The sequence below is a fragment of the Heptranchias perlo genome, chromosome X (genome assembly GCF_035084215.1).
Source record: "Heptranchias perlo isolate sHepPer1 chromosome X, sHepPer1.hap1, whole genome shotgun sequence".
In the NCBI taxonomy this organism is placed as follows: Eukaryota; Metazoa; Chordata; class Chondrichthyes; order Hexanchiformes; family Hexanchidae; genus Heptranchias; species Heptranchias perlo.
This window is the reverse complement of record NC_090370.1, coordinates 14,609,407-14,897,764: the sequence shown is the minus strand read 5'-3', so window position 1 is coordinate 14,897,764 and position 288,358 is coordinate 14,609,407. Positions and strand designations below refer to the sequence as shown.

Sequence of the window (288,358 nt, the reverse complement as noted above, 5' to 3'; positions counted from 1 at the left end):
CTGCCCAGGATCATCCTCCAGAGATTCAGTCCGTGATGGTTCCCTGCCCAGGATCATCCTCCAGAGATTCAGTCAGTGATGGTTCCCTGCCCAGATTCACACTCCAGAGATTCAGTCAGTGATGGTTCCCTGCCCAGGATCATCCTCCAGAGATTCAGTCAGTGATGGTTCCCTGCCCAGGATCATCCTCCAGAGATTCAGTCAGTGATGGTTCCCTGCCCAGGATCATCCTCCAGAGATTCAGTCAGTGATGGTTCCCTGCCCAGGATCATCCTCCAGAGATTCAGTCAGTGATGGTTCCCTGCCCAGGATCATCCTCCAGAGATTCAGTCAGTGATGGTTCCCTGCCCAGGATCACCCTCCAGAGATTCAGTCAGTGATGGTTCCCTGCCCAGGATCATCCTCCAGAGATTCAGTCAGTGATGGTTCCCTGCCCAGGATCATCCTCCAGAGATTCAGTCAGTGATGGTTCCCTGCCCAGGATCATCCTCCAGAGATTCAGTCAGTGATGGTTCCCTGCCCAGGATCACCCTTCAGAGATTCAGTCAGTGATGGTTCCCTGCCCAGGATCACCCTCCAGAGATTCAGTCAGTGGTGGTTCCCTGCCCAGGATCACCCTCCAGAGACTCAGTCAGTGATGGTTCCCTGCCCAGGATCACCCTCCAGAGATTCAGTCAGTGGTGGTTCCCTGCCCAGGATCACCCTCCAGAGATTCAGTCAGTGATGGTTCCCTGCCCAGGATCATCCTCCAGAGATTCAGTCCGTGATGGTTCCCTGCCCAGGATCATCCTCCAGAGATTCAGTCAGTGATGGTTCCCTGCCCAGATTCACACTCCAGAGATTCAGTCAGTGATGGTTCCCTGCCCAGGATCATCCTCCAGAGATTCAGTCAGTGATGGTTCCCTGCCCAGGATCATCCTCCAGAGATTCAGTCAGTGATGGTTCCCTGCCCAGGATCATCCTCCAGAGATTCAGTCAGTGATGGTTCCCTGCCCAGGATCATCCTCCAGAGATTCAGTCAGTGATGGTTCCCTGCCCAGGATCATCCTCCAGAGATTCAGTCAGTGATGGTTCCCTGCCCAGGATCATCCTCCAGAGATTCAGTCAGTGATGGTTCCCTGCCCGGGATCATCCTCCAGAGATTCAGTCAGTGATGGTTCCCTGCCCGGGATCATCCTCCAGAGATTCAGTCAGTGATGGTTCCCTGCCCAGGATCACCCTCCAGAGATTCAGTCAGTGATGGTTCCCTGCCCAGGATCATCCTCCAGAGATTCAGTCAGTGATGGTTCCCTGCCCAGGATCACCCTCCAGAGATTCAGTCAGTGATGGTTCCCTGCCCAGGATCACCCTCCAGAGATTCAGTCAGTGATGGTTCCCTGCCCAGGATCACCCTCCAGAGATTCAGTCAGTGATGGTTCCCTGCCCAGGATCATCCTCCAGAGATTCAGTCAGTGATGGTTCCCTGCCCAGGATCATCCTCCAGAGATTCAGTCAGTGATGGTTCCCTGCCCAGGATCACCCTCCAGAGATTCAGTCAGTGATGGTTCCCTGCCCAGGATCATCCTCCAGAGATTCAGTCAGTGATGGTTCCCTGCCCAGGATCACCCTCGAGATTCAGTCAGTGATTGTTCCCTGCCCAGGATCATCCGCCAGAGATTCAGTCAGTGATGGTTCCCTGTTCAGGATCACCCTCCAGAGATTCAGTCAGTGATGGTTCCCTGCCCAGGATCATTCTCCAGAGATTCAGTCAGTGATGGTTCCCTGCCCAGGATCATCCTCCAGAGATTCAGTCAGTGATGGTTCCCTGCCCAGGATCATCCTCCAGAGATTCAGTCAGTGATGGTTCCCTGCCCAGGATCATCCTACAGAGATTCAGTCAGTGATGGTTCCCTGCCCAGGATCACCCTCCAGAGATTCAGTCAGTGATGGTTCCCTGCCCAGGATCATCCTCCAGAGATTCAGTCAGTGATGGTTCCCTGCCCAGGATCATCCTCCAGAGATTCAGTCAGTGTCCCTGCCAGGATCACCCTCCAGAGATTCAGTCAGTGATGGTTCCCTGCCCAGGATCATCCTCCAGAGATTCAGTCAGTGATGGTTCCCTGCCCAGGATCATCCTCCAGAGATTCAGTCAGTGATGGTTCCCTGCCCAGGATCATCCTCCAGAGATTCAGTCAGTGATGGTTCCCTGCCCAGGATCACCCTCCAGAGATTCAGTCAGTGATGGTTCCCTGCCCAGGATCACCCTCGAGATTCAGTCAGTGATGGTTCCCTGCCCAGGATCATCCACCAGAGATTCAGTCAGTGATGGTTCCATGTTCAGGATCACCCTCCAGAGATTCAGTCAGTGATGGTTCCCTGCCCAGGATCATCCTCCAGAGATTCAGTCAGTGATGGTTCCCTGCCCAGGATCATCCTCCAGAGATTCAGTCAGTGATGGTTCCCTGCCCAGGATCATCCTCCAGAGATTCAGTCAGTGATGGTTCCCTGCCCAGGATCACCCTTCAGAGATTCAGTCAGTGATGGTTCCCTGCCCAGGATCATCCTCCAGAGATTCAGTCAGTGATGGTTCCCTGCCCAGGATCATCCTCCAGAGATTCAGTCAGTGATGGTTCCCTGCCCAGGATCATCCTCCAGAGATTCAGTCAGTGATGGTTCCCTGCCCAGGATCACCCTCCAGAGATTCAGTCAGTGATGGTTCCCTGCCCAGGTTCACCCTCCAGAGATTCAGTCAGTGATGGTTCCCTGCCCGGGATCATCCTCCAGAGATTCAGTCAGTGATGGTTCCCTGCCCAGGATCATCCTCCAGAGATTCAGTCAGTGATGGTTCCTTGCCCAGGATCATCCTCCAGAGATTCAGTCAGTGATGGTTCCCTGCCCAGGATCACCCTCCAGAGATTCAGTCAGTGATGGTTCCCTGCCCAGGATCATCCTCCAGAGATTCAATCAGTGATGGTTCCCTGCCCAGGATCACCCTCGAGATTCAGTCAGTGATGGTTCCCTGCCCAGGATCATCCACCAGAGATTCAGTCAGTGATGGTTCCCTGTTCAGGATCACCCTCCAGAGGTTCAGTCAGTGATGGTTCCCTGCCCAGGATCATCCTCCAGAGATTCAGTCAGTGATGGTTCCCTGCCCAGGATCATCCTCCAGAGATTCAGTCAGTGATGGTTCCCTGCCCAGGATCATCCTCCAGAGATTCAGTCAGTGATGGTTCCCTGCCCAGGATCATCCTCCAGAGATTCAGTCAGTGATGGTTCCCTGCCCAGGATCATCCTCCAGAGATTCAGTCAGTGATGGTTCCCTGCCCAGGATCATCCTCCAGAGATTCAGTCAGTGATGGTTCCCTGCCCAGGATCACCCTCCAGAGATTCAGTCAGTGATGGTTCCCTGCCCAGGATCACCCTCGAGATTCAGTCAGTGATGGTTCCCTGCCCAGGATCATCCACCAGAGATTCAGTCAGTGATGGTTCCATGTTCAGGATCACCCTCCAGAGATTCAGTCAGTGATGGTTCCCTGCCCAGGATCATCCTCCAGAGATTCAGTCAGTGATGGTTCCCTGCCCAGGATCATCCTCCAGAGATTCAGTCAGTGATGGTTCCCTGCCCAGGATCATCCTCCAGAGATTCAGTCAGTGATGGTTCCCTGCCCAGGATCACCCTTCAGAGATTCAGTCAGTGATGGTTCCCTGCCCAGGATCATCCTCCAGAGATTCAGTCAGTGATGGTTCCCTGCCCAGGATCATCCTCCAGAGATTCAGTCAGTGATGGTTCCCTGCCCAGGATCATCCTCCAGAGATTCAGTCAGTGATGGTTCCCTGCCCAGGATCACCCTCCAGAGATTCAGTCAGTGATGGTTCCCTGCCCAGGTTCACCCTCCAGAGATTCAGTCAGTGATGGTTCCCTGCCCGGGATCATCCTCCAGAGATTCAGTCAGTGATGGTTCCCTGCCCAGGATCATCCTCCAGAGATTCAGTCAGTGATGGTTCCTTGCCCAGGATCATCCTCCAGAGATTCAGTCAGTGATGGTTCCCTGCCCAGGATCACCCTCCAGAGATTCAGTCAGTGATGGTTCCCTGCCCAGGATCATCCTCCAGAGATTCAGTCAGTGATGGTTCCCTGCCCAGGATCACCCTCGAGATTCAGTCAGTGATGGTTCCCTGCCCAGGATCATCCACCAGAGATTCAGTCAGTGATGGTTCCCTGTTCAGGATCACCCTCCAGAGGTTCAGTCAGTGATGGTTCCCTGCCCAGGATCATCCTCCAGAGATTCAGTCAGTGATGGTTCCCTGCCCAGGATCATCCTCCAGAGATTCAGTCAGTGATGGTTCCCTGCCCAGGATCATCCTCCAGAGATTCAGTCAGTGATGGTTCCCTGCCCAGGATCATCCTCCAGAGATTCAGTCAGTGATGGTTCCCTGCCCAGGATCACCCTTCAGAGATTCAGTCAGTGATGGTTCCCTGCCCAGGATCATCCTCCAGAGATTCAGTCAGTGATGGTTCCCTGCCCAGGATCATCCTCCAGAGATTCAGTCAGTGATGGTTCCCTGCCGAAGATCATCCTCCAGAGATTCAGTCAGTGATGGTTCCCTGCCCAGGATCACCCTCCATAGATTCAGTCAGTGATGGTTCCCTGCCCAGGATCACCGTCCAGAGATTCAGTCAGTGATGGTTCCCTGCCCAGGATCACCCTCGAGATTCAGTCAGTGATGGTTCCCTGCCCAGGATCATCCACCAGAGATTCAGTCAGTGATGGTTCCATGTTCAGGATCACCCTCCAGAGATTCAGTCAGTGATGGTTCCCTGCCCAGGATCATCCTCCAGAGATTCAGTCAGTGATGGTTCCCTGCCCAGGATCATCCTCCAGAGATTCAGTCAGTGATGGTTCCCTGCCCAGGATCATCCTCCAGAGATTCAGTCAGTGATGGTTCCCTGCCCAGGATCATCCTCCAGAGATTCAGTCAGTGATGGTTCCCTGCCCAGGATCACCCTTCAGAGATTCAGTCAGTGATGGTTCCCTGCCCAGGATCATCCTCCAGAGATTCAGTCAGTGATGGTTCCCTGCCCAGGATCATCCTCCAGAGATTCAGTCAGTGATGGTTCCCTGCCCAGGATCATCCTCCAGAGATTCAGTCAGTGATGGTTCCCTGCCCAGGATCACCCTCCAGAGATTCAGTCAGTGATGGTTCCCTGCCCAGGTTCTCCCTCCAGAGATTCAGTCAGTGATGGTTCCCTGCCCGGGATCATCCTCCAGAGATTCAGTCAGTGATGGTTCCCTGCCCAGGATCATCCTCCAGAGATTCAGTCAGTGATGGTTCCCTGCCCAGGATCATCCTCCAGAGATTCAGTCAGTGATGGTTCCCTGCCCAGGATCACCCTCCAGAGATTCAGTCAGTGATGGTTCCCTGCCCAGGATCATCCTCCAGAGATTCAGTCAGTGATGGTTCCCTGCCCAGGATCACCCTCGAGATTCAGTCAGTGATGGTTCCCTGCCCAGGATCATCCACCAGAGATTCAGTCAGTGATGGTTCCCTGTTCAGGATCACCCTCCAGAGGTTCAGTCAGTGATGGTTCCCTGCCCAGGATCATCCTCCAGAGATTCAGTCAGTGATGGTTCCCTGCCCAGGATCATCCTCCAGAGATTCAGTCAGTGATGGTTCCCTGCCCAGGATCATCCTCCAGAGATTCAGTCAGTGATGGTTCCCTGCCCAGGATCATCCTCCAGAGATTCAGTCAGTGATGGTTCCCTGCCCAGGATCACCCTTCAGAGATTCAGTCAGTGATGGTTCCCTGCCCAGGATCATCCTCCAGAGATTCAGTCAGTGATGGTTCCCTGCCCAGGATCATCCTCCAGAGATTCAGTCAGTGATGGTTCCCTGCCCAGGATCATCCTCCAGAGATTCAGTCAGTGATGGTTCCCTGCCCAGGATCACCCTCCAGAGATTCAGTCAGTGATGGTTCCCTGCCCAGGATCACCCTTCAGAGATTCAGTCAGTGATGGTTCCCTGCCCAGGATCATCCTCCAGAGATTCAGTCAGTGATGGTTCCCTGCCCAGGATCATCCTCCAGAGATTCAGTCAGTGATGGTTCCCTGCCCAGGATCATCCTCCAGAGATTCAGTCAGTGATGGTTCCCTGCCCAGGATCACCCTCCAGAGATTCAGTCAGTGATGGTTCCCTGCCCAGGTTCACCCTCCAGAGATTCAGTCAGTGATGGTTCCCTGCCCGGGATCATCCTCCAGAGATTCAGTCAGTGATGGTTCCCTGCCCAGGATCATCCTCCAGAGATTCAGTCAGTGATGGTTCCTTGCCCAGGATCATCCTCCAGAGATTCAGTCAGTGATGGTTCCCTGCCCAGGATCACCCTCCAGAGATTCAGTCAGTGATGGTTCCCTGCCCAGGATCATCCTCCAGAGATTCAGTCAGTGATGGTTCCCTGCCCAGGATCACCCTCGAGATTCAGTCAGTGATGGTTCCCTGCCCAGGATCATCCACCAGAGATTCAGTCAGTGATGGTTCCCTGTTCAGGATCACCCTCCAGAGGTTCAGTCAGTGATGGTTCCCTGCCCAGGATCATCCTCCAGAGATTCAGTCAGTGATGGTTCCCTGCCCAGGATCATCCTCCAGAGATTCAGTCAGTGATGGTTCCCTGCCCAGGATCATCCTCCAGAGATTCAGTCAGTGATGGTTCCCTGCCCAGGATCATCCTCCAGAGATTCAGTCAGTGATGGTTCCCTGCCCAGGATCACCCTTCAGAGATTCAGTCAGTGATGGTTCCCTGCCCAGGATCATCCTCCAGAGATTCAGTCAGTGATGGTTCCCTGCCCAGGATCATCCTCCAGAGATTCAGTCAGTGATGGTTCCCTGCCGAAGATCATCCTCCAGAGATTCAGTCAGTGATGGTTCCCTGCCCAGGATCACCCTCCAGAGATTCAGTCAGTGATGGTTCCCTGCCCAGGATCACCGTCCAGAGATTCAGTCAGTGATGGTTCCCTGCCCAGGATCACCCTCGAGATTCAGTCAGTGATGGTTCCCTGCCCAGGATCATCCACCAGAGATTCAGTCAGTGATGGTTCCATGTTCAGGATCACCCTCCAGAGATTCAGTCAGTGATGGTTCCCTGCCCAGGATCATCCTCCAGAGATTCAGTCAGTGATGGTTCCCTGCCCAGGATCATCCTCCAGAGATTCAGTCAGTGATGGTTCCCTGCCCAGGATCATCCTCCAGAGATTCAGTCAGTGATGGTTCCCTGCCCAGGATCATCCTCCAGAGATTCAGTCAGTGATGGTTCCCTGCCCAGGATCACCCTTCAGAGATTCAGTCAGTGATGGTTCCCTGCCCAGGATCATCCTCCAGAGATTCAGTCAGTGATGGTTCCCTGCCCAGGATCATCCTCCAGAGATTCAGTCAGTGATGGTTCCCTGCCCAGGATCATCCTCCAGAGATTCAGTCAGTGATGGTTCCCTGCCCAGGATCACCCTCCAGAGATTCAGTCAGTGATGGTTCCCTGCCCAGGTTCACCCTCCAGAGATTCAGTCAGTGATGGTTCCCTGCCCGGGATCATCCTCCAGAGATTCAGTCAGTGATGGTTCCCTGCCCAGGATCATCCTCCAGAGATTCAGTCAGTGATGGTTCCCTGCCCAGGATCATCCTCCAGAGATTCAGTCAGTGATGGTTCCCTGCCCAGGATCACCCTCCAGAGATTCAGTCAGTGATGGTTCCCTGCCCAGGATCATCCTCCAGAGATTCAGTCAGTGATGGTTCCCTGCCCAGGATCACCCTCGAGATTCAGTCAGTGATGGTTCCCTGCCAAGGATCATCCACCAGAGATTCAGTCAGTGATGGTTCCCTGTTCAGGATCACCCTCCAGAGGTTCAGTCAGTGATGGTTCCCTGCCCAGGATCATCCTCCAGAGATTCAGTCAGTGATGGTTCCCTGCCCAGGATCATCCTCCAGAGATTCAGTCAGTGATGGTTCCCTGCCCAGGATCATCCTCCAGAGATTCAGTCAGTGATGGTTCCCTGCCCAGGATCATCCTCCAGAGATTCAGTCAGTGATGGTTCCCTGCCCAGGATCACCCTTCAGAGATTCAGTCAGTGATGGTTCCCTGCCCAGGATCATCCTCCAGAGATTCAGTCAGTGATGGTTCCCTGCCCAGGATCATCCTCCAGAGATTCAGTCAGTGATGGTTCCCTGCCCAGGATCATCCTCCAGAGATTCAGTCAGTGATGGTTCCCTGCCCAGGATCATCCTCCAGAGATTCAGTCAGTGATGGTTCCCTGCCGAAGATCTTCCTCCAGAGATTCAGTCAGTGATGGTTCCCTGCCCAGGATCACCCTCCAGAGATTCAGTCAGTGATGGTTCCCTGCCCAGGATCACCGTCCAGAGATTCAGTCAGTGATGGTTCCCTGCCCAGGATCACCCTCGAGATTCAGTCAGTGATGGTTCCCTGCCCAGGATCATCCACCAGAGATTCAGTCAGTGATGGTTCCATGTTCAGGATCACCCTCCAGAGATTCAGTCAGTGATGGTTCCCTGCCCAGGATCATCCTCCAGAGATTCAGTCAGTGATGGTTCCCTGCCCAGGATCATCCTCCAGAGATTCAGTCAGTGATGGTTCCCTGTCCAGGATCATCCTCCAGAGATTCAGTCAGTGATGGTTCCCTGCCCAGGATCATCCTCCAGAGATTCAGTCAGTGATGGTTCCCTGCCCAGGATCACCCTTCAGAGATTCAGTCAGTGATGGTTCCCTGCCCAGGATCATCCTCCAGAGATTCAGTCAGTGATGGTTCCCTGCCCAGGATCATCCTCCAGAGATTCAGTCAGTGATGGTTCCCTGCCCAGGATCATCCTCCAGAGATTCAGTCAGTGATGGTTCCCTGCCCAGGATCACCCTCCAGAGATTCAGTCAGTGATGGTTCCCTGCCCAGGTTCACCCTCCAGAGATTCAGTCAGTGATGGTTCCCTGCCCGGGATCATCCTCCAGAGATTCAGTCAGTGATGGTTCCCTGCCCAGGATCATCCTCCAGAGATTCAGTCAGTGATGGTTCCCTGCCCAGGATCATCCTCCAGAGATTCAGTCAGTGATGGTTCCCTGCCCAGGATCACCCTCCAGAGATTCAGTCAGTGATGGTTCCCTGCCCAGGATCATCCTCCAGAGATTCAGTCAGTGATGGTTCCCTGCCCAGGATCACCCTCGAGATTCAGTCAGTGATGGTTCCCTGCCAAGGATCATCCACCAGAGATTCAGTCAGTGATGGTTCCCTGTTCAGGATCACCCTCCAGAGGTTCAGTCAGTGATGGTTCCCTGCCCAGGATCATCCTCCAGAGATTCAGTCAGTGATGGTTCCCTGCCCAGGATCATCCTCCAGAGATTCAGTCAGTGATGGTTCCCTGCCCAGGATCATCCTCCAGAGATTCAGTCAGTGATGTTTCCCTGCCCAGGATCATCCTCCAGAGATTCAGTCAGTGATGGTTCCCTGCCCAGGATCACCCTTCAGAGATTCAGTCAGTGATGGTTCCCTGCCCAGGATCATCCTCCAGAGATTCAGTCAGTGATGGTTCCCTGCCCAGGATCATCCTCCAGAGATTCAGTCAGTGATGGTTCCCTGCCCAGGATCATCCTCCAGAGATTCAGTCAGTGATGGTTCCCTGCCCAGGATCACCCTCCAGAGATTCAGTCAGTGATGGTTCCCTGCCCAGGATCACCCTCCAGAGATTCAGTCAGTGATGGTTCCCTGCCCGGGATCATCCTCCAGAGATTCAGTCAGTGATGGTTCCCTGCCCAGGATCATCCTCCAGAGATTCAGTCAGTGATGGTTCCCTGCCCAGGATCATCCTCCAGAGATTCAGTCAGTGATGGTTCCCTGCCCAGGATCATCCTCCAGAGATTCAGTCAGTGATGGTTCCCTGCCCAGGATCATCCTCCAGAGATTCAGTCAGTGATGGTTCCCTGCCCAGGATCATCATCCAGAGATTCAGTCAGTGATGGTTCCCTGCCCAGGATCACCCTCCAGAGATTCAGTCAGTGATGGTTCCCTGCCCAGGATCATCCTCCAGAGATTCAGTCAGTGATGGTTCCCTGCCCAGGATCATCCTCCAGAGATTCAGTCAGTGATGGTTCCCTGCCCAGGATCACCCTCCAGAGATTCAGTCAGTGATGGTTCCCTGCCCAGGATCATCCTCCAGAGATTCAGTCAGTGATGGTTCCCTGTCCAGGATCACCCTCGAGATTCAGTCAGTGATGGTTCCCTGCCCAGGATAATCCACCAGAGATTCAGTCAGTGATGGTTCCCTGTTCAGGATCATCCTCCAGAGATTCAGTCAGTGATGGTTCCCTGCCCAGGATCATCCTCCAGAGATTCAGTCAGTGATGGTTCCCTGCCCAGGATCATCCTCCAGAGATTCAGTCAGTGATGGTTCCCTGCCCAGGATTATCCTCCAGAGATTCAGTCAGTGATGGTTCCCTGCCCAGGATCATCCTCCAGAGATTCAGTCAGTGATGGTTCCCTGCCCAGGATCATCCTCCAGAGATTCAGTCAGTGATGGTTCCCTGCCCAGGATCATCCTCCAGAGATTCAGTCAGTGATGGTTCCCTGCCCAGGATCACCCTTCAGAGATTCAGTCAGTGATGGTTCCCTGCCCAGGATCATCCTCCAGAGATTCAGTCAGTGATGGTTCCCTGCCCAGGATCATCCTCCAGAGATTCAGTCAGTGATGGTTCCCTGCCCAGGATCATCCTCCAGAGATTCAGTCAGTGATGGTTCCCTGCCCAGGATCACCCTCCAGAGATTCAGTCAGTGATGGTTCCCTGCCCAGGATCACCCTCGAGATTCAGTCAGTGATGGTTCCCTGCCCAGGATCATCCACCAGAGATTCAGTCAGTGATGGTTCCATGTTCAGGATCACCCTCCAGAGATTCAGTCAGTGATGGTTCCCTGCCCAGGATCATCCTCCAGAGATTGAGTCAGTGATGGTTCCCTGCCCAGGATCATCCTCCAGAGATTCAGTCAGTGATGGTTCCCTGCCCAGGATCATCCTCCAGAGATTCAGTGAGTGATGGTTCCCTGCCCAGTATCACCCTCCAGAGATTCAGTCAGTGATGGTTCCCTGCCCAGGTTCACCCTCCAGAGATTCAGTCAGTGATGGTTCCCTGCCCGGGATCATCCTCCAGAGATTCAGTCAGTGATGGTTCCCTGCCCAGGATCATCCTCCAGAGATTCAGTCAGTGATGGTTCCCTGCCCAGGATCATCCTCCAGAGATTCAGTCAGTGATGGTTCCCTGCCCAGGATCACCCTCCAGAGATTCAGTCAGTGATGGTTCCCTGCCCAGGATCATCCTCCAGAGATTCAGTCAGTGATGGTTCCCTGCCCAGGATCACCCTCGAGATTCAGTCAGTGATGGTTCCCTGCCCAGGATCATCCACCAGAGATTCAGTCAGTGATGGTTCCCTGTTCAGGATCACCCTCCAGAGGTTCAGTCAGTGATGGTTCCCTGCCCAGGATCATCCTCCAGAGATTCAGTCAGTGATGGTTCCCTGCCCAGGATCATCCTCCAGAGATTCAGTCAGTGATGGTTCCCTGCCCAGGATCATCCTCCAGAGATTCAGTCAGTGATGGTTCCCTGCCCAGGATCATCCTCCAGAGATTCAGTCAGTGATGGTTCCCTGCCCAGGATCACCCTTCAGAGATTCAGTCAGTGATGGTTCCCTGCCCAGGATCATCCTCCAGAGATTCAGTCAGTGATGGTTCCCTGCCCAGGATCATCCTCCAGAGATTCAGTCAGTGATGGTTCCCTGCCCAGGATCATCCTCCAGAGATTCAGTCAGTGATGGTTCCCTGCCCAGGATCACCCTCCAGAGATTCAGTCAGTGATGGTTCCCTGCCCAGGATCACCCTCCAGAGATTCAGTCAGTGATTGTTCCCTGCCCGGGATCATCCTCCAGAGATTCAGTCAGTGATGGTTCCCTGCCCAGGATCATCCTCCAGAGATTCAGTCAGTGATGGTTCCTTGCCCAGGATCATCCTCCAGAGATTCAGTCAGTGATGGTTCCCTGCCCAGGATCATCCTCCAGAGATTCAGTCAGTGATGGTTCCCTGCCCAGGATCATCCTCCAGAGATTCAGTCAGTGATGGTTCCCTGCCCAGGATCATCATCCAGAGATTCAGTCAGTGATGGTTCCCTGCCCAGGATCACCCTCCAGAGATTCAGTCAGTGATGGTTCCCTGCCCAGGATCATCCTCCAGAGATTCAGTCAGTGATGGTTCCCTGCCCAGGATCATCCTCCAGAGATTCAGTCAGTGATGGTTCCCTGCCCAGGATCATCCTCCAGAGATTCAGTCAGTGATGGTTCCCTGCCCAGGATCACCCTCCAGAGATTCAGTCAGTGATGGTTCCCTGCCCAGGATCATCCTCCAGAGATTCAGTCAGTGATGGTTCCCTGTCCAGGATCACCCTCGAGATTCAGTCAGTGATGGTTCCCTGCCCAGGATAATCCACCAGAGATTCAGTCAGTGATGGTTCCCTGTTCAGGATCATCCTCCAGAGATTCAGTCAGTGATGGTTCCCTGCCCAGGATCATCCTCCAGAGATTCAGTCAGTGATGGTTCCCTGCCCAGGATCATCCTCCAGAGATTCAGTCAGTGATGGTTCCCTGCCCAGGATTATCCTCCAGAGATTCAGTCAGTGATGGTTCCCTGCCCAGGATCATCGTCCAGAGATTCAGTCAGTGATGGTTCCCTGCCCAGGATCACCCTTCAGAGATTCAGTCAGTGATGGTTCCCTGCCCAGGATCATCCTCCAGAGATTCAGTCAGTGATGGTTCCCTGCCCAGGATCATCCTCCAGAGATTCAGTCAGTGATGGTTCCCTTCCCAGGATCACCCTCCAGAGATTCAGTCAGTGATGGTTCCCTGCCCAGGTTCACCCTCCAGAGATTCAGTCAGTGATGGTTCCCTGCCCGGGATCATCCTCCAGAGATTCAGTCAGTGATGGTTCCCTGCCCAGGATCATCCTCCAGAGATTCAGTCAGTGATGGTTCCCTGCCCAGGATCATCCTCCAGAGATTCAGTCAGTGATGGTTCCCTGCCCAGGATCATCCTCCAGAGATTCAGTCAGTGATGGTTCCCTGCCCAGGATCATCCTCCAGAGATTCAGTCAGTGATGGTTCCCTGCCCAGGATCATCCTCCAGAGATTCAGTCAGTGATGGTTCCCTGCCCAGGATCATCTTCCAGAGATTCAGTCAGTGATGGTTCCCTGCCCAGGATCACCCTCCCGAGATTCAGTCAGTGATGGTTCCCTGCCCAGGATCATCCTCCAGAGATTCAGTCAGTGGTGGTTCCCTGCCCAGGATCACCCTCCAGAGATTCAGTCAGTGATGGTTCCCTGCCCAGGATCATCCTCCAGAGATTCAGTCAGTGATGGTTCCCTGCCCAGATTCACACTCCAGAGATTCAGTCAGTGATGGTTCCCTGCCCAGGATCATCCTCCAGAGATTCAGTCAGTGATGGTTCCCTGCCCAGGATCATCCTCCAGAGATTCAGTCAGTGATGGTTCCCTGCCCAGGATCATCCTCCAGAGATTCAGTCAGTGATGGTTCCCTGCCCAGATTCACACTCCAGAGATTCAGTCAGTGATGGTTCCCTGCCCAGGATCATCCTCCAGAGATTCAGTCAGTGATGGTTCCCTGCCCAGGATCATCCTCCAGAGATTCAGTCAGTGATGGTTCCCTGCCCAGGATCATCCTCCAGAGATTCAGTCAGTGATGGTTCCCTGCCCAGGATCATCCTCCAGAGATTCAGTCAGTGATGGTTCCCTGCCCAGGATCATCCTCCAGAGATTCAGTCAGTGATGGTTCCCTGCCCAGGATCATCCTCCAGAGATTCAGTCAGTGATGGTTCCCTGCCCGGGATCATCCTCCAGAGATTCAGTCAGTGATGGTTCCCTGCCCGGGATCATCCTCCAGAGATTCAGTCAGTGATGGTTCCCTGCCCAGGATCAACCTCCAGAGATTCAGTCAGTGATGGTTCCCTGCCCAGGATCATCCTCCAGAGATTCAGTCAGTGATGGTTCCCTGCCCAGGATCATCCTCCAGAGATTCAGTCAGTGATGGTTCCCTGCCCAGGATCATCCTCCAGAGATTCAGTCAGTGATGGTTCCCTGCCCAGGATCATCCTCCGGAGATTCAGTCAGTGATGGTTCCCTGCCCAGGATCATCCTCCAGAGATTCAGTCAGTGATGGTTCCCTGCCCAGGATCATCCTCCAGAGATTCAGTCAGTGATGGTTCCCTGCCCAGGATCACCCTTCAGAGATTCAGTCAGTGATGGTTCCCTGCCCAGGATCATCCTCCAGAGATTCAGTCAGTGATGGTTCCCTGCCCAAGATCATCCTCCAGAGATTCAGTCAGTGATGGTTCCCTGCCCAGGATCATCCTCCAGAGATTCACTCAGTGATGGTTCCCTGCCCAGTATCACCCTCCAGAGATTCAGTCAGTGATGGTTCCCTGCCCAGGTTCACCCTCCAGAGATTCAGTCAGTGATGGTTCCCTGCCCGGGATCATCCTCCAGAGATTCAGTCAGTGATGGTTCCCTGCCCAGGATCATCCTCCAGAGATTCAGTCAGTGATGGTTCCCTGCCCAGTATCATCCTCCGGAGATTCTGTCAGTGATGGTTCCCTGCCCAGGATCATCCTCCAGAGATTCAGTCAGTGATGGTTCCCTGCCCAGGATCATCCTCCAGAGATTCAGTCAGTGATGGTTCCCTGCCCAGGATCATCCTCCAGAGATTCAGTCAGTGATGGTTCCCTGCCCAGGATCATCCTCCAGAGATTCAGTCAGTGATGGTTCCCTGCCCAGGATCATCCTCCAGCGATTCAGTCAGTGATGGTTCCCTGCCCAGGATCACCCTCCAGAGATTCAGTCAGTGATGGTTCCCTGCCCAGGATCATCCACCAGAGATTCAGTCAGTTGTGGTTCCCTGCCCAGGATCACCCTCCAGAGATTCAGTCAGTGATGGTTCCCTGCCCAGGATCATCCTCCAGAGATTCAGTCAGTGATGGTTCCCTGCCCAGATTCACACTCCAGAGATTCAGTCAGTGATGGTTCCCTGCCCAGGATCATCCTCCAGAGATTCAGTCAGTGATGGTTCCCTGCCCAGGATCATCCTCCAGAGATTCAGTCAGTGATGGTTCCCTGCCCAGGATCATCCTCCAGAGATTCAGTCAGTGATGGTTCCCTGCCCAGATTCACACTCCAGAGATTCAGTCAGTGATGGTTCCCTGCCCAGGATCATCCTCCAGAGATTCAGTCAGTGATGGTTCCCTGCCCAGGATCATCCTCCAGAGATTCAGTCAGTGATGGTTCCCTGCCCAGGATCATCCTCCAGAGATTCAGCCAGTGGTGGTTCCCAGCCCAGGATCACCCTCCAGAGATTCAGTCAGTGATGGTTCCCTGCCCAGGATCATCCTCCAGAGATTCAGTCAGTGATGGTTCCCTGCCCAGGATCCTCCTCCAGAGATTCAGTCAGTGATGGTTCCCTGCCCAGATTCACACTCCAGAGATTCAGTCAGTGATGGTTCCCTGCCCAGGATCATCCTCCAGAGATTCAGTCAGTGATGGTTCCCTGCCCAGGATCATCCTCCAGAGATTCAGTCAGTGATGGTTCCCTGCCCAGGATCATCCTCCAGAGATTCAGTCAGTGATGGTTCCCTGCCCAGGATCATCCTCCAGAGATTCAGTCAGTGATGGTTCCCTGCCCAGGATCATCCTCCAGAGATTCAGTCAGTGATGGTTCCCTGCCCAGGATCATCCTCCAGAGATTCAGTCAGTGATGGTTCCCTGCCCGGGATCATCCTCCAGAGATTCAGTCAGTGATGGTTCCCTGCCCGGGATCATCCTCCAGAGATTCAGTCAGTGATGGTTCCCTGCCCAGGATCACCCTCCAGAGATTCAGTCAGTGATGGTTCACTGCCCAGGATCATCCTCCAGAGATTCAGTCAGTGATGGTTCCCTGCCCAGGATCATCCTCCAGAGATTCAGTCAGTGATGGTTCCCTGCCCAGGATCATCCTCCAGAGATTCAGTCAGTGATGGTTCCCTGCCCAGGATCATCCTCCGGAGATTCAGTCAGTGATGGTTCCCTGCCCAGGATCATCCTCCAGAGATTCAGTCAGTGATGGTTCCCTGCCCAGGATCATCCTCCAGAGATTCAGTCAGTGATGGTTCCCTGCCCAGGATCACCCTTCAGAGATTCAGTCAGTGATGGTTCCCTGCCCAGGATCATCCTCCAGAGATTCAGTCAGTGATGGTTCCCTGCCCAAGATCATCCTCCAGAGATTCAGTCAGTGATGGTTCCCTGCCCAGGATCATCCTCCAGAGATTCAGTCAGTGATGGTTCCCTGCCCAGTATCACCCTCCAGAGATTCAGTCAGTGATGGTTCCCTGCCCAGGTTCACCCTCCAGAGATTCAGTCAGTGATGGTTCCCTGCCCGGGATCATCCTCCAGAGATTCAGTCAGTGATGGTTCCCTGCCCAGGATCATCCTCCAGAGATTCAGTCAGTGATGGTTCCCTGCCCAGTATCATCCTCCGGAGATTCAGTCAGTGATGGTTCCCTGCCCAGGATCATCCTCCAGAGATTCAGTCAGTGATGGTTCCCTGCCCAGGATCATCCTCCAGAGATTCAGTCAGTGATGGTTCCCTGCCCAGGATCATCCTCCAGAGATTCAGTCAGTGATGGTTCCCTGCCCAGGATCATCCTCCAGAGATTCAGTCAGTGATGGTTCCCTGCCCAGGATCATCCTCCAGAGATTCAGTCAGTGATGGTTCCCTGCCCAGGATCACCCTCCAGAGATTCAGTCAGTGATGGTTCCCTGCCCAGGATCATCCTCCAGAGATTCAGTCAGTTGTGGTTCCCTGCCCAGGATCACCCTCCAGAGATTCAGTCAGTGATGGTTCCCTGCCCAGGATCATCCTCCAGAGATTCAGTCAGTGATGGTTCCCTGCCCAGATTCACACTCCAGAGATTCAGTCAGTGATGGTTCCCTGCCCAGGATCATCCTCCAGAGATTCAGTCAGTGATGGTTCCCTGCCCAGGATCATCCTCCAGAGATTCAGTCAGTGATGGTTCCCTGCCCAGGATCATCCTCCAGAGATTCAGTCAGTGATGGTTCCCTGCCCAGATTCACACTCCAGAGATTCAGTCAGTGATGGTTCCCTGCCCAGGATCATCCTCCAGAGATTCAGTCAGTGATGGTTCCCTGCCCAGGATCATCCTCCAGAGATTCAGTCAGTGATGGTTCCCTGCCCAGGATCATCCTCCAGAGATTCAGTCAGTGGTGGTTCCCTGCCCAGGATCACCCTCCAGAGATTCAGTCAGTGATGGTTCCCTGCCCAGGATCATCCTCCAGAGATTCAGTCAGTGATGGTTCCCTGCCCAGATTCACACTCCAGAGATTCAGTCAGTGATGGTTCCCTGCCCAGGATCATCCTCCAGAGATTCAGTCAGTGATGGTTCCCTGCCCAGGATCATCCTCCAGAGATTCAGTCAGTGATGGTTCCCTGCCCAGGATCATCCTCCAGAGATTCAGTCAGTGATGGTTCCCTGCCCAGATTCACACTCCAGAGATTCAGTCAGTGATGGTTCCCTGCCCAGGATCATCCTCCAGAGATTCAGTCAGTGATGGTTCCCTGCCCAGGATCATCCTCCAGAGATTCAGTCAGTGATGGTTCCCTGCCCAGGATCATCCTCCAGAGATTCAGTCAGTGATGGTTCCCTGCCCAGGATCATCCTCCAGAGATTCAGTCAGTGATGGTTCCCTGTCCAGGATCACCCTCCAGAGATTCAATCAGTGATGGTTCCCTGCCCGGGATCATCCACCAGAGATTCAGTCACTGATGGTTCCCTGCCCAGGATCATCCTCCAGAGATTCAGTCAGTGATGGCTCCCTGCCCAGGATCATCCTCCAGAGATTCAGTCAGTGATGGTTCCCTGCCCAGGATCACCCTCCAGAGATTCAGTCAGTGATGGTTCCCTGCCCGGGATCATCCTCCAGAGATTCAGTCAGTGATGGTTCCCTGCCCAGGATCACCATCCAGAGATTCAGTAAGTGATGGTTCCCTGCCCAGGATCATCCTCCAGAGATTCAGTCAGTGATGGTTCCCTGCCCTGGATCACCCTCCAGAGATTCAGTCAGTGATGGTTCCCTGCCCAGGATCATCCTCCAGAGATTCAGTCAGTGATGGTTCCCTGCCCAGGATCATCCTCCAGAGATTCAGACCGTGATGGTACCCTGCCCAGGATCATCCTCCAGAGATTCAGTCAGTGATGGTTCCCTGCCCAGGATCATCCTCCAGTGATTCAGTCAGTGATGGTTCCCTGCCCAGGATCATCCTCCAGAGATTCAGTCAGTGATGGTTCCCTTTCCAGGATCACCCTCCAGAGATTCAGTCAGTGATGGTTCCCTGCCCGGGATCATCCTCCAGAGATTCAGTCAGTGATGGTTCCCTGCCCAGGATCACCCTCCAGAGATTCAGTCAGTGATGGTTCCCTGCCCGGGATCATCCTCCAGAGATTCAGTCAGTGATGGTTCCCTGCCCAGGATCACCATCCAGAGATTCAGTAAGTGATGGTTCCCTGCCCAGGATCATCCTCCAGAGATTCAGTCAGTGATGGTTCCCTGCCCTGGATCACCCTCCAGAGATTCAGTCAGTGATGGTTCCCTGCCCTGGATCACCCTCCAGAGATTCAGTCAGTGATGGTTCCCTGCCCAGGATCATCCTCCAGAGATTCAGTCAGTGATGGTTCCCTGCCCAGATTCACACTCCAGAGATTCAGTCAGTGATGGTTCCCTGCCCAGGATCATCCTCCAGAGATTCAGTCAGTGATGGTTCCCTGCCCAGGATCATCCTCCAGAGATTCAGTCAGTGATGGTTCCCTGCCCAGGATCATCCTCCAGAGATTCAGTCAGTGATGGTTCCCTGCCCAGATTCACACTCCAGAGATTCAGTCAGTGATGGTTCCCTGCCCAGGATCATCCTCCAGAGATTCAGTCAGTGATGGTTCCCTGCCCAGGATCATCCTCCAGAGATTCAGTCAGTGATGGTTCCCTGCCCAGGATCATCCTCCAGAGATTCAGTCAGTGATGGTTCCCTGTCCAGGATCACCCTCCAGAGATTCAATCAGTGATGGTTCCCTGCCCGGGATCATCCACCAGAGATTCAGTCAGTGATGGTTCCCTGCCCAGGATCATCCTCCAGAGATTCAGTCAGTGATGGTTCCCTGCCCAGGATCATCCTCCAGAGATTCAGTCAGTGATGGTTCCCTGCCCAGGATCACCCTCCAGAGATTCAGTCAGTGATGGTTCCCTGCCCAGGATCACCCTCCAGAGATTCAGTCAGTGATGGTTCCCTGCCCAGGATCATCCTCCAGAGATTCAGTCAGTGATGGTTCCCTGCCCGGGATCATTCTCCAGAGATTCAGTCAGTGATAGTTCCCTGCCCAGGATCACCCTCCAGAGATTCAGTCAGTGATGGTTCCCTGCCCGGGATCATCCACCAGAGATTCAGCCAGTGATGGTTCCCTGCCCAGGATCACCCTCCAGAGATTCAGTAAGTGATGGTTCCCTGCCCAGGATCATCCTCCAGAGATTCAGTCAGTGATGGTTCCCTGCCCAGGATCATCCTCCAGAGATTCAGACCGTGATGGTACCCTGCCCAGGATCATCCTCCACAGATTCAGTCAGTGATGGTTCCCTGCCCAGGATCATCCTCCAGAGATTCAGTCCGTGATGGTTCCCTGCCCAGGATCATCCTCCAGAGATTGAGTCAGTGATGGTTCCCTGTCCAGGATCACCCTCCAGAGATTCAGTCAGTGATGGTTCCCTGCCCGGGATCATCCTCCAGAGATTCAGTCAGTGATGGTTCCCTGCCCAGGATCACCCTCCAGAGATTCAGTCAGTGATGGTTCCCTGCCCGGGATCATCCTCCAGAGATTCAGTCAGTGATGGTTCCCTGCCCAGGATCACCCTCCAGAGATTCAGTAAGTGATGGTTCCCTGCCCAGGATCATCCTCCAGAGATTCAGTCAGTGATGGTTCCCTGCCCAGGATCATCCTCCAGAGATTCAGTCAGTGATGGTTCCCTGCCCAGGATCACCCTCCAGAGATTCAGTCAGTGATGGTTCCCTGCCCAGGATCATCCTCCAGAGATTCAGTTAGTGATGGTTCCCTGCCCAGGATCATCCTCCAGAGATTCAGTCAGTGATGGTTCCCTGCCCAGTATCATCCTCCAGAGATTCAGTCAGTGATGGTTCCCTGCCCAGGATCATCCTCCAGAGATTCAGTCAGTGATGGTTCCCTGCCCAGGATCACCCTCCAGAGATTCAGTCAGTGATGGTTCCCTGCCCAGGATCATCCTCCAGAGATTCAGTCAGTGATGGTTCCCTGCCCGGGATCATTCTCCAGAGATTCAGTCAGTGATAGTTCCCTGTCCAGGATCACCCTCCAGAGATTCAATCAGTGATGGTTCCCTGCCCGGGATCATCCACCAGAGATTCAGTCAGTGATGGTTCCCTGCCCAGGATCACCCTCCAGAGATTCAGTAAGTGATGGTTCCCTGCCCAGGATCATCCTCCAGAGATTCAGTCAGTGATGGTTCCCTGCCCAGGATCATCCTCCAGAGATTCAGACCGTGATGGTACCCTGCCCAGGATCATCCTCCAGAGATTCAGTCAGTGATGGTTCCCTGCCCAGGATCATCCTCCAGTGATTCAGTCAGTGATGGTTCCCTGCCCAGGATCATCCTCCAGAGATTCAGTCAGTGATGGTTCCCTGCCCAGGATCATCCTCCAGAGATTCAGTCAGTGATGGTTCCCTGCCCAGGATCATCCTCCAGAGATTCAGTCAGTGATGGTTCCCTGCCCAGGATCATCCTCCAGAGATTCAGTCAGTGATGGTTCCCTGCCCAGGATCATCCTCCAGAGATTCAGTCAGTGATGGTTCCCTGCCCAGGATCATCCTCCGGAGATTCAGTCAGTGATGGTTCCCTGCCCAGGATCATCCTCCAGAGATTCAGTCAGTGATGGTTCCCTGCCCAGGATCATCCTCCAGAGATTCAGTCAGTGATGGTTCCCTGCCCAGGATCACCCTTCAGAGATTCAGTCAGTGATGGTTCCCTGCCCAGGATCATCCTCCAGAGATTCAGTCAGTGATGGTTCCCTGCCCAAGATCATCCTCCAGAGATTCAGTCAGTGATGGTTCCCTGCCCAGGATCATCCTCCAGAGATTCAGTCAGTGATGGTTCCCTGCCCAGTATCACCCTCCAGAGATTCAGTCAGTGATGGTTCCCTGCCCAGGTTCACCCTCCAGAGATTCAGTCAGTGATGGTTCCCTGCCCGGGATCATCCTCCAGAGATTCAGTCAGTGATGGTTCCCTGCCCAGGATCATCCTCCAGAGATTCAGTCAGTGATGGTTCCCTGCCCAGTATCATCCTCCGGAGATTCAGTCAGTGATGGTTCCCTGCCCAGGATCATCCTCCAGAGATTCAGTCAGTGATGGTTCCCTGCCCAGGATCATCCTCCAGAGATTCAGTCAGTGATGGTTCCCTGCCCAGGATCATCCTCCAGAGATTCAGTCAGTGATGGTTCCCTGCCCAGGATCATCCTCCAGAGATTCAGTCAGTGATGGTTCCCTGCCCAGGATCATCCTCCAGAGATTCAGTCAGTGATGGTTCCCTGCCCAGGATCACCCTCCAGAGATTCAGTCAGTGATGGTTCCCTGCCCAGGATCATCCTCCAGAGATTCAGTCAGTTGTGGTTCCCTGCCCAGGATCACCCTCCAGAGATTCAGTCAGTGATGGTTCCCTGCCCAGGATCATCCTCCAGAGATTCAGTCAGTGATGGTTCCCTGCCCAGATTCACACTCCAGAGATTCAGTCAGTGATGGTTCCCTGCCCAGGATCATCCTCCAGAGATTCAGTCAGTGATGGTTCCCTGCCCAGGATCATCCTCCAGAGATTCAGTCAGTGATGGTTCCCTGCCCAGGATCATCCTCCAGAGATTCAGTCAGTGATGGTTCCCTGCCCAGATTCACACTCCAGAGATTCAGTCAGTGATGGTTCCCTGCCCAGGATCATCCTCCAGAGATTCAGTCAGTGATGGTTCCCTGCCCAGGATCATCCTCCAGAGATTCAGTCAGTGATGGTTCCCTGCCCAGGATCATCCTCCAGAGATTCAGTCAGTGGTGGTTCCCTGCCCAGGATCACCCTCCAGAGATTCAGTCAGTGATGGTTCCCTGCCCAGGATCATCCTCCAGAGATTCAGTCAGTGATGGTTCCCTGCCCAGATTCACACTCCAGAGATTCAGTCAGTGATGGTTCCCTGCCCAGGATCATCCTCCAGAGATTCAGTCAGTGATGGTTCCCTGCCCAGGATCATCCTCCAGAGATTCAGTCAGTGATGGTTCCCTGCCCAGGATCATCCTCCAGAGATTCAGTCAGTGATGGTTCCCTGCCCAGATTCACACTCCAGAGATTCAGTCAGTGATGGTTCCCTGCCCAGGATCATCCTCCAGAGATTCAGTCAGTGATGGTTCCCTGCCCAGGATCATCCTCCAGAGATTCAGTCAGTGATGGTTCCCTGCCCAGGATCATCCTCCAGAGATTCAGTCAGTGATGGTTCCCTGCCCAGGATCATCCTCCAGAGATTCAGTCAGTGATGGTTCCCTGTCCAGGATCACCCTCCAGAGATTCAATCAGTGATGGTTCCCTGCCCGGGATCATCCACCAGAGATTCAGTCAGTGATGGTTCCCTGCCCAGGATCATCCTCCAGAGATTCAGTCAGTGATGGTTCCCTGCCCAGGATCATCCTCCAGAGATTCAGTCAGTGATGGTTCCCTGCCCAGGATCACCCTCCAGAGATTCAGTCAGTGATGGTTCCCTGCCCGGGATCATCCTCCAGAGATTCAGTCAGTGATGGTTCCCTGCCCAGGATCACCATCCAGAGATTCAGTAAGTGATGGTTCCCTGCCCAGGATCATCCTCCAGAGATTCAGTCAGTGATGGTTCCCTGCCCTGGATCACCCTCCAGAGATTCAGTCAGTGATGGTTCCCTGCCCAGGATCATCCTCCAGAGATTCAGTCAGTGATGGTTCCCTGCCCAGGATCATCCTCCAGAGATTCAGACCGTGATGGTACCCTGCCCAGGATCATCCTCCAGAGATTCAGTCAGTGATGGTTCCCTGCCCAGGATCATCCTCCAGTGATTCAGTCAGTGATGGTTCCCTGCCCAGGATCATCCTCCAGAGATTCAGTCAGTGATGGTTCCCTTTCCAGGATCACCCTCCAGAGATTCAGTCAGTGATGGTTCCCTGCCCGGGATCATCCTCCAGAGATTCAGTCAGTGATGGTTCCCTGCCCAGGATCACCCTCCAGAGATTCAGTCAGTGATGGTTCCCTGCCCGGGATCATCCTCCAGAGATTCAGTCAGTGATGGTTCCCTGCCCTGGATCACCCTCCAGAGATTCAGTCAGTGATGGTTCCCTGCCCTGGATCACCCTCCAGAGATTCAGTCAGTGATGGTTCCCTGCCCAGGATCATCCTCCAGAGATTCAGTCAGTGATGGTTCCCTGCCCAGATTCACACTCCAGAGATTCAGTCAGTGATGGTTCCCTGCCCAGGATCATCCTCCAGAGATTCAGTCAGTGATGGTTCCCTGCCCAGGATCATCCTCCAGAGATTCAGTCAGTGATGGTTCCCTGCCCAGGATCATCCTCCAGAGATTCAGTCAGTGATGGTTCCCTGCCCAGATTCACACTCCAGAGATTCAGTCAGTGATGGTTCCCTGCCCAGGATCATCCTCCAGAGATTCAGTCAGTGATGGTTCCCTGCCCAGGATCATCCTCCAGAGATTCAGTCAGTGATGGTTCCCTGCCCAGGATCATCCTCCAGAGATTCAGTCAGTGATGGTTCCCTGTCCAGGATCACCCTCCAGAGATTCAATCAGTGATGGTTCCCTGCCCGGGATCATCCACCAGAGATTCAGTCAGTGATGGTTCCCTGCCCAGGATCATCCTCCAGAGATTCAGTCAGTGATGGTTCCCTGCCCAGGATCATCCTCCAGAGATTCAGTCAGTGATGGTTCCCTGCCCAGGATCACCCTCCAGAGATTCAGTCAGTGATGGTTCCCTGCCCAGGATCACCCTCCAGAGATTCAGTCAGTGATGGTTCCCTGCCCAGGATCATCCTCCAGAGATTCAGTCAGTGATGGTTCCCTGCCCGGGATCATTCTCCAGAGATTCAGTCAGTGATAGTTCCCTGCCCAGGATCACCCTCCAGAGATTCAGTCAGTGATGGTTCCCTGCCCGGGATCATCCACCAGAGATTCAGCCAGTGATGGTTCCCTGCCCAGGATCACCCTCCAGAGATTCAGTAAGTGATGGTTCCCTGCCCAGGATCATCCTCCAGAGATTCAGTCAGTGATGGTTCCCTGCCCAGGATCATCCTCCAGAGATTCAGACCGTGATGGTACCCTGCCCAGGATCATCCTCCACAGATTCAGTCAGTGATGGTTCCCTGCCCAGGATCATCCTCCAGAGATTCAGTCCGTGATGGTTCCCTGCCCAGGATCATCCTCCAGAGATTGAGTCAGTGATGGTTCCCTGTCCAGGATCACCCTCCAGAGATTCAGTCAGTGATGGTTCCCTGCCCGGGATCATCCTCCAGAGATTCAGTCAGTGATGGTTCCCTGCCCAGGATCACCCTCCAGAGATTCAGTCAGTGATGGTTCCCTGCCCGGGATCATCCTCCAGAGATTCAGTCAGTGATGGTTCCCTGCCCAGGATCACCCTCCAGAGATTCAGTAAGTGATGGTTCCCTGCCCAGGATCATCCTCCAGAGATTCAGTCAGTGATGGTTCCCTGCCCAGGATCATCCTCCAGAGATTCAGTCAGTGATGGTTCCCTGCCCAGGATCACCCTCCAGAGATTCAGTCAGTGATGGTTCCCTGCCCAGGATCATCCTCCAGAGATTCAGTTAGTGATGGTTCCCTGCCCAGGATCATCCTCCAGAGATTCAGTCAGTGATGGTTCCCTGCCCAGTATCATCCTCCAGAGATTCAGTCAGTGATGGTTCCCTGCCCAGGATCATCCTCCAGAGATTCAGTCAGTGATGGTTCCCTGCCCAGGATCACCCTCCAGAGATTCAGTCAGTGATGGTTCCCTGCCCAGGATCATCCTCCAGAGATTCAGTCAGTGATGGTTCCCTGCCCGGGATCATTCTCCAGAGATTCAGTCAGTGATAGTTCCCTGTCCAGGATCACCCTCCAGAGATTCAATCAGTGATGGTTCCCTGCCCGGGATCATCCACCAGAGATTCAGTCAGTGATGGTTCCCTGCCCAGGATCACCCTCCAGAGATTCAGTCAGTGATGGTTCCCTGCCCGGGATCATCCTCCAGAGATTCAGTCAGTGATGGTTCCCTGCCCAGGATCACCATCCAGAGATTCAGTAAGTGATGGTTCCCTGCCCAGGATCATCCTCCAGAGATTCAGTCAGTGATGGTTCCCTGCCCTGGATCACCCTCCAGAGATTCAGTCAGTGATGGTTCCCTGCCCAGGATCATCCTCCAGAGATTCAGTCAGTGATGGTTCCCTGCCCAGGATCATCCTCCAGAGATTCAGACCGTGATGGTACCCTGCCCAGGATCATCCTCCAGAGATTCAGTCAGTGATGGTTCCCTGCCCAGGATCATCCTCCAGTGATTCAGTCAGTGATGGTTCCCTGCCCAGGATCATCCTCCAGAGATTCAGTCAGTGATGGTTCCCTTTCCAGGATCACCCTCCAGAGATTCAGTCAGTGATGGTTCCCTGCCCGGGATCATCCTCCAGAGATTCAGTCAGTGATGGTTCCCTGCCCAGGATCACCCTCCAGAGATTCAGTCAGTGATGGTTCCCTGCCCGGGATCATCCTCCAGAGATTCAGTCAGTGATGGTTCCCTGCCCAGGATCACCATCCAGAGATTCAGTAAGTGATGGTTCCCTGCCCAGGATCATCCTCCAGAGATTCAGTCAGTGATGGTTCCCTGCCCTGGATCACCCTCCAGAGATTCAGTCAGTGATGGTTCCCTGCCCTGGATCACCCTCCAGAGATTCAGTCAGTGATGGTTCCCTGCCCAGGATCATCCTCCAGAGATTCAGTCAGTGATGGTTCCCTGCCCAGTATCATCCTCCAGAGATTCAGTCAGTGATGGTTCCCTGCCCAGGATCATCCTCCAGAGATTCAGTCAGTGATGGTTCCCTGCCCAGGATCACCCTCCAGAGATTCAGTCAGTGATGGTTCCCTGCCCAGGATCATCCTCCAGAGATTCAGTCAGTGATGGTTCCCTGCCCGGGATCATTCTCCAGAGATTCAGTCAGTGATAGTTCCCTGTCCAGGATCACCCTCCAGAGATTCAATCAGTGATGGTTCCCTGCCCGGGATCATCCACCAGAGATTCAGTCAGTGATGGTTCCCTGCCCAGGATCACCCTCCAGAGATTCAGTCAGTGATGGTTCCCTGCCCGGGATCATCCTCCAGAGATTCAGTCAGTGATGGTTCCCTGCCCAGGATCACCATCCAGAGATTCAGTAAGTGATGGTTCCCTGCCCAGGATCATCCTCCAGAGATTCAGTCAGTGATGGTTCCCTGCCCTGGATCACCCTCCAGAGATTCAGTCAGTGATGGTTCCCTGCCCAGGATCATCCTCCAGAGATTCAGTCAGTGATGGTTCCCTGCCCAGGATCATCCTCCAGAGATTCAGACCGTGATGGTACCCTGCCCAGGATCATCCTCCAGAGATTCAGTCAGTGATGGTTCCCTGCCCAGGATCATCCTCCAGTGATTCAGTCAGTGATGGTTCCCTGCCCAGGATCATCCTCCAGAGATTCAGTCAGTGATGGTTCCCTTTCCAGGATCACCCTCCAGAGATTCAGTCAGTGATGGTTCCCTGCCCGGGATCATCCTCCAGAGATTCAGTCAGTGATGGTTCCCTGCCCAGGATCACCCTCCAGAGATTCATTCAGTGATGGTTCCCTGCCCGGGATCATCCTCCAGAGATTCAGTCAGTGATGGTTCCCTGCCCAGGATCACCATCCAGAGATTCAGTAAGTGATGGTTCCCTGCCCAGGATCATCCTCCAGAGATTCAGTCAGTGATGGTTCCCTGCCCTGGATCACCCTCCAGAGATTCAGTCAGTGATGGTTCCCTGCCCTGGATCACCCTCCAGAGATTCAGTCAGTGATGGTTCCCTGCCCAGGATCATCCTCCAGAGATTCAGTCAGTGATGGTTCCCTGCCCAGATTCACACTCCAGAGATTCAGTCAGTGATGGTTCCCTGCCCAGGATCATCCTCCAGAGATTCAGTCAGTGATGGTTCCCTGCCCAGGATCATCCTCCAGAGATTCAGTCAGTGATGGTTCCCTGCCCAGGATCATCCTCCAGAGATTCAGTCAGTGATGGTTCCCTGCCCAGATTCACACTCCAGAGATTCAGTCAGTGATGGTTCCCTGCCCAGGATCATCCTCCAGAGATTCAGTCAGTGATGGTTCCCTGCCCAGGATCATCCTCCAGAGATTCAGTCAGTGATGGTTCCCTGCCCAGGATCATCCTCCAGAGATTCAGTCAGTGATGGTTCCCTGTCCAGGATCACCCTCCAGAGATTCAATCAGTGATGGTTCCCTGCCCGGGATCATCCACCAGAGATTCAGTCAGTGATGGTTCCCTGCCCAGGATCATCCTCCAGAGATTCAGTCAGTGATGGTTCCCTGCCCAGGATCATCCTCCAGAGATTCAGTCAGTGATGGTTCCCTGCCCAGGATCACCCTCCAGAGATTCAGTCAGTGATGGTTCCCTGCCCAGGATCACCCTCCAGAGATTCAGTCAGTGATGGTTCCCTGCCCAGGATCATCCTCCAGAGATTCAGTCAGTGATGGTTCCCTGCCCGGGATCATTCTCCAGAGATTCAGTCAGTGATAGTTCCCTGCCCAGGATCACCCTCCAGAGATTCAGTCAGTGATGGTTCCCTGCCCGGGATCATCCACCAGAGATTCAGCCAGTGATGGTTCCCTGCCCAGGATCACCCTCCAGAGATTCAGTAAGTGATGGTTCCCTGCCCAGGATCATCCTCCAGAGATTCAGTCAGTGATGGTTCCCTGCCCAGGATCATCCTCCAGAGATTCAGACCGTGATGGTACCCTGCCCAGGATCATCCTCCACAGATTCAGTCAGTGATGGTTCCCTGCCCAGGATCATCCTCCAGAGATTCAGTCCGTGATGGTTCCCTGCCCAGGATCATCCTCCAGAGATTGAGTCAGTGATGGTTCCCTGTCCAGGATCACCCTCCAGAGATTCAGTCAGTGATGGTTCCCTGCCCGGGATCATCCTCCAGAGATTCAGTCAGTGATGGTTCCCTGCCCAGGATCACCCTCCAGAGATTCAGTCAGTGATGGTTCCCTGCCCGGGATCATCCTCCAGAGATTCAGTCAGTGATGGTTCCCTGCCCAGGATCACCCTCCAGAGATTCAGTAAGTGATGGTTCCCTGCCCAGGATCATCCTCCAGAGATTCAGTCAGTGATGGTTCCCTGCCCAGGATCATCCTCCAGAGATTCAGTCAGTGATGGTTCCCTGCCCAGGATCACCCTCCAGAGATTCAGTCAGTGATGGTTCCCTGCCCAGGATCATCCTCCAGAGATTCAGTTAGTGATGGTTCCCTGCCCAGGATCATCCTCCAGAGATTCAGTCAGTGATGGTTCCCTGCCCAGTATCATCCTCCAGAGATTCAGTCAGTGATGGTTCCCTGCCCAGGATCATCCTCCAGAGATTCAGTCAGTGATGGTTCCCTGCCCAGGATCACCCTCCAGAGATTCAGTCAGTGATGGTTCCCTGCCCAGGATCATCCTCCAGAGATTCAGTCAGTGATGGTTCCCTGCCCGGGATCATTCTCCAGAGATTCAGTCAGTGATAGTTCCCTGTCCAGGATCACCCTCCAGAGATTCAATCAGTGATGGTTCCCTGCCCGGGATCATCCACCAGAGATTCAGTCAGTGATGGTTCCCTGCCCAGGATCACCCTCCAGAGATTCAGTAAGTGATGGTTCCCTGCCCAGGATCATCCTCCAGAGATTCAGTCAGTGATGGTTCCCTGCCCAGGATCATCCTCCAGAGATTCAGACCGTGATGGTACCCTGCCCAGGATCATCCTCCAGAGATTCAGTCAGTGATGGTTCCCTGCCCAGGATCATCCTCCAGTGATTCAGTCAGTGATGGTTCCCTGCCCAGGATCATCCTCCAGAGATTCAGTCAGTGATGGTTCCCTTTCCAGGATCACCCTCCAGAGATTCAGTCAGTGATGGTTCCCTGCCCGGGATCATCCTCCAGAGATTCAGTCAGTGATGGTTCCCTGCCCAGGATCACCCTCCAGAGATTCAGCCAGTGATGGTTCCCTGCCCAGGATCACCCTCCAGAGATTCAGTAAGTGATGGTTCCCTGCCCAGGATCATCCTCCAGAGATTCAGTCAGTGATGGTTCCCTGCCCAGGATCATCCTCCAGAGATTCAGACCGTGATGGTACCCTGCCCAGGATCATCCTCCAGAGATTCAGTCAGTGATGGTTCCCTGCCCAGGATCATCCTCCAGAGATTCAGTCAGTGATGGTTCCCTGCCCAGGATCATCCTCCAGAGATTGAGTCAGTGATGGTTCCCTGTCCAGGATCACCCTCCAGAGATTCAGTCAGTGATGGTTCCCTGCCCGGGATCATCCTCCAGAGATTCAGTCAGTGATGGTTCCCTGCCCAGGATCACCCTCCAGAGATTCAGTCAGTGATGGTTCCCTGCCCGGGATCATCCTCCAGAGATTCAGTCAGTGATGGTTCCCTGCCCAGGATCACCCTCCAGAGATTCAGTAAGTGATGGTTCCCTGCCCAGGATCATCCTCCAGAGATTCAGTCAGTGATGGTTCCCTGCCCAGGATCATCCTCCAGAGATTCAGTCAGTGATGGTTCCCTGCCCAGGATCACCCTCCAGAGATTCAGTCAGTGATGGTTCCCTGCCCAGGATCATCCTCCAGAGATTCAGTTAGTGATGGTTCCCTGCCCAGGATCATCCTCCAGAGATTCAGTCAGTGATGGTTCCCTGCCCAGTATCATCCTCCAGAGATTCAGTCAGTGATGGTTCCCTGCCCAGGATCATCCTCCAGAGATTCAGTCAGTGATGGTTCCCTGCCCAGGATCACCCTCCAGAGATTCAGTCAGTGATGGTTCCCTGCCCAGGATCATCCTCCAGAGATTCAGTCAGTGATGGTTCCCTGCCCGGGATCATTCTCCAGAGATTCAGTCAGTGATAGTTCCCTGTCCAGGATCACCCTCCAGAGATTCAATCAGTGATGGTTCCCTGCCCGGGATCATCCACCAGAGATTCAGTCAGTGATGGTTCCCTGCCCAGGATCACCCTCCAGAGATTCAGTAAGTGATGGTTCCCTGCCCAGGATCATCCTCCAGAGATTCAGTCAGTGATGGTTCCCTGCCCAGGATCATCCTCCAGAGATTCAGACCGTGATGGTACCCTGCCCAGGATCATCCTCCAGAGATTCAGTCAGTGATGGTTCCCTGCCCAGGATCATCCTCCAGTGATTCAGTCAGTGATGGTTCCCTGCCCAGGATCATCCTCCAGAGATTCAGTCAGTGATGGTTCCCTTTCCAGGATCACCCTCCAGAGATTCAGTCAGTGATGGTTCCCTGCCCGGGATCATCCTCCAGAGATTCAGTCAGTGATGGTTCCCTGCCCAGGATCACCCTCCAGAGATTCAGTCAGTGATGGTTCCCTGCCCGGGATCATCCTCCAGAGATTCAGTCAGTGATGGTTCCCTGCCCAGGATCACCATCCAGAGATTCAGTAAGTGATGGTTCCCTGCCCAGGATCATCCTCCAGAGATTCAGTCAGTGATGGTTCCCTGCCCTGGATCACCCTCCAGAGATTCAGTCAGTGATGGTTTCCTGCCCAGGATCATCCTCCAGAGATTCAGTCAGTGATGGTTCCCTGCCCAGGATCATCCTCCAGAGATTCAGTCAGTGATGGTTCCCTGCCCAGGATCATCCTCCAGAGATTCAGTCAGTGATGGTTCCCTGCCCAGGATCACCCTCCAGAGATTCAGTCAGTGATGGTTCCCTGCCCAGGATCATCCTCCAGAGATTCAGTCAGTGATGGTTCCCTGCCCAGGATCATCCTCCAGAGATTCAGTCAGTGATGGTTCCCTGCCCAGGATCATCCTCCAGAGATTCAGTCAGTGATGGTTCCCTGCCCGGGATTGAGCTGCCATGAGACGAGGGCCACCTCAGTCCCATGCCCCTTTTGTACGACATGTGTGGAGCTGATCACCTCTCGCGATCCAGGGCCTCAAGTGGCAGCTAGATGCAGCACGAGAGTAGTTGTCCATGGGGAATGCCATATCTTGTCCTGTTTACCCCTGATATTGTGTTGTGGGGCATCCAAATATGTGCCAGTGCTCTGACCCTCTGAGAAGCAATTCGAGATATCTGCAGGCAGAACGCAAAAAAAAAACACTTATCAAATGTGTCCTACCTTCAGAGATCTTCGGCGAAAGACCTGCAGACACTTGTCTATTGGAAGCTCCTAATTTCCGCCTTTAATAGCGGTCCCTGGCAGCTGTTGCACCTAATACCCCAAGTGCAATCCTGGACTAAATCCAGGAAACTCTCCTCCACAGTGCCACTGTCTGACATACGGCCGCATGTGAATGAAGCAGTTGAGACCAGTGGGTGCATCACGGAATGGCTCCTGTGCTGCTCCGACGCCACTAATGTGCTGGAAATAGCAAGGAAATTCACCCCCTATCTATTATTTCCCTGAAATGTCAGTAAAGGTGCACGAGAGCCTTTCCCTGCCGATATTCCTTGGCTCAAAGCCTAACGTGTCGGGAGGATGTGAAAGATTTACACGTGTATTTTCTGTTTTATGCACCTATTATCACCCCATTAAGGAAAGCTTACTGACACTTGGGTTTCATTTATTACGATGGCAAGCAAAGGGCCTTCACACTCTCCAGTTTCTTCTTAATGGAAAAAAACAGCAGACAACCAGCAGAAAGAAATGCCATTGGGGAGAGGCTTCTGAAGCCTCTTGCCTCTCACGTTGCCCGAGGAGGAATCCCTGGAACTGTTGGGCCGGCAGAGACGGAACCTGGTGATCAGTTTGACAGGCAAAACTCATTGTAAATGTGGACATGGGAATTTATCATGGTGACACAAAAAGATTGACACCAACATAACAACAAGAAGTCAAGTTATACAAACAGGAAGTGCACACAGATGTGATTTTTCTGCTGTCTCTGCACCTTCTGTGCTCCACTTCCAGTTTCTGGTTCCTTCGATATGGAGCTCCCTGAACCAGGATCTTTCCTTTTTATTTGACTTCTGGTGGGAGATGGGATCTTGTGCACCCCATGTGTGTGTCTCACTCATTGTGGTTCTGCACCAGCTGTGGCTCATTCTCCTGACAGCGAATGGCTAAGATCACAGCTGCCAGCATTCTCTTCCTGGAATGCTTTGAATGACATCTGTTAGATAGAAGAGGCACAAACATGCAGGGAAGATCAATACTTGCTGCCCAGCCCATAACGAAATTACAATAAGGAGGGGAAATTGCCTCTCGAATACCTCTTTGTATTGCTCCTTCATGGTTCCAATCCTACCTGTTGCTACAAAGTCACTACATTTCGGCCAGTGGTTTCTCCTGGCCTCTCCTGTATGGTCCACCCTTTGTCTGCTCCTCTTGAATCATTTACATGCGATCCCTTGGCCACATCATCTATAAACACAGAAGCAGCTTCCACATGTATGCTGATGACACTATGTTTAACCACCCTGATTGCTCTGTTGTTCCCACCCTCTCTAATTACCTGCCAGACATTAAACTCAGGATGAGTAATAACTTCTTCCAACTCAACATAAAACTAAAGATTTCATTTTTGGCTCCCAGCACCTCCTCTCTCCCACAGCTTTTTAAAAATTTGTTCATGGGATGTGGGCGTCGCTGGCAAGGACAGCATTTATTGCCCATCCCTAATTGCCCTTGAGAAGCTTTGAACCCCATAAACCACCTTGGCTGACACCTCAAGCCTCGGCCACAGGTGAGCAGTCTTGGCATTCGTCTTCATCGAAACTGAGTTTCCTTCCTCACATCCAATCCATTGCCAAAATTCCTTTCTTCTACCTCCAAAATATTGCCTGCCTCAAGTCTATCTCTCCCCATGACTGCCGAGATCCTGGCCTGTCAAGAGTGATCTCCTTACCAGTCGCTCTACCTCCAGCCTGCACAAACTTGCCCAGCGTGTTGCAGCCTGTGTTCTTTCCTTCTCAAAGCCTTGCCCCACGTCATGTCCTCCCTCGCCAACCTCAATTGTACCCCAATAGATAGGAACATAGGAACAGGAGTAGGCCATTCAGCCCCTTGTGCCTGCTCCGCCATTTGATAAGATCATGGCTGATCTGTGATCTAACTCCATATACCTGCCTTTAGCCCATATCCCTTAATACCTTTGGTTGCCAAAATTAAATTTAAATTTAGCAATTGAGCTAGTATCAATTGCCGTTTATTGAGTGTAAGATCCTCGTCTTTGTGTTCAAATCCCTGCATGGCCAGCCTAACCCTGCAGCTTCCTCCAGCTATACATCCCTGAATGCACCCTCCTCTCTTCAAACTTTTACTTCCTGTTGTTTGCTCCATCATTGGTGGCCATGTCTTCAGACCCTAAGCCCCCATCCTCTGCCTCTAAAAATCCCTCAGCCCCATTACCTCCCTCCCTGCTTCCAAGGACTCCTTAAAGCCCTCTTCTTTGATCGTGACTTCATCTCCCCTCCCTAACCTTCTGTTTTTCTCTTTGCCCTTTTTCCCTCCAGCTAAGTGCCCATCCTTCTGTAAATTGCTCGGAGATGCTGTTCTCTATGAGAGGCATGTTATACAAATGTAAGGTGTTCTTCCAATTGTAGTTGCCGTTCATGAGGGCTCTGCTACATCAAGCCCAAGCCGAATCTATCTTACATGTTCATGTGCTAAAAAGACACTGCATGAACCAGCTGCAGATAATCGCAGCACACAGAGAGAGGCCAGCCAAACCGTACAGACGCGAAGGAAGGCTGCCCCATCTAGTGGTTACTCAGAACATTGCCACTTCAAAATGAAGCTTTCTTTTGCACTGATAAAGTAAGATGTGACTTTGCAACAAAATCTTATTGCTGAGATTGAAATGCAGTATCGATGTTTAGTGTTATCACGGCAGGAATTGTAGATTTGAGTGCAGGGCAGAAACTCTGTTTCTTCTGCTACGTCTTCACTTCAGTTACTGATGTGAGTCTGAGATCGCATTTTTTACAGTCGACTTTCCTCTGCCCTGCTCCTGAATTGCATCAGAATAACGGGCGCAACGTAGAGGGAAAATGGGGACAGACCCTTTATGCCGATTCTCTGCCTCATTTGCACTGCGCCTGAACATCCTCTATGGGCTGAAGAGGGCGCAGACATTTAAACACTACAATGAGCTCCATTCCACCACATTTAAATGACATGTTAATGATGTGCACTTGGGCCTGCAACTAAATCTCGTCCACTTCCAACAGCCCCAGGTCATGTGCAGGCTGCCCCCCCCGTACAACCTGGTGTTACTGCTTCCTCTGCTGACATTTAGGGGCTAGTATTATAGGGATAGGCTGCTATTATATAGTAGAGCTGTATCTTTGGCTTTCCACTTTGAAAATTGCTTTGCTGCTTCAGTACTCGTTCCTAAAGACAGCAATAGTTTTATAATTAGTGAGGGAGGTCATGTTCTGCACTGTTCCACTCCCCCAATACTAAAATGGTTGTGCTTTTTAGGAAAAGTGGCATTTGATGCACAATGATAAAAGTTGCTTTCGTCTGTTTGGGATACTGTTGGGCTCATTGGAGGAAGAGGCCGAGGCTTTGATGGGTAACCAGGAGTGATGTCGCCATGAGAGGATGAGGGCTCCAGCTTGGCTGTACCTCTCCAGACGAGCGTAAAGGCAGTGAAGGAGCTCTGAAGTCCTTGCCCAAGAGCTGGGCATCCATCGTCTGAGGTTACCCAACGAGATGGTGCAGGAACTCTCTGATCTGCTGCCTGAAAACCTGCAACCACTTTCACAGATAGGCGTTGCTCTGTCAGTGGGAGTGAAGGTCACAGTGGCTTTTATTATTATGCAACAGGCTGATTCCAGGGTGCAGCAGGAGATCTCAATAACATCAGCTAGTTTGCTGCATCAGAGAGGTCACCAATGGCATTTTTAATAGAGCAGAACAATGTATCAGCTTCCAAACAGCAAAAACACTGCAGATGCTGGAAATCTGAAATAGCAACAGGAAATACTGGAAAACACTCTGGAACTTCTGACAAAATGTCATCGACCTGAAACGTTAACTCTGTTTCTCTCTCCACAGATGTTGCCTGACCTGCTGAGAGTTTCCAGCATTTTCTGTTTTTATTTATAATATATCAGCTTCCCCTTGGCCCCCCATGAACAACAGGCTCGAGTCCTTGGCTTTATCTGTTCAGCAGGATTCCCAAGAGTGCAGCGGGTATTGGATGGCGTACATGTGACCCTCAGGAAAGATATACCCCTAACATGAACCGAAAGGCATTCTGTTCCCTCAATGTATAGATTGTGTGTGATCACTGGCACTGGATCATACAGGTGAATAATCCATAGAACAGGCTTAATTCCTTTATCCTGAAGTAGCCAACACTTCCAGGTGCCTTTGAAGATACCAAGGCTGTTAAGGACTGGCCTACATCCTCATCCTCACAGGAAGCAAGTACCTCGTACCTGTTGGATAGGGACCAGTGACAGCGGAACCCCTTTCTCTATCTCCCCTTGGTTCCCCCTACCCTGTTGACCGACAGTCACATTCTTCCCTTCCTGCACCGGTACTTTCCTCTGAGGTATGACTGTACTCTGGAGTAAACTATCCAGAAATTCCTCCCCCTCCCTTATGTGCCGGAGTGTCTCGAACTCAAACTCCAGCTCAAGAACTCGGAGCCGGAGTATCTCAAGGCAGAGACATTTCCTGCAGATGTGGCAATCCTGGGCAGTCTCGCTGTCCACAAACTCCCACATCCTGCAGTCCTGACACACTGCCCGTGCTGACATTTCTAACCTTTATTTATTTATTGTTAGCAGTAGTTTATTGTTGTCCGCTTCACTCCCCCTCTTTAAATGCTCCGCTCTGCCGCTTCACTCCCCCTCTTTAAATGCTCCGCTCTGCCGCTTCACTCCCCCTCTTTAAGTGCTGCACTCTGCCGCTTCACTCCCCCTCTTTAAATGCTCCGCTCTGCCGCTTCACTCCCCCTCTTTAAATGCTCTGCTCTGCCGCTTCACTCCCCCTCTTTAAGTGCTCTGCTCTGCCGCTTCACTCCCCCTCTTTAAATGCTCCGCTCTGCCGCTTCACTCCCCCTCTTTAAATGCTCCGCTCTGCCGCTTCGCTCCCCTGCTTTAAGTGCTCCGCTCTGCCGCTTCACTCCCCCTCTTTAAGTGCTGCGCTCTGCCGCTTCACTCCCCCTCTTTAAGTGCTGCACTCTGCCGCTTCACTCCCCCGCTTAAATGCTCTTCTCCCATTTATAAAGTGCCTTTCATGACCTCGGGATGTCCCAAAGCACTTTACAGCTAATTAAGTATTTTTGAAGTGTCGTCACAGTTGTAATGTAGGAAACGCAGCAGCCAATTTGTGCAGAGCAAGGTTCCACAAACAGCAATGAAATAAATAGTCAGATAATCTGTTTTTAGGTGTTGGTTGAGGGATAAATATTGGCCAGGACATTAGGGAGAACTCTCCTGCTCTTCTTTGAAATAGTGCCATGGGATCTTTTACGTCCACCTGAGGATAGACTGGGCCTCGGTTTAACGTCTCATCCAAAAGACGGCACCTCCGACAGTGCAACACTCCCTCAGTACTGCACTGGAGTGTCAGCCTATGTTTTGTGCTCAAGTCTCTGGAGTGGGACTTGAACCCACGACCTTCATGACTCAGGGGTGAGAGTGATACCCATTGAGCCATGGTTGCCATTATGGCAACCCTGATCTCTAGTCAAAGAAGACTTTCGGTGGTAAGCAACCACCTCAAAGGAGTGGTCCCAATCAAGGGGACTATAAAAAGGACCTTGTGGAGGAAACTCTCGCTCTGCCTCACTGCTTCTTCCAGATCACCTCCCCCACGGCTGTCCTGATCCTGAGTACAGAATGTGTGCTACACTACTACCCGGGGCATTGAGACATCTACAAGGCCTCAACAAACATCAAAACCTGAGCCAACCCTAAGTATACGTAAAAATTTCTTTTAAGGTGTTCGTGTAATATAAGCCCTTTTCTCTAATATTCTCTAGTATTTTGGAGTCAGAAGGATATTATGGTCTATTTATAGCACCAAATGTATCTTACAACAACAGCTTGCATTTACATAGTGCCTTTTACATAGAAAAATGTCACAAGGCATTTCACAAATTGGCAGAAGGAAATAGATGCTGAGCCAGAAAGAGAGAGATTAGAAGGGTGACCAAAAGCTCGGTCGAATACCTGGATTTTGAAATGGTTTTCAAAGGTGGAGAGTGTGGTGGAAGGTTTAGAGAGAGACATCCAGAGATTAGGACTGAAATGGCTGAACGTTTTCCCACCAATGGTAGGTATATGGAGGGCGGGACACATAGAAGGCCAGAATCAGAGGCATGGAGCGAATATAGGGCAGGAGGAGATTATTTTTTAATTCATTCTCAGGAGAAGTCTACCTCGGGAACAGGCTATGTTAGATCCAGTATTATGTAATGAGACAGGGTTAATTAGTAATCTTATAGTTAAGGATCCTCTGGGGCAGAGTGATCATAATATGATAGAATTTCATTTTGAGTTTGAGAGTGATGTAGTTAAGTCCGAAACTAGGGTCTTCAATTTAAACAAAGCCAATTACATAGGTATGAGGGGCGAGTTGGCTAGGGTAGATTGGGAAATTAGATTAAAAGATATGACGGTAGATAAGCAATGGTGAACCTTTAAAGAAATAATTCATAATTCTCAATGAATATACATTCCATTGAGAAATAAAAAACTCCAAGGTAAAAGTGATCCATCCGTGGCTAAATAAAGAAGTTAGGATAGTATTAGATTAAAAGAAGAGACTTATAATGTTGTCAAGAAGAGTAGTAAGCCTAAGGATTGGGAGAGTTTTAGAAACCAGCAAAAGATGACCAAAAAATTGATAAAGAGGGAGAAAATAGAATATGCGTTTAAACTAGCAAGTAATATAAAAACAAATTGTAAGAGCTTCCACAAGTATAAAAAAAGGAAGAGATTAGCAAAAGTAAACGTTGGTCCCTTAGAGGCAGAGACAGGAGAAATTATAATGGGGAATAAGAAAGTGGCAGAGACTTTAAACAAATATTTTGTATCTATATTCACAGTAGAAGACACAAAAAGCATACCAGAAATAGTGGGGAACCAAGGGTCTAATGAGAGTGAGGAACTTAAAGTAATTAATATCAGTAGAGAAAAAGTATTGGAGAAATTAATGGGACTAAAAGCCAACAAATCCCCTGGGCCTGATGGCCTACATCCTAGGGTTCTAAAAGAGGTGGCTGCAGAGATAGTGGATGCATTGGTTTTGATCTTCCAAAATTCCCTAGATTCCAGAGCGGTCCCCGTGGACTGGAAGGGAGCAAATGTGACCACGTTATTCAAGAAAGGAGGGAGGGAGAAAACAGGGAATCACAGGCCAGTTAACCTGACATCAATAGTAGGGAAAATGCTAGAATCCATTATTAAGGATGTGGTAACAAGGCACTTAGAAAATCATAATATGATTAGGCAGAGTCGACATGGTTTTATGAAAGGGAAATCATGTTTGACAAATTTATTAGAGTTTTTTGAGGATGTAACTAGCAGGGTAGATAAAGGGGAACCAATGGATGTAGTATATTTGGATTTTCAAAAGGCATTCGATAAGGTGCCACACAAAAGGTTGTTACACAAGATAAGGGCTTATGGGATTGGGGTAATATATTAGCATGGATTGAGGATTGGTTAACGGACAGAAAACAGAGAGTAGGGATAAACGGGTCATTCTCAGGTTGGCAGGTTGTAACTAGTGGGGTGCCGCAAGGATCAGTGCTTGGGCCTCAGCTATTTACGATATATATTAATGACTTAGATGAAGGGACCGAGTGTAATGTATCCAAGTTTGCTGACAATACAAAGCTAAGTGGGAAAGTAAGCTGTGAGGAGGACGCAAAGAGTCTGCAAAGGGATATAGACAGGTTAAGTGAGTGGGCAAGAAGGTGGCAGATGGAGTATAATATGGGGAAATGTGAGGTTATTCACTTTGGTAGGAAGAATAGAAAAACAGAATATTTTTTATCAGGTGAGAGACTAAGAAATGTTGGTATTCAGAGGGATTTGGGTGTCCTTGTACACAAATCACAGAAAGTTAACATGCAGGTACAGCAAGCAATTAGGAAGGCAATGGTATATTAGCCTTTATTGCAAGGGGGTTGGAGTATAAGAGTAAGGAAGTCTTGCTGCAATTATATAGGGCTCTGGTGAGACCACACCTGGAGTACTATGTACAGTTTTGGTCTCCTTACTGAAGGAAGGATATACTTGCCTTAGAGGGAGGGCAATGAAGGTTCACTAGATTGATTCCTGGGATGAGAAGGTTGTCCTATGAGGAGAGATTGAGTCGAATGGGCCTATATTCTCTGGAGTTTAGAAAAATGAGAGGTGATCTCATTGAAACATATAAGATTCTGAGAGGGCCTTACAGGGTGGATGCTGAGAGGCTGTTTCCCTGGGTGGAGAGTCTAGAACTTAGGGGGCATAGTCTCAGGATGGGGAGTCATAGTCGTAAGATAAGGACTGAGATGAGGAAAGATTTCTTCACTCAGAGAGTTGTGAATCTTTGAAATTCTCTACTCCAGAGGGCTGTGAATGCTCAGTCATTGAGTATATTCAAGCCTGAGATCGATCGATTTTTGGACTCTAGGGGAATCAAGGGATATGGGGATAGGGCGGGAAAATGGAGTTGAGGTAGAAGATCAGCCATGATCTGATTGAATGGTGGAGCTGGCTCGAGGGGCCAACTCCTGCTCCTATTTCTTATGTTAATAGGTTAAGGATGCACTGCCTGAAAGGGTGGTGGAAGTAGATTCAATAGTAACTTTCAAAAGGGAATTGGAGCTTATAGCTTAGGGTTGCTTACCACAAATATAAAAATCAAAAGTAAAATGGTTTCCCCCAAAGCCATTTATTTGCTAGTTTGGGGAACATGTGGTTTGTGCACTCATACCACTAAATTCTGCTCTGCAGTGTCTCACTTCACCTTTCATTTATATAGCAAAGCACCTGATGGTTTCTCTCCATGTCCCAAGGCACTTCGCATCCAATGAATGGATTACTTGCTGAAGTATACTGCATAAAATCAACTTGCACACCATGTCCCACAAACAGCATGGTTGCAAAGAGTCTGGTTCAGCCTCAGACAGACAGTGGCCAGGGAGAGGGATGGAGTTTGTGTGGCAACAGAAGACAATGGCTTTGGTTTTAATTGTAGGACAATTTCAAAGATGCCTCCCTCAGTCTCTGGACTGAACAATAGTGAGTTCAATCAATCTCTCCCTCTCCCTCTCCCTCTTTCTCTCTCTCTCTCGATTTCACTGTCCTCACTTAACCTCTCCCATCCATATTCACGTCCACTCCTTCAACCTCCACACCATCTCATGGTGGCCTCTGACACAGAATCATAGAATCATAGAAAGGTTACAGCACAGAAGGAGGCCATTCAGCCCATTGAGTCCGTGCCGGCTCTATGCAAGAGCAATCCAGCTAGTCCCACTCCCCCGCCCTATCCCCGTAGCCCTGCAAATTTTTTCCTTTCAAGTACTTATCCAGTTCCCTTTTGAAGGCCATGATTGAATCTGCCTCCACCACCCCCTCGGGCAGTGCATTCCAGATCCTAACCACTCGCTGTGTAAAAAAGTTTTTCCTCATATCACCTTTGGTTCTTTTGCCAATCACCTTAAATCTATGTCCTCTGTTTCTTGACCCTTTTTTTTTAATTATTCATTCATGGGATGTGGGCATCGCTGGCGAGGCAGGCATTTATTGCCCATCCCAAATTGCCCTTGAGAAGGTGGTGGTGAGCCGCCTTCTTGAACCGCTGCAGTCCATGTGGTAAAGGTTCTCCCACAGTGCTGTTAGGAAGGGAGTTCCAGGATTTTGACCCAGCGACGATGAAGGAACGGCGATATATTTCCAAGTCGGGATGGTTTGTGACTTGGAGGGGAACGTGCAGGTGGTGTTGTTCCCATGTGCCTGCTGCCCTCGTCCTTCTAGGTGGTAGAGGTCGCGGGTTTGGGAGGTGCTGTCGAAGAAGCCTTGGCGAGTTGCTGCAGTGCATCCTGTGGATGGTACACACTGCAGCCACAGTGCGCTGGTGGTGAAGGGAGTGAATGTTTAGGGTGGTGGATGGGGTGCCAATCAAGCGGGCTGCTTGGTCCTGGACGGTGTCGAGCTTCTCGAGTGTTGTTGGAGCTGCACTCATCCAGGCAAGTGGAAAGTATTCCATCACACTCCTGACTTGTGCCTTGTAGATGGTGGAAAGGCTTTGGGGAGTCAGGTTGGTGAGTCACTCGTCGCAGAATACCCATCCTCTGGCCTGCTCTTGTAGCCACATTATTTATATGGCTGGTCCAGTTAAGTTTCTGGTCAATGGTGACCCCCAGGATGTTGATGGTGAGGGATTCAGCGATGGTAATGCCGTTGAATGTCAAGGGGAGGTGGTTAGACTCCCTCTTGTTGGAGAGGGTCATTGCCTGGCACTTGTCCTCTCTTTGTTGTACCGCCTCCAAGGCAAGTATATCCTTTCTTTGATAAGGAGACCAAAACTGTACACAGTACTTCAGGTGAGATCTCACCAAAGCCCTGTACAACTTTAGTAAGACTTCCTTACTCTTGTACTCCAACCCCCTTGCAATAAAGGCCAACATGCCATTTGCTTTCCGAATTGCTTGCTGTACCTGCATGCTAACTTTCTGTGTTTCTTGTACGAGGACATCCAAATCTCTCTGAACACCAACATTTAATAGTTTCTCACCATTTAAAAAATATTCTGCTTTTCTATTCTTCCTACCAAAGTGAATAACCTCACATTTCCCCACATTATACTCCATCTGCCACCTTCTTGCCCACTCACTTAACCTGTCTATATCCCTTTGCAGACTCTTTGGGCCCGATGTTACCAGGGCTGCGGGTTCTCGGCGGGGGGGCTATCGGGCTCGTGGGTAACGCGCCCGGCGAAATGAGTCAGCCACCCGCGCGATCGTAGCATAATTGGATCCACTTACCTGCTCCTCTGGGTTCCCCACTGCTGATCTGCGTGTCGGGCGGGCTGCACATGCGCAGTAAGATCTGTCAGCTGGAGGAGCTCTATTTAAAGGGGCAGTCCTCCACTGACAGATGCTGCAACAAACAGAAAAAATTACAGCATGGAGCAGCCCAGGGAGAAGGCTGCTCCCAGTTTAATGATGCCTCACTCCAGGTATCAATGGGGTGAGGAGGAGGGGGAGGACAGTGATCTTCCCCCCCGGCGGGCGGGAGGAAGCGGCCTGCCTCTGCCACCAGGAAGGCCTGGCTCGAGGTGGCAGAGGAGGCCACCAGCACCACCAACATATCGCCCACCTGCACACAGTGCAGGAGGCGCTCCAATGACCTCAGTAGGTCAGCCAAAGTGAGTACACTTACTCTTTCCCCTACACTCCGTCTGCCACATCACTGCCCCCACCCCACATCTCCTTCTGCACTGCCAACACTACTCTGTCACATCACCCCTCATACCCACTCAAACCTCATCCTCATCTTACCTGCACTTACTCACCTCGCCAGTACTCATCCCGCCACTACCACTCAACCCAATCCTCATACAATCTCATGGCTCTATCTCATACTCACCCTCTCATGCATCTCTTTCACAGTCAGCCTCACTCAACCTGCCACTACCTGTGCTGCAGCCACAGGGCATGCATCACATATGTGCAGTAGGCAGCATAAGGCAAACGTGTCGTGAGCATGAAGGGGATGCACAAGGGTGTTTGAGGGTTTGTCATGGTTGTTACTTATATTGAATTTCTGACCAACTCACATTACATATTATACTGGCACCACTACTGCCATGTCTTTGCGAATCTTGTCTGGTTTGTGCAATAATGCCCTTTCCTGAGGATCACTATGAAGACCCACAACTGATGCCACCCACTGTGTCACTGCAGAGTGGGTGTAGGTGTATTTGCAGGGCTCTTTTGTGCAGACGGCTGAGAGACGTCGGCGATGTCCCCGGTGGCACCCTGGAAGGATGCGGAGGAGAAGTTGTTGAGGGCAGTGGTGACTTTAACAGCGACAGGTAAGGAGATGGTGCTCGGGCCAGCCAGGAGCAGCTTGGCATGAAGGAGGCTGCAGATGTCCACGACTACATGTCGAGTGACTCTGAGCCTCCGTGTGCACTGCTGCTCAGAGAGGTCCAGGAACCTGAGCCTCGGTCTGTGGACCCTGTGGCGAGGGTAGTGCCCTCTGCGACGCATCTCTCTCTGCGGTAGCCCTCCCTCCTGCTGTACAGGTGGATGTGTCACAGCACTCTGTTGTGGAGCTCCACGTGTCAGAGGTGGACGGTGTGGATGGCGAGGCTGGTGAGGCTGGTGATGCTGTTCGTCCTCCGAGGAGGTCATGACTGCAGCTACGGCGGCCCCCATCCGGAAGATGTACATCTGAGGGGGTCCGCAATGTAGGTACATGTCTCTGGACCCCGGGGTAAGTGTGCAAGTTGGTGAATTTTATTGTTAGGAGGAGGGTGGTGGAGGCCAAACTTTGTCCCCAGTGACAGAGTGGCCTCCTGCAATGAGTGAGGGTCTCCCCCTCCACCTGTCAAATGGACCTTTGCAGCTGCCACAGGCTGACAGCTGCAACACGTCCATTTGAACTGGGAGTGTTTCCCCCAGTGTGGGAAACAGTCCCAGTTTGCTCTAAAATCCCACCCCTCCTCACATAATCCCTTAATCAGGTCAGTTAATGACCTGAACAAGCAAAATAAATACGTTCAAGTGGCATCCCGCTGGCTTTAATTGCCTGCGGGATTCCCACCAGCGGGGGCTGCGCGCGCACGCCGGCGTGTCAGTGGGGAACCTGGAAGTGCGCGGGTTCGAGGCGGGCTCCTGTCCCGCTCCGGGATTTCCCGATTTTCGGGGCCCCCCCACCAGGAATGCACCCGATAGCGGGTGCTAAAATGCTGCCCTTTGTGTCCTCCTCACAGCTGACATTCCCACCTAGCTTTGTTTCTTCAGCAAACTTGGATACATTATACTCGGTCCCTTCATCTAAGTCATTAATACATATTGTAAATAGCTGAGGCCCAAGCACTGATCCTTGCGGCACCCCACTAGTTACAGCCTGCCAACCTGAAAATGACCCGTTTATCCCTATTCTCTGTTTTCTGTCCGTTAACCAATCCTCTGTCTGTGCTAATATATTACCCCCAATCCCATGAGCCCTTATCTTGTGCAACAACCTTTTATGTGGCACCTTATTGAATGCCTTTTGAAAATCCAAATATATTACATCCACTGGTTCCCCTTTATCTACCCTGCTAGTTACATCCACAAAGAACTCTAATAAATTTGTCAAACATGATTTCCCTTTCATAAAACTGTGTTGACTCTGCCTAATCATATTATGATTTTCTAAGTGCCCTGTTACCATGTCCTTAATAATGGATCCCAGCATTTTCTCGATGACTGATGTCAGGCTAACTGGCCTGTAGTTCCCTGTTTTCTCTCTCCCTCCTTTCCTGAATAGCGGGTTTACATTTGCTCCCTTCCAATCCACTGGGACAGTTCTAGAATTGGGAGAATTCTGGACGATCACAACCAATGCATCCACTATCTCTGCAGCCACCTCTTTTAGAACCCAAGGTTGGGTCCAGGGAACTTGTCGGCTTTTAGTCCCATTAGTTTGTCCAGTACTTTTTCTCTAGTGATATTAATTGTTTTAAGTTCCTCACTCTCATTTACCCCTTGGTTCCCCACTATTTCTGGTATGCTTTTTTGTCTTCTACTGTGAAGACAGAACAAAATATTTGTTTAAAGTCTCTGCCATTTCCTTGTGCCCCATTATAATTTCTCCTGTCTCAGCCTCTAAGGGACCAATGTTTACTTTTGCTACTCTCTTCCTTTTTACATACTTGTAGAAGCTCTTACAATCCATTTTTATATTTCTTGCTAGTTTACTCTCATACCCTATTTTCTCCCTTTTTATCAATGTTTTGGTCATCTTTTGCTGGTTTCTAAAACTCTCCCAATCCTCAGGCTTACTACTCATCTTCGCAACATTATAGGCCTCTTCTTTTAATCTAATACTATCCTAACTTCTTTAGTTAGCCACGGATGGATCACTTTTCCCCTCATACCTATGTAATTGGCTTTATTTAAGTTTAAGACTCTAGTTTCGGACTTAAGTATGTCACTCTCAAACTCAATGTGAAATTCTATCATACTATGATCACTCTTCCCCAGAGGATCCTTTATGATGAGATTACTAATTAACCCTGTCTCATTTCACAAGACAAGATCTAAAATAGCCTGTTCGCTGATTGGTTCCACACATATTGTTCTAGGAAACTGTCTCGAATGCATTCCTCAACTCGTCCTCCAGACTACCTTTGCCAATTTGATTTGCCCAGTCTATATGAAGATTAAAGTCCCCCACGATTATTGCATTACCCTTGTTACAAGCTCCTATTATTTCATGATTAATATTCTGTCCAATGGTATAGCTACTCTTAGGGGACCTGTAGACTACTCCCACCAGTGTTTTCTGGCCCTTGTTATTTCTTATTTCCACCCAGACTGATTCTATTTCCTGATCCTCTGAGCCAAGATCCTTTCTCACCACTGTCCTTATGTCATCCTTTATTATCGGGGCTACACCCCCTCCTTTTCCATTCTGTCTGTCTTTTCGAAATGTCAAGTACGCTGGAATATTTAGTTCCCAACCTTGGTCACCTGGCAACCACGTCTCTGTGATGGTTATTAGATCAAACCCATTTATCTCTATTTGTGCCACTAATTTGTCTATCAGACAAAGCGCCTTTAATTTTAACTTTTTACCATTTGTCACTGATTTGACCTCATTCACTGATGCACCAATACCGCTAAACTCTCTGTCTCTTCCTGTCACACCCAGCTTATCTTTACCCAAATCGCTACACTGCTGAACGGCCTTGACTTTTCTCTTTAGATTTACAAATTTACCCTAACCTGAACCCTCCCCCCTCCCCGACCCCGTTTTAGTTTAAAGCCCTAGTTATTCGATTCGCCAGGACGCTGGTCCCAGCCCGGTTTAAGTGGAGTCCGACCCATCGGAACAGCTCGCTCTTTCCCCAGTACTGGTGTCAGTGCCCCATGAATGGAAACCTCTGTCTCCCACACCACTCTTTGAGCCATGCATTTAACTCTCTGATCTGTTTGATCCTATGCCAATTTGCGTGTGGCTCAGGTAGTAATCCAGAGATTATTACCTTTGAGGTTCTGCTTATTAATTTAGACCCTATCTCCTTGAACTCCCTCAGCAGAACCTCATTCTTAGTTCTACCTATGTAGTTGGTTCCTACATGGACCACGACAACTGGATCCTCCCCCTCATGCTCCAAGTTCTTTTCCAGCCGTGAGGAGATGTCCTTAACCCTGACACTGGGCAGGCAACACAGCCTTCGGGACTCCTGGTCGCGGCTGCAGAGTACAGCGTCTATCACCCTGATTATACTATCTCCTACCACTACCATATTCCTTTTTACTCCCCCCACTTGAATGGTCTCCTGTACCATGGTGCCATGGTCAGTTTGCCCATCCTCCCTGCCACCTTTGTTCTCATCCACACAGGTAGCCAGTACCTTGTACCTCTTGGACAAAGGCAAAGGCTGAGGCTCCTCCATCACTGCATCCTGGGTCCCCATACCTGCCTGACTCGCAGTCACAGTCGACTATCCCTGACCGCTGACCAAATCTAAAGTACTACTTAACCTGAGGGGTGTGAATGCCTCCTGGATCAAAGTGTCCAGGTAACTCCCCCCCTCCCGGGTGCATTGCAATTTCCTACTTGAGTCCCTTCATATTCTTTGAAACCGCTTTTACCTTCATGCTTAGTCTTCTCTTTTCATGAGAGAAAAGTCCCAGAGTAGGTTTAGAGTACATGTGCGTAAATGCATGGAGCGTGGTAAATAAGGTTGGTGAGCTGCAGGCACAAATTGCCACGTGGGATTATGCTATAGTGGTAATAACGGAGACCTGGCTTAAACAAGGGGAGGAATGGGCACTTAATATTCCTGGCTACAGTGTACTCAGGAAAGATAGGGAAGGAAAGAAAGGAGATGGGGAGGCAGTATTGATCAAAGATACTGTTACAGCACTGGAAAGGGATGATGTATTTGAGGGTTCAAGGAAGAATCTATTTAGTTGGAATTAAGGAACAATAGAGGAGCTATTACGCTGCTGGGTGTATACTATAGGCCACCAAATAGTGGGAAGGAGATAGAGGAGCAAATTTGCAGGCAAATTACAGAAAGATGCAAGAACTATAGAGTAGTGATTATGGGGGACTTCAATTATTCCAATATAGACTGGGAAAATAACAGTGTAAAGGGCAAAGAGGGGGAGGAATTCCTGAAATGTGTACAAGAGAACTAGTGTTCTACTTTCATGATCAGTGTGTTTCCAGCCCAAAGAGGAAGGAAGCAGTGCTGTATCTGGTTCTGGGGAATGAAGTGGGGCAAATAGAGTATGGTTCAGTGGGGGAGCATTTGGGAAACAGTGATCATAATATCATTAGGTTTAGAATACTTATGGAAAAGGACAAGGGACAATCAAATGTGAAAATACTCAACTGGAGGAGGGTTAATTTCAGTGAGTTAAAAGAGGATCTGGCCCTGGTGAATTGGAATCAAAGATTGGCAGGTAAAATAGTAAATGAGCAATGGGAGGCCTTCAAAGATGAGATAGTTTGGGTACAGACTAGACACATTCCCAAGAGGAGGAAAGGAAGGGCATCCAAAGTTAGAGCTCCCTGGATGACTAATGTAGAGAGATTAAAATGAAACAGAAAAAAGAGGCTTATGATGAATGTTGGATTTATAATTCAGTACAGAACCAAGCTGAATACATAAAGTACAGGGGAGAACTGGAAAAGGAAATAAGAGGGGCAAAGAGAGAGTATGAGAATAGAGTAGCAGGTAACATAAAAGGGAATCCATAAGTCTTTTATAAACATAAATAGTGCAAGGGTAGTCAGAGGAAGGGTGGGGCTGATTAGGGACCAAAAAGGAAATCTTGTGAAGGCAGAGGGCATGGCTGAGGTACTAAATGAATATTTCACATCTGTCTTCACTAAAGAAGAGGATGCTGCCATTGTAGCAGTAAAGGAGGAGGTAGTAGTGATATTGAATAGAATAAAAATAGATAAAGAGAAGGTACTAAAAAGGTCAGCAGTTTTTAAAAAATTCGTTCATGGGATGTGGGCGTCGCTGGTGAGGCCGGCATTTATTGCCCGTCCCTAATTGCCCTTGAGAAGGTGGTGGTGAGCCGCCTTCTTGAACCACTGCAGTCCGTGTGGTGAAGGTTCTCCCACAGTGCTGTTAGGAAGGGAGTTCCAGGATTTTGACCCAGCGACGATGAAGGAACGGCGATATATTTCCAAGTCGGGATGGTGTGTGACTTGGAGGGGAACGTGCAGGTGATGTTGTTCCCATGTGCCTGCTGCTCTTGTCCTTCTAGGTGGTAGAGGTCACGGGTTTGGGAGGTGCTGTCGAAGAAGCCTTGGCGAGTTGCTGCAGTGCATCCTATGGATGGTACACACTGCAGCCACTGTGCGGCGGTGGTGAAGAGAGTGAATGTTTAGGGTGGTGGATGGGGAGGTGGTGGGTGGAGAGTATTCCATCACACTGCTGACTTGTGCCTTGTAGATATACTCAAAGTAGAAAAGTCACCTGGTCTGGGTGGGATGCATCCTAGGTTGCTAAGGGAAGTTAGGGTGGAAATTGCGGAGACTTGACCACAATCTTCCAATCCTCCTTCGATATGGGGAGTGGTGCCAGAGGACTGGAGGATTGCAAATATTAAACCCCTGTTCAAAAAAGGAGAGAGGGATAAACTCGACAATTACAGGCCAGTCAGCCTAACGTTGGTCATGGGGAAACTTTTAGAGACATTAATCCGGGACAAAATTAATTGGCACTTGGAAAAATATGGGTTAATAAATGAAAGCCAGCATGGATTTGTTGAAGGCAAATCATGTTTGATTAACTTGAATTCTTTGATGAAGTAACGGAGAGGGTTGATGAGGGTAGTGCGGTTGATGTATTTATGGACTTTCAAAGGGCGTTTGATAAAGTACCACATAATAGACTTGTTAGCAAAATTAAAGCTCATGGGATCAAAGAGGCAGTGATGGCATGGATACAAAATTGGCTGAGGGACAGAAAGCAGGGAGTAGTGGTGAACGGTTGTTTTTCAGACTGGAGGGAAGTATACAGTGGTGTTCCCCAGGGGTCGGTATTAAGACCACTGCTCTTTTTGATATATATTAATGACCTGGACTTGGGTATAGAGGGTATAATTTCAAAGTTTGCAGATGACACAAAACTTGGAAATGTAGTAAACAATGAGGAGGATGGTAACAGACTTCAGGAGGACAGAGACAGACTAGTGAAATGGGCAGACAGATGGCAGATGGAATTTAATGCAGAGAAGTGTGAAGTGATACATTTTGGTAGGAAGAATGAGGAGAGGCAATATAAACTTAACGGTAAAATTTTAAAGGGGGTGCAGGAACAGAGAGATCTGGGGGTGCACATACACAAATCTTTGAAGGTGGCAGGACAAGTTGAGAAGGCTGTTAAAAAAGCATATGAGATCCTGGGCTTTATTAATAGAAGCATAGTGTACAAAAGCAAGAAAGTCATGTTGAACCTTTATAAAACACTGGTTCGGCCTCAGCTGGAGTATTGTGTTCAATTCTGGACACCACACTTTAGGAAGGATGTCAAGGCCTTAGAGAAGGTGCAGAGGAGATTTACTAGAATGGTACCAGGGATGTTCTCCTTAGAGTCATAGAATCATAGACTGATTACATCAAAGAAGGCCATTCAGCCCATTGAGCCCATGCCGGCTCTTTGTAAGAGCAATCCAGTTAGTCCCATTCCACCACTCTTCCCCCGTAGCCCAGCAAATTTTTTCCCTTCAAGTATTTATCCAATTATTTTTTGAAAGCCACGATTGAATCTGCTTCCACCGCCCTTTCAGGCAGCGCATTCCCGATCATAACAACTCACTGCATAAAAAGGTTTTTCCCCATGTCACCTTTGGTTCTTTTGCCAATCACCTTAAATCTGCGTCCTCAGGTTCTCAAACCTTCCACCAACGGGAACAGTTTCTCTTTATTTACTTTATCTAAACCATTCATGATTTTGAACACTTCTATCAAATCTCCTCTTAACCTTCTCTGCTCGATAGAGAACAACCCCAGTTTCTCCAGTTTATCCACATAACTGAAGTCCCTCATCCCTGGAACCATTCTAGTAAATCTCTTCTGCACCCTCTCTAAGGCCTTCACATCCTTCCTAAAGTGTGGTGTCCAGAATTAGACACAATACTCCAGTTGTGGCCGAACCAGTGTTTTATAAAGGTTCAACATGACTCCCTTGCTTTTGTACTCCATGCCTCTATTTATAAACCCAGGATCCCATATGCTTTTTTAACCGCTTTCTCAACCTGTCCTGCCACTTTCAACGATTTGTGCATATATACCCCCCGATCTCTCTGTTCCTGCACCCCTTTTAGAATTGTACCATTTAATTTATATTGCCTCTCCTCGTTCTTCCTGCCAAGTGTTATCTGCCATGTGTCCGCCCATTCCACCTGCCTGTCTATGTCCTTTTGAAGTCGATCACTATCCTCCTCACTGATTACAACACTTCCAGGGCAGAGAAGGCTAAGAGGAGATTTGATAGAGGTGTTCAAAATCATGAACGGTTTAGATAAATAAGGAGAAACTGTTTCCAGTGGCAGAAGGGTCAGTAACCAGAGGACACAGATTTAAGGTGATCGGCAAAAGAACCAGAGGCGACAATGAGAAAACTTTTTTTTATGCAGCGAGTTGTGATGATCCGGAATGCGCTGCCTGAAAGGGCGGTGGAAACAGATTCAAATAATAACTTTCAAAAGGGAATTGGATAAATACTTCAAGGGAAAACAATTACAGGGCTACGGGGAAAGAGGAGGGGAGTGGGACTCGGCACGGTGGGCCGAATGGCCTCCTTCTGTGTATCATTATACGATTCTATGAACAACACTCAGCTCGTAACAGGCGAAGGTGGAAAGGCGACGGGGATACGGACGTACACGTCGCCGACCTATACGTCATTACGGCTGGAGCCGGACTCGCGCACGCAGGGCTTTTTTCCCTCTGCTGCTCTGTGAGGCGGCAAGCGCGCGCCTCACAAAAAGCTGGGGTTGAGGCGCGCGCCCCCTGTGTATAAAGGGCGTGCCTGGGAAGCCCGACCAGCGCAGACGGCAAAATGGGTTTACAGTTATCGGCACGAGCCGGGCGAGGCCGTCGCCGGAAAGAGCGGGTTTTCGACGGTGATGCCAGTGAGGATTTACTGGGAGATGGCGATGATCGGCAGGAGGACATCGCGCGCTTCCCTTATGTGGAATTCACCGGCAAGGACAGTGTTACCTGCCCGACGTGCCAGGGTACCGGCCGCATCCCCAAAGGTAATTAAGGGACAGGGGAGAACGTTAACCGGCGAGCGAGGAACCGTTAGCTCCTCCCGCCTTCAGCGTCGGGTGTAACAGCTCTCTGCTCCCCCCCCAACATCTGTTGACGACCAGCTCTTAAACAACAGAACAAGGCGCTGCAGCCGGGCTCTTAATGCTGGAGCATCCGTTGTAACTGCGGGAGGGCAAGTTAACCCTGTGGGATAACACTGGATGGGGCTAGCGCTGATCCTGCTGTTTTTTTTATGTTGACCTAAAAGACACTCAGTCCCGTTGCGTCTGACTTTGATGGTTTGAAACTGCATGTCCTTGGTTTGTCTTTTTACTAACCTTGTTTAACGATGGAAAATGTCTGTCTGTCTTTGTCTTGAGCTAAAGAATTTATAAAGTAGACTTGGATGTCAATGTGTAGCTTTCCTGTCTCTGCTAGGGGTTTCAGTTTAAATGTTAAGCAGGCCTCTTAACTTGGTTTTGCACATTAACAGCAAATAAGTTGAAACCTGCAGTGATCCACTAAGCAGTCCAGTAACATATTAGACAGTGTGAGGATGTGGCCTAATGGGTAAGAATTTGTGTGTGTGTGCGATATGGTGCTCGGGTGTGTTGGAAAGTTGAGTGTCCTTATCTGATGGGTGGAACCTATCTAAATGTATGTTGATGTGGAGATGCCGGTGATGGACTGGGGTTAACAATTGTAAACAATTTTACAACACCAAGTTATAGTCCAACGATTTTATTTTTAATCCCACAAGCTTTTGGGGGCTTTCCCCTTCCTCAGGCAGTGTGGACTAAATGTATGTTGGTATTGGTCTGGGGTTGGAGGGAGAATCATGGTTGGGAGGATTACAGTAGCTCCTCCCTATCTCTAACCTCCTAGAGCCCTTTTTGATCTTTGCCAGCCTCTTGTATATCCCTGATTTTAATCACTCCACCATTTCAGCTGCCCTGGCCTAAGCTCTGGAATTCCCTCTCTAAACCCCTCTACCTCTCTAAAACCTACCTTTTGGTCACCTTATCCTAATATCCCCTTATGTGGCTTGGTGTCAAATTTTGTTTGCTCCTGTGAAGTGCCTTTTGGATATTTTACTATGTTGAAGGTGCTATATAAATGCAAGTTCCTTACACAAGAAAAGAGTGTAGGATCCTGTCTGGGTCATTGTCCTCATAAATATATTTAAAACATGAATGGCTTGCAGGAGAAGTTAAATACCTCCAGGTGCTTCACTGGTGTAGTGAGATTGAGGGGTGACCACTGGTTTGGGCAAAGAGGAGAGCCTTTTTATAGGGGTTGTTTGGGAAGTGAATTTTGGAGTGGAATCTGTGACTGATGGCACTATTGATGGTGGGTGAGGAAATATGAGTCTAGGATGTGGTGGATACATTGAAGGGATTCAACTGGAGTTGTAGGAGTGCTGGGAAATGATAGTGTTGAAGACCTTTGGCATGGGAGGGGTGTGTGTGTGTGTGGTATTCAGGGTGTTTGAGGTTTTTTTTAAAGGGGGTTTAGAAAGAGGAAAGAATTACAGCTGGAATTGTCATGACAAGGCAATTATCTAAACAAGCAGAAGGTGTTCAAGTCCCTGATGTGCATCTTTGTTTTATTTAATTTCAGTTCTATGATTTATACTTTTCTTTTAAATATCTATCTCCAGAAAGAAGTGGTTTCCAGAGTAAATGCTGGTAGTTCATTGTAATTGTAGCCTTTCCTGACATGACCATGTTGCTATGCATATAACCAGGACTACTGCCTCTAGCAGACCTCTTTGCTTTTATGCAGTCTCCATGCTGCTGCTAGCAGTGGTGAGTTTCCTGTCTCCCCCTCCCTGTGTGCTAGGCCTGCCTTTACAGGCTAGCAATGTGGCTTTCCACTTGCTGCCCTTTATTGACCTTCCCCAGCCATGTGGGATGGCCTGTAGCCAGAAATTTAAAGCAACTGCAAGTGCAGTTTCACTACTCTATTTGTTCTGTGGCCTATGCCCTGTGGTGCAAATAGGATAGAGATTAATAGCATAACACAGGACTGCACTCTTTGGAAGTGGTTATCTATTTATTTAATCAGAACAGCAAGGTTTAGGTGGAGGAAGCTAAACTGGGTGCATGTCTCATGAATTTGACCTTGGAGGCATGGAAAGATTTGTAGGGAGGAACCCAGAAGTTAGGTTTCTTGTAATGTGTACTTCAACACTATTAAGCAGGCAAACATTTACCTGACGAAGGAGGAAGCCTCCGAAAGCTTGTGAATTTAAAATAAAATTGCTGGACTATAACTTGGTGTTGTAAAATTGTTTACAATTGTCAACCCCAGTCCATCACCGGCATCTCCACATCCTGATTAAGCAGGAGAGTTGATATCTGATTTGAACTTTGGAAGTTTCTATTGGTGGTGCTGTGCATAGCTACAGTGCTGGTGTTCTTTATGGAATTTTGAATTGAAATGGGATTTTTGCTGGGGCAGCTCTTGTGTATCTGGTTTAAATGTTAGAAGTATGCTACTCTAATCCTGGTCTGGTGAATCATTGCTCCAAAAGTTGTACAATTCTGAGTATGCATGGGGTTTTGTTGTAGTTCGCCCCTGAGATTATGGCAGTGGATTATTGTTGAACTCCAGTTGCTTGTTTGAATGTTGCTGAACTACAGTGACTGTTAAAATGTGTTTTTCCCCTAAACAACATTAATTGTAGAAGCTGCTTAGCTGTTGCAACTTGCATTATTTTTAAATGACAAGGAAAGAATTTTCTGTTAATGCATGTTGGCACATTTACTAACTAATTAAAATTAATTTGTGGTGGGAATCACTGGTCAGTATCTCTAAAATTCTTGCTAAGTTAGGCAGCTGTCCAGTGTATTAGGTGTCTGAATAAACTTTGAACATTTAAAGCAGCCTGAAAAAAACACTGATCTTGTAATGGAGTCATGGGTGTTTGTTTAGCAATTTGAATTACTACCTCGGAATAATGATTAAGGCTTAATAGTCTGTTTCTATACACCATTCTGCTGACTGGTGGAAGTTTTTAAAAAAAATGTGACTTTCAAAAATATACTAGTGAATGTGACCTTACCATTGCTAAAAGGGTGTGTTTTTCTGCAGAACGATTCCATTAAATGAAATTGTCCTTTCTAGATTTTAAAAAGCTTCAGTATTGCACTATTTCCCCCTCTGATTCAGGTTTTTTTATCTTGGGTGCTCCTTCATTTTCATGTTTTTTTTGTTACAGAAATGGTAAATTGTGATGTGATCTCTCTAAGGATGTCTTTTTGAAGTAAATAAAGCATGAACTGGTTGTGCATGTGATGGCCTGAATAATCTATGCTGTTGTGGAATCTTCTCTTCCTTCCCTCAACCTAAAAAAAAAGTTTGGCATAATTTTTTTTTCTGTGCTGGGTTGTTTAGAAATGATTGGAATTTTACTGTAACATCTATACCATGTTTTGTGATGCTGATGAGCACATTTATATGTGAGTGGTTCAATTCTTCAGATCTTCCCCTCTCGCCCAACACAAGAAACAAACATTGTGTCAGCGTGATCATTTTAGTCTATAAACAAATATCTTGTTCCTGGTTGAACTGTTCAGTTGTTAAGCAACACATCTGCTTTTACGGGGAGTTTCTTCTGAACCACAGCACAACGGATGTGCAGAAGATGTGATGTGTGTGTTAAATTTCAGAGTCCTGTTCAGTCCCAGTCAAATCATGCTTGCCATTGCTTCCCTTTATACCCTCCCTCAAGTTCAAGGGCTGTAGAAACTTGTGTATATGTTGCACACCCTGGCTGGCCTGGCTTTGGTTGAGTAATACTATGTCTTGCTCTCTCCAGCCAAAACTGCTTGTTCTAGGATCATCCTGCAGGGCAAAGCCCATCCTAGGCTTTTTTTTTCTCCACAGCTAACCACCACCTTTTTTTCCTCTGCCCCCTCATTCAATACTAAGTGCAGAGTTTATGAATTTTTTTTGTCTCCAAGATTGACACATCTGTACAGCTGCCTCTGCTGTTACATCTTGTCTTCTCCTCCTTCCCCCCCCCCCCCCCCCCAAAAGTTCTCCACCCATTCCTAACCCTAATCCTCTGTTGCACTGCAGCTATTTTTTTGTCTCTTGGTGCTGAGTTTCAAATTCCACATCTGCTCCATCACCAAGACTTTCTATTTTCACCTGTGCACTATTGCCCACCTCAGTCTATGTCAGCCCTTATTCATGCTCTGTTGTCTCTGGATTTATCGCATTTTGGGATTTTTGATTATTCAACTTGCATTTTGGGTAACTTGATATAAGATTACAAAGGTTTAAATCCACAAAATAGTTTTCAGGAATGCAAGTCAAAATTCGACTACAACTTGTGTTTATATAGCGCATTTTTGATGTAGAAAATGTCCCAAGGCTCTTGAGGTGTCATCAAACAAAAATGGGTGCCAAGCCAAAGAACGGTATTAAGGAGGGTGACTAAAAGCTTGGTCAGAGGTGTGCACAGCGGCCAGAATTGGAGGAATGCATTAATCTTGGGGCTGGAGGAGGTTCAAGATAGGGAGGGGTGAGGTCATGAAGGGATTTGAACACTGAGAATTTTAAATTGGGGGTACCAGGAGCCAATGTAGGTAAGTGAGCACAGGGGTGATAGTTGGAAAAATAAATGAAAGCCAGCATGCCTTTTTTAAAAAGGCACGTTGTGTTTGACTAACTTGAGTTCTTTTGATTAAGTAATGGAGAGGGTTGATGAGGGTAGTGCGGTTGACGTGTATAGAAGGCTCTGTAACTGGGGGACACAGATTTAAGGTAACTGGCAAAAGAACCAGAGGTAGCATGAGGGGAAAAAAATGTTTGCACAGCGAGTTATGATCTGGAACGCACTGCTTGACAGGGTGGTGGAAGCAGATTCAGTAGTAACTTTTTCAAAAGGGAATTGGATAAATACTTGGAAAAGGAAACACTTGGAGGAGCAGGGGAGTGGGACCAATTGGATAACTTTCAAGGAGCCAGTACAAGCACAATGGGCCAAATGGCTGCCTTCTGTGTTGTATCATTCAATGACTCGGGTAGTAGGGGTCAAATAGGAGTGAGATCCATTGTGGTGGGGCTGGAGACAATGACTTGAGCCTTCCCAATGTTTAACTGGAGGAAATTGTAGCTCATCGAGGACTGGGTGTCTTGACAAGTACGCTGACTACACTGAGGCAGTAGTAGGGTCGAGAGGTGGTGAAGTAGAGCTGGGTGTCATCAGCAATTATGTTGAATCTGACCTCATCTTTGGATGATTCTGCCAAACGGTAGACTGTACATGAGTCAAAGGAGAGGATCGATCCTTGGGGGGACTCCAGAGGTAATGATAAGGGAAGCTATTGCTGGAGATACTCTAGCTGCAATTTGGATAGATAAGAGTGGAGCCAAGTGAGGGCAGTGCCATGGAGGTAGACAATGGAAGAAGGGCATTGGAGGAAGATGATGTGGTCGACCATGTCAAAGGCTGCAGACAGGTGGGGAGGGATAGTGCACCATGATCACAGTCACATATGATAGTCTGTCAATGCTGTGGCAGGGGTGAAAACCTGATTGGCGGGGTTCAAACATGCAGTTGTGGGAAAGATGGGTATGGATTTAGGAGATATGTTCAAGGACTTAATGGGAAAGGAGATTGGCGATGGGGTGGTAGTTTGCAAGGACATAAATAAGAGTAGGCCATACGGCCCCTTGAGCCTGCGCTGCCATTCAATAAGATCATGGCTGATCTTCTACCTCAAATCCACTTTCTTGCCTTATCCCCATATCCCTTGATTACCTTAGAGTCCAAAAATCTATATCTCAGCCTTGACTATACTCAACCACTGAGCATCCACAGCCCTCTGGGGAGAGAATTCCAAAGATTCTGAGTGAAGAAATTCCTCCATCTGTCTTAAATGGCCGACCCCTTATCTTGAGACTATGACCCCTAGTTCTAGACTCTCCAGCCAGGGGAAACAACATTTCAGCATCTACCCTGTCGAGCCCTCTAAGAATTTTATGTTTCAATGAGATCATCTTTCCTTCTCCTAAACTCTAGTATTTTACTCAGTCTCTCCTCCATAGGACAACCCTGTCATCCCAGGAATTAATCTAGTGAACCTTCATTGCACCCTCTAAGGCAAGTATATCCTTCCTTAGGTAAGCAGACCAAAACTGTACACCATACTCCGTGTGGTCTCACCAGAGCCCTATATAACTGCAGCACAACATCTTACTCTTGTACTCTAACCCCCTTGCAATAAAAGCTAATGTGTATTTGCTTTCCTAATTGCTTGCTGTACCTGCATGTTAACTCTGTGATTCATGTAAAAGGACACCCAAATCCCTCTGAATACTAACACTACTTAGAATTTTTTTTAAGAGACTGCTTTTTTATTCTTTCTACCAAAGTGAGTAATTTCACATTTCCCCACATTATACTCCATCTGTCACCTTCCCCACTTACTTAACCTGTCTATATCCCTTTGCAGACTCTGTCCTTCTTGCAGCTTACTTTCCCACCTAGCTTTGTTTCATCAGCAAACTTTGATATGTTACACTTGGTCCCTTCATCTAAGTCATTGATATATATTGTAGACAGCTGAGACCCAAGCACTGATCTTTGTGGCACCCCACTAGTTACAACCTGAAAATGACCTGTTTATTCCTACTCTTGTTTTCTGTCTGTTAACCAATTCTCAATCCATGCTAATATTGCCCCCAATCCCATGAGCCCTAATCTTGTGTGGCACCTTATCAAATGCCTTTTGAAAATCCAAATATACTACATCCACTGGTTTTCCCCTTTATCCATCCTGCTAGTTACATCCTCAAAAAAAAACTCCAATAGATTTGTCAAACACTATTTCCCTTTCATTAAACTGTGTTGACTCTGCCTAATACATATGATTTTCTAAGTGCCCTGTTAGCATGTTCTTTAATAGCTTCTAGCATTTTCCCTACTATTGATGTCTGTCTGGCTAACTGGCCTCTAGTTCCCTGTTTTCTCTATTCCTCCTTTCTTGAATAGCAGGGTTACATTTGCTACCTTCCAATCTATGGGGACTGTTCTAGAATCTAGGCAATTCTGGAAGATCAAATTCAATGCATCCACTATCTCTGCAGCCACTTTTTTTTTTAAAAACCCTAGGATGTAGGCCATCAGGTCCATGGAATTTGTTGGCTTTTAGTCCTATTTAATTTCATCAGTACTTTTTTCTTTATTAATTACTTAAAATTCCTCACTGATTAGATCCTTGGTTCCTCCCTCGTTCAGGTATGTTTTGTCTTCCACTGAAGACATATACAAGATATTAGTTTAATGTCTCTGCCATTTCTTTATTCCCCATTATAACCTCTGCCTCAAAGGGGCCCACATTTACTTTCACTGCTCTTCCTTTTCTTTTCTACATACTTGTAGAAGCTCTTACAATCTGTTATTGCTAGTTTACTCTCATTCAATGACCAAAAAAATTTTTTTTTAAAGAGGGGTTATGGGTGGCTTTTTGAGGGAAAGAGTTATGGGAACAGAAGTTAGATATCAAGGGCAGGATAAGCTTTGAGACAATGAGTGGAGATTGTAGAGAAATGAGCAAGTTTAGGGCAGGGACCTGGGGGAAGCTTGGCTTGGTAGGGAGGGATGAGGCAACTGAATGGATTGTCTCAATCTTGTGGGGGAGGAGACATAAGTCCCTGAGCTCCTTGCTTGGTTGGAGGGGAGAGGTGTTTAAGGAGATGGCTGCTACTGAGTAATAGAAGCTGGGGAATTGATCAAAGATGGCCTTTTCTGTGATCGAGGCCACCTGAGATAGCAAGGTCAAAGGAGTGGATGTGAATATGGTTGGGAGAGGTTAACTGAGGACAGTGAAATCAGAAGAGGGGGAGATCACTATTGCTCAGACTGAGGGAGGCATCTTTGAAATTGACCTACAATTAAAACCAAAGCCATTGTCTTCTGTTGCCACACAAACTCCATCCCTCTCCCTGGCCACTCTGTCTGAGGCTGAACCAGACTCTTTGCAACCATGCTGTTTGTGGGACATGGTGTGCAAGTTGATTTTATGCAGTATACTTCAGCAAGTAATCCATTCATTGGATGCGAAGTGCCTTGGGACATGGAGAGAAACCATCAGGTGCTTTGCTATATAAATGAAAGGTGAAGTGAGACACTGCAGAGCAGAATTTAGTGGTATGAGTGCACAAACCACATGTTCCCCAAACTAGCAAATAAATGGCTTTGGGGGAAACCATTTTACTTTTGATTTTTATATTTGTGGTAAGCAACCCTAAGCTATACGTATATACACTGGTGCATAACTGGTTGAGTCATTAAACACCAGATCTGGCTTGACTGTGCTGAGCTCTGCTGTGGTTTGCATTCCTTGGTCAAAACCATGTAGTGTTCCAGGTTCATCCTGTAGGGCAACTATTTTCCCTAGCTCCTCATCTGTTCCCATGACTGACTGCAGCTGACTCCTGAAATCCTTCTTCCCTCTGCCTCCTCACCTCCAAATACCAAATTTTGAAGAGCTAGTTCATGGATTTCGTCATCGCCAAGAAAAAAGACCATCCATGCAGTTCCCTGTGCTGTTTTTCCCTGCCCTCTCCCATCCACTCTAACCCAGGATCTCTAAGTTTGCAGTTCCTTGCTCTACTTTCTTTCCCCTCCACTGCCCCCACCTAATCTCATTGCATGCATGAGATGTGCCTCTTGCTCTCGTTTTTGTTCCACCCCTATGCAAACTGATTATTATTAATGGTTGCCTTTCCTTGGTACGAGTCACATCTTCCCATCAAAACTGCTATAATCACCCTCTTCAACAAAAAAAAGCCACCCTTGACCCAACCATCCTCCACTGCCTCCCTTTCCACTCTATATATAGTCCTCAAACGTTACAGCTTTCAAACGCCATACCCATCTCTCCCCAAAACTCCCTCTGCCTTTTAGGTAGAATTGAGGAATAGAAAAGGATGCAAGACTTTGGGAGTTGTTTACAGACCTCCTGATAGCAGTGGGCTGTGTAAACACGGATCAAAGAAGCTTGTTACAAAAACAGAGCGGTTATAATGGAAGGCTTTAATTTTCAGACTGGGAGAAGCAGAACAGCTCGTCCCAAAGGCAGTAAATTTCTTCTGTATTCAGACTTTTTCTGGAACAATATGTTCTTGAACAAAAGACAGGCCATACTAGATTTAGTGTTGTGATGAGCCAGAGTTGGTCCACAATCTAACGGTAAGTGGACACCTAGCTAACAGTGACCATAACATGATGGAATTCGATATTAGGTTTGAGAGGGAGACAGGTGAGTCTCAAACCAAAGTTTTAAATTTAGGTAAAGCGGACTTTGAAGGGATGAGACAGAAATTGACCACAGTAAACTGGGCAGAATAGTTAACTGGTAAAACTACAGATGAACACAGGGAGGTGTTCAGAGGTATTTAGTACAAGACCTGTACATGCCCCTAAAGGGCAAGAGCTCTACTTGTCGACCAAGGTTGTTTAATTTCACGAAGTGAGATAATAGAAAACTAAAAGAAAGGACTTGCACAAATGCAAAGAACAGTAGAGATTCTGCAAACCAGGAGAGATATAAAGAACAGCAAAAGGATACAAAGAGTAGTTAAAAAAGAGAATGAGAAGAAACTTGAGGGATATCAAGTATAACACTATAAGTTTTTACAAGTATATTAGGATAGTGAAGAGTAATGTGGGCCCCTTAAAGACAAAGGCAGGTGATATTGTAATTGAAAATAAGGAATAGTAGATTTGCTAAATACTTGCTTTGTATCGGTCTTCACAGTAGTAGAAGAGGAGGATAAAGTACCAGATATGAGGAAAAGGATAAAAATAAATCAAGGGGAGGAGCTTAGATTTTAAAAAAATGGTAATGGAGAAAATAATGAGACTAAAGATGGACAAATCTCCAGGGCCTGATTGTTTCCACCCCAGGATATTAAAAGAAGTAGGTGAGGTAATTGTGATGCTTTAATCATGACCTTCCAAAACACTCTATTCAGGCATTGTCCCCTTGAAGTGGAAAATTGATGTGCTTAATTTAAGCATAGGAGGATATTATAGGCCTATTAGTCAAATGTCTGTTGTGGGAAAGTCATTTAGAATCTGTTGTTAAGGACAGAGTTTTGAGCACTTGGACAAACATGAACTGATCAGAGAGCCAGTGTAGATTTGTAAAGGGTAAGTCATGTGTAACAAACCTAGTTCAATTTTTTTTTTGAGTAACTAATGTGGTAGAGAAGAGTGGCCAAGGATGCTATTTAGATGGCCTCACCACCCCCAACCCCTTGCCATTGCCTGTAGGGTGTCTCCATGATCTATCCTAGTGCCTCTTCCTATTTGAATACTTCTATCTCAATAACCTCATCCACAGGCATGGGGTTCAGATTTTTGGCTGTAGGCAAATAGTACCCAGCTGTACCTTTTTTTGAACTTCCCAACACAGTCAACTGCTTGTCCAACATCAGCTCCTAGATGAGGCACCACTTCTTCCAGCTCAACATCAAGAAAGTGTAAAGCCATTGTCCAGCCTGACACAAAACTCCACTCCTTTGCCAACATCCTTGGCCTGAACCAGACTGTTTTGCAACCTTTGTATCCTGTTCAGCCCTGAGCTGAGCTTTAAACTCCACATCCAACCCCTCACCACCTCTGCCCCTACAAAATCCTTGTGACTTTTGTCATCTGCTGACTTGAATACTCCTAACCCTCTCCTTGCTGACCTTTTTCCACCTGTCATAAACTCCCAATGTGTCCAAAACGCAGCTGTATGTATCCTCTCTTGCACTAAGTCCTGCTGGCCTATTGCCCCAGTCCTCATTAACCTGCACTAGCTCCCCTTCCCAGTGCATTAAATTGAAGATCCTTGTCAATAAATTGTTTGCCTCACCCTATCTCTGCAATATCTTCCTGAATGCTCAGTTCCTTTGTCATCTGGTGCCTTGACTGAGTGGTAGCCCCCTTGCCTCTGAACAACACCATCAAAAATAGTTTTGTTGGTTATTTTATTCCATTGCTTTTCATGGCACCTTGCTGTGTGCAAATTGGCTGCTCTGTTTCACTATATTACAAGTGACTACACTTCAAAAATATTAATGGGACATCACAGCATCCTATTTGTGATGTGCCTTGGCACTTCAACAAAAAACAGCTATATAAATAGAATTGCATTTCTGTAACTCTTCACTGAAAACTCAGAGCATTCAGTATTGAACAACACTAATTAATATTATTTGGAGTGAATATTGACTCAGTCCATGAGTTGGGAGCAGGACTTGTGGGTTTAAAAACAGGCTCTGAACTATAGCAAACAATCTCCTGAGTACAAGATTATTTCTCTAGCAAAATGCAGTGAGTGGAGGATAGTTGTTAACATTATGTGCATAAAATCAATTCCAGTCACTTGCAGCAGTGCAGTCTCCAGGCATGATTGACTGGATAATTCCCCCATCATCTCCATTCTGACTGGGCCTTGTAGCTATATGCAGGCCCCACTAATTATGCATACTAAAAGTGCTATTCAGGGGAAAAGTTTGTAGTAATTTAGGACTGCCAGTTCTGGTCTGTGAACACTTAAGCCATTGTGTATGGGGTCTTGTAAAATACCTTCAGACAAGACAATGATAAAACCTGCACTTGGTCACTCACTTGGCAGATGCTATGTATTGCCTGAAACCTAATTGGTTCCCAGTGAGTCTTGGATGCAGGGAGTAAAAACTATAGTTGTGAAGAGACTGACTCAGGAGGCTGATATGATCTTAAATTGTGAAGAATTTGGTATGGAGACTAGGGAGGTAGTAAAAGGGGTCAAATTGAAAATCCTTACTGTGAGGTTAGGGGGAAATTTCTTGAGTTGTGAAAACATGGAATGCTTTGCCACAGGGAGTGGTTGAGGCAGAGACTTTAAGGGAAAAGTAGCTAAACACTTGCAGATATTAAAAGGCTATGGGAAAAGCAGGGTAGTGGGATTAGTTTGGATTGTTCTAGCAAAGAGCTGGCACAAATGATGGGCTGAATAGCCTCTTTGTGTTTTGAACTTCTATTGTTCAGATGTGTGGCCAGAATTGTACATCCGCTTTTCATTAATGTCCTATTTGATCTCTTGCATTATGTTGCATGACTGCTACTGTTGAAGTTTTGTGTTTTTAATTTTTAAAAAAATGCAGGCTTTCCAATGTTAAGTCAGTTATAGTTTGTACTTAATTCATTCAAGCTAATACTGGGTTTGATGCCCAAATATAAATAATGGCAAATGGCTGGCTTTTTTGTTTTCACATGACGAGTGGCATTGTAAAAGAACTTTAAATTAACAACTTTAATATGACTTGGGTTCAAACTAGTAAAACACAAATTATAAGACTGATATTAGGCAGTTCTTCACATGGTGATCAATAAATGCAATAGACCTTCAGATAGAGAAGTGGAGGCAATAAACCCTGGAAGTATTTAAGAATCCACTTGATTCTTCAGCAGAGGGGACTTTCAGAATATGTCTGGGTGTATGGGCCAAATGGCCAACACCCTCATAATCTGGATCTGTTTGTTCTTAGTCCCAGCCAATTTGGTGCTAAACTGGTCTTAAAGATATTGTAGTATCAGCAGTACAGCATATTTGTGTTGTGCTGCTTTAATTGTTTTGGCATCTAATGGAAGTATGCAGCATTTAAATCTCATCAGGCAGTAGCTCCAACACTTGAGTATGTTGAGGGAATCCCAATCCAATACTTGAATTCCTTTGCCAACTTTCCATAACACAGCTGGTTTTGAGTAGCTACATTTCAGCTAGTTATACATATTATTGTCCAAACTCTGACATGAATTTGGATCTCATCCCTTTCCAGTGAGTGCATAACATCCAGAAACCCCTGAAGTGAAGTTGCAGCCTTGGTGCATTCAATATTAAGCAGAACTAAGTAATGGAAAAAAAAATAGTGTTTTTAAGTTGGGCCATGATAACCCAGTTGAGTCTTGTGAACTGTTGCTTATGATTTCATCAGGAATATTTGCTGCGATGACCCCACCCCCCCCCCCCCCAAACAAAACACATGAAGCAGTTATATAAGCTGGAATTGGATAAACTATCCAAGATAATCTGCTACTTCAGTTCAAGGCAAAACATAGATGTAAAATCTCTTTGTGGTGGGGAGGAGAAAAGGGATGAAAAATAACACTGCAGAAAGTAAAGTTAAAAGAATTTTAGTTACAAATAGCTGACCAACATAAGGCCATGATTGTTGAGGCAATTAGTGTTTAGGAACTGCTAGACAAAAAAGACCAAGGTCCATCTAATTCTCCTACCATCCTGGTAATGTCATTCTACAATAATGAGTTGTGACTAATCATGGTTATTGCAATCTATCAATTAATCTACAACAGACCCAGACATGAAGCAAAGAAGGTCCAAAGTCAGCTGTCCCTCCCAAGCATGCTACACTTGCTCATGTCTCAAATTACCCCCAATACTGAAGTGCCAAAACAGACCCCCACAGATAAAACACTTCCAGGCTGATGGAACCCAAATGATGGTAGTACAGGGATTATCAGTCAACCAATTCTGTATCCATTATCAAATATTTCCACTGATTCCCACTTTTTAAAAAATTCGTTCATGGGATGTGGGTGTTGCTGGCACGGTCGGCATTTATTGCCCATCCCTAATTGCCTTTGAGAAGGTGGTGGTGAGCCACCACCTTGAACCACTGCAGTCCGTATGGTGAAGGTTCTCCCACAGTGCTGTTAGGAAGGGAGTTCCAGGATTTAGGAACAGTGATACATTTCCAAGTCTGGATGGTGTGTGACTTGGAGGGGAACGTGCAGGTGGTGGTGTTCCCATGTGCCTGCTGCCCTTGTCCTTCTAGGTGGTAGAGGTCGTGGGTTTGGGAGGTGCTGTCGAAGAAGCCTTGGCGAGTTGCTGCAGTGCATCCTGTGGATGGTACACACTGCAGCCACTGTGTGCCGGTGGAGTGAATGTTTAGGGTGGTGGATGGGGTGCCAATCAAGCGGGCTGCTTTATCTTTGATGGTGTTGAGCTTCTTGAGCGTTGTTGGAGCTGCACTCATCCAGGCAAGTGGAGAGTATTCCATCACACTCCTGACTTGTGCCTTGTAGGTGGTGGAAAGGCTTTGGGGAGTCAGGAGGTGAGTCACTTGCTGCAGAATACCCAGCCTCTGACCTGCTCTTGTAGCCACAGTATTCATATGGCTGGTCCAGTTAAGTTTCTGATCAATGGTGACCCCCAGGATGTTGATGGTGGGGGATTTGGAGATGGTAATGCCATTGAATGTCAAGGGGAGGTGGCCATTGCCTGGCACTTGTCTGGTGTGAATGTTCCTTGCCACTTATCAGCCCAAGCCTGGATGTTGTCCAGGTCTTGCTGCATGCAGGCTCAGACTGCTTCATTATTTGAGGGGTTGCGAATGGAACCGAACACTGCAATCGTCGGTGAACATCCCCATTTCCGACCTTTTATGATGGAGGGAAGGTCGCTGAAGATGGTTGGGTCTAGGACACTGCCCTGAGGAACTCCTGCAGCAATGTCCTGGGGCTGAGATGATTGGCCTCCAACAACCACTAACATCATCAGCCACTGGAGAGTTTTCCCATTGACTTCAATTTTACTAGGGCTCCTTGGTGCCGTACTCAGTCAAATGCTGCCTTGATGTCAAGGGCAGTCACTCTCTCTCTCTCTCTTCCCCCTCTGGAATTCAGCTCTCTTGTCCATGTTTGGACCAAGGCTGTAATGAGGTCTGGAGCAGAGTGGTCCTGGCGGAACCCAAACTGAGCATTGGTGAGTAAGTGCTGCTTGATAGCACTGTTGACGACACCTTCCATCACTTTGCTGATGATTGAGTAGACACTGATGGGGCGGTAATTGGCCGGATTGGATTTGTCCTGGTTTTTGTGGACAGGACATACCTGGGCAATTTTCCAAATTGTCGGGTAGATGCCAGTGTTGCCGCTGTACTGGAACAGCTTGGCTAGAGGCGTGGCTAGTTCTGGAGCACAAGTCTTTAGCACTACAGCCGGGATGTTGTCGGGGCCCATAGCCTTTGCTGTATCCAGTGCACTCAGCCGTTTCTTGATATCACGTGGAGTGAATCGAATTGGCTGAAGACTCTCTTCTGTGATGGTGGGGATATTAGGAGGAGGTAGAGATGGATCATCCACTCGGCACTTCTGGCTGAAGATGGTTGCAAACGCTTCAGCCTTTTCTTTTGCACTCACGTGCTGGACTCCACCATCATTGAGAATGGGGATGTTCACAGAGCCTCCTCCTCCCGTTAGTTGTTTAATTGTCTACCACCATTCACGCCTGGATGTGGCAGGACTGCAGAGCTTTGATCTGATCCATTGGTTGTGGAATCGCTTAGCTCTGTCTATAGCATGTTGCTTCTGCTGTTTAGCATGCATGTAGTTGAGTTGTAGCTTCACCAGGTTGGCACCTCATTTTTCGGTACACCTGGTGCTGCTCCTGGCATGCTCTTCTGCACTCCTCATTGAACCAGGGTTGATTCCCTGGCTTGTTGGTAATGGTAGAGTGAGGAATATACCAGGCCATGAGGATACAGATTGTGCTGGAATACAATTCTGCTGCTGATGGCCCACAGTGCCTCATGGATGCCCAATTTTGAGCTGCTAGATCTGTTCTGAATCTATCCCATTTAGCACGGTGATAGTGCCACACAACACGTTGGATGGTGTCCTCAGTGCAAAGACGGGACTTCATCTCCACGAGGACTGTGCGGTGGTCACTCTTACCAATACTGTCATGGACAGATGCATTTGCAACAGGTAGATTGGTGAGGACGAGGTCAAGTAAGTTTTCCCCTCGTGTTGGTTCGCTCACCACCTGCCGCAGGCCCAGTCTGGCAGCTATGTCCTTCAGGACTCTGCCAGCTCAGTCAGTAGTGGTGCTACCGAGCCACTCTTGGTGATGGACATTGAAGTCCCCCACCCAGAGTACATTCTGTGCTCTTGCTACCCTCAGTGCTTCCTCCATTTAGTCTGTGAAATCTTCTTATTTCTCCTTCTTTCCCTCTTCTCTTTCCTCCCCCCCCCCCCCCCCCCCCCTCACTGATAACCTAAACTTTTTTAAAAAGGTGTGGTTCTTGTTGCTTGACAACACGATAATCTTGTGGTGTTCTGCTGTTTACCCACGAAGTGAATGCTGCAATCAGCAAATTTTAAAGTTCTCTGCAATGATCTCACCGAAAGGAATTTATAGATTTGGCAACCCAGAATGAAGTCTAAGATTGAAGAACAAGCTTAAAAAAAACATTGTTTTTTGTCAAAGCTACTCCACTATTTCATTATCCCCATTGGTGGTAAGTACCTATTTGAAGTCCTTGCTTGTCAGGGAGGTGAATGCAATAAAGACCAACAAATCACACCACATGAATTAAGCTATTTTTAGAACTGGAAGCCTTGCTTTTGGTGTGCAAGGCCAGAGCAAAACTTTGCTTATGACTCATCTGTCTCGTGAGATTTTTGTGCCCCACTTCTGACGATGGAGCATTGACCTTTTTTTGTTTACATGCATTTGTTTTAAATGCTTTTTTAAAAAGAAAATGGTCTTTCTTTCCCCACACCAACCCCATTGATGGCTGAGATACTCACCAAGTAAATTGTAGCTTCTTGCTACCCCTTCCATCTGTTTTCAATGGCTAGAAACAATTTAGTTATGATGGCAATTGTGTTTTGATATGAAGGATGTTTGGGAAAGCAAATGAACTGATTCTAGGAAAATGTATGGGTCCAAATAGCCAGATATTCTGATTGGCTGTATTTGCCCCATGCTAGAGCTAATTAAAGGGGTGGGGGGAGAATTATTGTAAAGTGCTCTTTAATCACTCAATCCTGATGGAAATGATTTTTTTCTGAATAGTCTCTACAGATAATGAAAGCATGGGGGCATCTATTCTTGTACTAAATCTTGTACACAATTTCCAGTAAATATATAATGAACAATAGACAACACATTCAAATATTTGCTTGCATTGGTTCACTGCATTGCAGGGAGTAGTGATATGAATAAATATTGCTCTGGAAAGCACACTTTATTGGTAATTAGAACACTCCTTCTCTTCCCCCACCCCCCCCCCCTCCCCTAAAGAATTCAGATATATGCTTTCAGCTTGTTAAATAAAGGATTCTATTTTTAAAAAAAAAACACTGAAATTTTGGCTGGGGGCAGGAAGGGACTTCCCTTTAATGGGATCTTACCATTGGATTGGAACGTTGCTCTCTTGAAGCAGCTGACTTTCTAAATCTTCTGTAGAAATTCATAATTAAAATCTTTCAAGTCCTCCCTAAATGTTAGTTTATTGGTTGGATTGCTGCTATAGGCACTGATTGAATAAAGCTGGAGTCCTTTATTACATTTCCTAACCCTGGTTCTGAAATGTATATTTTTAAATTGCCTAGTCCTTGCTGTCATGCAACAAAATGTGTGCTGTGGCTTGCTGCTTGTTTGATCAGAATGGTTCTTATCCTAGACCATAAATGTACTATACCCAGCAAAAAATTTGTGGTATGTGAATAGATCCATCCCCTAATTTTAAAGGGGAAATTAAACTGAGGTAATGAGCCTTCTGTGGAATCTAGATTCAGATGGGATGAAAGCATTGCCTCTGGTAATGAGGGCAAAATTATAATTTTTATATACTAGTCCTGTAAGCTGTATTAGATTTTACAGTCCAACTGTTTCTCACTGACCTCCCTACCAGTGAAGCACAGGACTAAATATGCATCTGATTAAAATCCAAATGCAGGTGAGGAAGAAAGTTGCAAACTATGACAGCCTGCACTGTATTTTACATAATCTGGGACTTCACAGCAAGTATGTATGAAGCTGTGAATTGTTGTACTGGCTCAATGGCCACTCCAGGCACTTGAGCACATAATCTAGGCTGAAGGGTGCTAGATAAATGCAAGTTCTTTCAGTACCAGCCTTTCCAGGGGAACTGTATCAAAGGTCTTATTGAACTCTAAGTACACCACACCCACTGCCTTACCCTGTCACACCCTCAAAGAAAACCAGCAAGTTAGATTGACAAGACCTCCCCTAAGATTTGTACCAGAGTTCCTGCAGTTTCCTCCCTTGGCCTCCTCAGCATACTAAACTTACAGAACTAAATTTGAGTAATATTGATTATAGCCCAATTATACTTGGAATATTGCACATCCAGAAAAATTACTGTTGACGGATGTGGGGTAATTCAGCTGACAATTTCTTGCTTCACCCTCGTCTAATATTGCTAATGTTATAAATTGGACTTAATAAGCTTTTATCTTTTTTGCTTGTGTTTTGCAGGGCAGATAAATGAATTGGTGGCCCTGATCCCATACAGTGACCAAAGGCTGCAGCCACAAAGAACGTAAGTCTTGGGAGGGCTTTAATTATGTAAGTTTATTATTGAAAGTACTTTGATTTGGACATTGAGGCTTGAATTGGTCACATCTCTAATGCAAAATATCGCTAGGTGCCTCTTAATATTGGTTGAAGCAGTAATGTTCCCCTTGTACCATATAGCGGTACCAATCAACTTTAATGTTGTGATGCTCCTTCATCACTGGGTCAAAATCCTGGAACTCCCTTCCTAACAGCACTGTGGGAGAACCTTCACCACACGGACTGCAGCGGTTCAAGAAGGTGGCAGCTCACCACCACCTTCTCGAGGGCAATTAGGGATGGGCAATAAATGCCAGCCTTGCCAGTGATGCCCATGAATGAATTAATAAAAAAAAATCACCACCTGTTCCAGTAGTGACTAAGCTGTAATGGTTAGTACTTTACTCTTGTATAATGCAGATATCATTCTGAGCTGTAATCATGAACCACTATTTCTGGAGTTATTTTCACTTGCCAAGTAGATGTGCTCGGTGGGCATTTTTACAAACTACAAGAGGGAAGTTATGGCTGAATAGGTTTTGAGAAGGCATTTAAAGATGGGGAGGAGGAAGTGGGTAGGGGGGGGTTCACAAGTAACGCAGAGACAGTTAATAGCTTGGTTTCCAATAGTGGAATGATGGTTGCATTGCAAAGGAGGCTGGACTTGGAGGAATGAAGAGCTTATGATTAATCAGGTGGAGGAGGTAGGAGTTGAGGTTATAGAGGGGAATTTTGGGAAAGTTGGTATTTTATGGAAGGTGGAACTTAGGGTGTTGGAAGCAAGTAGTCTGAAGTTTAAGTGTAGATTAGGGTTTAGCTGCAGTGGGCATGAGGCAGGCAATATTGCAAAACTAATAGCTTAAAATGTGGGATTTGAAACTTTGCTGTGGGAGGGAGATGAGGTTAGTGGCATGGATGAAGTTTTTGGCAAGGGGTGAATACAATGGCTTAGGTCTCCTGTCACCAGTGTTAATTTCTTCCATTCATGTTAAATTGTAAACAGGCAGTCTAGCAGCATTGAGGTAGTTGTGCAGTCGAGGGGGGGGGGGGGGGGGGCAAAAAAGATTTGGGTGTTGTCAGCATACACATGTAAACTGATCAGCCTGTGAATGTTGCTCATTGTGATGTTGCCAAGAATGCAACATGTAAGCAAGGGACAGGGTTCCATAGTTGGAACCATGAGGTATGTAGGAAGTGAGCAGAGGTCATTGCAAAAGATGTTAGTTGCATTGGGGCAGGTAGGAGTAGAATCATACAAGGCTAGTCTGGTGGTGATGCTGGAGGAGGATGGTGTGATTCTCTGTTGAATGTCACAGATGGAGAAGGACCAAGAGGAATAATGCATTGCAGTCCAAGGATAACGCTGGTGCTGTGGGTAGGGTGGAAAGCAGATCGAAAGGATTCCAATGAGGAATTGTGGGAGAAGTTAGCATGGGGTTGGGAAGAAATGTTAGGACCATTTTGATGACATGGGTTGAGGAGAGGGAGGTTGGTGAAACCAAGTTTGAAGGTAGGTTTTTTTGAGGGGATGACAATCCTTTTTTAAAGGGAGAGGGATGTGTCTGATCAGAAGGAGCCATTTATGATCAGGGCAAGGAAAGGTCACTGAGTGGGAGGGGGCTTGAGGAGCAAGAGATGGGTCTTGTGAAATTCATGAGCTTGGAGAAGGCAGTAAACCAGCTGGGAGTGGGGAGAAACTAGTGATTGGGTGGTGCCAGGGAAGGGATTGTATGGGGTAGGAGGAGGATGTGGTGGTAACTGAAGCAGCTGTTTGGTCTCCAAGATGGAGACCATCCATTGTCCAAGTTCCTAACTTTTGGTGTTTGAGAAGAAAGGAGGAGGTGGTTTTTCATGGTGAAGGATGATCTTGACGGTGAGAAATTTTGGTTATTAGAAGAGTTTGATGAATGAGTAGCTAATCAAGTGAGTTAGTGCTCTTAATGGCTGATCAGAGGCTGGGACATATTTGAATGTTAAGTGAACAATGAGGCTGTTCTGGTGGTTGTCCAAAACTGCGTTGACTGGAATTCATGAATAAGAGCATGTGGTGGTGCCTGGTGGGCAATGGTCCTGGTCTTCAAGTTAGTTCTCCTGAGATGTGTGTCCATGAATGCACTAAACAGATTAACTTTGGATAATGGTTTGCCTCACATTAAAGGAATAAAATAACTTCGATGCTGTAGTGAGAAGGTTAGTTTAAATTGCATCTTCCAGGTTCAGTAAATAGAATTTGCTGTAAGCATGTCATGCCTATTATACCACCCCACCCATGTAGCTGACTGGTGCTAAACTTGAGCTTATAGCTAATGGATTGAAGAAAGTGGATTTAAATCTCCATTCTGGGACTTGAACTAGTTTTTGAAGGGAGTGCTATGTAAAGGAAACCTTTAAACATTCTCTTGCATAAACCAGTGTTATCTCTTATATTTCAGGAAATTATATGTCTTCATATCCATATTCCTGTGCCTGTTCATATCTGGACTGGTTGTCTTCTTCTTGTTCCCTCGGTCAGTGGTTGTGAACGATGATGGGATCAGAGTGGTTATAGTGAAGTTTGACACCAATAACTCCAGAGTCTTCATTGACATGACGGTAATGAGTTATTAAAAAAAATTTTGAATAATTGATATTGGGGATTGCTTTGTTCCATTTTTGAGCCATATCCCTGCCCTTCCCACATCTTTTTTCTCTCTGATCTAATTCCCTTTAAAATGATAGTCTGTGCCTTTTATAGTTTTTATTTCAAATGCTGACCAGGATCTAGCAATTGATGTAATCTTGTCAGTTTGTGGCCTCTCTTGATTTTAGTTTGGGCCCTGAGTCAGGCTGCCATATGAAGAGCTAATGTGGTTAGGGTGGGCCTCATAGTTGGTTAAATTTGCATTGTTGGTAAGCTTTCTGCAGTGGGTGTGCTGCCAATTGAACTATGACCTCTTGATCATGTGGGGAGATGGAAGTTTAAAAAAATAAATCAGGACTCTTGTCTTTAGTCAGTATTTAGACTTCATTTTCATACATCTTCTGGTGTTCAGACTAGTCTGGGATTCACTTTACTCAAGTGGTCCCCAAAATGGATCAATAACTCAATTCAGTAAGGGAAGGGGCAACTATACAAAGCCAACAGGGAAAATGGGGGTGGGATATGAATATGGGGAATAAGATGTTGAGCACAATACAAAAACATTCAGTATCACAAAGAACTTGTATTTATACAGCACCTTTTTTACATCTTTGGGATGTCCTAAAGCATTTCAGTGAAGGAATTGCTTTTGAAGTGTAGTCACTAATATAGGGAAACACAGTAGCCAATTTGTGCATAGCCAGGTTCCACAAACAGCAATAAGATAAATCACCAGATCTGTATGTAACTAGCAGTTATGTTTGTGGTGAAGGGACCTAATGACTGAAGACCAATTTTGACAAGGGGGCCCAAAAAAATCAGCAAAACAAGTGCAAAATCATTTCTGGATCAGCAAGCTATCTGTGGTGGCTCGACAGGTGCCAAGTTTGCATAGGTTATTGAAGTGAGTCCCAATGGGCTGACCTGCGCACCTCCCAACTGGGAGGCCTGTTGATGTGCCATTGGTTGGGCTGAAATTTCCACCCCAAAGATTCAGTTCTTGACCATAATGTGTAAAATTGTGGATGGAGTGGCTGGCTGTCCTCTAGTGAGGAGATCTGATATGGGTCTCTGGCAAGCTCCTGAGCTAGTTAACATCAGGTCAACTTGTGATTTTGGATTGTGTGGGAGCACTTTCAAATGTGAGGTACTCCAGTCACTTTTTAAAAAAAAAGTGGTCTATTTAACCCTTTGATCCTGCCCTGGGGACTTTTTTGATTCTTTAAGTCTAGTTAGTGGGGTAATTAGCGGTTATATTTGTGGTGCTTTACAGCAGTGTGGTAATCTGCAGCATTTGGAGCTCTGACATTGCCAAGTGTTGAAGAAATGGATATACCTAAATCAAATATCAATACTCTGCAAAGTAGTTCTAAAATCCAGAAGATACAATATTAAATCTCACTGCTTTTGTCTTGTACAAAGCATTCATTTTTGCTGTAAAAATACTCTAGTCCATTTATGTAACCTGTTTTAACTTGTTGGCAGTAGTCTGACTAACGACTGCAAATAATTTTTCAGTGTTCAAATGGATTTGTTCTATGCCGATACCATCTGGCTTGTAACTAATCCACGTACCCAAACTGCATGTTGAATTATCTTCCAGATGATATAATGGCACTGGTCTAGAGCTGCCTTTTTACTGATATACACAGCATATAATTGCTAGTGCAAAACTTGAGATGCATTACTACTTTTCTACCCCACCAAAAAATATTCAAAAGCTGCATTAGCTATCTGCAAAGCTACTTTTCCATAGAGCAGCCAAACATTGAAGAGGTTGTGATTAATAGTCTCATTGCTTATGCCTATCTGAGGTTCAGTCTGAGTTTGCCAAGTTTGGGTGTGCTTGAACTGAGAATTCATAAACTTCCAGAGGGGTGAGAAGCAAATCTTGGCAGTTTGGGCCACATTTATTTCAGTAGTTACTGTCAAAGCACCATGCTTTCTTTTTAGAGTCCTTTGCACAGGCCTCCACCTGACTTATTGTTTAAAATTATGTCACAAACTCTGATCCCAGATAGTGCTGGACCTGTGACTTTCTTTTTGAGCAGTACAATTGATTTCCAAGTAGACTTCAGCAAACAGAGACCCTGTTGAAGACAAAGGTATCAACAACTCTCCCTTTTTTTTAAGGGAGGCAGGTACATTGGAGTCTTTCCCTCCCCCCCCCCCCCCCCCCCCCAATGCTGCTGTAATCCTGATCACTCATGACTCAAGTCTTGTTACAAAACACCATGCTAATTGCTAGTAAAAGTGCAGAAACCCAAGTTCTAGATTGTACCTGCTTTACAATTGTTTTCAAGAGAAGGATAAGGTCTCAGCCAGCCCAGATAACAGGGTTGAATGGCCTGTTTGTTTCTGCTAATTTATTGCATAATGTACAGCACAATGTTTACATTTTTGCTACCATTGGATTGAAACATTTAACCATTGGCAGGAGTGTTCTTTGTGGGTTTCCTATCAATGTTTCTTTTGTATTTCAGAGCACCCTCAACATTAGCAATTCCAATTTTTATACTGTTTCTGTGGATACCCTCACATGCCAGGTCCAGTACATGAAAACTGTGATTGGAACAAAGCAGCTGAATAATGTTTCTGTTATACCACCTCTAAGTGAGAAACAGGTAACTGCTTGTACTGCACACCTTTTTTGCCTTTCTTCTTATCTCCCCTGCTTCTTTCTCCCCCTTTTTCCCCCTCCCTTTTGTAGGACTATAGCTTAATGTGCTAGATCATGTTGCAGATAGTGCTGCATGTGGTTTCTGACTTCCATGTCAGAAACCACATGTCACCATAAAGCACTGGGACCTGTTGTGGTATGTAAATGCACTTTTTTTTTTGCTCCGCTATGTTTCTTGACTCTTGTGCCCCACCACTCATTGACAAAGTCTGGAACACAGGTATAGAAATTTGATAGTGCTGTGCCAGTTTTTCAGGCTAAACTAGTGCTTAAGCTTCTGATGTGCTTTGATTTGCCATTCTGCTGGTGATCATTGGGACCCTGACTGGAGTTTGACCTGAAGTTGCTTCCTGCTTTTCATTTGGGTCAAGAGATTCATATTTAATGCCACAAGCCAGGACTGGAATGTCTCTTCACCAATGTAGATGCTCAGAGCCCATGTTGACTCTTGCACAGTGCAATTTAAGCAGTCTTGACAATTGTTTCCTTTTTTGTGGATAGACCCAAGGCAAACTGGTGACCATGGACAGGTAGATAACTAAATGGATAATTTAGCAACAACATGCAAATACACTGCTTATCTTAAATCCCAGGGACAGGTTAAAGGTGGTTTCAGGGAATCTTGTTGGATTCCAATTGATACTATGGGCTCTATTTTCGCACCCACAATCTGGTGCATTCGTGGTGGGGGTGGGCTGTGAAAATCGGAGCCTGGCTCCAGCCCGCCCACTTCCAGGTTCCCCAGTGACGTGCTGACATGCATGCACAGCCCCTGCATGTGGGACTCCTGCTGGCAATTAAAGCCAGCGGGGTGCCACTTAAACAGGTACTTCACAGGCCTGGTTGACCTGATATTTTAGGAGGGATGGGATTTTGAAATGAACTGAATGTTTCCCGTACTGGGGGAAACACTCCCAGTTGAAATGGACGTGTTGCAGCCATCAGCCTGTGGCAGCTGCAAAGGTCCCTTTGACAGGTTGTGAGGGGGTGGGGGGGGGTGGTAAGGAAGAGACCCTCACTCATTGCAGGAGGCCACTCTGTCACTTTGGACAAAGTTTGGCCTCCACCGCCCTCCTCCTAACAAAATGCACAAACTTGCACACTTACCCCAGTGTACAGACACATTTACCTACCTTGCGGACCCCCTCAAATGTACATCTTTCAGATGGGGGCTGCAGTCATGACCTCCTCGGAAGGCAGAGAGCTTCACCAGCCTCGCCGGCCACCCTGTCCACCTGACACGTGGAGCTCCACAACAGTGCTGTGACATATCCACCAGCACAACAGGAGGGAGGGCAACCGCAGAGGGCACTACCCCCCCCCCCCACCCCCTCCACAAGTTCTACAGACCAAGGCTCAGCTTCTGTGGACATGTAGTCATGGACATCTGCAGCCTCCTTCATGCCGAGCTGCTCCCGGCTGGCCTGAGCACTATCTTCTTGCCTGTCTCTGTCAGTCACCACTGCCCTCAACAACTTCTCCGCATCCTTCCAGGGTGCTACCAGGGACATCGCCGACGTCTCAGTTGTCTGCACAAGAGCCCTGCAAATACACCTACACCCACTCTGCAGTGACCCAATGGGTGGCATGAGTTGTGGGTCTTCATAGTGATCCTCAGGAGAGGGCATTATTGCACAAACTAGACAAGATTCACAAAGACATAGCATTAGTGGTGACAATATAATGTGAGTTGATCAGAAATTAAATATAGGTAAACACCATGACAAACCCTCAAATACCCTTCATGCTCATGACACGTTTGCCTTGTGCTTCCTACTGCACATATGTGATGCATGCCCTGTGGCTGCAGCACAGGTAGTGGCAGGTTGAGTGAGGCTGACCATGAAAGAGATGAGAGAGAGCCATGAGATTGTATGAGGATTGGGATGAGTACTGGTGAGGTAAGATGAGGTTTGAGTGGGTATGAGGAGTGATGTGATAGTGGTGTTAGCAGTGCAGGAGATGTGGGGTGGGGGCAGTGATGTGGCAGACTGAGTGTAGGGGAATGAGTAAGTGTACTCACTTTGGCTGACCGACTGAGGTCATTGGAGCGCCTCTTGCACTGTATGCAGGTGGGCGATATGTTGGTGGTGCAGGTGACTTCCTCTGCCACCTCGAGCCAGGCCTTCCTGGTGGCAGAGGCAGGCCGCTTCCTCCCGGCCGCCGGGGGGAAATCTCCTTGTCGCCGACATCGCATCATTAACCTGGGTGCAGCCTTCCCCTTGGGCTGCTCCATGCCGTAACGGTTCCCAGCGTCTGCAGCATCAGTCACTGGAGGACTGCCCCTTTAAATAGAGCTCCTCCAGCTGACAGACCTTGCGCATGCGCAGTCCGCCCGCCGTGCAGCTTAGTGGGGAACCCAGAACAGGTAAGCAGAGCACACTGATTTCACCCAGGCGTGTTACCCACACGCCCAGTCGACACCGCCCCCCAACCCCACCACCCTCCTAATATCGTGCCCTATAGGTTTATGTCTCTTTGGAACTGGATTAGATTGCCCAAACATGTAGCTAGCAGAGAAGACTTCATCTGGTCACACTCTCTAGGTTAAATTTGAAGCTTAGCATCAAGTGAAAATGGTAACATAATTCAACTTGATACATCAGGGTTGTATTGTTAATGCCTCTTGTATCTGTAAACCTAATTTTGCAGGTGAACTATACTGTTCGAATGGAATTTAGCGGACCTCTAGCCTATGTATAGTAAGTACCTTTTTTTTCTCTCTTGATGCTGCCCTGAATTTCACAGCATTCCTTCTAAACAAATGCTGCTAATCGTGACTCATTCAATAAATCTGTACTAGCACTGCATTTTGGGAACCAACCAAATGTCTGCTTTACAATCACAAGAGTAGTCCAATAGCTCTAGTTTGAAAGGAATTTTATTTGCACTAAAAGTGCAATTGAAACCAGGCAGCAGAGCACTACAGTTAAGTCAGATGTTTTTAAAAGCTGTTTATAGCTCTGTCTTTGCAGTACAGACTTGAGGGGCTGAATGGCCTACTGTTCCTATATTCCAGTATCTGTAAAATAGTCAAAACTCTGAGCAACCCCATTTTGCTGTACTGCTGTCACTGCACATCACACAGGGTGGGGAGGGCAGCAAGGGGGTGACCTGCAGAGTAGTTGAGACACTGGGGAAAGTGAGAATCAGGAAGGAGTTTAAAATATAACTATTCTGCATAGTAGTAAATTCAATGTTTCTACTGAAGAAAATGGGATTAAATTGTTTAATGTTGAGCTAGTAGCAATTGAACCCTGTGTCCAATGCTACAGATGTGTTGCTAAAATTACATAAATGTGCAAATACATAGACCTGGCTGCCTTCCCCCACCAAGCTCCTTTCATTCCTTAAGATTAACTTTTTGGAGATGTTCAGGGTAAAATGGAGAACTGACTATTTTAGATGTACACCTTGAGGGGGGGGGGAAACACAATTTAAACTTTTTTCCCTTTTGCACCAGTATCTCCTTCTAAAGTCCCAAGCCCACCCAACATAGGCTTGCAGTAGTACAACATTACCCCCAACATCAAACTGCATGTGAGCCCACTGCTAGAGTGGTGGAGGTTAGTGTAAATCATGGCATGGTACATGTTGGTTCTGGGTTTCTGTATAAAGTGCCACTCTCCTAGTACCCAATGGAATGCTGGCCTTGTATCTAGAGGACTAGAATATAAGGGGGTAGAAGTTATGCTACAGCTATACAAAGCCCTGGTTAGACCACACCTGGAGTACTGTTCAGTTCTGGGCACCGCACCTTAGGAAGGATATATTGGCCTCTTGGAGGGAGTGCAGCGTAGGTTTACCAGAATGATACCTGGACTCCAAGGGTTAAATTACAAGATGATTAAGGGGTGATTTGATTGAAGTTTTTAAGGGGAACTGTTCAGGTAGATAGAGAAACTAATTCTGCTGGTTGGGGAGTTTAGGACTAGGGGACACAGCCTAGAAATTAGAGCCAGGAGTGAAGTTAGGAAACTCTTCTACACGCAAAGGGTGGTAGAAGTTTGGAACTCTCCTGCAAATGGCAGTTGATGCTCGCTCAATTGTTAATTTTAAATCTGAGATTGGTTAACAAAAATCTATCCAAGGTATTAAGGGATATGGGGCTAAGGCAGGCTATCTACTCTGATCCCCACTTCTGTCCTTTTTATATTCTCCTTTTTCAAATACTTATTCAATTCCCTTTCTTAAATATCATCTCTATCTCAATGGCCACTGTAGTATTTCATATTTTAAACCTTTTGGGGGGGGGAAAGAGGATTCTAACCTCTTTCTAGTAATTATCCTTATTCTATGCTCTGTTATTAACTTTTTTGCTAGCTGGTGGAAACAATTTTTCAGTTACTCCAATCCTTTTCAGAATTTTGACAACTAAGTTGTTTTTCATTATCTACACATTTCTCCTCTTTGACCTACATCTGCCATTCATCTTCTGACTGTTAACCTGTTTGTCCTCCTGAATTCTTCCTGTTTCCTATGACTTCTGATTTTGGTTTCCAATTTCAATACATTACTCTTGTGCCAGAAGTCAGTTTGACTAGAGATCTATTGTGTATTGCATCACTGATATTGAAATGACTAGCAAAGCTGCTCTCAGTAGTAAGTGGAAATGTGTTTTTAGGTTACATGAGGTGTGCTGATGCTGTTGTAAAGCTCCACACTAGTAACATTTTATTCTCTTGTACCTAAAATGAGCTTTCAATTTAACAATCCCATACAAGTGGTTTACTCAGTCTGTGAGCAAGCAATAATCAAGTGCAGTTTTTGTTTAAAAGTTGTTTTCTCAGTTCCCTGAAGCAAATGTTTATTACAGATTTACTGCTGCTTTTATTAAAGCATGATGTGGAGATGCCGGTGATGGACTGGGGTTGACAATTGTAAACAATTTTACAACACCAAGTTATAGTCCAGCAATTTTATTTTAAATTCACAAGCTTTCGGAGGCTTCCCCCTTCGTCAGGTGAACGATGTGAACGATTTCACATCGTTCACCTGACTAAGGGGGAAGCCTCCGAAAGCTTGTGAATTTAAAATAAAATTGCTGGACTATAACTTGGTGTTGTAAAATTGTTTACAATTTATTAAAGCAGTGAAACGTGCCTGGCTGATTTTTGTATTTCTGTCTATACAAGGTTTTGAAGTAGGCTGCACTTTTCCTCCTAATGAACACTTGGTTTGTCTGTCCATCTGTATAATGTAAGCTGAACATGAAGAATCCTCCCCAGGTCCACTGATGCTTCAGTCTTTAGTGAGTGTTGCCACTGCAACCTCTGATTGCAAATCTACTTCCAAATACTCAGCATATCAACAATAAAATCAGTTGGAGAAACTAGATTTAAGCTTCTAAAAGTGCCTTTAATTTGGCAAGTAATTGAAATTTTAAAATTTGCTGTTCAGATGGTAGCTGGGATTGGAAGGGTCCCAATGGTATGGAGCTGCTTGCTGCTGTCAACCAAGTGACTTTTTTTCTTCAGACCTAAAACCTGATTTTCCTGAGGTTGGGAAGCAATCTGAGTCAGATTTTAAACTACTTTTTGATATGTTAAATAGTACTTTTGCCTTGACAGTAAAACCCTTTTTTTAATCTCTCCTTGCCTCCCCAACTTTTTTTTCTTATAACCAATTGCAATGCACCCATCTTTTGCTTCCCATCTCCCCTCCCCAAACACAATAGTAGAAAGCATTCCACTTTTTTTGAAAGAAACCTTGAGCAAGTTCAGCTGTGAACATGTAGCCTTTGTGTGCTGAAGGGGCTCTCTGCTCCAGTGGTAACAAGTGTGACTTGTAACATTACTTCCATTTACCATGCTGAAGGGGAAGGTGCAGTGAAGACTTCTCTATCATTCTGACTTAGTGACCAAAGCAGTTTGTTTTCTTCCACAGCACCTTTTGCACAATGCCATCAATCAAGGTCCACAATATTGTTGTCTTCATGCAGTAAGTTATCTTTAAAACTTTTCATTGAATAGAATGTAGACTTTTGTACTAATTTTTAAAAGTATAAATGATTTTGGTAATATGTCCTGAAGGGGTATTTAAAACATTCTACATGAAAGTAGAAATTTAAAAAAAAATCTAGCAGTGCTTCAAAAGGGGCAATACATTCTACTATATTGCCCCATAAAAGGAGCTCTCTGTATACTTCAATCACTTTTTTTGTTCCTGTTTTAGGCTCTAGAATGGCTGGCCAAAGGCAGCCTAGGAGCAGATATTTATTCAGAACAGTTGTAGTTCCAATGACATGAATCTGCTCAGCACAGGCTTCCTGTCTGCAAAGTGAATTCTGTTCAATTTCCAGATTACTTCAGACTAGCAATTCTAAAACACAACTGTCCTAGCAAGGTATGAGACACCAGTTCAAATGCTTTGTTTGCAAGATTTAGGATTAACTGATTCAGTGTGATGCATTCCAACTTTGTAGGATCCCTAAGCAACCCTGTAGGGGGGGGGGGAAGAGGGATGAGGATAATTTCTAACTTAATGTTGGGATGTAATTGACTTCAGCTGAAGTACAACGTTGTCTGAACACAGTGTGGCTTAGTTCAATTTTGGATTGGACAGTCCTTGCAAATAGCTACCCATCTGCTCAGCACTCACTTCAGAGATTCACTCCACACCAAATAATTTCAATACAAGAACTAATAGAACTAACATGATAGCTGAGCTGATTCATCATGTCACCAGACACAACTGTTATCTGAATAAATATCTGCTTATAGGCTGCCTTTTGATTGGCTGTTCGAGAGTAATAAAACTGTAATGAAGGTGACTGAGTATGCAGAGTTCCTTTTTATTGTGCATCCACTTTTTAGTGTTGATTGAAGTTTGGATTTGTTTACATTTTTAAAGACTTTCACGTTAACCAGGCTCTGACACTTAAGTATTCTTGTATCAAGCCAAATTGTAACTTGTATTGCTTTTTTTGGCCTAAACTAGGACGTTCAGGAGATATCTAGTGTTCAAAATTCCGTAAGATAACTTGCTTTTAATGTCCAACATTTTTTAAAAAAGGAAGGATAGTGGAGTACTTTCATTCAAATTGCTATTTCTTCCCCTCCATTTCCAGTGTGGTTGCTTGGGATTGGACTGCTCCAGAGCTGTGCTTGGGCTATTTCAAGTCCATCCTTCCTGATACATATAGTTACATATACAGCACTGAATCAGGCCATTCAGCCCAACTAGCCCATGCTGTTGGCATTGAAACTACTCTGGGATCTGGAATGGCTTCAGTGACATTATCTGAAAACAGTGTCGGGGTCCACATGTATGCTGACTACACCTAGCTCTACCTCCTCACCACCTCTCCCGACCCCACCACTGCTTCTGATTTGTCACACTGCTTGTCTGATATCCCGTATTGGATAAGACCGAAGCCACTGTCTTTGGTCCCTGCACAAACTCTGGTCCCTAACCACTGACTTCATCCCTCTCCCTGGTGACTATCTGAGGCTGAACCAGACTGTTTGCAACTTTGTTTTCAAATCCCTCCAAGGCCTCACCCCTCCCTATCTCTGTAACCTCTGCCAGCCCTACAACCCTCAGATCTCTACTCTCTTGTGCATCCCTGATTTTAATCAATCCATCAACTGCTGTGCCTTCAGCTGTCTAGGCCCCAAGCTCTAGAATTCCCTCTCTACCTCTCCTCCTTTAAAACCTACCTCTTTGACCAAGCTTTTGCTCACCTGTCCTAATATCTCCCTTATGTGGCTGTCAAATTTTGTTTGGTATGTGCTCCTGTGAAGTGCCTTGGGGCATTAAAGGCACTGTATAAGTAGGGGTAGGGATCCTGGCATGGTTTAGCCAGGAGGGAGCCCTGACCGGAGGTTTTGCACACTGGTAGGAAAACTGTTTCCCAAAAATAAATTCAGATTGTAAATATTTTCTACAAGAGATAGGGGTGTTCCTTTTTTATTGCATCTATGATCTCCAAGGGCAATGCCCTATGTATGTCATGCAGCTTTTCAATTCAATCTTCTGTTTACAAAATGGTTGGACACAAGTACAAATAAATGACTGAGCAAATTCAAGCTATTATCTAATCTCCAGTTAGACATCAGTATTGACTTGAGTGCCAGAACTCCTTTGGCAGGAGTACTGAATAATGGCTTTTGCCCCATAGCTGTAAACCAAGTACTTGATCTATGCTGTGTATGCACGTCTGGTCTGTTCTCAACATTAAGTTTTTTTTTATGTTGGTCAGATGGAAGTAGTTAATTTGGGACTGCAGTAAATCAAGGCAATTCATTTTTGGATATTGAATCTGAAGGGAATGCAGTGTCTTAAGGCAGACAGCAGTTATCTGTCAACTTTTCCCCACCCCACCCCCGGCCAGAATCTTATCCTATCCAGGAGTGAGAGCTATTGGCCTCCCCAGGTATGGGAGTACGAGTCTTGGATGAACTGGAGATTTAGTGTTCAGTTACTGAAGGAGGGGGAAATATTTGGCCCAAGAGTTGCTTGGAGGCAGCTTCAGCAAAATGTTGGATTTCAATTTGAAGTCCAAGAAGGTGGTGAGGCCAGAAACAATGAAGAGCTATGGGTGGTGCCATCAAAAGTACAAGCTGGTAATTAATTTCTTATCTCTTGCTAGTCTAACTTTGAAGAATTGGAGAAAGTTTTCATTTTGCCATCAGAGGGCATGGCAATCAAGTAGTGGTTTAGCTATTGCACTGCAAGAGGACTGGAGGAATGTGATGGATGTGGTTTACTGTCCCTCTTTTGCTGGAGATCTCTTGATGTGGGAAAGTGGACAGCCCTGTGTTAATGGAATGTGTCTGAGGATGAAGCATTAAAAGCACTGAGCAATTGGGAGGAAAGTAGATGGCCTTAAACATAGCTTTAGTGGGATAGCACATGGTGGTAACTTGTTTAGTTGTGCACAGTACCAGATCCTGTCAATGGCCTTTTGGGATGTCCAAGGCAATGACTAATAATATGCAAGTGCTCAAGAGCAAAGTTTGAGGTATGCAACATAGCCCGTAACACCACCAGGTAAAGCCTTACAAATTGAGGATTCTGTGGCTTAAAACTGCTTTTGGAAGGGTGTATAATATAATTAACCTTCAATGCTGCCCCTTATTGGAAAAAATACTGCAAAGCTCTTGACTTGGCTGTTCAGTATCTTTCTTTTCAGTTTGAGATTGTTTGGTTGATTTCGAACAGTATAACTTTGCCATAAACTATAATTTAAGGGTTTGGAATTAAAGTTGTCTTGTAGCTGCAATAGTGACACTAGAAGCATAGAAAATCTCTCAGCTGGAAGAGGTGATTAGTCCATCTAGTCCACCCTGTTGGCCTAGCATTTTTATCCAATTAATGATTCTTGTCCAATTTTACCTTGATCCAAGCTACTTGCCCCTCCAGTCTACTCATAAACCACTTTACCCTCTCACTAACACTTCTTGCATCCTGACTGAATGTAGCTTATACTTGTGACCCCTTATTCTGCTGTCTTAAATTCAAATAGCCCTGACTGATCCTCTACGTCCCTGAGCCTAACTTCAAAATCTGCTGTCTTCCTCGCCAAGAAAAAGTACCAGTTCTTTTGAGCCTGTTTTTATTCTGTAGTTTCTATTTTACTAGTGCTCTGCACCTTTTCCAGTTTGGCTATTTGTTCCAGAATGACGCACATGCTCCAGCTGTGCTCTGACCAACATTGGATAATTGCTTGCTATACTGTTTTTTTAAAATACAACATAACATCCCTTTTTTGACAGCAGCCAGACATTGGTTTGATGCCTTGAGGGATTTATCTATGATGACTCCTGATCCATTTTGTTTTTCCATTTAACCATGTAGTCCCCATGACTGTTCTGTACCCCTCCCCAAGTGTTTGACTGTACACTCATTGACATTAAACTACATCTGCTAATTGTCCTTTTTCAGTCAAAGTTCCCCTGTAGGTTGTCCCCCATCTTCCATTATTAACAGCCCCAGCTATTTTGACAATCTTTGACATGAAGCTACTGACTGTCTTCTAGATCATTTATGAAAATGTTGCATATCTGTTCCAACACTGATCCCTGTGGGAACATACCCCTCCACCCAGTGTACTGCCTATTCACATGCCTTCTATTTCCGACCACAGTTCAGTACACTGCTGCCCACCTCATGTCTGCTAACTTTCTCACTAATGTTCTGAAACACCCTCAAAAGCTTTACTAAAATCCCAGTAAACCACATCTGTATTCTGCCCCTTTTAACATCTTTATTAGTTTATCAAAAAAATTCTGTTATTTGTAAATCCATGCTGAATCTTGCAATTACTTTATATCTTCAGTCTTCCACTGCTTGCCCTGGACATTTTGATTCTAGAATTTCACTAGTGCTGATCGACTAACTGGTCTCTAGCTACCTAGATCCTTTTTTAAAAAAAAAAATTAAGGGCAATACAATTGCTGTTCTCCAGTCCTCTGGTAGCACCTGCTTGACTAACAAATCCCTAAATATTCCAGCACATCTTTTGAGTTCAAGGATGAATCCCATTTGGGCCAGGTGCTTTATTCACTTGTCAGTTACCCATCTACCAACTCCATAGTAATGTTGATTACTTGAACCCCTGAATCTATCTTGAAATGTTCACTTTGCTTCTGTCCTTTTTCTTAGATATGGCACTAAATAACTCAACTTTCAGCTATGTCTGCATTTTCACTAATCACTGCTTTCAAAAGTCCTGTGCTTTTTTCTTTCACTTTGATGTACTTGAAAGATGTGTACTAGTAATTCTGAATTCATAAGCTTGCTTAGCTCTTTTTAATGGTCACTTTACATTGAAGTTTTCCTTTTCACTGATCCTTTCTATCCTTTTGCTACCATTTGTCTTATTGGAAAATCTTTATCCCCAATAGCTAGTTTGTCTTCCCTGACATGCAAGCGAAGAAAGCCGCTTGGTATTCTTGCCACTCTTCCTAGTTACACATACTGCCATTGCCCTCTTAAATCATCTTTGTTTCATTTAGCTACCACATTGCCCCATTCTCATGCCTTCATGCTCTTTTTAAAAACTTGTTTCTACCATGATCCTACAATCGCTGTTTTCTTTCTCACCTCAACTCTTGTCAAAATGTCCCTATTGGTCAGTATGAAGTAAAGTACAGCTTCATTTTCTAGACTAATGTGGTGTTTCATGTACTGGTCCCTTACCCCATATTCAGCAGTAGCCAAACTCCATTCTAAATCAGTGTTATTGAAACATTGCCATTGCTAGATTCTCTCCCTAAATAGCTCATCAAATGTTTGGTCTGGCAGTCTGTAGCAAACTCTTGCCAGTAAGTTTCCCTCATTTAGCTCTGCATCTAGAGAGAGTCTCTGTCCTGCCTTTCTTATATCCTTATGTTTTATATAATGTAGGGGTGGAGGAGTCGCATCTATCGCTGTTAAAACAGTTCATACCTAAAGTTGGATTCCACTTGTGCCTTTTTTTTCTCCCCCGTCTCTTTTCTCTGCTCCCCAGCCAAGATTTCCATTTATACCTGTTGTATCTCTTCTGTGTAGACATCGCAGCCCTCTGGATTTCACTTTTTTTTCTTAATTTTTTGCCTCCAAGACTGTCCCTCTGCTGTGTGCCTCCCCACCTTTGGTGCTTGTGGTGAAGTTCAGAACTGTAGCCTGCCACTTCATCCAACTCTGATTTGCATACATGTGTGTTGACTGAAGGTTACTGGTTATGGTTATTGGCTTAGTACAAGAGGAGTCAATTCTCTTAACTCTCAATTCACTTTATTCACATCATTAGATCATATACATATAGCTTATACGTCTGGTTGGATATAAACATTCAGTTTGCACCAGGTTATACAGTTTTTATACCCAAACTAGGATCTAAATGCACACCCACTAGGTTTCTCTGACACTCCGAGTGGTCACAGAATATAAAGGATAATACCCGAAAAGGAGTTGACGCTGGCCAGGCGTTCCGTTCTCTCTCTCTACGTCCCAGACGTAGGTTCTTCCACTTCCGCGATGGTTGTTCTCCGGAGTCTTCACTCTGGCTCCACGCCAGAGATTCTTCATTCTTATTCCGAATCTTATCTCTAAGCTGTGCTGTCTCTCTCTCCCGTTGGTTTAGGCTTGCTCGCCTAGTCTGTGTCTTCTCCTCATTGGCTCTGTCCCAAGGACTTAGGTAGCATTACCTCATTACTCCTTTTCTAAACAAGGACTTGTCTTATCACATCTCCTTTGTCTTTCACAAAACTTAGCTAATTCAAACCAGTTCCAGCCAGCCCAGGCCAGCACTGAACTCGGGTTACTTCGGTTCAAAAGTTGCTTTTGCCTGTGTCAGCAGTTTGGCATAAAGGTCAGTAGTTTCTGCAGCCCCTAGCCAACATCTCTTCCTCGTCCCAAAGATGCCTATCGTAGGATCAGTATTCTCCCTTTTCTGTGTACCACTCCTGAGGTTGTCATTGTCCCCTAATGGGCATGTTACATCTGCAATATCATATGGTTATAGAAAAATATACTTCAGCGTCCATATATTGATAATCGCTTCTTTGGTTTCATTATAGCACTAACATTCAATCGTTGCAAATTCCTTTTTGCTCTATCCCTTTCCTGTGTTGTCTCTTCCTTTGTACAATTGATGATGATCCAGCCAACCTTTCTAAAACACCTGCTATATCCACCCCAATCAATATATCTCTGGTGAGATCATCATTGTATGAGTGAAGCTGGTTAAAATTTGTATCTTGTACACATCCCCTTATTTAAAAGCTGAGGAAATTAATTGTTTTTTGAATTGAGTTCCTGCACATTCAGATGTCTGAACAAATGGAATGTAAACGCTAGAATTTTTCCAACTTTTGGCTTAGTGAAAACAGTGTAAATGTTTTTGCACAACTTGCACTTATAGCACCTTTTTAACATAGTAAAACATCCCAAGGCACTTCACAGGAGTGTTATCAAATGAAATTTGACAGCCACATAAGGAGATACTAGGACAAAAGCTTGGTCAGAGGTAGGTTTTAAGGAGCATCTTAAAGGGGGAGAGAACACCTGACCTTGGGGCCCAGGCAGCTGAAGGCATGCTGGTCAAGTGACCATACCCAATACCTAGTTTCTAAAGTGAATCTTGGGTTGTTTAATTGAAAGCTATATATTATGGCTATATTCTAAGATGAACTCTACCTGTGGGATGGGAGTACTTGCAAGCCTTGGGCAAAACAATGTAAACTCCACTGTGGTGACCAAGCCAGTATTACATTCCTGCCATGTTGTCTGTGGTTTTGAATTCCCACTTTATTTTCTTTTTCAGGACCACAGTGAAAAGTTCTTATTTGGGACATCCATCACAGAACTCTCTGGAAGCATATCGCTATTTGGATTGTGGGTCCAATTCTACAGCATACAGGAGACCCCCTTTGAACCACTGAGACCACAGCAATCTGATGGGGATGATCGTTTGAAGCAACTTGTAAATTTTGTTTTCATTAACACTGGACTGTTCTCTACTTGGGATGGAAAATAACTGCAGATCATGGATTGGGGATCTTTGTTTCTGCACCCTTATCTTTTGGCACAGTGACCATGTCCAACATGTTAACAGTTTTTATCGAAATAGGTCCAAGAGCATGGCATTTCATCCTCCTGAATGCCCACTTTTTTTCCCATATCATTCCTTTCAAAATCTACCTATTGTGGAGTCCTGCTGTTCAGCTTCCATAAGGTTTATGCATAGAGCTTGATTAGCTAGTGAGGCTGTTTTAACCAATGTGCTTAGTTGTGTTACAACTCCCAGAAGCATCACCAGACCCTAGATTTTTTTTCTCTTCCACCCCACCTGGGCATAGTGGCTCCAAATTTCACTTCCCTCCCAGCATTACCCCCAACCTGGTTGCTTCCTTCTCCTGGTTTAGACCCTTTGGATCTCAAATTTGGGTCTTTTGCCATCTGCAACTCTGATGCTTTTTCCCTTCCTTTCTTGTATATTTAAAAAAGGTGTAGAATACATTTTTAATTGGTTGCAATCTAGGACCAAGTACATTTGCAACAACTTGTGCATAAGGTTTTAAATGATGGGTGTGACTTTACACTAGTAAATATTTTCAAGCTTTCACATTTGAATTGCAAAAGGTTAACTACACAAAGTATAAAATGAACTGAGGATTGATTGCCAAATTTTTCTTTAAAAACTAACAAGTATACATTTTGCTACACTATAAACAGAATTTAAACATAATAAGCATACCACAGGATCAACTTTAAAAAAAAATTAAAATCCTCCCCTTGACCAATATTTTTCAAGTTGCATAGCAGTCATTTAATGCACATGCTATGTTAGTTTTATGGATTAACTTGTTGCATGACTAAAGACAACACTAGATTTGATATTAATGTAGCCTGATTCATATTTTTCTTCATTTGACCCCTAAAATTGCTACCCCCTAAAATTGCTACCCCCCAAAAATGATTACTAAGGTGGGATTCTTCTCTCCACTTCGGGTAGATGCCATTGTTGCATTTTGGCTCCATGTTGTATCTTTAAATGGCCACCCATTTTGTATGGGTGCAGAAAGTAAACCCCCAAGACAGCTGAAGGTCTATTCAAATTACACATACAAGATATCCAGTATTCAGCTAGCTCCATTGGAAACTGGTTACAAGGTATCTTTGTTTCATATTTTATAAGACTCCATTGCTTGGCTTACCAATTGCACCAGACCCTAAGGGTGACTTGAATGTTTAGTTTTCCTATGGGACAGACTAGGCTGATGATACAAAGGGAAGACTGAAGATATATTTGTTTGTTTTTATTCTTGTGACTGAACAAATAGAAAAAATTGTTTGTATAACTGGGAAAGAATGGATTTTATTTTGCAGTGTAACTTATTCCATGATGTTTTTGTACTATAAGGGTGTTGTGCAGGATAAGGCACACAGATTTATAAAGATGGAACAAAAAGCAGACATTGGAAGCTTGCTGTAAAGCAACTCAACTTGAAGTTTAGTCTATACCTTGTGTGACTTGCTGCCAAATCGCACAATACTGTCTGGTAGTAACTTAGTTGGGTATGCCCTTTTAAATATTGGTTAGTGGCCTAAAATGTATGTAACACTGCCTTCCACCTGAGTACTATGATGCTCAAAGCTGCTCAATACTTTGTGTGTTTGAGTGACAGTGGCTTTTTATTTTAGAAGTTGGGGGGAGGGGGGGGGTGGTTAAGAAAGAGAATGGAATGTAAAACCTGGTTGTGACGTTCCTAAATTAACTTTCACTGCTTTTTCTGGCAGATGAACAGGCGTTCATACCGTTCCACTCAGTTTGCAACTGATCTTTATTCAGCTGTGGGTATGTCATTGTCCCACAATGCAGTGTAATGCTGCTTTGAACCAGTATTGTACTAGTGTAACACCATAAGATTAACTTGTTTGCTGTAAGTGCAGTGTGGGTTTTGCACTTTGAACTGAGCCATCAGTTCCAGCATTCTACCAATTAAGAGCTGATTGGACAGTTTGCTTAAAGTTTCACCAGCCACGAGTCTGGTAAATGGGCTGTGTGATCCTCTGCCAGCCTTGATGCCAAAGCAATGAGCTGAGGTTCTATACCCATGGTTAATGCAGTGTTGCAGTAGAAGGTTCTCCAGAAATGTATCTGGGTTGCAGTTTGAACAATTTAAAAGCATTAACTAGGCTTGAGACTTTTTTTGACACTTGAATATTTAATAAGACTCAAATAAAACTGTGACCCATCACCACTGGTAGAAGATCCAAACTTTAGATTGTTGGCCAAGCCTATCACAGGTTCCCTGTTCAATGGCTGCTTTTTCACTCTACCTGCAGAAAGACCTTGTGTGTCTTATGCATTGTACTGCATTATATTTTTCTTCGGAAGAGAAGGGGGGGGCCTGATCAGGCTGGGATTTCTTAAGCACTCTGAACTGATATGCATTGTTTAAATGTAATGCTGTCAGTTAACTAGCACTTTTCAAATAAATGTTGACTAGAGGACTAGTGTACTAGCTTTATAATTTTCAAGAGTGCTTGGGCTTTTTTTAAATGTTTCTCGCTACTGTAGTGCGCTGCAATTGCTGGAATGCAAATCTAGCACCATGCCTTCGCCATGTAAACTTTCTAATGAGCTATTAAAGTAACCATCTGGAAATTTTGCGCAAAAGATTCATTCATAACAGGGCTGCTTAATGGTTGCTGTATAGTTCTTGCATTGTTCTCACCTTGTATGCAAACATGTTTTTCACATCTCTCTGGTCTAAACATGCACCATGATGACAAATGGCATCTATTGCAATGGTAAGTTGACTTCCTTTAAATGGGACATTCCTACTTTGATCAAGATGTAAAAGTTCCTCCCTTCTATAGAGGATCTATTCTTCCTAACTTATTTAAGCAGCAAGGTACACAATTTTTGTCCTAATTCAGCTGTGCTATACACATGGTGGTTAAACCCAGCTTGAATTTTGGTTCTGTGGAATCATGTGATCAATGTATAAAATATCAGATGAGTGAAGCAACATGTGGTCTTTTACTCCCAGGACTCTGGCAATTGTTCCAGTTTATTTGCCCCTCTACAGAACTTTGTTTTCCACAGTTGCATTTCCTAATGCTGTTCTTGATCAATTCTTCAATCCCCTTAGTTTCCACCAACCTCCTCGTGGCAGCAGAGCTTTGAGCTGCTTTACACGAGTTACATCAAAACTACAGGCCATTTGGCCCAACTGGTTTATGCTCCACATGAGCCTCCTCCTCCTTACTTCATCTAACCCTATCAGCATATCCTTCTATTCCTTTCTCCCTCATGTGTCTAGCTTCCCCTTAAATGTATCTCTGCGAGTCACCTCAACTACTCCTTGTGGTAGTGAGTTCTACATTCTAACCACTCCCTGGGTAAAGAGATTTTTTTTTCCTGAATTCCCTGTTGGATTATTAGTGACTTTTATATTTTGGACTCTCCACAAGTGGAAACACTTTCTCTACATCTGCCCTATCTGGTCACCCCTCAGCCTTTTTTTCCCTAGAGTCCCAGCCTGTAATATTTCCTGATGAGTATATCCTCAGTTCTGGTATCATCCTTGTGACTCTTTTGCACCATCTCCAATGCCTCTATCCTTTTTTATAATATGGAGACCAGAACTGTTCATACTGCAAGTGTGGTCTAACCAAGGTTCTATACAAGTTTAACATAACTGCACTGCTTTTCAATTTGACCCCTCTAGAAATGAACCCCAGTGCTTTGTTTGCTGTGCCTTTTTTTTGTTGCCATAGAATTCTAGGAGAATAGAATCAATCTCAACCTCTACCTCTTTTTTTAAAAAAAAAACCTTTCCTGCCTCAGCATCTATTTTCCTTACACTGTCTCTGAAGTGCCTTGGGCCACTTGTTAAAGGTATGATAACTGCATGATGTATTCTCAAAGATGCAAGGTGTCTAAGTTGGGGCATAATATCTACTGCAACTTGTGCCAAAAGCCTTTGAACACTGCGCAAAATGTATTAGCTATTCGTTATTCCTGACTGGCAAGATTGACAATGTCACCGAATCATGACATCAGTGTTTGTTACTATTGCCTCAGGGTCACAGCCCCTGTTTAGAGAGCAATTAAGCAGAATATTCTACATCAATTTTGTTCAGAATACATTAAGAAAGCAGCTACTGCTTTTGAGTTGGGAATCTGAATGGAGCTGGCTCTTCCTACCTTGGACATTGAGGCATTGCTACCCTTGGATGGTGCTAAATATCATTAACTAAAGACAGGTTACACCAAACTCTCTTGAGGGATAAAGAAGACCAAGTAAATCCTAGTCCCATCCATGTGTTCATCTAAATGGTTGACTGCAAACAGCTGTATGGTACTAGGGGTGAGCTAGTACTGGATGGGGAAAAGTACCTGCAAAACTGCATAGCCTGTATGGGCCCCAAGGAGCACGCCCATGTTTAAGCAGAACAAGGCCTCTCCTCGATGTGAGCGGCCAAGCAACAAGATCCTTGCTGATGACCTGTTGGATCTTGCGCTATTGGTACAGATCAGATACCAAAAACCAAACTAGTGTCTGCCTTGGCTCCGTTGTATCACAACAGGCAACTCTGCATCCTAGGCTGGCAGGGTATTTAGCCCCATCAGAGCATAAGTGCTTCAAATACACTACCCTTGCTTTGATGCGGTCCAAGTGCACAGCAGCAGGACCTGATGAGCATCTCAATCAAAACCAAAGCACATTCTTGCCTTGCAAGTGGTGACTGCTGGGCCCATAGAACTATGGCTGTAAGAGTACCCTTCCCTTCCCCTGTCTTTCACCCCTGCTGACTTCTTATTAGCATCCCACTCTATTTAGAGGGCACAGCCCCTTCCCAGCCAACCCTTCATTTCTCTTTTGCACCTAACTGTGTTCTGATTTTTCTATTATTGGTCTTCTGTAATTTTCAGAGCTTAATGACTCCAAGCCAAAGGAGTAATGGGGCAATTCAGACTAGGCCTTGTATACAGCTGGGTGAGTGAAGGGCAGCTGATTAATGGTTTTTTTTTGCCTAAAGTAGATGGGCTTCTCTTGTTTTCATTAAGCAAGCCCAAACTGCAGTTTGTATATGTTAGGAGTGATCCAGCTTAATTGAGACCATCTAAGTGCATCTCAACAGTGCAGTGGTGTATGTGCTATGATGCAAGCTATTATGGTGTGTTTAATCTGTAGACTAGATTGAATTGCAGTTGTATTCAACCTGGCTTCAGTTGGCACTGGATTTAACCTTCCACACTGTTATTGGTGCCAAGCTCATATGAAGGATAATATCCTTATGTGCTACCATGAAATCCTACCAGAGATGGATCTAAAGCAAACTGCTTGTTTGATGGAAAGTCACAAGCTGGGGATGTGCAATTTAGTGATTACTGGTGGTACATTCTAGAAGTATATAATGTAGAAGTGGAAAATTACTCAGTAGTCTTTTGATTAAATTTGTCTCTTGCACCACATGCAAACTTTCAATCTCATTCCTGGGCCCACTCTGACTTGCCCCCTTCCTTATTGTTCGTTCTCCCTCGCAGTCTTCCATCCTTTGCCTGGTGATCACAGCACATAGCGTCTTAACTCTGAATTGTGTACCGAATGTATGCAGTTTACAAGACCACCCGCACAAGTTCTTCTGTAAGGGGTTTTGTTTTAGGGGCTTATTGTAGGTCAGCCAGTTATGTTTTCCTGATCTGAGCTCCCCTGCCCGCTGTGTGGTTTCAAATCGCTTGCCCCTTCCTGATTCTGAGCTCAGGACTTATTGAGTGGTAATAAGGACAGACTAACAGACCAGTGAATTGGTGCAAGGAAAACCAATGTTAATAAGAAAACTAAAACTACAAGGTAAACAGTATTATACAGAAGATAAAAAGAATCACTGGATGCAATACAGTCTTACACTTAATGGGGTGGAAGAAACAGATACATCGAGGGAAAATTCTAAAATCACAATTTTAGCAATACCCCTTTAACTCCCACCCTTACACCTAGCTCGGTCGTCTTATGACGGCCAGAGGGAAAAAAGTAATGCTCACCGATGAAAAGGCCTGGCCCCTGTGTCCTGCTGCTGCCGTCGACACCTGGTTGCGATGTTTACTGGATGGTCGTCTTTGTTGCAAGCAGGGCGGCGAACAGCGAGAGCTTCTGGGACGCCCCACTTATACCCTCCTGGTAATGGGTTATTTTCGCGCCTCATCAGTTTGCTCCATTGTCCGATTTTGGGCGTGAAAACATAAGACAAAAGGGGTCCCGATCTTGGCCCATTTACATTAATGGCCGGTACCTGTACTGATCTGTTCCATAACTGCTTTCCATTGTTCCGAATGTTCCTTGATGGGCTATCTTTAGTCCTAGGATAGCTCCTGCTCGAATTTTGATTGTCGGCCGGCAACGTTGATGGCTTGCCTCGGCGTGAATGTAACTGCATTGTTCAGAGCCCTGTCTGAAACACTGAGCCTGCCAAGCTGTCAGAGAATCCAATTTCAAATGTTGCAGGCCCTTGGCCGTGTGTCTGACCGCAGCCATTTTGAGAGACTCTGGATTTTTTAAAAAGTCACACCAGGGTTTCTTTAACTCCAATAAATCTTCAGGGCTGGGGGGGGGGAAAACATGTGAAATTTTGCAAATCCCTTCATTCATCAGAGTATTCAGTGGTGGCAGTCTGGCCTCCGAGTCAGAAGGTTGTGGGTTCAAGTCCCACTTCAGTGCAATACTGAGGGAATGCTGCACTTTTGGATGAAATGTTAAAGCGAGGCACCGTCTGTCCCCTCAGGTGGATGTAAACAGTCCCAAGGCACTATTTCAAAGAATGTGGGTGTTCTCTGCAGTGTCCCAGGCAATATTTATCTCAATGACCAGATAATCTGTTTTTGGTGTTGGTATCACATTGCTGTTTGTGGATCTTGCTGTGCGCAAATTGGCTGCTGCGTTTCCTACATTACAACAGTGACTACACTTCAAAAGTATTTGGCCGTAAATCGCTTTGGGACGTCCTGATGTTGTGAAAGGCAGTATAAAAATACAAGGCTAGATTTTGTTCCCATTTATGTATGGACCTGTCACAGCTACACAGTAAAACACTGTTTACACAAACAGTTTGAGAAGCACAGTTTTCAGATTAAATAAATCACTTGGATGAACTGAGTATTAATTCCAATGTTTTACTGCATGAAACAATGTTAATTCAGCACAAAAATATGTGGCATAATGGAATAATTGTGTGCAGCAAATGCTGGGACATGTAATAGCACTGGGATTGGTATCCTGACAAATCCTAAACTCCTCACTTACAAACTGCTTGGGGTTCATCGCCCGCCTTAGCTCTCGGAGTGAGAAGTGCCTAAATTTGGCTTGCCGTACTGTTTTACAGTGCCTAGTTTGGATTGAATATGGATTTACCTCACCAACCCTCAATTAGGATACCTACAAGCTACTAAATGAACCCTTTCTTGCCAAATCATCAAAGAAGTAGTCAGACAACTAATCATGCACAACTGTTATCCCTACTTAAGTTCAAACAGTGTAAAAATAATTAGTACATACAAATAGTTGTGGACTGTCTCCTAGCAATTTAAATAATTAATAGTTACTTAACAATGATTAATAGGTTGTAAAGGCAGGTCAGTATCACTAATTCAGCATTAATTAGATTGCTGGTTATTAGAGTAGTTGAGATCAGCTTCTGAGACAGATATAAATTGGTGAGATAATTTAAGATTAACTTGTCAGCTATCTAAGGAGTTAACAGCATTAGAGAGCTAGTCTATTGAATATAAAGTCTGTACTGGTGGATAGCAATGTTTCCAGAGCTTATATGACATCTTTCTCATCAGCGGGGTGGTTGAGTTGATCGTTGTCCCCTGGGACAGCAGCATTAGCTTCTGGAACGTCGAGTTGACGAGCCCGTTCAGAGGTGGAGTTATCCATTCCATTTGGCTCCTCTCTTCCAACTGAATCCACCTCCTGCACTAGTATCTGAGCTAGCTGGCTTAACTCTCTCCTTCCTTGATTGCAAGATACTTTGTATGATTTAAGTAACGCACTTCCCTCTGCCTGAATCTGGCTGGTATAGCCCCACCATCTGACTTAGTAACCTCACTTACCCTCTGTGCTGAATATACCTTGTACATGTAAAAGGACCCTTTTACATTTGCCAAGTAGTGATTACTCTAGGAGAAGACAAAGACAAAGAGAATCTTCTAACTAATGAAGAGCATGCAAGAGAATTTTTTTCATTCTTGGGATGTGGGTGTCGCTGGCAAGGCTGGAATTTATTGCCCTTGAGAAGGTGGTGGTGAGCTGCTGCCTTCTTGAACCGCTGCAGTCTGTGGTGAAGGTTCTCCCACAGTGCTATTGGGGAGGGAGTTCCAATATTTTGACCTAGTGATGATGAAGGAAAGGTGATATATGTCCAAGTCGGGATGGTGTGACTTGCAGGTGATGGTGTTCCCATGTACCTGCTGCCCTTGTCCTAGATGGTGGCGGCTGTGGGTTTGGGAGGTGAGCCAAACACTTTTTTATATTCCTTAAATTCAAAGAAAAACCCCTTTCCATTCAATTGACCAATCTGGGTGACATGCCAGAAGCGTTCACCTCTTTTGCTGTCAATCTCTTCTAATGGTCATGTAAAGGTCCTGGAAGATTTTAAGTTAATGAGGCATGGAGCGAGTGAGGGTCCACACAGAGAATGCAAAGTCAGAAAATTATCCCTTGGTAAGTTTTCTTTATTGCTCCTGGCACAGATCTTTGTGTGCCAGAGTACATAGAGAATTTTGCCAAGTGTCCAATTTGCTGAGCTCACAATTTTCTGTGCATTTAATGATTGAAAAACCATTGGGGCTGCAAATTGGTGAGGTGCCTGAAGTTCCAAGATACACAAAACTCTGCCAGAAACACTGAAAATCAAAGTCTAACCTAATACTCTTTGCAGTTTGTAAAGCAACATAAGAGGTAGCAATCATATTTACATCTGTGCTATTAGTAAAAACACAATCTACGCGGGAGGTAGTCACACAGGTGAAAATTGAATCTTGTTCTGTGGCCATCTGTCTCGCTCGTTCACTCTCGCATGCTGGGTTATTGCGTCTAAGATATGCCTTGAGTCCCGCAATTGTCATTTATTCCTCCTTCAGGCATCTTCTCTGTTTCTTAACTGCTACTTGGAGTTAATATAATGCCAATCAGAGGCCTTCAAGGTGCCTACTGGTGCCCCCAGCACCAATGCCCTCTTGCCTGGTGTCTTTCAATGCCAGGCAAGTGCCTGGTGCACAACAGGCAGGTTGCCCGATGATATGGTCACCGCTCACCTGGAGCGTCACAAACGAGGAGCACCAGAAAATAATGTAAATGAGTTGGCCTCACCTTTATCCAGTGAGATCAGCTCGTATGTGGGCGGGCAAACATAGTGCCTGAACAGTGCTGGCTTGGCATGATGACAGCACTTTCAGCCTCTATAGTTCTTATACTTTTGAGAACTAATGCTATTAACTTGTTACAATAAATGCTAAAACTTGTCTTTGAGTTGAACTGAGTTTTCTTGACTTGCTTTTTTTTTCTCCTTTTTTGAACATAATCTGCCTCTTTTATTGTATCTGATAAAACTAGAAAACTATGACAAAAATTTCTTGTATCCTGAGATCAAAAAAAACACAGGCAATCTGATCTGCATCCTTTATGATCCCAATTTTAAAAAAAATCTTCAATCTTTGATGTGTATATTGCAGTAGCCATTTTGGTGCCAATGGCCTGACTCTTGCTGACCAGAGACCATCTTTGAGATGTATTCACAGGAACTGTTTCCTTACAAGGAAATACCTCTTCCTGTTATTAGTTGAAAACTAGGGTATGGCCAATTGTTGTCAGAGTTTAGAGGGTTGAAGATCTAAGGTGGAAAATGGGACAGTATGGGCCGGAAAAGTGGGAGCTTGTGAATTTGGCTTCAGCGCGCAAGATTACTGACCTGGTTGTCTGCCACCGTTCTTCTGTGTGAGTTTATTACAGAGATATGGTATTCAAATAAGTGGGTAAAAAGACTGCCCGAGAGTTTCCTACCAGTTCCCACACAGTGCTAATTTCACCATTTAAAATGGGTGTTAGCTGATAGTAAGGTTCTGTTGTTAAGGGACCGAGTAAAGCTACCCTTTTCCCTTTTTTCTCCCCGGTCCTTGTGCCCTGTGACTCCCCCAGTGCAGACTCCTCAAGCTCACTAACTACGTCCTGCAGGCTGTGTGTATCTGCTGCTTCTTGCGAATGTTGTAGAATGGTGCAGGGTACGATGAGGTGCTGGCTTGCTTGGAGCTACTGACAGTGCTGCATACTGCTCTTCCAGGCCAAAAAAGCGACATATGTAACAATGCTGACTCCCAGAGATGCCTTCAAACAGAACTTGCATTGCAAGATACTGTATGTGACAGTTTTGTGGTTGTGTGTGCTCTGAGAGACAAGGATATTCAGGGTCTCCTTAAAGGGAGTCAAGAGCCTATAATTTCTGGGCACTCCTCCAGTTGAAGATTTGTTCCCTTGTATTAGGTGCCATCTTGTTCTGAAAGAGGAGTCTTGAGCTGTAAATTTAAGGGCACGTAGAGTGCCAGACATGTGCCCATCCTGTGCATCACTAACTGAAAATGGAGAATGTGTTGGAAGGATTGGCTGTGTGAAGCTCCTTTTTAAGATTTCAGTGTGACACAGTTCCAGTTGTAAGTTGCAGTCTGTATGTGTGCCATGCTGCAGTATGGCCATGTGTAATAACCATTCAAAGGGCAGTACGGTTGTACAAAATCTTTGGCAGGGTGAGCAGTACAAGAGTTACAGATTTGGAGAACACACTTTATGCCGTTCATACTTGAAATGGATGCTTGTATAGGAAACTGCTGGGTAGCATTACAGGCCACCTTTTCTCAGGTCTGTCACCATCTTCCATATTTGCAGCTAGGTTCTCCAGGCGTTGTGAAGAGTAATCACCCTGTTCAGCTATCTCCTGCCAGGCATTGCAGACAGCTCTTCTCCCACGAGGGTGCCCTTGAGTGCCAACCGGGCAACCCTCCTTTGCCTCATTGCATGTATCAAGGGCATCAGGCTGTGTGTTGGCTGGAGCCCTCAATTGGTGAAAAATAGTTTGAGGCTTTACATCCCTTCTCTTCTGTTTATACCGAATGGAAGCCCTTCAAGTTGTCTCAGCTTGCGGTGAATAGCTGGCAGAATACCCATGCATCGTTCCCACTGGCAATGGCACAACCTGGAATTTTTATCCTTTTAAATGCTTGTCAGTCAGGTGTTTCCTAGGTTGAATAGTCAGAAATTCAGGCAGAGATGATTATTTTTATTTCTCCATCTGCCACCTGTTTATTGACCCGAGCCTGACATTTCAGTTTCAGCAGTCCAAACACAAGCAATCTCATGCTTATAAAAACCCTTGAATATCAAAAACATTTGAGTTTTAACCCTATCCTACCTTGTGCGATATACTCCTACTTTTTCCTACATCTTGAAATTTTATTCTGAAATTAGGACCTACACACTGCAGCAAGGAACTGTGCTTACATACTCACAAAATGGCTGCCTACATGAAGTCATGGACAATGGGAGTAGGGTTGAGAGTCCACTAGTGACATCAGGAAACAGTTAATCAAAAGCAGCACCAACATGGCAATAAAACATTGAAGAACATTAGACATAATGTCAGGGATGAGTAAAGATCATTTGGCAACTACCCTTGTAATGTGTTGCTTATTCACAACTCACTTAGGTTCCTTACAGCCTTTAATTTTTGCATAAAGTTTCTTACAAAATACACCGCCTCAAAACTGACAGCAGAACTGGTTGTAATTGGTTATCTGCAAAGAATGTGAATAACCTATTTTGGCAACTAATAATCCAAGAACATAATAATCTCTGGTATAATTCTGTAATACTTACAAATGTCATTACACCTCTATTACATTAACTGGCATTGTAAGGAAATGATTTTTACATTCCCCCCCCTCTCCCCACCCCCGCCAAAGCTGAGGAGAGCAGTGAAATGACCTGGCATGCTGCTATGTATCAGGACTCTCCAGTTTTCCAAACCCTTCCCTACCTGTGGGGATTTGCCTCTACTCAAATGGACCAGTCAAGATTAGAAGCAAGTAACATGGCAAAATGTGGGCCAAGACACAACACCAAGGTACAACACAGGACCTGAAACCTTTTGATCATTACAGTTTTATTAAGGGATTCATTACCTAACATAATTGGAAACAGTGCATTGTTAGTAGTTAAAACCGGAGATTTACACCTATAACGTTATTAATTCTGCATTCCCTGATAGACTCCCATTCCTCTTCACAATTCATGCAGAGGGAATACTGGATCTCTCAAACCCACCAAAGGTTTTTTTATAAACTCATTCATAAATGCACCTTGCAATTCGTTCTCTATTCAAATCAGTCAGAATTCCTGCTCTGGTTTGCCATCCAACACCCCCTGTGGTACTGAGGACAAGATCTACCTGATGACACTCACCCTCTGGGTTGACACATGGAGAATGACCCGTTGGGCTTGGTAGGGAGAGGAGGGGCTGCCGACACCCAGCGAGAGACAGGAGGGGGAGAAAAATGGGGAGAAAAAAACATTATTTGGTTGGGAGGGGCTACGTCTCTCTTGGACTTTGTCCTACCGACAGAGTCCTGAATGCAAGGCACTGTGAATCAAAAAACAGCTGAAACCACGGTGGGTACTTTTTTTAATTAAGTTTTATTTGTGTCGTTTCATTTTTCTGTCATGAAATATCCCAGAATAGATAAACATTCAACAAAGATACATCATAGGATGGATTTAATACAAATAAAAAAAATTCAAAACAAATGTGTTTTTTTTTATAGAAAAGCTTTCTATCTTTATTGCTGCAGAGGGGTAGTGGGTTGAGAAAAAAGTACAAAGTGACAGAATCTTTTCACAAGGAACAAGATCATTAGTGTTGTGATGGGAATGTTCTAATCTACCATGCTTAAAACCAGTATTGCAAAATATTTAAAAACATTTGAACTATTTTACATATACAAAATAGTACATATCCTTGGTTTGTTTTGCCCCCCAAAAAAAGCCTACCTCTTTTTTTTCCCCCTCTAGTTACAAGAAAAAGGTTGCACGAAAGCAAGAGATGCATGGAATTAGGGAAAAAAATAGGTCGTAGGAGAAAAAAAAGGATTAATTTTATCCACATGCCTAACTTTGGAAAACATAGGGAAAAAAAATTCTGTGAATGGTTTTCACCAGATTTGGTTGGAGATCAGACCACACATCATCCACTTAGAATTTTTTTGCTGCAATACTGATTTTGTTTTTTTATAAAAGTGACCGGATGTTAAGTTGGTGTTACAATTCTGCAACACCACAAATGGCAGCTTCAGAATAGTTTTATTCAGCACCATCAAATCTTGACTGGATCCTCTAGTTCACTAAACTACCACAGAAGAAGACATCAGAAGCCAAAAAAAGGAGCACCTTTTTTTTGAATTAAATTGGAAATAAGAGTGATCGTCGGGACTTTTTTTCCAGCTTCTGTCCCTGCTACTGTGTGTTTAGTCCCTTCAAGATCATTAGTGTGAGGTAGCTTAAACTGGGGAAGTTCTAGATTGTTGTTCCAAACTTCCTTCATCTTGATAGAAAAAGAGGGCAGGCAAAGTTAGATACTGGAGCAGTTAGAATCTCTCAAAGTCTGCAAAAAAAAAATCCACAAAAAAAAAGCCCAGATCAACTTGTACTTTCCACATTTTTTATATCAATTGTTCTCCATGTTACAGACTGGTTTTACAACATAGCACCATTTTTTAATATTTTACACAGTCTCCTGCTAGTAACCTTTTTACAGACTGGTACGGCATGAATATTAGTAATACCTGCGCTGGTACAATCCAGGGGAGGGCCTTCAACAGATATCAGTAACACTTCCACCTGACCTGAAGATCTTACAGGAAAACAATAAATAAATTAACCGTTTTCGCAGTCTGTCCAGCTAGGCCATGAAGTCCAAAATGTAAGCGTGTGGATGAATGGAGTGATGGATTGGATCAGCCATTCAGTGCAGAAGTCCTAGAAGTGATTGGAAAGTACTGAGGTCCTTATTATTTTACAAGAAGCAGACTGCACCAATGTCAACACCAAATTCCTGATCTGAACCACCAATATCCAAAGGTGCAACATCCACAATGGGCAGACGAGTTGTTTTCTGTGACCTGTATTCTATGACTGTCTTGCCCCACTTGCCAGTATGTTTCTGAAAAAGTACAATAAAGATATTTTCAGTTGTAAACTCACAATCCAAATGAAACTGATACTTTCCAGTAATGACAGTGTTAACTAAAATGTAACATCTTGAAGTCTTTGTGTTTCTTTTTCCAACATTACTGAAAATCATTTCCTCCCCCTCATTTATTTTTGCCTCAATGTTTCTCCAGCAGCCATAAAGGGAGGATGCTCAGAGTCACCCCTGCTTTGTATTAGCCGACAGGCATGCCCTTTGCAATGGGCAGGACAACCAATTAATTTCTTCTCTCTCTCTCTCACCCTCAATCCCTGGTGGAGTCCTCTGCTGTCATGAGGCAGTCCATCCTGCAACCTGTCCAAGGTGTCCTAAGTTTGCCCTGAGATGGTAATTGTGTCTGAGTGACCACAAGGTTGCATTCAGATGCAAGCTCCTCAGAATGAGACTGCAATGTTCTACCACTAGCGCTAACTGGCTTGTCAATTTACTTATTCTATAAGTGTTAGAATCGAAGTTGCATGCCTCGCATCCTAAAGGAAACAAACTTATGTCTTTCATGCACTGTAGTTATATTTAATACTGTCTTATTAACTTTAATTAGAAATAAATTCCAAAAACGTACCGTGCAACCATCCTCCAAGACAGTGTACGTGAACCTGCTGTTTCCTTCAGCTCTGATTTCGATGTCGTTTGAGCCTTGCAATAGGAGGGCCTTCTTCAGGTTGCCAGTAGCTCTATCCATGTAGGCAATGCTGTTCTTGCAGTGATAGGTGATGTTCTGGGAGGCCTCAGTGGATAGCAGACGCAGGAAGGTCATCTGGATGGCAGCAGTGTTGGCTGTCAGACTACCATCGCCATAGCTGAACTGTAAGAGAAAGGAAAGAAAGTCAGACTCCATGAAGAGTCTCACAGATGCACATAATATCTAAGAACTCCTTCTCATTAGCCTGAACAATACAGACCTGGAAGGTTCCAGGTTAAATCCACTGTCTGTGCTGTGCTAGATGATCTCAGCCAGTGAGGCATGAGGCGCACTGCAATTGACCTCACCACCCCCTGCATTTGGAGAGGGAGAAAATAAGCTAGAGTTCTTCCTCATTAACAGAAGATAATCTATAAAGGTTTGTGTGGCTTTTGAAAACAAGATCCACGTCAGATAGATTTTTATTTTGTTGTAGAGAGATGTTTGAAAAATCTAAAGCTGCTATTGGAGGAGTTAGGTATTCTGAGAAACCTTGGTCCAGATTTGTTGACGGATCCCCATATAACTATGAATAGAATTCAGCAATGGAGGTAGGGGAGAAGAGCAACAGCCAGTCCCAACATTAAAGAGTACCCTGAATTGAATACTGACTGGGGTTCAAGGTGCAAATATGACACTTTTGATAAATCTGAATAAGATGAACAATCAATGGATTTGTCATAGTCACTTGGGAAAGGTTCAAATGCCAGAGGAAACAAATTAAAATTTAGGAAATTAAGAATACGGAGTGAACTGCTTCACCTAAAGGGTAATTGAATTGTGGAATAAGTTACCTGGGAAGGACATTGAAGCAGACAGTGTCAATGGGCTCAAGAGACAACAAAGCGGGTTGCTTTTTTTCCCTTCCAACTTTCTTCCTCCTATCTTCTCTTTGGAATACGGTGCCATGGTCCACACCCAAGGGTCATTGGAGAGCAATCATAAGCGGGAACTCTGGCCACTTTTCCCCTTCCTAATTTATATTAAGGTATAAGGACAAAGGTAGTGCTGCTACCAGTACCCCAGCTGAGATCAGCTAACTCAGCACAGACCCGGGGACTGAATCTGGTGACTTCTGGGTCGGTAATTACTAAACTATGCACTGGATAAACTGACGGAACCATCGGGTGAACTTAGCAAAGATTGAGGGATTGTAGTCACAAAGCAGGTAGATGGAGTTGAGATCTGCCAAAGAGGGATGTGTTTAGGTATGACTGTCCTCCTGTTCCTAAAAAGTTTTATGTTTACTTATTTTTGTACAAATGCTGAAGTAGGTCAAATGGTATACAGCTTTTCCTTTCAGTGTGAGGCAGGGTTACTCACTAACTCTATGGGTGATCCATATTCAGCATCTATCACTTTTTTATTGTTAACTTCCACACAAGGATCATTAAGGCAAAGATAGGGCTTTAAACTAAAAGGGGGGGGGGTTCAGGTGAGGAGAAATTTAGAAATCTAAGGAGAAAAGTCAAGGCAACAGAGCAGTGTGGTGATTTGGGTAAAGATAAGCAGAGTGTGGCAGGAAGAGACAGTTTACCAAGTTTACTAATAATCGAGCATCAAGATGTAAGGTCAAAGCAGGAAAAAATGGTAGAAAATCAAAATGGAAGGCTCTTTATCTGAATGCACAGAACATGCCTAACAAGATAGATGAATTTGTTGCACAGATAGAGATAAGTGGGTTTGATCTAATAGCTAATACAGAGACATGGACCCTGATATTACCAGGGAGGCGGGATGGCAGCGGGGGGGCGACTGGGCACGTGGGTAACCCGCCCAGTAAAATCCATCTGTTCCCCACGCGATCTTGAGTAAATTGAAGCCACTTACCTTGGCTTCCGGGTTTCCCGTCGTCAACCTGCGCAGTGGGCGGACTGCGCACCTGCATCACAGACTGTCAGCTGAAGGAGCCCTATTTAAAGGGGCAGTCTTCCAATGCTGCTCCTGCAGCAAACAGCCAAAATTACAGTATGGAGCAGCCCAGGGGAAAGGCTGCTCCAGGTTTAATGATGCCTCACTCCAGGTCCTACTGGATGGGGTGAGGAGGAGAGATATTTTCTACCCGGCGGTCGGGAGGAAGTGGCCTGTCTCTGCCACCAAGAAGGCCAGGTTCGAGGTGGCAGAGGAGGTCAGCAGCACCAGCAACATATCCCACACCTGGATACAGTGCAGGAAGCGCTTCAATGACCTAACTAGGTCAGTCAAAGTGAGCACACTTACTCATTCTCCTACACTCCGTCTTCCACATCACCGCCCCCACCCCACATCTCCTTCTGCACTGCCAACACTACTCTATCACATCACTCCTCACACCCACTCAAGCCTCATCCTCAACTTACCTGCACTTACTCACCTCCCCAGTACCCATCCCACCACTACCACTCAACCCAATCCTCATACAATCTCATGGCTCTGTCTCATACTCACCCTCTGATGCATCTCTTTCATGGTCACCCTCACCCAACCTGCCACTACCTCTGCTTAAGCCACAGGGCATGCATCACATATGAGTAGTAGGAAGCGTAAGGCAAAGGTTTTGTGAGCACAAAGGGGATGCAAAAGGGTATTTGACGGTTTGTCATGTTTTTTATTTATATTTGATTTTGGTTCAACTCACATTAAATATTATTATTGTCACCACTACTGCCACGTCTTGGCCATTCTTGACTGGCTTGTGCAATAAGTCCCTTTCATGAGGTTCACCATGAACACCCACACTTGATGCCACCCATTGGGTCACCCTACAGTGGGTGTATGTGTAGTTGCACGACTACTTTGTGCAGGTGCCTGTGGCGCAGCACTGTGTTGTGGAGCTCCACGTGGCGGAGGTGGACGGCGTGCCTGGTGAGGCTGGTGATGCTGCTCATCCTCGGATGAAGTGATGAATGCAGCCATCGCGCCTCCCATCCTGACGGTGTGAGTTTGAGGGGGGTCCGCAAAGTCGGTAAATGTGTTTGCACAGCAGAGTTTAGGGTATAAATTAATAATTTTGAGTGGAAAGACAAAGGTGTTGCAGCCAAAACTTTGTCTGAAGTGACAGAGTGCCCTGCTGCAATAAATGAGGTTCTCCCACCACCTGTCAAATAATCCTTTGCATCTCCCACTGGCTGCTGGCTGAAACACGTCTGCTCTTTTTTTTATTCGTTCATGGGATGTGGGCGTCGCTGGCGAGGCCAGCATTTATTGCCCATCCCAAATTGCCCTTGAGAAGGTGGTGGTGAGCCGCCTTCTTGAACCGCTGCAATCCGTGTGGTGACGGTTCTCCCACAGTGCTGTTAGGAAGGGAGTTCCAGGATTTTGACCCAGCGACGATGAAGGAACGGCGATATATTTCCAAGTCAGGATGGTGTGTGACTTCGAGGGGAACATGAAGGTGGTGTTGTTCCCATGTACCTGCTGCTCTTGTCCTTCTAGGTGGTAGAAGTTGCGGGTTTGGAAGGTGCTGTCGAAGAAGCCTTGGCGAGTTGCTGCAGTGCATCCTGTGGATGGTACACACTGCAGCCACTGTGCGCCGGTGGTGAAGGGAGTGAATGTTTAGGGTGGTGGATGGGGTGCCAATCAAGCGGGTTGCTTTGTCCTGGATGGTGTCGAGCTTCTTGAGTGTTGCTGGAGCTGCACTCATCCAAGCAAATGGAAAGTATTCCATCACACTCCTGACTTGTGCCTTGTAGATGGTGGAAAGGCTTTGGGGAGTACCCAGAATACCCAGCCTCTGACCTGCTCTCGTAGCCACAGTATTTATGTGGCTGGTCCAGTTAAGTTTCTGGTCAATGGTGACCCCCAGGATGTTGATGGTTGGGGATTCGGCGATGGTAATGACGTTGAATGTCAAGGGGAAGTGGTTAGACTCTCTCTTGTTTGAGATGGTCATTGCCTGGCACTTGTCTGGCGCGAATGTTACTTGCCACTTATCAGCCCAAGCATGGAATGTTGTCGAGGTCTTGTTGCATGCGGGCTCGGACTGCTTCATTATTTGAGGGGTTGCGAATGGAACTGAACACTGCAATCATCAGCGAACATCCCCATTTCTGACCTTATGATGGAGGGAAGGTCATTGATGAAGCAGCTGAAGATGGTTGGGCCTAGGACACTGCCCTGAGGAACTCCTGCTGCAATGCCCTGGGGCTGAGATGATTGGCCTCCAACAACCACTACCATCTTCCTTTGTGCTAGGTATGAGTCCAGCCACTGGAGAGTTTTCCCCCTGATTCCCATTGACTTCAATTTTACTAGGGCTCCCTGGTGCCACACTCGGTCAAACGCTGCCTTGATGTCAAGGGCAGTCACTCTCACCTCACCTCTGGAATTCAGCTCTCTTGTTCATGTTTGGACCAAGGCTGTAATGAGGTCTGGAGCCGAGTGGTCCTGGCAGAACCCTAACTGAGCATCGGTGAGCAGGTTATTGGTGAGTAAATGCTGCTTGATAGCACTGTCAACGACACCTTCCATCGCTTTGCTGATGATTGAGAGTAGACTGATGGGGCGGTAATTGGCCGGATTGGATTTGTCCAGCTTTTTGTGGACAGGACATACCTGGGCAATTTTCCACTTTGTCGGGTAGATGCCAGTGTTGTAGCTGTACTGGAACAGCTTGGCTGGAGGTGCAGCTAGTTCTGGAGCACAAGTCTTCAGCACTACAGCTGGGATGTTGTTGGGGCCCATAGCCTTTTCTGTATCCAGTGCACTCAGCCGTTTCTTGATATCACGTGAAGTGAATCGAATTGGCTGAAGACTGGCTTCTGTGATGGTGGGGATATCGGGAGGAGGCCGAGATGGATCATCCACTCGGCACTTCTGGCTGAAGATGGTTGCAAACGCTTCAGCCTTGTCTTTTGCACTCACGTGCTGGACTCTGCCATCATTGAGGATGGGGATGTTTGCAGAGCCTCCTCCTCCCGTTAGTTGTTTAATTGTCCACCACCATTCACGACTGGATGTGGCAGGACTGCAGAGCTTTGATCTGATCCGTTGGTTGTGGAATTGCTTAGCTCTGTCTATAGCATGTTGCTTCCACTGTTTAGCATGCATGTAGTCCTGAGTTGTAGCTTCACCAGGTTGGCACCTCATTTTTCGGTACGCCTGGTGCTGTTCCTGGCATGCTCTTCTACACTCCTCATTGAACCAGGGTTAATCCCCTGGCTTGTTGGTAATGGTAGAGTGAGGAATATGCCGGGCCATGAGGTTTCAGATTGTGCTGGAATACAATTCTGCTGCTGCTGATGGCCCACAGTGCCTCATGGATGCCCAGTTTTGAGCTGCTAGATCTGTTCTGAATCTATCCCATTTAGTGCCACACAACACGTTGGATGGTGTCCTCAGTGCGAAGACGGGATTTCATCTCCACGAGGACTGTGCGGTGGTCACTCCTACCAATACTGTCATGGACAGATGCATTTGCGACAGGTAGATTGGTGAGGACGAGGTCAAGTAAGTTTTTCCCTCGTGTTGGTTCGCTCACCACCTGCTGCAGGCCCAGTCTGGCAGTTATGTCCTTCAGGACTCGGCCAGCTCAGTCAGTAGTGGTGCTACCGAGCCACTCTTGGTGATGGACATTGAAGTCCCCCACCCAGAGTACATTCTGTGCCCTTGCTACCCTCAGTGCTTCCTCCAAGTGGTGCTCAACATGGAGGAGGATTGATTCATCAGCTGAGGGAAACACGCTGAGGATCCATGAAAATTGCACCCCTGCCAAAATCTCCTGTCAATGACGTCTGTCAAGTACCTCTACTTGGTAAGTAAGTATTTAAATTGTCATCCCACCGGCTTTAATTGCCGGTGGGAGTCCTGCATGCGGGAGCTGCGCGCGCACCCGAACGTGTCACTGGGGAACCTGGAAGTGGGCGGGTTGGAGCCGGGCTCTGGACCCGCTCCGGGATTCCCCCATTTTAGGAGCCCCCCGCCCCCAACGCACCCGCTCGGCCATACTAAAATTGGGCCCATGGTTGCAAAGTGACCAAGATTGGGACTTATAGCTATGTAGAAAAGACAGGCAAAATGGAAAAGGAGGGGGTGTAGCGATAATAATAAAGGGTGACATAAGGACAGTGGTGAGAAAGGATCTTGGCTCAGAGGATCAGGAAGTAGAATCAGTCTGGGTGGAAATAAGAAATAACAAGGGGCAGAAAACACTGGTGAGAGTTGTTTATCGGCCCCCTAATGGTAGCTATACTGTTGGACAGAGTATTAATCATGAAATAATAGGAGCTTGTAATAAAGGAAATGCAATTATAGTGGGGGACTTTAATCTTCACATAGACTGGGCAAATCAAATTGGCAAAAGTAGTTTAGAGGACGAGTTGAGGAATGCATTCGAGACAGTTTCCTAGAACAATATGTGTGGAACCAACCAGGGAACAGGCTATTTTAGGCCTTGTATTGTGTAATGAGACAGGGTTAATTAGTAATCTCATCATAAAGGATCCTCTGGGGAAGAGTGATCATAACATCATAACATGATAGAATTTCACATTGAGTTTGAGAGTGACGTACTTAAGTCCAAAGCTGGAGTCTTAAACTTAAATAAAGCCAGTTACATAGGTATGAGGGGTGAGTTGGCTGAGGTAGATTGGGAAATTAGATTAAAAGATATGACGGTAGATAAGCAATGGTGAACCTTTAAAGAAATAATTCAATATTCTCAACCAATATACATTCCATTGAGAAATAAATACTCCATGGGAAAAGTGATCCATCCGTGGCTAACTAAAGAAGTTAAGGATAGTATTAGATTAAAAGAAGAGGCCTATATTGTTGCCAAGAAGAGTAGTAAGCCTGAGGATTGGGAGAGTTTTAGAAACCAGCAAAGGATGACCAAAAAATTGATAAAGAGGGAGAAAATAGAATATGAGAGTAAACTAGCAAGAAATATAAAAACAAATTGTAAGAGCTTCTACAAGTACGTAAAAAGGAAGAGATTAGCAAAAGTAAACGTTGGTCCCTTAGAGGCTGAGACAGGAGAAATTATAATGGGGAATCAGGAATTGGCAGATGCGTTAAACAAATACTTTGTATCTGTCTTCACCGTAGAAGACACAAAAAGCATACCAGAAATAGTGGGGAACCAAGGGGCTAATGAGAGTGAGGAACTTAAAGTAATTATTATCAGTAGAGAAAAAGTAATGGAGAAATTAATGGGACTAAATGCCGATTAATCCCCTGGACCTGATGACCTACATCCTAGGGTTCTAAAAGAGGTGACTGCAGAGATAGTGGATGCATTGGTTGTGATCTTCCAGAGTTCCCTAGATTCCAGAACGGTCCCTGTGGATTGGAAGGTAGCAAATGTAACCCCACTATTCAAGAAAGGAGGGAGAGAGAAAACAGGGAACTACAGGCCAATTAGCTTGACATCAGTAATCGGGAAAATGCTGGAATCCATTATTAAGGAAGTGGTAACAGGGCACTTAGAACATCATAATATGATTAGGCAGAGTCGACATGGTTTTATGAAAGGGAAATCGTGATCGACAAATTTATTAGAGTTTTTTGAGGATGTAACTAGTAGGGTAGATAAAGGGGAACCAATGGATGCAGCATATTTGGATTTTCAAACGACATTCGATAAGGTGCCACATAAAAGGTTGTCATGCAAGATAAGGGCTCATGGGATTGGGGGTAACATATTAGCATGGATAGAGGATTGGTTAACGGACAGAAAACAGAGTAGGGATAAACTGGTCATTTTCAATTTGGGGTACCGCAAGGATCGGTGCTTGGGCCTCAGCTATTTACAATCTATATTAATGACTTGGATGAAGGGACCAAGTGTAATGTATCCAAGTTTGCTGACGATACAAAGCTAGGTGGGAAAGTAAGTTGTGAGGAGGACACAAAGAGTCTGCAAAGGGATATGGACAGGTTAAGTGAGTGGGCAAGAAGATAGAAATGGAGTACAGTGTGGGGAAATGTGAGGTTATTCACTTTGGTAGGAAGAACAGAAAAACAGAATATTTTTTAAATGGTGAGAAACTATTAAATATTGGTGTCCAGAGAGACTTGGGTGTCCTGGTACAAGAAACACAAAAAGTTAGCAGGCAGGCACAGCAGGCAATTAGGAAGGCAAATGGCATGTTGGCCTTTATTGCAAGGAGGTTGGAATACAAGAGTAAGGAAGTCTTACTACAATTTTACAGGGCTTTGGTGAGGCCTCACCTGGAGTACTGCATACAGTTTTGGTCTCCTTATTTAAGGAAGGATATACTTGCCTTAGAGGCGGTGCAACGAATGTTCACTAGATTGATTCCTGGGATGAGAGGGTTGTCCTATGAGGAGAGATTGAGTAGAATAGGCCTATACTGTCTGGAGTTTAGAAGAATGAGAGGTGATCTCATTGAAACATATAAGATTCTGAGGGGGCTTGACAGGGTGGATGCTGAGAGGTTGTTTCCCCGGGCTGGAGAGTCTAGAGCTAGAGGGAATAGTCGCAGGATAAGGGGTCGGCCATTTAGGACTGAGATGAGGAGGAATTTCTTCACTCAGAGGGCTGTGAATCTTTGGAATTCTCTACCCCAGAGGGCTGTGGATGCTCAGTCATTGAATATATTCAAGGCTGAGATCTATACATTTTTGGACTGTAGGGGAATCAAGGGCTATGGGGATCGGGCAGGAAAGTGGAGTTGAGGCCAAAGATCAGCCATTTTTTGATTGAATGGTGGAGCAGGCTCGAGGGGCCGTATGGCCTACTCCTCCTCCTATTTCTTATGTTCTTATGTTCTTAAGGCACTTACGTGGAAACCTCCGTTCATAGTCTCGCCAAACCATACATGTTTCTTGTCTTTGCCCTTGCTTGTCCACCAGTTCTTGCGTGGAATGCTTGCTGGGCTGGGATAGACGCAGGTCTCACCAGTTTCCATGTTACAGAAGACCTTGACGGCATCAAGTGTGCAGCCCTGGTTAGGATCGATCCAGTAATCACCTGTGATAGAACAAACATATTAGCGAAATCATAGAGCAGACTAGCTGTGAAATTGTACAAAGACTGTCTCATTGAAACTTGTAGACATTTCACACCATTCCATGCTGGATATTTCCATTCTCAAAATGTGGAATCTAGTTAAAATTCTTATACAGAGTGGGAAATTTTCATTGATTTAAATGTCATCTGGAAGGTGACACTTGGAAAGAAAGCTAAATGATTTCAAATTGTTCCTATGAAACTGGTGCAGAGAGCATACACTGAAGACTAGTAGAACCATAGAACCATAGAAAAGATACAGCACAGAAGGGGGCCATTTGGCCCATCGTGTCCGTGCCGGCTCGAAGAACAACCAGGTGCCCATTCTAATCCCACCTTCCAGCACCCGGTCCGTAGCCCTGCAGCTTACAGCACTTTAGGTGCAGGTCCAGGTACTTTTTAAAAGAGTTGAGGGGCCCTGCCTCTACCACCAATTCCATACACTCACCACCCTCTGGGTAAAAAAGTTTTTCCTCATGTCCCCTCTAATCCTTCTGCCAATCAGCTTAAATCTATGTCCTCTAGTTCTTGAACTCTCCACTAGGGGAAACAGGTACTTCCTGTCTACTCTATCTCGGCCCCTCATAATTTTGTACACCTCAATCAAGTCTCCCCTCAACCTCCTCTGCTCCAAGGAAAACAACCCCAGCCTATCCAATCTTTCCTCGTAGCTGCAATTTTCAAGCCCTGGCAACATTCTTGCAAATCTTCTCTGCACTCTCTCCAGAGCAATTACGTCCTTCCTGATGACCAGAACTGCGCACAATATTCCAGCTGTGGCCTTACCAGTTTTATACAGTTCCATCATTACATCCCTGCTTTTGTATTCTATACCTCGGCTAATAATGGAGAGCATTCCGTATGCCTTCTTCACAACCTTATCTACCTCTACTGCCACCTTCAGGGACTTGTGCACATGCACTCCAAGGTCTCTCACTTCCTCTACCCCTCTCAATATATTCCCGTTTACTGATTATTCCCTTTTACTGTTTGCCCTCCCTAAGTGCATTACCTCACACTTCTCCGGGTTGAACTCCATTTGCCACTTTTCCGCCCACTCCACCAACCCATTGATATCTTCTTGGAGTCTACAGCTATCCCCTTCACTATCAACTACACGGCCAATTTTTGTGTCGGCTGCAAATTTGCCAATCATGCCCCTACATTCAAGTCCAAATCATTAATATATATCACAAACAGCAAGGGACCAACACTGAGCCCTGTGGCACACCACTGGAAATGGATTTCCATTCGCAAAGGCATCCATCGACTTTTACCCTTTGTTTCTTGTTACTGAGCCAATTTTGGATCCAATTCACCACATTTCCAGTATCCCACGGGCTATTACCTTTCTGACCAGTCTGCCATGTGGGACCTTGTCAAATGCCTTACTAAAATCCACGTAGACAACATCCACTGCACTACCCTCATCAATCCTCCTTGTCACTTCCTCAAAGAATTCAATCAGATTTGTAAGGCATGACCTTCCCTGAACAAATCCATGCTGACTATCCCTGATTAAACCATGCATTTCCAAGTGACAGAATCAATACTGAGAGATAGGATAAACTAATAGTTTGTCCACCACCGAGGTGAGACTGACCGGCCTATAATTGTTCAGCCTTTCCCTCGTACCCTTTTTAAACAATGGTACTACGTTTGCAGTCTTCCAGTCCTCTGGTACCTCCCCTGTATCTCGTGAGGATTGGAAAATGATCCTCAGAGCATCTGCTATTTCCTCCCTGGCTTCCTTCAATAGCCGAGGAAACAATCCATCCGGCCCTGGTGACTTATCAGCTTTCAAGGATTCCAGTCCCTCTAGTGCTTCCTCTCTCATTATGTTTACCTTGTCCAATATTTCACACCTCTCCTCTTTAACTACTACGTCCGGATCATCCCTTTCCTTTGTGAATATGGAGACAAAATATTCATTTGAAACCCTACCCACATCCTCTGCTTCTACACACAAGTTACCCTTATCATCCCTGATAGGTCCCACCTTTTCCTCAGCTATCCTCTTGTTCTTAATGTACTGATAAAACATCTTTGGGTTTTCTTTAATCATACTAGCTAATATTTTTTCATGCCCTCTCTTTGCTTTCCTTATTTCCTTTTTTACGTCATCCCTGTACTTTCTATACTCCTCTAGGCTTTCTGCAGTATTTAGTTTTCTGTGACAGTCATAAGCTGTCTTTTTCTGCTTTATCTTGCTCCGTATACTTCTAGACAACCAGGGGGCTCTAAATTTGGCAGTGCCACCCTTTTTCTTTGAGGGGACGTGTCTGCATTGTACCCGTAGAATTTCACTTTTTAGTGCCTCCCACTGGCTTGCCACTGATTTCTCCTCAAGTAGTTGTGTCCAGTCCACTTCTGCCAAATCACCTCTTAGTTCTGTAAAATTTGCCTTCCCCCAATTTAAAACATTTACTCCTGATTTAACTCTGTCCTTTTCCATAATAATGCTAAAACTAACTGAATTGTGGTCACTATCCCCAATATGGTCACCCACTGTCACTTCACCCACTTGCCCATCTTCATTTCCCAGGACTAAATCTAGAATTGCATCCCCTCTTATTGGGCTTGTCACGTACTGGCTAAAAAAGTTCTCATGGACACCGATCAAGAATTCTGCACCCTCTGTGCCCCTCACACTGTTTGAATCCCAGTTGATGTTAGGGTAGTTGAAATCTCCTATTATTGCCCTCTTATTTTTGCACTCATAAATTTGCCTACATATTTGTTCTTCTATCTCCCTTTCACTATTCAGGGATCTATAGTACACTCCCAGTAGTGTGACTGCCCCTTTTTTATTTCTTAGCTCAACCCATATGCTAAATGGATCATCAATCGAGGCCATATCACCCCTTCTCACAACTGTAATTGATTCTTTAACCAATAATGCTACCCCCCCTCCATTTTTATCACCCACTCTATCCTGCCTGAAAACTCTATATCCAGGGATATTGAGCTGCCAATTATCCCCCTCTTTAAGCCAGGTTTCCGTTATAGCAATGATATCATGCTGCCATGTGTCTATCTGTGCCCTTAGCTCATCTGCTTTGTTTGTAATACTCCTTGCATTGAAGTATATGCCCTTTAACCCCGTCAAATTCCTTTGCTGAACACTATTTAATCTTTGCTTCTTTTGCTTTTCAGAGTCGCTAACTATGTCATTAACTGCTTTTCTACTTCCCGTTTCCAGGTCTGAATTTGTCCTACCTCTACCTGGCCTTTGGTTCCCATCCCCCTGCCATTCTAGTTTAAACCCTCCCCAACAGAACTAGCAAATGCCCCTGCGAGGATATTGGTCCCGGTTCGGCTTGGTTCAGCTTGTACAGGTCCCGCCTTTCCCAGAATCGGTCTCAATGCCTCAGGAATTTCAACCCCTCCCTCCTACACCATCTCTCAAGCCATGCATTCATCTGGTCTATTCTCCTATTTCTGCTCTCGCTAGCACATGGCACTGGGAGTAATCCTGAGATTACTATCTTTGAGGTCCTGCTTTTTAATTTATTTCCTAACTCCCTATATTCTGCCTGCAGGACCTCATCCCTTTTTTTTAAACCGATGTCGTTGGTACCGATATGGACCACGACCTCTGGCTGTTCACCCTCCCCCTTCAGAATGTCCTGCAGCCGCTCCGTGACATCCTTGACCCTAGCACCAGGGAGGCAACATACCATCCTGGAGTCATGTCTGTGGCTGCAGAAACGCCTATCTGTTCCCCTTACGATGGAATCCCCTATCACTATTGCTCTCCCATTCTTTTTCCTCCCCTCCTGTGCAGCTGAGTCACTCGTGGTGCCACGGTCTGAGAAAAAGATCAGGCATTTGAAATGCGGTGGTGCCATTGGTTTGCTAAAATACATTGGATAGTTAGATCCACCAAACCGGATGCGAAGATGGGGTTGAGATGAAACACAGAAGTCTAATGACGGTCACTAAATTTACCCTCCCTTTTCTATAAATGCTATATTTTAAGCCAATTTGTTGGTCTCATTTTGATCCCCATGTCTACCTACCGCTCTTCCAGTCTGAGTGACAGAGTTTCAGGTCTCGGCAGGTACGGGCTGGGTTCTTCTTGCTTCCTTCTGGGCTGCGGATGTTTTCAATCTGGTTGTTGAGAGATTTCAGAGTGGCATCAACCTCGGCATCATGTTGGCGAAGGGATGGAGCAGCCTGGTCAGCCCGGAAGTATCGGAGTGGATCGGGAGCTTTCTCAGGTTGTGACAGGCCAGCGAAGGCAGACATATCAATGCCAGGGCCTGGAGGTCCAGGAGGACCAGGTGGACCAGAGTTACCAGGAGGACCCTGTTGACAAATAATTAAATGATCCATTGGGTCTGAAATACTGTCAGTAAATGTCCGTAGTAATATTAGAACTCATTACACAATAACCTCAGGGAGGTGAGGAGATCCACAATTATGGGAAAGAATGAGTTAGAGCAAGTGAGTTTTGATTTCAACAGTGAGGAAGTAAGGAGAGGTTTACTCAGTTGTACAGGATTCTATTTGTTGGTTTTACTACTTTTTTAATTGACTCTTTTTTCATATTAAGAGCTTGTTGATTATCTGTTATTTACAACACTAGGTATAACACTTGCTAGGCATAATGATGTTGGAGTGATTGACAATCAAGTCATCAAATGCGCTGAATACAGAGAGTGGTTGGAGATGGCATGATACTCACAGCTGGGCCAGTTTCACCAGAACGACCACGTGGACCAGGTGGGCCAATGGGACCAGACAGACCATTAGCGCCATCCTTACCAGGTGGACCAACAGGACCGGGAGGACCCTGGAATGAAGAGTAACAAATACAGTTATAAACCAGCTCTTGTTAACAGTGATGCTTTTACCCTTTGTGAACCAATAGCAACATAATTGTTAGACTTTCGATAACAATTTGAGATGGACCATTTACAATACTTCTTAAAGAGGGTGAAGATCATAACAATGGACTGTTGCTTTCTAGATTTTATTTATATTTGTTCTCAGGATGTGGGTGACGCTGGCAAGGCCACATTTATTGCCCATCCCTAGTTGTCATAGTGATGGTTTTTATAATTGAGTAGCTTGCTAGATCACTTCAGAGAACATTAAGAGTAGTGTGGGACTGGAGTCACATGTAGACCAGACCAGGTAGGAGTGGTATGATCCCTGCCCTGAATGATCCAGTTGGGTTTTTACAACAGTCCAGCAGCTTCCTGGTAATTTTCCTTGATACCAGCCACAAATGACTAGATTTATTGAAAGGAATTTGAGAACTTGCCTTCATGGGATTGTGAACTCATGACTTCCGAGTTGCTATTCCACGACCATAACCACCAGGCTACCATACCCACTACATAGTACAAATTCAATGTAACCTCAGCTTTTAATCTGAGATGAGTTGCATCTTTTGGACAAGCTTTGATTTTGAGGAATTAATCTTAGGTAGAAGATTTCTAATGGTGGTATTTGGAGGATGTCGTTGTTTAACAGATGTCTGAGTATTCATGATGTGGTACTGCATATGTTCCGCCATTTAATGACCAGTCTTTAACCAGAATTCTTATAAAGGGAGAAAATAGATCTCCAATACGTTATGCCTAAAGAAAACCTAGTGCAAAACTGAAGGTAATACTTACTCTAGGACCAGCAGGACCAGCAGCACCACCAGCACCTTGATCACCAGCAGGACCCTGGGAAAGAAAATAACAGGAATTTTATATTTTCACACTAAATATGTAACAATAGAATGAGCTACATAAAATGATGAATACTAAATCCATAGCAAGCCATTCTCTGATAAGTGACCACAACCCTGAAATTCCTACTTTTTAAGGGCACAAACTCACATAATCTTGGTGGGCAGGAGCAGAATTTGGGGCAGGAACTGGTTATGCCGGGTCTCCGCCACTTTTCTCTGTGTTGAAATTTACACTGGGAGTGAGAACAGGCCAAGAGGGTGAAGGCCAAGAGGCCAATAGGGTCATGAGACAATTCGATGTGTTTTTGGAGAGAGGAGGGATTGAGGGATATAGTGAGAAGGTGGGTAGGTGGGGTTGATCAATTGAAAAAGAGGTGGGCTTCTTGACCTTAAAGGCTTTTTCCTGTTCCTAAAAGTGTTGGGTTGTTTTAAAATGAGAGACAAAATTGTCTTATAATAAAATGCAAATTAATTCTGAGAATTAGAATAATTTTATCTCCAACAGTAGAAAATGTTGTTTTCTTACTTGGATAAAACCCATTAATTTTACAACCCTCAATGAGAGAAGCCACAAATGTCAAGGGTGCATTATCATCAACCTATACTGTCATGGATGTGTTTACACTGAGGAATGTTTGGCTCCAATGTATATTTGGTGGGTGCTGGGAAACTTATTCTGGGTGACCAGCTCTTCCTTCATTTGGAATCACTAATAGGCCATTCAGTCCAGCAAAATATCAGGGCATCCTTCAATTAACTAGAAAAGACTGGCTGATATTAGTTGGAGCAGCCTAGTACCTTCCAATGGAGTTCAGAGTACTGGTTAACACAGTGTCCCTTAACTGTTGGGCCCTGGGTACAACCCTAGGCTTGACCAATGGAAGTCTCCTCTCCCCTTAGTGAAATGAGTTTGGGCAATTTCAACTATGTTCCTGATGGGACCACAAAATAGTGGATCATTTGGCACAAATTGGCAACCTCATTCAGAAGGGCTACAAGGATAGTTGAGGTAGATATGGAAAAATTCGCAATGGTCCCATAGTGAGGAAGGGGTCCTCTACTGAGGTTGAAATTAAAGCACATTGTTGGTGTGGTATAAAGCAGAGGAGTTTATCCATATCTGGTTAATGCTTTATCTGACCTTGGTGCTTGATACTGACACGAGGTACAAGGGTAGAAAAGTGTTTCATTGCCCAGCACCTTGAGGACCTTCTGCAAAAAATAACAAATCCTGAAAACTTCACAGACTGATTTAAAAAAAACCTTATGATTTATCACAGAAAAATTAATTTCTCTCTCTTCTAAATACGAACCCTTCTCATTTGCATATCCAGCTACAGGTGAAGGTAATAAGTAGTCAATACATCACATTTACAAGTAGCAATATGGCTCCTTCATCCAACCTTGTTCAGGATATTTCCTTCACTGGTCAGCAGTCCACCACTACCTTCAACCTGGTACATAGAAACGAATCCTTTGGTCCTTACAACTTTGGGCAAGACAAGTGCCTACCCACAGAGTTAGAGGATGGATCCAGATAGTTATAACTCTGTAAAACAGTGCAGGCCATTTCCAGTAGGATGAAATCTGCTACTCCACAGGCACTACGCTAAACATGTGCACAACTCAAAGATATTACATTGACCCTCAACAATGGCAACTATCAATTTCTTAATCTCCTGCTTTAATTTTGCCTCTCCTTTCCTGAAGGCACTGACTCTTGCTAGGATATGGTTCCATGGTTGCAGGCTGCCCGCTGGTATCTTACCCAAATGGCCATCCTTGAGCCAGCACAGTAAGTGTTGGCAGGCTATTTGACATTAGGGGGCATTACAGTCAAGCTCAATCCTGTTTGTAACTGATGTCCACATGTTCATTTCCCAGTAGAGGATCACTAGATAGTGATGAGGAGTGAGAATTTTGGATAATTTCCCCCCTCCCTAGCCTCGGGGTGCTGAGGCCAACTGTTATGCCCCTATTGCCACCCCTGCTGGATAATTGAACTCAACACAGGCTGGGGGTTAAGCCTGGTTCCTTCTGGTCCAAGTGGCTCTGTTATACACAGGCTTTACCAACTGAGCATCAGGAGGGCATCAATTTCTTGCTTCAGTCTGGATATAAGAAACTGATATTCCCCTGGCTAAGTTGGTATCACTCTTGCCTCTGAGTCAGAATGTTGTGGCTTCAATTCCCACTTCAGGACATAAGCATGTAACCTAGGGTGACGTTTCAGTGCAGTACTGAGGGAGTGCTGCATTACCAGAGATGGATGAGACATTAAATCAAGGCCCTGTCACGGTGTCCTCACTCAACGAAGATCACCAAAAACAGACTATATGGCCATTCTTTCATTTGTTGTTTGTGGGATCTTATTGAGTGCAATTTGGCTGCCTTATTTGATTGAATTACAACAGCAACTACACTTCAAAATAATTAATTGGATGTGAAGTGCTTTGTAGTGTCCTAAGGGTATGATAAGATGCAATACGAATGTAAATTCTTTTACCTTTACAAATAAGAAGATAAGTTAGATAGCATATAGGAGCCCATGAAAAGTGAAAATGATCGGTCCCACTAGGTTTATAATGCAATGTCCTGAATTGTATTGTTTCTGCTTTTAAAATACTCACAGGTGGACCGGGCAGACCCTGAAGACCAGTGAAGCCTCTGTGACCTTTCTGCCCTCTTTCACCTGTCTCACCAGCTTCACCCTTGTCACCACGAGGACCTTGAGGACCCTGAAGAGGAGATTAATGCAAGAGGTTAAAGCAGGCTTGTCAAGTCTCGCTCATTTGGAATGAAACTCTCATTTTGGGTTAAAAATGTATCAATTCTTACAAAAATAAACACTGCCAAATGATCCTGGAATGACACTATCAGTGTATGAATTTTACATAGTCAGTTGAAATTCAATTGGGCATTATTTTAACCAAGGCATTAAAATAAACAGTATTGTATTGCAGTGTCATTCAAAGGCCTATGTGTTTCAATGGGCCTGTGATCAGACACTCTGATCATAAATCTCACTCTTAGCATTGTCCTGATGCTGACAGTTCTGGTTAAAGGTAAGTGAAGTGCCTGGACCATTGTAGGCCCTGGGCCTTCCTTTGGTTTGTAAGGATTGAATGTATTGCATCTTCCCAAAATGTCTTTCTCTACATTCTCTGAGACAGTTTATATGCTACCACTGAAACAGGAAGTTCTGAAATGAAGCATTATTTCTGCAGTGTGTAGCATTACCTCAGCAGTTACATGTGTGATGCAACTCCTGACGCAATAAAATTGCTCTTTCCCATTAAAAGTTAACCTAAATTTTTAACCCAACTTCTCGTCTTGTTCAGCCTAACTAACGGGAAAAAAACTCACAGCAAAATTTTACAAAATATTAAATTATAAAGGTTACTTACAGGCATACCACGGGCACCAGCAGGACCAGAAGGACCCATTGGACCTTGAGCACCCTACAACAAAGGAAAATAACTTTATTAATTCAGTCATAAAGCACAATCAGAATGAATGGTCTACACAAAGATGGCTAGTGACTAAAATTACTTAGTGATAGGCTCTTTAGTAAAAATGTAAGAAACTAAATGTGAAGAATTTAATAATTGAATATATAAATTCTTTCTGGCCTGTGTGGGCGATGTTAATGTCTATTATTTTTCAGCTATTGAAAATGAAACAATACAGACATTCTGAAGACTCTGATACTTACAGGTTCACCTCTATCTCCTTGTTTGCCGGTTGGGCCAACAGGACCAGGAGCGCCAGGGGCACCAGGAGCACCAGGGGCACCAGCAGGACCAGTTTGACCTCGGTCACCCTGTTAGGAAGAAGAAGAAAGTCATCTCTAATCAATCACCGATCTCCGGAGGACAATAATCATCAACAAGTTTGAAACTGAAATCTTTTTCAGTAGATTAATAAGCTTTCACTACTTCACGTGGAGGGTTGTTGGAGCATGGAATGCTTTACCACAGGGAGTGGTTGAAGCAGAGACCCCTTTCAAGGGATAAGTGGATAAATATATAAAAACAGAGAAAGATACAGGGCAATGGGGAGAAAGCGGGGCAGTGGGATTAGTTTTAGATTGCTCTGACGAAGAGATGGCACAGACACAATGGGCCAAATGGCTTCCTTCATTGCTATAAATTTGTATCGTTCCAACAGCCTCAGATACATAAGGATCGATATCTGTATTAAATGTTTTTAAACCTGCAAAGGTTCCTTTAAACCATACAACATTGACCATAGCATAACACAATAAACATATTACATATTGATTGGATTCAATTTTTCAGCCAAAGTACAAGCAAAGACCTGAATGATGTCTCAAGATACAGTTTAGCCCTGATACCCCCAGTCCGTTTACCAGTGGCTGTGGTTTGGGGTGGGTTATTAGATGGAAGTACATCTTCTTGTATTTGATGATTAAAAATCTGATTAATTATCGGCTTGTAAAAGAAAATTATAGAACGCAGGAAAGCTGTGATGTTGGAAAATGTTAAGGAAATTCTAATAAAATGACAGCATGTTACAAAGGGAAGCAATGAACATTGAACACCATTTACAAATAAAATACTGTTCAGGTACATATAGCTACATAGGAAGAGGAGGAGACCATTCAGTCCAGTAAGCATGCTTCACCATTTTGTTAACCAGTGTATGATTCCTCAGTGTATGAACCCTGCTCCTGCTGTCACTGGCAGTGTCTAAATGTGTGGCACCTATCTGCTACTGTTAATGTTTGGAGTACATGAAGTCCCTCTCTCTGCCTGGCACTAGTAACAACTGGGCACATGCCCATCCCTCTGCCTGGCACTGGTAATAACTGGGTACATGCCCATCCCTCTGCCTGGCACTGGTAATAACTGGGTACATACCCATCCCTCTGCCTGGCACTGGTAATAACTGGGTACATGCCCATCCCTCTGCCTGGCACTAGTAACAACTGGGCACATGCCCATCCCTCTGCCTGGCACTGGTAATAACTGGGTACATGCCCATCCCTCTGCCTGGCACTAGTAACAACTGGGCACATACCCATCCCTCTGCCTGGCACTGGTAATAACTGGGTACATGCCCATCCCTCTGCCTGGCACTAGTAACAACTGGGCACATGCCCATCCCTCTGCCTGGCACTGGTAATAACTGGGTACATGCCCATCCCTCTGCCTGGCACTAGTAACAACTGGGCACATGCCCATCCCTCTGCCTGGCACTGGTAATAACTGGGTACATGCCCATCGCTCTGCCTGGCACTGGTAATAACTGGGTACATACCCATCCCTCTGCCTGGCACTGGTAATAACTGGGTACATGCCCATCCCTCTGCCCGGCACTGGTAATAACTGGGTACATGCCCATCCCTCTGCCCGGCACTGGTAATAATTGGGTATAAGCCCATCCCTCTCTGCCTGGCACTGGTAATAATAAGGGCACATGCCCATCCCCCTGCCTGGCACTGGTAATAACAAGGGCACATGCTCATCCCTCTGCCTGGCACTGGTAATATCAAGGGCACATGCCCATCCCTCTGTCTGGCACTGGTAATAATAAGGGCACATGCCCATCCCTCTGTCTGGCACTGGTAATAATAAGGGCACATGCCCATCCCTCTGCCTGGCACTGGTAATAATTGGGTACAAGCCCATCCCTCTCTGCCTGGCACTGGTAATAATAAGGGCACATGCCCATCCCCTGCCTGGCACTGGTAATAATAAGGGCACATGACCATCCCTCTGTCTGGCACTGGTAATAATAAGGGCACATGCCCATCCCTCTGTCTGGCACTGGTAATAAGGGCACATGCCCATCCCTCTGCCTGGCACTGGTAATAAGGGCACATGCCCATCCCTCTGCCTGGCACTGGTAATAAGGGCACATGCCCATCCCTCTGCCTGGCACTGGTAATAAGGGCACGTGCCCATCCCTCTGCCTGGCACTGGTAATAAGGGCACATGCCCATCCCTCTGCCTGGCACTGGTAATAAGGGCACATGCCCATCCCTCTGCCTGGCACTGGTAATAAGGGCACATGCCCATCCCTCTGCCTGGCACTGGTAATAAGGGCACATGCCCATCCCTCTGCCTGGCACTGGTAATAAGGGCACGTGCCCATCCCTCTGCCTGGCACTGGTAATAAGGGCACATGCCCATCCCTCTGCCTGGCACTGGTAATAAGGGCACATGCCCATCCCTCTGCCTGGCACTGGTAATAAGGGTACATGCCCATCCCTCTGCCTTGTCCCTCCCCACCTTGCCAGTGTTGACATTGCCTGGGCACATAAAAACATTGTCTTTGTGTTAAATTCTCCCTTGGTCTGGCATTGGCACTACCCATTGTCTACATGCACATTTATAGAAGTGAACTCAACAGATATTATCACAATTCAACTCAGTGAACTTGAACACAAGAATATGAAAACATTCCACATGGTTGTTCCGAATAATTTCAGCAATGCTTACAAAAGTTTTAATTAATCAATGAACGTGAACCATTTATTTATCTGTTACCAGTTAATCCATCATATTGTTTAGTCGTCCACTTAATCTATTATGGAAACTAACTAGTTATCTGTTTGGACAGCTTTTAACTACTGTCTAATCAATGCTTTCTCTTAATATACCGTCCTTGCTACAAATTACAATGTTGGGGAACTGGAATCCTGATGGTAACATTTAACCTCGCAAATTCACACATTTTAATAAATTTTCAGACAAATGCAAGAGTTCTGCATACACTTGCTGTTCTTTGGTTGGAGTGAGCAAGGATGAAGCATCGTGGTTGCTGATGTTCAATGTTTTGATGTTTAAGCATTTAATTTCTGAGGAACTAGGCAGTGCAATGGGTTATTTGTTGCCCTTTGTCCCTGGGACCTTGATTCAAATCCAGCCCAGAGTGATGAGATGAAAGTCTTCACTTTCTGTAAAGGTCTTATGTCATATGAATTCAGACAGTCTCATAGAATTATTTAGAAATTACAACATGGAAACAGGCCATTTGACCTAACCAGTCCGTGTTGGTGTTTATGTTGCACAGGAACAGTAATCCTAATCCCATGTCCCCGCCCTGTTCCCATATCCCTTTATCTTCCTTTCCTTCAACCATCTATCTAACCTATTCTTAAATGTTGAATCGGTCTCTGCTTCAATCACTAACTCCGGTGATTGAAGCAGAGACCAATGACAATTCAGTTCCTATCGAACATGGGTTTACAGTGCAAAGTGCCCCCAGTTTGGCTCTAATCTCACTCAGACAGGTCCATGGGTGGGTGCACTTCTGAGATTGGGACTCAGGCAGGTTACTGGGGCAGAGGAAGCTTCACTTTGTAACGAACTGTGTTGTTCCTGGTCCTCAGTTTGTGAACATTTTTATATTTAAATATTACTTTGAATTTATTTGCGACTAATATTAAGCGAGACCCCATTGTAACAAACTCACTAATTTCCTTCAGTGTTAATGTACAATTTATTTATCTTACCTTCATACCAGTTGCACCATCACGACCTGGAGGACCATCAGCACCAGGGTTGCCCTGTCAGGAGAATACAGAACAGTCAGACTCACAATAGAGCACAAGACAAAAATAACATTTATAGAAACATAATATGAAATATTTACATACCTCACGTCCAGGTTCACCAGAAGGACCAGTAAGACCAGGTGGGCCAACTGGGCCAGGGGGGCCTCGATCACCAGGGGAACCAGGAGCTCCTTGTTTGCCAGGCTCACCCTAGAAGGAAAAGCAAAATGGAGGTTACTAATCAGAATGTATTCGATGCACCAATTCTTTCAAATATCTTAAGGCTTGAAATGACTGTTGGTGTCACTGTTAACACCCCTGCTACAAGTGTGTTTGGTGTTGGTAATTTCAAGAGTGTGGCGGTACAGCACACTCTTAACCCGTCTTTGATGCCAGGATGAAGTGGCTGTTCAGTGTTACAGCGCTGAATCCGTGTGTAAGTCTGGTTAATTCCCGCATAGTTGGTCCTTAAATTCTACTTGCACCATTTTTCAAGGTTCCCACTTCACATATACAGCGTGTTCCCACCCCTGCTTCACTTTACTGAGCTGCTACCGAAGAGAGCTACAACTGCAGCTGTTTGGGACAGCACATATGTTGGAGGCAGTGCAACACTTGCGCTCAATTGGCTGAGGAAGACCCGCAAGAACAGAAGTGACAGTCTGGGATGTAAGATCACCCACAAGGAGGACAGTGAAGTTGCACTGGTACACAACACATTGGGCTACCAACCCAGGCAGAACGACCTGGGAATGATTGAGGAACGGTGGCATAGGAGGCTGTGACAGAGCAGTGCCATCTCCTCAATGAGGACTTCTGGACATAGGTAAATATCCATATGGTACTGCCAGTGACCAAAGTGTCTAAGCTCTTCAACTTTTATGTGTTGTGGTCCTTCCAGGCTAAGACTGGGGACATCTGCAGCATCAGCCAGTTTGCTAACCACAGGTGTATCAAGGAGGTGAGAGGTGCATTATTCAGCAGGGTCAACATTACTTTGGCCATGGACCAATAGCAGCAATGTGGCGAGGCAGCAGAATTCTTCAGGCCTGCTGGATTTCCCAGGGTCCAGGGGTCACTGATTGCACCCCTGGTGCCATTTGGGCTCCCGTACACAATGCTGTGCCCTACATGAACAGAAAGCAATTTTATTCTATTAGAGTCCAGCTGGTGTACGGCCCCCAGCACAGAGCGATGCAGGTGAATGCCTGCTTCCCCGGGAACTCTCATGATGCCTTCACTTTAAGGCAGTCATCTGTGCCACCCTTACTCGAAGGGGAAGGAAGAGTGGAAGGATGGCTCCTGGGAGACCAAAAGTAGTCTCTGCAGCCCAGGTTCATGACATCCATGCACCAACTACAGACAATGGCAGAGCTACGGATACAATGAGGGTCCTGCTACAACCAGGATCATTATAGGACATACCACTGGGATCTTAAAGCAGATGTCTCAACCAATCAGGTGACACCTTACGATACAGCACTCCCAGGGTCTCATGAATAACTATAAACTGCTAAATAACTTTGCTCTGTCAGCTTGGCTCAGTTGGTAGCATTCCATTCTCTGAATCAGTAAGTCATGGGTTCAAGCACCACTCCAGGACTTGAGCACAAGGTCTAGGTTGACACTTCAGTGCAGTACTGAGGGAGTGCTGTCTGTTCAGGTGGATGTAAAAGATCTATGGCACTATTCAATGAAAAGCAGGGAATTCTCCTGGTGTCTTGGCCAATATTCATGCCTCAACCAACACCACCAAGAGCAGATTAACTGGTCATATTTCACATTTGCCGTTTGTGCGATCTTGCTGTGCGCAAAATTGGCTGCTGCATTTGCCTATATAACAACAGTGACTGCACTTTAGAAGTAATTCATTGGCAATGAAACACTTGGGGACATCCTGCGGATGTGAGAGGAACAAAATAAATGCAATTTTTTTCCCTTTCTTTCTCTCTGCAAAGATATCTCATCATGGAGAAAGAACAGAATGCCAAAGCCAAGGCAAAACAGAAGTTTGAGAGTGAGAATAAAGAAGAAGCTGCAGAACCAGCAGTGCAGCAGGGAAGGCTGGTGCCCAGGCACCAATCCAAGGTGTCTTCCAGTGAGTGCCGGTGCTGTCCCATATAATAAAACTGCCATCTACATATATAAATGACACATCCCATAATCAGCTGCAGTTGCACTTTCCTGTGCAGTTCCTGAAATTTCATCTATTCCCATCTGTATCCTGGATCCTGCTTTATTCTAACCAAAGACAAATAAACACACAGAAGAATGTACAAATCAAATCCAGTGTTTTTATTCCAACCATTATGTCTTCAGTGAATGTTGTCAGTGCTTCCCCTTTGTGCCTGTGGTTTGTTGTGGGGTACAACACCTGACCTACCTCGTCTCCTCCTCAGTGATTCCCTCTCGGAAGGAGTAAACGTGTTGTCTGGCTGCTGGAATTGTAGTGGCGTGAGACCTCCATGTGGTGTGGACTCTAAGAGCTTTGCCTATGCCTCAGTCATGTCTACTACTGTTCTAGATGCTTGTTCCTATCTACTTTCTGGTATATCTACTGCCACTCGTTTGGGAAGCTTGATGGCCTGGATCATTATAAGAGCCAATGATCTGCTCTTTAACTACTACCTACCACTGGGCATTCCCTCAACATGTTCACTGATGCGAGAACAGAACTTTGGGCATCTATAAAAGTCTGTGAATCCTTACTCAAGGTTGTCTGTATCCAACCTCCAAGTGTGCTGAAGCTGGCAAAAAGAGCATCTTTAAGACTTGAGCCCAAGATCTCTATAGTGGTAGTGTGAGCATTCATGAGAGATGCTCCCACTGTGCCTATGACCTGCACCCTGGAATTCCACTGTAGATACCACTAGGGTTACCACACACTCCATGGAAGGCTGCAGTGCAGACAACCATTCATCCATGACTGCACCGATCTGGGTAATGTACTCCTCCACAATCCTTTCAAAGTCTTGCAGTGAATGTTCCATGTACACAAGTGACTCAGGTGGATGATCTGCTCAACAGCGATGTCTGCTTGTAAGCAGGTCCTCTGAGGTCAAAATTCTCAGGTGCTGTCGCAGGGCCAGTAACCATGTTGAACTTCTGATCAGCAAATGCCTAGCCCTCTATAACCAACACCACTTGTTCCTCCTCACCCGTGAGCTGTGATTTACACTGAGACCCCCCCTGAACCTCACTCTCTACCTCCTATGGGGTGTGTAGCTGTATTGGTGTTTGGTAGAGATAGTGATTGTGATACAGAGTGCTGTGAGTTGTGGTCTTTCTCGCAAACACTGGGTGTTCCTCCATTTCTGTGAAAAGAGAAGATAAACTGTCATTCCATGGTATTATCTGCACTGTTACTTAGGTTGAACCATTGCCTGAATGACAGTTATTCAATAGGACAAAATTATATAACATAAATATTATACTACTAGCCATGAACTCGTCGGAAGCTTCCAACTTCGTCGTCCCCCACTCCCTCTATACTCTCCCTGCCAATTATTTCCAAAGTGGCGATCTCGAATTGGGTAGGGGGCTTGTATTAGCTGGGTCCAGTGCAGCACTGTTCTCGCTGATTGAAGGCCATCTTGTCCTGCAAGTAGAAGAACAGTATTGATATATTGAATGTACACAGAACACTGACAATGTCAGGCAGTTGCACAGTTTCTGTGACATACTAGATGTTTTCATTGAATGGGTATCAGCCTGCTAGGTTCACTTCCAAACAGTCATTGTCTAAATCCCCTTTTGGAATAGTTGCTGTGCACACAGATTTGCATAAGCACTTCAAAACTGCATCTCTCTTATACATAAATATCCCCATTCATGCTAACCATTCATTGCCTTCATATCTCATGGCAGTGCTGCACTGGTTAACCTCCTCATACCAGTTTTCATGGAGAAGCAGGAAAGGATGAGAAGTTTGCCAGGGTTGACTTTCTTGCATGTCCGCTTATGGCAGGTGCATATTAATATTATTGACTTACCTTAGCCGATTTCTTGAGATTTTCCATCTTCTTCCTGACATCTTGCCAGGTCCCGTGGGCTCTGGAAACAGCATTTACATGCTCCACGATTTCTTTCCATACCTGCTGAACCAGGTGTTTCTGAGGAGGAGCAGCCCTCCATGCAGTATATGTTCGCTCACTCCTTCTATTAAAGTCTTTAGCGCCTGGTTGTCAAAATGGTACTTCCTGTGCCTGGTACACTCCAATGTCCGAGGAAAATTGCTGTGGAAACTGACATGCGCTATTTCAATGCTTTAAGCGGCTGCTTAGCGCTCAACCTACACCACCAAAAACAGATTAACTGGTCATTCATCTCATTTGCTGTTTGCAAATTGGCTGCCGCGTTTGCCTACATAACAATAGTCATACCAGTCCGGAAGTGCTTTGAGATATTTCTGCAAGACATGATAATGCACTATACAAACCTCTCTTTTCTTTAAGCAAAGTGCTGGTCATGGTTATTGATGCTCTGCTTTCATTGGATGCTGCATTTTGCGATCATTGTTGCGCATGCTATCTCGCATTGAAAAAAATTCAGCCAGATCGTGCTTCATAACCCTTACAAACCTTCTGCAATGCTCAGTTAAACCTTCATTAGCGCAAAAACAGAAATTGCTAGCCTTTAAAGTGCATCTCTTGAAGACAAATAGTTATAGTCCCTGACCAGTACCTGCTGGATGATGGTGTAATGAACCCAGTTTTATGAAACATTCACCGCACATTCTAGCAGAATATACATTATATGTATATACATATACATAACTGTACATCATAAACTTCACAACAGTTTTCAAACTTTGAGTCTTGGATCGTTATTTAGAAAATGTTAAGCCACCGCACAATGTGATCCAATAATCTCCATGACCCAGTACTCAATATGTTCCAGTACCCAATGTAATTGAGTACTCAGTGTGATCCAGCACACAATGACCCAGTTCACACTGTGATCCAGTTCACAATGTGGTTCAGAGCAAGGTGTGATCCAGCACACAATGTGATCCATTACACAATGTCATCCAGTACACAACAATCCAGTTTTGTGGCCAGGGATAATGTGACCAACTACAGGGCTGATCCCTATACTGCACAATCGATAGGGTTAGTCCCTTTACTGTATAATTTTACAGGGCTGGTCCCGACACTGTATATTTTACAGGGATTGTCCTTATACTGTACATTCCACAGGGTTAGTCCTTATACGGTATATTTTACACGGATGGTCCCGATAGTTTATATTTTACAGGGCTGGTCCCTATATTGTATATTTTACAGGGATTGTCCCTATACTGTACATTCTACAGGGTTAGTCCCTATACGGTATAATTTACATGGATGGTCCCGATAATCTATATTTTACAGGGCTGGTCCCCATATTGTATATGTTACAGGGTTGGTCCCCATATTGCATACGTTACAGGGCTGGTCCCTACACTGTACATTCTAGAGGGTTCGTCTCTATACTGTACATTTTAGAGGGCTAGTCCCTATACTGTACATTATACAAAGACAGTCCCTATAGTGTATATTATACAGTACTGTGCCCTATACTGTACATTCTACAGGGATGGTAACTAGACTGCACATTGCACAGGGATGGTCCAAGCACTGCACATTCTCCAGGGATGATTCCTATACTGAACATTCTATAGGGCTGGTCCCGACATTGTATATTCTACAGGGATGGTCCCTATACTGTACATTATACAAGGATGGTCCCTATACTGTACATTCCACAGGGCCGATCCCCATACTGCACATGCAACAGGGATGGACCCCATACTGCACATTCCACATGGCCGGTCCCCATACTGTACATTCCACAGGGATGGTCCCTATACTGTACGTTCCACAGGGATGGTCCCCATACTGTACATTATACAAGGATGGTCCCTATACTGTACATTCCACAGGGCCGATCCCGATACTGCACATTACAAAGAGCCGGTCCCCATACTGCACATTCCACAGGGATGGTCCCGAAACTGCACATTCCACAGGGATGGTCCCCATACTGTACATTCCACAGGGATGGTCCCTATACTGTACAGTCCACGGGGCTGGTCCCGATACTGTAAATTCCACGGGGCTGGTCCCTATACTGTACTTTCCACGGGGCTGGTTCCTATACTGTACATTCTACAGGGATGGTCCCTATACTGTACATTCTACAGGGATGGTCCCGACACTGTACATTCTACAGGGATGGTCCCGACACTGTACTTTCCACGGGGCTGGTTCCTATACTGTACATTCAACAGGGATGGTCCCTATACTGTACATTCTACAGGGATGGTCCCGACACTGTACATTCTACAGGGATGGTCCTGACACTGCACATTCCACAGGGATGGTCCCGAAACTGTACATTCTACAGGGATGGTCCTGACATTGCACATTCCACAGGGATGGTCCCTATACTGTACATTCTACAGGGATGGTCCCTATACTGTACATTCTACAGGGATGGTCCACATAGTGTACATTCCACAGGGATGGTCCCTACACTGTACATTCGACAGGGATGGTCCCTACACTGTACATTCTACAGGGATGGTCCCTACACTGTACATTCTACAGGGATGGTCCCTACACTGTACATTCTACAGGGATGGTCCCTATACTGTACATTCTACAGGGATGGTCCCTATACTGTACATTCTACAGGGATGGTCCCTACACTGTACATTCGACAGGGATGGTCCCTACACTGTACATTCTACAGGGATGGTCCCTATACTGTACATTCTACAGGGATGGTCCACATACTGTACATTCCACAGGGATGGTCCCTATACTGTACATTCTACAGGGATGGTCCCTATACTGTACATTCTACAGTGATGGTCCCGATACTGTACATTCTACAGGGATGGTCCCTATACTGTACATTCTACAGGGATGGTCCCTATACTGTACATTCTACAGGGATGGTCTCTATACTGTACATTCCACACTGATGGTCCCCATACTGTACATTCTACAGGGATGGTCCCTATACTGTACATTCTACAGGGATGGTCCCGACACTGCACATTCTACAGGGATGGTCTCTATACTGTACATTCCACACTGATGGTCCCCATACTGTACATTCTACAGGGATGGTCCCTACACTGTACATTCTACAGGGATGGTCCCTATACTGTACATTCCACACTGATGGTCCCCATACTGTACATTCGACAGGGATGGTCTCTATACTGTACATTCCACACTGATGGTCCCTATACTGTACATTCTACAGGGATGGTCCCTATACTGTACATTCTACAGGGATGGTCTCTACACTGTACATTCTACAGGGATGGTCCCGACACTGTACATTCTACAGGGATGGTCCCGACACTGTACATTCTACAGGGATGGTCCCGACACTGTACATTCTACAGGGATGGTCCCTACACTGTACATTCTACAGGGATGGTCCCTATACTGTACATTCCACAGGGATGGTCCCTATACTGTACATTCTACAGGGATGGTCCCTATACTGTACATTCTACAGGGATGGTCCCTATACTGCACATTCTACAGGGATGGTCCCTACACTGTACATTCTACAGGGATGGTCCCTATACTGTACATTCTACAGGGATGGTCCCTATACTGCACATTCTACAGGGATGGTCCCCATACTGTACATTCTACAGGGATGGTCCCTATACTGTACATTCCACAGGGATGGTCCCTATACTGTACATTCTACAGGGATGGTCCCCATACTGTACATTCCACAGGGATGGTCCCTATACTGTACATTCTACAGGGATGGTCCCTATACTGTACATTCTACAGGGATGGTCCCGATACTGTACATTCTACACTGATGGTCCCTATACTGTACATTCTACAGGGATGGTCCCTATACTGTACATTCTACAGGGATGGTCCCCATACTGTACATTCCACAGGGATGGTCCCTATACTGTACATTCCACAGGGATGGTCCCTACACTGTACATTCTACAGGGATGGTCCCTATACTGTACATTCTACAGGGATGGTCCCTATACTGTACATTCTACAGGGATGGTCCCTACACTGTACATTCTACAGGGATGGTCCCTATACTGTACATTCTACAGGGATGGTCCCTATACTGTACATTCTACAGGGATGGTCCCTATACTGTACATTCTACAGGGATGGTCCCGACACTGTACATTCTACAGGGATGGTCACTACACTGTACATTCTACAGGGATGGTCCCTATACTGTACATTCTACACTGATGGTCCCCACACTGTACATTCTACAGGGATGGTCCCTATACTGTACATTCTACAGGGATGGTCACTACACTGTACATTCTACAGTGATGGTCCCTATACTGTACATTCTACAGGGATGGTCCCTACACTGTACATTCTACAGGGATGGTCCCTACACTGTACATTCTACAGGGATGGTCCCTATACTGTACATTCTACAGTGATGGTCCCGATACTGTACATTCTACAGGGATGGTCCCTACACTGTACATTCTACAGGGATGGTCCCTACACTGTACATTCTACAGGGATGGTCCCTATACTGTACATTCTACAGTGATGGTCCCGATACTGTACATTCTACAGGGATGGTCCCTACACTGTACATTCTACAGGGATGGTCCCTATACTGTACATTCTACAGTGATGGTCCCGATACTGTACATTCTACAGGGATGGTCCCTACACTGTACATTCTACACTGATGGTCCCTATCCTGTACATTCTACAGGGATGGTCCCTATACTGTACATTCTACAGGGATGGTCCCTACACTGTACATTCTACAGGGATGGTCCCTATACTGTACATTCTACAGTGATGGTCCCGATACTGTACATTCTACAGGGATGGTCCCTACACTGTACATTCTACAGGGATGGTCCCTATACTGTACATTCCACAGGGATGGTCCCTACACTTTACATTCTACAGGGATGGTCCCTATACTGTACATTCTACAGGGATGGTCCCTATACTGTACATTCTACAGGGATGGTCCCTATACTGTACATTCTACAGGGATGGTCCCTACACTTTACATTCTACAGGGATGGTCCCTATACTGTACATTCTACAGGGATGGTCCCTACACTGTACATTCTACAGGGATGGTCCCTATACTGTACATTCCACAGGGATGGTCCCTACACTTTACATTCTACAGGGATGGTCCCTATACTGTACATTCTACAGGGATGGTCCCTACACTGTACATTCTACAGGGATGGTCCCTATACTGTACATTCTACAGGGATGGTCCCTATACTGTACATTCTACAGGGATGGTCCCTATCCTGTACATTCTACAGGGATGGTCCCTACACTGTACATTCTACAGGGATGGTCCCTATACTGTACATTCTACAGTGATGGTCCCTACACTGCACATTCTACAGGGATGGTCCCTATCCTGCACATTCTACAGGGATGGTCCCTACACTGTACATTCTACAGGGATGGTCCCTATACTGTACATTCTACAGGGCTGGTCCCTATACTGTACATTCTACAGGGATGGTCCCTATCCTGTACATTCTACAGGGATGGTCCCTACACTGTACATTCTACAGGGATGGTCCCTATACTGTACATTCTACAGGGATGGTCCCTATACTGTACATTCTACAGGGATGGTCCCTATACTGTACATTCCACAGGGATGCTCCCTATACTGTACATTCTACAGGGATGGTCCCTATACTGTACATTCTACAGGGCTGGTCCCTATACTGTACATTCTACAGGGATGCTCCCTATACTGTACATTCTACAGGGATGGTCCCTATACTGTACATTCTACAGGGATGGTCCCTATACTGTACATTCTACAGGGATGGTCCCTATACTGTACATTCTACAGGGATGGTCCCTATACTGTACATTCTACAGGGATGGTCCCTATACTGTACATTCTACAGGGATGGTCCCTATACTGTACATTCTACAGGGATGGTCCCTATACTGTACATTCTACAGGGATGCTCCCTATACTGTACATTCTACAGGGATGGTCCCTATACTGTACATTCTACAGGGCTGGTCCCTATACTGTACATTCTACAGGGATGCTCCCTATACTGTACATTCTACAGGGATGGTCCCCATACTGTACATTCTACAGGGATAATCCCTATCCTGTACATTCTACAGGGCTGGTCCCTGTACTGTACATTCTACAGGGATGCTCCCTATACTGTACATTCTACAGGGATGGTCCCTATACTGTACATTCTACAGGGATGCTCCCTATACTGTACATTCTACAGGGATGGTCCCTATACTGTACATTCTACAGGGCTGGTCCCTATACTGTACATTCTACAGGGATGGTCCCTATCCTGTACATTCTACAGGGATGGTCCCTACACTGTACATTCTACAGGGATGGTCCCTATACTGTACATTCTACAGGGCTGGTCCCTATACTGTACATTCTACAGGGATGGTACCTATCCTGTACATTCCACAGGGATGGTCCCTATACTGTACATTCTACAGGGATGGTCCCTATACTGTACATTCTACAGGGATGGTCCCTACACTGTACATTCTACAGGGATGGTCCCTATACTGTACATTCTACAGGGCTGGTCCCTATACTGTACATTCTACAGGGATGGTCCCTATCCTGTACATTCCACAGGGATGGTCCCTATGCTGTACATTCTACAGGGATGGTCCCTACACTGTACATTCTACAGTGATGGTCCCTATACTGTACATTCTACAGGGATGGTCCCTATACTGTACATTCTACAGGGATGGTCCCTATCCTGTACATTCTACAGGGATGGTCCCTACACTGTACATTCTACAGGGATGGTCCCTATACTGTACATTCTACAGGGCTGGTCCCTATACTGTACATTCTACAGGGATGGTCCCTATCCTGTACATTCCACAGGGATGGTCCCTATACTGTACATTCTACAGGGATGGTCCCTACACTGTACATTCTACAGTGATGGTCCCTATACTGTACATTCTACAGGGATGGTCCCTATACTGTACATTCTACAGGGATGGTCCCTATCCTGTACATTCTACAGGGATGGTCCCTACACTGTACATTCTACAGGGATGGTCCCTATACTGTACATTCCACACTGATGGTCCCTATACTGTACATTCTACAGGGATGGTCCCTATCCTGTACATTCCACAGGGATGGTCCCTATACTGTACATTCTACAGTGATGGTCCCTACACTGTACATTCGACAGGGATGGTCCCTACACTGTACATTCTACAGTGATGGTCCCTATACTGTACATTCTACAGGGATGGTCCCTATACTGTACATTCTACAGGGATGGTCCCTATCCTGTACATTCTACAGGGATGGTCCCCACACTGTACATTCTACAGGGATGGTCCCTACACTGTACATTCTACAGGGATGGTCCCTATACTGTACATTCTACAGGGATGGTCCCTATCCTGTACATTCCACAGGGATGGTCCCTATACTGTACATTCTACAGGGATGGTCCCTATACTGTACATTCTACAGGGATGGTCCCTACACTGTACATTCTACAGGGATGGTCCCTATACTGTACATTCTACAGGGATGGTCCCTATCCTGTACATTCCACAGGGATGGTCCCTATACTGTACATTCCACAGGGATGGTCCCTATACTGTACATTCTACACTGATGGTCTCTATACTGTACATTCTACAGGGATGGTCCCTATACTGTACATTCTACAGGGATGGTCCCTATCCTGTACATTCCACAGGGATGGTCCCTATACTGTACATTCTACAGGGATGGTCCCCACACTGTACATTCTACAGGGATGGTCCCTACACTGTACATTCTACAGGGATGGTCCCTATACTGTACATTCTACAGGGATGGTCCCTATCCTGTACATTCCACAGGGATGGTCCCTATACTGTACATTCGACAGGGATGGTCCCCATACTGTACATTCTACACTGATGGTCTCTATACTGTACATTCTACAGGGATGGTTCACATACTGTACATTCTACAGGGATGGTCCCTATACTGTACATTCTACAGGGATGGTCCCTATACTGTACATTCTACACTGATGGTCCCTATACTGTACATTCTACAGGGATGGTCCCTATACTGTACATTCTACAGGGATGGTCCCTATCCTGTACATTCCACAGGGATGGTCCCTATACTGTACATTCTACAGGGATGGTCCCCACACTGTACATTCTACAGGGATGGTCCCTACACTGTACATTCTACAGGGATGGTCCCTATACTGTACATTCTACAGGGATGGTCCCTATCCTGTACATTCCACAGGGATGGTCCCTATACTGTACATTCTACACTGATGGTCTCTATACTGTACATTCTACAGGGATGGTCCCTATACTGTACATTCTACAGGGATGGTCCCTATCCTGTACATTCCACAGGGATGGTCCCTATACTGTACATTCTACAGGGATGGTCCCTATACTGTACATTCTACAGGGATGGTCCCTATACTGTACATTCTACAGGGATGGTCCCTACACTGTACATTCTACAGGGATGGTCCCTATACTGTACATTCTACAGGGCTGGTCCCTATACTGTACATTCTACAGGGATGGTCCCTATACTGTACATTCTACAGGGATGGTCCCTACACTGTACATTCTACAGGGATGGTCCCTATACTGTACATTTTACAGGGCTGGTCCCTATACTGTACATTCTACAGGGATGGTCCCTATCCTGTACATTCCACAGGGATGGTCCCTATACTGTACATTCTACAGGGATGGTCCCTACACTGTACATTCTACAGGGATGGTCCCTATACTGTACATTCCACAGGGATGGTCCCTGTCCTGTACATTCTACAGGGATGGTCCCTATCCTGTACATTCCACAGGGATGGTCCCTATACTGTACATTCTACAGGGATGGTCCCTACACTGTACATTCTACAGGGATGGTCCCTATACTGTACATTCCACAGGATGGTCCCTATACTGTACATTCTACAGGGATGGTCCCTACACTGTACATTCTACAGGGATGGTCCCTATACTGTACATTCTACAGGGATGGTCCCTGTCCTGTACATTCCACAGGGATGGTCCCTACACTGTACATTCCACAGGGATGATCCCCATACTGTACATTCTACACTGATGGTCCCTATACTGTACATTCTACAGGGATGGTCCCTACACTGTACATTCTATGCTGATGGTCCCTATACTGTACATTCTACAGGGATGGTCCCTATACTGTACATTCTACAGCGATGGTCCCCATACTGTACATTCTACAGGGATGATCCCCATACTGTACATTCTACACTGATGGTCCCTATACTGTACATTCTACACTGATGGTCCCTATACTGTACATTCTACACTGATGGTCCCTATACTGTACATTCTACAGGGATGGTCCCTGTACTGTACATTCTACAGGGATGATCCCCATACTGTACATTCTACACTGATGGTCCCTATACTGTACATTCTACACTGATGGTCCCTATACTGTACATTCTACAGGGATGGTCCCTATACTGTACATTCTACAGGGATGGTCCCTATACTGTACATTCTACACTGATGGTCCCTATACTGTACATTCTACAGGGATGGTCCCTATACTGTACATTCTACAGGGATGGTCCCTATACTGTACATTCTACAGGGATGGTCCCTATACTGTACATTCTACAGGGATGGTCCCTATACTGTACATTCTACAGGGATGGTCCCTATACTGTACATTCTACAGGGATGGTCCCTATACTGTACATTCTACAGGGATGGTCCCTATACTGTACATTCTACAGGGATGGTCTCTATACTGTACATTCTACAGGGATGGTCACTATACTGTACATTCTACACTGATGGTCCCTATACTGTACATTCTACAGGGATGGTCCCTATACTGTACATTCTACAGGGATGGTCCCTATACTGTACATTCTACAGGGATGGTCCCCATACTGTACATTCTACACTGATGGTCCCTATACTGTACATTCCACACTGATGGTCCCTATACTGTACATTCTACAGCGATGGTCCCCATACTGTACATTCTACAGGGATGGTCCCCATACTGTACATTCCACAGGGATGGTCCCTATACTGTACATTCTACAGCGATGGTCCCCATACTGTACATTCCACAGGGATGGTCCCCATACTGTACATTCTACAGGGATGGTCCCTACACTGTGCATTCTACAGGGCTGGTCCCTACACTGTACATTCTACAGGGATGGTCCCTACACTGTACATTCTACAGGGATGGTCCCTATACTGTACATTCTACAGGGATGGTCCCTATACTGTACATTCCACACTGATGGTCCCTACACTGTACATTCTACAGGGATGGTCCCTACACTGTACATTCCACAGGGATGGTCCCTATACTGTACATTCCACAGGGATGGTCCCTACACTGTACATTCTACAGGGATGGTCCCTATACTGTACATTCTACAGGGATGGTCCCTATACTGTATATTCTACAGGGATGGTCCCTACACTGTACATTCTACAGGGATGGTCCCTATACTGTACATTCTACAGGGATGGTCCCTATACTGTATATTCTACAGGGATGGTCCCTACACTGTACATTCTACAGGGATGGTCCCAACACTGTACATTCTACAGGGATGGTCCCTATACTGTACATTCTACACTGATGGTCCCTACACTGTACATTCTACCGGGATGGTCCCGACACTGTACATTCTACAGGGATGGTCCCTACACTGTACATTCTACAGGGATGGTCCCAACACTGTACATTCTACAGGGATGGTCCCTATACTGTACATTCTACACTGATGGTCCCTACACTGCACATTCCACAGGGATGGTCCCTACACTGTACATTCCACAGGGATGGTCCCTACACTGTACATTCCACAGGGATGGTCCCTATACTGTACATTCGACAGGGATGGTTCCTACACTGTACATTCTGCACTGATGGTCCCTACACTGTACATTCTACAGGGATGGTCCCCATACTGTACATTCGACAGGGATGGTCCCTACACTGTACATTCTGCACTGATGGTCCCTACACTGTACATTCCACAGGGATGGTCCCTATACTGTACATTCGACAGGGATGGTTCCTACACTGTACATTCTGCACTGATGGTCCCTACACTGTACATTCTACAGGGATGGTCCCCATACTGTACATTCGACAGGGATGGTCCCTACACTGTACATTCTACAGGGATGGTCCCTATACTGTACATTCTACAGGGATGGTCCCCATACTGTACATTCGACAGGGATGGTCCCTACACTGTACATTCTACAGGGATGGTCCCTATACTGTACATTCTACACTGATGGTCCCCACACTGTACATTCTACACTGATGGTCCCTATACTGTACATTCGACAGGGATGGTCCCTACACTGCACATTCCACAGGGATGGTCCCTACACTGTACATTCTACACTGATGGTCCCTACACTGCACATTCTACAGGGATGGTCCCTGTACTGTACATTCTACAGGGATGGTCCCCATACTGTACATTCGATAGGGATGGTCCCTACACTGTACATTCTACAGGGATGGTCCCTATACTGTACATTCCACAGGGATGGTCCCTACACTGTACATTCTACAGGGATGGTCCCTATACTGTACATTCGACAGGGATGGTCCCTACACTGTACATTCTACAGGGATGGTCCCCACACTGTACATTCTACAGGGATGGTCCCTATACTGTACATTCTACAGGGATGGTCCCTACACTGTACATTCTACAGGGATGGTCCCTATACTGTACATTCTACACTGATGGTCCCTATACTGTACATTCTACAGGGATGGTCCCTATACTGTACATTCCACAGGGATGGTCCCTATACTGCACATTCTACACTGATGGTCCCTACACTGTTCATTCGACAGGGATGGTCCCCACACTGTACATTCCATCGGGATCGTCCCTACACTGCACATTCTACAGGGATGGTCCCTATACTGTACATTCCACAGGGATGGTCCCTATACTGTACATTCTACATGGCCGGTCCCTACATTGTACATTCCACAGGGATGGTCCCTATACGGTACATTCCACAGGGATGGTCCCTATACGGTACATTCTACAGGGATGGTCCCCACACTGTACATTCTACAGGGATGGTCCCTATACTGTACATTCCACAGGGATGGTCGCTATACGGTACATTCCACAGGGATGGTCCCTATACTGTACATTCCACAGGGATTGTCCCTATACGGTACATTCTACAGGGCTGGAGCTGCAAAAAGAGAATATGAAAAGAAACTTGCAAGGGATATCAAAACCAATACGAAGAACTTTTATAGTTATATTAGGAAAAGGAGGGTGGTCAGGAGCAGTGTTGGCTCCTTAAAAAGTGAAAGCAGGGATATTGTCATTGACAATGGGTAAATGGCGGACATGTTGAACAATTACTTTGCGTCTGTAGTTACAGTAGAAAAAGAGGATAGCATGCCGGAAATCCCAAGAAAACTAATATTGAATCGGGGACAGGGACTCAATAAAATTAACATAAGTAAAGCAACAGTAATGAAGAAAATAATAGCACTAAAGAGTGACAAATCCCCAGGCCAGATGGTTTCCATCCCAGGGTTTTAAAGGAAGTAGGTGAGCAGATTGCAAATGCCCTAACTATAATCTTTCAAAGTTCTCCAGATTCAGAACTGTCCCTCCAGATTGGAAAATTGCACGTCACTCCGCTTTTTAAGAAAGGAGGGAGAGGGAAACCGGGGAATTATGGACCAGTTAGCCTAACATCTGTTGTGGGGAAATTGCTGGAGTCTATAATTAAGGATAGAATGACGGAACACCACGAGAATTTTCAGTTCATCAGAGAGAGCTCGCATGGATTTGTGAAAGGTAGGTCATGCCTGACAAACCTCATTGAATTTTTTGAAGAGATGACTAAAGTAGTGGAGAGGGGAATGTCAATGGATGTTATTTATATGGACTTCCAGAAGGGATTTGATAAGGTCCCATATAAAAGAGACTGTTAGCTAAGATAGAAGCCCATGGAATCGAGGGAAAAGTACGGACTTGGTTAGGAAATTGGCTGAGTGAAAGGTGACAGATAGTAGGAATAATGGGTAAGTCCTCACATTGGCAGGATGTGACCAGTGGAGTCCCGCAGGGATCTGCCTTCGGCCTCAATTATTCACAATATCTATTAATGACTTAGATGAAGGCATAGAAAGTCTCATATCTAAGTTTGCCGATGACACAAAGATTGGTGGCATTGTAAACAGTGTAGATGAAAACATAAAATTACAAAGCGATATTGATAGATTAGGTGAATGGGCAAAACTGTGGCAAATGGAATTCAATGTAGACAAATGTGAGGTCATCCACTTTGGATCAAAAAAGGATAGAACAGGGTACTTTCTAAATGGTAAAAAGTTAAAAACAGTGGATGTCCAAAGGGACTTAGGGGTTCAGGTACAGAGATCATTGAAGTGTCATGAACAGGTGCAGAAAATAATCAATAAGGCTAATGGAATGCTGGCCTTTATATCTAGAGGACTGGAGAACAAGGGGGCAGAAGTTATGCTGCAGCTATACAAAACCCTGGTAAGACCGCACCTGGAGTACTGTGAGCAGTTCTGGGCACTGCACCTTCGGAAGGACATACTGGCCTTGCAGGGAGTGCAGCGTAGGTTTACCAGAATGATACCCGGACTTCAAGGATTAAGTTACGAGCAGAGATTACACAAATTGGGGTTGTATTCTCTGGAGTTTCGAAGGTTAAGGGGTGATCTGATCGAAGTTTATAAGATATTAAGGGGAACGGATAGGGTGGATAGAGAGAAACTATTTCCGCTGGTTGGGGATTCGAGGAGTAGGGGGCACAGTCTAAAAATTAGAGCCAGACCTTTCAGGAGTGAGATTAGAAACCATTTCCACACACAAAGTGTGGTAGAAGTTTGGAACTCTCTTCCGCAAACGGCAATTGATACGAGCTCAATTGCTAAATTTAAATGTGAGATATATAGCTTTTTGGCAACCAAAGCTGGAAAGGGATATGGGCCAAAGGCAGGTATATGGAGCTAGATCACAGATCAGCCATGATCTTATCAAATGGTGAAGCAGGCACGAGGGGCTGAATGGCCTACTCCTGTTCCTATGTTCCGATGGTCCCTATACTGTACATTCTACAGGGATGGTCCCTATACTGTACATTCTACAGGGATGGTCCCTATACTGTACATTCTACAGGGATGGTCCCTATACTGTACATTCTACAGGGCTGGTCCCTATACTGTACATTCTACAGGGATGGTCCCCGTACTGCACATTCTACAGGGCTGGTCCCTATACTGTACATTCTACAGGGATGGTCCCTATACTGTACATTCTACAGGGATGGTCCCTATACTGTACATTCTACAGGGATGGTCCCTGTACTGTACATTCTACAGGGATGGTCCCGATACCTGACATTGCAGAGGGCCGGTCCCAAAACCGTACATCCTACAGGGCTGGTCCACATACCGTACATTCTACAGGGATGGTCCCTATATTGTACATTGTTGGTCTCTATACTGTACATTCTACAGGGATGGTCCCTATACTGTACATTCTACAGGGATGGTCCCTATATTGTACATTGTTGGTCTCTATACTGTACATTCTACAGGGATGGTCCCTATACTGTACATTCTACAGGGATGGTCCCTATATTGTACATTGTTGGTCTCTATACTGTACATTCTACAGGGATGGTCCCTATACTGTACATTCTAGGGGGATGGACCCTATATTGTACATTGTTGGTACCGACACTGTAGATTCCACAGGGATGGTCCCAACACTGCACATTCAACAGGGATGGTCCCTATACTGTACATTCCACACTGATGGTCCCCACACTGTACATTCTACAGGGATGGTCCACATACTGCAAATTCCACAGGGATGGTCCCTAAACTGTACATTCCACAGGGATGGTCCCTACACTGCACATTCCACAGGGATGGTCCCTATACTGTACATTCCACAGGGATGGTCCCTATACTGTACATTCCACAGGGATGGTCCTACACTGCACATTCCACAGGGGTGGTCCCTATACTGTACATTTCACAGGGATGGTCCCGACACTGCACATTCCACAGGGATGGTCCCTACACTGCACATTCCACAGGGATGGTCCCTACACTGCACATTCCACAGGGATGGTCCCCACACTGCACATTCCACAGGGATGGTCCACATACTGCACATTCCACAGGGATGGTCCCCACACTGCACATTCCACAGGGATGGTCCACATACTGCACATTCCACAGGGATGGTCCCGACACTGCACATTCCACAGGGATGGTCCCTGCACTGCACATTCCACAGGGATGGTCCCCACACTGCACATTCCACAGGGATGGTCCCGAAACTGCACATTCTACAGGGATGGTCCCCACACTGCACATTCCACAGGGATGGTCCCCACACTGCACATTCCACAGGGATGGTCCCCACACTGCACATTCCACAGGGATGGTCCCGACACTGCACATTCCACAGGGATGGTCCCGACACTGCACATTCCACAGGGATGGTCCCTGCACTGCACATTCCACAGGGATGGTCCCCACACTGCACATTCCACAGGGATGGTCCCGAAACTGCACATTCTACAGGGATGGTCCCCACACTGCACATTCCACAGGGATGGTCCCCACACTGCACATTCCACAGGGATGGTCCCCATACTGTACATTCTACAGGGATGGTCCCAAAACTGTACATTCTACAGGGATGGTCCCTATACCGTACATTCTACAGGGATGGTCCCAAAACTGTACATTCTACAGGGATGGTCCCCATACTGTACATTCTACAGGGATGGTCCCTATACTGTACATTCTACAGGGATGGTCCCCATACTGTACATTCTACAGGGATGGTCCCCATACTGTACATTCTACAGGGATGGTCCCCATACTGTACATTCTACAGGGATGGTCCCCATACTGTACATTCTACAGGGATGGTCCCTATACTGTACATTCTACAGGGTTGGTCCCTGCACTGTACATTCGACAGCGATGATCCCCATACTGTACATTCCACAGGGATGGTCCCCATACTGTACATTCTACAGGGATGGTCCCCAAACTGTACATTCTACAGGGATGGTCCCCATACTGTACATCCCACAGGGATGGTCCCCATACTGTACATCCCACAGGGATGGTCCCCATACTGTACATTCTACAGGGATGGTCCCTATACTGTACATTCTACACGGATGGTCCCGATACTGTACATTCCACAGGGATGGTCCCTATACTGTACATTCTACAGGGATGGTCCCTACACTGTACATTCGACAGGGATGGTCCCGACACTGCACATTCTACAGGGATGGTCCCTACACTGTACATTCGACAGGGATGGTCCCCATACTGTACATTCTACAGGGATGGTCCCTACACTGTACATTCTACAGGGATGGTCCCGACACTGTACATTCTACAGGGATGGTCCCTATACTGTAATTTCTACAGGGATGGTCCCTATACTGTACATTCTACAGGGATGGTCCCTATACTGTACATTCTACAGGGATGGTCCCGATACTGTACATTCTACAGGAATGGTCCCGACACTGCACATTCTACAGGGATGGTCCCTACACTGTACATTCTACAGGGATGGTCCCTATCCTGTACATTCTACAGGAATGGTCCCGACACTGCACATTCTACAGGGATGGTCCCTATACTGTACATTCTACAGGGATGGTCCCAAAACTGTACATTCTACAGGGATGGTCCCAACACTGCACATTCTACACTGATGGTCCCTACACTGTACATTCTACAGGGATGGTCCCTATACTGTACATTCTACAGGGATGGTCCCAAAACTGTACATTCTACACTGATGGTCCCTATACTGTACATTCTACAGGGATGGTCCCAAAACTGTACATTCTACAGGGATGGTCCCAACACTGCACATTCTACACTGATGGTCCCTACACTGTACATTCTACAGGGATGGTCCCTATACTGTACATTCCACAGGGATGGTCCCTACACTGCACATTCTACACTGATGGTCCCTACACTGTACATTCTACAGGGATGGTCCCTGCACTGCACATTCTACAGGGATGGTCCCTACACTTTACATTCTAAAGGGATGGTCCCTATACTGTACATTCTACAGGGATGGTCCCTACACTGCACATTCTACAGGGATGGTCCCTACACTGTACATTCTACAGGGATGGTCCCTATACTGTACATTCTACAGGGATGGTCCCCATACTGTACATTCTACAGGGATGGTCCCTACACTGTACATTCTACAGCGATGGTCCCTACACTGTACATTCCACAGGGATGGTCCCCACACTGCACATTCGACAGGGATGGTCCCTACACTTTACATTCTAAAGGGATGGTCCCTATACTGTACATTCTACAGGGATGGTCCCTACACTGCACATTCTACAGGGATGGTCCCTACACTGTACATTCTACAGGGATGGTCCCTATACTGTACATTCCACAGGGATGGTCCCTACACTGCACATTCTACACTGATGGTCCCTACACTGTACATTCTACAGGGATGGTCCCTGCACTGCACATTCTACAGGGATGGTCCCTACACTTTACATTCTAAAGGGATGGTCCCTATACTGTACATTCTACAGGGATGGTCCCTACACTGCACATTCTACAGGGATGGTCCCTACACTGTACATTCTACAGGGATGGTCCCTATACTGTACATTCTACAGGGATGGTCCCCATACTGTACATTCTACAGGGATGGTCCCTATACTGTACATTCTACAGCGATGGTCCCTACACTGTACATTCCACAGGGATGGTCCCCACACTGCACATTCGACAGGGATGGTCCCTACACTGTACATTCCACAGGGATGGTCCCCATACTGTACATTCTACACTGATGGTCCCCATACTGTACCTTCTACAGGGATGGTCCCTATACTGTACATTCTACACTGATGGTCCCCATACTGTACCTTCTACAGGGATGGTCCCTATACTGTACATTCTACACTGATGGTCCCCATACTATACCTTCTACAGGGATGGTCCCTACACTGTACATTCTACAGGGATGGTCCCTACACTGTACATTCTACAGGGATGGTCCCTGTACTGTACATTCTACAGGGATGGTCCCCACACTGCACATTCTACAGGGATGGTCCCTACACTGTACATTCCACAGGGATGGTCCCCATACTGTACATTCTACACTGATGGTCCCCATACTGTACCTTCTGCAGGGATGGTCCCTGCACTGTACATTCTACAGGGATGGTCCCTACACTGTACATTCCACAGGGATGGTCCCCATACTGTACATTCTACACTGATGGTCCCCATACTGTACCTTCTGCAGGGATGGTCCCTGCACTGTACATTCTACAGGGATGGTCCCTACACTGTACATTCTACAGGGATGGTCCCTACACTGTAACTTCTACAGGGATGGTCCCTATACTGTACATTCTACAGGGATGGTCCCTACACTGCACATTCTACAGGGATGGTCCCGACACTGCACATTCTACAGGGATGGTCCCTATACTTTACATTCGACAGGGATGGTCCCTATACTGTACGTTCTACAGGGATGGTCCCCATACTGTACATTCTACAGGGATGGTCCCTATACTGTACATTCTACACTGATGGTCCCTATACTGTACGTTCTACAGGGATGGTCCCTACACTGTACATTCTACAGGGATGCTCCCTATACTGTACATTCTACAGGGATGCTCCCTATACTGTACATTCTACAGGGATGGTCCCCATACTGTACATTCTACAGGGATGGTCCCTACACTGTACATTCTACAGGGATGGTCCCCATACTGTACATTCTACAGGGATGGTCCCCATACTGTACATTCTACACTGATGGTCCCTATACTGTACATTCTACAGGGATGGTCCCTACACTGTACATTCTACAGGGATGGTCCCTATACTGTACATTCTATAGGGATGGTCCCTATACTGTACATTCTACAGGGATGGTCCCTACACTGTACATCCCACAGGGATGGTCCCTATACTGTACATTCTACAGGGATGGTCCCCATACTGTACATTCTACAGGGATGGTCCCTATACTGTACATTCTACAGGGATGGTCCCTATACTGTACATTCTACAGGGATGGTCCCTATACTGTACATTCTACACTGATGGTCCCTATACTGTACATTCTACAGGGATGGTCCCTATACTGTACATTCTACAGGGATGGTCCCTATACTGTACATTCTACAGGGATGGTCCCTATACTGTTCATTCTGCAGGGATGGTCCCTATACTGCACATTCTACAGGGATGGTCCCTATACTGTACATTCTACAGGGATGGTCCCTATACTGTACATTCTACAGGGGTGGTCCTAATACTGTACATTCTACAGGGATGGTCCCTATACTGTACATTCTACAGGGATGGTCCCTCTGCTGTACATTCCACAGGGATGGTCCCTATACTGTACATTCTACAGGGATGGTCCCTATACTGTACATTCTACAGGGATGGTCCCTATACTGTACATTCCACAGGGATGGTCCCTATACTGTACATTCTACAGGGATGGTCCCTATACTGTACATTCTACAGGGATGGTCCCTCTGCTGTACATTCCACAGGGATGGTCCCTATACTGTACATTCTACAGGGATGGTCCCTATACTGTACATTCTACAGGGGTGGTCCTAATACTGTACATTCTACACTGATGGTCCCTATACTGTACATTCTACAGGGATGGTCCCTATACTGTACATTCTACAGGGATGGTCCCTATACTGTACATTCTACAGGGATGGTCCCTCTGCTGTACATTCCACAGGGATGGTCCCTATACTGTACATTCTACAGGGATGGTCCCTATACTGTACATTCTACAGGGATGGTCCCTATGCTGTACATTCTACAGGGCTGGTCCCTATACTGTACATTCTACAGGGCTGGTCCCTATAATGTACATTCCACAGGGCTGGTCCCCATACTGTACATTCGACAGGGATGGTCCCTACACTGTACATTGTACAGGGATGGTCCCTACACTGTACATTCTACACTGATGGTCCCTATACTGTACATTCTACAGGGATGGTCCCTATACTGTACATTCCACACTGATGGTCCCTATACTGTACATTCTACAGGGATGGTCCCTATACTGTACATTCTACACTGATGGTCCCTATACTGTACATTCTACAGGGATGGTCCCTACACTGTACATTCTACAGGGATGGTCCCTATACTGTACATTCTACAGGGATGGTCCCTGTACTGTACATTCTACAGTGATGGTCCCTACACTGTACATTCTACAGGGATGGTCCCTACACTGTACATTCTACAGGGATGGTCCCTGTACTGTACATTCTACAGGGATGGTCCCTATACTGTACATTCTACAGGGATGGTCCCTAAACTGTACATTCTACAGGGATGGTCCCTATACTGTACATTCTACACTGATGGTCCCTATACTGTACATTCTACACTGATGGTCCCTATACTGTACATTCTACAGGGATGGTCCCTACACTGTACATTCTACAGGGATGGTCCCTATACTGTACATTCTACACTGATGGTCCCTATACTGTACATTCTACAGGGATGGTCCCTACACTGTACATTCTACAGGGATGGTCCCTGCACTGCACATTCCACAGGGATGGTCCCTATACTGTACATTCTACAGGGATGGTCCCTATACTGTACATTCTACAGGGATGGTCCCTGTACTGTACATTCTACAGGGATGGTCCCTATACTGTACATTCTACACTGATGGTCCCTATACTGTACATTCCACACTGATGGTCCCTGTACTGTACATTCTACAGGGATGGTCCCTATACTGTACATTCTACAGGGATGGTCCCCACACTGCACATTCTACAGGGATGGTCCCTACACTGTACATTGCACAGGGATGGTCCCTATACTGTACATTCTACAGGGATGGTCCCTACACTGTACATTCTATGCTGATGGTCCCTATACTGTACATTCTACAGGGATGGTCCCTATACTGTACATTGCACAGGGATGGTCCCTATACTGTACATTCTACAGAGATGGTCCCTACACTGTACATTCTACGCTGATGGTCCCTATACTGTACATTCTACAGGGATGGTCCCTATACTGTACATTGCACAGGGATGGTCCCTATACTGTACATTCTACAGGGATGGTCCCTACACTGTACATTCTACACCGATGGTCCCTATACTCTACATTCTACAGGGATGGTCCCTGTACTGTGCATTCTACCGGGATGGTCCCTGTACTGTACATTCCACAGTGATGGTCCCTATACTGTATATTCTACACTGATGGTCCCCATACTGTACATTCTACAGGGCTGGTCCCCATACTGTACATTCTACAGGGATGATCCCTATACTGTACATTCTACAGGGCTGGTCCCTATACTGTACATGCTACAGGTTTGGTCCATATACTGTACATTCTACAGGGATGGTTCACATACTGTACATTCTACAGGGATGGTCCCTATACTGTACATTCTACAGGGATGGTCCCTATACTGTACATTCTACAGGGATGGTCCCTATACTGCACATTCTACAGGGATGGTCCCTGTACTGTACATTCTACAGGGATGGTCCCTATACTGTACATTCTACATTGATGGTCCCTATATTGTACATTCTACAGGGCTGGTCCCTACACTGTACATTCTACAGTGATGGTCCCTATACTGTACATTCCACACTGATGGTCCCTGCACTGTACATTCCACAGGGATGGTCCCTATACTGTACATTCTACAGGGATGCTCCCTGTACTGTACATTCTACAGGGATGGTCCCTATACTGTACATTCTACAGGGATGGTCCCGACACTGTACATTCCACAGGGATGGTCCCTATACTGTATATTCTACACTGATGGTCCCTATACTGTACATTCTACAGGGATGGTCCCTACACTGCACATTCTACAGGGATGGTTCCTATACTGTACATTCTACAGGGATGGTCCCCATACTGTACATTCTACAGGGCTGGTCCCTATACTGTACATTCTACAGGGATGGTCCCTACACTGTACATTCCACAGGGATGGTCCCCATACTGTACATTCTACAGGGCTGGTCCCTATACTGTACATTCTACAGGGATGGTCCCTATACTGTACATTCTACAGGGATGGTCCCTGTACTGTACATTCTACAGGGATGGTCCCTATACTGTACATTCCACAGGGATGGTCCCTGTACTGTAAATTCTACAGGGATAATCCCTGTACTGTACATTCTACACTGATGGTCCCTATACTGTACATTCCACAGGGATGGTCCCTACACTGTACATTCTACAGGGATGGTCCCTACACTGTACATTCTACAGTGATGGTCCCTGTACTGTACATTCTACAGGGATGGTCCCTATACTGTACATTCTACAGGGATGGTCCCTATACTGTACATTCTACACTGATGGTCCCTGTACTGTACATTCCACAGGGATGGTCCCTATACTGTACATTCCACAGGGATGGTCCCTACACTGTACATTCTACAGGGATGGTCCCTACACTGTACACGCTGCAGGTTTGGTCCTTATACTGTACATTCTACAGGGATGGTCCCCTTACTGTACATTCTACAGGGATGGTCCCTATACTGTACATTCTACAGGGATGGTCCCTACACTGTACATTCTACACTGATGGTCCCTATACTCTACATTCTACAGGGATGGTCCCTATACTGTACATTCTACACTGATGGTCCCTATACTCTACATTCTACAGGGATGGTCCCTGTACTGTACATTCTACCGGGATGGTCCCTATACTGTATATTCTACACTGATGGTCCCCATACTGTACATTCTACAGGGCTGGTCCCCATATTGTACATTCTACAGGGATGATCCCTATACTGTACATTCTACAGGGCTGGTCCCTACACTGTACATGCTACAGGTTTGGTCCTTATACTGTACATTCTACAGGGATGGTTCCCATACTGTACATTCTACAGGGATGGTCCCTATACTGTACATTCTACAGGGCTGGTCCCTACACTGTACACGCTACAGGTTTGGTCCTTATACTGTACATTCTACAGGGATGGTCCCTGTACTGTACATTCTACAGGGATGGTCCCCATACTGTACATTCTACAGGGCTGGTCCCTACACTGTACACGTTACAGGGCTGGTCCCTACACTGTACACGCTACAGGTTTGGTCCTTGTACTGTACATTCTACAGGGATGATCCCTAGATGTGCATTTTGCAAGATCGATCCCTGTACTGTTCATTCTGCAGGGATGGTCCCTATACTGTACGTTCTACTGGGCTGGACCCTCTGCTCTATATTTAATAGAGCTGGTCGCTATTCTGTGGATTGTACAGGATTGGTCTCTATACTAAAGATGCTGCAGGACTGGTTTGTATACTGTGTCTAGAAGACTGGCCCTTAAACGAAACTAGTCTCGATATTTTATATCTTACATTGATGCAAATTAAAGTGTTGCTCTCTACACTGTATACATTACAGTTTTGTTTAAGGACTGTATGTGTTGCAGGACGGTTCTCTATACTGTATATACCACAGGGCTGGTCTCTCTGCTGCATATATTACAGGGTTGCTCTCTATATTGTACCTGTTACAGGAATGGTCTCTATTTTATATATATATATATACCAATACCTAGGTATTATAGGCTGGTTTCTACACTGCACACAATGCAGGGTGCTCTTTACATTGTATCTATTTGAAGGTTGGTCTCTATAATGTGTTATAACATTGGCCCCTATACTTATGTACTATAGACTGGTCTCTGTTTGTATATCTTACAGGACTGGTCTCTGTATTGTATGCATTACAGTACTGGTCCCTATACTACAAGGCTGGTCTCTCTATTGTGTACATTATAGGTCTCATCCCTATACTGTATATATTACAGGGCTGGTGTCCATATACATGATTGAGTTGCTCTCCATACCATATATATTACAGGATTGGTCTCCATACTGTAGATATTAGTGGGTAAGTCTGTAGACTGCATATAATAGAGCTGGTATCATGCTGTATATAGTGCAGGGTTTATTTCTATACTATGTATAATTGGCTTACTGTCTAGACTATATATATTACAGTACTGATTTCTATACTGTCTATATTGTTGAGCTGGTCTCTGCACTGTAAATACTATGGGCTGGTCTCTATTCTGTATATATTACAGGGTTGATATCTATACTGTAGATACTAGGTTAGTCTCTATACTTTATACACTATCGGGCTGGTCTCTATACTGTGTATATTACAGACCTGGTTTTTATGCTGTCTATATTGCAGGGCTGGTATTTTTATTCTTTAGGTTAGAGAAGATTTTAGGTTAATCTATATATATTGTATTTATTACAGTCCTGATCTCTATACTATATAAATTAGAGAGCTGGGGTCTATACTACATATATTATAGGGTTGGTCTCTATACTGTACATATTATCTAATTAATAGGTTAATATCTAATGCATATGCTACAGGGCTTATCTTTAAGCTGTATATTTTAAATGGCTGGTCTCTATACAGTATACACTAAAGAGCTGGTCTCTATACTGTATATATTAAAGAGCTGGTTTCCATACTGAAGATATTACTGGGCTAGTCTCTGTACTGTATTTATTATAGGATTAGTCTCTCTATTGTATATTACAGGTTTCTAGATTGTATTTATTACAGTATTTGTCTCTGTACTGTATATATTCAGGACTGGTCTCTATACTGTAGATATTTTTAAAAATCTCTATACTGTATTTATTAAAGGACTGCTCACTGTACTTTATATATTAGTGGGTGAGTTTCCACTGTCTTTTTTACAGGACTGTTCTCTGTACTGTATATGTTACAGAACTGCTGTGTACTATATATTATTTGGTTTGTCCCTACTTTTTAATATTACTGAGTGAATGTCTAGTCACTGTGCAGCATTTATTACTTCATGTTCCATTTTAATTTTTATAATTAACTATTCTTTGCCAACACCTATTAGTGGGTACTGCCTCAAGTCAATGACTCTCTGGGTCTTATGAGTATGGGCATTGTTGAGTTTGATTAGCTTGACCATTACTGAGAGCACAACAGGACCCAATGCAGAGTGAATCATTTCTCTCAGTAAGGTGATGTTAGGACTAATTATACAGAAGGTGGAAGGAGGCAGTTTTATGTAACGTCATGCTATACTTACAGAAGGACCAGGGAGACCGGGGAAACCTCTTTCTCCGCGCTGACCAGGAAGACCTACAATACCACGCTGACCAGCCAGACCTTGTGGGCCTGAAGGACCATCGGGACCCTACCAGAGAATGAAAGACAACAGCGCTTAATTACATGAACTTTACAAGTGCAATTATAGAAAGCAGGAAAAAAATGAATCAAGAGAACATTTTTAACACTGACAATAAATGAAACAATAAAGCAGGCACTAACTACTTATCAATGTTTTACTTTATCTTATTCTATACTTACAGGAGGACCATCTTCACCAGGTTCACCCTTCTCACCAGCAGCACCAGCTGGGCCTTGAAGACCAGGGTCGCCAGCACGCCCAGCATGGCCAGGATCACCACGCAGACCTTTAGGACCATCTTTACCAGGAGAACCGGGAGGACCCACTGGGCCTGGGTTACCCTGCAGGAAGAGAAGCAGCCATCAACAAACAGAACTGAAGAAACTTACCCACAGGAATTGGAGGGATGGATAAAAGGAATCTCAACTGAGTCTTTAATAAAATTTAAAATGATACAAAGTACCTTTTAACACTGGCCAACAGTTAAGATTCACTGAATTGCTGTAAGACATACTGAATTAAAATCAGGTCCTTTTGTGTATTTAATTTCATATCCATTAGTTTTCTGGGTTTACATTGTAATGACAATGGGACCTCCATTATCTGTGCTCCAATTAACCCCCCTTTCTGGTTATCTGTCAGAATGTTTGCAGGACAAAGTCTTGCGTGATATATTGGACAGCCCTAACACCAACCTCCTCCCACCTGGCATAAGTTAGCCTCACAGCCTGAGAAAGATTAAATTGAGAAAGATTGAATTGTATATGTCTTCAATCCCACAGCAAGAGTACTACTGTACTGCACACGCAAGACCAAATACGGCAGACTCTCGATTATCTGCCAAGTTCCATTATCCGCCAGTGGTGGGGTTGTGAATTGGTTCCCTCCATTATGGTTGATAGCAGAGGTGCCACTGTATATTATAATTGTTTCTGGTGCTTCTTTTGTTCTAACCATCTAACTTACTTGCTAAGGATAATTTTTATTCTACAGGTTCAAAAAAACGACACACTATAACCCTGAATGTTACTTACATTCGGACCAGGTGGACCAACCCTACCAGCAGCACCAGGGAAACCAGTTGCACCCTAAGAAAGAAATAGAAAAAGAAGTTTAAAATGAGAAATCACTTCAATTTACATCAACGCTGAGCTGGAGTAATCATTAAAACTTAGTTTGATATTACACTTCACACATTATGGGTTTTAATAGCAGAACTTCTCCATCTTGCCTCTCCCTATTTAATCGATACCACTATCATCATTGCTCATTTGAACTTTCCATTCTTGTTCCTCCTCACATTCAAACACACTGTTCCACATGCTCTTCTTCTTCCGTACAAGACCACTACGTTCAAATCAAAATATCTGGCTTGGAACACGATTGGTGGTCAGAGGGATGGGTATAGACTGAGATTATTAAATACACCAGAGGACATGATGGTCCTCTGCTACAGGTGACATTTGGGAGGTGATTAAATCGGTGGAATAGGGTCCATGATAGGGTAGAGTCTACATGGGCTGTGGAAGGGGATTAAATGGGTGGGTAGAGTCTATGATAAAGTAAGAAAACCTACTATACTATGCCTTCTCTATAGTATCTACAGTGGCCGGTTCTACTCATGTACAATACCTGCTGTACCAGATTTTTATTACATCTGACAGTCACTGAATGGGGTCACAAACAGGCATTCCAAAAAGTGTTTTCTGTCGTTTAGGACAATCTGGTAAAGTATGTGGCTGTCATAATATTAGGAAAGGAGCAACATTTTAGCTTAAAGTGGCACTGTTCAAGTGTGATGCAAACATTGTGTGCATCTGCAGTGGAGCAAACATCATAGCCCTGCTTCTGTATTTCCAACATATTTAAGCCATACAGCTATACAGGAGGGTCACACTTCACTGCTAGATCTGTTAGAGCCTGCCCCCACACACCCCGCCCCCCCACCTCACCCCACTCCACCCCAGCAGATGATTAGATTTAGGAGGCAAAGCGAATGATAAGTTTAAGAGCCAGTTGCTTGCTTCTGACTCCTGGTAATTTCCAGCAGCTTCCAGCTTGGAACTGGTCATGTTAGCTCATGGCTCCCAATAGCTCCTTACTTCCAGCTACCAGCAGTTAGCTACTGGTTCCCAGCAGCTTCCAGCTGCCGGTTCCCAACCTCCAGTTCCCAGCTCTTGGTTCCTGACTCCCAACTCTTAGCTGCTGGGTGCTAGTGCTTTTCTCCCAGCTGGGGGCTGCCAGCTTCCAGTTCACGATTGCCAGCTCCCAGTAGCTCCTAGCAACTTCCTGCTCCAAGCTCTCAGCTCCCAGATTCCTGCACATCTACAAACCCTGTCTGAATGAAACACTTTTGTATACCAAAAACCTATCCACATTTTCTGGACAAGACAGTTACATTTAAGCTGATGTCTGAAAAAGGAGAGCTAGAATTCTGAGGATCGGCTTAATGCCTGGTAGTAACACTACAGGAGTATGTTAGTTATCAAGAGGAAAATTTATCCATTTTCATTTTGTTTTAAAGCTCTAACTGAATAAAACCATACTCACAGGAGGACCCTGGGCACCACGAGCACCTTTAGGTCCGGTAACACCTGTTGGACCCTAAAGGAAGGAAAGAAAGAGAAAGTAATTTTAATGTGAACTTATGTCAAAATAATGTCTCCACTGGTTTAACAGAACTATTTATAATATATTTTTTGTCTCACCTGTGGACCAGGAGCACCTGATGGACCCTGAGGACCAGGAGCGCCAGCATCACCTTTTTGTCCAGTCTCACCAGGTTCACCCTTGGGACCAGCCTGACCATCTGCACCCTGTTGGAAAGAAAACGCAGGAGTGTGAGCGACAGCTGACTTGAGAGTGTCCTTAACTACAGACAACAAGCGAGAGGTTGGGGTAAGATCCTGCCTCCCTCAGCCAGGGAGAGATTCCTTCATAAGCCAAAGCAGGGATCCTGAAGGGAGATCCTATCCTTCATCAGCCAAGGCAGAGATCTTGAAGTAAGATCCTATACTTCATAAGGCAAGGCAGGGATCCTAGAGAGAGATCTGGCCTCCATCAGCCACGGGGAGATCCTATCCTTCATCAATAAAGGCAGGATCCTGAGGGGAGATTTGGCCTCCATCAGCCAGGGCGCTGCGGGGGTGGGGGCAGGAGGTCCAACTTTTATGCGTCAGGAAAGATGATATCCTTTATCAGTCGGCGCAGAGATCCTGGGTGGACATCCAGCCTCCAGTAGCCAGGAAGAGAAACCGTTCTCCATCATCCAAGATAGATCTTGCTTTCCATCAGCCGGGTAAGATTCTACCCTTCACCAGCCAGGGCAGAGATCCTGGGGTGGGGTGGGGGGAGATCCTGGCTCTAGCAGCCAGCAGGATATCCTACCTTATCAGCTGGGGCAAACAATTCTGCCCTTCAGCTGCTGGGACAAAACGGGATCAATCCCACCCAATGAGGGGATATTGATGCCACCCTGCAGCTCCTAGTAGGGGTAGGGGCACTCCTATTGCAGTGGGAGTGATGGTTGTTGAGGAGAGTTTGCTGACCAGGTCACTGGCCACCTCACTGAAGAAAACGACACTCATATTATACTGTATGAAAAAATAAATAACCACCAGTCTGAACACTAAAAAGTAATAATAATAAAAATTATAAAGCAGATAATTAAACAAGGCAAATAATTAAAGTATACCAATGCGTTAATGTGTTCATATGGAACTCCTTTGTTTGGTATTTTAACAAGGGTGTTCGTGTGTCTTTATACTACTATCACACAGAGCCATTTATCTCTGTTGGGTAGAGTTTGACTTGCCAATGTGCAACTAAAATTTGTTGTGACAGCTATCTTACTGTAAATTCTGAGTCTATACTTACAGGAGGACCAGCAAAGCCAGCAGGGCCAGGAGGACCTGTCTCACCACGGTCACCCTGAAATACAAAGGTAGGCAGGTTACGCACTGACACTGGAAACAACACTAAAGAACCTGATGATGTTGGGGATTGCGAGGGGAGATCGTGCTCCAAAGGATTACTGCTCACGCTCAGGCAATTGCATTGAGTAACTAGCTATTTCACACCTGCAAAAACTGAGATATCCCAACTAGCATCACATGGAACAGGAAGGTAAATTTGGCTGAAAGGACCTAGCTTGAAATATACTGCACCTATGATCAAATAAAATATATAATAAACTATAAGGGTGTAATATTTGCAATTCTCAAGTCTTCTGGCACCACCTCTATATCTACGGATGTTTGGAAGGTTATGGCCAGTACCTCTGCAATTTCCACCCTTACTTCCCTCCTAGATTGCTGAGGGAAGTAAGGGTGGAAAGTGCGGAGGTACTGGCCATAATCTTCCAAACATCCGTAGATACGGGGGTGGTGCCAGAGGACTGGAGAATTGCAAATGTTATACCCTTGTTCAAAAAGGGTGTAAGGATAGACCCAGCAACTGTAGGCCAGTCAGTTTAACCTCGGTGGTGGGGAAACTTTTAGAAACGATAATCCGGGACAGAATTAACAGTCACTTGGACGAGCGTGGATTGATTAGGGAAAGCCAGCGCGGATTTGTTAAAGGCAAATCGTGTTTAACTAACTTGATAGAGTTTTTTGATGAATTAACAGAGAGGGTAGATGAGGGCAATGCAGTTGATGTGGTGTATATGGACTTTCTAAAGGCGTTTGATAAAGTGCCGCATGGTAGGCTTATCATCAAGATTGCGGCCCATGGAATAAAGGGGGCAGTAGCAACATGGATACAGAATTGGCTAAGTGATAGGAAACAGAGTAGTGGTGAATGGTTGTTTTTCGGACTGGAGGGAGGTGTACAGTGGTGTTCCCCAGGGGTTGGTACTGGGACCACTGCTTTTCTTGGTATATATTAATGACTTGGACTTGGGTGTAGAGGGAACAATTTCAAAATTTGCAGATGACACAAAACTTGGAAGGGTAGTAAACAGTGAGGAAGATAGTGATAGACATCAAGAGGATATAGACAGGCTGGTGGCATGGGCGGACATGTGGCAGATGAAAATTAACGCAGAAAAATGCAAAGTGATACATTTCGGTAGGAAGAACGAGGAGAGGCAATATAAACTAGAGGGCACAATTCTAAAAGAGGTACAGGAACAGAGAGATCTGGGGGTATATGTGTACAAATCATTGAAGGTGGCAGGGCAAGTTGAGAAAGTGGTTAAAAAAGCATAAATAGAGTCATTGAGTACAAAAGTATGGAAGTCATGATGAACCTTTATAAAACACTGGTTCGGCCACAACTGGAGTATTGTGTCCAGTTCTGGGCACCGCACTTTAGGAAAGATGTGAAGGCCTTAGAGAGGGTGCAGAAGAGATTTACTAGAATGATTCCAGGGGTGAGTGGCTTTAGTTACGTGGATAGACTGGAGAAGCTGGGGTAGTTCTCCTTGGAACAGAGACGGTTGTGAGGAGATTTGATAGAGGTATTCAAAATCATGAAGGGTCCAGACAGAGTAGATAGAGAGAAACTGTTCCCATTGGCGGAAGGGTCAAGAACCAGAGGATGTAGATTTAAGGTGATTAGCAAAAGAACCAAAGGTGACATGAGGAAAAACTTTTTTACACAGCGAGTGGTTAGGATCTGGAATGCACTGCCTGAGGGGGTGGTGGAGGCAGATTCAATCATGGCCTTCAAAAGGGAACTGGATAAGTACTTGAAAGGAAAAAATTTGCAGGGCTACGTGGATAGAGCGGGGGAGCAGGACTAGCTGGATTGCTCTTGCATAGAGCCGGCGCAGACTCGATGGGCCGAATGGCCTCCTTCCGTGCTATATCCTTTCTAGGATTCTATGAACTAGTTGATCTACCGTGGTATTGCACATGGGGAGTCAAAACCAAGTCTTGTCTTCAGGTGATGGGGGGGGGGGATGGGGGGGGTGCGGGTTGACCCAATTTAGTTTGGTTCCGAACAAGAAGCATCTGGTTCCCTTGTCACCAGCTCATGAACCGTGAGCGTTAGTGGTTAAACTTGAAGGATGGAATTCTAGCGTTATAAGTAAGTAGGTACTCAACAAATAATGTCTGGCTATCTTAACTCCCCAAAGTGAGTTTTCATATTGATTGTAAACCCAGGAACACAGCTGGGATATTACTTGCAGCATCTGCAATATTTCTGAAGGATTTTGCTCTGGTTTTAACAAGCTGTCTATCAGCAGCAGAAGAATTAAACTATTTTCACTTACAGGAGCACCGCGGGAACCTGCAGCACCCGTAGGACCACGAGGACCTGTTTCACCCTAAAGGAGACACAAGAGAAAAAGAGTTACCGAGATATAGGGAAAAGCCACAGTGATGAACAGCAGAACTTTATTTACACTGAATCATTTCAATAAATGTATTTTCTTTTTTAAAGTGAGAAGTAAGTAGCATCTATACCAGTCAGGCATCTGCTCTCTTTGTTAAAATACTTTCATATTTACATATTATCGACAAAAGTTCTTCAAATTTTGCACAAACATAAACTTCATCAGTGCTTTTACCTTCTCTCCATTGGGACCAGCTGGGCCAGGAGGACCAATTGGACCAGTTAAACCCTAGAATAGGAAGAGAAAGAACAGTCAGATTGTGTCTCGAAGTGAGGCCGCAGTGGGCACTGACCAGCACATGCATTGTCATTGATAACTGCATTTATTAAAGAGGCAGCTTTCAGTCAGTGGCACTGTCTGCGTGTGAGCCGGAGAGCTTGAAGCTCAAGTAAAATAATTAAAAGTGTAATCAACTTTACAATAATCAGAATCTGTTTTCACAGAAATGTTAAAAAAGGAGGATTTTACCACTCATCTGAGTAATCTACCTAACAGATCACAATAAAAGAATAATTGGGGTGGAGTCTCACTGTGTGATATTAGTAACAAATATAATGGTAAGAAATTCCTTTGTTCACTATCCGCCTTGTAACTTTTGCTACAAACAGCAGAGTAATTTCATACAGACACATCAATGTGTTCGCTACTAACATCGCACAGCATGATCTCAACCCAAATGTTAACTTGACACTCACCCACATGGAACAGGAATATCCCAGGTTCCATCCCCAGTCTGTTCCCCAGCAATAATGGGTGCTCCAATTGGCCTCAGTGCTTCTGGGTTACGGAGAGAGGGGGGGTGGGGGGGAAATCATCCAGAGTTCCCGCTCCTGATCGCTATCCAGTGACTCCTGCTAGAAAGTGTGCATGTGTGGAGATGGGGGTGAGGCTCAGCTGTGATTTCCCCCACCCCCACTGCCAATGGTATCTGTCTGGGCTATGAAGACTGGCCACTTGGGCCAGATACTTGGGAGTGGCTGGAATCAACTTTGATTCAGATGTGGACGCCAAGCACTTCCCTACAGGAAGAGGAAAAAAAGTCTGGGCCCAATACAATAAAATCTCCTTTAACCAGAATGTTCGGGGGACACTAAAATAAGTTGGATGACTGAGTTTCAATCCAGTTGCACTCATTCTTCAGCTATTCCTGAGAGCAATGTAGAAATTTTAATTTGACAGGAAGACCAACTAGAGTTGCTGTAATAGTGGATTCATGAGCTGAACTGCCAGCTCATAGCTTGCCTTAATTCCAGCTCAGGAAATCAATACAGTTTCAGTAATCAAAGTATTATTGTACCATTACAAGCAATGGTACTTAATTGAGTGTGTGCGGTCACAAGATTTAATTGCTGTAATTATGCATATCCTGGGGTCAATTAGAGGGTAATTGTTTCTTTATAGATTGGCAGTTGCTTATAAGTCCCTGGTCTCGGTCAGAAGAAACCAATAGGAAATAACTGGCTTCCTTTCTCTTTTGTAAGATGCTATTTGTTCACTGATAGATTCTAGTCAGCTGTGATGTATTGCTGTTTTATGAGTCAATGATTTGAGCCAATTAGGTGCAAATGTAGCACAGACTCTGCATGTGTGACAGCATGCTAGGTGCAAGACTATTATTATATGTATGTAGGTAGGTAGGTAGATAGATAGATGGGTTATGGGCCCATGGGCTATATGCATCAGTACAATCAGATACAGGGTGTAAACACAGGCCAAATTCTCCTACATTCACAATGTGTACAGCACGACCCAGACTATCCATCCCCTTTAAGCAACCCATTATTAAACACACAAATCTAAAACAGAGATGATGCTGCATCATAGAAAACTTGAGCATGGAGTGTTTTACTTACTCGTCCGCCATCTTTGCCGGGTGCGCCCTCAGGACCTTTCTCACCACCATCACCCTAAGAGGGACAAACAAGAGAGGGAAAAATGAACGCTGTACCTTTAAGAGACTATAAGCCAGTGAAATGTCAGTTGCTTCACTTTCTAATAACTTCATAAAAACTGGCATGAATCATACTACATGAATAAAGGCTGAATTTTTTCTTTTATCTTGCTCAATTTTTGTGCTAATCAGAAAAGAAGAATACTAGTTCTGTGAAATGGAACAGTTTTGCAGCTCAGGTATCCGCACCAAGCATTCCCAGGTGCGGTATAGTTTGGTTCAGACACAGCTATGTCCGACTGGATGGTCCAATTTCCTAAGGTGGTCTTCAGGCCCTTTTTACTTCTTTCCTTTCCCCTATCCATTCATCTTGTCTCTTGGTGGCACTTAACTACTTCCTTACTAATATCGTCTTATCTCTAACTTTTTCATCCCCCCGGTGGTGCCTTGCCCTTCACCTCGGTTACTACAAAAGCTTCAAAGGCATATGAAGAGGAGGTTGGTTTGGGTCAAGTAATAAGATGTACTTTCAGCACACCTAAGGACTGACTGTGATTACAATCCTACAATGAAAGAGGTATTTTAGTTTTGGTGTGGAGTTCCTCCATCTAACTACAGGCTGTTCTGAAAACCCTTCTGTGGGTTTGACATTTAGCTGCAGCAGACACATTTCCACAACATTTTCCAAACTAAAAAACAAGTCTTCCATTTTATTCAAAGGGAAATAATATTAATAAATATGTGGTTGACTCTTAATCGCCCTCTGAAATGGCCGAGCAAGCCACTCAGTTGTACAATCTCACTACAAGAAGTCACAATAAGAATAAAACCGGACGGACCACCCGGCATCGGACCACTAGGCACCGGACACGACAAAGGCAAACCAAGCCCAGTCGACCCTGCAAAGTCCTCCTCACAAACATCTGGGGACATATGCCAAAATTGCGACAGCTGTTCCCCAGACTAGTGAAGCAACAGTCTGACATAGCCATACTCACAGAATCATGCCTTTCAGCCAACGTCCCAGACTCTTCCATCATCATCCCTGGATATGTCCTGTCCCACTGGCAGGACAGACCTACCAGAGGTGGCGGTACAGTGATATACAGTCAGGAGGGAGTGGCCCTGGGAGTCCTCAACATTGACTCCGGACCCCATGAAATCTCATGGCATCAGGTCAAACATGGGCAAGGAAACCTCCTGCTGATTACCACCTACCGCCCTCCCTCAGCTGATGAATCAGTCCTCCTCCATGTTGAACACCACTTGGAGAAAGCACTGAGGGTAGCAAGGGCACAGAATGTACTCTGGGTGGGGGACTTCAATGTCCATTATGTCTTGGTAGCACCACTACTGGCTGAGCTGGCCGAGTCCTGAAGGACATAACTGCCAGACTGGGCCTGCAGCAGGTGGTGAGCGAACCAACAAGAGGGAAAAAATTACTTGACCTCATCCTGACCAATCTACCTGTCGCAAATGCATCTGTCCATGACAGTATTGGTAGGAGTGACCACCGCACAGTCCTTGTGGAGACGAAGTCCCATCCTCACACTGAGGACACCATCCAATGTGTTGTGTGGCACTACCACTGTGCGAAATGGGATAGATTCAGAACAGATCTAGCAGCTCAAAACTGGGCATCCATGAGGCGCTGTGGGCCATCAGCAGCAGAATTGTATTCCAGCACAATCTGTAACCTCATGGCCCGGCATATTCCTCACCCTACCATTATCAACAAGCCAGGAGATCAACCCTGGTTCAATGAGGAATGCAGAAGAGCATGCCAGGAGCAGCACCAGGTGTACCGAAAAATGAGGTGCCAACCTGGTGAAGCTACAACACAGGACTACATGCATGCTAAACAGTGGAAGCAACATGCTATAGACAGAGCTAAGCGATTCCACAACCAACGGATCAGATCAAAGCTCTGCAGTCCTGCCACATCCAGTCGTGAATGGTGGTGGACAATTAAACTACTAACGGGAGGAGGAGGCTCTGCAAACATCCCCATCCTCAATGATGGCAGAGTCCAGCACTTGAGTGCAAAAGACAAGGCTGAAGCGTTTGCAACCATCTTCAGCCAGAAGTGCCGAGTGGATGATCTATCTTGGCCTCCTCTCGATATCCCCACCATCACAGAAGCCAGTCTTCAGCAAATTCGATTCACTCCACGTGATATCAAGAAACGGCTGAGTGCACTGGATACAACAAAGGCTATGGGCCCCGACAACATCCCGGCGGTAGTGCTGAAGACTTGTGCTCCAGAAATAGCCGTGCTTCTAGCCAAACTGTTCTTTTTTTATTATTCGTTCATGGGGATGTGGGCGTCGCTGGCAAGGCCGGCATTTATTGCCCATCCCTAATTGCCCTTGAGAAGGTGGTGGTGAGCCGCCTTCTTGAACCGCTGCAGTCCGTGTGGTGAAGGTTCTCCCACGGTGCTGTTAGGTAGGGAGTTCCAGGATTTTGACCCAGCGACGATGAAGGAACGGCGATATATTTCCAAGTTGGGATGGTGTGTGACTTGGAGGGGAACATGCAGGTGGTGTTGTTCCCATGTACCTGCTGCTCTTGTCCTTCTAGGTGGTAGAGGTCGTGGGTTTGGGAGGTGCTGTCGAAGAAGCCTTAGCGAGTTGCTGCAGTGCATCCTGTGGATGGTACACACTGCAGCCACTGTGCGCCGGTGGTGAAGGGAGTGAATGTTTAGGGTGGTGGATGGGGTACCAATCAAGCGAGCTGCTTTGGCCAGGATGGTGTCGAGCTTCTTGAGTGTTGTTGGAGCTGCACTCATCCAGGCAAGTGGAGAGTATTCCATCACACTCCTGACTTGTGCCTTGTAGATGGTGGAAAGGCTTTGGGGAGTCAGGAGGTAAGTCACTCGCCGCAGAATACCCAGCCTCTGACCTGCTCTTGTCGCCACAGTATTTATGTGGCTGGTCCAGTCAAGTTTCTGGTCAATGGTGACCCCCAGGATGTTGATGGTGGGGGATTCGGTGATGGTAATGCCGTTGAATGTCAAGGGGATGTGGTTAGACTCTCTCTTGTTGGAGATAGTCATTGCCTGGCACTTGTCTGGCGCGAATGTTACTTGCCACTTATTAGCCCAAGCCTGGATGTTGTCCAGGTCTTGCTGCATGTGGGCTCGGACTGCTTCATTATTTGAGGGGTTGCGAATGGAACTGAACACTGCAATCATCAGTGAACATCCCCATCTTCAGCTGCTTCATCAATGACCTTCCCTCCATCATAAGGTCAGAAATGGGGACGTTCGCTGATGATTGCACAGTGTTCAGTTCCATTCGCAACCCCTCAGATAATGAAGCAATCCGTACCTGCATGCAGCAAGACCTGGACAACATCCAGGCTTGGGCTGGTAAGTGGCAAGTAACATTCGCGCTAGACAAGTGCCAGGCAATGACCATCTCCAACAAGAGAGAGTCTAACCACCTCCCCTTGACATTCAACAGCATTACCATCACCGAATCCCCCACCATCAACATCCTGGGGGGGTCACCATTGACCAGAAACTTAACTGGACCAGCCACATAAGTATTGTGGCTGCAAGAGCAGGTCAGAGGCTGGGTATTCTGTGGCGAGTGACTCACCTCCTGACTCCCAAAGCCTTTCCACCTACAAGGCACAAGTCAGGAGCGTGATGGAATACTCTCCACTTGCCTGGATGAGTGCAGCTCCAACAACACTCAAGAAGCTCGACACCATCCAGGACAAAGCAGCCCGCTTGATTGACACCCCATTCACCACCCTAAACATTCACTCCCTTCACCACCGGCTCACCATGACTGCAGTGTGTGCCATCCACAGGATGCACTGCAGCACCTCCCAAACCCGCAACCTCTACCACCTAGAAGGACAAGGGCAGCAGGCACATGGGAACAACACCACCTGCACATTCCCCTCCAAGTCACACACCATCACGACTTGGAAATATATCGCCGTTCCTTCATTGTCGCTGGGTCAAAATCCTGGATCTCCCTTCCTAACAGCACTGTGGGAGAACATTCACCACACGGACTGCAGTGGTTCAAGAAGGCGGCTCACCACCACCTTCTCAAGGGCAATTGGGGATGGGCAATAAATGCTGGCCTTGCCAGAGACGCCCACATCCCATGAATGAATTAAAAAAAAATTAGCAGTGAAGGTGTCCCTGAAAATGCAGTTAACGCCATCAGGTTGCTGATTATCTCCTCATGTGTCCCATTTCTAAACAAAGTAAAGCGGACTGCATGAGCCTTTACCATGACAACACCATTCCCTTTAAGGCAGTGCTCGTGTTCGATATGACTATGGATACTTGAGAATATAAGAAATTTTAGGAACAGAAAAAGACCATAAGGCCCAAAAAGCCTGGGACTTTTTAGCTGATCAACCCCATCTGCTCACTACCTTCTCAATCCCTTCTCTCTCCAGCTACACATCCATTTGCCTATTGAACCTGTTGATACTGTCCGCTTCAATGGCCTTCTCTGGTAACTTGTTCCGCTACTACGTTATCCTTTGGGTGAAAAAATTCTGCTTAACTTCCCTGCTTACGCTTAACTTCCTAATTTTGAAATTGTGTCTCCTACTGAGTAATTTGCCTGTTCAGTTTTGTCAATTCCCTTCTTAATCTTGAAAACCTCAGCAAGCTTACTTCAAAGTTTCCTCTTTTCTAAAGAAAAGATATGGGAGCTCAAGGTTAGAGTAATAAATACTGTAATAACAGCAACAAATACTAATCGTAATAAATATTACATCTGTACAGAACGACTCCCTCATGGTAAACATTGACAGTTAGTCTTACACAAATTGATTGCAATTTCGGATGAGGAAGGGGTAAGATAGGAAGCTTACTCTGTCACCCTTTGGACCAGGAATTCCAGCAGTACCCCTCTCGCCTGGCATACCCTGGAGACCGGGAGGACCCTGAGCACCGTTGGGACCAGGAGAACCACCTGCACCCTGCAAAATGAAGCAAAAGCTTGGGTTAGAGAAAGGTCTTTAGAAACGCTTATACAAAATTTTAGTTTTCAAAAGAGTAAAGGTAGAATCCTACCTTAGGACCATCAGCACCAGGAGTACCTGGGAGACCACGTGGACCCTGCAGACCCTGGGAACCTGGAGCTCCGCGTTCACCTGGGAAACCACGTTCACCCTGAGGACAAGGAGAGACACGTCACTGCATGGGTATATGTACAGGGAATACATCACTTCTGGGATATATGTATAGGGAACAGAATGTGACACATCACGACCAGCATATATAAAGTGTATGGAGGATAGGCTGTATATAGATGATAGGGTATATAACATTATGATGCTTTGTAACATAAATGGAATGTGTAATAGGATAGGAGATATGTAACAGTATAGGGATATGTAACAGCATAAGGGTGTGTAAAAAACACCAGTGTGTAACAGTATAGTGATCTGTAACAATATAGGGTTGTGTAGCAGTATATTGATATGTAACATTATGGGTGGTCTGCAATGGTCTAATAATGTGTAACAGTTTTGGATGTGTAAAAGTATAGTATACATCACAGTAGAGTGATGTGTAACAGTATCGAGATATGTAACAGTATAGAGCTGTGCTGCAGTATATTGATATGTAACTTTATGGGGGACTGTAATGGTATAATAGTGTGTAACAATATAGTGGTAACAGTTTTGGATGTGCTACAGTATAGTGTATATAATAGTAGAGTGATGTGTAACAATACAGGGATATGTAACAGTGAAGGGGCATGCAATGGGATAGGGATGTGTAATATTATAGAGATGTGTAACAGTATAGGGGTCTGTAACAGCATGGGGTCTGTAACAGCAAAGGGGTCTGTAACATTATAGGGATGTGTAACAGTATTGGGGTCTGTAACAACATAAAGGTCTGTAACATTATAGGGATGCGTAACAGTATAGGGATCTGTAACATCATATGGGTCAATGACATTATCGGGGTCTGTAACATTGTAGGGATGTGTAACAGTATAGTGTACATAACAGTAGAGTGATGTGTAACAATATAGGGGCATGTAACGGGATAGGGATGTGTAATATTATAGAGCTGTGTAACAGGATAGCGGTCTGTAACAGTATAGAGATGTGTAACAGTATAGGGATGTATAACATTATAGGGATGTATAACATTATAGGGATGTATAACAGTATCGGGGTCTGTAACATTATAGAGATACGTAACAGTATATTGATATGTAAATTTAAGGCGGACTGTAATAGTATAATAGTGTGTAACAATATATTGGTAACAGTTTTGGATGTGTTACAGTATAGTGTATGTAATAGTAGAGTGATGTGTAATAGTATAGGGATATGTAATATTATAGAGATGTGTAATGGTATGGGGATGTGTAACAATATAGGGGTCTGTAACAGTATAGGGGTCTGTAACAGTATAGGGGTTTATAACATTATAGGGATGTGTAACAGTATAGTGTACACAACAGTAGAGTGATGTGTAACAGTATAGGGGCATGTAACGGGATAGGGATGTGTAATATTATAGAGATGTGTAACAGTATAGGGGTCTGTAACAGTATTGTGGTCTGTAACAGTATAGGGGTCTGTAACAGTATAGGGATCTGTAACATTATAGGGGCCTGTAACATTATAGGGGCCTGTAACATTAAAGGATGTGTAACAGTATGGTGTACATAACAGTAGAGTGATGTGTACCAGTATAGGGCATGTAATATTATAGAGATGTGTAACAGTATAGGGGTGTAAAGCAGTATAGGAGTCTGCAAGAGTATAGGGGTCTGTAACAGTATAGGGATATGTAATAGTATAGGAGCATATAACAGGATAGGTATGTGTAATATTATAGAGATGTGTAACAGTATAGGGATGTGTATCAGTATAAGGATGTGTAATATCATAGGGGTCAGTGACATAGGGATGTGTGACAGTATAGGGATGTGTAATAGTATACATAACACTAGAGTGATGTGTACCAGCATAGGAACATGTAACGGGATAGGGATGTGTAATATTATAGAAATGTGTAACGGTATAGGGATGTGTAACAGTATTGGGGTCTGTAATATTATAGGGGTCTGTGACATTATATGGTTCTCCAACATTATAGGGGTCAGCAACCTTATAGGGATGTATAACAGTATCGTGTACACAACAGTAGAGTGATGAGTACCAGTATCGGGGCATGTAATGGGATAGGGATGTGTAATATTATAGAGATGTGTAACAGGATAGCGGTCTGTAACAGTATAGAGATGTGTAACAGTATAGGAGTCTGTAACATTATAGGGATGTATAACATTATAGGGATGTATAACAATATAGGGGTTTGTAACATTATAGAGATACGTAACAGTATATTGATATGTAAGTTTAAAGGGGGACTGTAATAGTATAATAGTGTGTAACAATATATTGGTAACAGTTTTGGATGTGTTACAGTATAGTGTATGTAATAGTAGAGTGAGGTGTAACAGTATAGGGATATGTAATATTATAGAGATGTGTAATGGTATGGGGGTCTGTAACAGTATAGGGATGTGTAACAATATAGGGGTTTATAACATTATAGGGATGTGTAACAGTATAGTGTACACAACAGTAGAGTGATGTGTAACAGTATAGGGGCATGTAACAGGATAGGGATGTGTAATATTATAGAGATGTGTAACGGTATAGGGATCTGTAACAATATAGGGGTCTGTAACATTATAGGGATGTGTAACAATATAGTGTACACAACAGTAGAGTGATGTGTAACAGTACAGGGGCATGTAACAGGATAGGGATGTGTAATATTGTAGAGATGTGTAACAGTATAGGGGTCCGTAACATCATAGGGGTCAGTAACATAATTATATGGGTCTGTAACATTATAAGGGTCTGTAACATTATAGGGGTCAGTAACATTATAGGGGTTTGTAACAGTATAGGGGTGTATAACAGTATAGGAGTCTGCAAGAGTATAGGGGTCTGTAACAGTATAGGGATATATAACAGGATAGGGGCATGTAACAGGATGGGGCATGTAACAGGATAGGGGCATATATATCAGGATAGGTATGTGTAATATTATAGAGATGTGTAACAGTATAGGGATGTGTAACAGTATAAGGATGTGTAATATTATAGGGGTCTGTGACATTATAGGGATGTGTAACAGTATAGTATACATAACACTAGAGTGATGTGTACCAGCATAGGAGCATGTAACGGGTTAGGGATGTGTAATATTATAGAGATGTGTAACAGTATAGGGTTCTGTAACAGTATAGGGACGTATAACAGTGCAGGTGTCTGCAAGTGTATAGGGGTCTTTAACAGGATGGGGCGTGTAACAGGACAGGGGCATGTAACAGGACAGTGGCATGTAACAGGATAGGTATGTGTAATATTATAGAGATGTGTAACAGTATTGGGGTCTGTAATATTATAGGGCTCTGTGACATTATAGGGACCTGTAACATTATAGGGGTCTGTAACATTATACGGTTCTGCAACATTATAGGGGTCAGTAACATTATAGGGATGTATAACAGTATGGTGTACACAACAGTAGAGTGATGAGTACCAGTATCGGGGCATGTAACGGGATAGGGATGCGTAATATTATAGAGATGTGTAATAGCATAGGGGTCTGTAACAGTATAGGAGTCTGCAAGAGTATAGGTGTCTGTAACGGTATAGGGATATGTAACATTATAGGGTGAAACAATGTTGGTATCTTTTTGTTGCTTATGCACTTATTTTTTAGATATATATTCATTTTTTTTCTGAGAAAGAATGTGATACTTACTCTTGGACCTGTCTGACCTGCGGCACCAGCCTCACCTGGAACACCCTGACCGAGAAAGAGAAAATACAAATGAGTGATGACAGACAGTAAAGGTTGCACAGACATAACATTACATAGAGAAGTGTAGAAGCCCAGTCATTTCAGTACTAGAGCATCCAGTGAGAGTCTGTCCAGGGCCATTTCTACTGCATTTTCTTTTTTGGTCTTCGTTAAGGAACTCAATCACCACCACAGTTACCCTCTATAGTGAGGACCAATGCAGTGACCCCTCAGCGAGGCCTAGCTTAGTTAATTTCCCTCTCCCCACATACAATATGTGTGGAGGCTCTTCTAATACCTCTCTTGGACTCCAGGACAGGATACAAGAAACAGCTTGTCTGATAGCTGATCCCGCTCTCACCTATGGCCTCCAATGCTCTTGCACAGTTGGAACCTATTTTGCCTTTATTTTATCGAAGTTACTATAGTCATTGGAACTCCGAACATTCTTTGCTTGTTCCTTCTAATCTCCAAATAAGCCATCTCCCACCCTCTTCCTCCTCCCTGTATCCTCATTGTGTTGAAATCAAGACGCATCGTGCTGTCTCTTACTCTAATTCATTTAGGGCAATTTAAACTTTTATCATGGGTCAAAAAATGGGCGATGGCAAATCGACAGCCTGTTTTACACCTTGCCTGATTTTCTTTTTGATTGACTTCAATGGAAAAGAAATGTGGAGAGGTGTAAAATGGGCTGCTGATTCGCCCATTAAAAGTTAAAATTACCCCCATTGTTTCTTGAGACCCAAAACTGTGGAACTCCTCACCTCCCTCCAGTCTTCCCTTCCTCCTACACTCTATAATCTTTTCAAGGCCAAATTTGGTGCCACCTAATCATAACCTACTTAATAGTCACTGCATTTCAAAAATAACTTACTGTATGAAATACATTGACATGTTCCGACATGATAAGGTGTTACATATTATTATTTGCTGATTTACTCCTACTGCTCTTTTCTACCTTGGTGGCGCCTTGCACTATGGGCCTTGGCCCTTCACATCGGCTTAGATTACAAATAAAGGCGAAGGGCTAAAAACTGAACAGTTGAATGTTTTAACATTAAAGGGTGCGTTGTCTGCGACTAATGAATTATTTACCTGGTCACCTGGCTTGCCACCTTCACCAGGAGGACCTGGGGGACCTGGCAGACCCTGCAATAAGAGCAAAACAATTTGATTAACACAAAAGGAAATCTGGAACTTTAGCGAGCGTGAAGGAGCAGGATTTGTGTGGAGTAGATTTACTGTTAACCAGAGATTTTGTTAAATAAATTCAATAGAATTATAGTAATAATTTGAAGAAATCAATATAATACTAAGAAGTTTTGTAAATGTCATCTTCCAAACATAATGCTTTAAGTAAATAACAGCAGCAATCACGGTCATTGGAGCGTGCTTCAATATGGAGGGGCATGAGGGATGACATAAAGACAATATATATCTTTGAAATGGATTAAAGAGTACTAACCGGGTCAGTTTGCTAATTATAGATCACAAATTTAAAACAAAGCCATGCTGCGTGAAATACGATTTTTTAGTCAAATTGAATAGATTTTATTTTACAGACCTGGAAGCCAGGAGGACCGGGAGGACCTTGTTCACCTCTCTCACCAGCAGGACCCTGCAAAATGAAACAGCAGCAGTGTCAGGAGTGGACAAACACCGCGGCTATTAACGCACCATATTTTTCAGGCAAGTATCTGTGGCCATGTTGAACAGTGCAGTTGGAAACAACACAATGTGAGAGATCTCACTAAACTCTCGTAACAAGATAATGAAATGTTTTAGTCAGCCATCGTTTTATTTAAATTAAAGTTACTGAAGTCCGATGATTTGTGTAACAGAAATTTTACAAGTTAGATTAAAGTCTGATAAGATGTGACGGTCATTGGAGCGTACTTCAATATGGAGGGGCATGAGGGATGACATAAAGACAATATATATCTTTGAAATGGATTAAAGAGTACTAATTTAACAGTCTGATCAGACAAATTAAGATTTAAATGATAAATAATCCAAGGTATTTGAACTCACTGATGGACCAGGAGGACCCTGAGCGCCTGTCTCACCATCTTTGCCAGGCAGACCCTATGGAGAGGAAAGAGAGTGGGCATTCAGTATAAAGTAATGGAATCAAAGCTGTAACATCTTAACATACAGATAGATTTTAGAGTTCTCTGTTAATCTTGTGAGGGCTGCACTTTAAAACAGTCAGTACAAGTGCTTGCCACCCAGATTCACAGTGTATTAGGTATTATAGTATACTGAGATCCATTGTACTATACTATGCTGTCCATATAACACCATACTATCATATCATTGTGCTATATCATTACTATGGAATGCTTTATTATAATCATGCTGTTCTATACTATAGTGTACCATAACATAGTGTACTTTATCATGTTGTACTTTACCATACTATCCATGTATTGTATACTGTGCTATGCTATAATGTGCATATAGTCCCACACATATGCTATACTATACCATACTATGCATATTTACATATTACTATATTATACTTTACCATAGCATATATTGTATATACTGTGCTATTCCATAATGTTCCATACTGTATATACACTGTATTTTGCATATTTTACATTATGATGTGTATATATTGTACTACTCCATTCTATATCAAATCATATTGCACATATACTATGCACCATTATCCTTTGCGTTCCTAGATTATATTGTGGATACACTCATGACGCCCATATACTGTATTGTATATGTGTGGTACTTGTAATGTATATGCATACTGCACTGTATATAATGTGGTGGACTTGTAATGTGTATATATACTGTACTGTATTTAACATCAGTACTGGCAATGTACACATACTCTAATGTACGTAATATGGGATACTTAAAATGCCTATAGGCTGTATTATTTATAATGTGGTGCACTTGTAAGGTGCATATACTGCACTGTATATAATGTGGGATACTTGTAATGTACATATATTGTACTGTATATAATTTGGGTTTCTTGTAATGTGCATATTGTGGACTATAATGTGGGGTGTTTGCATGTATATATATAGCGCTATATATAACATGGAGTACTTGCAATATATACATATACTGTACTATATATGAAATGTGGAGCACTTGTAATGTACATATACTGCACTATATAATGTGGAGTACTTGTAACATAGATATACTGTACTGTATAGACGGTGTAGTACTTGTATATATGCAGCATTATATATAACATGGAACACTTGGTAGTGTCCATATATACCTTACTTATACAATGTGGAATATTTATAATATACCTATATACTTCACTGTCGATAATGTGCTATACTGTTGGTTCTTGTTCTTATATACTTGTTGGGACCAATGAAACAGTTACTTTTAGGGGTTTGTCCTATGATGTGAATGGAGATTGAACTGGGATCTGGGGAATTGGTGTTATAATGAGGCTGTGTTATACTATACAGGGTAAGTTTACTGATCCCGCACACCCAGCAGGAAGACGCGCTCAAAGAGAGAGTGTATGGGAGAAGGCTATGGCAGTATAGTACCAGTTTTCCAACCCATGCTTCCTTTGAACCCAGCCCCTGCTGGGAGTGTGGAATCATCGATTTTACCCTTATATTATTTTACACCATACCTTGCCTTACAATACTGTGTAAGAACAATACTGAACTGTGGCATTTTATTATTCTACTTTGCACTACACCAAACTGCACTATAATCTTGATTAGTAATACACTAGTTAACATTTTGATGTTTCACTGCAACTCAGTAAGATGTAATAACAGCCTCCTTGTGACATCAGAGAGGCATCGTATTTGACTAATTTATTAGAGTTCTTTGAGGAAGTAACAAGCAACGTGGATAAAGGGGATCCTGTGGATGTGGTGTACTTAGATTTCCAGAAGGCTTTTGACAAGGTGCCACATCAAAGGCTACTACACAAAATAAGAGCTCATGGTGTAGGGGGTAACATACTAGCATGGATAAAGGATTGGTTAGCTAACAGGAAACAGAGAGTAGGCATAAATGGATCATTTTCAGGTTGGCAAGATGTAACGAGTGGAGTGCCACAGGGATCAGTGCTTGGGCCTCAACTATTTACAATCTATATCAATGACTTGGATGGAGGGACCGAATGTATGGTTGCTAAATTTGCTGATGACACAAAGGTAGGTAGGAAAGCAAGTTGTGAAGAGGACATAAGGAGTCTGCAAAGGGATACAGATAGGTTAAATGAGTGGGCAAAAATTTGGCAGATGGAGTATAATGTGGGAAAATTTGAACTTGGCAGGAGGAACAGAAAAGCAGTATATTATTTAAATGGATAGAGATTGAAGAACTCTGAGGTACAGAGGGATCTGGGTGACCTAGTACATGAATCACAAAAAGTTAGTATGCAGGTACAGCAAGGGATTAGGAAGGCAAATGGAATGTTGTCATTTATTGCAAGGGGAATGGAATATAAAGGTAGAGATGTTTTGCTACAGTTGTACAGGGCATTGGTGAGACCACATCCAGAATACTGTGTGCAGTTTTGGTCTCCTTATTTAAGAAAGGATATAGTTGCTTTAGAGGTGGTTCAGAGAAGGTTCACTCGACTGATACCTGGGATGAGGGGGTTATCTTATGAGGAAAGGTTGGACAAGTTGGGCCTGTATACACTCGAGTTTAGAAGAATGAGAGGTGACCTTATTGAAACATATAAGATCCTGAGGGGACTAGGAGGGGTAGATGCTGAGAGGATGTTTCCCCTTGTGGGAAAGACTAGAACCAGGGGCCACAGTTTAAAAATAAGGGGTCTCCCATTTAAGACGGAGATGAGGAGAAATTTTTTCTCTCAGAGGGTCGTGAGTCTGTGGAACTCCCTTCCCCAGAGAGCGGTGGAAGCAGGGTCATTGAATATTTTTAAGGCTGAGTTAGATAGATTCCTGATTAACAAGGGAGTCAAAGGTTATAGTAGGTAGACGGGAAAGTAGGGTTGAGGTCACAATCAGATCAGCCATGATCTTATCAAATGGCAGAGCAGGCTCGAGGGGCCAAATGGTCTACTCCTGCTCTTAATGCGTATGTTCATATTTAACTGCCTTTAATGCATTTCCACACAGTTAAATAAAATTAGGCCATGCACTTCAGGTTATTAACCACTGTAAAAACAGACTACACAGTAAGGAGTGTTGGGGAACTCAGTGCATCCACTCATCAATAAGATTTTTAGAACCCATCCTGTGTCAGGAGGTCTTTTCCAATGAACAGTGTGTCCTGCTGTTCCCAACTGTATATCCTTTATTTATAATACCTTCTATCATATGCAACAGAATATTATATTATGTCCATCATATCATACAGTGCTGCTCCAGGCCAGTCAAGGTGTGCATCAATGCTGACCATAGTACAATGCCTGCTTAATGGGTCAATCAAGAGCAATAAGTTTCAATTGTTAAATTACAATCGTTCTGCAAAAGATGAGGTTACTTACCCTCAACCCAGGAGCGCCAAGCAGACCCTTCTCACCAGCCTTACCAGGCTCACCCTAGTGAAAAGAAAGAAAATAATGACTTTATATTCAATACCGACAGAACTTTGGGTCTATCGAATCGTTTTGCTTTATCATTATGGAAATCCACTGAAACTATCAGTGAGTACAGTACGGCACATGCTGAAACCAGAGTACAGAATAACACATGCAGAAACCATCAGAATACAGTATAACACATGCAGAAACCATGAGAGTACAGTATAGCACATGCAGAAACTATCAGAATACAGCATAACACATGCAGAAACCATCGGAGTACAGTATAACACAAGTGGAAACTATCATAGTACAGTATAACACGAGTAGAAACCATCGGAGTACAGTATAACAGTGGTAGAAACTATCAGAGTACAGTATAACAGTGGTAGAAACTATCAGAGTACAGTATAACACTAGTAGAAACTATCAGAGTACAATATAACACTAGTAGAAACTATCAGAGTACAGTATAACACTAGTAGAAACTATCAGAGTACACTATAACAGTGGTAGAAACTATCAGAGTACAGTATAACACCAGTAGAAACTATCAGAGTACAGTATAACGTGTGCTGAAACCATCGGAGTACAGGAGAACACTAGTAGAAACTATCAGAGTACAGTATAACAGTGGTAGAAACTATCAGAGTACAGTATAACAGTGGTAGAAACTATCAGAGTACAGTATAACAGTGGTAGAAACCATTGGAGTACAGTATAACAGTGGTAGAAACTATCAGAGTACAGTATAACAGTGGTAGAAACTATCAGAGTACAGTATAACAGTGGTAGAAACTATCAGAGTACAGTATAACAGTGGTAGAAACTATCAGAGTACAGTATAACAGTGGTAGAAACTATCAGAGTACAGTATAACAGTGGTAGAAACTATCAGAGTACAGTATAACGTGTGCTGAAAACATCAGAGTACAGTATAACACTAGTAGAAACTATCAGAGTACAGTATAACAGTGGTAGAAACTATCAGAGTACAGTATAACACTAGTAGAAACTATCAGAGTACAGTATAACACCAGTAGATACTATCAGAGTACAGTATAACAGTGGTACAAACTATCAGAGTACAGTATAACAGTGGTAGAAACTATCAGAGTACAGTATAACGTGTGCTGAAACTATCAGAGTACAGTATAACAGTGGGAGAAACTATCAGAGTACAGTATAACGTGTGCTGAAACCATCGGAGTACAGTACAACAGTGGTAGAAACTATCAGAGTACAGTATAACAGTGGTAGAAACCATCGGAGTACAGTATAACAGTGGTAGAAACTATCAGAGTACAGTATAACAGTGGTAGAAACTATCAGAGTACAGTATAACACTAGTAGAAACTATCAGAGTACAGTATAACAGTGGTAGAAACTATCAGAGTACAGTATAACAGTGGTAGAAACTATCAGAGTACAGTATAACAGTGGTAGAAACTATCAGAGTACAGTATAACAGTGGTAGAAATTATCAGAGTACAGTATAACACTAGTAGAAACTATCAGAGTACAGTATAACAGTGGTAGAAACTATCAGAGTACAGTATAACACTAGTAGAAACTATCAGAGTACAGTATAACAGTGGTAGAAACTATCAGAGTACAGTATAACAGTGGTAGAAACCATCACAGTACAGTATAACAGTGGTAGAAACTATCAGAGTACAGTATAACAGTGGTAGAAAATATCAGAGTACAGTATAACAGTGGTAGAAACCATCAGAGTACAGTATAACACTAGTAGAAACTATCAGAGTACAGTATAACAGTGGTAGAAACTATCAGAGTACAGTATAACAGTGGTAGAAACTATCAGAGTACAGTATAACAGTGGTAGAAACTATCAGAGTACAGTATAAGAGTGGTAGAAACTATCAGAGTACAGTATAACAGTGGTAGAAACTATCAGAGTACAGTATAACGTGTGCTGAAACCATCGGAGTACAGTATAACACTAGTAGAAACTATCAGAGTACAGTATAACAGTGGTAGAAACCATCAGAGTACAGTATAAAACTAGTAGAAACTATCAGAGTACAGTATAACGTGTGCTGAAACCATCGGAGTACAGTATAACAGTGGTAGAAACCATCAGAGTACAGTATAACAGTGGTAGAAACTATCAGAGTACAGTATAACAGTGGTAGAAACTATCAGAGTACAGTATAACGTGTGCTGAAACCATCGGAGTACAGTATAACAGTGGTAGAAACCATCGGAGTACAGTATAACACTAGTAGAAACTATCAGAGTACAGTATAACAGTGGTAGAAACTATCAGAGTACAGTATAACACTAGTAGAAACTATCAGAGTACAGTATAACACTAGTAGAAACTATCAGAGTACAGTATAACGTGTGCTGAAACCATCGGAGTACAGTATAACAGTGGTAGAAACCATCAGAGTACAGTATAACAGAGGTCGAAACTATCAGAGTACAGTATAACAGTGGTAGAAACTATCAGAGTACAGTATAACAGTGGTAGAAACTATCAGAGTACAGTATAACACTAGTAGAAACTATCAGAGTACAGTATAACAGTGGTAGAAACTATCAGAGTACAGTATAACACTAGTAGAAACTATCAGAGTACAATATAACACTAGTAGAAACTATCAGAGTACAGTATAACACTAGTAGAAACTATCAGAGTACACTATAACAGTGGTAGAAACTATCAGAGTACAGTATAACACCAGTAGAAACTATCAGAGTACAGTATAACGTGTGCTGAAACCATCGGAGTACAGGAGAACACTAGTAGAAACTATCAGAGTACAGTATAACAGTGGTAGAAACTATCAGAGTACAGTATAACAGTGGTAGAAACTATCAGAGTACAGTATAACAGTGGTAGAAACCATTGGAGTACAGTATAACAGTGGTAGAAACTATCAGAGTACAGTATAACAGTGGTAGAAACTATCAGAGTACAGTATAACAGTGGTAGAAACTATCAGAGTACAGTATAACAGTGGTAGAAACTATCAGAGTACAGTATAACAGTGGTAGAAACTATCAGAGTACAGTATAACGTGTGCTGAAAACATCAGAGTACAGTATAACACTAGTAGAAACTATCAGAGTACAGTATAACAGTGGTAGAAACTATCAGAGTACAGTATAACACTAGTAGAAACTATCAGAGTACAATATAACACTAGTAGAAACTATCAGAGTACAGTATAACACTAGTAGAAACGATCAGAGTACAGTATAACACTAGTAGAAACTATCAGAGTACAGTATAACAGCGGTAGAAACTATCAGATACAGTATAACACTCGTAGAAACTATCAGAGTACAGTATAACGTGTGCTGAAACCATCAGAGTACAGTATAACAGTGGTAGAAACTATCAGAGTACAGTATAACAGTGGTAGAAACTATCAGAGTACAGTATAACAGTGGTAGAAACTATCAGAGTACAGTATAACAGTGGTAGAAACTATCAGAGTACAGTATAACGTGTGCTGAAACCATCGGAGTACAGTATAACACGAGTAGAAACTATCAGAGTACAGTATAACAGTGGTAGAAACCATCAGAGTACAGTATAACACTAGTAGAAACTATCAGAGTACAGTATAACGTGTGCTAAAACCATCGGAGTACAGTATAACAGTGGTAAAAACCATCAGAGTACAGTATAACAGTGGTAGAAACTATCAGAGTACAGTATAACAGTGGTAGAAACTATCAGAGTACAGTATAACAGTGGTAGAAACTATCAGAGTACAGTATAACACTAGTAGAAACTATCAGAGTACAGTATAACAGTGGTAGAAACTATCAGAGTACATTATAAAGTGTGCTGAAACCATCGGAGTACAGTATAACAGTGGTAGAAACCATCGGAGTACAGTATAACACTAGTAGAAAATATCAGAGTACAGTATAACAGTGGTAGAAACCATCAGAGTACAGTATAACAGTGGTAGAAACTATCAGAGTACAGTATAACAGTGGTAGAAACTATCAGAGTCCAGTATAACAGTGGTAGAAACTATCAGAGTACAGTATAACACTAGTAGAAACTATCATAGTACAGTATAACAGTGGTAGAAACTATCAGAGTACAGTATAACACTAGTAGAAACTATCAGAGTACAGTATAACAGTGGTAGAAACCATCAGAGTACAGTATAACAGTGGTAGAAACTATCAGAGTACAGTATAACAGTGGTAGAAAATATCAGAGTACAGTATAACACTAGTAGAAACTATCAGAGTACAGTATAACAGTGGTAGAAACTATCAGAGTACAGTATAACAGTGGTAGAAACTATCAGAGTACAGTATAACAGTGGTAGAAACCATCAGAGTACAGTATAACAGTGGTAGAAACTATCAGAGTACAGTATAACAGTGGTAGAAACTATCAGAGTACAGTATAACAGTGGTAGAAACTATCAGAGTACATTATAACAGTGGTAGAAACTATCAGAGTACAGTATAACAGTGGTAGAAACTATCAGAGTACAGTATAACAGTGGTAGAAACTATCAGAGTACAGTATAACAGTGGTAGAAACTATCAGAGTACAGTATAACGTGTGCTGAAAACATCAGAGTACAGTATAACACTAGTAGAAACTATCAGAGTACAGTATAACAGTGGTAGAAACTATCAGAGTACAGTATAACACTAGTAGAAACTATCAGAGTACAATATAACACTAGTAGAAACTATCAGAGTACAGTATAACACTAGTAGAAACGATCAGAGTACAGTATAACACTAGTAGAAACTATCAGAGTACAGTATAACAGCGGTAGAAACTATCAGATACAGTATAACACTCGTAGAAACTATCAGAGTACAGTATAACGTGTGCTGAAACCATCAGAGTACAGTATAACAGTGGTAGAAACTATCAGAGTACAGTATAACAGTGGTAGAAACTATCAGAGTACAGTATAACAGTGGTAGAAACTATCAGAGTACAGTATAACAGTGGTAGAAACTATCAGAGTACAGTATAACGTGTGCTGAAACCATCGGAGTACAGTATAACACGAGTAGAAACTATCAGAGTACAGTATAACAGTGGTAGAAACCATCAGAGTACAGTATAACACTAGTAGAAACTATCAGAGTACAGTATAACGTGTGCTAAAACCATCGGAGTACAGTATAACAGTGGTAAAAACCATCAGAGTACAGTATAACAGTGGTAGAAACTATCAGAGTACAGTATAACAGTGGTAGAAACTATCAGAGTACAGTATAACAGTGGTAGAAACTATCAGAGTACAGTATAACGTGTGCTGAAACCATCGGAGTACAGTATAACACGAGTAGAAACTATCAGAGTACAGTATAACAGTGGTAGAAACCATCAGAGTACAGTATAACACTAGTAGAAACTATCAGAGTACAGTATAACGTGTGCTAAAACCATCGGAGTACAGTATAACAGTGGTAAAAACCATCAGAGTACAGTATAACAGTGGTAGAAACTATCAGAGTACAGTATAACAGTGGTAGAAACTATCAGAGTACAGTATAACAGTGGTAGAAACTATCAGAGTACAGTATAACACTAGTAGAAACTATCAGAGTACAGTATAACAGTGGTAGAAACTATCAGAGTACATTATAAAGTGTGCTGAAACCATCGGAGTACAGTATAACAGTGGTAGAAACCATCGGAGTACAGTATAACACTAGTAGAAAATATCAGAGTACAGTATAACAGTGGTAGAAACCATCAGAGTACAGTATAACAGTGGTAGAAACTATCAGAGTACAGTATAACAGTGGTAGAAACTATCAGAGTCCAGTATAACAGTGGTAGAAACTATCAGAGTACAGTATAACACTAGTAGAAACTATCATAGTACAGTATAACAGTGGTAGAAACTATCAGAGTACAGTATAACACTAGTAGAAACTATCAGAGTACAGTATAACAGTGGTAGAAACCATCAGAGTACAGTATAACAGTGGTAGAAACTATCAGAGTACAGTATAACAGTGGTAGAAAATATCAGAGTACAGTATAACACTAGTAGAAACTATCAGAGTACAGTATAACAGTGGTAGAAACTATCAGAGTACAGTATAACAGTGGTAGAAACTATCAGAGTACAGTATAACAGTGGTAGAAACCATCAGAGTACAGTATAACAGTGGTAGAAACTATCAGAGTACAGTATAACAGTGGTAGAAACTATCAGAGTACAGTATAACAGTGGTAGAAACTATCAGAGTACATTATAACAGTGGTAGAAACTATCAGAGTACAGTATAACAGTGGTAGAAACTATCAGAGTACAGTATAACAGTGGTAGAAACTATCAGAGTACAGTATAACAGTGGTAGAAACTATCAGAGTACAGTATAACGTGTGCTGAAAACATCAGAGTACAGTATAACACTAGTAGAAACTATCAGAGTACAGTATAACAGTGGTAGAAACTATCAGAGTACAGTATAACACTAGTAGAAACTATCAGAGTACAATATAACACTAGTAGAAACTATCAGAGTACAGTATAACACTAGTAGAAACGATCAGAGTACAGTATAACACTAGTAGAAACTATCAGAGTACAGTATAACAGCGGTAGAAACTATCAGATACAGTATAACACTCGTAGAAACTATCAGAGTACAGTATAACGTGTGCTGAAACCATCAGAGTACAGTATAACAGTGGTAGAAACTATCAGAGTACAGTATAACAGTGGTAGAAACTATCAGAGTACAGTATAACAGTGGTAGAAACTATCAGAGTACAGTATAACAGTGGTAGAAACTATCAGAGTACAGTATAACGTGTGCTGAAACCATCGGAGTACAGTATAACACGAGTAGAAACTATCAGAGTACAGTATAACAGTGGTAGAAACCATCAGAGTACAGTATAACACTAGTAGAAACTATCAGAGTACAGTATAACGTGTGCTAAAACCATCGGAGTACAGTATAACAGTGGTAAAAACCATCAGAGTACAGTATAACAGTGGTAGAAACTATCAGAGTACAGTATAACAGTGGTAGAAACTATCAGAGTACAGTATAACAGTGGTAGAAACTATCAGAGTACAGTATAACACTAGTAGAAACTATCAGAGTACAGTATAACAGTGGTAGAAACTATCAGAGTACATTATAAAGTGTGCTGAAACCATCGGAGTACAGTATAACAGTGGTAGAAACCATCGGAGTACAGTATAACACTAGTAGAAAATATCAGAGTACAGTATAACAGTGGTAGAAACCATCAGAGTACAGTATAACAGTGGTAGAAACTATCAGAGTACAGTATAACAGTGGTAGAAACTATCAGAGTCCAGTATAACAGTGGTAGAAACTATCAGAGTACAGTATAACACTAGTAGAAACTATCATAGTACAGTATAACAGTGGTAGAAACTATCAGAGTACAGTATAACACTAGTAGAAACTATCAGAGTACAGTATAACAGTGGTAGAAACCATCAGAGTACAGTATAACAGTGGTAGAAACTATCAGAGTACAGTATAACAGTGGTAGAAAATATCAGAGTACAGTATAACACTAGTAGAAACTATCATAGTACAGTATAACAGTGGTAGAAACTATCAGAGTACAGTATAACAGTGGTAGAAACTATCAGAGTACAGTATAACAGTGGTAGAAACCATCAGAGTACAGTATAACAGTGGTAGAAACTATCAGAGTACAGTATAACAGTGGTAGAAACTATCAGAGTACAGTATAACAGTGGTAGAAACTATCAGAGTACAGTATAACAGTGGTAGAAACTATCAGAGTACAGTATAACAGTGGTAGAAACTATCAGAGTACAGTATAACAGTGGTAGAAACTATCAGAGTACAGTATAACACTGGTAGAAACTATCAGAGTACAGTATAACAGTGGTAGAAACTATCAGAGTACAGTATAACAGTGGTAGAAACTATCAGAGTACAGTATAACAGTGGTAGTAACCATCAGAGTACAGTATAACACTAGTAGAAACTATCAGAGTACAGTATAACAGTGGTAGAAACTATCAGAGTACAGTATAACAGTGGTGGAAACTATCAGAGTACAGTATAACAGTGGTAGAAACCATCAGAGTACAGTATAACACTAGTAGAAACTATCAGAGTACAGTATAACACTGGTAGAAACTATCAGAGTACAGTATAACGTGTGCTGAAACCATCGGAGTACAGTATAACACTAGTAGAAACTATCAGAGTACAGTATAACAGTGGTAGAAACTATCAGAGTACAGTATAACACTAGTAGAAACTATCAGAGTACAGTATAACAGTGGTAGAAACTATCAGAGTACAGTATAACGTGTGCTGAAACCATCGGAGTACAGTATAACACTAGTAGAAACTATCAGAGTACAGTATAACAGTGGTAGAAACTATCAGAGTACAGTATAACACTAGTAGAAACTATCAGAGTACAGTATAACAGTGGTAGAAACTATCAGAGTACAGTATAACACTAGTAGAAACCATCAGAGTACAGTATAACAGTGGTAGAAACTATCAGAGTACAGTATAACAGTGGTGGAAACTATCAGAGTACAGTATAACAGTGGTAGAAACCATCAGAGTACAGTATAACACTAGTAGAAACTATCAGAGTACAGTATAACACTGGTAGAAACTATCAGAGTACAGTATAACGTGTGCTGAAACCATCGGAGTACAGTATAACACTAGTAGAAACTATCAGAGTACAGTATAACAGTGGTAGAAACTATCAGAGTACAGTATAACACTAGTAGAAACTATCAGAGTACAGTATAACAGTGGTAGAAACTATCAGAGTACAGTATAACGTGTGCTGAAACCATCGGAGTACAGTATAACAGTGGTAGAAACTATCAGAGTACAGTATAACAGTGGTAGAAACTATCAGAGTACAGTATAACAGTGGTAGAAACTATCAGAGTACAGTATAACAGTGGTAGAAACTATCAGAGTACAGTATAACAGTGGTGGAAACCATCAGATTACAGTATAACACTAGTAGAAACTATCAGAGTACAGTATAACACTAGTAGAAACTATCAGAGTACAGTTTAACACTAGTAGAAACTATCAGAGTACAGTATAACGTGTGCTGAAACCATCGGAGTACAGTATAACAGTGGTAGAAACTATCAGAGTACAGTATAACAGTGGTAGAAACTATCAGAGTACAGTATAACAGTGGTAGAAACTATCAGCGTACAGTATAACATGTGCTGAAAGTATCAGAGTACAGTATAACAGTGGTAGAGACTATCAGAGTACAGTATAACAGTGGTCGAAACTATCCGAGTACAGTATAACAGTGGTGGAAACTATCAGAGTACAGTATAACAGTGGTAGAAACCATCAGAGTACAGTATAACACTAGTAGAAACTATCAGAGTACAGTATAACAGTGGTAGAAACTATCAGAGTACAGTATAACGTGTGCTGAAACCATCGGAGAACAGTATAACACTAGTAGAAACTATCAGAGTACAGTATAACAGTGGTAGAAACTATCAGAGTACAGTATAACAGTGGTAGAAACTATCAGAGTACAGTATAACAGTGGTAGAAACTATCAGAGTACAGTATAACAGTGGTAGTAACCATCAGAGTACAGTATAACACTAGTAGAAACTATCAGAGTACAGTATAACAGTGGTAGAAACTATCAGAGTACAGTATAACACTAGTAGAAACCATCAGAGTGCAGTATAACACATGCAGAAACTAGGATAGAGTACATATTTTTCTTACAGTTGCACCCTTTGGTCCAGGGAAACCCATGACGCCAGGCTGTCCCCTTGCACCCTGTGGACCAGGTGGACCAGGGCGGCCATCTTCACCAGGGGCACCCTGCAGACAAAAGAGAAAAAGGTGAACCTCCTTCATCATCGTCATAGAGCAGTTCATGGTTATTTCATTTATTTTACAGTAACATGATCTCTGCTAAATAGTAAAACTGAACCAACACTCGGGTGTCTCAGAGAGAGTTTCATCATTCTTAGAATTTGTGTTTCTTTTGAGATTTTTTTTCTTGATGGCTGCACACTACCCGTACCCCCCTCTATCTCGGAGAGTGAGATGGTCTGACTCCTTTGTCTAGGAGAATGGGATGGTCTGAATCCTTTGGCAATTACACCCTCCTGTATCTGGGAGGGTAGCACAACCTCAGTTGTCACATGTCCTCCTTCAGCTGGGAGAGTCAGTGCCACGACTACCTCCACAGCCACCATCAATAGCACTCAGGTTGGCCAGCAGCAGGTATGATTTAAGCAGGGTGACTTAGACAATCTCAGTTTTTCATCCCCACCCCTTAAATTACTTTTGGAGATACCCTATTCCAGGTTGTCAATTTTGCCCAACATTGCCTAGACAGATCCTAGAAAAGGACAGTAAAAAGCAGAAAACCTTTGGCTCGACTTACAGTAGCTCCAACTTTGCCTTGAGGACCAGCATCTCCAGGGCGACCAGTAAGACCCTAAACAAGACACAAGAGTCAAAGAGTCAAAAGATCAGTAAGATAAAGACATCCAGATTCCTCATTCACTATTAACAAAAAAAAACTTGCATTTATATAGCGCCTTTAACGTCTCAAGGCGCTTCACAGGGGTGATTATCAAACAAAATTTGATAATGAACCACATGAGGAGATATTAGGACAAGAGGTAAGTTTTAAGGAGCGTCTTAAAGGAGGAGAGAGGTAGAGAGGCGGAGAGGTTTAGGGAGGGAATTCCAGAGCTTAGGGCCTCGGCAGCTGAAGGCACGGCCGCCAATGGTGGAGCGATTAAAATTTGGGATGCGCAAGAGACTTTTTCCATTAACATAATCACTAACAGTTGGTCATCACTTAATAAACTGTTATCTCCTAAATCACTTTTGCAAGTTGCTCTTTTTGGGGGGAGAGGGAAAAGGCAAGGTTAGGGTTTTAAAGATTTATTGATGTGTTTGTTTTAAAGGGAGTGTACTTAGCGACAGTAAAAATGATGAGTTATTAAATGTGTTTTAACATTTTTCCCAGGCTCTCCAATGAAAATTTCACTCATCTGGTTGAGGGGGAGTTTTGATTTGCGTAGCCAATCAGATAGACAGAATTAAAAATGCAGTTATCTGATTGGGTAGATTCAATCTAAAGCGATGGGTCCTCAGTTGCAGTCACTTGGTTTTGTCTACAATCTTTGGTTTAATTGTCTACTAGAACAGTGCCTTATTTATGAATCTTGGGATACAAAGAATATTTGATGCATGTTTACAAAGCTTTCATGTTTTGAATGGTGCAGTATTCCTCCCTTACTGGGAATTCCCACTGTGCTTGGCAACACCAAATGATCTCGGCACCCTGCATCAATGTGGAGGATTCCAATAAAAGATTGAATGAACTGAATGAAATGAAACCTTGTGCAATGCCTCAGGGTATTTTATGCTGCAATATGTCTTCCTAGAGTACAGTAGAACACAAGGCTTCTCCAGTTGTCTAATTCACTGTAGCAAGCACAATGAACCTGCACACATTGGCTACAAACTGGGATCTGCCATTACTGTGTAAATGCTTCTCTTTATTGTAGGCCATGTCTTTTAGGACACTGAATCTGCCCTACTAATGTGACATGCAGTCTGTAATAGTATGGAGATTACATAGTGGTACTCATAATATAGTCAGGGGACCAATTGTGGCTCACCTCTCTTTCAGATGTAACTCTCAGCAAAATCTATATGTCTTTTTGGGCATTCACTGATCGCTGCCCAGCTCTGAGTTGTTACCAGAGCTGGAATTCTTCAGCCTCCTTCTCTTGCTGTCCAGTGAGAAAATGGAATGCTATTGGGAGGTGGGGCTATTCCAGCATCCATACAGCATGTGAAAGGGCTCTAATAGAAGCTGATTTCTGAAGTCTGGTTTTGCTTAAGTGCTTTGGGACATCCTGAGGGTGTGAAAGTTGCCATATCAATGCAAGTTCTTTCTTTGTTTACATGGAATACTGCTGTGATGTTTTAAAAAGTAGGCCTTTTAAGGCACGGCACATGGACAGCTAATATTGGTTGGTATCATAAATGTTCGCCTGAGCTTGCTCCATTACAGCAGGACAATGGGAGAGAGGAGATTATAATGCACAATCTGTAAGAGTGAGGCTGTTTTACACAGGGCTCAAAATGTTCCACAGATTGAGCATTAATGACGGAGTGCAATGGAGCACAGAGTGAACACCTGAGAGTTTGGTGAGTGTGACAGTTCGGTGAAGTGGGGGATGGAGGTGCTGCTTTGCCTTGCTTTTCCGGTGGCAGACCTGAGCAGCAGAAGACTGAGAGTGGGGATAAAAGCAGCAGCAGGCCTGCAACAAGAGAAAACTACAGTGCGACGTCGCAGGTGAGGCAGGAGAGTCTGAGAGGTGAGCACAGTATAAAAGGAGAGTCCAAGAGCGGGAAGAGAGTCCGAGAGGTGAGCACAGTATAAAAGGAGAGACCGAGAGTGGGAGGAGAGTCTGAGAGGTGAACGCAGTCATGGCAGCAGAGCTCGCACCCGTGATATGCTCCTCCTGCACTATGTGGGAAGTCATGGACACTACCAGTGTCCCTGGTGACCATGTGTGCAGGAAGTGTGTCCAGCTGCAGCGACTGGCAAACCGCATTTCGGAGCTGGAGCTGCGGGTGGATTCACTGTGGAGCATCCGCGATGCTGAGACTATCGTGGATAGCACGTTCAGTGAAGTGGTCACACCGCAGGTAAAGATTACGCAGGCAGAAAGGAAATGGGTGACCGCCAGGCAGAGTAGAAGGACTAGGCAGGTAGAGCAGGAGTCCCCTGGGGCCATCTCCCTCTCAAACAGATATTCTGCTTTGGATACTGTTGGGGGAGATGGCTTATCAGGGGGAAGCAGCAAGAGCCAAGTTCATGGCACCACGGGTGGCTCTGCTGCACAGGAGAGGAGGAAGAAGAGTGGCAGGGCTATAGTGATAGGGGATTCAATTGTAAGGGGAACAGATAGGCGTTTCTGCGGCCGTAAACGTGATTCCAGGATGGTATGTTGCCTCCCTGGTGCTAGGGTCAAGGATGACACATTCTGGAGGGGGAGGGTGAACAGCCAGTAGTCGTGGTCCATATCGGCACCAACGACATAGGTAAAAAAAGGGATGAGGTCCTGCAAGGTGAATTCAAGGAGTTAGGAGATAAATTAAAAAGCAGGACCTCAAAGGTAGTGATCTCAGGATTACTACCAGCGCCACGTGCTAGTAAGTATAGGAACAGGAGAATAGACAGGATGAATGCGTGGCTGCAGGGATGGTGTAGGAGGGAGGGATTTAGATTCCTGGGACATTGGGACCAGTTCTGGGGAAGGTGGGGCCTGTACAAGCGAGACGGGTTACACCCGAGCAGGACCGGGACCAATGTCCTCGCGGGGGTGTTTGGGGAAGGTTTAAACTAGAGTGGCAGGGGGATGGGAACCTTAGCGGGGAGTCAGAAGGGAGTAAAGTTGAGAGCAGCAAGAGAGGGGAAGACCCAGGGGAAATTTACAATACAAATAGTACAAACAGTTGTTCAAGAACAAGTTAAAGAGAAAAGCATAGAGCAGCAGAAAGAAAGTGTACTTTAGACACTACAGATAAAGTGAAAACTAGAAGGCGTAAGGCGATTAACCCAGCATCAAAGCTGAAGGTCAGGCTAGGGTGTGTGGCCCAACTAAGAGTTCGATATACAAATGCACGGAGTATAAGGAATAAATGAAATGAACTACAGGTTCAAATTCAAATTGGAGGGTATGACATGATAGCTATTACTGAGACATGGCTGCAGAATGGTCAGGATTGGGAACTAAATATACCGGGTTATAAGGTCTACGGGAGAGACAGGGAAAATAGAAGAGGGGGAGGAGTAGCCTTAATGAATCATAGAATCATAGAAGTTACAACATGGAAACAGGCCCTTCGGCCCAACATGTCCATGTCGCCCAGTTTATACCACTAAGCTAGTCCCAATTGCCTGCACTTGGCCCATATCCCTCTATACCCATCTTACCCATGTAACTGTCCAAATGCTTTTTAAAAGACAAAATTGTACCCGCCTCTACTACTGCCTCTGGCAGCTCGTTCCAGACACTCACCACCCTTTGAGTGAAAAAATTGCCCCTCTGGACCTTTTTGTATCTCTCCCCTCTCACCTTAAATCTATGTCCCCTCGTTATAGACTCCCCTACCTTTGGGAAAAGATTTTGACTATCTACCTTATCTATGCCCCTCATTATTTTATAGACTTCTATAAGATCACCCTTTAACCTCCTACTCTCCAGGGAAAAAAGTCCCAGTCTATCTAACCTCTCCCTATAAGTCAAACCATCAAGTCCCGGTAGCATCCTAGTAAATCTTTTCTGCACTCTTTCTAGTTTAATAATATCCTTTCTATAATAGGGTGACCAGAACTGTACACAGTATTCCAAGTGTGGCCTTACTAATGTCCTGTACAACTTCAACAAGACATCCCAACTCCTGTATTCAATGTTCTGACCAATGAAACCAAGCATGCCGAATGCCTTCTTCACCACCCTATCCACCTGTGACTCCACTTTCAAGGAGCTATGAACCTGTACTCCTAGATCTCTTTGTTCTATAACTCTCCCCAACGCCCTACCATTAACGGAGTAGGTTCTGGCCCGATTCGATCTACCAAAATGCATCACCTCACCTAAATTAAACTCCATAATTAAATCACTTCAATGATAAAGGAGGATATAACGAGAGGTAAGCAGCCAACAGAGACCTTATGGGTTGAATTGAGAAATAGGAAAGGATCTAAGACTATAGTGGGAGTTGTGTATAGGACTCCTGGCAGCAGCTCTGAAGTGATAGATTGTATAAATGCAGAGATTAGACAAGCGTGTAACAAAGGCATAGTGGTCTTAATGGGGGACTTTAACCTTCACATAGATTGGGGAAAGCAGACTAGCAACTGTCAGAAAGGTAGTGAATTTCTTGAGTGTGTCCGGGATAGTTTTCGATAGCAGTATGTCCTAGAGGCAACAAGGGGGCAAGCCATACCAGATTTAGTAATGAGTAATGAACCAGATTTAGTTCACAGCTTAACTGTGCATGAACATCTATCCAATAGCGATCATAACATGATCGAGTTCAATGTAGTGTTTGAAAGGGAAAAAAGTGAATCAGCTGCTAAGATTCTAGACTTGGGTAAGGCCGACTTCAATGGGATGAGACAGAGACTGTCCACAGTAAACTGGGCAAATCTGTTAATGGGTAAAAAGACTCCCATTGCATCGCAGCAATGGGAGTCTTTCAGAAGGGAGATTGAGACCATACAATGGCAACATGTTCCCGTAAAGGTCAAGGGTGGTTCCAAGAACTCCAGGGAACCTTGGATGTCAGGGGATATACGAGAATGGATTAGGAAAAAAAGGAGGGCTTTTGGCAGATACAAAAGGCTAAAGACGGAGGAAGCCCTAGAGGAGTACAAAAAGTGCAGGGGGATACTTAAAAAAGAAATTAGGAGATCAAGGAGGGGCCATGAAATAACACTGGCGAGCAAAATAAAGGAAAATCCTAAGATGTTTTATAAGTATATTAAGGGTAAGAGGATGACTAGGGAAAAAATAGGGCCCATTAGGGACAAAAATGGCAATCTGTGTGTGGAGCCGGCAGATGTAGGAGGGGTTCTAAATGAATTTTTTGCATCTGTTTTCACTATGGAGAAGGACGATGTAGACATAGAAATACGGCAGGGGGACTGTGATATACTCGAACATATTAACATTGAGCGGGAGCAGGTATTGGCGGTTTTAGCAGGCCTAAAAATCCCTAGGCCCGGACGAAATGTATCCCAGGCTTCTGTGTGAGGCAAAGAAGGAGATTGCGGGGGCTCTGACACATATATTCAGAACCTCTCTGGCCACAGGAGATGTGCCAGAGGACTGGAGAACCGCTAATGTAATACCATTATTCAAGAAGGGGAGTAGGGAAAAACCGGGGAACTACAGGCCAGTGAGCCTAACATCAGTGGTAGGAAAATTATTGGAAAAAATTCTGAAGGACAAAATTAGTCTCCACTTGGAGAAGCAAGGATTAATCAGGGATAGTCAACATGGCTTTGTCAAGGGAAGATCATGTCTGACTAATTTGATTGAATTTTTTGAGGGGGTGACTAGGCGTGTGGATGAGGGTAACGCAGTGGATGTGGTATACATGGATTTCAGTAAGGCCTTCGATAAAGTCCCCCACAGGAGACTGGTCAAGAAGGTACGAGCCCATGGAATCCAGGGTGCCTTGGCACTTTGGATACAAAACTGGCTTAGTGGCAGAAGGCAGAGGGTGATGGTCGAAGGTTGTTTTTGTGACTGGAAGCCTGTGGCCAGTGGGGTACCACAGGGATCGGTGCTGGGTCCCTTGCTGTTTGTGGTCTACATTAATGACTTGGATATGAATGTAAAAGGTATGATCAGTAAGTTCGCTGATGATACAAAAATTGGTAGGGTGGTAAATAGCGAGGAGGATAGCCTCAGTCTGCAGGACGATATAGATGGGTTGGTCAGATGGGCGGAACAGTGGCAAATGGAATTTAACCCGGAAAAGTGCGAGGTGATGCACTTTGGAGGGACTAACAAGGCAAGGGAATACACAATGAATGGGAGGACCCTAGGCAAGACAGAGGGTCAGAGGGATCTTGGTGTGCAAGTTCACAGATCCCTGAAGGCGGCGGAACAGGTAGATAAGGTGGTAAAGAAGGCATATGGGATACTTGCCTTTATTAGCCGAGGCATAGAATATAAGAGCAAGGAGGTTATGATGGAGCTGTATAAAACACTGGTTAGGCCACAGCTGGAATACTGTGTGCAGTTCTGGTCGCCACACTACAGGAAGGATGTGATCGCTTTGGAGAGGGTGCAGAGGAGATTGACCAGGATGTTACCAGGGCTGGAGCGCTTCAGCTATGAAGAGAGACTGGGAAGATTGGGTTTGTTTTCCTTGGAGCAGAGGAGGCTGAGGGGGGACATGATTGAGGTGTACAAAATTATGAGGGGCACAGATAGGATGGATACTAAGGAGCTTTTTCCCTTCGTTGAGGGTACTATAACAAGGGGACATAGATTCAAGGTAAAAGGCGGGAGATTTAGAGGGGATTTGAGAAAAAACTTTTTCACCCAGAGGGTGGTTGGAGTCTGGAACTCACTGCCTGAAAGGGTTGTGGAGGCAGGAACCCTCACAACATTCAAGAAGCATTTGGATGAGCACTTGAAATGCCATAGCATACAAGGCTACGGACCAAATGCTGGAATATGGGATTAGAGTAGACAGGGCTGATGGCCGGCGCGGACACGATGGGCCGAAGGGCCTCTATCCGTGCTGAAAACTCTATGACTCTATGACTCTATGACTCTATGATGATCAGTGGGAAATGTTTAAAGAAACATTTAACAAGATACAGAAACGGTTTATACCCGAGGGGCAAGAACTCTACTTGCCAAAAAAAAACAGCCATGGACAACTAAAGAGGTAAGGGACAGTATAAGACATAAGGAAAGGGCATACAAAAAGGCAAAAAATTGCACAGATCCTGGCGAATGGGAAAGATACAAAGATCAACAAAGGGTCACAAAACAGATAGTAAGAGCTACAAAAAGAGAGTATGAAAAGAAACTTGCAAGGGATATCAAAACCAATACGAAGAACTTTTATAGTTACATTAGGAAAAAGAGGGTGGTCAGGAGCAGTGTTGGCCCCTTAAAAACTGAAAGTGGGGATATTGTCATTGACAATGGGTAAATGACGGACATGTTGAACAATTACTTTGCGTCAGTATTTACAGTAGAAAAAGAGGATAGCATGCCGGAAATCCCAAGAAAACTAATATTGAATCGGGGACAGGGACTCGATAAAACTAACATAAGTAAAGCAACAGTAATGAAGAAAATAATAGCACTAAAGAGTGACAAATCCCCAGGGCCAGATGGTTTCCATCCCAGGGTTTTAAAGGAAGTAGGTGAGCAGATTGCAGATGCCCTAACTATAATCTTTCAAAGTTCTCTAGATTCAGGAACTGTCCCTCTAGATTGGAAAATTGCACATGTCACTCCGCTTTTTAAGAAATTGGAGAGAGAGAAACCGGGGAATTATAGACCAGTTAGCCTAACATCTGTTGTGGGGAAATTGCTGGAGTCTATAATTAAGGATAGGGTGACTGAACACCTCGGGAATTTTCAGTTAATCAGAGAGAGCCAGCATGGATTTGTGAAAGGTAGGTCGTGCCTGACAAACCTCATTGAATTTTTTGAAGAGGTGACTAAAGTAGTGGACAGGGGATGTTATTTATATGGACTTCCAGAAGGCATTTGATAAGGTCCCACATAAGAGACTGTTAGCTAAGATAGAAACCCATGGAATTGAGGGAAAAGTACGGACTTGGTTAGGAAATTGGCTGAGCGAAAGGCGACAGAAAGTAGGGATAATGGGTAAGTATTCACATTGGTAGGATGTGACCAGTGGAGTCCCGCAGGGATCTGTCTTGGGGCCTCAATTATTCACAATATTTATTAACGACTTAGATGAAGGCATAGAAAGTCTCATATCTAAGTTTGCCGATGACACAAAGATTGGTGGCATTGTAAGCAGTGTAGATGGAAACATAAAATTTCAAAGCGATATTGATAGATTAGGTGAATGGGCAAAACTGTGGCAAATGGAATTCAATGTCGACAAATGTGAGGTCATCCACTTTGGATCAAAAAAGGATAGAACAGGGTACTTTCTAAATGGTAAAAAGTTAAAAACAGTGGATGTCCAAAGGGACTTAGGGGTTCAGGTACATCAATCATTGAAGTGTCATGAACAGGTGCAGAAAATAATCAATAAGGCTAATGGAATGCTGGCCTTTATATCTCGAGGACTGGAGTACAAGGGGGCAGAAGTTATGCTGCAGCTATACAAAACCCTGGTTAGACCGCACCTGGAGTACTGTGAGCAGTTCTGGGCACCGCACCTTCGGAAGGACATACTGGCCTTGCAGGGAGTGCAGCGTAGGTTTACTAGAATGATACCCGGACTTCAAGGATTAAGTTACGAGGAGAGATTACACAAATTGGGGTTGTATTCTCTGGAGTTTCGAAGGTTAAGGGGTGATCTGATCGAAGTTTATAAGATATTAAGGGGAACGGATAGGTTGGATAGAGAGAAACTATTTCCGCTGGTTGGGGATTCTAGGAGTAGGGGGCACAGTCTAAAAATTAGAGCCAGACCTTTCAGGAGTGAGATTAGAAAACATTTCTACACACAAAGGGTGGTAGAAGTTTGGAACTCTCTTCCGCAAACAGCAATTGATACTAGCTCAATTGCTAAATTTAAATGTGAGATATATAGCTTTTTGGCAACCAAAGCTGGAAAGGGATATGGGCCAAAGGCAGGTATATGGAGTTAGATCACAGATCAGCCATGATCTTATCAAATGGCGGAGCAGGCACGAGGGGCTAAATGGCCTACTCCTGTTCCTATGTTCCCTATGTTTCCTATGTTCCTATGTTTATCAAATAATTATCAAGCTGAGGAATGCTAAGTGTTGGGGAATGGAACATTTCCTACTTCAGGTACCAGTCTCAGCACCAAGCTCTGTTTACTCTGTTCCCATAATATATCATGGTCCCAGAGGTGAAAGGCTGGTGCGTTAACTTCCGGTGCTCCACTCTATTTATTTCTGATATGGTTACTTGACGGATTATGTGATTCCCACTTTCAATGTTGGAGGTGTATGTTTGAAGGAGAGGCTTTGAACAAATAAGTAAGTGCAAGAAGTAGAATATTAAATGTTCCCTCAGAACATTATCTACCAACAGGAGTGGAAGGTATCAGAAACAGTTCATGTACATTTGAATACGAGAGGCTGTTTTTGTAAATTTCCTGCTTACTCTTGCACCCGGCAGACCAGGTTCACCAGGACGCCCAGGGTCTCCATTAGCACCTTTAGGACCAGCAATACCAGGAGCACCGCGCTCACCAGGGGCACCCTGCAATAGAAAGCAAAAAGTAATTATTAGTTTGTTGTAAAAATCTGAAATAATGCATCATTAAACTTATTTTGCACTCAACAACTCTTAACTCTCTACAAAGCCTTAGTTTTCCAAGGCTTAAATATTACTCCCATATTTGGGGAGACTCTTCAAGCATCTCTTGCACTCCTGGACAAGATATAGGAAGTTTGTCATCCGATAAACAATCCTTCTCTTCCTCTAGCCTCCAACCTCTCCCTCTCTACATTGCAATCTTTCTTGCCTTGCTTCATACTATCGTTGCTCCTTTGAACAAAAGCCATTGCTTCTCTTTCTTACCCTTCTCAGCTACAACAGTACTGTCCTACAAATTCTTTCTCATCCCCACTATGCTGAAATCAAGATCTATTGCACTGTCTCCTAGTCTAACTCATTCTTTCCCAGGGCTTCAAACTGCTTGCTCCTTACCGTCCTAAGTTCTTCCCTTCCTTCAACAATCTGCTGGCTTTTAAAACTCCAGCTTATCACCACCTAACCATTACTTCTCCATCGACTTTATTGCTTCTCCAACTCTTTCAACTTCGGTGGTGCCCTGCACTTTGACAATGACCCTCCAACCAGCTTTCTAGATTAAAAAAAAGGACTCTTGAAGGAAAATCTGAATCTTAGAAATATTTAAAACCGTTAGTAACTATCGCTTGCAATTTCTGCAGGGGTTCTCCAGCGGGGGATAGCCGTTCCTCTGACGATTCCGCACATCTCCTATCGAAGGAGATCGGTAGAACCCCGCAGAAATTCAGGATTCCTCTAATTTTCACTATTCAGTTGCCTTATAGTTTAAATTGAATGCTTTGTGTCTTTTTACAATTTGTGAGATGTGATATAACCTTTAGACTTTAAACTGCGTAGCTACTGCTCTTCTGGATAAGATTGATTTATCCTATTTGGAGTTAATTTTATCATGCTGTCACTACTTTATTGTAAAATAATGGGGTCGATTTTGCAATGTTGGCGGGTTGGCAGCGCAGGGGTGGGTGGGTGGGTGAAGGCGTGCGTGGCAAATCTGCATGAACAAAACTTACCATTTCCGACGCGATCGCATGTTGATTGATGATAGTTAATGTCCTCTCTGGGTTTCACGCCCGGCAGCTAACCTGATTGACAGGCTGGCTGCCGTCAGGAGCTGCTGCAACGCGAGGGGCGGGGGGCGAGAAAGAGAGAGAGCGAGACGTCATCGGCGCTGGACTGGAAGACTGGGGCAGGTGGGGAGAATTGCAGATCCGGCGCCGGACTGGAAGTCGGGGTGGGGGGGAAGAGGGGAAGATCGGGAGGATGGGGGGTTGAAGAAGGGGACATCGGGGGTTGAACGGGGGGATATGGGGGGTTGAAGAGGGGGACATCGGGGGGGTGAAGAGGGGGACATCGGGGGGGGGGTGAAGAGGGGGAGATCGGAGAGGGAGACATCGGACATTGGAACAGGGTGCAAAGGTAGGTTCATTTTGTGTTTTCATTTCCGTCTATGGTTTTTTGTTTAATTTATTTAGTTTCTTTTCCCCTGATCCGGCCCTTCGCTCCTGGTTTCACCAGGCGTGAATCAGAAGCGGTGGGCAAGCCGCCCAGGTAAGTTAAAAATCGTTCTACTGACTTACTCTGTCACAGGTAAAGTGCCTTAAGTACCTCAATGAGGTACATTTGGCACTTTAACTGTCACCCCGCCGGCTTTAATTGCCAGCGGGTCTTCCGTTTTCCGTTCACCCGCTTACATACAGGTGGCTCCCTGGGAAACTCGGAAGTCGGTGGGTTGGAGCCAGCTTCCGAACCCGAACGGGATTTCCGCGATTTTCGGAGCCCCCCCCCGCCCCAAACGCACCCGCAATTGCCTCCTAAAATCACCCCCAATGTCTCAAAGGAATTAGAAATCAGTTTGGATTGAGATCCAGTTGGAGATGGAACTTCGAGTGAGAGGTTGTTGATTTTAGTTACCCAAGAAGCTTTGGCTTCAGAGAACCAACCAATCAGGAGCCTGGGGGCCATGATTCATTGAATACGAATTCTAAAGGCTCATTTTTAATTAAATAATTAATTGTGCTTTTTTTAATTTTAAAGGCAATGTAACTTTTACAAGAAACAATGTGACTATATGAACTATGGTACCTACCTTAGGACCAGCAAGACCATCCTGACCTGGGAAGCCACGGTTACCAGGAGCACCCTGGTAATGGAAACAAAAGAACCAATGAGATTACAGAGGCCGCAGTAAAATATTCATAAAACAAGTCTTCACAATTGAGAAACAATACATCAACGTACAATGTACACCCCACATAATGACATCATCTTCACACAGGCCTCACTGTGAAAGAAAAAGGTCTCACCAGTGACATCCCTATAACAGCTCTCAATTTAGGCATCAATTCAATTCCCATTTAGAATAAAGGCCTTTATGTCATTTTTGTCTTAGATCTTTGCTTAAAATCTGACACAACTAAAATACATGAGGAGCCACAGCTTATGACCCTATACTGTACTTATGGTGTTACCCACCCTCTCAGGGGATATAAACCACACTCCATGGCTTCTCATCATCGTATTATAAAAACAGAACATGCTGGAGATGCAAAGCAAATGAGTCAGCATCCGAAAGAGAAAGGTAGGTTAATATTTCAGGGGAGACCCTTCACAGAACTGAAACGTTAACCTTTTGTTCTCTTTCAGATGTTGACAGACCTGTTGTGCATCTCTCGCATGTTCTGCCTTTATTTTAGATTTCCAGCCCTTTGCAGTGTTGCTTTTTATCTCTTCTCATTACGTATCCCTTATGCACCCTAAAATATATCTGAAGATTCAAATCTGTACTGCTTATAGGATCAAAACAAAGACACAGATCACTTAATAATGTCAGGTCTACTTATTATAATAGACAAAATTATGCAGCATGGTATAAGTATTGATTCTTTTATCTTTGATTATAGTGGGTTGTCGAATACAGACTACTGGTTCAGATCCCTTGGGTGCTTTGTGCTGGACTTTGTCAGTCTGATCAAAGTGATCTCTTAACAAGCAGTTTGGAGATTGGAAGAACTCACTCTCTCGCCAGGGGGACCATTTGGACCGGCAGCACCAGGTTCACCACGAGGACCTCTCTTGCCTTCTTCGCCAGCGGGGCCGGGAGCACCTTGAGGACCAACAGGACCCTACAGGAAGCATCAGGAAAACAAACCATTAGGTACACTGAAAGGATGCGCACTTTCTATTTATTCCGTGAGACTAATTCTAATTACTAACATTTAAAGAATAATCTTTTAAAAAAGCAGACTTAAAATATAATTTAAAACTTTTAATGGCTGGGTCAGTATTGAGTTAGTACTGTTTCTGTTTCACATACAAGAACAGAAGGTTTTTTAGGAACAGGAAAAGGCCATTAGGCCCAACAAGCCAGTCCCTTCTTAATAGATCAACCTACCAACCTTCTCACCATATCCATAAATCCTTTCCCTCTTTAGTTGTTTCTTCAGTCTGCTTCAATGTCCTTCCGTAATAATTCCATAATTCGATTACCCTTTCGGTGCAAAAGTTACATCTGACTTCCCCTCTTATTCCTAACTTCCTAATTTTTAATTTGTGTCCCCTGGTATTTTGGGTAATATTATTATTTGAACCAAAAGGGTTACCTATACTTTTGAATGCTGAAGTAAAAATGCACATCTTTTTTAGATACTTACAAATTCTCCTTTCGGGCCTGCTTCTCCCTTGAATCCTGGGACTCCAGGGTCACCCTGTCAGACAAAACAATTGATAGGGTTAGAAGTTGGAGACTGGAAGCACTCACCTAGCAGCACCATGTTGTCATGATGTAGACCAGTGGTGCTCACAAACTGGGGCCTTTGGCAGACTTGCTGCTCCATGTAGTTCTGGGCCTCCATTCAAGGCCTGCACAGCTAAAGGATGTTGCCAGAGCTGGGATTCAGGGCTGTTCCCTATTCCCACTGTTGTCACTAATTTTTCACACTGTGTCCACTTGAATTGTAAACGCCCAGGAGTTATATTCCACATTCCATCCTTCCAAACTTGGGTTGCATCTGAAGACAGCATTTGAAGCTGTCTAGCACTTGGATGAAGTTCTGGTGGTTACAGGTCTGTCACTGGTAGGGGTAATAATTTAAGGGGATGAAACAAAAGTATCGCACAAATATATCACACAACATTAAAGCGCACTGGTTCAAGTGTGAGTTTGTGACAATGTAGTGGTATTATTATGCTCAATAGGCCGAGTAATAGCACTGCTTTCCTTTTCTTACTCCACAGCAAAAGAAGGCAAGAGAATGCAGGATTATTCCAGCCTCCAGACAGTGAGTGAAAGGGCCCTGTTAAAATAGAAATGTTTAATAGTTTTACTTTCTCTTCCTGTAAAGAAGCCTCCAATTGGCAACTGCCCACAGTGACATGATTGAGGCCAGGAGCTCACAGTGCAAGGGGTCGCAGGAGCAGACCTCTGCTCCATTATTCCATGGTGCAGCATTCCTGTGAGTGGCCCTTGAGAAAGGCAATGGTTGGCATTGTGAAGTTTGGTGTAGTTTTGTGTGGTGAAGTTTGATGTAGTTTGGCATGAGATATTTGGTAAAGTTTGATTAGGTGTAATTTGGTATAGTTTGCATTATGAAGTTTGGTGTACTTGGGCATGGTAAGGTTTGGTGTAGCTTGGTGTGATGAAATCTGGTGTAGTATGGCAATGCGTAATTTAGTAAAGTTTGGCATGATGAAGTTTGGCATGTTATCATTTGGTATAGAAGGTGTGATAAAGTTTGATGTAGCTTTGTCATGGTGCAGTTTGATATAATTTTGTGCGGTGAAGTTTGTCATTATTTTGTGTGTAATTTTAACAGGTTGGCTTAGTTTGAAAAAGTCTAATTTGGTACAGAAGGCATAGAAACATAGAAAATAGGAGCAGGAGTAGGCCATTCGGCCCTTCGAGCCTGCTCCGCCATTCAATATGATCAGAGCTGATCCTCTTTCTCAATACCATATTCCCACTCTCTCCCCATACCTCTTGATGCCTTTTGTGTCCAGAAATCTATCTAGCTCCTTCTTAAATATATTCAGTGACTTGGCCTCCACAGCCTTCTGTGGTAGAGAATTCCACAGGTTCACCACCCTCTGAGTGAAGAAATTTCTCCTCATCTCAGTCCTAAATGTCTTACCCCGTATCCTGAGACTGTGACCCCTCGTTCTGGACCACCCCCCCAGCCAGGGGAAACATCCTCCCTGCATCCAGTCTGTCGAGCCCTGTCAGAATTTTATATGTTTCAATGAGATCCCCTCTCATTTTTCTAAACTCGAGTGAATACAGGCCGAGTCGACCCAATCTCTCCTCATTCGACAGTCCTGCCATCCCAGGGATCAGTCTGGTGAACCTTCGCTGCACTCCCTCCATGGCAAATATATCCTTTCTTAGGTAAGGAGACCAAATCTGCACACAATACTCCAGGTGTGGTCTCACTAAGGCCCTGTATAACTGCAGTAAGACATCCTTGCTCCTGTACTCAAATCCTCTTGCAATGAAGGCCAACATAACATTTGCCTTCCTAACTGCTTGCTGCACCTGCATGTTTGCTTTCAGTGACTGGTGTACAAGGACACCCAGGTCCTTTTGTACATCAACATTCCGCAATCTATCACCATTTAAATAATACTCTGCCTTTCTGTTTTCCCTTCCGAAGTGGATAACTTCACATTTATCCACATTATACGGCATCTGCCATGTTTTTGCCCACTCACTCAACTTGTCTAAATTGCCTTGAAGCCTCTTTGCATCCTCCTCACAACTCACGATCCCACCTAGTTTTGTGTCGTCAGCAAACTTGGAAATATTACATTTGGTTCCCTCATCCAAATCATTGATATATATTGTGAATAGCTGGGGCCCAAGCACTGATCCCTGCGGTACCCCACTAGTCACCACCTGCCACCCTGAAAAAGACCCATTTATTCTTACTCTCTGTTTCCTGTCTGTTAGCCAATTTTCAATCCATGCCAGTATATTACCCCCAATCCCATGTGCTTTAATTTTGCACACTTACCTCTTATGTGGGACTTTATCAAGGGCCTTCTGAAAATCCAAATAAACCACATCCACTGGTTCTCCCTCATCTATTCTACCAGTTACATCCTCAAAAAACTCCAGTAGGTTTGTCAAACATGATTTCCCTTTCATAAATCCATGTTGACTTTATCACATCCTTTAAAATAGACTCTAGCATTTTCCATACTACTGATGTTAGGCTAACTGGTCTGTAGTTTCCTGTTTTCTCTCTCCCTCCTTTTTTAAATAGTGGGGTTACATTTGCCACCCTCCAATCTGCAGGAACTGTTCCATAACTGAGACATACTTGCTCTCGAGGCAGTACAAAGAAGATTCACTCGGTTAATCCCGGGGATGAGGGGGTGGACATATGAGGAGAGGTTGAGTAGATTGGGACTCTACTCATTGGAGTTCAGAAGAATGAGAGGCGATCTTATTGAAACATATAAGATTGTGAAGGGGCTTGATCGGGTGGATGCGGTAAGGATGTTCCCAAGGATGGGTGAAACTAGAACTAGGGGGCATAATCTTAGAATAAGGGGCTGCTCTTTCAAAACTGAGATGAGGAGAAACTTCTTCACTCAGAGGGTAGTAGGTCTGTGGAATTTGCTGCCCCAGGAAGCTGTGGAAGCTACATCATTAAATAAATTTAAAACAGAAATATAAAGTTTCCTAGAAGTAAAGGGAATTAGGGGTTATGGGGAGCGGGCAGGAAATTGGACATGAATTTAGACTTGAGGTTAGGATCAGATCAGCCATGATCTTATTGAATGGCGGAGCAGGCTCGAGGGGCCGATTGGCCTACTCCTGCTCCTATTTCTTATGTTCTTATGTTCTTATAATCTATAGAATTTTGGAAGATGACAACTAATGCATCCACTATTTCCATGGCTATCTCTTTTAGTACTCTGGGATGCAGATTATCAGGTCCTGGGGATTTATCGGCTTTCGGTCTCATTAATTTCTCCAGCACTATTTTTTTTACGAATACTAATTTCCTTTAATTCCCCCTTCTCACTAGTCCCTTGGTTCCCTAGCATTTCTGGGAAGTCTTCCGTGAAGACAGAACCAAAGTATTTGTTTAATTGCATTGCCATTTCCCTGTTCCCCATTATAAATTCTGCCATTTCTGACTGTAAGGGACCTACATTTGTCTTCACTAATCTTTTTCTTTTCACATACTTGTAGAATCTCTTGGTTCTTTTTTGCTGAATTCTAAACTGATCCCAATTCTCAGGCTTGTTACTTTTTCTGGCAACTTTATATGACTCCTCTTTGGATCTAATACTATCCTTGATTTCTTTTGTCAGCCATGGTTGGGCCGCTTTTCCTTTTGTGTTTTTGTGCCAGAAAGGAATGTATAATTGTTGCAATTCATGCATTCGTTCCTTAAATGTTAGCCATTGCCTATCCACTGTCATGCCTTTTAATGAAGCTTCCCAATCTATCATAGCCAACTCACTCCTCATACCTTCGTAGTTTCCTTTATTTAGATTTAGGACCCTAGTTTCAGATTGGACTACTTCACTTTCCATCTTAATGAAGAATTCTATCATGTTACGGTCACTCTTCCCTAAAGGACTCCGCACAACAAGATTATTAATTAACCCCTTATCATTGCACAATACCCAATCTAGGATAGCCTGTTCCCTGGTTGGCTCCTCAACATACTGGTCTAAAAATCCATCTCGTACACACTCCAGGAATTCATCCTCCACAGAATTATTGCTAATTTGGTTTGGCCAGTCTATATGCAGATTAAAGTCATCCATGATTACTGTTTAAGTCATGTCATTTAGTATAGTTTAGTATAGTCATATATAGTTTAGTATAGTCATTTAGTACAGTCATTTAGTATACTAGTATGCTATACTCGTATAGTATAGTTTATTACATGTTTAAGTCATGTCATTTAGTATAGTTTGGTGTGGTTTGGTGTTGTGTAGTGCATTTGTACATTGTTACTAATATTATACAACTTGGTTGATTCATTCTATTTTATCTGTTTCCTACTCATAATGACCAGAAATCCCCATAAAAAGTCACTGAGAGTAATGAAAGTTCCAGAAGATTCTGGTTGGGAAAATGCTATAAGTGCATTTTCGATCCACTTTGAAACCACATTTTATGTTTCACAACCATTCAGAAAGAAATTACACTCTTAAACGCTAAATATTTTTACTTACTTGTTGACCTTTAGGACCGAGAGGGCCAGTAGCACCTTGTGGCCCTGGAGGACCACGTGGACCAGGGAAACCGGGAGCACCAGCAATACCAGGAGCACCCTATGGGGAGAAGAAAACAAGAGAAATTAGCACCAACTGGTAGACTGGGGACGAGTAAGAAGATACCAGGCCTTGACAACACTAACTCTTAAGCAAAATAGGTAACAAATGTAGGCTTCATATTCATGATCATGTTCCTTTGCTCTAAGATGGTGAGCAATCATAGTAGATCATGATGGACATTATATCAAACACCGGTCTTGTTAAAGGTCTTTACATAAAAGTAATTTAATGTGTTCTTTTATTGACAAATCTAGTTGAAGGGCCAAGGACCACAGTGTAGGACACCAGCAAGGGTGAAAAGAATAGGAAAGAAACTGAGTGTCAAGTGGTTGGGTGATGGCAAGTTTTGGTTTTAAAAGCTTGTAGGTTGTATAAGGAAGGGAAGACTGGGGAAGTAAGGTGTTCCACAGTTTTGAGGTCCAGGAAAAGACCGAGTTAGAGTAGGAAATGATGTGATGATCATATCATGATGAAAATAAAAAAAATAGTACTCAGGCAACAAATCACGTAGCACGCATAAGTGTCGAAACTCACAGGACTTGTGCAATGTCATACCGTGCCAGATCAATTGCCCTTTTCCAGGGTCATTACTTGATGAAGGAAGATTGCCTGCATTATACAAACATCAAAGTGGCCGAATCAAGGAAATGCTCCTTTAAAGTAGCATTCCCTTTACACAGGCAAACATTGTTGGCTCTGTGGTGCTTACTCATGACATCGTACTGTATAACTGCATTATCCTCATGTCACTCCTAAGACTTAGGAGGCCACACTGGCAATTATTGACTCAACTGCTAGAAGATCAATATTTGGTTTGCAGGACACTGCTGTTGTGAATTAAAAGAGCTTGTCCTTATTATGATCGTCACGGGTCTAGAATTCTCCAGAGTTTTTAAAATCAGTTAGGATTAAATAGTTGCCGGGTGAGAAAATTCAAACCTATTTTGATGTTTAGGAATTTTGATTTATTACATATTTTTAAAAAATTAGTAAAAGCAAGAAAACAATGGAGCTATACTTACAGTGGAACCTTTTGTTCCAGGAATACCATCAGTACCAGGGTTACCCTGTAAGGAGAGACAAAAGGGACATAAGTCATTGTAACTCAGCAACATCAAATAGCAAGACAAAAAGGGCTTACATTTCTAAAACAACATTTAAAAATGACATGGGAGCTTACTATGTTTCATTGAAGAGCAGACTATTGCATATTAATGATTAGGATTCCGTATTTTATTAAACCTAGTTTACAATATTTAGGATCAGAAATCTACAGATTTAATTGGAAGTAAATACAGAACAGATTTACCCAGGAAGTTAAACTGTTACAATTGGACTCAGTCTCTCTGGGCTAGAGTGGAGAAAAATCTAGCGACCCAGTGTGAGGACAGGATCAAGCTAGCTGTGATATTTCGCCACCGTCAAATGGCCTGAAGACATTCAACAAATGAAGAATGGCTGTTTGTTACTCAATCTGTGATTGGCAACAGCCCACAAAGACTTGTGGATACTTCATTCCTGTAAATGGTGAGAAATTACAAAATATAAGAATGGGTGATGGATTCAATAACTTACGGGAGCTCCAGCAGGACCTGGGGATCCGGGGCTACCTGACTCTCCTCTTGAACCCTGGGCACCCTCAGGACCACGGGCACCAGTTGGACCAGCTTCTCCCTGTGTGGAATAAAAAGAGAAACAGGCATTAGGACAATGTGCAGAAACAGTAAGACCAGTGTGGCATTTTCTGCCATATTCCAAAAATATGACAGATTTAATTAATTGTAGCCTGCACCAATTCAATGGCATATTATATCCAATAGGCCGTTCCAACAATTTTAAAGCATTGTTGAACTCTGCTTCCCTACATGAAAATTGCTGTTGGAAAGAAAGTATGTTTGTTTCTACAATGCTTATGAAAAAGGGAAAGCCTTTGGTTATGAGTAAGGTGCAAATTTCTGTACCCAGAGAGGGACAACACCACCTGTTAAGGTTTAATGGTCCACATTCAGAGCCATAAAATATTATATATTAAATCACATTAATTTACAACACCCTTACAAATGAATCTTTGACTCCCCTCTTGATTTCCTATCCCAATATGCCATACAGCATGCTTAGTCATAGAATCTTAGAAAGGTTACAGCAAGGAAGGAGGCCGTTCGGCCCATCGAGTCCGTGCTGGCTCAATGCAAGAGCAATCCAGCTAGTCCCACTCCCCTGCCCTTTCCCCGTAGCCCTGCAATTTTTTTCCTTTCAAGTACTTATCCAGTTCCCTTTTGAAGGCCATGATTGAATCTGCCTCCACCACCCCCTCGGGCAGTGCATTCCAGATCCTAACCACTCGCTGTGTAAAAAAGTTTTTCCTCATGTCACCTTTGGTTCTTTTGCCAATCACCTTAAATCTACATCCTCTGGTTCTTGACCCTTCCGCCAATGGGAACAGTTTCTCTCTATCTACTCTGTCTGGACCCTTCATGATTTTGAATACCTCCATCAAATCTCCTCGCAACCGTCTCTGTTCCAAGGAGAACAACCTCAGCTTCTCCAGTCTATCCACGTAACTAAAGTCCCTCATCCCTGGAATCATTCTAGTAAATCTCTTCTGCACCCTCTCTAAGGCCTTCACGTCCTTCCTAAAGTGCGGTGCCCAGAACTGGACACAATACTCCAGTTGTGGCCGAACTAGTGTTTTATAAAGGTTCATCATGACTTCCATACTTTTGTACTCTATGCCTCTATTTATAAAGCCCAGGATCCCTTATTCTTTTTTAACCACTTTCTCAACCTGCCCTGCCACCTTCAACAATTTGTGCACATAAACTCCCAGATCTCTCTGTTCCTGTACCCCTTTTAGAGTTGTGCCCTCTAGTTTATATTGCCTCTCCTCGTTCTTCCTACTGAAATGTATCACTTCGCATTTTTCTGTGTTAAATTTAATCTGCCACGTGTCCGCCCATGCCACCAGCCTATCTATATCCTCTTGGAGTCCTTCACTATCCTCCTCACTGTTTGCTACCCGTCCAAGTTTTGTGTCATCTGCAAATTTTGAAATTGTACCCTGTACACCCAAGTCGAAGTCATTAATATGTATCAAGAAAAGCAGTGGTCCTAGTACCGACCCCTGGGGAACACCACTGTACACCTCCCTCCAGTCCAACCCATTTATTCCATGGGCCGCAATCTTGATGATGAGCCTACCATGCGGCACTTTATCAGACGCCTTTTGAAAGTCCATATATACCACATCAACGACACTGCTCTCATCTACCCTCTCTGTTGCCTCATCAAAAAACTCTATCAGGTTAGTTAAACATGATTTGCCTTTAACAAATCGTGCTGGCTTTTCCTAATCAATCCACACTCGTCCAGTGACATGGGTAAGGGCACGACCAGTGGTATGGACAATGGACATACCCAGTGATATGGGTATGAGCCATGCCCAGTGATAAAGGTATGGGCACAACCAGTGGCATGGCTACAAGCCATGGTACGGGCCACATCCAGTGATATAGGTAAGGGCCATTACCATTTGTATGGCTACAAGCCGTGCCCAGTTATTTGGATGAGGACATGAACAGTGGCATGGGTAAGGGGCACGCCCAGTGAAATGGATATGGGGCATGACCAGTGACAGGGTACAAGTCATGCCCGATAATAGGGATAAGGGCCTTGCCTAATAATATGTTTATGACCCATACCCAGTGATCTGGGTACGGGCATGACCAGGGGCTATGGCTATGGACCATGACTGGTGATATGGTTACTGGGCATGACCATTAATATGAGCATTGCAATGCCCGGTGGTGTTGGTGTGGGACATGTCCAGTGATTTGGGAATGGTTATGCCCAGTTGTATTGGTATGCAGTGTGCTCAGTGATTTGAGTATGGTTGTGCCCAGTGGTATTGGTATGGGGTATGTCCAGTAACTTGGATATTACCATGCCCTGTGGTATCGGTACAGGGCGTGTTCAGTGATTTGGGTATGGTTATGCCAAGTGGTATTTTTATGGGGTATGTCCAGTGATTTGGGTATGGTTATGCCAAGTTGTATTGCTTTGGGTATGTCCAATGATTTGGATATGGCTGTGCCCAGTGCTTTTGGGTATGGGGTACCTCCAGTGATTTGGGTGTGGTTATTCCCAGTTGTATTGGTATGCAGTGTGCCCAGTGAATTGTGTATGGCTGTTCCCAGTGGTATTGGTATGGGTATGGATTATGTCCAGCAATTTGGGTATGGCTGTGCCCAATGGTATTAGTATGGGATACGTGCTGTGATTTAGGTAAAGGTTCAGATGAAAGTTAATAAAAGTTTCTGACCATAGGTGAATTGTCTCCGTAAGCATTTTAAGAAAATACTAATAAAGGTGCAGTTCCAAGAATATAGTGATCTTTTAACCAAGGTGGGCAGTGGCCTCACAGAGTTCATATAGCAATGCAATAAAATGACTACATAGGGGTAGAACATAATATTTAAGAACAATTTTAAGGAACAGGAAAAGACCACTAAGCTTAATAAGGGTCCATTTTTTTCATGGGTCAATTCCACCTACCCGCTTTCTCACCATATCCCCCAAGGCCTTCTCTCCTTAGAAACGTATCTAGTTGTCTATTGAACCCATTGATACTCTCCGCTTCAATGTCCATCACTAGTAATTTGTTCCATAACTCCATTACCCTTTGGGTGAAAGTTCTGTCTGAATGCATTTCTTACTCCTAACTTGTGTCCCGCTGGCATGGAACATAGAAATTTGGTATGTGAATAATTTGCCTTGGTCAATTTTGTTGATTTGTTTTCATTATCTTGAAAACTTTAATTAGGTCACCTCAATACCTCCTCTTCTCCAAGGAAAATAATTCCAACTTCCTTAACCTTTCCTTATAACTCATAGGGCTCGATATTAGCAGGGCGGCGGGTTTGCAGCGGGGGGTCGACTGGGCGCGTGGGTAACGCGCCCAGTGAAATCGGGGTGCTCCGCACGCGATTGCAGCTTGATTGGAGCCATTTACCTGTGCTTCCGGGTTTCCTGCTGGTAAGCTGCGCAGCGGGCGGACTGCGCATGCGCAGCATAGGCTGTCAGCTGGAGGAGCCCTATTTAAAGGGGCAGTCCTCCACTGACTGATGCTGCAGAAAATAGGAAAAATTACAGCATGGAGCAGCCCAGGGGAAGGCTGCTCCCAGGTTTAATGATGCCTCACTCCAGGTATTATTGGATGGGGTGAGGAGGAGGGGGAGGACAGAAATCTTCCCCCCGGCGGGCGGGAGGAAGCGGCCTGGCTCGAGGTGGCAGAGGAGGTCACCTGCACCACCAACATATCGTGCACCTGCATACAGTGCAGGAGGCGCTTCAATGACCTAAGTAGGTCAGCCAAAGTGAGTACACTTACTCTTTCCCCTACACTCCATCTGCCACATCACCGCCTCCACCCCACATCTCCTTCTGCACTGCCAACACTACTCTATCACATCACTCCTCATACCCACTCAAAGCTCATCCTCATCTTACCTGCACTTACTCACCTCGCCAGTACTCATCCTGCCACTACCACTCAACCCAATCCTCATACAATCTCATGGCTCTATCTCATACGCACCCTCTCATGCACCTCTTTCACGGTCAGCCTCACTCAACCTGCCACTACCTGTGCTGCAGCCACAGGGCATGCATCACATATGTGCAGTAGGAAGTGTAAGGCAAATGTGTCGTGAGCATGAAGGGGATGCACAAGGGTGTTTGAGGGTTTGTCATGGTTTTTACCTATATTTAATCTCTAATCAACTCGCATTACATATTATATTGTCACCACGACTGCCACGTCTTTGTGAATCTTGTCTGGTTTGTGCAATATTGCCCTTTCCTGAGGATCACTATGAAGACCCACAACTGATGCCACCCATTGTGTCACTGCAGAGTGGGTGTAGGTGTATTTGCAGGGCTCTTTTGTGCAGACGACTGAGATACGTCGGCGATGTCCCCGGTGGCACCCTGGAAGGACGCGGAGGAGAAGTTGTTGAGGGCAGTGGTGACTTTGACAGCGACAGGTAAGAAGATGGTGCTCGGGCCAGCCGGGAGCAGCTCGGCATGAAGGAGGCTGCAGATGTCCACGACTACATGTCGAGTGACTCTGAGCCTCCATGTGCACTGCTGCTCAGAGAGGTCCAGGAAGCTGAGCCTCGGTCTGTCGACCCTGTGCCGAGGGTAGTGCCCTCTGCGACGCATCTCTCTCTGCCGTTGCCCTCCCTCCTGCTGTGCAGGTGGATGTGTCACAGCTCTGTGTTGTGGAGCTCCACGTGTCAGAGGTGGACGGCGTGGCCGGCGAGGCTGGTGATGCAGTTCGCCCTCCGAGGACGTCATGACTGCAGCTACGGCGGCCCCCATCCGGAAGATGTACATCTGAGGGGGTCCGCAAGGTAGGTAAATGTGTCTAGACACCAGGGTAAGTATGCAAGTTGGTGAATTTTATTGTTAGGAGGAGGGTGGTGGAGGCCAAACTTTGTCCAAAGTGACAGAGTGGCCTCCTGCAATGAGTGAGGGTCTCCCCCCCCCCCCCAACTGTCAAATGGACCTTTGCAGCTGCCACAGGCTGATGGCTGCAACACGTCCATTTGAACTGGGAGTGTTTCCCCCAGTGCGGGAAACAGTCTCAGTTAATTTCAAAATCCCAGCCCTCCTAAAATATCAGGTCAGTCAGGCCTGTAAACAACCTGAAGTACCTGTTTAAGTACTTTAAGTGGCACCCCGCCGGCTTTAATGGCAGTTCCACATGCGGGGGCTGCGCGCGCATGTCAGCGCGTCACTGGGGAACCCGGAAGTGGGTGGGTTGGAGCCGGGCTCCAGACCCGCCCCGGGAATCCCCGATTTTCACAGCCCCCCCGCCACGAATGCACCCGATCGGGGGTGCGAAAATCGAGCCCATAATCCCTGATACTCAGAATCATCTTTGTTGATGGCCTCTGCACCCTGTCAAGGGCAATAATGTCCTATGTGTGATTATGTGGTCAGAACTGCACACAGTGCTCCAGTTGGGAGTCTGGTCAGCACCTTACACAGTAGAGAGGTGCATCTGTCAAGCCTTAGTTAGAGAAAAACACGAACGCCTGCATCAAGTCTGAACAAAACAGCAGTGCGAGACATTTCCAGAACTCTTAGTTATATGTAATCAGGAGCATTGAACCAAATGTGCTAGGGGTCACTTAATAAAATATTCCCTAGGACCAAATCTGCTCTCTTGAGCAATATGAGGACGTTGAATTTAAATTAAGAATCAGATTCAGCCTGGTTTATTAGACAAACCCTCTTCTTTAATCCGTATTGCATTTCAGAATGTTTATTGTGAATTAGTTTCATATAAAAAGGAGCTGTTTCCAAATAATATGGAAAAATATATTTCAAAAATATCAAATGCTCAAAACTTTCCAACTTAATTTTGCATTTTGGTCAAGGGTTACGGGAAGGTGTATTAGGAGTATGGTGAACTAGATTACTTCTAGGCCATGACCAAAAGATGAATCAGAGTTTTCCCAAATTTCTGCAAACCAGTACACACCCTCATGCCTTTATAGAAAGCTATGAGGATTATGGTACTGGACTAGTAACCCAGAGGTCATGGGTCCAAATCCCACCATGGCAAGGTGCGAAAGTGAAATAAAATTTTTTTGGTAATCTGTGGGCTGGCACCAGCAAAAATGACCATGAAAGCTGCTAGATTATCATAAAAAGCAAACTGGTTCGCTAATGTCCTTCAGGGGAAGGGAACTTGTCACCTCTACCCAGACTGGCCTATAAGTGACTCCAGTTCCCCACTATGTGGTTGACTCTTAATGCCCTCAGATCAACTAGGGATCAGCAATAAATACAGTGTCGCCAAGATTCCAAAGAACAAAATAAAAAAAACATGCTTGCATTTATATAGCAGCTTGTCACGTCATCAAAACTGTTTCACATAGTGAATCACTTTTGAAGGATAGGGACTGTCATGTGGGTCAATGCAGCAGCCATTCTGTGTCAGCAATGTCTCATAAACAACAATAAGATGAATGAACAGTTAAATTTCTTTTTTTGTTGGCTTTAGTTGAGGGAGGAATGTTGGCCAGCAATCAAAATATGATGAATCTTTTAATGGACACATCTGGTTGGTTTTGATGACAATGGATGTGGCCTATTGAGAGGGAAGAATTTCTCCAGGTAGTAGCACACCCTGAACCAAGTTGGTCTGTGGATGCTGAACGCAAATAGTACTGCTGTGGCTAACTTGTAGGCGATGTTACATTTGCAGTTTCGGATCGCAGGAGAATGATGTCTGAGTACGAGCTCATTGTGCTATAACGGGCACTCTTATTATGACAGCAGAATTGAAACGAGATAATGGAACTGATTTTAGCGATATGGAGGCACAGCAAATTTAAAAAGGCCTTACGACCTATCAAACTACTTATAGCCTTGAATCACAGCCAAATGCTCCAAAGGAGGGAATTCCCCTTTAAAGTGCCTGTTAAATGTAATCTTTATTTGTTTGTATTTCCAGAAATATGAGTTTTAGAACTAAATTTGTGTTGAAACAATAGGACTTAAAAGTTTAAATCCAGGTTCATTTTATGCAATAAAACTTCTCTTTCCTGCTCTGCTTTCATCTGTGGTTTTCTTTCCTCACTTTCTCGCTTCTTCATTCTCCTCTTACTCCCCTGTTTTTGTCTCTTTGGCCTATACCTGTTTTTAATAACTTTAATAACTTTCCCAGACACATAAACTCATATTAGTCCTGGCAGCATGAAACGGATTACAAAGAGACGTCTGACAGGCAGTTTTTTAACTTTACTGCATGTTGGGATGGGGGGAGGGGCAGTTGGTGGGAGGGGAATGGCGTGGGATCAGGTTCCCTTTGCCTACTTAAATCTCCTGCTGTTTTATAGACTCTCTTTGTCTGGGGCAGCTATGATTTGCTTCCATTTTCTGGCCTTGGTTTCAGGTTGTCCAGCTAGCCATAAAGACTAACTGAACTCTGTGATACCCATTGAAAGCACACTTTTTATTCTTCCTCAGATCAAAAAAAAGAGATGCCACAAAAAATCAACTCGCTCGTTCATTAACAATGTACCACCTCACTCTGACTCGTGCCTCAAACAACAGTGCCAACATTTTTTTGACACAAACGTTTTATTTTGAGTTTTACACAAGTCTCTCTCACAGAACACTGATGATTTTACTTTAAGTAGATATTTTTGTGAGGAACGCACAAAAATTCCTATTTTTGCGAGGAATCTATAATTCTATAGATTAAATGGTGTTTTAAATAACTGCTGTTTTAGTTTCATACATCTGAAGATGTTTTGTTTGATCAATCTTTCAGAGTAATAGCATTTTGAAAGTCTTTTAGAGTATATACTTCAACCTACATGGGGGTTTAAACCATGAACCAGGTCCAGTCAAGTATCCGAAATGCCTATCCTACAGGTGGATATGAATAAATCTCATTTGTCAGTGTGTATCTCCAGCTCTGTGCCTCTCTTAAACATCATAGACTGGTGAAAGAATGTTGCCTGTGGCCTCAAATTCTCTGTGTACAGCTCTCTGTGACCTCCCAGCTCAAAGGCTTGCTTTATTTAATCGGCTTGTGGCTCTCGGAAGCTGGAATTCCTGCCCTGCTGGTTATCCTGCCAAGTCTCTCTCTCTGACGCTCTCTCTGTTCTGGACTGTAAAGGAGAGGGTGGGTGAGGGGAAAGAAGGGGCCTCCACATGTCTTCATATTCCGACCAGCCCTCAGAGAGGAATGTCTTAGTACTGCTGCTTATTCAGGCTGTCAGCAGTACTGGATAAGTTCAGTAATTATCTCCTGCAGCCTCTACTCACCTTAGAACCTGGAGCACCTGGGAAACCGGGAGCACCAGCAGGACCTACTGGACCCTGAAGGGAATAAAAATGGCAAAGAATTAGTCAACAGAGCAGAGTAGAAGACAAAATCAACATCTGACAAGAATTAGCCAGTGTTAAGAAACAATACAAAAGATTTGTTTTTTATCTTTAACAACCCAAAAGGCGATTGAGTCCAAGTGGATTATAGTACTCCACTGGAAGGAAACTGGGGAGAAAACTAATTTAAAAATCTTTGCTTTAACCTATGAGTTTCTGAACTACAGTACCTTATTGTCTGAGCTGAATAAAGCTTTAATAAATATCTACATACTATACTGCAATGAGCGGAGCTTAACAATTAACCGAATAATTTGATTTTAATAGTGCTACATTTTGTCTTTACAAAATAAACAAAGATGGTGAAATTGCTCCAGATAATAATTTTAGAGAAAAGGTCGGAATGAGTACAGAACAGGATTTGTACTTTTTAAAATTAAATTATTGACAGGAGGAGTTCCACCCCTAGATACGTGTATAAAACATATATTTAACCTGAGATACTTACAGGAGGACCGGCTGGCCCAGGCAGACCATCATTACCACGGGCTCCCTGTGAAACAAAGAGGCAGGGTCAGCACCACAGATCAGCGTTAATGAAAAATCTCATCAGCTAATTACTTTAAAGACCAAAGTAGCTGTAAAGTATACAGGATTTGGTTGTGTAAGTGTGAAATAGATGCAACAATAATTTGTATCATCAGTGGCTGAACGGAGATATTCTACTGTTTTCTATGATAAGTTGCAATCATAGAATTTTACAGCACAGGAGGCCATTCGGCCCATCATCCTTATGCTGGGTCTCTGAAAGAACTATCCCCTTAGTCCCATTTCCCTGCCCTTTCCCTATTCGGCCCATTGCCCCTGTGCCAGTTCTCTGAAAGAAGACTCCCCTTAGTCCCATTCAACTGCCCTTTCCCCTACCTTTTTGCATTTTAAATTTAAACTACATTTGCTCTGGCTTCAAGACATCTGCCAGTGTTTCTAAACTAATTTAAACCTGCGGTCCTGTATGAATGTGATATGGATGGCATGTATCGGGTGATGTCTGCCGTGAACTTTCTGTGTAAGTTAGATGTCAGTGCTCGGCATTTATAGGTTTGAAGGTTAGTGTTTTACTTACAGCTGTACCGGGTGGTCCAGGACGACCTCTCTCACCAGGCAGACCACGTGGACCCTGCAAAGAAAAAAGAGCAGCCCCTTTGAGTGTTACAGCTAACACTTCCTGCAGGTCATCACAACAACTGATGCAGTTTTAATTTTGAAGTAATTTATAAAAAGTTTCAACAAGATAATGTAAATTAGCATTTGGAATCATCACAATTAAATTTTGCAAAATGTTAAAAAATTATAGTTATCTTCTTGCTGTTTTATTAATTCTTTTTTCCCTGGAATTGAGTGGGAAATTCAGACTCACCATGGGACCAGGAGCTCCGTTCTCTCCTGCAGCACCAGCTTCACCCTATATGGAGAAAACAGAGATGTTACCATTCAGTGGGCAGAGTGCAGCTAAAGAACAGAAAATTCAGCAACATTCATGAACGATTATCCCTCCATTACAGGAGTGGATGTCTGACCTTAAGCATACGATTGTCAGCTGCTTGCTTTGTGATTTCTGATATCATCCCAACTACCATTTCAATGATAAACAAACTCCCAGTCACCACGCCCCCCCCCCACTACTTCTGAAACAACTATTAAAGATGGGACTGGTCCAAGTTCCGTCCTCTCCCACCTTGCTCTGAAACCCCATCCCCTATGGTCACCCGAGACACCCCTTACTATCTGCCTCCAACAAACTTCGAAACCTCATCTCAAGTGTTTTATAGTTTATCTCGGATATTACTGAATAGCATCAAGAGTGGAGATTCCTCAGCCCACTGTCGGTTCAGCTCCATCCTCTTTTAAATAACACATCGGAGAGCGATTACATTTTCCATTTTGCACATTCCAACACTTGCTGAATTTAAACAATGATCTTTAACTTTGGTTCGGGGCTATAGATTAAGCGGGTGAGATTTATGAAAGGACAGAGCCTCATGTTGCCACTAGCTCACTATTCTGAAGTGCTCACGACTGTTAAAATTACTTTATTCCTTTAGGAAGTCAACCACTGCCGGGGTGGGAAATGTGATGCTGCACAGCTCCATCGCTCCAGCACTGGGAATGGTGGGTCCACTGTTAAAGGGACCAAAAGGCCTGTAATGATGCAGCAACATTCACTTGTAGATGGCTCTGAATGAGCCCTTCTGATACCTAACCAGACATTGAAGTGGGGGGGGGGTGGGCTAGAAGTGGGAGAGGTGACCAAATATAGGTCCTCTCCCTCCTACTAGGGAGTCATCTTGCCTCCTCCTGCAACAGCTCCTTTACCACCTCCTTATTACCGGTCTTGCTGTGGGTCAGTGGCACTAAAGCTGGAAGGAAGGGAAACCCTCCAGTGTCCCAAGCCCCACCTCCTAATCGTTATTTAAGTGTAGCAGGGAAGGCATCCCACATCCATTGGGGGAGGAAGTTAGGATGCCAGTCTTAGGGGTGGGAATTCAGCAATAGGCCTCACTGTCCCATTTTCCTCCATGCACTGCTCCGGGATTACTGGAAAACTAGCAGATTCCTGGAGGAAAATCCAGGCCGCAGTATATGCCAATTTCAGGGACTGCCTTGAATATGCACTAGATCAGAATATACTGACATGTTTCAATATAGGTATATGCCACACTGGGACATTTCAGCACAGGCCTATCCCAGACTAAAACATTGTATCACAGGCTTATTCCAGATTGGGACATTTCAGCATAGGCTTATCCCAGACTGAAACATTTTTACACGGAGCTATCCTAGATTGGGATGTAGCTACATAGACAGCAAAATCTCTATACAGGCCTGGCTCAGACTCAAATATTTCTACACAGTCTTGTCCCAACCTGGTACATTTCTATATAGGCCTATCCCAGACTGGTACATTTCTGTACAGGCCTATCCCAGACTGGAATCAGTCCTATCCCAAGTTGGTACATTTCTGGACAGACCTATCCCAGACTGGAATATGTCTATTCAGAGAGGAGTTCTACAAAATAGAAGTTTCAAAAGTCCTGAGTTTGACTGCATAGTTACACTTTTATCTCCCTGCTTTGATGAAACACTGATGTATCTTCTGTACCTTTACACCTACAGCACCGGTTTCACCCTTAGCACCATCAAGACCTGAGTAACCCTGTGGGGTAAAAACAAAAGAATACATAAGGGTTAAAATCACCTGTATTTAATTAAATAAAGGCAGAAAAGTATATGGCTTTGAAGCATAACTTTTTACTGTTTAATTTATTATTGAATTCTTTTTTTTACAAAAGATTAACATGTCATATTTTATTCTCGGATCTCCAAACTGGTGTGATAACTGAGGTACTGACCCTGTGACCTTTGACACCTGGAAGACCTGGGGTTCCTGGGAAACCACGAGCACCCTGGAAAAATAAAGGAGACAAGGAGACTGTGAGGTAGAGGTTCAGCAAAATTAAAGTCAATTATTTTGATAATCATTCTATTTTACAGAGGCACTGAATGTTTCCTTCTCTTCTGCACAGGACCAACATCCAGGTTTTTACTTTTATTCAATGAGAAAGAAAATAATCTGTGTTTATGACATAAAATAACTGATTCATTTTTGTTGCAAAATATTCCCAATACTTAATTTCAGGCACTTGTTATTAATGTATAACACAGGCTTCTTGTTTCTGAAAAGCTTTTACCCGTAGTCATTGGGTAGGCCCTAAGTGTCATATTACATATACTGGCTTGTAGTTCCATGCCCTTCATGCAAATGCTGTAATACTGCCCTTTAGTAACTATTAGGCTCTTAGCATAATGCTGCATGCTACATATACTGGTTTGTAGTTTCCAAAAGGCTCTGGTCTGTAACGATTGCCAGGCCCTAAGTGTAATACAACATGCACTGGCTTGTAGTTACCAACAGGCCAGGCCTGTAGTGATTGGTAGGCCCTAAGTGCCATCTTACATATACTGGCTTGTACTTACATGCCTTCATGTAAAAACTGTTCTGGAGCTGCTGACAGACCATTCATGTGAATGCAATAATATTGGTCTGTATTAATCCGTAGTGTAAGTGTTGTAATACTGGTTTGTAATTATTGGCAGGCCTTGGCTTGTAGTTACTGACAGGACTTTCGTGTAAGGTTTCGAAATGTGGAATAGAATTAAAGCTGGACTAGCAGAACATACATTGGAGACCATGAATGGGATAGAAATGTTTGCCTGGATTATGGAGGAGGGGTATTGCAGAGCTGAATAGGTTCATTCTTTGCATCCGTGGGGACTGTGCTTATAATGGAATTAGTGTAATTTGAAGAGCTCCAGGTAGGTAACTAAAGTTACTTGGGCATTTCTAACCTATAGGATTGGATTAGACCTAGCTCGATGAAATTTATTTCTATTTCTTGTGCATCATTTACGATTTCTATCTTTCTTGTTTTTTTTAACATCTGGATACTTGTTCCTTGTCTTCTAGTTTGAGAACAAAATATAGATCACACAGGCAAACAAGCCCGTGAGCTAGTATAATGCCTGTCTGTTCAGCTTGAAATGTTTAACACCGGTACTTGTGTTACTTCAATCGTTGCTGTACCTGTGGTCCTGGGGGTCCGCGTTCACCTGATTTTCCGGGTTTGCCAGCCTCGCCCTGTGGGATAAATGGAATCGCCCCATTAGTCTGCCCTGTGTTACTATGCAGTACTGTCTAAATCAAATTTAAAATCTGACAATTAAACTGATACCGTTAAACGACTGAAGTAGACTTACATCATCACCAGGTTTACCAGCAGGTCCAGGTGGACCACGGGGACCCATAGGACCCTACAACAAAGAAACAGTCATTTACAACAGAGAATCACAAAGATCCATTCAGTCTAGAACTAGGAAGTAACAGCCCCCTTTCCCCTCCCCTACCCCCCCTCCAAAAACGGAAGCTGTCAAACTGCCATGTCAGTGATGACATCTAAACTCAGTCAACAGCCAAAGAAAAGTTTAACAAATATAAGTTTGCCATTGTACACATTCACACGCTGTCAATTGTAGGCCCCCAACTGCCCCCCCACCACATCGTCCCCGGCTGAGCACAGACTCGGGATCGAAGCTGGGCCCTCCTGGTCTGTACGGCTCAGCTACTCACTGCATAAAGTTTCTGAGCTCTCAGAAGAAACTGAATTTTATTGTTTCTTTGAAAACAGGCCTTTAACCATTACAGCACTTAAATCTTCAAATTCATCCCACAATAAAGAATATGCAGGGTTCTTTTTCCTTCTATGTAATCTGAAGCTAAGATTCTCATATTCTCCTACTGAATGAATATAATGAATATTCTAAGAATCTGCAAGGAAATGGATTTAGCCATACTTACAGCAGCACCAGATTCACCGGGTTCTCCAGGAGAACCTTGGAAACCTTGAGGACCCTGATGACAGAACAAAGCCATTAGTGACGAATCTCAGAAGAACTAAAATGCTTCTATCTACAGGACACTCTTATATCTTAAATGTAATTCTCTTCAACTAGTCCCGTGTTATGTTCATTAAGTTAATAATCTAATATGAACCACAAAAGAAAGAGGGTCAGATAGTGAATACTTACGGGAGCACCTGTGGGTCCTGGGGGTCCTCTGGGTCCCATGGGGCCCTGCAAATGAAAGATAGAACCAGTTAGAGATGGTATGTGTCTTATTATGGACATGTGGCTTATTATGTAAAGGTATGTGGTAGTTTTGTATGGGTATGGGGATGGTTGTGCACATCTGGAGGTAAGCTACTTATGGGCATGGGGCTAGTTATGCATGGTGTATGATGCTAGTTATACACAGATCTGGGGCTAGTTATGTATGGGTACAGGGACGATTATTTTAAAATATATCATATATGTAGGTATGGTGTCTAGGGCTATTTATGAATGGTATGTAGATGAATAAATAGGTATCTGGTATGGTGTGTTTGATACAGATAAGTGTGGGTACATATGGATATGTCAGTATATATGGAGAAGTATGGGAGTATTGTATGTGGGTATGGGTAGTTATGCATAGACGAATGGTTGTAAATATCTGACCATGTGTATGTACGCAGGTGAGCTGCTATTGATGGGTGTTAGATATGGCCATGTGGCTATCTGGATAAGGGCAGCTATGACTTGATGTGTAGGAATGGGTATGGGGCCAAGGGTGTCTAGTACGGGCATGTATGATCAGAAATGTATTAGTGGGATGCTATTGATGGATATTGGATATGGGCATGGGTACATATAGGCAGATAAGTGGTTATAGATGGCGAGGTGGAAATGGATGGGAATATGTAGAGAGGGATGGGCATATATGGAGGAATTTGGTTACAGGTAGTTTTGGATGGATAAGTGTACGGAGAGTTATGTAGAGAAGGGTTGTTAAGGATGGGTATATGTGAAGAGGAGATGTGGTTACACATAGTTATGGATGTGTGTTTGGAGGGGGCTGTGGGTGCAGGTAATTATGAATGGGAATGTACGGAGGAGGATTTGGGTACAAGTAGTTATGGATAGGTGCGTATGGAGGGGTATGTTGGGATAGGTAATTATAAATGGGTATATTTGGAGGAGGATTTGAGTATTGGAAGTTATAGATGAATGTGTCTGGAGGAGGATGCGGGTACAGGTAAATATGAATGGGTATATATGGAGGGGGTGTGGGTACAGGTGTGGGTAGAGGTAGTTATAGATAAATGTGTATGGAGGGGGTGTGGGTATAGGTAGTTATAGATAAATGTGTGTGGAGGGGGTGTGGGTACAGGTAGTTACAGATAAATGTGTATGGAGGGGGTGTGGGTACAGGTAGTTACAGATAAATGTGTATGGAGGGGGTGTGGGTACAGGTAGTTATAGATAAATGTGTATGGAGGGGGTGTGGGTACAGGTAGTTATAGATAAATGTGTATGGAGGGGGTGTGGGTATCGGTAGTTACAGATAAATGTGTATGGAGGGGGTGTGGGTATCGGTAGTTACAGATAAATGTGTATGGAGGGGGTGTGGGGAGAGGTAGTTATAGATAAATGTGTATGGAGGGGGTGTGGGAATCGGTAGTTATAGATAAATGTGTATGGAGGGGTTGTGTGTATAGGTAGTTACAGATAAATGTGTGTGGAGGGGGTGTGGGTAGAGGTAGTTATAGATAAATGTGTATGGAGGGGGGTGTAGGGAGAGGTAGTTATAGATAAATGTGTATGGAGGGGGTGTGGTTATCGGTGGTTATCGATAAATGTGTCTGGAGGGGGTGTGGGTATTGGTAGTTATAGATAAATGTGTATGGAGGGGGTGTGGTTATCGGTGGTTATCGATAAATGTGTCTGGAGGGGGTGTGGGTATTGGTAGTTACAGATAAATGTGTATGGAGGGGGTGTGGGTATCGGTAGTTACAGATAAATGTGCATGGACGGGGTGTGGGTATCGGTAGTTATAGATATATGTGTATGGAGGGGGTGTGGGTATCGGTAGTTATAGATAAATGTGTATGGAGGGGGTGTGGGTATCAGTAGTTATAGATAAATGTGTATGGAGGGGGTGTGGGTATCGGTAGTTATAGATAAATGTGTATGGAGGGGGTGTGGGTATTGGTAGTTATAGATAAATGTGTATGGAGGGGGTGTGGGTATAGGTAGTCATAGATAAATGTGTGTGGAGGGGGTGTGGGTATCAGTAGTTATAGATAAATGTGTATGGAGGGGGTGTGGGTATCGGTAGTTATAGATAAATGTGTATGGAGGGGGTGTGGGTATCAGTAGTTATAGATAAATGTGTATGGAGGGGGTGTGGGTATCAGTAGTTATAGATAAATGTGTATGGAGGGGGTGTGGGTATCGGCAGTTATAGATAAATGTGTATGGAGGGGGTGTGGGGATCGGTAGTTACAGATAAATGTGTATGGATGGGGTGTGGGTATAAGTAGTTATAGATAAATGTGTATGGAGGGGGTGTGGGTATCAGTAGTTATAGATAAATGTGTATGGAGGGGGTGTGGGTATCGGTAGTTATAGATAAATGTGTATGGACGGGGTGTGGGTATCGGTAGTTATAGATAAATGTGTATGGAGGGGGTGTGGGCAGAGGTAGTTATAGATAAATGTGCATGGAGGGGGTGTGGGTAGAGGTAGTTATAGATAAATGTGTATGGAGGGGGTGTGGGTATCGGTAGTTATAGATAAATGTGTATGGAGGGGGTGTGGGCAGAGGAAGTTATAGATAAATGTGTATGGAGGGGGTGTGGGAATCGGTAGTTATAGATAAATGTGTATGGAGGGGGTGTGGGTATCAGTAGTTATAGATAAATGTGTATGGAGGGGGTGTGGGAATCGGTAGTTATAGATAAATGTGTATGGAGGGGGTGTGGGAATCGGTAGTTATAGATAAATGTGTATGGAGGGGGTGTGGGTATCAGTAGTTATAGATAAATGTGTATGGAGGGGGTATGGGTATCGGTAGTTACAGATAAATGTGTATGGAGGGGGTGTGGGTAGTGGTAGTTATAGATAAATGTGTATGGAGGGGGTGTGGGTATCGGTGGTTATAGATAAATGTGTATGGAGGGGGTGTGGGTATCGGTAGTTAGAGATAAATGTGTATGGAGGGGGTGTGGGTAGTGGTAGTTATAGATAAATGTGTATGGAGGGGGTGTGGGTATCGGTAGTTATAGATAAATGTGTATGGAGGGGGGGTGGGCAGAGGAAGTTATAGATAAATGTGTATGGAGGGGGTGTGGGAATCGGTAGTTATGGATAAATGTGTATGGAGGGGATGTGGGTATCGGTAGTTATAGATAAATGTGTATGGAGGGAGTGTGGGTATCGGTAGTAAGAGATAAATGTGTATGGAGGGGGTGTGGGTATCGGTAGTTATAGATAAATGTGTATGGAGGGAGTGTGGGTATCGGCAGTTATAGATAAATGGGTATGGAGGGGGTGAGGGTAGTGGTAGTTATAGATAAATGTGTATGGAGGGAGTGTGGGTATCGGTAGTTATAGATAAATGTGTATGGAGGGAGTGTGGGTATCGGTAGTAAGAGATAAATGTGTATGGAGGGGGTGTGGGTATCGGTAGTTATAGATAAATGTGTATGGAGGGAGTGTGGGTATCGGCAGTTATGGATAAATGGGTATGGAGGGGGTGTGGGTATCGGTAGTTATAGATAAATGTGTATGGAGGGGGTGTGGGTATCGGTAGTTATAGATAAATGTGTATGGAGGGAGTGTGGGTATCGGCAGTTACAGATAAATGTGTATGGAGGGAGTGTGGGTATCGGTAGTTATAGATAAATGTGTATGGAGGGGGTGTGGGTAGAGGTAGTCATAGATAAATGTGTATGGAGGGGGTGTGGGTATCGAGAGTTAGAGATAAATGTGTATGGAGGGGGTGTGGGTATCGGTAGTTACAGATAAATATGTGTGGAGGGGGTGTGGGTATCGGTAGTTATAGATAAATGTGCATGGAGGGGGTGTGGGTAGAGGTAGTTATAGATAAATGTGTATGGAGGGGGTGTGGGCAGAGGAAGTTATAGATAAATGTGTATGGAGGGGGTGTGGGTATCAGTAGTTATAGATAAATGTGTATGGAGGGGGTGTGGGTATCAGTAGTTATAGATAAATGTGTATGGAGGGGGTGTGGGTATCGGTAGTTATAGATAAATGTGTATGGAGGGGGTGTGGGTATCGGTAGTTATAGATAAATGTGTATGGAGGGGGTGTGGGTATCAGTAGTTAGAGATAAATGTGTATGGAGGGGGTGTGGGTATCAGTAGTTATAGATAAATGTGTATGGAGGGGGTGTGGGTATCGGTAGTTATAGATAAATGTGTATGGAGTGGGTGTGGGTATCAGTAGTTATAGATAAATGTGTATGGAGGGGGTGTGGGTATCGGTAGTTATAGATAAATGTGTATGGAGGGGGTGTCGGTAGAGGTAGTTATAGATAAATGTGTATGGAGGGGGTGTGGGTATTGGTAGTTATGGATAAACGTGTATGGAGGGGCTGTGCGTAGTGGTAGTTATGGATAAATGTGTATGGAGGGGGTGTGGGCAGAGGAAGTTAGAGATAAATGTGTATGGAGGGGGTGTGGGTATCAGTAGTTATAGATAAATGTATATGGAGGGGATGTGGGTATCGGTAGTTACAGATAAATGTGTATGGAGGGGGTGTGGGCAGAGGGAGTTATAGACAAATGTGTATGGAGGGGGTGTGGGTATCGGTAGTTATAGATAAATGTGTATGGAGGGGGTGTCGGTAGAGGTAGTTATAGATAAATGTGTATGGAGGGGGTGTGGGTATCGGTAGTTGTAGATAAATGTGTATGGAGGCGGTGTGGGTATCGGTGGTTATAGATAAATGTGTATGGAGGGGGTGTGGGTATCGGTCGTTATGGATAAATGTGTGTGGAGGGGGTGTGGGTATAGGTAGTTTTCGATAAATGTGCATGGAGGGGGTGTGGGTATCGGTAGTTAAAGATAAATGTGCATGGAGGGGGTGTGGGTATCGGCAGTTGTAGATAAATGTGTATGGAGGGGGTGTGGGTATCAGTAGTTATAGATAAATGTGTATGGAAGGGGTGTGGGCAGAGGAAGTTATAGATAAATGTGTATGGAGGGGGTGTGGGTATCAGTAGTTATAGATAAATGTGTATGGAGGGGGTGTGGGTATCAGTAGTTATAGATAAATGTGTATGGAGGGGGTGTGGGTATTGGTAGTTATAGATAAATGTGTATGGAGGGGGTGTCGGTAGAGGTAGTTATAGATAAATGTGTATGGAGGGGGTGTGGGTATCGGTAGTTGTAGATAAATGTGTATGGAGGCGGTGTGGGTATCGGTGGTTATAGATAAATGTGTATGGAGGGGGTGTGGGTATCGGTCGTTATGGATAAATGTGTGTGGAGGGGGTGTGGGTATAGGTAGTTTTCGATAAATGTGCATGGAGGGGGTGTGGGTATCGGTAGTTAAAGATAAATGTGCATGGAGGGGGTGTGGGTATCGGCAGTTGTAGATAAATGTGTATGGAGGGGGTGTGGGTATCAGTAGTTATAGATAAATGTGTATGGAAGGGGTGTGGGCAGAGGAAGTTATAGATAAATGTGTATGGAGGGGGTGTGGGTATCAGTAGTTATAGATAAATGTGTATGGAGGGGGTGTGGGTATCAGTAGTTATAGATAAATGTGTATGGAGGGGGTGTGGGTATCGGTAGTTATAGATAAATGTGTATGGAGGGGGTGTGGGTATCGGTAGTTATAGATAAATGTGTATGGAGGGGGTGTGGGTATCGGTAGTTACAGATAAATGTGTATGGAGGGGGTGTGGGTAGTGGTAGTTACAGATAAATGTGTATGGAGGGGGTGTGGGTATCAGTAGTTATAGATAAATGTGTATGGAGGGGGTGTGGGTATCGGTAGTTATAGATAAATGTGTATGGAGGGGGTGTGGGTATCGGTAGTTACAGATAAATGTGTATGGAGGGGGTGTGGGTAGTGGTAGTTACAGATAAATGTGTGTGGACGGGGTGTGGGTATAAGTAGTTATAGATAAATGTGTATGGAGGGGGTGTGGGTATCGGTAGTTATAGATAAATGTGTATGGAGGGGGTGTGGGTATCGGTAGTTATAGATAAATGTGCATGGAGGGGGTGTGGGTATTGGTAGTTATAGATAAATGTGTATGGAGGGGGTGTGGGCAGAGGTAGATAGAGATAAATGTGTATGGAGGGGGTGTGGGTATCGGTCGTTATAGATAAATGTGCATGGAGGGGGTGTGGGTAGAGGTAGTTATAGATAAATGTGTATGGAGGGTGTGTGGGTATCGGTAGTTATAGATAAATGTGCATGGAGCGGGTGTGGGTATCGGTAGTTATAGATAAATGTGTATGGAGGGGGTGTGGGTATCGGTAGTTATAGATAAATGTGTATGGAGGGGGTGTGGGTATCGGTAGTTATAGATAAATGTGCATGGAGGGGGTGTGGGTAGAGGTAGTTATAGATAAATGTGTATGGAGGGGGTGTGGGTATCGGTGGTTATAGATAAATGTGTATGGAGGGGGTGTGGGGAGAGGTAGTTATAGATAAATGTGTATGGAGGGGGTGTGGGTATCGGTGGTTATAGATAAATGTGTATGGAGGGGGTGTGGGTATCGGTAGTTATAGATAAAGGTGTATGGAGGGGGTGTGGGTATCGGTAGTTATAGATAAATGTGCATGTAGGGGGTGTGGGTAGAGGTAGTTATAGATAAATGTGTATGGAGGGGGTGTGGGTATCGGTGGTTATAGATAAATGTGTATGGGGGGGGTGTGGGTATCGGTAGTTATAGATAAAGGTGCATGGAGGGGGTGTGGGTATCGGTAGTTATAGATAAATGTGCATGGAGGGGGTGTGGGTAGAGGTAGTTATAGATAAATGTGCATGGAGGGGGTGTGGGTAGAGGTAGTTATAGATAAATGTGTATGGAGGGGGTGTGGGTATCGGTAGTTACAGATAAATGTGTATGGAGGGGGTGTGGGTATCGGTAGTTACAGATAAATGTGTATGGAGGGGGTGTGGGTATCGGTAGTTACAGATAAATGTGTATGGATGGGGTGTGGGTAGAGGTAGTTATAGATAAATGTGTATGGAGGGGGTGTGGGTATCGGTGGTTATAGATAAATGTGTATGGAGGGGGTGTGGGTATCGGTAGTTACAGATAAATGTGCATGGAGGGGGTGTGGGTAGAGGTAGTTATAGATAAATGTGTATGGAGGGGGTGTGGGTATCAGTAGTTATAGATAAATGTGTATGGAGGGGGTGTGGTTGTCAGTAGTTATAGATAAATGTGTATGGAGGGGGTGTGGGTATCGGTAGTTACAGATAAATGTGTATGGAGGGGGTGTGGGTATCGGTAGTTATAGATAAATGTGTATGGAGGGGGTGTGTGTATCAGTAGTTATAGATAAATGTGTATGGAGGGGGTGTGGGTATCGGTAGTTACAGATAAATGTGTATGGAGGGGGTGTGGGTAGTGGTAGTTATAGATAAATGTTTATGGAGGGGGTGTGGGTATCGGTAGTTATAGATAAATGTGTATGGAGGGGGTGTGGGTAGAGGTAGTTATAGATAAATGTGTATGGAGGGGGTGTGGGGAGAGGTAGTTAGAGATAAATGTGTATGGAGGGGGTGTGGGGAGAGGTAGTTAGAGATAAATGTGTATGGAGGGGGTGTGGGTATCGGTAGTTAGAGATAAATGTGTATGGAGGGGGTGTGGGGAGAGGTAGTTAGAGATAAATGTGTATGGAGGGGGTGTGGGTATCGGTAGTTAGAGATAAATGTGTATGGAGGGGGTGTGGGTATCGGTAGTTATAGATAAATGTGTATGGAGGGGGTGTGGGGAGAGGTAGTTTGAGATAAATGTGTATGGAGGGGGTGTGGGTATCGGTAGTTAGAGATAAATGTGTATGGAGGGGGTGTGGGTATCGGTAGTTACAGATAAATATGTGTTGAGGGGGTGTGGGTATCGGTAGTTATAGATAAATGTGCATGGAGGGGGTGTGGGTAGAGGTAGTTATAGATAAATGTGTATGGAGGGGATGTGGGTATCAGTAGTTATAGATAAATGTGTATGGAGGGGGTGTGGGTATCGGTAGTTATAGATAAATGTGTATGGAGGGGGTGTGGGTATCAGTAGTTATAGATAAATGTGTATGGAGGGGGTGTGGGCAGAGGTAGTTATAGATAAATGTGTATGGAGAGGGTGTCGGTAGAGGTAGTTTTTGATAAATGTGTATGGAGGGGGTGTGGGTAGTGGTAGTTTTTGATAAATGTGTATGGAGGGGGTGTGGGTATTGGTAGTTATAGATAAATGTGTATGGAGGGGGTGTGGGTATCGGTAGTTATAGATAAATGTGTATGGAGGGGCTGTGCGTAGTGGTAGTTATGGATAAATGTGGATGGAGGGGGTGTGGGCAGAGGAAGTTATAGATAAATGTGTATGGAGGCGGTGTGGGTATTGGTAGTTATAGATAAATGTGTATGGAGGGGCTGTGCGTAGTGGTAGTTATGGATAAATGTGGATGGAGGGGGTGTGGGCAGAGGTAGTTATAGATAAATGTGTATGGAGGGGGTGTGGGTATCAGTAGTTATCGATAAATGTGTTTGGAGGGGGTGTGGGGATCGGTAGTTACAGATAAATGTGTATGGAGGGGGTGTGGGTAGTGGTAGTTATAGATAAATGTGTATGGAGGGGGTGTGGGTATCGGTAGTTGTAGATAAATGTGTATGGAGGCGGTGTGGGTATCGGTGGTTATAGATAAATGTGTATGGAGGGGGTGTGGTTATCGGTAGTTATGGATAAATGTGTGTGGAGGGGGTGTGGGTATAGGTAGTTATCGATAAATGTGCATGGAGGGGGTGTGGGTATCGGTAGTTAAAGATAAATGTGCATGGAGGGGGTGTGGGTATCGGTCGTGAAAGATAAATGTGCATGGAGGGGGTGTGGGTATCGGTAGCTGTAGATAAATGTGCATGGAGTGGGTGTGGGTATCGGTAGTTATAGATAAATGTGTATGGAGGGGGTGTGGGTAGTGGTAGTTATAGATAAATGTGTATGGAGGGGGTGTGGGTATCGGTAGTTACAGATAAATGTGTATGGAGCGGGTGTGGGTAGTGGTAGTTATCGATAAATGTGTATGGAGGGGGTGTGGGTAGTGGTAGTTATCGATAAATGTGTATGGAGGGGGTGTGGGTAGTGGTAGTTTCGATAAATGTTTACGGAGGGGGTGTGGGAATCGGTAGTTATAGATAAATGTGTATGGAGGGGGTGTGGGTATCAGTAGTTATAGATAAATGTGTATGGAGGGGGTGTGGGTATCGGTAGTTATAGATAAATGTGTGTGGAGGGGGTGTGGGCAGAGGGAGTTATCGATAAAAGTGTATGGAGGGGGTGTGGGTAGTGGTAGTTATCGATAAATGTGTATGGAGGGGGTGTGGGCAGTGGTAATTATCGATAAATGTGTATGGAGGGGGTGTGGGTAGTGGTAGTTATCGATAAATGTGTGTGGAGGGGGTGTGGGTATCGGGAGTTATCGATAAATGTGTATGGATGCGGTGTGGGTATCGGTAGTTATCGATAAATGTGTATCGAGGGGGTGTGGGGAGAGGTAGTTATAGATAAATGTGTATGGAGAGGGTGTGGGTATCGGTAGTTATAGATAAATGTGTATGGAGCGGGTGTGGGGAGAGGTCGTTATGGATAAATGTGTATGGAGGGGGTGTGGGAATCGGTAGTTTTCGATAAATGTGTATGGAGGGGGTGTGGGTATCGGTCGTTATAGATAAATGTGTGTGGAGGGAGTGTGGGTATCGGTAGTTATAGATAAATGTGTGTGGAGGGAGTGTGGGGATCGGTAGTTATCGATAAATGTGTATGGAGGGGGTGTGGGTGTCGGTAGTTATCGATAAATGTGTATGGAGGGGGTGTGGGTGTAGGTAGTTATAGATAAATGTGTATGGAGGGGGTGTGGGTATCGGTAGTTATCGATAAATGTGTATGGAGGAGGTGTGGGTATCGGTAGTTATCGATAAATGTGTATGGAGGGGGTGTGGGTATCGGTGGTTTTAGATAAATATGTATTGAGGGTGTGTGGGTATCGGTAGTTATAGATAAATGTGTGTGGAGGGGGTGTGGGTATCGGTCATTATAGATAAATGTGTATGGACGCGGTGTGGGTATCGGTAGTTATAGATAAATGTGTATGGAGGGGGTGTGGGTATCGGTCGTTATAGATAAATGTGTATGGACGCGGTGTGGGTATCGGTAGTTTTCGGTAAATGTGTATGGAGGGAGTGTGGGTATCGGTAGTTATAGATAAATGTGTATGGAGGGGGTGGGGGGAGAGGTAGTTTTCGATAAATGTGCATGGAGCGGGTGTGGGTATCGGTAGTTATAGATAAATGTGTATGGAGGGGGTGTGGGTGTAGGTAGTTATAGATAAATGTGTATGGAGGGAGTGTGGGTATCGGTAGTTATAGATAAATGTGTATGGAGGGGGTGTGGGTATCGGTAGTTATCGATAAATGTGTATGGAGGGGGTGTGGGTATCGGTGGTTATAGAGAAATATGTATTGAGGGTGTGTGGGTATCGGTAGTTATAGATAAATGTGTGTGGAGGGGGTGTGGGGAGAGGTAGTTATCCATAAATGTGTATGGAGGGGGTGTGGGTATCGGTAGTTATAGATAAATGTGTATGGAGGGGGTGTGGGTCGAGGTAGTTATAGATAAAAGTGTATGGAGGGGGTGTGGGTATTGGTAGTTATCGATAAATTAGTATGGAGGGGGTGTGGGTATCGGTAGTAAAAGATAAATGTGTATGGAGGGGGTGTGGGGAGAGGTCGTTATAGATAAATGTGTCTGGAGGGGGTGTGGGTGACGGTAGTTATAGATAAATGTGTATGGAGGGGGTGTGGGTATCGGTAGTTACAGATAAATGTGTATGGAGGGTGTGTGGGTATCGGTAGTTATAGATAAATGTGTCTGGAGGGGGTGTGGGTATCGGTGGTTATAGATAAATGTGTATGGAGGGGGTGTCGGTAGAGGTAGTTATAGATAAATGTGTATGGAGGGTGTGTGGGTATCGGTAGTTATAGATAAATGTGTATGGAGGGTGTGTGGGTAGAGGTAGTTATAGATAAATGTGTATGGAGGGGGTGTGGGTATCGGTAGTTATAGATAAATGTGTATGTAGGGGGTGTGGGCAGAGGTAGTTATCGATAAATGTGTATGGAGGGGGTGTGGGTATCGGTAGTTATAGATAAATGTGTATGGAGGGAGTGTGGGTAGTGGTAGTTATCGATAAATGTGTATGGAGAGGGTGTGGGTATCGGTAGTTATAGATAAATGTGTCTGGAGGGGGTGTGGGTGTAGATAGTTATAGATAAATGTGTATGGAGGGGGTGTGGGTAGTGGTAGTTATCGATAAATGTGTATGGAGGGGGTGTGGGTATCGGTAGTTATAGATAAATGTGTATGGAGGGGGTGTGGGCAGAGGTAGTTTTAGATAAATGTGTATGGAGGGAGTGTGGGTATCGGTAGTTATAGATAAATGTGTACGGACGCGGTGTGGGTATCGGTAGTGATAGATAAATGTGTATGGAGGGGGTGTGGGTATCGGTAGTTATAGATCAATGTGCATGGAGAGGGTGTGGGTGTTGGTAGTTATAGATAAATGTGTATGGAGAGGGTGTGGGTATTGGTAGTTATCGATAAATGTGTATGGAGGGGGTGTGGGTATCGGTCGTTATAGATAAATGTGCATGGAGAGGGTGTGGGTGTTGGTAGTTATAGATAAATGTGTACGGAGGGGGTGTGGGTGCAGATTGTTATAGATAAATGTGTATGGAGGGGGTGTGGGTATCGGTAGTTATCGATAAATGTGTATGGAGGGGGTGTGGGTATCGGTAGTTATAGATAAATATGTATGGAGGGTGTGTGGGTATCGGTAGTTATAGATAAATGTGTGTGGAGGGGGTGTGGGGAGAGGTAGTTATCCATAAATGTGTATGGAGGTGGTGTGGGTATTGGTAGTTTTCGAAAAATGTGTGTGGAGGGGGTGTGGGTATAGGTAGTTACAGATATATGTGTATGGACGCGGTGTGGGTATCGGTAGTTATGGATAAATGTGTATGGAGGGGGGTGTGGGTATCGGTAGTTATAGATAAATGTGTATGGAGCGGGTGTGGGGAGAGGTCGTTACAGATATATGTGTATGGAGGGGGTGTGGGTATCGGTAGTTATGGATAAATGTGTATGGAGGGGGGTGTGGGTATCGGTAGTTATAGATAAATGTGTATGGAGGGGGTGTGGGTATAAGTCGTTATGGATAAATGTGTATCGAGGGGGTGTGGGTATTGGTAGTTATAGATAAATGTGTATGGAGGGGGTGTGGGTAGTGGTAGTTATAGATAAATGTGTATGGAGGGGGGTGTGGGTAGAGGTAGTTATCGATAAATGTGTATGGAGTGGGTGTGGGTATAGGAAGTTATAGATAAATGTGTATGGAGGGTGTGTGGGTATCGGTAGTTATCGATAAATGTGTATGGAGGGGGTGTGGGTAGTGGTAGTTATCGATAAATGTGTATGGAGGGGGTGTGGGCAGATGATGTTATGGATAAATGTGTATGGAGGGGGTGTGGGTATCGGTAGTTATAGATAAATGTGTATGGATGGGGTGTGGGTATCGGTAGTTACAGATAAATGTGTATGGACGTGGTGTGGGTATCGGTAGTTATAGATAAATGTGTATGGAGGGGGTGTGGGTATAAGTAGTTATAGATAAATGTGTATGGAGGGGGTGTGGGTCGAGGTAGTTATCGATAAATGTGTATGGAGGGGGTGTGGGTAGTGGTCGTTATCGATAAATGTGTATGGAGGGGGTGTGGGCAGATGAAGTTATAGATAAATGTGAATGGAGGGGGTGTGGGTATCGGTAGTTACAGATAAATGTGTATGGAGGGGGTGTGGGCAGAGGTAGTTTTCGATAAATGTGTATGGAGGGAGTGTGGGTAGTGGTCGTTATCGATAAATGTGTTTGGAGGGGGTGTGGGTATCGGTAGTTATAGATAAATGTGTGTGGACGCGGTGTGGGTATCGGTAGTTATAGATAAATGTGTATGGAGGGGGTGTGGGTATAAGTAGTTATGGATAAATGTGTATCGAGGGGGTGTGGGTATTGGTTGTTATAGATAAATGTGTATGGAGGGGGTGTGGGTATTGGTAGTTATCGATAAATTTGTATGGAGGGGGTGTGGGTATCGGTAGTTTTAGATAAATGTGTATGGAGGGGGTGTGGGGAGAGGTAGTTATAGATAAATGTGCATGGAGCGGGTGTGGGTATCGGTAGTTACAGATAAATGTGTATGGAGGGGGTGTGGGTATCAGTAGTTATAGATAAATGTGCATGGAGGGGGTGTGGGTATCGGTAGTTACAGATAAATGTGTATGGAGGGGGTGTGGGTATCAGTAGTTATAGATAAATGTGTATGGAGGGGGTGTGGGTATCAGTAGTTATAGATAAATGTGTATGGAGGGGTTGTGGGTATCGGTAGTGTTCGATAAATGTGTATGGATGCGGTGTGGGTATCGGTAGTTATAGATAAATGTGCATGGAGCGGGTGTGGGTATCGGTAGTTATAGATAAATGTGTATGGAGGGGGTGTGGGCAGAGGTAGTTTTAGATAAATGTGTATGGAGGGAGTGTGGGTATTGGTAGTTATAGATAAATGTGTATGGAGGGGGTGTGGGTATCAGTAGTTATAGATAAATGTGTATGGAGGGGGTGTGGGTATTGGTAGTTATAGATAAATGTGTATGGACGCGGTGTGGGTATCGGTAGTTAGAGATAAATGTGCATGGAGCGGGTGTGGGTATCGGTAGTTATAGATAAATGTGTATGGAGGGGGTGTGGGGAGAAGTCGTTATGGATAAATGTGTCTGGAGGGGGTGTGGGAATCGGTAGTAACAGATAAATGTGTATGGAGGGGGTGTGGGTATCAGTAGTTATAGATAAATGTGTATGGAGGGGGTGTGGGTATCGGTAGTTATAGATAAATGTGTATGGAGGGAGTGTGGTTATCGGTAGTTTTTGATAAATGTGTATGGAGGGGGTGTGGGTATCGGTAGTTAGAGATAAATGTGTATGGAGGGAGTGTGGGTATCGGTAGTTATCGATAAATGTGTATGGAGGGAGTGTGGGTATCGGTAGTTATAGATAAATGTGCATGGACGCGGTGTGGGTATCGGAAGTTATAGATAAATGTGTATGGAGGGAGTGTGGGTATCGGTAGTTATGGATAAAAGTGTATGGAGGGGGTGGGGGGAGAGGTAGTTATAGATAAATGTGTATGGAGGGGGTTGTGGGGAGAGTTAGTTATGGATAAATGTGTATGGAGTGGGTGTGGGTATCGGTAGTTATAGATAAATGTGTATGGAGGGGGTGTGGGTATTGGTAGTTATAGATAAGTGTGTATGGAGCGGGTGTGGGTATCGGTAGTTATAGATAAATGTGTATGGAGGGGGTGTGGGTAGAGGTAGTTACAGATAAATGTGGATGGACGCGGTGTGGGTATCGGTAGGTATGGATAAATGTGTATGGAGGGGGGTGTGGGTATCGGTAGTTCTCGATAAATGTGGATGGAGGGGGTGTGGGTAGAGGTGGTTATAGATCAATGTGTATGGAGCGGGTGTGGGTAGAGGTAGTTATCGATAAATGTGTATGCAGGGGGTGTGGGTAGAGGTAGTTACAGATAAATGTGGATGGACGCGGTGTGGGTATCTGTAGTTACGGATAAATGTGTATGGAGGGGGGTGTGGGTATCGGTAGTTCTCGATAAATGTGTATGGAGGGGGTGTGGGTAGAGGTGGTTTTCGATAAATGTGTATGGAGGGGGTGTGGGTGGAGGTAGTTATGGATAAATGTGTATGGACGCCGTGTGGGTATCTGTAGTTACGGATAAATGTGTATGGAGGGGGGTGTGGGTATCGGTAGTTCTCGATAAATGTGTATGGAGGGGGTGTGGGTAGAGGTGGTTATAGATAAATGTGTATGGAGGGGGTGTGGGTATCGGTAGTTATGGATAAATGTGTATGGAGGGGGTGTGGGTATCGGTAGTTGTCGATAAATGTGTGTGGAAGGGGTGTGGGAAGAGGTAGTTATCCATAAATGTGTATGGAGTGGGTGTGGGTGTCGGTAGTTATCGATAAATGTGTATGGAGAGGGTGTGGGTATCAGTAGTTACAGATAAATGTGTATGGAGGGGGTGTGGGTAGAGGTAGTTACAGATAAATGTGTATGGAGGGGGTGTGGGTCTTGGTAGTTATCGATAAATGTGTGTGGAGAGGGTGTGGGTATTGGTAGTTATCGATAAATGTGTATGGAGAGGGTGTGGGTATCAGTAGTTATAGATAAATGTGTATGGAGTGGGTGTGGGTAGAGGTAGTTATCGATAAATGTGTATGGAGAGGGTGTGGGTATCAGTAGTTATAGATAAATGTGTATGGAGGGGGTGTGGGTATCGGTCGTTATCGATAAATGTGTATGGAGGGGGTGTGGGTGTAAGTAGTTATGGATAAATGTGTATCGAGGGGGTGTGGGTATTGGTAGTTATGGATAAATGTGTATGGAGGGGGTGTGGGTAGAGGTAGTTATCGATAAATGTGTGTGGAGGGGGTGTGGGTAGAGGTAGTTGTCGATAAATGTGTATGGAGGGGGTGTGGGTATAGGTAGTTATAGATAAATGTGCATGGAGGGGGTGTGGGTATCGGTAGTTATAGATAAATGTGTATGGAGGGGGTGTGGGTAGAGGTAATTATCGATAAATGTGTATGGAGGGGGTGTGGGTAGAGGTAGTTGTCGATAAATGTGTATGGAGGGGGTGTGGGTATAGGTAGTTATAGATAAAAGTGTATGGAGGGGGTGTGGGTATCGGTAGTTATAGATAAATGTGTGTGGACGCGGTGTGGGTATCGGTAGTTATAGATAAATGTGTATGGGGGGGGTGTGGGTATAAGTAGTTATGGATAAATGTGTATCGAGGGGGTGTGGGTATTGGTAGTTATAGATAAATGTGTATGGAGGGGGTGTGGGTATCGGTAGTTATAGATAAATGTGTGTGGACGCGGTGTGGGTATCGGTAGTTATAGATAAATGTGTATGGAGGGGGTGTGGGTATAAGTAGTTATGGATAAATGTGTATCGAGGGGGTGTGGGTATTGGTAGTTATAGATAAATGTGTGTGGAGGGGGTGTGGGTCGAGGTAGTTATAGATAAATGTGTATGGAGGGGGTGTGGGTATTGGTAGTTATCGATAAATTTGTATGGAGGGGGTGTGGGTATCGGTAGTTATAGATAAATGTGTATGGAGGGGGTGTGGGGAGAGGTAGTTATAGATAAATGTGTATGGAGGGGGTGTGGGTATCAGTAGTTATAGATAAATGTGTATGGAGGGGGTGTGGGTATCAGTAGTTATAGATAAATGTGTATGGAGGGGTTGTGGGTATCGGTAGTTATAGATAAATGTGTCTGGAGGGGGTGTGGGTGGTGGTAGTTATCGATAAATGTGTATGGAGGGGGTGTGGGTATAGGTCGTTATAGATAAATGTGTATGGAGGGGGTGTGGGTATCGGTAGTTATAGATAAATGTGTATGGACGCGGTGTGGGTATCGGTAGTTATAGATAAATGTGCATGGAGCGGGTGTGGGTATCGGTAGTTATAGATAAATGTGTATGGAGAGGGTGTGGGTATTGGTAGTTATCGATAAATGTGTATGGAGAGGGTGTGGGTATCAGTAGTTATAGATAAATGTGTATGGAGTGGGTGTAGGTAGAGGTAGTTATCGATAAATGTGTATGGAGGGGGTGTGGGTAGAGGTAGTTATCGATAAATGTGTATGGAGGGGGTGTGGGCAGAGGTAGTTTTCGATAAATGTGTATGGAGGGAGTGTGGGTAGTGGTAGTTATAGATAAATGTGTATGGAGGGGGTGTGGGTATCGGTAGTTATAGATAAATGTGTATGGAGGGGGTATGGGTATCGGTAGTTGTCGATAAATGTGTATGGAGGGGGTGTGGGTGTAAGTAGTTATGGATAAATGTGTATCGAGGGGGTGTGGGTATTGGTCGTTATAGATAAATGTGTATGGAGGGGGTGTGGGTAGAGGTAGTTATCGATAAATGTGTATGGAGGGGGTGTGGGCAGAGGTAGTTTTCGATAAATGTGTATGGAGGGAGTGTGGGTAGTGGTAGTTATCGATAAATGTGTATGGAGGGGGTGTGGGTATCGGTAGTTATAGATAAATGTGTGTGGACGCGGTGTGGGTATCGGTAGTTATAGATAAATGTGTATGGAGGGGGTGTGGGTATAAGTAGTTATGGATAAATGTGTATCGAGGGGGTGTGGGTATTGGTAGTTATAGATAAATGTGTGTGGAGGGGGTGTGGGTCGAGGTAGTTATAGATAAATGTGTATGGAGGGGGTGTGGGTATTGGTAGTTATCGATAAATTTGTATGGAGGCGGTGTGGGTATCGGTAGTTATAGATAAATGTGTATGGAGGGGGTGTGGGGAGAGGTAGTTATAGATAAATGTGTATGGAGGGGGTGTGGGTGTCGGTAGTTATAGATAAATGTGTCTGGAGGGGGTGTGGGTATCAGTAGTTATAGATAAATGTGTATGGAGGGGGTGTGGGTATCAGTAGTTATCGATAAATTTGTATGGAGGGGGTGTGGGAATCGGTAGTTATAGATAGATGTGTATGGAGGGGGTGTGGGGAGAGGTAGTTATAGATAAATGTGTATGGAGGGGGTGTGGGTGTCGGTAGTTATAGATAAATGTGTCTGGAGGGGGTGTGGGTATCAGTAGTTATAGATAAATGTGTATGGAGGGGGTGTGGGTATCAGTAGTTATAGATAAATGTGTATGGAGGGGTTGTGGGTATCGGTAGTTATAGATAAATGTGTATGGAGGGGGTGTGGGTGGTGGTAGTTATCGATAAATGTGTATGGAGGGGGTGTGGGTATAGGTAGTTACAGATAAATGTGTATGGAGGGGGTGTGGGTATCGGTAGTTATAGATAAATGTGTATGGACGCGGTGTGGGTATCGGTAGTTGTGGATAAATGTGCATGGAGCGGGTGTGGGTATCGGTAGTTATAGATAAATGTGTATGGAGGGGGTGTGGGCAGAGGTAGTTTTAGATAAATGTGTATGGAGGAAGTGTGGGTAGTGGTAGTTATCGATAAATGTGTATGGAGGGGGTGTGGGTAGAGGTAGTTATAGATAAATGTGTATGGAGGGGGTGTGGGTATCGGTAGTTATAGATAAATGTGTATGGACGCGGTGTGGTTATCGGTAGTTATAGATAAATGTGTATGGAGGGGGTGTGGGTATCGGTAGTTATCGATAAATGTGTATGGAGGGAGTGTGGGTATCGGTAGTTATAGATAAATGTGTGTGGACGCGGTGTGGGTATCGGTAGTTATAGATAAATGTGTATGGAGGGGGTGTGGGTATGAGTAGTTATGGATAAATGTGTATCGAGGGGGTGTGGGTATTGGTAGTTATAGATAAATGTGTGTGGAGGGGGTGTGGGTCGAGGTAGTTATAGATAAATGTGTATGGAGGGGGTGTGGGTATTGGTAGTTATCGATAAATTTGTATGGAGGGGGTGTGGGTATCGGTAGTTATAGATAAATGTGTATGGAGGGGGTGTGGGGAGAGGCAGTTATAGATAAATGTGTATGGAGGGGGTGTGGGTGTCGGTAGTTATAGATAAATGTGTCTGGAGGGGGTGTGGGTATCAGTAGTTATAGATAAATGTGTATGGAGGGGGTGTGGGTATCAGTAGTTATCGATAAATTTGTATGGAGGGGGTGTGGGAATCGGTAGTTATAGATAGATGTGTATGGAGGGGGTGTGGGGAGAGGTAGTTATAGATAAATGTGTATGGAGGGGGTGTGGGTGTCGGTAGTTATAGATAAATGTGTCTGGAGGGGGTGTGGGTATCAGTAGTTATAGATAAATGTGTATGGAGGGGGTGTGGGTATCAGTAGTTATAGATAAATGTGTATGGAGGGGTTGTGGGTATCGGTAGTTATAGATAAATGTGTATTGAGGGGGTGTGGGTGGTGGTAGTTATCGATAAATGTGTATGGAGGGGGTGTGGGTATAGGTAGTTACAGATAAATGTGTATGGAGGGGGTGTGGGTATCGGTAGTTATAGATAAATGTGTATGGACGCGGTGTGGGTATCGGTAGTTGTGGATAAATGTGCATGGAGCGGGTGTGGGTATCGGTAGTTATAGATAAATGTGTATGGAGGGGGTGTGGGCAGAGGTAGTTTTAGATAAATGTGTATCGAGGAAGTGTGGGTAGTGGTAGTTATCGATAAATGTGTATGGAGGGGGTGTGGGTAGAGGTAGTTATAGATAAATGTGTATGGAGGGGGTGTGGGTATCGGTAGTTATAGATAAATGTGTATGGACGCGGTGTGGTTATCGGTAGTTATAGATAAATGTGTATGGAGGGGGTGTGGGTATCGGTAGTTATAGATAAATGTGTATGGAGGGAGTGTGGTTATCGGTAGTTTTCGATAAATGTGTATGGAGGGGGTGTGGGTATCGGTAGTTATAGATAAATGTGTATGGAGGGAGTGTGGGTATCGGTAGTTATCGATAAATGTGTATGGAGGGAGTGTGGGTATCGGGAGTTATAGATAAATGTGCATGGACGCGGTGTGGGTATCGGTAGTTATAGATAAATGTGTATGGAGGGAGTGTGGGTATCGGTAGTTTTCGATAAATGTGTATGGAGGGGGTGGGGGGAGAGGTAGTTATAGATAAATGTGTATGGAGTGGGTGTGGGTATCGGTAGTTATAGATAAATGTGTATGGAGGGGGTGTGGGTATCGGTAGTTATAGATAAATGTGTATGGAGGGGGTGTGGGTATCGGTAGTTATAGATAAATGTGTATGGAGGGGGTGTGGGTAGAGGTAGTTACAGATAAATGTGTATGGAGGGGTGTGTGGGTATCGGTAGTTCTCGATAAATGTGTATGGAGGGGGTGTGGGTAGAGGTAGTTATAGATAAATGTGTATGGAGGGGGTGTGGGTAGAGGTAGTTATAGATCAATGTGTATGGAGGGGGGTGTGGGTATCGGTAGTTCTCGATAAATGTGTATGGAGGGGGGTGTGGGTATCGGTAGTTCTCGATAAATGTGTATGGAGGGGGTGTGGGTAGAGGTGGTTATAGATAAATGTGTATGGAGGGGGTGTGGGTAGAGGTAGTTGTTGATAAATGTGTATGGAGGGGGGTATGGGGAGAGGTAGTTTTCGATAAATGTGTATGGAGGGGGTGTGGGTATCGGTAGTTATAGATAAATGTGTATGGAGGGAGTGTGGGTATCGGTAGTTATCGATAAATGTGTATGGAGGGAGTGTGGGTATCGGGAGTTATAGATAAATGTGCATGGACGCGGTGTGGGTATCGGTAGTTATAGATAAATGTGTATGGAGGGAGTGTGGGTATCGGTAGTTTTCGATAAATGTGTATGGAGGGGGTGGGGGGAGAGGTAGTTATAGATAAATGTGTATGGAGGGGGTTGTGGGGAGAGTTAGTTATAGATAAATGTGTATGAAGTGGGTGTGGGTATCGGTAGTTATAGATAAATGTGTATGGAGGGGGTGTGGGTATCGGTAGTTATAGATAAATGTTTATGGAGGGGGTGTGGGTATCGGTAGTTCTCGATAAATGTGTCTGGAGGGGGTGTGGGTAGAGGTCGTTATAGATAAATGTGTATGGAGGGGGTGTGGGTAGAGGTAGTTATAGATAAATGTGTGTGGAGGGGGTGTGGGTAGAGGTAGTTATAGATAAATGTGTATGGAGGGGGTGTGGGTATCGGTAGTTATAGATCAATGTGTATGGACGGGGTGTGGGTCGAGGTAGTTATAGATAAATGTGTATGGAGGGGGTGTGGGTATTGGTAGTTACAGATAAATGTGGATGGATGCGGTGTGGGTATCTGTCGTTACGGATAAATGTGTATGGAGGGGGGTGTGGGTATCGGTAGTTCTCGATAAATGTGTATGGAGGGGGTGTGGGTAGAGGTGGTTATAGATAAATGTGTATGGAGGGGGTGTGGGTAGAGGTAGTTGTTGATAAATGTGTGTGGAGGGGGGTATGGGGAGAGGTAGTTATCGATAAATGTGTATGGAGTGGGTGTGGGTATTGGTAGTTATAGTTAAATGTGTGTGGAGGGGGTGTGTGGGTAGAGGTCGTTATAGATAAATGTGCATGGAGGGGTTGTGCGTATCGGTAGTTATAGATAAATGTGTATGGAGGGGGTGTGGGTATCGGTAATTGTCGATAAATGTGCATGGAGGGGGTGTGGGGAGAGGTAGTTATAGATAAATGTGTATGGAGGGGGTGTGGGTATCGGTAGTTAGAGATAAATGTGTATGGAGGGGGTGTGGGTAGAGGTAGTTATAGATAAATGTGTATGGAGGGGGTGTGGGTAGAGGTAGTTATAGATAAATGTGTATGGAGGGGGTGTGGGTATCGGTAGTTATAGATAAATGTGTATGGAGGGGGTGTGGGTATCGGTAGTTATAGATAAATGTGTATGGAGGGGGTGTGGGTATCGGTGGTTATAGATAAATGTGTATGGAGGGGGTGTGGGTATCGGTAGTTATAGATAAATGTGTATGGAGGGGGTGTGGGTATCGGTAGTTATAGATAAATGTGTATGGAGGGGGTGTGGGTAGAGGTAGTTATAGATAAATGTGTATGGAGGGGGTGTGGGTATCGGTAGTTATAGATAAATGTGTATGGAGGGGGTGTGGGTAGAGGTAGTTATAGATAAATGTGTATGGAGGGGGTGTGGGTATCGGTAGTTATAGATAAATGTGTATGGAGGGGGTGTGGGTATCGGTAGTTATAGATAAATGTGTATGGAGGGGGTGTGGGTATCGGTTGTTATAGATAAATGTGTATGGAAGGGGTGTGGGTATCGGTAGTTACAGATAAATGTGTACGGAGGGGGTGTGGGTATCGGTAGTTATAGATAAATGTGTATGGAGGGGGTGTGGGTATCGGTAGTTATAGATAAATGTGTATGGAGTGGGTGTGGGTATCGGTAGTTATCAATAAATGTGTATGGAGGGGGTGTGGGTAGTGGTAGTTTTGATAAATGTGTTTGGAGGGGGTGTGGGTATCGGTAGTTATAGATAAATGTGTATGGAGGGGGTGTGTGTATAGATAGTTATGGATAAATGTGTATGGAGGGGGTGTCGGTAGAGGTAGTTATAGATAAATGTGTATGGAGGGGGTGTGGGTATAAGTAGTTATGGATAAATGTGTATGGAGGGGGTGTGGGTATCGGTAGTTATCAATAAATGTGTATGGAGGGGGTGTGGGGAGAGGTAGTTTTGATAAATGTGTTTGGAGGGGGTGTGGGTATCGGTAGTTATAGATAAATGTGTATGGAGGGGGTGTCGGTCGAGGTAGTTATAGATAAATGTGTATGGAGGGGGTGTGGGTATCGGTAGTTGTCGATAAATGTGGATGGAGGGGGTGTGGGTATCGGTAGTTATAGATAAATGTGTATGGAGGGGTTGTGTGTATTGGTAGTTATAGATAAATGTGTATGGAGGGGGTGTGGGTATCGGTAGTTATAGATAAATGTGTCTGGAGGGGGTGTGGGTATCGGTAGTTATAGATAAATGTGTATTGAGGGGGTGTGGGTATCGGTAGTTATAGATAAATGTGTCTGGAGGGGTTGTGCGTGTTGGTAGTTGTCGATAAATGTGTATGGAGGGCGTGTGGGTGTCAGTCGTTACGTTTCTAACTATTTTACTTGGTTTGGCCCACTTCAACAATTACTGATGATGTCGAGGGCCAGTGTGTGAAGACCAAGAGGAGTCGAGCTGGCAGAGTGTGTTGCACAAACGGAATAGAACTTTGCTGCAAATTAGCTTGTGGCTGGTTATCCCCCAACGATTTGAAGGGATGCCAGTGCATATTTGTCCTTTTTAACCGGAGCACACATGATGTCAAGGCCACAAATGCATAATCCCGATAATGGACTGGGGACAGCGAAGATCCTGAACACTGTGTTCACCAAAAGTCTGAAAGATTATTGGGGATGTTTTGGCTGGATATTTTTTGTGAAACTGGAAGTTAAATTATTCAACATGAACATCATTCAAATGTATGCACTGGTGACAGATTATGAAGATGTCATAAAAGAACAGTTATGTCGAGGTGGGGTTGGTGCAGAAAATGGTAAAAAGCCATGAGGACACGGGTGATATGAACACTGAAGTGGGGAAAGGAAGATATGAAAATGAGACAGAACCAAACAGATGGTAGAGAAATGCAGAGGAAGTTTGTGCACATGGAAGGAACCCGAAGATGAAGTGGAGAAAATTATTAGAAATAGGAAAGATTGTACTGTGATAGGAAAGCTTCAGAAACTGAATAATGAATATGAAAGCATTCCTGAGGCAGACTGCAACTCAGCACAACCTAGTCACGACAGAGACAAGAATAAAGCTCAAGATTGTCAGCAAAGACACAAATTTGTGAAGGATTAACATCGATGGCTTAAAAAACATAAACATGCAGAGTGTTGTGGAAATGAGTAACAGATTTAAGGAGCTTGAATAGAATACAGAATGAGAAAAATGTTGGAACAACTTTGAAACAGCTCTGGTGACAACATCAAAAGAAGTTTAAAGGGCAAAGAACATAATGAGACTGTATTAAAAACAAACAAGATGACAAAAACAAGACATCAAAGGAAAGACAGGTAAAGAAGGTTGCATCCCAACAGAGAAGCTGCAGAATATGTGGGAGAGTGGTGTGCAGAAAATGACTCAACTCTGATCCCATGATCCCTGGGGGACATTAGTGCAGCCCTATCTCTGATCCGAGTGGAATATTGGTGTAACCCTGTCTCTGACCACATTGGGACATTGGTGTAACACTATCTCTGATCCCAGTGGGACATTGGTGTAACACTATATCTGATCCCAGTGGGACATCGATGTTGTCTATCTCTGACCCCATTGGGACATTGGCGTAACCCAATCTCTGATCACAGTGGAACATTGGTGTAACCCTATCTCTGACCACATTGGGACATTGGTGTAACACTATCTCTGATCCCAGTGGGGCATTGGTGTAACCCTATCTCTGATCCCAGTGGGACATTGGTGTAACCATATCTCTGATCCCAGTGGGACATTGGTGTATCCCTATCTCTGATCCCAGTGGGACATCGGTGTAACCCGATCTCCGATTCCAGTGGGACATTGGTGTAACCCTATCTCTGATCCTAGTGTGACATTAGTGTAACCCTATCTCTGATCACAGTGGGACATTGGTGTAAACCTATCTCTGATCAGAGTGGGACATTGGTGTAAACCTATCTCTGATCGAAGTGGGACATTGGTGTAAACCTATCTCTGATCACAGTTGGACATTGGTGCAACACTATCTCTGATCCTCGTGTGACATTGGTGTAACCCTATCTTTGACCCCATTGGGACAGTGGTGCAACCTTATCTCTGATCACAGTGGGACAATGGTGAAACCCTATCTTTGATTACAGTGGGACATTGGTGTGACCGTATCTCTGATCCCAGTGGGACATTGGGGTAACCCTATCTCTGATCCCAGTGGGACATTGGTGTAACCCTATCTCTGATCCCAGTGGGACATTGGTGTAACCCTATCTCTGATCCCAGTGGGACATTGGTGTAACCCTATCTCTGATCCCTGTGGGACATTGGTGTAACCCTATCTCTGATCACAGTTGGACCTTGGTGTAATCCTATCTCCGATCCCAGTGGGACATTGGTGTAACCCTATCTCTGGTCACAGTGGGACATTGGTGTAACCCTATCTCTGTTCCCAGTGGGACATTGGTGCAACCCTCTCTCTGATCCCAATGGAATATTGGTGTGACCCTATCTCTGATCCCAGTGGGACATTGGTGTAAACCTATCTCTGATCCCAGTGGGATATCGGTGTAATCATATCTCTGATCAGAGTGGGACATTGGTGTTACCCTATCTCTGATCCCAGTGGGGCATTGGTGTAACCCTATCTCTGATCCCAGTGGGACATTGGTGTGACCCTATCTCTGATCCCAGTGGGACATTGGTGTAACCCTATCTCTGATCCCAGTGGGACAATGGTGTAACCCTATCTCTGATCCCAGTGGGACATTGGTGTCACCCTATCTCTGATCACAGTTGGACCATGGTGTAACCCTATCTCTGATCACAGTGGGACATTGGTGTAACCCTATCTCTGACCCCAGTGGGACATTGGTGTAACCTGATCTCTGATCCCAGTGGGACATTGGTGTAACCCTATCTGTGTTCTCAGTGGGACATTGGTGTAACCTGATCTCTGATCCCAGTGGGACATTGGTGTAACCCTATCTCTGATCCCAGTGGGACATTGGTGTAACCCTATCTCTGATCACAGTGGGACATTGGTGTGACCCTATCTCTGATCCCAGTGGGACATTGGTGTAACCCTATCTCTGATCCCAGTGGGACAATGGTGTAACCCTATCTCTGATCCCAGTGGGACATTGGTGTCACCCTATCTCTGATCACAGTTGGACCATGGTGTAACCCTATCTCTGATCACAGTGGGACATTGGTGTAACCCTATCTCTGACCCCAGTGGGACATTGGTGTAACCTGATCTCTGATCCCAGTGGGACATTGGTGTAACCCTATCTGTGTTCCCAGTGGGACATTGGTGTAACCCGATCTCTGATCCCAGTGGGACATTGGTGTAACCCTATCTCTGATCCCAGTGGGACAGTGGTGTAACCCTATCTCTGATCACAGTGGGACATTGGTGTAACCCTATCTCTGATCCCAGTGGGACATTGTTGTAACCCTATCTCTGATCACAGTGGGACATTGGTGTATCCCTATCTCTGAACCCAGTGGGACACTGGTGAGACCGTATCTCTGATCCCAGTGGGTCATTGGTGTAATACAACATCTGATCCCAGTGTGACATTGGTGTAACCCTATCTCTGATCCCAGTGAGACATTGGTGTAACCCTATCTCTGATCCCAGTGGGACAGTGGTGTAACCCTATCTCTGACCCCAGTGGGACATTGGTGTAACCTGATCTCTGATCACAGTGGGACATTGGTGTATCCCTATCTCTGAACCCAGTGGGACACTGGTGAGACCGTATCTCTGATCCCAGTGGGTCATTGGTGTAATACAACATCTGATCCCAGTGTGACATTGGTGTAACCCTATCTCTGATCCCAGTGAGACATTGGTGTAACCCTATCTCTGATCCCAGTGGGACAGTGGTGTAACCCTATCTCTGATCACAGTGGGACATTGGTGTATCCCTATCTCAAACCCAGTGGGACACTGGTGAGACCGTATCTCTGATCCCAGTGGGTCATTGGTGTAATACAACATCTGATCCCAGTGTGACATTGGTGTAACCCTATCTCTGATCCCAGTGAGACATTGGTGTAACCCTATCTCTGACCCCATTGGGACATTGGTGTAACCCTGTCTCTGATCACAGTGGGACTTTGGTGTAACACTGTATCTGATCCCAGTGGGACATTGGTGTAAAGCTATCTCTGATTACAGTGGGACATTGGTGTGACCGTATCTCTGATTCCAGTGGGATATTGGTGTAAAACTATCTCTGATCCCAGTGGGACATTGGTGTAACCCTATCTCTGATCCCATTGGGACATTGGTGTAACACTATATCTGATTCCAGTGGGACATTGGTGTAACCCTATCTCTGATCACAGTTGGACCTTGGTGTAACCCTATCTCTGATCACAGTTGGACCTTGGTGTAACCCTATCTCTGATCCCTGTGGGACAGTGGTGTAACCCATTCTCAGATCCCAGTGGGACATTGGTGTAACCCTATCTCTGATCACAGTTGGACATTGGTGCAACCCTATCTCTGACCACATTGGGACATTGGTGTTACCCTTTCTCAGATCCCAGTGGGACATTGGTATAACCCTATCTCTGATCCCAGTGGGACATTGGTGTAACCGTATCTCTGATCACAGTGGGACATTGGTGTAACCCTATCTCTCATCCCAGTGGGACATTGTTATAATCCTGTCTCTGATCACAGTGGGACATTGGTGTAACCCTATCTCTGATCCCGGTGTGACATTAGTGTAACCCTATCTCTGATCACAGTGGGACATTGGTGTAAACCTATCTCTGATCAGAGTGGGACATTGGTGTCAACCTACCTCTGATCGAAGTGGGACATTGGTGTAAACCTATCTCTGATCACAGTGGGACATTGGTGTAAACCTATCTCTGATCGAAGTGGGACATTGGTGTAAAGCTATCTCTGATTACAGTGGGACATTGGTGTGACCGTATCTCTGATTCCAGTGGGATATTGGTGTAAAACTATCTCTGATCCCAGTGGGACATTGGTGTAACCCTATCTCTGATCCCATTGGGACATTGGTGTAACACTATATCTGATTCCAGTGGGACCTTGGTGTAACCCTATCTCTGATCACAGTTGGACCTTGGTGTAACCCTATCTCTGATCCCTGTGGGACAGTGGTGTAACCCATTCTCAGATCCCAGTGGGACATTGGTGTAACCCTATCTCTGATCACAGTTGGACATTGGTGCAACCCTATCTCTGACCACATTGGGACATTGGTGTTACCCTTTCTCAGATCCCAGTGGGACATTGGTATAACCCTATCTCTGATCCCAGTGGGACATTGGTGTAACCGTATCTCTGATCACAGTGGGACATTGGTGTAACCCTATCTCTCATCCCAGTGGGACATTGTTATAATCCTGTCTCTGATCACAGTGGGACATTGGTCTAACCCTATCTCTGATCCCGGTGTGACATTAGTGTAACCCTATCTCTGATCACAGTGGGACATTGGTGTAAACCTATCTCTGATCAGAGTGGGACATTGGTGTCAACCTATCTCTGATCGAAGTGGGACATTGGTGTAAACCTATCTCTGATCACAGTGGGACATTGGTGTAAACCTATCTCTGATCCTCGTGTGACATTGGTGTAATCCTATCTTTGACCCCATTGGGACAGTGGTGTAACCTTATCTCTGATCACAGTGGGACAATGGTGAAACCCTATCTTTGATTACAGTGGGACATTGGTGTGACCGTATCTCTGATCCCAGTGGGACATTAGGGTAACCCTATCTCTGATCGCAGTGGGACATTGGTGTCATCCTATCTCTGATCACAGTGGAACATTGGTGTAACCCTATCTCTGACCACATTGGGACATTGGTGTAACCCGATCTCTGATCCCAGTGGGGCATTGGTGTAACCCTATCTCTGATTCCAGTGGGACATTGGTGTAACCATATCTCTGATCCCAGTGGGACATTGGTGTAACCCTATCTCTGATCCCAGTGGGACATTGGTGTAACCCTATCTCTGATCCCAGTGGGACATTGGTGTAACCCTATCTCTGATCACAGTGGGACATTGGTGTAACCCTATCTCTGATCGCAATGGGACATTAGTGTAACCCTATCTCTGATCACAGTGGGACATTGGTGTAAACCTATCTCTGATCAGAGTGGGACATTGGTGTAAACCTATCTCTGATCGAAGTGGGACATTGGTGTAAACCTATCTCTGATCACAGTTGGACATTGGTGCAACACTATCTCTGATCCTCGTGTGACATTGGTGTAACCCTATCTTTGACCCCATTGGGACAGTGGTGCAACCTTATCTCTGATCACAGTGGGACAATGGTGAAACCCTATCTTTGATTACAGTGGGACATTGGTGTGACCGTATCTCTGATCCCAGTGGGACATTAGGGTAACCCTATCTCTGATCCCAGTGGGACATTGGTGTAACCCTATCTCTGATCCCAGTGGGACATTGGTGTAACCCTATCTCTGATCCCAGTGGGACATTGGTGTAACCCTATCTCTGATCCCTGTGGGACATTGGTGTAACCCTATCTCTGATCACAGTTGGACCTTGGTGTAATCCTATCTCCGATCCCAGTGGGACATTGGTGTAACCCTATCTCTGGTCACAGTGGGACATTGGTGTAACCCTATCTCTGATCCCAGTGGGACATTGGTGCAACCCTCTCTCTGATCCCAATGGGATATTGGTGTGACCCTATCTCTGATCCCAGTGGGACATTGGTGTAAACCTATCTCTGATCCCAGTGGGATATCGGTGTAATCATATCTCTGATCACAGTGGGACATTGGTGTTACCCTATCTCTGATCCCAGTGGGGCATTGGTGTAACCCTATCTCTGATCCCAGTGGGACATTGGTGTGACCCTATCTCTGATCCCAGTGGGACATTGGTGTAACCCTATCTCTGATCCCAGTGGGACAATGGTGTAACCCTATCTCTGATCCCAGTGGGACATTGGTGTCACCCTATCTCTGATCACAGTTGGACCATGGTGTAACCCTATCTCTGATCACAGTGGGACATTGGTGTAACCCTATCTCTGACCCCAGTGGGACATTGGTGTAACCTGATCTCTGATCCCAGTGGGACATTGGTGTAACCCTATCTGTGTTCTCAGTGGGACATTGGTGTAACCCGATCTCTGATCCCAGTGGGACATTGGTGTAACCCTATCTCTGATCCCAGTGGGACATTGGTGTAACCCTATCTCTGATCACAGTGGGACATTGGTGTGACCCTATCTCTGATCCCAGTGGGACATTGGTGTAACCCTATCTCTGATCCCAGTGGGACAATGGTGTAACCCTATCTCTGATCCCAGTGGGACATTGGTGTCACCCTATCTCTGATCACAGTTGGACCATGGTGTAACCCTATCTCTGATCACAGTGGGACATTGGTGTAACCCTATCTCTGACCCCAGTGGGACATTGGTGTAACCTGATCTCTGATCCCAGTGGGACATTGGTGTAACCCTATCTGTGTTCCCAGTGGGACATTGGTGTAACCCGATCTCTGATCCCAGTGGGACATTGGTGTAACCCTATCTCTGATCCCAGTGGGACATTGGTGTAACCCGATCTCTGATCCCAGTGGGACATTGGTGTAACCCTATCTCTGATCCCAGTGGGACAGTGGTGTAACCCTATCTCTGATCACAGTGGGACATTGGTGTATCCCTATCTCAAACCCAGTGGGACACTGGTGAGACCGTATCTCTGATCCCAGTGGGTCATTGGTGTAATACAACATCTGATCCCAGTGTGACATTGGTGTAACCCTATCTCTGATCCCAGTGAGACATTGGTGTAACCCTATCTCTGACCCCATTGGGACATTGGTGTAACCCTGTCTCTGATCACAGTGGGACTTTGGTGTAACACTGTATCTGATCCCAGTGGGACATTGGTGTAAAGCTATCTCTGATTACAGTGGGACATTGGTGTGACCGTATCTCTGATTCCAGTGGGATATTGGTGTAAAACTATCTCTGATCCCAGTGGGACATTGGTGTAACCCTATCTCTGATCCCATTGGGACATTGGTGTAACACTATATCTGATTCCAGTGGGACATTGGTGTAACCCTATCTCTGATCACAGTTGGACCTTGGTGTAACCCTATCTCTGATCACAGTTGGACCTTGGTGTAACCCTATCTCTGATCCCTGTGGGACAGTGGTGTAACCCATTCTCAGATCCCAGTGGGACATTGGTGTAACCCTATCTCTGATCACAGTTGGACATTGGTGCAACCCTATCTCTGACCACATTGGGACATTGGTGTTACCCTTTCTCAGATCCCAGTGGGACATTGGTATAACCCTATCTCTGATCCCAGTGGGACATTGGTGTAACCGTATCTCTGATCACAGTGGGACATTGGTGTAACCCTATCTCTCATCCCAGTGGGACATTGTTATAATCCTGTCTCTGATCACAGTGGGACATTGGTGTAACCCTATCTCTGATCCCGGTGTGACATTAGTGTAACCCTATCTCTGATCACAGTGGGACATTGGTGTAAACCTATCTCTGATCAGAGTGGGACATTGGTGTCAACCTACCTCTGATCGAAGTGGGACATTGGTGTAAACCTATCTCTGATCACAGTGGGACATTGGTGTAAACCTATCTCTGATCGAAGTGGGACATTGGTGTAAAGCTATCTCTGATTACAGTGGGACATTGGTGTGACCGTATCTCTGATTCCAGTGGGATATTGGTGTAAAACTATCTCTGATCCCAGTGGGACATTGGTGTAACCCTATCTCTGATCCCATTGGGACATTGGTGTAACACTATATCTGATTCCAGTGGGACCTTGGTGTAACCCTATCTCTGATCACAGTTGGACCTTGGTGTAACCCTATCTCTGATCCCTGTGGGACAGTGGTGTAACCCATTCTCAGATCCCAGTGGGACATTGGTGTAACCCTATCTCTGATCACAGTTGGACATTGGTGCAACCCTATCTCTGACCACATTGGGACATTGGTGTTACCCTTTCTCAGATCCCAGTGGGACATTGGTATAACCCTATCTCTGATCCCAGTGGGACATTGGTGTAACCGTATCTCTGATCACAGTGGGACATTGGTGTAACCCTATCTCTCATCCCAGTGGGACATTGTTATAATCCTGTCTCTGATCACAGTGGGACATTGGTCTAACCCTATCTCTGATCCCGGTGTGACATTAGTGTAACCCTATCTCTGATCACAGTGGGACATTGGTGTAAACCTATCTCTGATCAGAGTGGGACATTGGTGTCAACCTATCTCTGATCGAAGTGGGACATTGGTGTAAACCTATCTCTGATCACAGTGGGACATTGGTGTAAACCTATCTCTGATCGAAGTGGGACATTGGTGTAAACCTATCTCTGATCACAGTGGGACATTGGTGCAACACTATCTCTGATCCTCGTGTGACATTGGTGTAATCCTATCTTTGACCCCATTGGGACAGTGGTGTAACCTTATCTCTGATCACAGTGGGACAATGGTGAAACCCTATCTTTGATTACAGTGGGACATTGGTGTGACCGTATCTCTGATCCCAGTGGGACATTGGTGTATCCCTATCTCTGATCGCAGTGGGACATTGGTGTCATCCTATCTCTGATCACAGTGGAACATTGGTGTAACCCTATCTCTGACCACATTGGGACATTGGTGTAACCCGATCTCTGATCCCAGTGGGGCATTGGTGTAACCCTATCTCTGATTCCAGTGGGACATTGGTGTAACCATATCTCTGATCCCAGTGGGACATTGGTGTAACCCTATCTCTGATCCCAGTGGGACATTGGTGTAACCCTATCTCTGATCCCAGTGGGACATTGGTGTAACCCTATCTCTGATTCCAGTGGGACATTGGTGTAACCCTATCTCTGACCCTAGTGGGACATTCGTGTAACCCTTTCTCTGATCACAGTGGGACATTGTTGTAACCTTTCTCTGATCCCAGTGGGACATTGGTGTCACCCTATCTCTGATCCCAGTGGGACATTGGTGTAACCCTATCTCTGATCCCAGTGGGACATTGGTGTAACCCTATCTCTGATCACAGTGGGACATTGGTGTAACCCTATCTCTGATCGCAATGGGACATTGTTGTAACCCTATCTCTGATCACAGTGGGACATTGGTGTAACCCTATCTCTGATCCCAGTGGGACAATGGTGCAACACTATCTTTGATCCCAGTGGAATATTGGTGCAACCCTGTCTTTGATCACAGTGGGACATTGTTGTAATCCTATCTCTGATCACAGTGGGACATTGGTGTAATTGTAACAGAAAAGTTCAGCAAAGGATGGAAATTCCAAAAGAGGCATTTCGTAACTTGAAGGAATTTCTGTGTAACTGGAAAATACAGTTGATGATGAGAAGTAGAATGTTACAAGTTGCCAAAAGCACTGTACAGATGTGAAAATTGGAGCTTGTCTGGTGAAGTCAGAAGACTGAACATGTTTGAACTCTGGGCTCCAGATAAAGGTTGAAAACTAGCTCAACAAGAAGAAGGACTAATGAGAGGTTTCTTGCCTTGGAGGCGGTGCAACGGAGGTTCACTAGATTAATTCCTGGGATGAGAGGGCTGTCCTATGGGGAGAGGTTGAGTAGAATGGGCCTATATTCTCTGGAGTTTAGAAGAATGAGAGGTGATCTCATTGAAACAGGTAAGATGCTGAGGGGGCTTGACAGTGTAGATGCTGAGAGGCTGTTTCCACTGGCTGGAGAGTATCTAACTAGAGGGCATCGTCGCAGGATAAGGGGTCGGCCATTTAAGTCTGAGATGAGGAGGAATTTTTTCACTCAGAGCGTTGTGAATCTTTGGAATTCTCTACCCCAGAGGGCTGTGGATGCTCAGTCGTTGAATATATTCAAGACTGAAATCGATAGATTTTTGGACTCCAGGGGAATCAAGGGATATGGGGATCGGGAGGGAAAGTGAAGTTGAGGTTGAAGATCAGCCATGATCTGATTGAATGGCGGAGCAGGCTCGAGGGGCCGTATGGCCTACTCCTGCTCCTATTTCTTATGTTCTTATGTTCAATTAGCATTAGAAGAGCGAGAAATGACAAGGCTGAGTTTGATAAGTGACCGCAAGGAAAGCTGATGGGGTTATTACTGCCTGGAAAAGTTGAAGGTAATAAAATGTGATTAGATGATGTAATGGAATGGGCAGGTGTAGCAGCAGGCGCTGATACAATCCACTGAAAAATGACTGGAAAGTATGGAACCTCCAGAGTGGGGAGGGCACAGAGAAAGTAATGGATTGTTGTGTATGGATGGCTATGTGGATGCAGGTAGTTATGGATAGGTGTGTATGGAGGGGTATGTTGGTACAGGTAGTTATGGATAAGTGTGTATAGAGGGGTATGTGGGTACAGGTAGTTATAGATAGGTGGGTATGGAGGGGTTGTGAGTGCTGGTAGTTATGCATTGGTGTGTATGGAGGTCTTGCGGGTATAAGTTATATCCATATACAGATGGGTACATATGAATAGGTATCGATAGTGCTTAACAGGTACATAAGGAGGGCTATGTATGGGGTAGCAATGGAGGGCTATGTGTGGAATGTTATATATGGGGACTATCTTTGGAGGGGTACCTATGGAGGGCTATGTGTGGAGGGGTAAATATGAGGACTATGTACAGAGGAGTAGATATGAAGGATAGGAATGGAGGGATATACACAGAGGGCTATGTGTGGGTATTAATTTAACACTGCATGCATCATATCCTTATATAAGTATAGTTGGATTTAGATATTTATCCTTAAATGTATGCTGTTGTTTAATGTTTGATTAAAGCCTGTTTATTTCATTACAATCAATAGTGACCAAAGGTGCCAGGTGTGTATGATTTTGCCACGCTGGGAATATTGCTGGAAAATAGAAGCCTTTCTTACCATTGGTCCTTGCATGACTCCCAACTGAGCACCACCTGCTTTCTCATCGAACCCTCGTGCCATTTGAGAAGCAAAGTTCTGTTGAAGTAAAAAAAAAGGTTGAATTTATTGTGTAACTGTGCTGCACTATCTCAATATATGTCATCTGTTGCAGAAACACCAAGAGAATAAAAACTTATGTCCACATGCATAATATCACAGCAACATCACAAAGCCTCAACTCATTTTCTTGGGCTTTACTAGGGCACTGGGTGATCTCGTGGGTTAGCAATTTAGCCTCTGACCTCTGGGGACCTGGCTTCAAATCGAAACGGCTGGGATAAAAGTCTCCTCTCTTTGTTGGGCCTGACATGAAATGTGCAGTACTGATCCAGTTCTTTGTGGGTGTGGGCCTACAGTACAAAACAGTCCCTAAGTGGGTAGAAATTGGCAATCTCACCACAGGAAGTGGAAAATGGGAAACTGAGGCTGAGGCACATTGTTGGGGTAGAACAGAGGGAGGTTTTATTTTATTTAGTTGAAAACAACAACTAATTATAAGATAAACATCTCTTCTCATGGCTGACTGTTATCTTACACCTGTCCTCGACACCCATCAGTTATACAGTCAGGATTATGAGTTATTTACCCCCATCGTCATTGTTGCTGACATATTTTCTAAGTCTATATCACAATCACAGACAATTTGTGGCATTATCCCTCACAATAACAATCTCACAATAAAAATCAAATTCTTATTTGATTTCTTGCATTCTTAAATGCTCTAAATCGACCTTCAAAGGGAGTTTCTCCCACTATCGCAGCAAACCTTTCCCCCTCAACCCATACCACCAAAAACAGATTAACCGGTTCTTTATCCCATTGCTGTTCGTGGGATCTTGCTGTGTGCAAAATAGCTGATGTCTCTGCCTACATTTTAACAGTCACTGCACTTAAAGTAATTCATTGTATACTAAGTATTTTGAGACGTGTCTGAGAAACCTGATATAAATGCAAGTCTGCTTATCTGTCTTTCTTTCGGATCCAATTGTCTCCTTAACACATTTAGACTGCATCACTGGTCAAATCTAAGCAGTTCATTCTTTGAGATTATTGATGTATAGAGAGAATTGGTGCACAATGTATAACTAACTCATGTTCCTACACCTGCTGTCTCTTTATAAGGCTGTCACAGGCTCAGCTAATTCATATTTCTATAACTAAGATTTCTTAATTATTTTACCATGAAAAGTAGTAAAGCTAGTCTTTGCGTACCACTGAACTTTGACCTTCCACACTTGAGATTGACAGCAATTAATCATGTAGACTTCTACCATTGACTAGTCAGGGCTGATACTCCGATGCTTTGCATTCATCTGAGTGGAAGTTCTGGGAGAATTGTCTAATTTGTTTACTGGTGCGTTTGTTTGTTGAAAAAAAACACTGGTAACCAAATTGGACAGCTTTAATATTTTTGGTTCTAGAATCAAAAATGGCATTAAAGGCAAAATCCCATTGGTTGGGAAATGGCTGCCAATCTTCCTGCAGTGTTTCTATCACGACAACCTCAGTTTGAAATAAAATGGCCATTAAGTGATTAAAAAAAGGACAGGAGACCAGACAACATGAAGGAATATTGTGCGCCTATCAGGCTGATTTCAATGATACATCCACTGAATCAGATTCAGATATAGAGCTTAGAATTCAACATTGGCTCTTGATGTTTTGACAATGTGTTACCCAGTGTGAAACTGAGCCATAAAGATCAGGAAGGTCTCTGGTTCCATCCCCCAGCTGTGCTGAGTAGTGGTAAGTATGCTGCAATTGGCCTTAGTGTCGCTGGGTTAGGTAGGGATGGAAAATTCTGCCAGGGTTCCAGCTCCTGATCATTATCCAGTGACTCTTGTTGGAAAGTGTGCATATGTGGATATGAGGGTGAGGCTCAATTGTGATTCTCCCCACAGTCAAATAATCTGCTGATTGAGGGGGTCATGAAGTGCAGAAGTTACACCATGTCCTTTTTCATATGTTTGTATGTATGTTAGTTCAGGGATTGCTGAGGCAGCTTCACTCTTACTGAAGGTTACAAGCTGCAGTGGACGGCAGAGATACATAAAGCCGCAGACTGGGTCCGGTGGGCAAGTGTCCATTTTATTAAAGTCACTGTTTTTTAATTGAAATTAAAAATGTAAAAAGTGATGGGGGGGCGGTGTTGGTGGGGAAGAGATTGGAAAGCTTAAACCCAACTATGATATGATTCAGACTTGAAAACCAGAGGGACTGGGTTGCGCATTGAAGGGGAGGTTAAGCTCCCATTGGTTCAGTTGTACTTACTCCGCCAAAGTCAGACATGCCAGATGATCCGGGTGGTCCAGGTAAGCCAGGATTGCCGGGAGTTCCAGGTTCCCCATCTCTACCACGGGGACCAGGCACACCCTGAAATCAGACAAAAATGCCTCTGAATTAGAAAAGAACATTCAGATCATGCATAAATCAACAGCAAATGCATCAAAATTTACTATCAACAGGAGAAATGCTGCTCTTACACATACAAAGCATTAAAGTTCAGCTCTTGGTGGTTGCAGTTCTAGGGACACATTTTTTCCCTGATTCCTGCTGCAGTCTAATTACCATGGAGTCTGGGATACTGTAACACATCTTGCTATTTTATCAAAGTTATCACATTGCATGGAACTAGTAAAGAAAACAATGTGCTAAGATCACTCACTGCTTCACCCTTCTCTCCACGTGATCCCCTTGTGCCCTGCTCTCCAGATGGTCCCTAAGAGGAAAGCAAAGCAAAAACGTTAAGAGATTCAAAATACTTCCTAAAATCCCAACAGCAGCCACAATGTTTGGAAGAAGGAACCTTTCAATATGAGACACTCACCTGTGGACCTGGAGGTCCTCTTGGTCCTACAACCTGGGATAAAGAGAGAAAAAATAAATAAACATAGAGACTCAATACTTGGAATCTTATCTATCCTGATGGATTAGTATTCCAGTAAAACCTTTAAAAAAAATTTCAAATTTTAAAATATTTAAGTTCTTCATAAATGATTACTATCAAAAGGACAATTATTCAAAGGCATTGAGCCAAGTCTTCAGCACCTTTATGTAGAGCCCTTTAGTCAGTGTGCTGATGCGATAAATGCCGATGCAGATACTTAAACCAAAGCCCTGAAATTCCTGTTACCTTCACCATGAGTTAATACAACAGATGCTGAGGTGACAGGGTGGAGCCCACAGTTAAGCAGAAAAATTAACAGAATTTTCAATGATATTTAAAAGCATGAATATAACTTACATCTTTAATGTCCCCTGGTTCACCTTTCTGTCCCTACAGTTATTTCAAAAAAGAAAGGGACATTAATACTTAAACTGATGAGTGGAAACAGTGTGAAACATCTTAGAGCTTATTTCCTTGTATGCAATAAACAGTATTCATGTGTGTTTTTAAGTGCACCTTGTAGAAGTTTATACATTGGTGCAATTGTCCATTTTAATGTACTTCCAGGAGCATGCAGTTCCTTGGCATTAACTGTGCATATTGGTGCAGCAATGGCAAACATTTCAGGGTCAGGATGGCAGGAGAGGACAGGGGTATTGTATCTTTCTTCAGGGTGTTGTTGGAGTGGGTATTGCAACTTCCTTTTGAAAAATACAGATGACGACATTTAGGTGATGTTTGCGACCATATTCAGGGTATGATCAGTGATTGTACTCGGGGTAGTGTCAGTAACTGTACCCAGGGCAGTGTCCGTGACTGTATTTGGTGCAGTGTCTGACTGTACTTGGGGCAATATCAGTGACTACACTCAAGGCAGTGCCTGTGATTGTACTCAAGGCACTGTCTCATCACTGTGCTTAGTGCAAGGTCAGTGCCTATAGTCAGGGCAGGATCAGTGACTATATTCAGGGCAGGGTCCGTGACTGTACTCGGGGCAGGGTCAGTGACTGTACATGCGGCAGGGTCAGTGACTATATTCAGGGCAGGGTCCGTGACTGTACTCGGGGCAGGGTCAGTGACTGTACATGCGGCAGGGTCGGTGACTTTAGACAGGGCAAGGTCGGTGACTTTAGACAGGGCAGGGTCGGTGACTTTAGATAGGGCAGGGTCGGTGACTGCAGACGGGGCAGGGTCAGTGACTTTAGAGAGGGCAGGGTCGGTGATTTTGATAGGGCAGGGTCGGTGACTGTAGACAGGGCAGAGTCTGTGACTGTAGACAGGGCAGGGTCTGTGACTGTAGACAGGGCAGGGTCTGTGACTGTAGACAGGGCAGGGTCTGTGACTGTAGACAGGGCAGGGTCAGTGACTGTAGACAGGGCAGGGTCAGTGACTGTAGACAGGGCAGGGTCTGTGACTGTAGACAGGGCAGGGTTAGTGACTTTAGAGAGGGCAGGGTCGGTGATTTTGATAGGGCAGGGTCAGTGACTGTAGACAGGGCAGGGTCTGTGACTGTAGACAGGGCAGGGTCTGTGACTGTAGACAGGGCAGGGTCAGTGACTGTAGATAGGGCAGAGTCTGTGACTGTAGACAGGGCAGGGTCTGTGACTGTAGACAGGGCAAGGTCAGTGACTGTAGACAGGGCAGGGTCAGTGACTGTAGACAGGGCAGGGTCAGTGACTGTAGACAGGGCAGGGTCAGTGACTGTAGACAGGGCAGGGTCTGTGACTGTAGACAGGGCAGGGTCAGTGACTGTAGACAGGGCAGGGTCTGTGACTGTAGACAGGGCAGGGTCTGTGACTGTAGACAGGGCAGGGTCTGTGACTGTAGACAGGGCAGGGTCAGTGACTGTAGACAGGGCAGGGTCAGTGACTGTAGACAGGGCAGGGTCTGTGACTGTAGACAGGGCAGGGTCTGTGACTGTAGACAGGGCAGGGTCTGTGACTGTAGACAGGGCAGGGTCAGTGACTGTAGACAGGGCAGGGTCAGTGACTTTAGACAGGGCAGGGTCAGTGACTGTAGACAGGGCAGGGTCAGCGACTGTAGACAGGGCAGGGTCAGTGACTGTAGACAGGGCAGGGTCAGTGACTGTAGACAGGGCAGGGTCTGTGACTGTAGACAGGGCAGGGTCAGTGACTTTAGATAGGGCAGGGTCAGTGACTGTACTCGGGGCAGGGTCAGTGACTGTACTCGGGGCAGGGTCAGTGGCTGTATTCGGGGCAGGGTCAGTGGCTGTACTCGGGGCAGGGTCAGTGGCTGTAATCGGGGCAGGGTCAGTGGCTGTACTCGGGGTAGGGTCAGTGGCTGTACTCGGGGCAGGGTCAGTGACTGTAGATGGGGCAGGGTCAGTGACAGTACTCAGGGCAGAGTCAGTGACTGTAGACAGGGCAGGGTCAGTGACTGTAGACAGGGCAGGGTCAGTGACTGTAGACGGGGCAGGGTCAGTGACTGTAGACGGGGCAGGGTCAGTGACTGTAGACGGGGCAGGGTCAGTGACTGTAGACGGGGCAGGGTCAGTGACTGTAGACAGGGCAGGGTCAGTGACTGTAGACAGGGCAGGGTCAGTGACTGTAGACAGGGCAGGGTCAGTGACTGTAGACAGGGCAGGGTCAGTGACTGTAGACAGGGCAGGGTCAGTGACTGTAGACGGGGCAGGGTCAGTGACTGTAGATGGGGCAGGGTCAGTGACTGTAGATGGGGCAGGGTCAGTGACAGTACTCAGGGCAGAGTCAGTGACTGTAGACAGGGCAGGGTCAGTGACTGTAGACAGGGCAGGGTCAGTGACTGTAGACAGGGCAGGGTCAGTGACTGTAGACGGGGCAGGGTCAGTGACTGTAGATGGGGCAGGGTCAGTGACTGTAGACAGGGCAGGGTCAGTGACTGTAGACAGGGCAGGGTCAGTGACTGTAGACAGGGCAGGGTCTGTGACTGTGGACAGGGCAGGGTCAGTGACTGTAGACAGGGCAGGGTCAGTGACTGTAGACAGGGCAGGGTCAGTGGCTGTACTCAGGGCAGGGTCAGTGGCTGTACTCGGGACAGGGTCAGTGGCTGTACTCGGGGCAGGGTCAGTGGCTGTACTCGGGGCAGGGTCAGTGACTGTAGATGGGGCAGGGTCAGTGACAGTACTCAGGGCAGAGTCAGTGACTGTACGCAGGGCAGGGTCACTGACTGTAGATGGGGCAGGGTCAGTGACTGTACTCAGGGCAGAGTCAGTGACTGTACTCAGGGCAGGGTCAGTGGCTGTAGACAGGGCAGGGTCAGTGACTGTAGACAGGGCAGGGTCAGTGACTGTAGACAGGGCAGGGTCAGTGACTGTAGACGGGGCAGGGTCAGTGACTGTAGATGGGGCAGGGTCAGTGACAGTACTCAGGGCAGAGTCAGTGACTGTAGACAGGGCAGGGTCAGTGACTGTAGACAGGGCAGGGTCAGTGACTGTAGACAGGGCAGGGTCAGTGACTGTAGACGGGGCAGGGTCAGTGACTGTAGATGGGGCAGGGTCAGTGACTGTAGACAGGGCAGGGTCAGTGACTGTAGACAGGGCAGGGTCAGTGACTGTAGACAGGGCAGGGTCTGTGACTGTAGACAGGGCAGGGTCAGTGACTGTAGACAGGGCAGGGTCAGTGACTGTAGACAGGGCAGGGTCAGTGGCTGTACTCAGGGCAGGGTCAGTGGCTGTACTCGGGACAGGGTCAGTGGCTGTACTCGGGGCAGGGTCAGTGGCTGTACTCGGGGCAGGGTCAGTGACTGTAGATGGGGCAGGGTCAGTGACAGTACTCAGGGCAGAGTCAGTGACTGTACGCAGGGCAGGGTCACTGACTGTAGATGGGGCAGGGTCAGTGACTGTACTCAGGGCAGAGTCAGTGACTGTACTCAGGGCAGGGTCAGTGGCTGTACTCGGGGCAGGGTCAGTGGCTGTACTCGGGGCAGGGTCAGTGACTGTACATAGGGCAGGGTCAGTGACTGTACATAGGGCTGGGTCAGTGACTGTACATAGGGCAGAGTCAGTGACTGTATTCAGGGCAGGGTCAGTGACTGTAGTCAGGGCAGAGTCAGTGGCTGTACTCAGGGCAGGGTCAGTGACTGTACTCGGGGCAGGGTCAGTGGCTGTAGTCAGGGCAGAGTCAGTGACTGTACTCGGGACAGGGTCAGTGACTGTACTCGGGGCAGGGTCAGTGACTGTAGTGAGGGCAGGGTCAGTGACTGTAGTCAGGGCAGAGTCAGTGACTGTACTCAGGGCAGAGGTGTTGACTGTACGCAGGGCAGAGTCGTTGACTGTACTCAGGGCAGAGTCGTTGACTGTACTCAGGGCAGAGTCGTTGACTGTACTCAGGGCAGAGTCAGTGAATGTACGCAGGGCAGAGTCGTTGACTGTACGCAGGGCAGAGTCGTTGACTGTACGCAGGGCAGAGTCGTTGACTGTACTCAGGGCAGAGTCGTTGACTGTACTCAGGGCAGAGTCGGTGACTGTACTCAGGGCAGAGTCAGTGACTGTACTCAGGGCAGAGTCAGTGACTGTACTCAGGGCAGAGTCAGTGACTGTACTCAGGGCAGAGTCAGTGACTGTACTCAGGGCAGGTTCAGTGAATGTAGTCAGGGCAGGGTCAGTGACTGTAGTCAGGGCAGGGTCAGTGGCTGTACTCGGGGCAGGGTCAGTGACTGTACTAGGGGCAGGGTCTGTGACTGTAGACAGGGCAGGGTCAGTGACTGTAGATAGGGCAGAGTCTGTGACTGTAGACAGGGCAGGGTCTGTGACTGTAGACAGGGCAAGGTCAGTGACTGTAGACAGGGCAGGGTCAGTGACTGTAGACAGGGCAGGGTCAGTGACTGTAGACAGGGCAGGGTCAGTGACTGTAGACAGGGCAGGGTCTGTGACTGTAGACAGGGCAGGGTCAGTGACTGTAGACAGGGCAGGGTCTGTGACTGTAGACAGGGCAGGGTCTGTGACTGTAGACAGGGCAGGGTCTGTGACTGTAGACAGGGCAGGGTCAGTGACTGTAGACAGGGCAGGGTCAGTGACTGTAGACAGGGCAGGGTCTGTGACTGTAGACAGGGCAGGGTCTGTGACTGTAGACAGGGCAGGGTCTGTGACTGTAGACAGGGCAGGGTCAGTGACTGTAGACAGGGCAGGGTCAGTGACTTTAGACAGGGCAGGGTCAGTGACTGTAGACAGGGCAGGGTCAGCGACTGTAGACAGGGCAGGGTCAGTGACTGTAGACAGGGCAGGGTCAGTGACTGTAGACAGGGCAGGGTCTGTGACTGTAGACAGGGCAGGGTCAGTGACTTTAGATAGGGCAGGGTCAGTGACTGTACTCGGGGCAGGGTCAGTGACTGTACTCGGGGCAGGGTCAGTGGCTGTATTCGGGGCAGGGTCAGTGGCTGTACTCGGGGCAGGGTCAGTGGCTGTAATCGGGGCAGGGTCAGTGGCTGTACTCGGGGTAGGGTCAGTGGCTGTACTCGGGGCAGGGTCAGTGACTGTAGATGGGGCAGGGTCAGTGACAGTACTCAGGGCAGAGTCAGTGACTGTAGACAGGGCAGGGTCAGTGACTGTAGACAGGGCAGGGTCAGTGACTGTAGACGGGGCAGGGTCAGTGACTGTAGACGGGGCAGGGTCAGTGACTGTAGACGGGGCAGGGTCAGTGACTGTAGACGGGGCAGGGTCAGTGACTGTAGACAGGGCAGGGTCAGTGACTGTAGACAGGGCAGGGTCAGTGACTGTAGACAGGGCAGGGTCAGTGACTGTAGACAGGGCAGGGTCAGTGACTGTAGACAGGGCAGGGTCAGTGACTGTAGACGGGGCAGGGTCAGTGACTGTAGATGGGGCAGGGTCAGTGACTGTAGATGGGGCAGGGTCAGTGACAGTACTCAGGGCAGAGTCAGTGACTGTAGACAGGGCAGGGTCAGTGACTGTAGACAGGGCAGGGTCAGTGACTGTAGACAGGGCAGGGTCAGTGACTGTAGACGGGGCAGGGTCAGTGACTGTAGATGGGGCAGGGTCAGTGACTGTAGACAGGGCAGGGTCAGTGACTGTAGACAGGGCAGGGTCAGTGACTGTAGACAGGGCAGGGTCTGTGACTGTGGACAGGGCAGGGTCAGTGACTGTAGACAGGGCAGGGTCAGTGACTGTAGACAGGGCAGGGTCAGTGGCTGTACTCAGGGCAGGGTCAGTGGCTGTACTCGGGACAGGGTCAGTGGCTGTACTCGGGGCAGGGTCAGTGGCTGTACTCGGGGCAGGGTCAGTGACTGTAGATGGGGCAGGGTCAGTGACAGTACTCAGGGCAGAGTCAGTGACTGTACGCAGGGCAGGGTCACTGACTGTAGATGGGGCAGGGTCAGTGACTGTACTCAGGGCAGAGTCAGTGACTGTACTCAGGGCAGGGTCAGTGGCTGTAGACAGGGCAGGGTCAGTGACTGTAGACAGGGCAGGGTCAGTGACTGTAGACAGGGCAGGGTCAGTGACTGTAGACGGGGCAGGGTCAGTGACTGTAGATGGGGCAGGGTCAGTGACAGTACTCAGGGCAGAGTCAGTGACTGTAGACAGGGCAGGGTCAGTGACTGTAGACAGGGCAGGGTCAGTGACTGTAGACAGGGCAGGGTCAGTGACTGTAGACGGGGCAGGGTCAGTGACTGTAGATGGGGCAGGGTCAGTGACTGTAGACAGGGCAGGGTCAGTGACTGTAGACAGGGCAGGGTCAGTGACTGTAGACAGGGCAGGGTCTGTGACTGTAGACAGGGCAGGGTCAGTGACTGTAGACAGGGCAGGGTCAGTGACTGTAGACAGGGCAGGGTCAGTGGCTGTACTCAGGGCAGGGTCAGTGGCTGTACTCGGGACAGGGTCAGTGGCTGTACTCGGGGCAGGGTCAGTGGCTGTACTCGGGGCAGGGTCAGTGACTGTAGATGGGGCAGGGTCAGTGACAGTACTCAGGGCAGAGTCAGTGACTGTACGCAGGGCAGGGTCACTGACTGTAGATGGGGCAGGGTCAGTGACTGTACTCAGGGCAGAGTCAGTGACTGTACTCAGGGCAGGGTCAGTGGCTGTACTCGGGGCAGGGTCAGTGGCTGTACTCGGGGCAGGGTCAGTGACTGTACATAGGGCAGGGTCAGTGACTGTACATAGGGCTGGGTCAGTGACTGTACATAGGGCAGAGTCAGTGACTGTATTCAGGGCAGGGTCAGTGACTGTAGTCAGGGCAGAGTCAGTGGCTGTACTCAGGGCAGGGTCAGTGACTGTACTCGGGGCAGGGTCAGTGGCTGTAGTCAGGGCAGAGTCAGTGACTGTACTCGGGACAGGGTCAGTGACTGTACTCGGGGCAGGGTCAGTGACTGTAGTGAGGGCAGGGTCAGTGACTGTAGTCAGGGCAGAGTCAGTGACTGTACTCAGGGCAGAGGTGTTGACTGTACGCAGGGCAGAGTCGTTGACTGTACTCAGGGCAGAGTCGTTGACTGTACTCAGGGCAGAGTCGTTGACTGTACTCAGGGCAGAGTCAGTGAATGTACGCAGGGCAGAGTCGTTGACTGTACGCAGGGCAGAGTCGTTGACTGTACGCAGGGCAGAGTCGTTGACTGTACTCAGGGCAGAGTCGTTGACTGTACTCAGGGCAGAGTCGGTGACTGTACTCAGGGCAGAGTCAGTGACTGTACTCAGGGCAGAGTCAGTGACTGTACTCAGGGCAGAGTCAGTGACTGTACTCAGGGCAGAGTCAGTGACTGTACTCAGGGCAGGTTCAGTGAATGTAGTCAGGGCAGGGTCAGTGACTGTAGTCAGGGCAGGGTCAGTGGCTGTACTCGGGGCAGGGTCAGTGACTGTACTAGGGGCAGGGTCAGTGACTGTACTCCGGGCGGGTTCAATGACTGTCCATAGGGCAGGGACAGTGACTGTACTCGGGGCAGGGTCAGTGACTGTACATAGGGCAGGGTCAGTGACTGTACATAGGGCCGGGTCAGTGACTGTATTCAGGGCAGGATCAGTGACTGTACTCAGGGCAGAGTCAGTGACTGTCGTCAGGGCAGGGTCAGTGACTGTACTCGGGACAGGGTCAGTGACTGTACTCGGGGCAGGGTCAGTGACTGTAGTCAGGGCAGAGTCGTTGACTGTATGCAGGGCAGATTCGTTGACTGTACGCAGGGCAGAGTCGTTGACTGTACTCAGGGCAGAGTCGTTGACTGTACTCAGGGCAGAGTCAGTGACTGTACTCAGGGCAGAGTCAGTGACTGTACTCAGGGCAGAGTCAGTGACTGTACTCAGGGCAGAGTCAGTGACTGTACTCAGGGCAGAGTCAGTGACTGTACTCAGGGCAGAGTCAGTGACTGTACTCAGGGCAGGTTCAGTGAATGTAGTCAGGGCAGGGTCAGTGACTGTACTCGGGGCAGGGTCAGTGACTGTAGTCAGGGCAGGGTCAGTGACTGTACTCAGGGCAGAGTCGTTGACTGTACGCAGGGCAGTGTAGTTGACTGTACGCAGGGCAGTGTCGTTGACTGTAATCAGGGCAGAGTCAGTGACTGTAATCAGGGCAGAGTGAGTGACTGTACTCGGCAGCATCAGTGACTGTAGTCAGGGCAGGGTCAGTGACTGTAGTCGGGGCAGGGTCAGTGGCTGTACTCGGGGCAGGGTCAGTGGCTGTACTCGGGGCAGGGTCAGTGGCTGTACTCGGGGCAGGGTCAGTGGCTGTACTCGGGACAGGGTCAGTGACTGTACTCGGGACAGGGTCAGTGACTGTACTCGGGACAGGGTCAGTGACTGTACTCAGGGCAGAGTCAGTGACTGTACTCAGGGCAGAGTCGTTGACTGTACGCAGGGCAGAGTCGTTGACTGTACGCAGGGCAGAGTCGTTGACTGTACGCAGGGCAGAGTCGTTGACTGTACGCAGGGCAGAGTCGTTGACTGTACTCAGGGCAGAGTCGTTGACTGTACTCAGGGCAGAGTCGTTGACTGTACGCAGGGCAGAGTCGTTGACTGTACGCAGGGCAGAGTCGTTGACTGTACTCAGGGCAGAGTCAGTGACTGTAGTCAGGGCAGAGTCAGTGACTGTCGTCAGGGCAGGGTCAGTGACTGTAGTCGGAGCAGGGTCAGTGGCTATACTCGAGGCAGGGTCAGTGACTGTACTCAGGGCAGAGTTGTTGACTGTACGCAGGGCAGAGTCGTTGACTGTACGCAGGGCAGAGTCGTTGACTGTACGCAGGGCAGAGTCGTTGACTGTAATCAGGGCGGAGTCAGTGACTGTAATCAGAGCAGAGTGAGTGACTGTACTCGGCAGCATCAGTGACTGTAGTCAGGGCAGGGTCAGTGACTGTAGTCAGGGCAGGGTCAGTGGCTGTACTCGGGGCAGGGTCAGTGACTGTAGCCGGGGCAGGGTCAGTGACTGTAGCCAGGGCAGGGTCAGTGACTGTAGCCGGGGCAGGGTCAGTGACTGTAGTCGGGGCAGGGTCAGTGACTGTAGTCGGGGCAGGGTCAGTGACTGTAGTCGGGGCAGGGTCAGTGACTGTAGTCGGGGCAGGGTCAGTGACTGTACTCGGGGCAGGGTCAGTGACTCTACGCGGGGCAGGGTCAGTGACTCTACGCGGGGCAGGGTCAGTGACTGTAGTCAGGGCAGGGTCAGTGACTGTACTTGGGGCAGAGTCAGTGACTGTAAGCAGGGCAGGGTCAGTGGCTGTACTCGGGGCAGGGTCAGTGACTGTACTCGGCAGCATCAGTGACTGTAGTCAGGGCAGGGTCAGTGACTGTAGTCAGGGCAGGGTCAGTGGCTGTACTCGGGGCAGGGTCAGTGACTGTAGCCGGGGCAGGGTCAGTGACTGTAGTCGGGGCAGGGTCAGTGACTGTAGTCGGGGCAGGGTCAGTGACTGTAGTCGGGGCAGGGTCAGTGACTGTACTCGGGGCAGGGTCAGTGACTCTACGCGGGGCAGGGTCAGTGACTCTACGCGGGGCAGGATCAGTGACTGTAGTCAGGGCAGGGTCAGTGACTGTACTTGGGGCAGAGTCAGTGACTGTAAGCAGGGCAGGGTCAGTGGCTGTACTCGGGGCAGGGTCAGTGACTGTACTCAGGACAGGGTCAGTGACTGTACTCAGGACAGGGTCAGTAACTGTACTCAGGACAGGGTCAGTGACTGTACTCAGGGTCATATCTCAGGTATGATGTGGAGATGCCGGTGATGGACTGGGGTTGACAATTGTAAACAATTTTACAACACCAAGTTATAGTCCAGCAATTTTATTTTAAATTCACAAGCTTTCGGAGGCTACCTCCTTCGTCAGGTGAACGATGTGAAAATGAAATCCTCGAGATGAAATCGCATTTATAATTCACAGAACAATGCTTGGTGAGTACAGACAGTTTTTTCAACTGCCCGTTGCCAAGGCAATCAGTGTGCAGACAGACAGGTGTTACCTGCCAGGTCTCACAGAATATACCAGGTCTCACAGAATATGTATATTCTGTGAGACCTGGCAGGTAACACCTGTCTGTCTGCACACTGATTGCCTTGGCAACGGGCAGTTGAAAAAACTGTCTGTACTCACCAAGCATTGTTCTGTGAATTATAAATGCGATTTCATCTCGAGGATTTCATTTTCACATCGTTCACCTGACGAAGGAGGTAGCCTCCGAAAGCTTGTGAATTTAAAATAAAATTGCTGGACTATAACTTGGTGTTGTAAAATTGTTTACAAATATCTCAGGTAAGTGCAGGACATTTTGTTGGAATTGTATTGTGCAGGAACCACAACTTTATTATTAGTTCAAAAAATGTTTGGAAGTATTAATACTTGAACTGTGTAATTTTAATGTGGTGAAGCCTGTGGTTGTTCTGTGCTTCTGCTCCAGGTGCACTGACACTGGATAATGTTACAGTCTGTCTTTTGCACTGTGATGTGCCTCAGGCAAATGCTTGGTCAGTCACCTAACATTTCACTTATTCTCATTAAGATGATTTTCTTTCCAGCTGTGTACAATAAACCTGCTCCTCGCCCTTTTCACTGACTAGCAAATCCTATGGGAAATGTACATTGGGTCTTTTCAACAGTAATGAAAATTAATTTGCATAAGTCCAGATAATAATGAACTACAGGTAGGACAGATGTGCAAATCTATTCACCTCCAAAGGATCATGGTGTGGAGTGGGTAATAGGGACTCTCTTCATAGAATCATGTGCACTCAGTCATTCCCTATATACATTCCACAGTGCCTGACCTGGACAAAGGGACTGTTGTTCTGTGCGGTGGAGCTGGGCTGTTGCCATTAACAGGCTTCTACTGTTCTTAACTCTACACAACACTCAGGGTTGGACATTTTATGTTTAAGTCAATCTATACATGCAAGTCATTGATAGTGAGATCTTACCTTAGGACCTTTTTGCCCTGTGTGTGATGGGTAGGAAAAAATGATACGTTATACAGTGTCTTTAATGAGAGCTATATCCACATTTATGTAACACACCATTCACAGATTAACAGGGGCTGCCCTAGCTGGGGTGAAGGTACTTGATAATAACCCAGCCTTGATTTCCCACACTGGTGTGGGGCAATGCCAAGTACAGAGAGCTTGGATGCACCTGCATTTGACTGGCACTGAGCTATGGCTGCAATGCTTGCCCATCTGGGTACAAATATTTAACTCTGCAAACATCAGGGAATTGTCTGTCAAATACTCACTATTCAATGCAATAAAAACAGCAAGCACATATCAGAATTTTAAAAAACTGGTAGCAAAATGACCTGTTAAAAAGCAGATTATCAGGTAACCATTAATCCTCCAGCAGAGTTTGATTTTTTTTAAAGAAAAAGAGCTTCTTAAAGTCAGCACATATTTTTGGCAAAACAAAATTGCTCAGTTGGCATTAAGGCTTGGCTCGATAATAAGCATAATTGAATATATATATTTAAACATTTGCAGCAAATATTTCTTTAAAAAAGGCATAATCTGATTTTAAAAGATCCTGTACTTCTCTTTTGCCTTTTATTTACTGACACAAGCAGTAATAAATGTTCAAAGATTTGTATCTGACTTCCATCTTATTTTATACAGGAGACCAACAGTATGCAGGTCATCTGTGGAAAACTGAAAGCATCAGGAGCAGAATTCACAACAATAAATTCAAAGTCTTAAATCTTTCCGATTTGCACAAAATGTACAAAAGAAATAAAATCCCTCATTTTGGTCCAGACACCCAATTAAGAGAAATGTGTAGAAGAATTTGACTGTGCAGAACTTGGCAAATAATTTAAATGTGACATTTGAGGTACAGGTGCTGGTGTATTCACAGCCCAATCTAGTCCCACGAAAATTGGGGAATCGCAGATTTTTCATGTTGACATTCTCGGGATTGCATTCAATTCACATGTCATATGAAACAAGAAGTGAGGGAATGCATGGTGTTTCTGCTGAGGTCAGATGCTTTACAATTGGTGTTTTAGGAGATGGAGGCATTTGAGATGTAAAATCGTGAAACTATGAAAACAGGTTATTTTCTTTTAAATTGACCCAACGTAGTAACTGCTTGCAATTTGATGAAATCAGCTTTCAGAAATGAAAGCAAAAATCGTAGTGTGTGTGACACTCAGCTGGAATGTGGCCCCCTTTTTGACTTGGCTTTTACTTCACGACTGGGTACTTCGTAAATCTGGGACAGACAGTAGGAAAAGACGCCAATGAATGGCAAGCACGTCAATTTCTAATTCTCTTAAAATGATCTTGCAAAAGGGAGAGCTTGCAAAAACCAGCATATCTTCGAACACTTACTGCAGTAATGAATAAAACGACAGCAAAAGAGAAAGTACAAGAAAAATACAGATTGCACCTTTATGTTTGAAAACACAGCAGCCACTGATGGACAAACCTTTCCCAGGGGAGACCCTGGCGGTTGTGCCCATGAATGGGGACTTTACAGTAATTTATTTATATAGGAAAAAAATAAATAAATTACGATCGCTGGGAGCAGCTCGGTCGTTCAGACAGACAGGGCAGCATTCTCCAAAGGGAATCTCAGGATTAGGGCAATCTTTAAACTCTTCGCAGATTATCTCGTCGCAAAGGATAGTCCCGGTGTCACAGACACAGATTCTACAAGGCTCGGGTTTCCACACATCTTTGTCACTATATCTCTGCCCGTCTTGCACACAGTTCACTTGCAGGTCCTCTGTAAGTGAATGGCGGGCGGAGAGGAGAGAAAGAGAGGGCAAGAAATCTGGGTTAGTCATAAATAACCGACTGAGACACACGACAAAACATTCACGAGTTTCAGTACATATCTACTGGTTTTAAGGATTTTAATTTTAAAAATATTATTCTCATTTTAAACTTTCCACGCTAGTTACACTGCAATAGAACAATATTGAATGTACTATAGGAATTCATAAATATGATTACAAAAATATCGGTTTGCATATAAATTATATATAAAAATATATAAAACACTTACACAAATTGTCTTAATTATACATAAGACATTAAATGTCCAGACTTACATATCGGTTAAATTCTTGCAACATCTAAATGAAAACAACTTCAAAGCTAGAATATCCTATTGTAAATCTAATAACCTATGAGCTACTTCATTGTCGTAGAATAACTTTATTTTTAGCAATATAGATGTGTACATATAAGAGAGCGAATTGGAGCACACGCACATAATTTCCAGCAGATGGCTCTATTGTATCACCCCACTCACATTGTAACTCAATGCTAAATATATATATAAATAAACCTCAATAAAACCGCGGCATAATAACGGGTTTTACTATTCCTTTGCTGAAACTATGAGATTTTATTTACAAAGCCTGACTGCTAATTTCCCGTTATAAAAATCCAGTAGACGGCGCTGTGCATCCATTGTGATCAAAACTGGGGAAATGGTCTAATGGAGATATAAGAATATTAAATATGGATTTACGAATATGCAAAACGTTTTTACATTAGTATTTTTCTTTACAAACCGTATTATTTCAATATTTAAGACGTATCAATATCAGGTATTAATTGTAATCGCAGGCAGGTATGACACTTTGGAATGTGCCCAGTTGCTAGTTTGGGATCGGGTTCTCTCCCATGTGTGAGCCCGGTAGACCCTCAGATCGAATGAATAGATCTCATTCTCAATTGACACACAGAGCCGCCGATTCACAACCCACTGTCGGGACCAGGTTAAATAAATAGTAAGGGGATTGCAATCAATCCACACACACAACTCAGTCTCTCCAGGCAAACATCGGAGACACAAAAGCATCATTCAGAACCTTGCTCATATCCAGCTCCTGCTTGCATTCCAACGCGTATCTCAACTGCAGTCTAACTTCCAGTAATAAATAACCCAAGGTTAGCCATGCTTTGAAGACATTATAGCACTTTCGTTTAACACGTATTTCCAACTATTTATATATAATATTGATAAATATTTCAGAGATTCAACTAGCAATTTGAAACATATTGAAACATTTCTGGAAGTCCAGTGAGAGATTTTCACTGCGGATTCGTGCACACTTGGGTAAAGCTACCATTCCAAATTGCAAGGTCACTGTCAGAACCTCTGGGGTTCGGGGCCTCGAACTTTCTGCTATTTCAATGGGGAGTGGGGAGTATTACAGACGCCAGGACTACTTTGAAAACTTTCTGTAACACAGTTTACTAGCTGCGCTGCTCTGAAGTGTTCCTTTGTATTTTTGGACTGAGCGGAAGAGTTTTGCTATGTAACTGGCGCTTTCTAACCACACTATAATACAAACAACTTTTAAAAGAGGAACACGCCTTTCATGTCTTTCCAAATCTACCTGAACTCCAATTTTGATAACTAATGGTGTATTTTGAGGCTCGAATTTACAAACAAGTTTATTTCTCTGCCTTCTTTCAATTTAGCTTCACTTCTGCTCACAAACTGAAGTCTCTAATCTTACAATCAGGGATCAGACACTGCACCCGGCTTACCCCTGGCCAGGTGTTTCAAACTTTCGGAGGGGGGGTGGGGGTTGGTGTCTGGAGCCTCGTGAGTGTTGACTGGTTGTAAAACGATAAAAGAAAGAGTGACTGGCAAGGCAGAGAAGAGAGAGGGAGCCTAGGCCGTATCAAGTGACACAGAAACCTGTCCTTTCTTGTTAGATCGTCATGTACCTTTCATTGTTGCTTTCTGTTGTCACTGAGTTTAGACGAGCACATTTCAAGTTTCATAATCGACGTGGGATTAATCAAAATACTGCGGCAGATGTCCGAATCAGGTTAACAGATCAGTTAGAGCTTTGTTTAATATTTTAAACTGGTAGAAAATTCATAATCTTAGCTGCAATTTGTAACCCTAACTTATTTTGGCTAAAATATAGGAAAATAAAGTTGAGTTAAGCAACTCCAAGTGGGATCTGTGGATGCTATTCTCTGATTATTCTAAAGTTATATAGTCCAAGTGCTCGCTCTCTCTCGCTCTGTGTCCATCTCTCTCATTCCATAGACTTGTGTTACCGTGAATAGAAGGCTGTCAGGGTGCTGGGCAGGACTGTTTGATCCCTAGGCTGGGCCCCTCTGGAGGAGGTGCTCCCCACCCCCCCCCCCCCCAGTCTGGCCACCTATCAATCTCCCTCACAGTTTCTATCTCTCCTCACGCCATCCCTTCGTAAAAGTCTGTTTTTTTTTAACCTCTTTCCTCTTGCTCGCCTCCGGCGCCTGTGTTATGGCTTTGGCTGCCAAAACTTGACACAGGAGCCATTCCTGCACTCCAAGTTTTTTCCCCCTCTCTCCCCCTCCCTCAGTAGATCTGTTATTTATTCTCTTGACCTCAGCATCAGCAGCCTGGCTGGGGAATTCAGGCGATTCCTCCCAAAACCATCATGAAATACTCTCCCAGCTCATCTGAGCTCCCTGCACACTCCACACTCAATGTGGTTTGAGGACTTCTTAACACATTTTTCAAACTTCCAAATTAATTTATCCTTTTAGTGCTACTTTAAGATAGTCTCTGCTAAGATTTCAGTTCAACCCCACTGCTTTCTCCTGGTTCCTGACCCCAAGTGTCAGGAGTTGGAAGCTGAAGATTTAAAAAAAAATAAAGGAATTTCAACATAAAATGCTGGAAAAGCTCAGCATTTTCTGTTTTTATTTCAGATTTCCAGCATCCGCAGTAGTTTACTTCAGAGTTAAAGGAATTTCGATGGATTGGGGGAATTCTGATCTTCAATTCTGCCGGATTAAAGCTTCCCTGTCTGGGTGTGTATTACTGATTCAAACACCCCCCCGCCCCCCCCGCCAAGGACCTGCACATACTTTGAACTAGACAAGTGCTGCTCCTGAAAACCGGAATCCCCTCTCCTCCGATCCCCCTATCACAATCAAAACAATTTCAGAAAATAAATATTTAAAAAACAGGCTCCTTTTGATTTCACAAACTCGCTTCAAACTTTAAAAAGGTTTCAAGCCGACACGATATATCAGAGATACAGAACTCCCTCACATGACGTCCCCCCCCCCGTTACTTTTAAATAGTGCCACAAACATTTTAAATAAAAAACAAAAAAGAACGATCAAAAAATTTATAAAAGTCTCATTCTCTGTTCCCTTGCCCCAATCTTTTCATTTCTGAATTTCCAACTGAAGACCCTAAAACTAATCATAAACTTTTATTTTACACGAATTCACTTTTTGCAAACAAAACTGTCATTTTTTTTGAAGAATGAAAAAGATACACTTACGGATATCTGCGCCTTGACATTTGACAACAGCTAATAGAATGGCTTGCGTCGCTGCAAGCAGCACTAGTGTTCGGGAGTCCACAAACCTGAACATATCTAAATATTAGATATGCAGAGTCGTTATGTGGATGAAGAGAGAAGAGGAGTCCCACGATTACCGAGCCGTCATAAAGTCAACCTTGGAACGGGTAAAAAAGGTATCCAGTACCGGGCCCCAGCAGAAACTCAGCGCTCTCTGCTCTGGGCCGGGTACCGCAGTTTTAAGTCCGCTCTCCCTTCAATGACTGCGTATATCCCCACTGTTTGTGAATCCGATCCACCCCTTGCCCCCCAGCCGAGCTGTAACCCGACCCTCTCCAATCCTTTGCTCGCTTTCCCCATTCACCAAGGCCCCGCCTTCCATCCCAGCCAGCAGCCCCCAAAATACTTTAAAAAATAACTTTCTAAAAAAACTTTCAGTGAATTTTATCATTTTGTTAAAAAAAACTGACGGTTAAAAAAAGTTTTCTTAAAAAAAAACTCTTTTGAAAGTCAGTTATAACACACACTTTTTCTTAAAATTGTTCATTTTGAACTTAGCATGGAGAAGTAGAGTTTTGCTGAGCTTTTCGAGAAGTTTTATGCAGACTTTTTGAGACTGAACTGCCAGAACAGGAGCTGGTGTCCCGGGCTTGAAAGAGTTTCTTAGTCTTTCTGATTCTCTATATTCCGGGGTGAGATGAAGCCAGTGCAGGGCGACAAACCCAAGACCACCTAAAAAAAACCCTCCTGATTTATAATAGCATCGCAAATTTAGACCGACTCGAATCAAACATTTATTTCAGCAAGTGTTCCTGAAGTTTCACGTGTGTATTCTCTTTTTGTGATTCAATCCCAGGAGCTCCAGGGAGCTTTACTTTCAGATCAGCTTTTTTCTCTCTCTGCAACACTGCAGTGCAAGCTCAAACTAGAACAGGAATCTATTATAGTGAAAAAGAAACGTTACTTTATGCTTGGCAGGTTCAATTGAAATTTGAAGTTGTGGGAATTTAGAAGAAATCCTGCCAGGTTTTTATTTAACTCCAAGAATCTTTCAGAATTATTTTTACGTTTTGTTTTTCTGGATGGGAGATATTTAACGATATTTCTTTAAACAGTGAAGTGTCTTTCTGACTAATATTGGATAATTCAGATTTTGTTTTTTAAAAGCCATGAGCGTTAGTTTAAGGGACAATTCTGCTCACAGTAATTTAATAAAAATTTCACTGTCACATGCATAAGACGAAGTTGTGCAAACAGGTTTAGAGCACAGTCCGTTTTCACAGTTTATTACTTTAAAATAATCACGATGTATTTGATACTTTGTTCACCTGTCGCAGTTTTGTGAGTTTCAAAAAGTACTGGGGAGTGAATGTGTTAAAAGTGTTCCCAGTGACGGGACTCTGGCACACGCAGAGACAGTTGTGTGTCCGATTTTGAGATGTTCCCAGGGCTTTAGGCTAGCTCCTGTGCGGACTGACGTGCTCCCGGTTGGGTGCAGGAGCACCCTTACACTCCCTGCACAGTCCAATGTGTAGAATGGACTAATTCATTGGCCATTGATACTACACTTGCACCAAAATGCATCTCTCCGGTGTCGGCTGCACACTAAAACTGTGACTGAAAGACTGGGGCTATAATGGGCATGAATTCATCATTTGCGTTGAAATCTAGATGCTGCTGTCCCTGACCTCCATGCTTCAGTCCAAAAGACATCAATGGAATATTTTTGCTGCTTTGTCTGAATCACATTTTATGTGTGGTCCCCAAGATTCTAATTCCCTCCAATCTCGTGCCTACTCCCCAATCTCAGTCTAACTGACTCATCTCCAACCAGCTCCCACCAGCAGTTTCTAACTTCAACTTTTGTCTATCAGTCAAACTTGACAACTTTGCACTGAAATGCAAGAACTGCTGGGTTTTAACGTTTTGTTGTTTTTTTTGTGATAAAAATGAACAGTGAGAGACATTTGTGAATGAATTTTTTTGGTGCCGGCCCCCTCCCCCAATAAACTTCATCCTGTGGATTTTTTAAAAATGGGGATGGGGGAGTTTGACAGCTGCCATTCAGAAAGGACAACCACTTGATGGGAGAGCGTCACTGGAAATCCGACCAATTGGAGCCTGAGGTGCGCAGAGTCCTAACGCGATTGGTTCAAGTGTTAAGGTGGGTGGGGTGGGCTGTTGTCACTGGTGTCGCACCACAATGGAAAAACGACCCAGTGAGATGGATAGAGAAACAGCTTCCCATTCTGTGGAGGTAGCTTGGGTTAGCATTCCCGTTACATTCACCAGGCTGGATAAATGGTCAAGTTTACACAGGGTCTTAGATATTTTCAGAATAGAACATTGAAGAATGAATGAATCTACAATAAAAATTGAAAATACTGGAAATAGACAACAGGTCATTCAGCATCTGCAGAAAAAAGGCACTTAACGTTTTATGTATAACCCTTTGTTAGAAATAAAAGTTGAAAGATAAAGAAACCCCTCTGAAGCATTAGAGAGGAGAAACAAGGTGCACAGAGGACTGGGAGAGACAAATAGCATGAGAATAAAGATTAGTTCAGAAATAGGAGGGGTCAGACAGGGGGGGAAATGTGAGGCAGACTGGAATGGGTTTGGAATGCATGTGCGTAAATGCACGGAGCGTGGTAAATAAGGTTGGTGAGCTGCAGGCACAAATTGCCATATGCGATTATGATATATTGGCAATAACAGATACCTGGCTTAAACAAGGGGAGGAATGGGAACTTAACATTCTTGGTTACAGTGTACTCAGGAAAGATAGGGAAGGAAAGAAAGGAGATGGAGAGGCAGTATTGATCAAATATACTGTTACAGCATTGGAAAGGGATGATGTATTTGAGGGTTCAAGGAAGAATCTATTTAGTTGGAATTAAGGAACAATAGAGGAGCTATTACGCTGCTGGGTGTATACTATAGGCCACCAAATAGTGGGAAGGAGATAGAGGAGCAAATTTGCAGGCAAATTGCAGAAAGATACAAGAACTATAGAGTAGTGATAATGGGGGATTTCAATTATCCTAATATAGACTGGGAAAATAACAATGTTAAGGGTAAAGAGGGGGAGGTTCCTGAAATGTGTACAAGAGAATTTTCTTGATCAGTATGTTTTCCAGCCCAACGAAGAAGGAAGCAGTGCTGTATCTGGTTCTGGGGAATGAAGTGGGGCATGTGGAGCATTTTTCAGTGGGGGAGCATTTGGGAAACAGTGATCACAATATCATTACATTTAGAGTAGCTACGGAAAAGGACAAGGAACAATCAAACATGAAAATACTCAACTGGAGGAGGGCTAATTTCAGTGAGTTGAAAGGGAATCTGGCCCAGGTGGGTTGGAATCAAAGATTGGCAGGTAAAAAAGCAAATAAGCAGTGGGAGGCCTTCAAAGAGGAGATAGATCAGGTACAGACTAGATACATTCCCACAAGGGGGAAAGGAAGGGCATCTAAAGTTAGAGTTCCCTGCATGACAAAAGATATAAAGATTAAAATGAAACAGAAAAAGGAGGCTTATGATAAATGTCAGGCTCATAATACAGTAGAGAACCAAGCTGAATGCAGAAAGTACAGAGAACTGAAAAGGAAATAAGAGGGGCAAAGAGAATGTATGAGAATAGATTAGCGGGCAACATAAAAGGGAACTCAAATGTATTTTATAAACATATAAATAGTAAAAGGGTAATCAAAGGAATGGTGGGGCCGATTAGGGACCAAAAAGGCGATCTTCTTGTGGAGGCAGAGGGCATGGCTGAGGTACTAAATGAGTACATTGCATCTGTCTTCACTAAAGAAGAGGATGCTGCCAATGTTGCAGTAAAGGAGGAGGTAGTAGAGAAATTGGATAGAATAAAAATAGATAACGAGGAGGTACTTAAAAGGTTGGCAGTACTCAGAATAGAAAAGTCACCCGGTCCGGATGGGACGGTTCCTAGGTTACTGAGGGAAGGGTGGAAATTGCAGAGGATCTGGCCACAATCTTCTAATCCTCACTAGATATGGGGTTGGTGTCAGAGGACTGGAGGACTGCAAATGTTACACCTCTGTTCAAAAAAAGGGAGAGGGATGAACCCGACAACTACAGGCCAGTCAGTCTAACGTCTGTGGTGGGGAAACCTTTAGAGACAATAATCTGAGACAAAATTAATTGTCACTTGGAATAATATGGGTTAATAAATGACAGCCAGCATGGATTTGTTAAAGGAAAATCATGTTTGACTAACTTGATTGAGTTTTTTGATGAAGTAACAGAGAGGGTTGATGAAAGTAGTGGGGTTGATGTTGTGTTTATGGAGTTTCAAAAGACCACATAATAGACTTGTTAGCAAAATTGAAGCCAATGGAACTAAAGGGGCAGTGGTAGCGTGATACGAAAGTGGCTAAGAGATAGAGAGTAGTGGTGAACAGTTGTTTTTCAGACTGGAGGGAAGTATACAATGGCGTCCCCCAGGGGTCGTTATTAGGACCACTGCTCTTTTTGATATATATTAATGACCTGGGCTTGGGTATACAGGGCATAATTTCAAAGTTTGCAGATGATATGAAACTCGGAAATGTAATAAACAGCGAGGAGGATAGTAATAGACTTCAGGAGGACATAGATAGACAGGTGAAATGGGCAGACACATGGCAGATGCAATTTAACGTGGAGAAGTGTGAAGTGATGCATTTCGGTAGGAAGAATGAGGAGTGGCAATATAAACTAAATGATATAATTTTATAGGGGGTGCAGGAACAGAGAGCTGGGGGTGTATGTACACAAATCTTTGAAGGTGGCAGGACAAGTTGAGAAGGCTGTAAAAAAAGCATACGGAATCCTTGCCTTCGTAAACAGAGGCATGCTAAATCTTTATAAATCACTGATTATGCCCCAGCTGGAGTATTGTGTCCAATTCTGGGAACCACACTTTTGGAAGGATGTTAAGGCCTTAGAGAGGGTGCAGAGGAGATTTACTAGAATGGTATCAGGGATGCGGGTCTTCAGTTATGTGGAGAGACTGGAGAAGCTGGGATTGTTCTCCTTAGAGCAGAGAGGTTAAGGGGAGATTTAATAGAGGTGTTCAAAATCATAAAGGGTTTTGATGGAGTAAATAAGGAGAAACTGTTTCCAGTGGCAGAAGGGTCGGTAACCAGAGAACATAGATTTTAGGTAATTGGCAAAAGAACCAGAGGCGAGATGAGGAGAATTTTTTTTACGCAGCAAGTTGTTATGATCTGGAATGCACTGCCTGAAAGGATGGTGGAAGCAGATTCAATAATAACTTTCAAAAGGGAATTGGATATATACTTGAAGAAGAAAAATTTGCAGGGCTATGGGGAAAGAGCAAGGAAATTGTACTAATTGGATAGCTCATTCAAAGAGCTGGCACAGGCACGATGGGTTGGATGGCCTCCTTCTGTGCTGTTTCATTTTATGATTCTATGATACAACACATATTCCAGTCATAGAAAGGCTAAACTGCATCCACTACAACCCAACCCCTACATTTTAGATTTTCTAATCACCCCTCAAAAGATTTTCTTTAGAGATTTTGGGGTGATTTTAACCCCCAAGAACGGGTGGGTTGGGGGCGGGTGGGAGTTGAAAATAGTTGTTTTTTTAGGTCGCAACTGCAAAATTTTCAGACTTTGCATTCCCAGTGGGAAGTCTGTACTTTTACGCGCCCACGTTAAACCCGGAAATAAAGTCGTGTTACGGTTGCGACCCAAAAAACAACTATTTTCAACTCCCACCCGCCCCCAATCTACCCGTTCTTGGGGGTTAAAATCACCCCCTTTGTGTCTGTTATAAACCCAGTTTGTTTTAACCAATTTTCCCCATCAAAGTATACATATAAGTATTCTAAAACATGAATATACTGTCATTACACATAACTCCTCAACTTTATTGGTAATGTTAGATTACAGTAAGTTCATGGATGTCTGACTGCAGGATCATGTCCAAGCTTTTTGATTGGTTCAGGGTTTCTGTTGCAAGGAAAACAAGCAATTGTGTCTGGGGGAAAAAAAATCAGTTTCCCTTTTTGATTGGTTCAGTGTTTCTACTATGAAAAACAACCAATCAGACAGTAGGAAAACATTCCATTCCTTTTAAGCCACTATGTCAATTCTTTGCTTCAAGGTCCACAGCCAGCCCAGGAAACAACAATTTATATTTATATCACACCTTTAACACAGAAAATGTCCCAAGGTGCTTTACAGAGGGCAAAAGGAGATAAGTTTTAACCTATCGCCACTGCTGACCCACCATCTCTTTCCCTGCAGCCTTCCTAATCACATTGCCACCAGCATCACCTCATCCATAATCTGCATACCCACTTCCCACATCTCCTACCATTCACTCCCCAGGGCGCCTGCTCGTTGATAGGCCTCAGCACCTGCCTGATGCTTGCTCCCCATTTTACCTCCAACCTCCTCTCCTGCTCGCTCCCAAGCATCTACTCAATCCTGGGCTTCTGCTATAAGGCCCTCTGAATTATTGGTATATGTAAGAAAAGCAAAGGTTGCACCACTGATGGTTCAGTAGGTAAGTGCACCTCCCAGTATGGTACTGAGACAAATCAGTCAGGGTTCCCACTCCTGTCCATTATTCCTATGGTGGAAAGTACGCATGTGTGGTCATTATCAGACTTAGTTGCAATGCCTTCCGTGGTAGAATAACTTGCTGACAGCCACTGTCTAGGCACTTGGGGGTAGGTATTCGTCTTTACCACCTGTGTATTAAACATTGCCTGGGCTGGAGCGTAGAGAGGATTGTACATGGGAAGGATGGCACATCAATGACAGAACCCACTTGATTTTCCTTCCACTTAAATTAATGGGAGGCAAATTGGGTGGATTCTGTAACAGACGTGTCATCCTCTCCATCAAATTTTACACCCTGTGCTCCACTCAGGTGATGCTTAATGCCCAGGTGATAAAGATAAAAACCTACACCACAAAGAATGGCACTTGGGGGAGGTACCGGAGGGCAGCCAATGTCCCTCGAGCTCTACTGCAGGAAATGAGGAAAGAAAAGGGGGCAAAGAACAAAAGATCTGCAACATCCCATGAATATTCTCCCTCAGTGTTGGACTGGTGTGGAATGTGCTCGCTGTAGAACATAACAAACACAGCAAAGATGAACCTAGGCATCTTGAGCATAGGTCAACATCTGTGAAACAACTAAGCCATGAGATACTGAACTGGACCTTTTCTTCCTCTTGTGTAACTTCTATTATCTCTGACCTCAGTCAAACTAGTGGGTGATGGCAGTCCAGTAAATGTTGCATACTTTGAAAGCCTTCAATAGAAGACTATTGGGTAAGATTTCATCACATGGTCAGATATGCTGGATAAGGAATTGGTTGCAATCTCGTGGGCAGATGGGCATCATCAACAGGGGCCTGGTCACGAGTGGAGTCCCATCATCTTCATTAATGATTTGGAGGAGGGATCATTTACAAGTTTGAAGATAACACAAAAATGTGCACAGACTTGAGAATGTAGACCAAATAAACAGATTGGTTACAGGCCAATTTAGAGAAGAGAGGGGAATATGCTTTTGTGTGGCAGATGTTCTTCGATATGGATAAGTGCAGCATTGTGCATTTGGGGTTGGGAAGCTCCAGGTGTATTCGATGCAGGGGTACCCAATAAAGGTCACAGAGCAGATGAGTGACCTGAAGGTGATAGGTCATAAACCATTGAAGTTCCACAAGTAATGTGATGAGGTCATTGGGAAGGCAAGTTGGATTTTCGGTATTAGGACAGTACAATGTAAAATTATGGATACTCTACTTAGGATGTACAAGATCTTGGTACAGCTACACTTGAAGCATTGTTTCTAGTTTTGGTCCCAACACATGGTAAGGGATATCAAGGCCCTGTAGCAGGCACAAAGGGGGGCAACCAGAATGATATGCAGTCCTAGGACTTTTGGTTATCAGGATAGGCTTGAGGAGTTGGAACTATTTTCATTAGAGAAACACAGGTATAGAGGAAATATGATTGAGATGTGATGAAGGGATTAGATTTTGACCAGCTAGATGGGTTATTTGAGATGGCTAGGTTTAGGAGAACTAAGGGGCACATGTATAACATACTTGGGCAAAGTGTTAGGTAAGATTTTTTTCACAAAGAGTCACTGACATCTGGAACAGATTACGTAAGTGTGGATGAGTATGGATTCCCTTACAGCCATTCAAAGGATGACTGAACAAGTTCCTGAGAGAGGAGGACATTTCAAGTTATAAATGATAAGCTGGGGGCAGCTGGGAACAGTACAACTCAGCAGTTAGTTATTGCTGTGGCCTTAGGTTTGCTTGATTCCCTCAGGGAGTCGGAGAGGAATTTCCCAGAGTTTATCCAAAATTGGCCTCACGTACTTCTCAGTTTTTTTTGGCCTCTCCCAGGAGATTGCACGTTTGCGGGGTTGGGGGTGGGGGGGCGGTTAGTGATGTACATGCCTGCACTATGGCTGCATAGGGCAGGCTCCATGGACCACAAAGTCTTTTCTAATCCTTCTTTTTATATACTCGTATTTGATTATCCACATATAGGAGAAGATATCAGCAGCTTGTCCAATTCGTCATGGATCACAAAAGCACATAAGCTGTCTCTCTCTTCTTTTGTAGGTTAGAAGCAAACTCTAGTTGGATGCATTCTTCATCAGAGAGTACTTGCAATTTGTAGGCCCTTCTATTTTGTGCGAGAGAATACAATTTGGTTGTCTATCATGACCTAGGATGCAAATAGGATTCACTATCTTCCCTAATCCAGCAGAAGTTTTAATGATGCTGAAGGTTCTTCTATAGTCCAAAATAGTCTACTCTATTATGCCAGGCTGCAGAATGAGCTGTCATAAGGTTGGAGACTCCTCCATAGCCTAAGACAGATCACAAGTAGGTGTCAATGATTAGAGAGAAGGTAAAGGCAGCATTATACTTTTTAATAAAACAAGAAGCAGTACAGCCAGCCATTAGAGCCTTCCACTGTCTGAGGAAGGGTTCAGTCAGACAATAGATACCCTCCATGGCATGAGAGAAAGTACAATGAACTAGTAGATTCTTTTCATTGCATGCAAGATAGTATAAACAGGCAGTAGATCTCCTCCACGACACGGCCACGGCCTTTAAAGAGGAGATGGTTCGGGTACAGTCTAGGTATATTCCCACGAGGGAGAAAGGTAGGGCAACTAAAGCCAGAGCTCACTGGATGACAAAGGAGATTGAGAGTAAGATGAAGCAGAAAAAAGGGGCGTATGACAGATGCCGGTTGATAATACAAGTAAGAACCAGGCTGAATGTAGAAAGTTCAGAGGGGAAGTGAAAAAGGAAATAAGAGGGGCAAAGAGAGAGTATGAGAATAGACTGGCAGCTAACATAAAAGGGAATCCAAAAGTCTTCTATAGGCATGTAAACAGTAAACGGGTAGTAAGAGGATGGGTGGGACCGACTAGGGACTAAAAAGGAGAACTACGCTAGGAGGCAGAGGGCATGGCTGAGATATTAAATGAGTACTTTGCACCTGTCTTTACCAAGGAAGAAGATGCTGCCAAAGTCACTGTAAAAGAGGAGGTAGTTGAGATACTGGATGGGCTAAAAACTGATAAAGAAGAAGTACTAGAAAGGCTAGCTGTAGTTAAAGTAGATAAGTCACCTGGGATGGGATGCAACCTAAGTTGCTGAGGGAAGTAAGGGTGGAAATTGCGGAGGTACTGGCCATAATCTTCCAATCATCCTGAGATACGGGGGTGGTGCCAGAGGACCGGAGAATTGCAAATGTTACACCCTTGTTCAAAAAAAGGGTGTAAGGATAAACCCAGCAACTACAGGCCAGTCAGTTTAACCTCGGTGTTGGGGAAACCTTTAGAAACAATAATCTGGGACAAAATTAACACTCACTTGGACAAGAGTGGATTAATTAAGGAAAGCCAGCACGGATTTGTTAACGGCAAATTGTGTTTAACTAACTTGATTGAGTTTTTTGATGAGGTAACAGAGAGGGTCGATGAGAGCAATGCGGTTGATGTGGTGTATATGGTCTTCCAAAAGGCGTTTGATAAAGTGCTGCATAATAGGCTAGTCATCAAAGTTGAAGCCCGTGGAATAAAAGGGGCAGTGGCAGCATGGATACGAAATTGGTTAAGTTACAGGAAACAGAGAGTAGTGGGGAACGGTTCTTTTTCAGATTGGAGGGAGATATACAGCGGTCTTCCCCAGGGGTCGGTACTAGGATCATTGCTTTTCTTGATATATATTAATGACTTGGACTTGGGTGTACAGGGCACAATTTCAAAATTTGCAGAGGACACAAAACATGGAAGGGTAGCAAACAGTGCGAGGATAATGATAGACTTCAAGAGGACATAGACAGGCTGGTGGAATGAGCGGACACATGGCAGATGAAATTTAACACAGAAAAGTGTGAAGTGATACATTTCGGTAGGAAGAACGAGGAGAGGCAATATAAACTAAAGGCTACAATTCTAAAAGGGGTACAGGAACAGAGAGATCTGGGGGTACATGTGCACAAATTGTTGAAGGTGGCAGGGCAGGTTGAGAAAGCAATTAAGAAAGCATACGGGATCCTGGGCTTTATAAATAGAAGCAAGGAGGTTATGATGAACCTTTATAAAACACTGGTTCGGCCACAACTGGATTATTGTGTCCCGTTCTGAGCACTGCACTTTAGGAAGGATGTGAAGGCCTTAGAGAGGGTGCAGAAAAGATTTACCAGAATGATTCCAGGGATGAGGGGCTTTAGTTACGTGGATAGACTGGAGAAGCTAGGCTTGTTCTCCTTAGAATAGAGAAGGTTGAGAGGAGATTTGATAGAGGTATTCAAAATCATGAAGGGTCTCGACAGAGTAGATAGAGAGAAACTGTTCCCATTAGCAGAAGGGTCAAGAACCAGAGGACAGAGATTTAAAGTGATTGGCAAAAGAACCAACGGCGACATGAGGAAAAACTTTTTTACACAGTGAGTGGTTGGGATCTGGAATGCACTGCCCGAGGGGGTGGTGGAGGCAGATTCAATCATGGCCTTCAAAAGGGAACTGGATAAGTACTTGAAGGGAAAAAATTTGTATGGCTACAGGGATAGGGCGTGGGAATGGGACTAGCTGGATTGCTCTTGCAGAGAGCCGGCACGGACTCAATGGATTGAAGGGCCTCCTTCCATGCTGTAACCTTTCTATGATTCCAGGACACAAGTGAGGATAAAATCAGACACTAGATCCCTTCCATGGAATGAGAGAGAGAGAGACTGTAGTCAGGCAGTGGATTCTCTGGAGTTTATGAAAGAAGTAGATCCCCAACAAGAACTGAGAGGATGCAAGTCAGGCAATAGATCTCCTCCAAGAAATGTGAGAGGGTGCAGTCAGGAAGCAGATCCGCTCCACAGAACGTGTTAGGGTGCAAACAGGAAGTAGATCCCCTCCAATAAATGTGACAGGGTGAAGTCAGGAAGTAGATTCCCTTCACGAAATGTGTAAGGTGCAGTCAGGAAGTAGGTTCCCTCCAGAAATGTGAGACAATATAACTACAAATTAGAACCCTCCAGGAAGTAGAAGAGGGTGCAGTCAGGATGTAGTTGACCTCCAAAAAATCTGAGAGGATCCTACGAGTAATTAGTTTCACTCCAAGACATGTGAGGGGAGGCAGTTAGGCAGTAGATCTCCTCAAGGAAATGTGAGTGGGTGCAGTCAGGAGGTAGATCCCACCCAAGAAATGTGAGAGGGTGCTGTCAGGAAGTAGATCCCCTCCAAGAAATATGAGCATGTGATCAATAAGTAGATACCCTCAAGAAATGTGAGAGCATGCACCAAGAAATAGATCCTTTCCAAGAAATGAGAGAGGGTGCAGTCAAGAAGTAGATCCTCTCCAAGAAATGTGAGAGGGTGCAGTCAAGAAGTAGATCCTCTCCAAGAAATGTGAGAGGGTGCAGTCAAGAAGTAGATCCTCTCCAAGAAATGTGACAGAGTGATCAGTCAGTAGTTACCCTCAAGAAATGTGAGAGCACGCACCAAGGAAATAGATCCTCTCCGTGAAATATGAGAGGGTGCAGTCAGGAAGCAGATCCCATCCAAGAAATGTGAGAGGGTACAGTAATGAAGTAGATCCCCTCCAAGAAATATAAGCGTGTGATCAATAAGTAGATACCCTCAAGAAATGTGAGAGCACGCACCAAGGAAATCAATCTCCTCCAAGAAATGTGAGAGGGTGCTGTCAGGAAGTAGATCCTCTCCAAGAAATGTGAGAGGGTGCAGTCAGGAAGTAGATCCTCTCCAAGAAATGTTAGAGGGTGCAGTAAGGAAGTAGATCCTCTCCAAGAAATGTGAGAGGGTGCAGTAAGGAAGTAGATCCCATCCAAGAAAT

The 288,358-nt window shown here is 45.1% G+C and overlaps 2 protein-coding genes across 2 annotated transcripts; one reads left to right on the top strand and one right to left on the bottom strand.

Annotated features, from left to right (window-relative positions):
• Positions 1-51,582: 51,582 nt before the first annotated feature.
• On the top strand, positions 51,583-91,664 carry tmem106c (transmembrane protein 106C). Its single transcript, XM_067976759.1, has 7 exons — positions 51,583-51,887; positions 70,188-70,251; positions 72,698-72,857; positions 75,369-75,509; positions 78,218-78,267; positions 81,452-81,505; positions 88,818-91,664. Exons 1-7 carry the CDS (start codon positions 51,689-51,691, stop codon positions 88,933-88,935), a joined length of 786 nt encoding a protein of 261 aa, XP_067832860.1. The 5' UTR covers positions 51,583-51,688; the 3' UTR covers positions 88,936-91,664.
• Positions 91,665-101,761: 10,097 nt separating this feature from the next.
• Positions 101,762-276,202, bottom strand: col2a1a (collagen, type II, alpha 1a). The gene is made up of 54 exons (XM_067976758.1): positions 275,959-276,202; positions 272,217-272,429; positions 270,635-270,651; positions 259,664-259,696; positions 259,247-259,279; positions 259,085-259,138; positions 258,691-258,792; positions 256,378-256,455; positions 222,038-222,082; positions 221,808-221,861; positions 221,210-221,263; positions 221,037-221,090; positions 219,805-219,858; positions 219,555-219,608; positions 217,812-217,856; positions 217,518-217,571; positions 216,903-216,947; positions 216,335-216,388; positions 208,064-208,162; positions 207,511-207,555; positions 206,387-206,485; positions 201,844-201,897; positions 201,208-201,315; positions 200,280-200,333; positions 198,041-198,139; positions 188,578-188,631; positions 187,908-188,006; positions 178,122-178,175; positions 174,683-174,736; positions 174,216-174,269; positions 173,747-173,800; positions 172,610-172,654; positions 168,872-168,970; positions 168,670-168,777; positions 163,784-163,837; positions 162,105-162,158; positions 161,808-161,861; positions 159,464-159,517; positions 158,296-158,403; positions 158,138-158,191; positions 156,622-156,675; positions 155,767-155,928; positions 155,486-155,593; positions 126,273-126,380; positions 126,129-126,182; positions 122,361-122,468; positions 122,053-122,106; positions 121,276-121,383; positions 118,584-118,637; positions 117,644-117,751; positions 116,976-117,264; positions 112,727-112,914; positions 103,881-104,123; positions 101,762-103,270 (listed from the first exon to the last, which is right to left on the bottom strand). The coding sequence occupies exons 1-54, from the start codon at positions 276,050-276,052 to the stop codon at positions 103,124-103,126; spliced, it is 4,479 nt and encodes a 1,492-aa protein (XP_067832859.1). The 5' UTR covers positions 276,053-276,202; the 3' UTR covers positions 101,762-103,123.
• Between the last annotated feature and the right edge of the window lie 12,156 nt (positions 276,203-288,358).

Excerpts from the sequence above, each read along its gene's own strand:
- col2a1a (XM_067976758.1), bottom strand. The coding sequence starts at position 276,052 with ATGTTCAGGTTTGTGGACTCCCGAACACTAGTGCTGCTTGCAGCGACG. Across the intron at positions 217,857-219,554 it reads CCGGTGCTGTAGGTGTAAAG|GGTGAAGCTGGTGCTGCAGG; the intron begins GTACAGAAGATA and ends TTCTCCATATAG. Across the intron at positions 178,176-187,907 it reads CTGGACCAAAGGGTGCAACT|GGTGAGCCTGGTAAGGCTGG; the intron begins GTAAGAAAAATA and ends TCTTTTCACTAG.
- tmem106c (XM_067976759.1), top strand. The coding sequence starts at position 51,689 with ATGGGTTTACAGTTATCGGCACGAGCCGGGCGAGGCCGTCGCCGGAAA. Across the intron at positions 70,252-72,697 it reads AGGCTGCAGCCACAAAGAAC|GAAATTATATGTCTTCATAT; the intron begins GTAAGTCTTGGG and ends CTTATATTTCAG. Across the intron at positions 72,858-75,368 it reads GAGTCTTCATTGACATGACG|AGCACCCTCAACATTAGCAA; the intron begins GTAATGAGTTAT and ends TTTGTATTTCAG.